The sequence below is a fragment of the Geotrypetes seraphini genome, chromosome 3 (genome assembly GCF_902459505.1).
Source record: "Geotrypetes seraphini chromosome 3, aGeoSer1.1, whole genome shotgun sequence".
In the NCBI taxonomy this organism is placed as follows: Eukaryota; Metazoa; Chordata; class Amphibia; order Gymnophiona; family Dermophiidae; genus Geotrypetes; species Geotrypetes seraphini.
In genome coordinates, this window is record NC_047086.1 from 367,002,635 (window position 1) to 367,255,844 (window position 253,210).

General features: G+C 42.7%; 3 protein-coding genes and 1 long non-coding RNA gene across 7 annotated transcripts; 2 read left to right on the forward strand and 2 right to left on the reverse strand.

Annotated features, from left to right (window-relative positions):
- Positions 1-255: 255 nt before the first annotated feature.
- On the reverse strand, positions 256-77,893 carry LOC117358202 (two pore calcium channel protein 1-like). Of its 3 annotated transcripts, none has more exons than XM_033939831.1 (19): positions 77,430-77,893; positions 70,446-70,528; positions 64,512-64,626; positions 58,155-58,283; positions 52,573-52,689; positions 50,970-51,088; positions 47,270-47,371; positions 43,280-43,406; positions 42,004-42,205; positions 38,349-38,493; positions 35,433-35,618; positions 32,657-32,721; positions 30,247-30,334; positions 26,871-26,940; positions 26,012-26,231; positions 21,298-21,388; positions 17,132-17,245; positions 2,530-2,645; positions 256-900 (listed from the first exon to the last, which is right to left on the reverse strand). In XM_033939831.1, the coding sequence occupies exons 1-19, from the start codon at positions 77,535-77,537 to the stop codon at positions 755-757; spliced, it is 2,343 nt and encodes a 780-aa protein (XP_033795722.1). In that variant the 5' UTR covers positions 77,538-77,893; the 3' UTR covers positions 256-754. The 3 variants fall into 3 exon arrangements, with proteins under 3 accessions (XP_033795722.1, XP_033795723.1, XP_033795724.1); XM_033939833.1 differs by having other exon boundaries at positions 257-900; positions 70,446-70,512; positions 77,430-77,521; XM_033939832.1 differs by lacking the exon at positions 58,155-58,283.
- Positions 77,894-100,729: 22,836 nt separating this feature from the next.
- Positions 100,730-104,883, forward strand: LOC117358011. The gene is made up of 2 exons (XR_004538929.1): positions 100,730-101,011; positions 104,298-104,883. It is a non-coding gene; the product is annotated as an uncharacterized LOC117358011 (long non-coding RNA).
- Positions 104,884-116,078: 11,195 nt separating this feature from the next.
- LOC117356335 (tRNA (guanine(26)-N(2))-dimethyltransferase-like) lies at positions 116,079-118,919 on the reverse strand. Its single transcript, XM_033935418.1, has one exon. It carries the CDS (start codon positions 118,912-118,914, stop codon positions 117,013-117,015), a length of 1,902 nt encoding a protein of 633 aa, XP_033791309.1. The 5' UTR covers positions 118,915-118,919; the 3' UTR covers positions 116,079-117,012.
- A 162-nt stretch (positions 118,920-119,081) lies between these two features.
- NPHP1 (nephrocystin 1) lies at positions 119,082-237,564 on the forward strand. 2 transcript variants are annotated; one of them, XM_033935558.1, is made up of 21 exons: positions 119,155-119,292; positions 124,727-124,800; positions 131,467-131,540; positions 143,501-143,561; positions 149,533-149,669; positions 161,203-161,428; positions 168,081-168,182; positions 171,225-171,316; positions 173,879-173,933; positions 182,009-182,093; positions 187,237-187,331; positions 189,408-189,536; positions 191,064-191,138; positions 194,729-194,839; positions 195,886-195,968; positions 201,572-201,648; positions 206,190-206,289; positions 213,107-213,219; positions 217,766-217,839; positions 233,105-233,149; positions 236,367-237,564. In XM_033935558.1, the coding sequence occupies exons 2-21, from the start codon at positions 124,741-124,743 to the stop codon at positions 236,643-236,645; spliced, it is 2,073 nt and encodes a 690-aa protein (XP_033791449.1). In that variant the 5' UTR covers positions 119,155-119,292; positions 124,727-124,740; the 3' UTR covers positions 236,646-237,564. The 2 variants fall into 2 exon arrangements, with proteins under 2 accessions (XP_033791448.1, XP_033791449.1); XM_033935557.1 differs by lacking the exon at positions 124,727-124,800 and having other exon boundaries at positions 119,082-119,292.
- The last annotated feature ends 15,646 nt before the right edge of the window (positions 237,565-253,210 follow it).

Here is a 253,210-nt window from a genome sequence, read left to right on the forward strand (position 1 = left end):
TTGCATGCACTGCTTTCAATGCATATTCATTGGAGAAATCCTGAAAACCCGACTGGACTGCGGCCCTCGAGGACTGACATTGGACACCCCTGGCTTAAGGGGTTAAGTAGTCTTGAGGTGGTGTCAATTACCTTGATTAGATGTAGGTCCTTCTTCCTAGTCAAGGATTTGCTGCAGCCTTTTATACTTGTTTGAGAAATTTTTGGAATACCAGTTACTACCCTTACAATATATTAAGGGAGCGTGATATAGTCCCACAAAGACAACAGATTTTCAAGCTGCCAAATTCTGTTTCTTTTACTATGTAATGGTTACAAAAATAAAAACATTCAATTGCAGTGGCAAGTCCATCAATTAAACTACAGAATTCCAGTTTAAGTAATTTACCTGCATTATGCCTAATATAAGTCAAAATAACATTTACATTTTATTTCAATTTTTTATGCACATTAAACTGTTTTAGTAATTTTACCTCTTTTTTTTTAATGATCTACTTTTTTGCAAAGTTTAAACATTTTCTTTATTATGAACCAAACAAAAATAATACTGCAATTCACAGTTTAAATATTTTCCATAGTAAATAATCTTACTGAGTAACAAAAAGTATTCTGATATGCCGTGTAATAACTGAGAAGATTCAGGGATGGGAGGGAGTTTTGTGGAAACAAAACAGTCTGAGTCTGTTAGGATACAAAAAAGAAAAATGGGCAGTTTGTTTGAAATATTACAATTTCAGTTAGAGTTGCATTCAGCACTATGCAACATCACTGAAAGTAGGGTTCTGTGGGTACAAGTCATTGGGAGACAGCTTTAAAATCTCCTCCATGGGAGGTCCTTCATCCCCTGGGGATATCTCTGCCTCAAACATTCGCTGCAACAGTGCATCCACTGTTCTGTATCCTAGAAAAAAAGAGGAGTTAACTTTCAGGAGAAATAGGTCCAGTTCCAGCTACATCTACAAAAAGAAATGAGATCAACTTTCTATAATTGCTTTCTACATCATGGTAGACAGCTAGAATGTACTTAAAGCCACTGCGAAGCCTTGCTTAGCTTCTAGTAAACAAACAGAACAATTTAACTTTCTGCAGTAACATTCGATTACTACTTCAGACTATTACTCCCAAACCACTGTATTCTTAATAGATGTTCAACTGACTCCCTGTGCATGCTTCAGGCTCCAAGGGTCTGCTAATCCAGAACAATTGAACTAAATGCATCTCACAGTACCCTATTCCCTCAGTCTTCTGTTCCTTCTTATTAATTGTTATGTGTCTTATTGCTAACTCTTATGAATGTACCTGTTCTGGGCGCCTTGGGGAGGAAATAAATTGAATTAACTAATTAAATGCTACTATTTATTATTTCTATAGCACTGTACATTGAACACTTAAGAGACAGTCCCTGCTTGAAAGAGCTTACAATCTAATCAGAGACAAATGGGTGAATTTTTAGAGAATGACAGAGGGAATGATGAGGCGGCTAGAGAGAGAATGATAGATGTGTGTACCATAAAAGATACATTTAAAAAGTATAGCACCCATTACTTCAGGATAGTGGGATAAAAAAAAAAAAAGACATGTCATTTCAAAAACTCACGCACTACATATCTGAAGAACATTTGCAATGTTACTACAAAAGTAGCAAACATTATGACCCTTATTTGAGAAGCTTGCCCACATTAAAATACTTGTAAATGATATTTTAGAATGAGGGCTATATACAAGCACTGATGCTTATCACATTTGCTGTGGTTTGAGAGGCCTAATACATTGACTTGGATTTCCCATCTTACAAGGGGAATCCACTAGGCTAGAAAAGAAATTACATGCCACCAGTAAGACCAACTAGTCCAGTAACAGATATTGCTCCCAGAAATCTGTTCTTGTGTCTTTGGCGGCCCCTTCAAGAAAGATGCTACTTCCTTTCTCCCCTAAACCTTTTATGTTTTATTTTAAATCCAGCTATGCTGACAGTAACCTAATGGTTAGTTCAGTGGATTAGGAAGCAAGGGACCACGGTTCAAATCCCACTGTAGCTCTTTTTAATTTAAAAAAATTATGAACTCTCCAGGAACACAAATACAGTATACCTGAATGTACACCACTACGATAGCCTTCAGTCTTGCAGGTGTCTCATATATTCAGGTACAGTACATATATTTTTGTTCCTGAAGAGCTTACAATAAAAAAAAGTAATAGCTGAAGTGGAGTTTGAACCTGGCTCCTCCGATTCCCTTTCTAACCATTAGGAAAGACCATGTTATAAAAAGGCCACACAGACGTTCATGCCTCTTGTTCATAATTTAGATGTTTCCTTTTGTAAAATGGATACTCATGTTGGACGTTTCCAGCACATGGGTGACTATCTCACATGTAGTTTAGAGAAGACTTGTCCTGTTCTAAACTACATGCATGAAGAATGTTCATTCGTGACACCTTAAATGCTGCTCCACCTGAACCAAGCAGCTTTTGTAAAAATACAGACTCGTACTTAGGTATTGGATAACTTCTAACAAACTTATGTACTCACTTTTTGAAGCAATTCGAAACATCAGTCCTCTAGAGCTGGTCTTTGCTTCCACAGGAATATGATCGCTTTCATTTGTCTCTATGTTATCCAGCAGTTGCTCATTTGGCAGATCTTCCCTTTTCAGAACAAATAAAAATCAAGTGACTAGAACAGTGTTGATGACGTAATAGCCATTTACTCATATATGTCTAATAAATGATTGAAGAAAGGGGGGAAACAGTTTTCAAAGTCATTTAATTGCGTAAGTAGCGATTTACCTGGACAAACTATCTGAAAATTGCCCTGCATGAATCCAGCTAAAGAACGCACAGTCGTTCATCCCATATTAACTTTAATTGCATAGCAAGGTATGCTTTAGGGTTGCGGAAGCTAAGTATTGCAGAATGCACATATATTTGAAAATGCAATATTTTTTCTAAAAATTTCACATGCACCAGAAGTGGATATGAAATTTATGGTCACTTTGTAGCTATACACAATTTTCAAAGGAAAGCATATACCTCCAGGTAACAAAATACCTTTAGACCAGGGGTGTCCAACCTGCGGCCCCGTGAAGTATTTTGTGCGGCCCCGGTCGAGGGCGATGCAGTGTTTTCCTCTGCTGCCCCTGGGTGTTTACCGTCTTGCTGGCTCCCTCCTCTGTCTTGCTGCAGTATTTGTGCGGCCCCAGAAAATTTTTTTTCGGCCAATGCAACCCAAGGAAGCCAAAAGGTTGGACAACCCTTCTTTAGACTTTATACTGAGGCACTGGACCCTGAACATTGCCTCCCGCCCTAGAAACCAAACCACTCAAATGCTCCACTGAAGGAGATTTCCCTGAAATGGATCATTCCTTAAGGGTGACCACCAGACACTGGGTCAGGAAGAGCAGGCAAGTTTGTCCAGCTTTAAGAGTTTTCCATACTGAGAATACTTTAGTGTATTTTCAAACCACTCAAAGGCCTAACTCACTCGAAAAGAAAATGAAAAACAGAGCCCCACACTATCAGTGACAAATTTTCCATTAAGTCAAATACATTTTCAACAATAATTATAAAATACACAGCATGTTTATGTTTATTCTGGAATTTGCTATACTACATTTTCTAGAAATAGATCAATGAAATTTACAATAATATAACCAACATCAGGAAAAAAAAACCTCCTCCATTTACGATAGGAAAGACTACTAACATTCATACTTTAGGAAGGTTAACTGGTTACCAAATAAGCAAAGAAAAGAGAAAATTAAAAGGATACTTTACTGACTGCAATTCAGGCAAACAGAAACCCAAGGTGCTAAGTAACAGAAGACCCAAAGGTAAAAAGGAATTAGACTAACCCCCTCTTCAATGAAACTATGCTAGCAGTTTTTAGCACAGGGAGCTGCGCTGCTCCCAGTGCTCATAGGAACACAATGAGCGTTGGGAGCAGAGGGGGTAAGTATTGTTTAAATTGTGGAAACGATGATTCAGATCTAACGTAGGTAGGTAAATCATTCCATACTTTTGGTACCTGAAAAAGAATGCCAAGTTCCAAATAGATTCATAGCGGGCTTTCTTTTGGAGCAGGGAATCCAATGAGAGAATGCAGAAGATGGGAAGGGGATGACTGGATAGTAACTTAGTAAATGACGGCAGATAAAGAGCTGAACGAACCATCCAGTCTGCTCATTAGTTATTCTTATTAAAAATACATGATTAAGTTAACTTGTCTCTTCTTTAATATTTCTAGGCCATAGACCAGGGGTCCTCGAGAGCCATATTCCAGCCGGGTTTTCAGGATTTCCCCAATGAATATGCATGAGATCTATTTGCACTGCTTTCAATGCATATTCATTGGGGAAATCCTGAAAATCCGACTGGAATACGGCTCTCGAGGACCAGAATTCCCTACCCCTGCCATAGACTAAAGTCCACCTAGGTTCCAACTGCTGAAGTTGCCATCTAAGCTCACTCCAGCCTGTCCAACCATCCCGTTGGTTGCAGGATATCTACCGTAAAGTCTGGTCAGTAACGTCCCCATGTTCCAAGTTAGTGGAGTTCCCACTGATGCCCTCCCCAGCTCATCCTACACCGAATCACCACATATGGGACACAGACCGTACAAGTTTCATTGAGAACAGATATGCTGCAGAGGCAAAGTGGTAGGTCTAAAGGGCCAGATTCTAATAACGGTGCCTAACTTGTTTCAATTGACACAGTAATTGACTGCACCAAATAAAACACCTTTAAAAAAAAATGGAGGCACCCAAAACCAGCACTGTTCTCCCATCTAAGGAGGCGCCTTAAGGTCACTATGGACATGGTTAATGCCGGAAGGGGCCTTAAGGTGCCACTAGGTATCTCTGTAGACGCGATTCTCATGAAAGATAGGTGCCAGAAATACAAGCCTTTAAAACCCAGGCCTACCTTTCACGTACAGCGATTCTGCAAATAACGCCGTTGCACGATTGACATGCGAATGGCGCCATGTTTGGAGGCATCACCTGATAACTGTGTCTTTGCCGAATCTGGCCTTAAATGTTAATCACAGAATTTTAAACTAAATATGGAATTGAATAGGAAAAGAGTATAGAAATGGTGTGGCATGACCGCATTTCTTTGCACGATGGAGAAAACGAGCAGCAGTGTTTTGAAGAGTTTGTAAACGGCAAATTTGTGATTTTAGTATCCCACCTTAAAAGGCATTACAATCATCAAGCTGTGATACGATAAAGGCCTGAACAAGAGTGTGCAAAGATGAAAAACTAAATACATTTCTTATTGAAAGAAGTTGACGAAAGGACAAAAAACTGAACAAAGTACTTGAGATATTTGATCCTGGAATGAGAGCTGTGAATTGACTATGATTCCTAAATAGCAAAATGACTGAACTGGTTGAAAATCCGTATTAAATAAATGAGGCATCACAATTGGTTATGGATGAAACCCAAATCGTCCAGCATACTACTGTTTTTTCTGGATTTAACACTATTTGTTGATACATAACCAGTGAGATACAGTGGAAAGACCATTTTGAAGTGGTTGTAGGTGTGGTGTATGTAGAGTATCATGTTGGATGTAGTAGCAAAATGTCAACATAGTAAAGAGTTTTAATGGATTAGTGTGGCTAAAGGGCTTAAGATGTTAAATAGAATGGGCAAAACTATAGATCCTAAGGGCCAAATTCTATAAAAGGCATCCCGCTGTCTAACCAGCCATCGGGACACACATGGGTTGTTGATTTTTTTTTTAACACACCCCAAGACAGGCCACCCACACTGTAGGCATCTGATGCGGTTAAGGGAGATGTGTAGGAACGCTTAAGCTTGTTCAAGGCTAGGCATGGGTGTGGTTTGACACGGAAGTGGCCTTGGGAGAGCTTAAGCGTCCCTACACATCTCCCTAGGGCCGCAATAGGCACCTGAAATGTAGGCCAACAAAAAGCTGGTCTACATTTCAAATAGAAGCGGCTGCTATGCTGATCACAGCAAAGAAATCTCACTGCCGCAATCAGCTAAGCGGCTGCGGCAGGGAACTCACCCACCCTTCCGTGAAGTTGGATAGCAGGAGGGATACTCACTTCCTCCTGCCACTCCCCCCACCCCGCTGTCCGAAGCATCCCCCAGCAGGAGGAGTGCCCAATTCCTCCCTGCCAGAACACCCCCTGAAACACCCCCCCACCCAACTGCAATAGGCAGGAGGGATGCCCACTCCCTCCTGCCAGAATACCTCTCCACCCGGCAACCGCTGACCCCACTCACTTGACGATTCCCCTAAAGGGGAGACCATCCCCCCAACCTTGTAAAGAGAAGGTCCAGCAGGAGGGAGGCAACCTTGTAAAGAGAAGGTCCAGCAGGAGGGAGGGGCTGTAGATATTTGTCCAATCAGAGTCTTAGGCCCCTCCCAGTGTATCCCAGAATGCACTGGGAAAGAGGCCTAAAACTCCAGTTGGCCCAGGTGCCTAAGGCCCCTCCTATGGGAGGGGTATTAGGCATCTGAACAAATCAGGGTCTTAGGCTCCTCCCCGGTGCATTCCAGAATGCACCAGGAAGGGGAAGGCCTGCCATTTTCTAGTGGCAGGCCTGCCAGCTGGAGGGTGCATGCCTCCTTCTGGCCAGACCTTCTCTTTACAAGGTATGGGGGGGGGGGAGAATTGGGGTGTGGTGATCTCCCCTTTAGAGGTTTCGCCGGGTGGGGGAGGTGCTGGCAGGAAAGAGTGGGCATCCCTCCTGCCTATCATGGTTGGGGGGTGTTTTGAGGGGGGGTTCTAGCAGGAGGAATTGGATACTCCTACCGGGGTATGCTTCAGGGGGTGGGGGTGGCGAAGATTCAGGGGGTAGCAGAAGGGAGTGGGCATCCCTCCCGCCACCTGACTTTGTGGGGGAGGGGGGTGTCGGAGGTTTCCTGCTTATTGAAACATATAAAGATTTTTTGTGGAAATAAAAAATAACCTAATTTTGCTGTTACACTTTTTCAGTGTACCACTTTTCTTTATATAAGGATTTGTACTTATGTAATTGTATTTGAAATAGCTATAAAATGAATTTTAAAATTATCTAATAACCTTCTCCTAGACATCTCATCACCTTAAAAATACAGAAAGGTGCCCATAAAGAAAAGAAATGGTCATTTGTTTAAAAAAACTCATATGAGAGCATAAATCTAATTATCTAATCTTCTATTTCTGCATCGCTCATACCTAGGCAGGCTCAAGGCGACTTAGAGAAAGGGGCAGGGATGGAGAAGGGGGGAGGAGGGGAAAGGGAGAAGAGAAGAGGTAGGAAGGAGGGTGGGTGTGGAGGGAGAGGAGAGGATATAGGTGATTAAGTGTCAAATAGATGAGTTTTCAGTTTCTTCCGGAATATGGTGTGATTAGGTTCTGTTCTGGTCATTTCTGTAAGGTCATTCCAAGTTTTTGCTCCTAGAAAGGTGAACATGGAGTGGAAAACACATTTGTATTGAAGATTTTTTGTGGAGGGGAGATTTAGAAGTATTCTGTTGAGGGTTCTATAGGAAGCAGACCATGCCTTGGAGAAGAGCTGGATGAGAGGAGCCGCGTAGTTTCCGTAAATTATGCGTTGAATGATGCATGAAGTTTTGAAGGTTATTCGTGATGGGATGGGTAGCCAATGCAGTTGCCTGATGAAGGCTGTAATCGAGTCATATTTTCTCAGGTTGAAGATTAGTCAAACAGCGGTGTTTTGTATGAGTTGCATTTTGTGGATTAGAGCGGTGTCGATTCCCATGTAGATGGAGTTGCAGCAGTCCAGTTGTGGTAGTTATCATCAGTTGTACATTTAAGAAGAAGTGGTGTTGGTGAAAGTATGGTCTGATTAATCTTAGTTGTCTCAAGGTGTAGAGGGATTTCTTTCGGAGACTGGAGATTTGTGGTAAGTGTGGAGTCCAGTATGCAACCTAGGATTTTGGAGGATTCTTCTATAGGGAGTGTCTTGCCCGATTGAAGAGTGATGCTTATAGGTGCCGTCAGTTGAGGTGTGTGGAAGTATAGAACTTTTAGTTGTGTTTAATTTTAGTTTGTTGGTAGTTGCCCAGATTTGGATTCTTTCAATATTATGTGAGACTTTGTCGGTGATGTCCGAGTGATTGTTGGTTATGGGAATAAGGAGAAAGATGTCATCTGCGCAGGACAATATGCTTTTGTCTTCAAATCTGATGTTACCAAGAGAGCTCATGAAGAGGTTGAATAGGATGGGGGAGAGTGGGGAGCCCTGTGGTATGCCACAGAAGGCCCTCCAGGGGTTGGAGAGCTCTCCATTCATTTTGTTGACGTATTCCCTGTTTTGCAGGAAATCTGAGAACCATCTTGGCACTGTGCCGGTTATGCCAATTTATTAGTAGCAGGTGATGGTCTACCGAATCAAAGGCTGCTGAAATGTCAAATTGGAGGAGTATTGCTTGACTGAGTAGTTGTTTGGTTTATGTGATCAAGGTGAGGAGGAGAAGCTCTGTGCTGTGTTGTTGACAGAATCCAAATTGGGATGGGTGGAGGCATGATTGTTGTTCAATGTAGGTTGTGAGCTGTTTGCACACTAGCTATCTACAGATAGTGCTGAAAAATTCTAGTTTTCTACTACCAGAAGGAAAGTGACATGGAGAACAGAATAGGTCCTAGAACATAAGTGGGAATAAGCCCAGGCTAAACTAATTGTCCCCATCAGATTAAGAGTATCGTGCTTTTTCCGACTCAACCTCCAACTTGGTTCAGTGTCTCAATGTTTACATCTGTCATCATAAAACAGTGGCATCTTCTGGCACTTGCTAGTAATTTTGAGAAAAATGTATACAATAAGTGCTAGCAGATTAAATAATTTCTATTGATCTTAAAATAGTGAAAGAAAGCTAGTGATAAAACGTAATCCTAGATAGGAGGGAAAGATCATTCGTCTCCACTTGCCAGGGTTGTAGGAATTCTCTCTCATTACATACGCTGAACAATGGTTCTGATTAATAAAACTATCAAAGATTACAATTTAGATATGCTTATTTATAATGCATCACTTCTTTTAGTGTTTAGACCACTTATAGCAGTGGTCTCAAACTCGCGGCCCGTCAGGTACTATTTTGAGGCCCTTGTGTTTATCATAATCACAAAAGTAAAATAAAACAGTTTCTTCATCATATGTCTCTTTAGCTATAAATTACAATATTATTAAGACTTAGCCAAAAAGAAATATTTATAAACTATAGAGAGTTTTATCTCATGAAAAATTGTCATTTCTTTAATAAGACATTAACTATTTTTTTCTGAGGCCCTCCAAGTACCTACAAATCCAAAAGGTGGCCCTGAAAAGGGTTTGAGTTTGAGACCACTGACTTATAGCCTACTTGGTTTACATTCAGGTACTCAAGTATATCTCCCTACCTGTCCCGGTAGGTTCAAAATTTGACTAACATGCCTGAGGCAATGGAGTGTTATGTAAATTGCCCAGGGTCACAAGGAGCAGCACTGGGCTTGAACCTGCAACCTCGGGGTGCTGAGGCTGCAGTCCTAACCACTAGGCCACTCCTCCAGTAAGTAATAATGTAGTATGAAAAAAACTCTAACAATTTCTCCTCTTCAGCAGCTATATTATTGAGATAAGTCATGGTCAAATTGATAGGGAAATGGAGAGGAACACCATCTCCCCCTTTCACAAAAATAAAAAAAAATTCTCTATTGTCCTATCACCACTACCTCCAATAGGATGCAAGTGGAGAACTTGTCTTGTATCAAAAAAAGTTGTATTAAGAAAAAGCAACGCAGGAACAGGAAGTGATGACAAGAGGGCCAGTGGGGTTTTGCAGAGGGACAAGGAATGCACTGCCCCCTGAGGGGTGCGCTGTCTAGCATGAACAGCGCAGAACAAATAGGAGGGTGACAGTGTAAAAGTTATTTGTAGACAGTGTAAAAGTTATGTGTGTCTTATAAGCAAGCATAATTAAAAAAAAAAAATAAATAAATCCATATAAGGATAATTAACAAAAAGATCAGGAAATTAAATAGAGAGAGGAAAAAGAGAATAATAACATTCAGTATTTACTGTATGTAATTTGCTGGTTAAACTGGACTTAGGGAAATTGAGAGTACATAAAATATTTGTAGAGGTAAAGGTTTAAAATTATAAAGTGGTCTTTCGGAAGAGCACGTGATGACATGAACGAGTGAAGACGTCTCCTCGTTCGCTCCGGGGCAGCCCTGCTAATTTTCTTAAAACTCGCCGATCCCCTGACACCCGATCCGCGTGAGGGATCCTTAAACAGCTTCACCATTGTATGGATCGCTACCTTACCAGGTCCCAGGAACGCATGCAGCCGAAATCGGCAAGAAAAGAAAGGGAGCGTGCCAGACCGACTGATACTAAGATGGCGGCGAGCCCCGCGACGGCGGTCTCTGGCCTCACTGAGTCGGCCCTGAACGAGATCAAAACGGCGCTAGCGCAGGTTTTGGGGCCTCAGATGGAAACGCTTACTGCCCAAATGTCAAACATTGAAACATTAATGGCAGCAGCAGCAGCTCGCACGACAGAGCTTGAGAGGAGAGTGTCGGACCTGGAAGACTCCTCTGCAGCCCGGGACACAGATCTTGGCACGCTGCAGGCGCAGGTTAGAGCTCAGGCAGATAAACTAGATGATCTGGAGAACAGATCTCGTCGCTCTAACCTGCGTCTGATGGGCATCCCCGAATCACTGCCGGATCGCTCGCTCCTGGAGCAATTGGAGGGCTGGCTGCAGACAGAATTTGCTTTGCGCCCTTCGATGGGGCCCCTACACATCGAGAGGGCCCATCGTTTAGGCCTCAGACCTGGCCTGGAAACACGCCCACGAGTGGTGATCCTAAAACTTCTAAATTACCAGCACAAGGTAGAAATTCTTCGCCAATACAGGAACATGAAAGACAACTTGAAATTCGAAGGTAACCTGGTTCGCATTAGCCAGGATTTTTCTGTGGCTTTACAAGAACGGCGAAGACCTTACTACCCCCTATGTTCTCGCCTGGTTGATTTGAAGCACCGTTTTCAATTTACTTACCCAGCTCAACTGAAGATTCACTGCAATGGAGCCTGGAAGTCTTTCCAGACTCCGGAGGCTGCGGATGACTATATAAAACAATTAGCGGCCCCGAGTGAGTGAGCGGACAACACTTGGTTTGACTGCCGGCTGGACCGAGCCTGCGGCTGTTGTAGACGGCTGGGCTTAGTCCACTTGAGAACTGAATGCCTTCTGACTTTAATGGCTGGGGTTAATATGCATAAGTTAGGGCTGCCCCGGAGGGGTCATTTTCAGTGACTCTAGCTCCCGTATGGGGAATTTTGGGTTAGTATACAGGGGAATTGGGGTTGGGAACTGTTTTGAGGCAGCAGCGGTAGGGTATAATGATATGTACAGATTTGCTTTCTATGCTTTAATGACTTTCTTGCAACTGTGTGGATGGTTTGACTGGAGGTTGCTTATTTGTCCTTGGGGTGAGGCTGGGCACCCTGGGACTCCTGTTTTCGGATGGCTCAGATATCTTATTGGGCGGGAGTTAGCTCTTTATGGGTGATCGTAACCTGCGCATACTTTCCTGGAATGTATCGGGAATAACCTCACCAGTAAAACGTACTAAAATATTGACGCAACTGAAACATCACTCTGCAGATATAGCTTGCTTACAAGAGACTAGGCTTACTGATAGTGAACATCTGAAGCTCAAGAGAGGCTGGGTTGGAGAGGTACACTTTGCATCCTCACCTGGGAAGAAAGCCGGGGTGGCTATATTGATTCGCAAAGGCTTTTTGGGTGTAGTGCGGGTCCTGCGACGCGACCCCCAGGGCCGGTACATCTTAGCGAGAGTGGAGGGACCTGGTGGGACATTTAGGTTATTGGTGGGCTACGGTCCCAATAGCTACCAACATGCATTTTTTCAAAACTTGGTGAATATTTGTGTGCGAGATCCGGACGACCCCTTAATTTTGGTGGGTGACCTGAATCAGGTACACAATCCGGCTATGGACCGCTCTGGGTTGACAAAAGTAACTGGGGTGGGGCAGGCCAGGGGTATTCCCTATCTATGTCGAGCCTTGGGGTTGGTAGACCCCTGGAGATTGCTACACCCGACGGAACGTGACTATACACACCAGTCGAGAGCGCATGGCACATTTTCCAGAATTGATTACATACTACTTGCCGAGACATTGTTTGCTAAAGTCACGGAGGCCTCGATAGGTCCACTCGAAATATCAGACCATAATATGATCTGGCTTGATGTGTCACTGGGTGGTCCTATAGGTCCCGGGCTGGGATGGCGGTTTCCCTCTTACTTGCATGCCGATGCTCACTTTAAAAAATTTTTACTTGAAAAGTGGGAGGCCTACTACACGCACAATGCCCAACATGTTGCTCAACCAACCCTATTTTGGGACACAGCTAAGGCGGTGTTGCGTGGAGATATTATTGCCTATGTCGCGACCAGAACCCGTCGAATCGCTTATCGCATCATACATCTCGAACGGCAATTAGTGACACTAAAACAAGAGTTGCTGCGAGATCCCTCCGAGACCAACGGCGAGGCATATAGGGCGGTGTTAGTGACACTTAATTCCTTAATCCATGAACGCACCAAGAAACTCTTATTTTACCGTAAATTTCAATTTTACAAACATGGTAACAAGGCCGGGAAATTGCTTGCATCCATAACCAGAAGCTGGAGGGGATCTAGATATATCCCCATGATACGGGAGAGTTCTGGGAATTTTTTAACCTCCCCTGGAGATATTTCAGCAGGCTTTCAGAAATATTTCGAGGCCTTTTATGCATCTCCTGGCACATACGCGGGACCTGACGTACATGATTATCTTACAGACGCAGGATTACCTTGTCTGACAGCTACTCAGATATCTAGGTTAGATCGCCCATTACATGTACTTGAGGTAACCCAGGCCATACAAAAATTGAGATCTTGCACAGCACCAGGACCAGATGGCTATTCACCCGAGTTTTATAAGATTTTGTCCCCTGCTATAAGCACTTCCCTGTTGGATTATTTCCTATCCATTCAGGAAAGTGGGGCCTTCCCCCGCCATTGTAATGAAGCCCTGATTACGTTGATCCCGAAACCATCTAAACCGCCTGATGAATTCGACTCCTATCGGCCAATCTCATTATTGAATGTTGACGTTAAAATACTGGCTCGAATTTTGGCTGATAGGTTAGCCCAAATCCTGCCCTCAATCATTGTGCCTGAACAAGTGGGCTTTGTTAGGAATAGACAATCTACGATTAACGTTCGCCGGATACTCTTAGCTTACTCCCGCGCACAACAGGAACAACGTCCGGGCTTGCTAGTTGGACTTGATGCGGCTAAGGCCTTTGATAAAGTTCATTGGCATTACTTGTTTCAAGTTTTACAACACATAGGGATCCCTGCGAGCTTCATGTCCTGCGTGCAAGCTCTGTATGCTGGCCCGACGGCCTCGGTGCTGGTTAATGGAGTGCGATCTCACCCGTTTAAAATAGGTAGGGGGACCAGACAAGGTTGCCCCCTATCTCCGTTACTGTTTTTATTATACCTAGACCCATTGCTACGCACCCTACAAAGAGATGATGTTCTCATAGGTCTATCGGAGGGTGAGTCACAACTACGGGTGCTAGCCTTTGCAGATGATCTCTTACTCGCACTGGGTGACCCCCATAGCTCTTTACCACGGGCATTGGAAATATTAGATGAATTCCACATTTATTCGGGCCTTGAACTTAATAGGCAGAAATCTTTAGCACTTCCTACACTATTAGAAGTACAACAGACTTGGCCAGGAGTTTTTCCTTTGCAGTGGGCTTATTCTTCTTTGACATACTTAGGAGTGATTATTCCCAGGAATTTAAATAACTTATACACTGCTAATGTGCTACCCTTGCTTCGTCGAACCTCTAGCACCTTGCATGGCTGGCGGAATCTCCCTCTTTCTCTGTCCGGCCGCATAGCCCTCTACAACATGATGATACTGCCACAATGGCTATATATGCTACAAATGTTGCCGGTTATGTTAACTACACAACATATTGCCCTTCACAGGTCACACTTGTCTAAGTTTTTGTGGCAGGGTAAACGAGCGAGGATTGCATTGGCCAAACTCTTGCTGCCGCCAGCACAAGGGGGGTTAGGATTGCTCTGTATAGCCAGATTTAATCTTGCATGTCAACTACGTCATATCCATGATTGGTTTTGCAATACCATAGATTTTTCATTGCCTGTGATTGAATGTTTTTCTTTTCAGCCATACCATTTTAGCTACCTTCTTCATGCTCCCAGGTTGCCGGACGTACCACAGTTGCAGTCCCACCCGCTGTTGCCAGCAATGCGTAAAGCATGGCAATCGTTATGCAAGATCTTACAGATTTCTTCATGCACTACACCATATCTTCCTATAGCTGGCAATGGGGACTTCTTACCTGGCTTGGATTCCACAGTGTTTCGACGTTGGTCTCGCGCAGGCCTTACCTATGTGTTCCAGACGCTACAAACTTCTGGCGCTCCAATCTCCTTTGAAGACATGCAAGCGAAATTTTGTCTACTGTCCACAGACTGGTTTGCATACCGGCAACTCCTACACTATCTACATGCTTTACCCCTGGCGGGACTACGAGAGGACGTTCAGGACAATTTCCAGGAGGCGCTCTCCCTTACAGCTCAAGAGTCCATACCACTTCGTTTCTATCATAAGTGGCTACAGGAACGAGCTGGTGACTTGGACTTTGCTTGCTTGGCTCAAAAGTGGACAGATGACCTCCAATTACCCATTTCGGCCGACGTGATCCGAAAGGGCTTGCGTGTGGGTAGGACCACGACTGTATCCGCTGTGGAAAGGGATCGAAATTACAAGTTCCTTTTACGAGCTTTCTACACGCCAAAGAGGACACACATGATGGGGCTTGGTGCGAGCCACAGTTGTGGAAAATGTGCTTCTCCTATGGCATCGTTTGGACACATGTTCTGGTCCTGCCCTAGGATATCTTCCTTTTGGATACAAGTGGTGACTTGGGTGGCGCGCCTTTGGAGGTGTTCTTGGAGGCTACACCCCAGTTTTATCTTTACTATGCAGATTCGATTTCACCCGCCAAAACCAGGCTGTGCAGCCTTCCTCCGTAAAACAGTGTTGCTGGGACGGAAATGTATCTTACTCCAGTGGATATCGTCTCAACCCCCAACCATTTCACAATGGAGAGCATTGATGTTACAACAAATGTTATTAGAACGCAGAGAGATTGTGGATATGTCGACCAAGCTCGGGCGTATGTTCTATTCCTGTTGGTACCCCTTTAGCGTTACTTTTACTCCTTATGTTCAACACCAAATTTGGACTAGTTGAATTATTGATTGGCATTTTCCTTTACTTTGACACATTACCGCTGCTGCCGGGGTGGGGGGGTGGGTGGGGAGGGTGGGGGATTTGGAGGGTGGGGATTGGATTTATGTTATATTCTGAAAAGCGCTTTGTTATGAACCTTGTTATCTTTGTGTTATTTAATAAAAATGATTCAACATAAAGTGGTCTTTCTCCTCTCTTTGTTCAGCTTTCTCCCGTTTTTCAGTGTGTAGACTAGTAAGCTCAGGAGATTGGTAACAGATGGCTTTTAGTTCTGGTAGTTGTAAGGAAGATTCCTGAGCAATGGAGTCTGTATCTAAAGATATGTACTTTAATAATAATTATTATTATATATGTGAAGTATGGATGTTATGTATGGATGCCCTGGATCCAGGAAAGAATGAATGATTAAAAGTGTGATTGTATTTAACTGAAAAACTTATAGATATTTTATGAGATTTAAACTTGGAACACTTGGAGCTGGGATGGTTACCATGGAAACTCTCCAGTCCTTGAGAGGCCCAGTATAGGAGAAAGGTCAGCCATTTGACCCTGCCTGGTTTAGGTGAAATAAAATTACATTTTAAATGTAAGGTTTTCAAGAATATTGTCTATTCAAACTGGTCTTTTCTCTGATCTTAATTCTCGTAAAACAAAGCAGGGTTAGATTAGAAGGTGCTGCATCTGAGATTTCAGGCTATATTCTAATGTAAACACAGCAAGATACGAAGGGGGGCTTTTTGCGTCTGTGTAATCTGTCAGCTGCTTTTTCCAGAATGAGTTTTCATGGTCAGAGAGCCATTCTGATTCATATCTTTAAGGTTCTATAAGAAGAGTACTTTAAAAGATACATTCTTTCTTTGTTTTGCATTTCTTTGGTAAATAGTTGATGCTTAGGAGTACTCCTTTTAAGAATATATACATTATAATCTTATTTTATGTAAATTACTGTAATAGACAATATATTTAAGCTTATAGCTTGTAAAACTTTTCTTTAGGCCCGTTATCTGTAAACGCCAAAAGAATGTCTTTGTTAGTGAAAGCCGCACCTCTTATTATGCATGAAGGGCGGAAGGTGTGGCGCAGTGGTTAAAGCTACAGCCTCAGCCCCCTGAGGTTGTGGGTTCAAACCCACGCTGCTCCTTGTGACCCTGGGCAAGTCACTTAATCCCCCCATTGCCCCAGGTACATTAGATAGATTGTGAGCCCGCCGGGACAGACAGGGAAAAATGCTTGAGTACCTGAATAAATTCATGTAAACCGTTCTGAGCCCCCTTGGGAGCACGGTATAGAAAATTGAATAAATAAATGCATAAAAAGTGCCTTGTATAGAAGGAAAAAATATTTTAACCAATTATATGAAGGTAGGGAAAAATGATGTCAGTTAGGTATATAGGTAACAGAATTGATGCTGGCAATTGAAATTCCTCTCTTCAGCAAGATGTAGTTACACTGCTGTGGAGAGCATTTCCCATTGCACAAATAATAATTCTTTATGAGCTTGATTGATGCAAGATTATGTTGTCATTAAATGACTTTTAATCAATATTTTTGATTGGAAATATATCATATTTGTGCAATTATTAAATTTGGAGCAACAGCTTAAACAGGATAGTACACATTCCTGTTTCCCCCCCACTGCCATTATCATAGGCCCTGGCTGTGCCTACCTTGCATCCCTGGTGGTTCAGTGGGGGTGCTGGGAACAATTTTATAAACTTTATCCACGTGTAACAAAAAAAAAAAAAAATAAAAATACAGAATTAACCTGTGACAAACACAGAAACAGAAACTTACTCCTGGACTCCCACTCCGAGCTCCTGAATTTTCTTTTCAATAGCAGTTTCAACTTCACTTTTTCCAAGCGAATACTCCACAAAGAAAGCTTCCAAAATGAATGCTACAAAAATACTGTAGAAATGATAGAACAGTTAATCATACAGACATCTTAAAGACCTTTTTCTATTTGTCTTCCCTAAAAGAACCTCTCTCTTTCTAGGTTATGTACCTAGCATATGTGACACCCGGGGCCCATCATTTTTTGGCACCCCCCCAATCTGTACAAAAAACATGATTTTTAGTAACAAGCCACATGTCACACATGAGTACCTAGGAAAAGGCAGCATCTTACATATTGCAGTGAGCAGTACATCAATACACCCATTGTAAAACTAAACAAGCCAGACCAGCACAGATCAATCCTACACCGTCAATCCTAACAGAAAACCATGTCTTTCAAACACACATAACACAGAAAACACCTTCGCCTAGTATGGAATATGTCATCACAAACTAACCCCTCCCCCTTTTACAAAACTGTAGTGTGGATTTTAGTCACGGTGGCAACAGCTCTGACGATCATAGAATTCTGAGCATCAGAGCTGCTACCACCACGGCTGGTGCTAAAAAACGCTCCACATAAAATAAAAGGGGGGATAAAATAGAAATACATAGACAAAAGGTTAAATTGAAAAAGCAAGAAGCTGGACTCTGCATAAAATGCAATACCACAGAAACAGTGACATATGTCTCCTAAAGCAATAAATAAATAGAAAATTTTTGTTCTACCTTTGTCTTCTCTGGTTTCTGCTTTCCTCATCTTCTTGTTACTGTCTTCCTTCCATCCACTGTCTGCCATCTCTCTGCCCCTCCCTATATGGTATCTTCTCTCCTTCTATGCCCCTTCCAGAATCGGTATGCCTCCCCCTTCCATCTCTCCTCTAGATCCCCCCTTTGGTCTGGCATCCATCATCTTCCCTCTGTTTCATCATGGTCTGGCATCTTTCTCCTTTCATCTCTCTTTCCCTCCCCCCTGTGGTTTTTAGCATCTTTCTCTTCTCATTTCCTCCGCTCAGATCTGATATCTCTGTCTCCTTCCCTGTTCTCTGGCATCTCTCTCTCCTCTCTCTCTTCCCTTTCCTTCTCTGGTCTTCTTTCTTTATTTTCTGCCTCCATCTAAATTAAATTCTTTCTTACTATGCAGTCCTCAGTTTCCCTCTTTTCACTATGTCTACCCACAGCATGCCTCCCCTTTCCTTCACCCCTCCACTATCTCACTAACTCTATCTTCTTCCCCTATCCAGCATATGTCCTTTTTCTTTATCCCTCCTTCCAGTATGTGTTCTCTTTCTCCACTTCCATCATCTGACCTCTTCTCTCTCCTCTTTCTACCCACTTCCATCATCTGCCCCCTTCTCTCAATCTCTCCATCCACCACAGGCCCATCTTTCTACCTTCCTCACCTTTCCGATTTTGGCAACAAGATCTGCAACGCCCCCCCCCCACACCGGACAACAGGCCCGGTCCGACAAACCTCCCTGCCCTGTGGCTGGCGATGTCTAAACTGCCTTCTTACAGCAGCCGGAGCGTTGTAGTTGCATATGAGTGCTTTTCTGATGCAACTTATGGTTGTGTCAGAGATGACCTTTACGGCAGCCACACGCAGATTCAACGCTCTAGCTCAGGGGTGCCCACACTTTTTGGGCTTGCGAGCTACTTTTAAAATGACCAAGTCAAAATGATCTACCAACACTGTATGCTGAGAAAATGTTAATTATCATTCCTATTCTGGGGTTTTTTCAAAGAGGTCAAGGAAGATGACTCTATGCACTGTCACCTCAGTAACAACCATACAAAAATAGACAATTATACCCCCTCCCTTTTTACTAAACCACAATAGCAGTTTTTAGCACAGGGAGCTGCGCTGAATGCCCAGGGCTGCTCTCGACACTCATAGGCTCCCCGCGCTAAAAACCGCTATTGCGGTTTAGTAAAAGGGGGCCATAGTGCAAAATATAGACAGCAGATATAAATTCAGACACATTTTGATCACTAAATTGAAAATAAAATCATTTTTCCTACCTTGTCTGGTGATTTCATGAGTCTCTGGTTGCACTTTCTTCTTCTGACTGTGTATCCAATCTTTCTTTCCTTCATTCAGCCTGTATGCTTCCTTTCCTCCAGATCTCATTCCCTCCCCCAACTTTTTCTTCCTCTCTCCCTGCCTCCCTTTCTTTTTTCTGTCTTCATGTCCCCCTTTCTTTTTTTCTGTTTCCCTTCTGTCTCCCTGCCTGCCCCCTTTCTTTCTTTCTTTCTCCCTGCCTGCCCTCCACCAAGCCACTGCTGCCACCATCGAGGAACAGGCACCAAAGCCGCGGCCGCCCCAAGCTCTCTCTGCTTCCCTGTGTTGGGCCGACCAGCATTCCTCTCCCCAATGTCAATTCTGCCATTGGAGAGGAAGTTCCGCCCATTCAGGCAGCGATTGGCTGGCCCGAACTTCCTCTCCGACGGCAGAATTGACGTCGGGGAGAGGAAGGTTGATCGGCCCGGGAGATCGCCAAGGCAAAGTGAGTCTATCACGGAGCCCAGGATGGGCTCCGCGATTGACTCACTTTGCCTTGGCGATCGATCATTTTCTGGACCTGGCTGGCTGTGCACCCCACCTAAGGCTGCACCCGGGGCGGACTGTCCCCCCTCCCTTGGTACGCCACTGATTATGTACCTACCAAATAAAATCAGTTTCATGGCAGATGTTGCCTTTTTTTTTTTATCAGACACAATAATGTTCTGTTTCTAAACTTTTGCTATATTGGTTCAGATGTTGATACTATCTCATTTGGTTTATTGTAACACACTTTACTTAGGTTCATTTTTCAAATAATTGGACAACTTGCAATTGACCCAGAATACTTCAGCACAATTAATATCCAAAATGAAAACAATTTGAGAGTGTTTCTTCAGAATTAGTCAAATTACACTGTTTGTGAGTAATTTTTTTTTTCAAATCAGCATGTTTAGTTTATCAAACATTTTATGGATTAACTTCTGAAATAATACTTGGTTTAATAAGGGTACCATTCGCTACACTTGTTGCAATGATGGTAAATGCGATGACATCACTGCGTTGTATTTGCACATGTGCAGATGCCCCCTCCTGACGCCATCTGCTTTTCAAAACCCAAAGTGCCGGGATTTGAAACACAGTCCAGACATGCCCTCTGAAAAGAGGACATGTTTGGGTAAATCATGACATTTGGTAATTCTGATCATAGCTAACACAGGGCCTTGAGCAGCTCACTTCCAGTTTTCCTGTGGAGATCTTATTCCCAACGTAGCAAGACGTTTTCGCATGGCAAAACCAAAAGTATAACCACAGTGCTACAGGATAGTACTATAGCTATCCAAATACAGGCATAAGACTCAATCTGTAACTGCTCCTAATGTAAAAAAAAACAAAACAAAAAACACAACACAGGAGGGCTGGAGTATGGTTCATAGACAAAATCGTGCGAGACAACGGCGCGCCGACAACTGAGCGCAAGGTTGACGGCACGCCGAAGAAAAGCACAATTTTAAAGGGTTCCAACGGGGGGTATTGGTGGGGAACCCCCCTATTTTACTTAACAGACATCGCACTGGCGTTGCGGGGGGTTTGAGGGGTTATAACCCCCCTCATTATACTTGAAACCGCACTTTTTGCCTGTTTTTTAGGGAAAAAGTTCAGTTTTAAGTATAAGGTGGGGGGTTACAACCCCCCAAACCCCCCACAACGCCAGCACAATGTCTGTTAAGTAAAGTGGGGGGGTTCCCACACACACACCCCCCCGTCGGAGCCCTTTAAAATAGTGCTTTTCTTCGGCGCGCCGTCAACCTTGCGCTCAGTTGTCGGCGCACCTTTTTCTTGCGCGATTTAGTCCCATCGCCCTGGAGTATAGATGCATCAGGGCAACAAAGGATCATTTGAGCTGAACCTCACCAGCTATACAGAGCAAGGTCCAATGCCCACACTCCAGCCTCCACCTGGATAGCGTTGGGATGACCTGTAAGAATTTTCAGCTGCACTTTCTATGTGGTGTGGCTGAAAAGTCACATCAGGGGGACATTTCTGCAGCAGCAACTGCTCTACGGACACAGGCCTTCGTTTCCCCACATAGTCGACACATGCCCTGAGGGACTGCACTTACTTAATGATCATGATGACAATCACAACATGGAAGGCGATGAAGTAGAGCTTTGCTGCCTCGTGAGTAACCTGTGCAAATCCGCTGGCCAAGAGTAGGACGTTAAGGATGAAAACCATACAATACCTGCGTGATTAGGGCTAAACGTTATTCAGGCAAAGCCCCTGAGTTACAAACGCCTGACTTAAGTATGACTCCTGCTTTTCCTACCACTTCTCTTGCCACAGATTCAGGAAGGATGCACGGCCACATTAAGAACAGTTTATGTTTATTGAATGCTTCTATACCGCTACTAATGACTGGAGAATCAATTCAGAGCGGTTTACATGAGCTTCGGGAATGATGTTACAACACACAGTTAGCGTGTGGTTGTTTATGATGTACCTTAGAGGGAACACTGGTAGGGACAGTTGGGCCCTTTGTCAGCTGGGAGCAGAGGTAAGCAGCAAGAATCTTAAAATCTACAAGTTCCGAGTTACATACAAATCTGACTTAAGAATTGCTTTAAAGACCCGGGGACTGCCAGTATGCTACATTCTATATAGGGTGCCTAAAAAACATATCACCGACTAGCACGGTGCTAAGCATGATTCTGTAAAAGTTATGTGCATTTTCAACAGAACTTTCATCGATTGTGTTTCCAGAGTTTCCTGCTCAATTGCTGTTATCCATATGGTTCTTGCATATAGATCCATTGGACCCCTGAGGAAGAAGTGTTTTTTGAAACACAGAACGTGTCGGGTCTGTACTATTTAATGTCCAAGGACTCATTCTGGATACAAAACTTTTTATTGATTTGAATAAAAATTCCTGTACCTTGTACATTTCCTGCAGTTCTTTTTGGGTTTTGTTATTGCATTTTTACTGCAGTTTTGTTGGCTTCTTTGTTGTTTTTACTTTCATATATGCAACAGGTGATATATTCTACAGCCCCCAGCATGGTTTCAAAATCTTTGGAAAGTCTACCATCCCAATTGTATATCAAGGGCTAGATTCACTATGCTCACCTTTGCCGGGCGATCTGTGTCCGAGTCTTGCCGGGCGACTGATTCACTAAAGAGTTCCCACGCAAATTACCTGATCGGATGCACGCCCCACGGATCGCTTCAGAGTGATTGCGACGCATGCGCAGAACATCCTGGTTGGCTCTAGATGTGATCCGTGCATGCATTTAGTCTTCAACGTCAAAACAAAGGGGGGAGGGGTGGCTGCAGTACTCGCTGGCCCAAGAAAAGTGTCTAATGAGCAATGTGCATGAGAGGCTAATTTTTGGATAAAGTGGGTGCAAGGAGCAGTGGGGAATCATCAGTGTGTAAAAGAACAGGCTTTTAACCTGCAGGTTAAAACCAAGGGTTATAAACATGGGCTCGCAGGGCGGCAGAGAGTATGATTTTCAGCAAGGAGCAGTGGGGAATCATCGATGTGTTGGGGTGGATGCATTTGATGTAAAAGAACACGGGCTTGAACTGCACTTCACTTTGACGGCAGAGAGCAGGAGAGTCAGCAAGGACAGTTGCGACTGATCCTCAGCAGTCGCTTCTTTTTAGATTGGCCAGCCCAGTTGGTTTTTCTTCTTCTCTTTAGTGAATCGCTGCCTTCTTACTTTGCATGCCATTTCCCCTCATTTGCATGTGTGGACTGATTTGGATCAGGAGGAAGGTTAGTGAATTGGTCAGGACACGACCGGTAAGCTTAGTGAATCTAGGCCTAAGATCTGAAGGATGTATGAGGCTTGTTAGTGAAAAGGAAACCAAGATTCACCATGCGATGTTTTCAGTGGTAGGATTACAACTTTGGAACTCTCTCCCTGAAGTCCTGCGGTTATGTAAAGGTCGAGTTTGTTTCAGGAAACAACTGAAAACTCAGCAGTTTGTTGATGCGTTTATGTTCAGTTTGGCACAATTTAAGTGAGTTGTGAGAACCTCCAAGTCCTATATGATGCGGATTGATTTTAAGCGATTATAATTTGACATCATATGACCCCTTTGTGTCAACGTATCAAGTTTCAAGTTTAATAAAAGATTTGATGAATCGCTTTATCTGAATTCAAAGCGATGTACATATTAATAAAATTAATTTGTTAAAAATATTACAACAGTAAATAAAACAATCTTAACTTAAGACAAATACAACAATACTGGAAACATAAGGAATTTATGGGAAGAGATTACATTATAATAAAAGTATTGAAAGACATGAAGGGAGAGTACATAAGGGAGGGTAGGGTAGTGGATAAGAGAGAGAAAAAAAAAAAAGAAAAAATGATTTCTAAAATCTTCTTTTTTTTTTGAAGGTCATGTTATGATTAATTTAAGAATGCATCATTGAAGAGAAATGTTTTCAATTTACTTTTAAATTTATCGACGTTAGCTTCTTCCCTTAGATGGATGGGGAAAGAGTTCCAGGTTTGGGGAGCAATGACAGAGAACATAAACTGACGGCGTGTATTTATGAATCTTGTAAGAATTAGTAGGAATGACATCCAGATGATTCTGCCATTTGATATTATTTTTATGCTGTATGTGTCGGATGTTATTCATTATGTATGTTTATTTGATTTAAAGCGGTTTATACATTTTTTTTTTAAATAAATAAATGATAGCAACAAAACTCACGGGGTCAAGGCAGGGAAATTTGAGTTCCTGCGGGGACAGGGACATATTTGTCCCCGTGTCATTCTCTATGCCTAAGTTATGCGTCAACCAGTTGGTTGGCGTATAACTTCTAGGAATGCCCACAATCTGCCTTCAATCCGCCCCGGCCACACCCCCTTTTCGATCTGCGCCCTGGATAGGGCGCCTACCAAGCTATGCGTGTTACGCCTATTGATGTCAATTAGTATCAACAGGTGTTAATTACCAATTATCAACACCTATTATTTTATGTATTTATTTAATTATATACCACTTATAGCCTAAGTGGTTTACATTCAGGTACTTTATCATATTTCCCTATCTGTCCTGGTGAATTCAAACTCTATCTAGTGTACCTGGGACAATGAGGGGATTAAGCGACTTGCCCAGGGTCACAAGGAGCAGCCAATTAATCAAGTAAGTCGTGCATACACACTGGCTATATGCGCTGTGTGAGCACAACCTTCGGTGCCAAATACAGAATTTGGAGGTGTGTGTATATAATGAGGCTAGTGACGCAAGTAACTAATTAACTGAGGTGTGAGCTTTCGAAGACAAAAATTCAGTTCATCATAAAGGGCCATCAGAAAAGGCAGATGAGACAAGCCCAGGGCCACCAGGGGGTGAAATGCTATACTCCATACTTGAAGTGTAGTGACAGGTCCTCTCCTAACCTCTTATGCTGCTACTAGCTTGTGTTTGTATCATCAGAGGAGTCCCAGGCTAGCCAATGGGACAGACGGGTCTATCAAAACCATTATCCTGTTTCCAACAGTGGCCAACCCATGTCCCAAGTACCCAGCTAGATCCCAAGTAGAAAAACAGATTCTATGCTGCTTATCCTAGGAATAAGCAGTGGATTTCCCCAAGCCATCTCAATAATGGCCTATGGACTTCTCTTTTAGGAAATTATCCAAACCTTTTTTAAACCCCGCTAAGCTATCTGATCTCACCACATTCTCTGGCAACAAAATGCAGAGTTTAATTACATCTCCGAGAATCTTGGAGAGAGCGAGAACTAGAAGGCCTTGACCATGCGCAGATGCTCAAGGCCCAGACCAAGCAAGAGGGAGAATCTTCAGGCACTGGCATGTCCTGTGCATTGGTACTGGTGCCGGTGCCAGATCGGGGTAAGAGATTGTATTTGGGTGAGTGGGGGATTGCGGCCGGGGGGTGGGGTGGGGGGTAGAGCAGCGCCAGTGGCCTCGGGGGTGGGGGGGGGGGAACGAATCAAGCGAGTTTCCCTTACTTCCTATGGGGAAACTCGCTTTGATATATAAGTAAATTGGTTTACGAGCATGCTTTTGGAATGAATTATGCTCATAAACCAAGGTTCCACTGTATTTCACAAACAAATGCAGACAACAACACTATAATAAAGGAAGATTACTAAGCAATGTTATGATCTCTTCTACATGGTTCAGTTTTTATCTAACAAAAACCCTTCAAATACTATGTGTATAACACCAAACCACCTATTTTTGAACACACTTTGTTAGTGATGACAGTCAATGTTCACTTCACAGAGATAACCAATCTCCAGTGTCTGCAGTCAGACCTCAGAGCTAATTTATTGCTTCAATTTAACAGTATTGGATAATGAATACTAAAAAACAAGTTTGAATTTGGTAACAGCCAAAATTGTTTCAAAGAGTAACAGCTAATAACAGTCAAAATTGCTCACTATAATAGTATCCCTGAGATAAACACGATCAATGATAGTCTGCATATGAGTTATTCCTTATGATTAGCTCTGAGGTCTGACTGCAGACACTGGAGATTGGTTATCTCTGTGAAGTGAGCATTGACTGTCATCACTCTTAAACAAAGTGTGTTCAAGAATAGGTGGTTCCATTTTTATCTAGTCACGAAAAAAAACACCCAAAAAACTTTGCATTGAGGGAACATAAAAAGATTTTTTTAAAAAATGTTTTTAATGTTTTCAGTGCGTTTTTTTTGTTTTTAGAGTTCCCTCCTGGTCACATTGACCTAAATATAAATAGTATAGACAAATGTTAAACACAGAAACTGTAGTGATGAGAAAATGAAGATGTTGTTACCCATTGTTTCCATAAAAAGGATATCATGCCATTGGTTGACCACAGTTAGCTCTACTAGAACAATGAACGAGGAAGCGATATGATTGAAATTGTTTTTACAGTATTTGCTTTTAGAAAATGCAGAATCCTTTAAGGCTGGGTTGCCACATTCTCGTGAATAGGGGGCAGTTGAATTCTCTTCGAAAAACTGAATTTTCCCTTTGAACATTTCTATCCCGACTATAGCAAACACATAGTAAATTGCCTGGGAAAAAAAAAAAAAAAGCCAACAGATGTCAGAAAAAGCTGTCCATTTGATACATCAAGGAAGGTCTGGTGAAAGAGAACATACCGATGTGGAGGCAGCTAGGGAAAAAAATAAGCCAGATGATGATGCCTTCAATTTAAGCTGCCAACTGGATTCAGATTACTAGGAAGTGGTTGATCCAGCCCTGGGTTTACCCAGTGCATGCTGGGACTTGCAGTCTTGCTTTTCCTAGGGAATGCAACAAGGAAATCAGAACCAAGAGTCCCTGCATGCAACAGGATAAACTCAGAACTGGATCAATCCTGTCTTGCAAATCTGAATCCAGTTAATAAATGCAATAAGTTTTTATTCTGAAAGGGCAAGCTGCCTAGCCTTTTCCACGTGCAAACCAGCCCTGGTTCTTCCCAACTACGCTGATGGTCTTGCAGTTTCTTTTATATAATTCAGCACTGCATTTTTGTGGATGCAATAAGGTAAATCCAGAATAAGCTTAGCCTGGAGCATAGCCGAGTGCCTCAAGTTACTTGAGAGCGAGGTGGTGTGCACATCTGCATGATTTGTCACCAGCTTGAAAAACACTCCAAAAATATAACAAATAAACCTCCATGATTCAAGAAATATGCAAATAAAACTTACCAAAATAAGTCCACCAAATGTTAGCATTGTGGGTACAATATTCACTAAAGTGTTCATGATTACCCGAAACCTGCAACAAAGTTACATAAATGAGGAAGAGAAATATGTGTTGAATAGAATGCAGAATAAATATTAAGAAAAACTCTTCAGCACCAACACCAAAATGTTCAAAACTGGAATTAAGGAGGAGAGGGAAACAGAAGCACAACTGATCAAGCTGTTGAAAATGCTCAGGTTTAGGGGGAGCTAGGTAATGCCCCCATAAAAGTGCCAGGTGATAAATCAGAGTGCTGGAATTGGTCACATAGAAGCAGCAGCACCAGCTTATCGCAAATCACGCACACGTTCCAGTCAGCTTATTTTGCATTTGTGGAATGTATCTGTATAATTTATTTGAAACAAATCATTTTTGATTAATTGAAAAAAAAAAATAAAAAATAAATATCATACACCCGCTCCGCTTTCTGATGTACTGTATACCTATAAGCTAACATGTACACTCACCGATGGTGATGGCCCCCCACCCTGCTCTAGCACGGGCTTCAATTTACTCATGAACCCTATGCAGTAGGAAGTAATGAGGTTGTCCATTCTTGTCAGCTCACAGGCTCTGCACTTAGTTGGCGCTGGGACTGCCACAGCCAGCAAGGTCGTTTAAAGATTTTTAGCAGCCTCCAGGGATCCTGAATCAGCCAGATAAATTCAGTAGAACCCTGGAAGAGAAATGGTGGCTTGCTGGAGTAGGGAAAAGTGGAAGGGGCCTTCTTTTGGGAGCGAGGGGGGGGGGCTCCTTTGGGAAGAGGTTAGGGTAGAGTTACCAATGTCCAATGCCTGCCCTGCCTCAAGTCCCTCCCTTGCCCGGCCCCATGCCTTGGGGAGGGAGAGAGAGATGTCACTGGACCCGCAGGTGTTGGGGGGAAGGAGGAAGAGGAAGAGCTTCCAAATCACGTGGCAGGGAGGGAGCACTGCCAGACCACAGGGATAAGTGTGGGAAGAAAGGCATCTGTTTTTGGGATGCTACGAGATGTGCTTCATGGGAATGGGGGGGTGAAAGAAAGAAGGAATATTGCTGGAGGGGGCAGGAAATGAAGAGCAACTACAACTGACTAGCTGGGAGGATTAAGGTTAGGGGAAAAAGTAGAGATACCAAGGGGGAGCAATTTTTGAGGGAGATTTTAGCACGTGCTCCAAGCCCCATCTTTTCCACCTTTTACTCCACCTCATCAACAGAAATACCTTATTTACACTGGTGAGAACAAGAACAGAAGACAGCCACAGATAGAAACAACCCAGAGGACCCTCTCTAAGCTCCTCCCTGCTTGACACCCTGTAGGTGTTCATTTGTATTCTTGGTAGGCTGCATACATCAGGGTCAAAGACCTAACCAGATCCTCCTGGGATCTCTGTTAGTCTGAAATTATTCTCCTTTCAGGGTCAGAGACTTCCACTCAGCAGTGCTTTGCCAGCAATGCGTGATCACGATTTAGGGGCTCTAACAGAGTTTGAGATCCAGTTCTTCGGCTATCTGCGACTCATGACCCGCAGAAGGACCAGAGGGGACTAAGCCCACAGCTCCTGCCCCCTCTCCTTGTGAGCCATGTGGCACACGGTATATCAACACTCCTAAGGTGCCCATCCAGCACAAACTTGGCATGATATAGGGGTAAAACCACCTGAGGAGTCCATTACAATTAATGGAAAGCAAAACTGAGGTGAGGTCACCGTAGGAGCAAAACTAAAAGCTAAAAAACGTTGAAAATTTTCTCAAAGAGTAATGAGCTGTACTCACAGAACTTCCATGTGCTGTGACTGCATCAGCTTTTCATGACAGCTGAAAATGGAGAAGAAATTTTGCTTCAGACAAGCAAGGGTGACTCCAGCGGCTTGTCTCTTCAGGCTGCCTTTTATTCCGGTTCCAAAATCTGAAATCCTCAACCTCTCATGCTCCCACATGATTCTTCGTTGGGGGGGGGGGAGGGAAGGGAGAGATGCAGCTGACTTCCGCCAATCCTCCCGGCCAGTCGCAGGGTCAGATCAGCCTATGCTCAAGCAGCCGACTCTGCGTACTCTTTTAAAAGTGTGGTCCTCCTGGCTCTAGACCCAATATTTGACCCTTCTCCCAGGCACAGCTGTCCCAGGACTACTGGGAACCTCTTAGCACAGAGAAGCCTCATAAAAGATTGGATTAATACCCCAAAATAAATCTAGAGCAGAGGAAAAGACACCTTCTCAACTTACTTGTAGAAGTTAAGACTGAAGAAAGAGGACACTGCCCAGGGAGACAAGGAGGCAGAGTTGAAAAATGATTGATGCCTTCTACAATCCAACTTGTGAATTGGGATACACAACCCATCCGTAAGGAATCATATGCTGTTTACACAGGAAGTGGTGCATGCAGGGAAATGTTTTCATAGGTCCTTCTTTTGCCGATGACAACCAAGGAAGATAGGAAGAGGGTGACTTGGGGGGGGGAGGGAAGAAAGAAGAAGTGATAGTAAATGGCATTGATAGGCCATATGGTCTTTATCTGCCTTCATTTTTCTCCGTTTTTGGGATGACGCGAACCAGAGAGTGGGTGTTTCTGCGCTAATCAGCGCAGCTACGTCACTGTGCACCAATTAGTGGAGGATGAGCGTGCAAGCCCTCACTGCTTACAAAATAAGTATCAATAAGTGTTCATGCATTAATTTTTTTTAATGGCCATGCACTAATAGCAATAGGGGAAAATCAGCCATTTTACTGCTATGGTAAAAACAGCCTGAGCGCACTAAGGCCTCTTTATACTGCAGCTTAGTAAAAAGGACCCCTATGTGTTATTACTACATATATGAGATTTTCTATAGCATGAAAAATTCTGGGCTGGCTATTCTTAACACTGACAGAAGGCACAGGAGGATTATGAAAACAGGTCTGTTCACCTACTGCTGAAAATCCAGTGTTGGATTCAAATATTTAGAAGTAGAATATTTCTCCCATATAATTAACATAAAGCTGAAGCACAGAATTGGCCAAATTCAGTTTTTCGCAGACATCCCCTCCGTGCTGAATCCCTAAGGATATGCACACAGCCCTATGTAAAAAGCACATTTCTAGCAAAGAAAGCCATGCACCTTGAACAGAATAGGCTACATCAGGGGTGTCCAACCTTTTGGCTTCCCTGGGCCGCATTGGCCGATAAAAATGTTTCTGGGGCCGCACAAATGCACAAACGCTGCAGCAAGACAGAGGAGGGAGCTGGCAAGACGGTAAACACCTGGGGGGCAGCAGAGGAAAACACTGCGACCGGGGCCGCACAAAATAGTTCACGGGGCCGCAGGTTGGACACCCCTGGGCTACATCGATTAAGTGTTTTGCAGTGTGGCACTCTTCCAAATACCTCTGGATGCTATCCACGATCCTAATAAGTCTGAGCACTCTCAGGATGAAGACAATGTCCAATACTTGTTGACTGTTGTACTGACTTGCTAAAAAACAAACAGAAGATGGTCCAACTTAATGGCTATTTATCAGCAGCTCTCTCGCCTACACCTAGGGCTCCTTTCATTAAGGTGCACTAGCGTTTTTAGCTCCATGCCAAAAACTAACGCCAGCTCAATGGTGGCGTTAGCATCTATTGCGCGGGCTAAAACCGCTAGCGCAGCTTAGTAAAAGGAGCCCATAATCTACTAGCTTTGTAATAACTTTCTGGAGCTCACTACCATCAGAGACGAAAAAGACCTTTCACCCTTCAAAAAAATCTTAAAAGCTTATCTTTTTAGAGATGCATTCAATCTTTCACTTATTGACCAATAACCAGAAGTCTTAGGGGTTTTTGTTGGGGTTTTTTTTTACCCTCCCTCTCGTTTACTCCCCTCCTGTTTTTTCGCTCTAACAAGGAATTGTAACTTTTCCCTCCTATCCTCCACGATTCATGTTAGTCTTATTTTGTAAGTTTGAAGTTACTTTTTCTGTATTCACAACCCTGTTTTTATAAAATTGTACATCGCTTAGTAAATTAAATAAGCGATCCATCAAATACTAATAAAATCTTGAAAAAAAAACTTGAAACTAGATGAAAAGCATTATGGAGACAGATATATTCCATGTATTAAAAAAAAAAAAGAGGATGAAGGAAGACCAAACGGCAGCCAATGTGGTTAACGAGTGATGTGAAGGAAGCTATTAGAGCTAAAAGAGAATCCCTCAGAAAGTTGAAGAAGGATCCAACTGATAATAATTGTAAACAGCACAAGGAATGTGAAGTCCAATGCAAGGCGCTATTTGGAACTCGCTCCCGATTAATATAAGAGAAGAAAAATTACTTAGTAAGTTTAAAAGTCTTCTGAAAAGCTGGATTTTTAAGGATCCCTTTAACTGAGTCATTCAAATTCTATTAAATTAGGATACTTTACAGCGGACTAATAGTGTGGTAAGTGAAAATTAAGCGGGTAACCTTTCCCAACCTCTTGGTTCACTACTTAGCCCTTTTTTATTTGTTTATGAATTCTATTTAATTCTTTCCTTCCCCCCCCTTTTTTCTCATGTATTGTTTTGTTAAAATTGTCTGATTCAATTAATATGACTTTTTCTTTTTACCCTGATTTTATAGCTATGTGTGAATCGCATTGGATTTGGATTTTGCGATTAAATCAAATTTTTAAATAAACTTGAAACACTAATAAGGAAGGCGAAGAGAGATTCTGAAAAGAAAATTATACTGGAAGCAAAATCACACAATAAAAACTTTTCTAGGTACTTGTACAGTTTCCTTTTAATTTTTAATTTGTTTCCTTTATGCTTAAAAGATAAATTTAAACACTACATTAAAATATTCTGATTTTTTAATGGGCAGAGTGAAGAGTAGTATATGGCACATGTTGCCATTTTTGGAATCAGCAGGTTAAATTTACCCAAAAAGAAGGTCTAACATCCGAGGCACCAAAGTGAGTGCCAGTGTAATGAATTTTTAAAAATTAGAAATTTAAAAATTAGAAAAATGAAGAAATATTAAGGAGTATTTCGGTGTCAGGTCAAAACCGCGGAAGACAAAGGCGCACGCCGACAACTGAGCGCAGCGCGGAGGCGCGCGTCGAAGAAAATAACTGTTTTTAGGGGCTCCGACGGGAGGGTGTGGGGGGAACCCCCCCACTTTACTTTATACAGATTGCGCGGCGTTGTGGGGGGTTTGGGGGGTTGTAACCCCCCACATTTTACTGAAAACTTCACTTTTTCCCTAAAAACAGGGAAAAAGTTAAGTTTACAGTATAATGAGGGGGGTTACAACCCCCCAAACCACCCACAACGCCGCCGCAATCTGTATTAAGTAAAGTGGGGGGAGCACCTAAAAACTGTCATTTTCTTCGGCACGCACCTCCATCTTGCGCTCAGTTGTCGGCGCGCGCCTTTGTCTTCCGCGGTTTAGTCTATGAACCAGTATTTCCAATTGGACTTATGATGACTTTAGTGTGTCAATCTCAGTGAAAGCAACATAGGGCTCCTTTTATTAAGGTACGCTAGCGTTTTTAGCACACGCAGGAAATTACTGCGCGCTACGCTTCTAGAACTAACATCAGCTCAATGCTGGCGTTAAGGTCTAGCGCGCGCTATTCCGCGTGTTAAAGCCGCCCATAGTTCATGAGTGACAGTTCTGAACGTTTGAATCCTCCTAGATTTAAGGGTTTGCCTATTTGGACTTTTAAAAAGTTCTCATCAAATATGTGCCTTTTCACATTTCTTTTAGGTGCCCTGTTAATAAAATTTACATAAAGAAATATTTTGAAGTTTAATTATTTATTGACATTTCTTACCTGATTTTAGCCCTGTATTGACAAGTGTTGCTATTAATGCTGCAATGATGATTAATGTGTCAAACCTAGTGTGAAAAATGAAATATAGTGTTAGCGTCAGCAAAGTAATGGGACATTATCCTAGATGCATGGTACAAACAAAATTCATGAAATGAATAAGTCAAAACTGCATATTTTGGATCAATTTATTTGCATAACCATTAGTCTAATCTACTGTTGTTTGCATGAATAAAATTGTTTGAACCGTAAATGCAGGAATGTGAAGCACATAAGGCAAAAAAGTTTAAGCACCAGTGATCTGGCACTCAGTGGCAGTTCATCCATTTAGGAAATTTGGGAATGAAATTTGTGACCCATAAATCACCCATGGACTTCCTGACAAGTAATCACAAAAGGAGCCCAACAGGAAACCGGCCCACGAAAAAGACATAAGTCGCAAAGAAAAGTGGGATAGGACAATGGTTTTTCCAAATAAAGAGGAGCCAAAAGGACCAATGTAACCAAAATATTACGTATCCATCCACAAAGAAAAAGACACGACACAGCATTGCGTTTTAGCATATTATACGCCTGCACTAAAAAGCAACATAAAACATGACATGGAATTATAAATACCATAATGTTATAATAAAACAAAACACTATGGGGCTCATAATCAAAACAGAAATACGTCTAAAATCCCGCCCAAATCGGCACTTGGACGGCCTTAAAGACAGGTTGTCCCAAGTGCCGATAATCAGAACAGGTTTTAGACGTATCTAAAAACAGCTTAGGCCTTTTCAGTGCCGCTCTATGCCCAGAGCTGAAGGGGGTGTTTTAGGAGGAGTGGTGAGGGCGGGATTTGGGCGGGACATGGGCTGTCCTTAGACATAGTCATACTGTAAGTATAACCGAAAGTTTAACGAGACTGCCGAGACGACACTTATACATAGTAACTAAAAACAGGTTAAGTGCCCAGAAGGCATCCAAAGTGACCAGATAACCACTGCAGACACAAAGTACACTCCCCTAGTGATCACTGACCCCCCCCCCGACACACACTGCCATAAAAATCAGAATAAAAACGTACATACCTGCCTCCAAAACATCAGCACCTGGCATAGGAAAGTCTAGTAGAGCTGCACAGAGGTGGCTTAAATAGTCTGAACCATAGAGAGGAGGACCCAGGCCCATAAGCCACTCTAACCAATACATTCATGGTGGAAAATGTGAGTCCACCAAAACCCACTCTACTGTCATATAGGTGGCACCTGCAGCCATAAGGACTATTGGGGTAGTAGACATGTGGTTTTAGTAGGTTTTGGGGGGCTCACCATGACCTATAAGGGAGTTCTGGTGAGATGTTTATGTGGTACCTAAAGTGCCCCACAAATCTGTTGCCAGGTCTGGGTGTCCAGTCCATCACTTTGCTGACCCCTCCCACATCCAAAAGGTCTTATTCTAGGCATTTTTGACTTGGATGAATTTTTGGATGAGAACGGGTTTTTTTGGGCCACCAGATATTCTATGGTTGTCTTACTGTTTCTCCAAATTTCATGTTTTGTCTTTTTTTTCCCCCCCTACCCCATTTTATTTTCTTATTCTTGTTTTTTTTAATTCATTTTTTAAATTCTTTTTACATTTTATTGTAAACCGCTTAGATTTACCTTACATAGCATAACCTTATTCTTCTATACCGCCACAATCAAACGACTTCTAGGCGGTTTACACTGAAGCGAACTGGACAATCAGCGAAATACAAAATACAAATAGCAAAAGTACAACATGTTTCTTAAAAATAGTCAGAGTAAAATTATTGTAATTAGTATGACTTCTGTTTAGAAAATAAATCAAACAATACAGTCTTAATTTCTCCTGGCTCCATCGATGTAATTGCCTAACCAGGAGTGCTGTTTACTTGCTTGAAACATAAAAGTCCTATCCAAAAAGGACCTGTATTTACAACCGGTGACCTCTGGACAGGCAAATAAATTACAATTTCTGGTTATCCTTGTAGAGCTATAGAGCACAAAATGAGATAAAAGATAGGTAGGGGCTACTCCCCAAACCAACTTGAAGCAAATGCAGGAGAACTTAAATATTACTCGTGCCTCGGCAACCAGTGCAGCAGTCTATACTAGGGACTTACATGATCGCTTTTCTTCAGCCCAAATATCAGATGGACAGCCGTATTCTGTACTATTCTCAAATTTTCTCAAAGTTTTATATTTGCGGTATATTAAATAAATTGAACTTGATATTTAATGCCGGTCACCAGATGGCCCAGCACTGTTAGCGCCTTTGCAGCGGGCTTGCACTTCTTAAGGTATTACTGCTACCATCCTTGAGTCAGGCTAGCAAGTGAACATCAAATGCTCCACTCACTAAGCAAACTCATCACATACAAAGAATGTGAACTTGAACCACACCAGGTACATTCATATGACAAAAAGGCGGTTCATAGTCAGTGGCGCGCAAGACACCAGCGTGCCGACAATCCAGTGCAAGACAGAAGCGTGCCACTGAAAAACTTATTTTTTAAGAGCTCTGACGGAGGGTGTGGGGGGAACCCCCACACACTTTAATGCATAGTGTTCGCGCAGTTTCTGATTTTTTTTCAGGAAAAGTTCAGTTTTGTCTTTAATGTGGGGGGGTTGCGCCCCCCACACCCCCCCAACGGCAGCATGAACACTATGCATTAAAGTGGGGCGCGCAATTATCCCGTAACCACAAAAGGCACCTCAGGATATCTATTGTGACAATAAAAGAAAAGCAGGAAATAGAGAAAATCGCTTACCAGTTCCAAAACTGGTTCTTTGCAAAAAAGGTTCGAGGCTCATACGTGTAGAGTTTCAGAAGTATTTCAACGATGTACAAAGTAAGGAAGACCCACTCTGCATAAGAAATTAATGGATTTCTCTCATCCAGAGCAATGAAGATGGCATTTATTAGAATGACAGCATCGTAAGCATACACAAATCCCCTGAAAGAGAAAATAATTAGATACTAGCTTGCATTAACTTATAAACAAGAGCTATAATGTAGAGAGCTGCAAACCAGTAGTATAGTCAGCCAATTGTGGGTGGGCACAAATTTTATTTTCATCACCCAACATCACTCTACTGTCTACCCTTTTCTCCGGCATCTTCCAACTCAAAACATAAATATTTTAGCTGGTGAAATTCCCAAACACTATCAGCTGAAGTCCTTCTCTGAAAGAGGCCAAAACTCTCCTTTTACCAAGCCCAGCAGTCAGCGGCAGCTTTCCTGGACTACCAACACTGGCCTCCTGTGCATATTCAATTGTCAGCTTCACTGGCTCAAGGATTGTGCTGCTGACTGCTGAGCTTGGTAAAAGGGATTTCTGGCTTGTTTTGGTGGAGGTCTTCATCTGCCATTTGGATGTCCAGCCTCCCAGCCTTGGAAGGTCCTCTTGCAATTTAACAACTTTGTGTCATCAGCTAAGTTAATTACCTCAGTAGTTATTCCCATCTCTAGATCATTTATAAATATATTAAAAAGCAGCCATCTCAGAGACAATGTTGATCTCTACAGAAGATGGCTCACTCTACTATAATCATATCTTAAGTAACTCAACATGCCAAACAAATCAGCCAAAGCAGATTCTAAGCAACCTTCATCTCTGGCTCCTATAAAAACTGAAACATGATGTCTCCACCACATGACAAGTCACCAACAAAACTAAAGAAATCACTCTGCAATGTACTATGGACGAAATCCTCTCCATCAAAGGAATACTGCAGGACAACCATAATTTGCTCATCGAGTTAAGAGGACATTAATTAAATAAATCCCAACCTATCGCAGACAGAGACTTGGATAGAAACGTTGATGCAGAAATGCTCAGCCAACACCAATGAAATTTCATCCATGCGCTCCAAACTGGAAGAAATCAACAGCCTCAAAAAAGGACTTAGAAGACCTTAACAACTATTCAAGATGGAAAAATATTAGAATTCTTGGCACCTACTAGAAAGTGGGTGTAGTTAGGGGCGGATCTTGGGTGTGTTTTGCATGTAGGAGCCTATACTGGACTTAGGCACTTCCCCCCCCCTTTTTTTTCAAAGCCACGCTAGCATTTTTAGCACCAACTGTGGCAGTAACAGCTCAGACACTCATAGGAATTCTATGAGCATTGGAACTGTTACCTTGGTGGCTGGCGCTAAAAACGCTAGCACGACTTTATAAAAAAGGGGGGGGGGGGAGCTTGGTATTTAAGCCATGAAAACCTTAGCATAAATAGCAAGTGTCTATGGTTAGGGCACCTAAGTCTAGGTGCCACTAGGCATGATTCCATAAACGGCGCCTAACTTAAAATTGACAGGTGATAAATGGCACATTCCTCATTGCCTGTTTTAGGTGCTATTTATATTTAGGGCTCCTTTTACAAAGGTGCGTTAGGGCCTTAACGCACAGAATAGCATGCGCTAAATTGCTGCGCGTGCTAGCCGCTACTGCCTCCTCTTGAGCAGGCGGTAGTTTTTCAGGTAGCGTGCGCTAAAAACACTAGTGCACCTTTGTAAAAGGAGCCCTTAATTAATTTAAAAATCGATATGTTAACTATAAGGTTTACAAAAATTACATAGAGAACATAGAAATATGACGGCAGATAAAGGCCAAATGGCCCAGTCTGCCCATCTACAACATCCGCTATCTCCTCCTCTTCCTAAGAGATCCCACAAGCCCATCCCATGCTATCTTGAATTCATACGATCATAACAAGTTAAACACCACATAGACACATTTTCAGAACAGTCCTCTTAAAAAAAACGAACATAGGAAAGCACTAACAACTGATTTTTCAGCGATTTCTTAAAATTCATCCTCCCAGCACAGTATCGCAAAATTCCAGGCAACGCATTCCAAAGCTTGGCACCTGCCACAGACAGCATCGCTGCACCAATCCTAACATGAGAGATTGACATCTTGCTCTCTAAACTAAGTTCTATACTCGTATTTTCTTATCTCAGATACCTCCTAGGCTGATAAATTTTAAAAAATCCTTGTAAAACAACCGGAGAAACATAGAATCAGGGCCCTGGTACCTAACTTTAGGCAGCATGTTATAGGACCTTTAAATTTAAGCTTCAGAATATATTACAGCTAGGGTTACCAGACGTCTGGACTACCCTGGACATGTCCAGGGGTCCGGACAGCTTTTCAAAACTTTGTCTGGGTTTTGAAAAGCTTCCGATGTCGGGATGGCATCTGCGTATGCAACGTCATTGCATCGCATCCGCGCATGCCATCCCGAAGCACGAACAGGTGGTTGAGCGGGGGTGGGACAGGGCGTGACGAAGGCAGAACTGGATGGTCCTGGGGGCGTGGCCATGGGCCCAGATTTTCCTTGAGGAAAATCTGGTAGCAAGTTTTCAAGTTTCTTTATTTTTGATATACTGTCTAACAAACAAGTGTCTAAACGGTGTACAATAAAACGAAATTGAAAAGAAATAAAGAGAGTCAAATTAAATGAAATATCTTATCAAATGTTAAAAATATTGGACAAGTTCACACTGACGAACATGTAACAAAAGGGAAGTGGGGGAGGGACGGTTTCTAAATGCACTGAAGTAAATTTTTTTTTTTTTTTTAAAAGGGAGGTAAATACCATCATCATTTAAAACCTTCTACTCAAACTGTCATTTTGTGACTTAACAATTATCCATCACAGAGAGCCATTGAAGAGGCTTACTTGTGCTGGACGACCTTGCGTATGAAGCAGCTGACTACCGAGTTGTACAAAGATGGCATCCAGACTTCCAAGGGGTGCCGACGTGCTTTTGTAGTGATGACTTGTATGTTGAGAAGATCTGCCAGTCGGACAAATGCTTCTTTGTCTGTGAGGGGAAAAATGGTTATTCATGGCATTATTCTTCCCGTTATTACACTATCTTGGAATTCCTCTAATCCTAATTCCACCAGATCCTCCCAAAAATTAAAACTATCCTTCCCTTCGACAAAAGGTATATTCCATGCAGGAAAACTAGGGACATCCCTCCCCTTTAGAATCACCGAGCTCTGGAACAACCTTACATCCCCTCTCCGAAATTCGAGCTCCTTACAACTTTTCCGAAAACATCTGAAAACTTGGCTTTTCTCAAAAATGTAACACCTCCCCCCTCTCTGTTACCCAAAACCCCTCTTTTTCTCCGTTACTCTCAACCCATAACCATCCTTTGGAATTCCATTTTATCTTAGTCCTGTAAACCGTGCCGAGCTCTACGACCGTGGAGAAGATGCGGTATACAAACCTAAGGTTTAGTTTAGTTTAGTTTGTGTTCATCTGTTATAGGAAACAATATTTATAAAAACACAAGTAGGAAAACATCCAGAAATATCTTCAGCACTGTAGACTATAACAGAATGGTATCCCAAAAAATGGAGAAAAGACCTCTGTGTCTAATAAGGGTTTAAATAAACCATTCACCCCACACAGACTTTCCTGCTTCAATATCACCCTTATTTTGAAGCAGGGAGACACATCCTTGGTCTGAAAAACTCCATAAAGCAACAGTCTATTCAAAACATGTAATCTACTAAAGTGCAATTCTCATTACTACTAAATGAAAGATGCAGAAAAAATGCTATCTGTAGAAGTTTCCTAGTGCTGGGCTTATGTTGAAGCAGAAAAAAAATAATAAATTGCCAATGCGAAGCAAATGCTTAATGCTGAGGAGCGGTTATGCCACAACCGTAACGTTCTCTTCAATGTCCATTTCCAACATGGCCCCCTGTTTCGCTCTATGCTTCTTCAGGGAAATGAGCGTCGATTAACCCGCTTCACAACTGTTATAGGGCTCCTTTTACGAAGGTGCGATAGCGGTTTTATCACATGCACCGGATTAGCGCGCGCTAGCCGAAAATCTACCACCTGCTCAAAAGGAGGCGGTAGCGGCTAGCGTGCATGTTAAGACCCTAGCGCGGCTTTGTAAAAGGAGCCCATAGTCTACAGTGCTGAAGATATTTCTGGATGTTTTCCTACTCAGCATGGGAAATAATATTCCACTTTTCATATTTGTACGATTTAGAAGGCCGTGAAAGAAAAATCACATGTTAATAAGTTGTGGACAGTACTAGATTTTAAAATAAGAATTTGGTATAATTGGTTTCACAATTTTTAGTTTAGCGCAGTGGTTCTTAAACCTGTCCTAGCTAGTTGGGTTTTCAAGATATCCCTAATGAATATGCATGAGCAAGATCTGCCTATACGGTAAGCAGAAGGCATGCAAATTTCTCTCATACATTTTCGGGACTTTGTATTTCGAGCTTTAACAACAGAGGAGAAAACCTGCAATGGGCTGGACTTTGAAAGTTCAATTTGGATGAAATTTGCAATGGAAGGAAGATCATGATCTGAATTTTGACTTGAAATGATATTCAACAGTTCAAGTCAGTTTTGACAACAAGGTTCTCGGTTATATATATGAAAATCTTTTTAGCTGTGAATTGTGATCTATAGTGATTCGTATGTAATTTTTCTATTAAGATATCACAACATATTTTTTGATTTCATAATAATATGAATTTGTATTTATTTAAATGGCTTCTTTGTGATTAAGTGATACATATTCTTTAGGGATATCTTGAAAACCCAACTGGCTGGGGGTCCCCCCCCCCCAGGACAGGTTTAAGAACCACTGCGCTAGCATACAAGAGAATTTTATCAACAGTTGTTTTGATGTATTAGAGAAGCCTGCAGAATCCTATATCTGAGCCACTTACTATACCCACATTTCCCCTGATTTTATGCTACTGACCAAATAATTCTTATTTGCTTGCACGCTGTATAATTTGTCTATTCACCCGTAACCTGCTTTTTCTACACTACTCTACCAAAACTACTTTAGGTGTCCAAAAATGTCCTTGTTAAGACTTACACCTATACAAACACCACTGTAATTTTTATTAACTAGAAAGCTTAGAAGTGAAGAAGAATCAAATAAAAAAAAAGAACAGAAATCAGGGATCTCCTTTCACTCTCATGGCGCAGTGGTTAGAACCAGGGCCTCAGGATCCTGAGATTGTAGGTTTAAACTCCGCACTCCTCCCTGTGACTCTTAAGTCACTTAATCCTCCACTGCTCTGGATACATTAGATAGACTGTGAGCTCACCAGGACAGGTACTTGTATGTAAACTGCTTCCCCTCCTCCTCTGATTGCTTCCACCTTGAGCCGACTGTACAGCACAGAACTAACATAAGAACATAAGCAATGCCTCCGCTGGGTAAGACCTGAGGTCCATCGTGCCCAGCAGTCCGCTCACACAGCGGCCCAACAGGTCCAGGACCTGTGCAGTAATCCTCTATCTATACCCCTCTATCCCCTTTTCCAGCAGGAAATTGTCCAATCCTTTCTTGAACCGCAGTATTGTACTCTGCCCTATTACGCTCTATGGAAGAGCATTCCAGGTGTCCACCACACATTGGGTAAAGAAGAACTTCCTAGCATTCGTTTTGAATCTGTCCCCTTTCAACTTTTCCGAATGCCCTCTTGTTCTCTTATTTTTCGAAAGTTTGTGGCCCTAGAATCAGTGGCATAGGGTGAGAGGCGCCTCTCTGCCCCGCCCCCCGCGCCCCCCATCCCTTTTCCCGTCCCTTTTTAACTTCTCTGGTGTGAGCAGCATGCCCACATCGGTGTCAGCTCACCCCTCAATGTCTCTTCCTAGGTATGGGTCCCGGAAGTGATGTCAGAAAGAGCGCCAATGCCGATGAGAACAGTAACCTCACATCTGGGAAGTAAAACAGGGAAGGGGGAAGGCAAGGAGCACGCGCACGAAGCAAGGAGAGGAGCGGGGGAGGTGCAGAGGAGGATGGGTGCCGCTCCCCCGCCCTCCTTTCCTAAGCCACTGGCCCTGGTTCCATTCTATCAATCACCATTCAGTCGCTGTCTACCTGTGCTCAGATTTAAGCCCTCACGTACAAAGGGACTTCTTAAGCGTGTTTCATGTGAAAAATAGTGCACAAACACCTACAAAAGTGTAAGACGTCAAAGTTCAGGTGTTTTGCACTATTTTCCATGCAGTAAAAGTACTCTACAGTAGTCCATTTTAGCACAAAGCTTACTGCTGTGTTGGAAATTAAATCAAAAGCAGCTTGATAATGAAAAAAGTTTTGAGAAAACGAGAACCTGAAAAATATTCTTCATGGAGCTTTTTATGGCCCAATCTGGAGGTCTCTCAGATCCCTTCTGGCAGCATTCAGTTTTGATACATAGTATAAATACAAAAGGTGTCCCCAAGACTGTTCCACGGGATCACAGATCCTGGTGGTTTAGTGAATTGAACCCCTTTTCCCCCCCTCAGCAATGACCCACATACCTAGAATTATTTTTCTCTTATTGTTACTCACCCACGTGACCGGTTTGCTTATCATCAGATACTCTCAGCAGGAGTTCCCTGTGTGCATTACTGATCTCTGGTGCCACCAATTTCACTAGCTGTTTCCATCGGTTTTCTTTCACCACGAATTCTGCGTTTTCTTTCACCTTCAGAATATTGAAAGCATCTACCATCTTGCGGCGTTTCATGTAAACCAGTTTGCGAATCTCATTCTAGAAAAAGCGCATAATACTCAACATTACAGGCATGACATGTTTTGATTCTCATTATTTTGTGCTTTGCTGTGACTCACTATGGGGGGGGGGTGACTTTGAGTTTAACCCCTTAAGGCAACGTTCTTCAATGCAAGGCCAGGGGGCCAATGTGAGTGACATTGCCGAAGGGTTAGACGGTAAGGTTTGCCTTTTTGCCGATACCACCAAGATTTCTAACAGAGTAGACACCTCAGAAGGAGTGGAAAACATGAAAAATGATCTGCAAAAGTTAGAAAAATGGTCTAACATCTGGCAACTAAAATTCAATGCATAGAAGTGCAGAGTGATGCATTTGGTGAGCAGAAATCCGAGGGAGCCATATGTCCTAGGAGGTGAGAGGAACCTTGAGGTAATAGTGTTTGAGGTTCTGCAGGTGATAAAACGCTGTGACAAGGCAGTGGCTATAGCCAGAAGGATGCTGGGCTGTATAGAGAGATGTGTAGCCAGCAGAAAAAAGGAGGTGTTGATGCCCCTGTACAAGTCATTGGTGAGGCCACACTTGGAGTTTTGGAGGCCATATCTAGCAAAGGACATATGAAGACTTGAAGTGGTCCTGGGGAATGTGACAAAAATGGTAGGTGGTTTGCACCAAAATAAATTACTCCACGACTCCCGTTCTGAAGTATGGAAAAATGAGTTAATCCCTGAAAGACGCAGTCAAATGCATCCCTCGGACATTCAAAATAGGAATAAGAAAAACATTTGTTTTCAGCTAAGGTCGATACCTTTTTGGCTACTTTTCAGCTCTGAGCACCTGAAGCGAGAGAAGCGTCACAAGCTGGCAATTCACGTCACGTACTGTTTTACAAGCAAACATTGATGTACCGCAATGGAACAGAACGCTGAGAAAGATGTTTTAGGAGGAGGGTGACTGAGTACCATCAGATAAGTTGACTTTAAAACAGGAAACACTGTGAACACACCTTAAAATACATTAAAGCTCATAGGTCCATTTCATTCAAAATTCAAAAACAAAGCTATATAAAAAACCGGCATTTAAAGAAGTATACTCCTCTGACTTCTGCAAATTACCTTTAAATGTTTCCGATAGTTGTTGTATACCACAGCCAGGAAAACTGACATAAAAATATAAGTGTTGATTATAATGTAGACAATGAAGAAGATGGAGTACCACCCATTATAGTCGTAAGCCGGCATCCTGAAGAGAGAAAAGAATCTGTACTTAAGTTTTCTGTGCAGTTTCTACTGCAGCTTATTGTATGCCACAAACATAGTGAAACTTGTAATTTAATTTATCAAACTGTCAACACTGTTCATAAAAAGCAAAGCCGTTCCCATTAAGCACGCCCACTTTTTAACTACAGAAGAATCATGGTGGAAGGCCACTTAGGTCATGATGATCTGGGAGAATGCTGCACACCCATGAAGCTTGTCAGAGGGCAGGTTTGCTAAGACTCACCTTAATGGGCCTATCAGAGAATGGGCTGTGTATGCGTAAACTGACTTGGCCTTTACATCGTAGGACCAATTCCCATGACTTAATCCTCATCAAGCTGGACCAATCATGAATTGCCAAGCTCCATTACTTCCACATTAGCCTGTCAACAGCTTGCTGACAAATACATAAAGGAGGTCCTGCCCTCAGCCAAAGACATCTTTGGTGCCAGTCGACCATTTATTTTTTAACAAGATGGTGCCCCATGCCACACAGCCAAGAAATGCCTCATCTGGTTCAAAGAGAATAAGGTTGAGTTGCTGGACTGGCCAGGAAACAGCCCAGACCTCAACCCCATTAAGAACCTCTGGGCCAGACTAAAGAGAGCAGTAGCGGCAAAGCAACCGCCCAACAAACATGAGCTGAAAGTAGCAATAATCAATTCCTGGTCCCACATAATAGCACCTATTGATCTCCAAAGACTTGTGGACCGCATGTCAAGAAGATGTGAGGCAGTAATTGAGGCTAAGGGGTATCAAATGCACTGCTGGTGAGACTGATGAAGTCATTGGATAACTGGACAAATTTATCATTATTAGCTTCGGTAGTTTATAAAGAGCATTATTTTTGTAAAATGTGCCAAATATTATGCTGATCATGTTAAATGATTACAGAATTTCTGTTATTAGTTGAAACTTTATGCATTAAATACAATTATGATTTTATAGCCATGTTTTTTAAAAGTGTACACTTCCCCCTCCCCATTCGCGGTTTCGGCATTCGCGATTTTGCGATTTTTTGGGGGAGGGGGAAAAAAGAAAAAATGCCCATAGTTTAGCCTTCCCCCCCGGCATCCTGGGCTCACCTGGTGGTCTAGCAGGCTTTCGGGGCAGGAGCGATCTTCCTACGCTCCTGCCCCATGTAGATCGCCAATAGGAAATGGCTGCCATGAGCTCCCGCCGTAGTCTCGAGAGACTATGGGAACTCACGGCAGCCATTTCCTATTGGCTATCTGCTTGGGGCAGGAGCGTAGGAAGATCGCTTCTGCCCCGAAAGCCTGCTAGACCACCAGGTAAGGCCGGGATGCCGGGGGGAAGGCAGGAGGGAGGCGGGGGTGGGTCAGAGCCGGACCAGAAGATATTCTTGGTATTTCACCATTCGCGGTCCGGCTCTGCCCCTATCCCCCGCAAATCCAGAGAGAGAAGTGTAAATGCCTAAAAATGCTAGGTGTTTCCACAATTTTGGTCACTAGTGGACATGAACTGCCGTATATGTACAGACATCCGCTTAAATCAGGAAAAGACCAAGGGCTCCTTTTACTAAGGTGTGCTAGCGTTTTTAGCGCACGCAGGATATTACCGCGTGCTACACGGCTAGAACTAACACCAGCTCAATGCTGGCGTTGGCATCTAGCGCATGGGGCAATGTAGCGCGTGCTATTCCGCGCGTTAATGCCCTAATGCAGCTTCTGCGCAAAAGATTAACTTTGAACCAACAATTAAGATCAATTCAGTATCATTTAAAATAAGCCCTACCATTAAAATTTTGGGTTTTGTTCAGGGTTTAACCATGAAAACTCAGAAAGATGCAGTGGTTCAGAAGAGTTACTGTACTCTGTGGAAATTTTGTATCATCAGATCTTACTTTGATGCTACCGCGTTTACTCTTAGTTCAGATACTACTTCTAAGTATTTTATATTACTGTAATGTTTTATACTTGACAAGTACTAAGAAAAATTTGACTAGACCGGCCTTGGTCCAAAATACAGCTGAAAGAATGATTTACGGCCTGAAGAAGTACGATCGTGTCACTCCTTATTATCGTGAGTTGAATTGGCTCCCAATGGAGGCCCGGGTGATTTTTAAGTTGGGATGTTTCTATTAGAGAATGACAAGGGGAAAAATTCTGTCCCCGTCCCTGGACCACCATCCTCTTCACCGCCCCGTCCCCGCTGTCCCTTTTACCGCCTCGTCCCCGTCTTCAGTATCTTCTCCTCTCCATCCTACCACCCCCAGCACCCTTCACGCAGTCCAGCAGCTCCCTCCTGCCGGCCAGCCGTGGATTTCCCTCCCTCCTTTTCCCGTTCCTTCTCTTGTTGGAACTGGCGATTTCTATACGGCTATGCGCTGTATTACAGCCGGAGCCTTGAAGTCGCGTCGGGTTGCCTGCTAGAAAAGTCTCCTCCGATGCAACCGCAAACAGGAAGTTGCGTCGGAGGAGACTTTTCCAGCAGGCAACGCGACGCAACTTCAAGGCTCCGGCTGTAATACAGCACATAGCCTTATAGAAATTGCCAGTTTCAACAAGAGAAGGTAAGGGAAAAGGAGGGAGGGAGATGCATGGCCGGCCGGCCGGCCAGTGAAAGAGAGGGGGCTGCCAGATCGAACTCTTCACCGCGTGTTCATGCTCGTTCGCCGCGCGTGCTAACCATTCACCACTCCACGGGGCGGTGAATGGCCTTGTCCCCGATCTCGCGGTGACCTTTTTTTTTGGTCACCGTTTTGGCGGGTAACAACCACTGTGTCATTCTCTAGTTTCTATTACAAAGTAGCATCTGGTGCCATTCCTTTATATCTTGCTGAAAGATTTGTTATCATGACTCATGAGGAGGAGGAGAAAATCTCATGCCCTATTTACGTTCCCTTCTGTAAAGGGTTGTAAAAGTAAGAGACATCATGGACATTGTTTTCCTTATCCGGCTGCTTTTTATGACAAAGATTTTCATCCATTATTGATCAGATCCATATCCTATAAACACTCTTGAAAACTTTTGAAGACTTTTCTTTTCTCCAAATTCCTGACTAGTTAAATTCCTTTACATCTCATTAATATTGTAATGGCAATGTGGTCTAGAAATTTGCTATTATGTTATGTTAAAGAATTGTAGTTTGAGAGTAAACCAAAAGCAGTGGTGTAGTAGGGGGGAGGGGCTGGGGGGAGGCGGTCCACGCCGGGCACTATCTTGATAGAGGCACCGGCACTTGTCCTCTTCTCCACCTCCCCAATCTGTCCCCACCCTCCCACTATCATGCAAGCCCCTTTCCTTCCCCTGTATCTCTTTCAAGTTCGGGGTGCGAGCAGCAACCGCAACCTGCTGCTCGTGCCGTCGGCTCTTCATCTGACGTCACTTCCTGGACCCCACGCCTAGGAAGTGATGTCAGAGGAAGAGCCGATGCTGTTGCGAGCAGCAGATTGGAATTGCTGCTCATGCCCTGAACATTAAAGAGGTGTGGGGGAAGGGGAGGGGAGCGGGCATCAAGAGGGGGCAGGAAAGGAGTGGATGGGGAGGGCAGAGAACATGGCGGGGGAGGGGCGCCACTCAACCTCACTACGCCACTGACCAGAAGCCTCCTGTCATGACACAAATACACCAGTTAATTTCAAAACCTGTCTCATGAAATCAGGCCCCCATTTTTCTCCACTGTCTCTTTCTCCGTTTTAAAATTTGAATGACACACTGCCTGCTGGAAGAGTTTCCGGGAAAGAGGGGGTGGGGGTGGCCGTTTGGTCATACGAGTTTTCTCCATGTCAGCTCTTGTGATATTTATAGATCATTATCTCTTAATGCAAATAATTAGCGTTTAAATCACTTATATTATAAAGAAAAACAAAAGACATGACATACATGACATCAGGACTATTGGCTGTTGTTACCAAGACATATAAATCAAATGCTGCATCTAAATAGTTGGCAAAATAAGGTGCTCCTTCTGTGGTTTTAAGTTTCCTAAATAAATGAGAGAGAAGATATTGTGTATTAAAAGGTATGCCGTAAACAAATCCTCAAGACTGGTATAATGAATTCACACACACACACATATATACACACACAGTTGACTCCACCTAAGTGCGCATCGGTTAAGCGCACGCTTCGGTTATCCGCAGCCTACCACCACATTAAAGTCAATGGACATAAACGGATATTTGCAATTCGGATAAGCACACAATCCGCTTATGCGCACTGATGTCATAGGTCCAACCTCTATTCTTTCACGTTACATTCACTCCGGTTCAATGCAATCACGTTCTGACTGGGAATGGCTAGGCTTCACACCGCCGCTTAAGCGCTGGGACAGCTGGGAAAGTGAGTGCTCCGCTTCCACTCAAGCCGTAGGGAAGAACTTTCCTGTACTTTAGGCTCTAGCAGCCCACACACCATATTTAAACTGAGCCGGCTTAACTACAGCCTCCTCCCCCCCCCCCACGCCTATTAAGCGCACATTCCGTAGAAGTGCACCTGGTGACTAAAATTACGCCAGGTGTACACCTGGCTGGGCCTCCGCATGTGCGGATCGCCGGACTTGATGGACCGAAGGTCTGATCCGGAGATGGCAGTTCTTATGGTGACCCGGCCCGAAGGGCATGCACTTAAGCGGAGTCGACTGTATATGTATATGTGTGTATATAAATATAAATATGGCTACCGTAACATAGACACATTTTCCTTCTTTCTATGCTGTATGCTGACTGCAGTGAGAATAACCATTGGCTTCTGTTATCTATTACTCCATTCAATTTTGGTTTATCTCCTACACACCTTACAGCTATTTACATTTATAAAAATGGGAAAAGAGAAAAGCATGTCAAATTGTTACTGGATTTTTCTTACCATAATTGTTTTTAATTATAGGGACCGTCTACTGGTTTACTAGCAAGGACTGGCTGCCCGGGGTAGACCCGCTCTTACTATCTGACACTAAGCAGGGTCAGGCCTGGTTAGTACCTGGATGGGGGACCGCTGGGGAATACCAGGTGATGAAGGCTGCAGAGCCCTATGTTGGGCAGCAGCAACATAGTGGAGCCACACACTGCGCGGGAGAAGGCAATGGCAAACCACTCCTGTACTCTGCCTCGAAACATCACAGAACGGATTCCTTACTGTGCATGAAGCCATGGGTTGGTGGTCAACTCAAAGGCACACACACTGTTAAGGACAGCTTAACCATGAGCCTTGCACCCCCTCCTTAATTAACTTTCAGGCCCTGAGCTTCCCTCATAAGAGATTGATAATCAAATTAAATAATTATGATAACCCCAATATCCCAACAATCCTGTTAAAAAAATAAAAATAAATAATCATCATACATTGTATAACAAATCCAAAAAAACTGAGCAACTGCTGTCAAAAATAAACTAATTGTTCCAATGTACTCTAGTTATATATTTGCTGGGTGTAATGCCAACTATGACCCAACCACTACTGCCAGAAAATTCATTAATGAACTCTTATAATATACTTATACTTTAGAATTAGAGCTTGAGCGTCTCTAATATTGCAGAGCCCTGACAAAATATTTACATCATGAAACATTGGCCATCGTCGGCACAGTACAGCAGGGAGGGTATCCCACCACAAGTACAGTCTGCACTAAGATAGAGAAACGACGGAGAAACAAGCAGTATCTCGTGAAGTAGAGAATGACACGGTGACAAAATTCATCACCGTTCCCGTCCCCGCGGATAACCGCAGGAAACCATCTTCATGTCATTCTTTAAGGAAAGAGGGAAGAATGGCCACAACCACTGACCCGCAAGCTTTGCTTTGAATAATGCTGGTGTAGAAGGACAGAGGATGAAATAGACACTAGAAAATGACATGGGTTTATTTCCCGCGGGGACGGGAACGGTGATGAATTTTATCACCGTGTCATTCTCTATTGTGAAGCATCTAAAGATAAGATATGCGTGTTTTTTCCTTTCTTTTTTCAATGTGATTTAAGCTGGTACTTTACTGCTTAGTTATTAGCCAGTATTTGTGAACTTTATAACACATAAGATAAAGGGTTTTTCCGGCCAATGATAGAAACATGGGGGGGGACCCATTGAGAAGGCATAGCTCCCCTTCATAGCTCTGGGGTACAAATTTGCCCTGTGGCTTCTGAGGCCTTTTCCCCTTTTTCTTATAGTATAGGAGTTCATTAATTAATTTTCAAGCAGTAGTGGCTGAGTCATAGTTGGCATTACACCCAGCAAATATATAACTGGAGTACATTGGAACAATTTAAAGAATCATACATACATAGAGCTCACACACAAACATAATGGGGGCCAATTTTCATAACAAGTCATATAAGTGAAATGTCCAAAAAAGCCCCAGCAAGATTGATAACTTCTTGTATAGATTTCAAAACCTTTAACAAGGTCTGCCAAATGTTCTCCAGGGTCTCCATCTCAGAAGCCATCAAACCCGACACCATCGTGGGGGCTCCTAAACTTTCTCCCTCAGCATTCGACACGCCGGGTTTGCCTCCCTCAGAGCGGGGATCCAGTGTAGTGACTTCCACCCCTGGAATGCCAACGGCAATACCCGTGCAAGTGCTGGAAAAGGTAGAATGTTGGATACCAGAAGGGACAGAAATATATCGTGCCCCAGTAGACCGGACGCGCCATTATCTAGCCCAGGGGTAGGCAATTCCGGTCCTCGAAAGCCACAGGCAGGTCAGGTTTTCAGGATATCCACAATAAATATGCATGAGATAGATTTGCATCTCAAGGAGGCAGTGCATGCAAATCCATCTCAAACATATGCATTGTGGATATCCTGAAAACCTGACCTGCCTGTGGCTCTCAAGGACCGGAATATTACGTCAGTGTTTGCTGAACCGGTGATGAGGTTCTACCAGAGAGGGAACAGCTTTAAGAACTCCCTTCCTTTTAGTATGAGGCATATCTGCAGAGTTAAAAGAAAACACCAGCACCACATGGGAGAGGCGAGAGCCACCAGACTATTGTGCTGCCATCTTGGCCATCCTCTGACAGAGGGTCTCTCTTCTTTTTTCATAGGGGACAATTGCAAAGCAGTAGTCTAAGGGGGTGGGACAGTTGGGCGTGGGGATGGGGAAAGGCAGGCTGAAAGGAGGAATTCTGTACCTGCTGTGTTTCACTAGGGAGTTCCAAATGGATCAGTTTTATGCACAAGCTGGAACGGCTTCTCCCACAGAAATGCACTGGGCTATTTTTTGGGAGGGTGAGAAGGAGCTTATTTCTCTGGAACCACCAGTTCAATCTGACCCATTTTCAAACTCTGTGTGACTTTTCATCCGTTCTTAACTCATGACTAGCTTCACCCCATTCCATTAAACTATAGAGAGCTATTTTGGCCTAAGGTTGCCAGATTTCCTCTTAATAAAAAGAGGATACCTGGCCCCTCTCTGTCCCACCCCCATTCCAACCCAGATAGACCTCCCCAAGCTCAGAACCATGTCTGAAGGCCTTCCAGGTGCGGCCCTAATTTTGACACCCCCCCAGACAGACTTTCTCAATTGCTTTAGTATAATTCTTTCCCACTCTCTTTGGTCTGAAAATAATTTTTTTTTTAAACTCACCGGCTACCAAACAGCTTCAGGGCCATGAGTGAAAACATCAGAACACTAAATAAGAACAGCAGAAACACATAAAGGATCTCTGGCAAGGTGTTGCGTATACTCCTGAATGCTCTGCGAATCTGCAAGACAGAAGTCACACCCATGAACCATTTCAGATCTGTAAATAAACTTCACAGAATTTTCTATTAAATTAGAAAGCTCAAAGCAGTTGAATATAAATTGTTTGTACACGTGGAGACTGTGGTTTTCTTTATATTGTCATCCTGTGCAGGATTACTTATGTTCCTAAGCCTTTTGTGGGTGGGAGGAGGAAATGGGTGGGATTTCTCTCTTGATGTTCATTCCTGTGTCATTCTTGATGGCATCCAGCCAACGGGCCTTTGGTCTGCCCTGGCGGGGGTTGGCAGGATGGAAAAGGGGATGGAGGGGGTGGAGGCGACCTGGTTGAGAACTCAAGATGAATATCGTGAACCTTGTTGTAGAAGAATTCTGCCATCATTTGGGGGTGAGGGTACCTTGAGTAGAGAGTTGAATGTGGCAAAAGAGATGGTGAGGATTGGAGCTAAGAAAGTTAGATAAATGGGAGTAACATTCTTGTTTGGCAAATGAGAGGGCAGACCGGAAGAATGTCAGCAGAAATTTGAAATGTACGAAGTCAGCATGTGTTCGGAATTTAAGCCAAAGACGTTCAGCAGACTGGACACAGGAACGCAGGAAGAAGATGTTGGAGGTCAACTAGGGTTGGTGTTTGGCGTGCCTTACAACAGTGTTTCTCAACCCGTGCCATGCATAACCTAGAGGGTACACGGGCTGCCTGTTGGGGGTACACAGTCTGGCCTCCATTTTCCGCCCGTCTATCCGCCGCTGCTGGTTCTGCTGTGGTTTAAGTGCTTTTTGCGTTAGGGGGCATGGCATGGGTGGATAATTTGACATGAAATTCCACAGATTGTTTATTGAGTTGGATATGGTGGTGGAGAGGGACAGATTGAACATAGTGATGGAGGGAGAGATGTGGAATGGTGCTGGAGAGGGGTGATAGGAATGGGCATGGGGCCTGTGGGCAGTGGTGAAAAATGCTGCACATGATCCGGGGGATGAGAGAGGGAGAGGAACTTATCAGGGGGATCAGAGAGGCAGAGGACTGAATAGACAGAGGAAATGGACTTCAAAGGAGGGAGAGCAGTGAGATTTAGGTGGAAGAAGGGGTTGACATCTGCAAGATGGCAAAAGTAAGAGACCAACACCACCTCCATGACCAACTGGGTGAGATGTATGTGAGAAAAGGTAGCCTCCATGACATAGAGTGGCAGCTAAAGCAGAGTCTTCAGGGTAAATTCAGGTCTCAGTTAGCGCTAGAAGGTGAAGAGTTCAAGAAATAAAGAGATCATGGATGAAGGTAAGCTTGTTGGAAACAGAGCGGATATTCCACAGGGTGCATGAGAAAAGCAGAGAGGAGGGTGAGGAGAAGAGGAACAGAAATAAGATTGGTCAAATTGCAGTCAAAGCTGCCTTTATGATGCATTTAAAGCCCTTGTGTTGTTACCAGCCTGTTCATGGGGAAACCCCCCCCCCTTAAAAACAAAAATCAAACAAAAATCCTTACCTGGCGGCTTTCAGCAAAATTAATTAAGTAGATGGGTCTTAGCACTCTTGACCATCTAATGCTGTGAATGTCAGCTATTTTGAGAGCCCCATATATGATCAAATCAAGGAAATTTATCTGTAGGAGCAGCAAAAAAAAAAAAAAAAAAAAGTCAGTGTAATTACAGAAGAATTTTTAACTTTTACAAAGATGCATGTTGTATTATGTAACCTATATATATTGAGAGTTAAAAAAATGTTTTATAAAAAAGTTTGTTGTTGAGTTTCAATAAATAAGTTTAACAGGTTTTTGGCCAATGATTGGAGCAAGGAGCTGAGAAGCTACGCTGATTCATTCAGTCTATGACTGTGCATAGGCTCCATCTCTGAGGCCTTTTCCTGGATTAGTTTGCAGAGTCTTTGCACTTTTCCTATTGAGTGGAGTTAGTCACTTAAATTTGGTAGTACATGTAATCTAAGCAGCAAAACTAGTCATCTCATAAAGTGGTCTTCTCTTCAAAATCATATGCTTCAATTAATCTGTTAGTCTATAACAGGGGTAGGCATTTCCAGTCCTCGAGAGCCATAGGCAGGTCAAGTTTTCAGGGTATCCACAATAAATATGCACGAGATAGATTTACGCCTCAAGGAGGCAGTGCATGCAAATCCATCTCATACATATTCATTGTGGATATCCTGAAAACCTTATCTACCTGTGGCTCTCGAGGAACGGAATTGCCTACCCTTGGTCTATAAGATGCTACCGGCCTGTTATTACAGACTACAATGATTCTCTACTGAATGTAGTAGAGTCAGTAACCAACATGTGGATAATCTTACAATCAATGTCCTTAAGATAGGGCACAACAGAATATGGCTCCCTTCTGAACCCAGTACACAAGCACTGAGTGCTCACTGTAATTGTGACTCTTGAGTGATGACTCAGAAAGCCCATACTACATCTTTTAGTCCAAGTGCTGTGAAATATAAAGGAATTTAGAGCATGAATGTTCTACTAACAGCTTGTCAAACAAAAAAGGTACATCTCTACATTGTGTTTATTTTTAGTTTTTTTAAGTTATTATTCATAGGTTTTCTAACAAAAATTCTTTGACAATATATAATGTCTTACAAAAGTATTCACACCATTTACATTTTGTCACAGTCAGCTAACCAAGACAATTCTAAATGATACAAATATTCAAAAACTATATAGGAACAAACAAAAAGATCTTTGTTGCATAAGTTTTCAATCCATTGACTCAATACTTGACGGACACAGGCACCAGCTCTACAAGTGTTGTCGGTGTTTGAGTATCCGATATTGTCTCCTGAACTTCTGCATTGAGCGCTGAATGATGCCGTCTCTTAGGCTACAGCTCCTGCCTCCTCCTGTAGCCCATTGGCTAGTCATTTTGGACCAATGGGCTTCATGAGGAGGAGGGAACCAACTCCTGACTACAACTGCCCCTATGGAGAGGAAGCAGTATAAAGACTACAAAAAGGGAACATGATGGCGCGAAGTGCTGGGGGAGGAACAGAGAGGAGGCTAGAAGAGGTAAAGTAACTGACTAGCAGAGAAAATGCTGCTGTTACGACAGTTAAGAGCTTTAAGAGGAAGGCGGACTGATTGGCAAGTGGAGTTGTGTATATATGTATGTGTGGTGGTGAAGGAGCTCAGAGAAGCTGAGAGTGGTGACACGGACAGGGAACTGGGAGAAGGGGAAATGAAGTCAAGAGTAGTTCAAACAGTAAAAGGAGAAACCTGATCATACTTTATCATTAGAAAGGAGATGGGACAAGAGATGAAGAAGAGTGGAAAAACAAGGCTGAGAGAGGTTATGAAGAAGAGTGGAAAAACAAGGCTGAGAGAGGTTATGATAGGAAAGAGGACATGGGTGAAGAGATATGAAGGTAAAAAAAAGGGGAGAAGAAGCAAAATAGGGAAGGAAGTGGCAGGAGGGTGTGCGATTAGTAAGAAGAGATGGAAAATAAGCTTTGAACAGACAGACTATGCAAAAAGAAAGAAAAATAAAAGGAAGACAAAAAAGAATCTATAAGAGAAGACCAAGGACAAGGAGAGAGAGAAAAGATTACAGACACAAAAGTTGGATAATTGTTTTAAGTTTAGGAAAGATTTCTGCGCCAACTGGACTGAGTTAAAAAAAAAAAAAAAAGTGGGGGTGGGGGTGGGGGTGGCGCTATGGTTCTCTGCCTTTCACCAGTCCTGCAGTTAACTAGCAGGATATGGGGCATCAGGAGGTGGTTGTTGCAGTAAGAGATGCTATAGTCTGAAAAACCTCTTGAAAATTTATTCTCTTCAGTAGCTCTGTCAGAAAGATAAGTTATGGTCAAATCTCAAATTGAGAGGGAAATGAAGAGGAACACCATCTCCCCTTTTCACAAAAATAAAAAAATTTCTCTATTGTTCTATTACTGCTACCTCCAATAGGATGCAAGTGGAGAACTTGTCTCGTATCAAAAAAGTTGTATCTAGAAAAAGCAACGCAGGAACAGCAAGTGGTGACAAGAGGGCCAGTGGGGTTTTGCAGAGGGCCATGGAATGAAATCCCCCCCTACCACCATTACCATAGGCCCTGCCTGGGCCTACTTTGCATCCATGGTTGTTCAGTGGGGGCGTTGGGGACAATTTTATAAACTTTTTCCGCATGTAAAACAATACAGAATGAGCCCAGGGGTTAGTGTTATGACAATCAGAGAAACAGAAAAATGAAGGCAGATAAAAACCATATGGACTATCTAGTCTGCCCATCTATGCCAACTACTATCCTTTCCTCTCCCTTAGAGATTCCATGCACTTTTCCCAAGCTTTATTGAACATGGTTTTCATTTCCACCACCTTCACCAGAAGGCCAAGTACTGTATTTCTTTTTTTTTTTAATTTATAAATTTCAATCATTACATTGTCACATTAAACAAAAGAAAGAAAGGCCTTCCTTAAACATTTAACTTACATAATCAGTTCCATACATAATTCCTTTCCAAGCCCACATTAAAGGGGCTATTTCAAAGACTATTTCAAAGACAAATTTTATAAGTAAAAAGAAAAAGGAATAGTTTCACGATTCACCCTCGTGAATCCTGAAATATTCCTTACTTAAATAGGGATTATTAATTTTTTCTCCTCTTATTTCTCAGTAGTGGAACAGCAACCTCATTTCTGTTCTCTAGCAATTAAAAATTGTAATTGTATGTGATTCCAAAATACAAATTCGATGTCCTGTAACTTGACAAGACATTTACACGGAAATTTTTAAATAAAACTATGTCTCAAGAGCTAAAACTCTAGCTTTTAATTTCAGAAACTCTTTCCTCCTTAATTGAGTAGCTCTAGAGACATCTGGAAAAATCCTAACCAGGTCACCACAAAATTTTGTTAACCTATTTTTAAAGTATAATTTCATTATTAACATCTTATCTATCTCACTCATGCATGTTATCACCAGAGTGAACCACCTCTGGATCATGTCCTGACTGTCTTCCAAAAACTCTGTGAAGTTAATTTCAGTTGCTACCAGACAAGTATTTCTTTAGGGGGGAGGAAATGGCCAGTTGAGACAGGAGCGTAAGGGAAATGGTAGAAATACAATACTTGAAACGAAAGCATGGGGGGGGGGGGGGTTAAGGAACACAAAAGGTAAGTGTGCTACTGCTAAGTAGGTATAAATTCCTGCCAGTTTACACCAGGTATTTTATAAAGACGTATAGTACCTATGCATTTTTATAAAATAAGCTAAAAATAGACACCTCTTAAAGTATAAACCTACAAAATCTGTTATACAAGGACCTTAACATTTGCAAACCTCAGTTGACTTTACCTTCAAAGGTGGATCTCGCAGTATGTCGAGGGTTTTCCAGATATTTCTTTAAAACAACCACCATTGCCTTTGGTGATAACGCTTAAAATATCTGGTAGATGTTTTGAAAATTCAACCTGAAGTTAGACCTCCAGAGAAGAGAGACTTATTTAGATTTTGAGCCCACCAAGACAGATATGGAAAATAGATTGTGAACCGAATGTCAACCACTAAGATGTGCTGATCGGTGGTACATCAAATTCAAAATTAAAAAAAAAAACTTGGGCAAAAAACCTTGTTACGAGTAACTATCAAAATCTAATGCCAGCGTCGAGGTGATTAGCGACAGCATTACAATGCACAGAATGTTCAGAGGGCATTAATACGGGATACGACGTGTGCGCCAGAGATGGCAGCAAGAAGCATTAAAATATAGTCAGTCAATCGTATGCAAAGAGGTTCTTAGTCATTCCCTCCCAATGCTCAGAAATAGCACACAAACGGAACCCTGCCCTTAATGCTGAAAGCCTAAACGCTGGCTCGTAACTGGCATAAGGGTTTCTGAAGATGATCTCTCTTCGGGAGTGGTGGGGGGGGGAGGGGGGAAGGCCCAACTCATGATCATAAGAGCACACGTTCATGATGACAAGTGGGAGACAGGGAGGGAAGCTTAATGCTTGTGCTATACATGACGCACACTCAAGAGGAAACAAAAATGCATAAGGTGAAACTGGAAAATATTTCCCATGCAAGAGCACGCTTTGGCAAATCCTGCCACTTGATTTATTTGCCCTCTTCCCTGCCGGCCTCCACTTCTCAGCACGGGCTCCCTGCTCCCCAGTTTGACTGGCATGCAACAGGCATGTTCTTCCCCCTTAATTTCTCAATGCTCAACCTTAACAACACTGCCTAACTCCATTCGAAAGTCCTTGATTCAAAGTTTAGTAGTTTTCATAGGTCCTCAGAGGGCCACTACGCACTCAAATGTGTTTCACAGGGTCCGGTGACGAAAGGGTGCATAAAGCCCCGCACTATGAAACACATTTGAGTGCGTGGTGGCCCTCTGAGGACCTATGAAAACTACTAAACTTTGAATCAAGGACTTTCGAATGGAGTTAGGCAGATTTGTGAGATAACATCTTGCATATACGGACTGATTTATGTTAATAGTCTTCATTCAGGAAATAGGATAATTAAGTGCTGAGGTCTTCATTCAACCTTAACAACATGCATATAATTTGCATGCTATTCGTGTTGAACATTGGGAAGTTTTTTGTTGTTGTTTTTTTTTTTTTTGCAGTATTTCCCAGCGCTCCTCCCTATAGGCCAGAGTTCTAAGAATTAGCCCTTGTATTTGGGAGTAGTCAAATAGACGTTAGAGGCAAATGCATACAGATTCTTGGCAGTGCTTCTATGGTGAATTGACTGAAAAGTGGAAAAAAAAAAAAAGTTTAAAAAAAATTCCACTGGAAATCAAAACCAAATTCAAAATGAAAAATAGGAATGCTCACACTCTCCTCGATAGTGTGGGTTTTTTTTTCTTCCAGATTCATCAGTTTTATACAGGGCCAGCAATAGCATAAAAGCTATATTACAATTAAAAAGCCATATTTAACCCTAATGCCACTGTTTCATGCGACATCACATCCTATAATTTATAATCCAAAAAAGTCAATAGCAGTCCAGCTGAAATGAGGTACCAAACATGAAGGAAAAATCAAGTATAAAAGGCACGTCCCAAAAGTGCAGTTCATGGTTAAAGCAATGCAAATGTAATACAACTCACCACTATAGTGGCCATAACACAGATGTTCTTCGTATCTTTCCAAAACACATCACGAGGTGTGACTTTCCCAAAATGTGCAAGTCGGCCGGAGAATGCGAGAAGACAAACTACTTCCACCAGTGACGTCGCCTGAACATCAAAATACAGTGGTCATATTAACCTGATTTTGCCAGAAACATGTTATCTCCCTATCATTTAGCAAAGAGAAACTATGCACTGCTGTAAACCGGACCCATTGTTGGGCACAAAGAAACCCTTCAGTTTCGGGGTTATATTCTATTCCAGGGCTGGGCAACCTGCGGCCCATGGGCTAAATGTGGCCTGCCATTGAATGTTATGTAGCCCGCAAGATCATAGGAAGAATACCCATCATTAACGAGAGTTTTGGCAATTTTAAATACCGTATTTTGCTAATATTTTCAGAATAGTCACTCTAGCACAGTGGTCTCAAACTCAAACCCTTTGAAGGGCCACATTTTGGATTTGTAGGTACTTGGAGGGCCTCAGAAAAAAATAGTTAATGTCTTATTAAAGAAATGACAATTTTGCATGAGGTAAAAACTCTTTAAAGTTTATAAATCTTTCCTTTTGGCTAAGTCTTAGTAATAATATTGTCATTTATAGCTAAAGAGACATATGATCAAGAAACTGTTTTATTTTACTTTTGCGATTATGATAAACATTCCGAGGGCCTCAAAATAGTACCTGGTGGGCCGCATGTGGCCCCCGGGCCGTGAGTTTGAAAACACTGCTCTAGCAGCTTGTTTTCATCTTTTTAGGTTAAATTTTTACTTATTTATTTAAGTATTACAGAAGGACTATGGGGCTCTGTACAGTTCCAGTTCCATCATTATTTCATGTAGCAACCTGCACTTTTCCAGAGGACGCTAGATGCAGTTTTGGCGAATCAGCAATTTTTTACAGCCTCATTTGAACATAGCCATTTGTACACAATATCGGATTCTAGTCATTAACCCCTGAAGAAGTATTTTTTTTAAACTCAAATATGGTACTATGTTGGGTTATGTATCTACATAGGGTGTATCTAAACACCTTAGTTTATTTGGTCTACATAGGATGTTACAATAAACTGGACTTGTTGGATAATGTACCCGAGTAAAGTCATCTTTTTGACCTTGCTTTTTCTTATAGGGTTACCATTTTGTTCTCTACCCTTCTGTAAAAGTAGCAGCTCACTAGAGATATTCTTGACATTCATGCGGCCCTCTGTGTACAAAGATTTCCACCCCTGTTCTATACTATGCTCTGGTACCGTCCACACCATGAAAGGCACTTTAGTTGACTTCAGTCTTAATATATGGCTTTTTGTTACATATAAGAAAATGAAATTAAGTCTTAGCAAATAAGAAGCTCTACAATTATGTATTATCCTGCCTGGAATAAACCTAAGAGTGATGGAAATCCCCATTTATATGAATGCAGTTTTTGAGAGGGTGGGCACTTTGGTCTGGTTGGCTCCCTTTGCTTCTTGCTGCGTACCTCAATGTGTAGGCCAAGTTTCCATCCATGTGCTTTGGTCCTTCCAAGTAGTCTGGTCACCCTGGAATATCCTGGCTCTGCTGATGCACAGCTCCACGTGGACCTTCTCACCACCAGTCATTTTCACTCCTGAGGACTTAACGGGAGTTAGGCTTATGTCCGCATTCCTCCTCCTGAGGACTCTGCAATATGCTCTTTTCCTCTGGAGAGTCTTGAATATGGTCTCCTTTCTTCCTTAGGATGAAAGGATGCTCACCCAGTCAAAGACCTCTTGGAGTCCTATAAGAAGGAGGAGGAGGGGACCCCCCCTCTCACCGACTACGACTACTACTACTTATATACACTTCCCCCTCTGCATTCACGGTGATATAGAAAAAACGCAAATAACTTTTCGTATGTTATGCGCAGTTTTTCTGTAAAACAAAACAAACAAAAAGACACAAAACCACAAATAACCCGACCTGTTCCAGTGAAGAAAGTGCAGCTGGGAGCAGTGATTTTCTCTGTGCAACGCCGGGAGAGGCGATTTCCTGCGATGTAAATTTGGGGGTGGAGCCTTTGATCGAAAAACCGCAAATAACCGAAACCGCAGACCGCAAACACGGAGGGAGAAGTGTAGCAATGAAATGCATACGCAGCCGCTATACATTTTGACATTTATAGACGATCCCTGCTCGGAAGAGCTTACAATCTAACTTGGACGGCCAGACATGACATATAGGGTTGAGGATGCAGAACCCAAGGTGAGGAGTTAGGAGTCAAAAGCACGTGTTAATAAATATGCAAGTAAGTTCCTTCAGATGCAAATCAATCCATTCTCTCTTCTGAACTGTCTTTAATCAACAGTCATCTTGATCAAGGTGCCCCGTCCAGAAAAATTAGGGATATCTGGGTCCTGCCATCACCCTCCTAGTCTTTCTATGCCAACTAGTTCCTCCCATACAGGACCCCAATCCCACCAGTCATTTCCCTCTCCCCATGGGCTGGTCCACAAATGAATGAGGAGGACCCATGATCCTGTCACAGGGGCAAGGAGAGGGGATTGGCGGCACCCTTCCTTAATTTCTGTATGATTGCAATAATGAAAAAAATTATCTATCTCGCAAAATAACACAACCGATGAAGGACAAAAAAACAAACCATATTTTGTGTTGCTTTGGGCCCAGTTCCACATTTCAGTTTTATCCGATATAACCATTTATCAATATTATCCAGGTGGTTTACAATTGTAAAACCATTTACCATCATTATAACAATCACCAAATACAAATATCAGACAAACTATGGGGAAAAGATTAAGGGGTATAGCGAGAACAAGTTTTAGAATAGTTTACATAATCCTGATATGCTGAGAAACAGACAATGAGGTAAAGGAGTTAGAAGAGGTAGAGAATGACACATGGACAAATTTGTCCCTATCCCCACAAGAACTCAATTTCCCTGTCCTCGTGAGTTTTGCCGCTCTCCCTCCCCCATTCCTGTCAGCTCTGCCTTAACCACACAAGCCTCGAACACTTATGATTTTAAAGTGTTTGAGGCTTCTGCAGATGAGGATGGAGCTTGCAGGAATGGGGTAGGGACAGGAAAAGAACTCGCGGTGGGGACGGGAAAATGAGTTCCTGTGGGAACGGGGAAAAATTTGTGTTGTGTTTTTAGAAAGTTTTTTAAAAACTTGTTTGATAAGTTTGTCAAATAATCGTGCATTTTTATCTTATATTTTTCCATATTAGTTCAGTCAATTATATTATCTCGTCTCGATTATTGTAATGTTATTTACCTCAGTATCACAAAAACTTGTCTTCATAGATTGCAACTGATTCAAAACACTGCTGCGAAATGGATTTTTGGGAAACATAAATTTGACCACGTGACTCCGTTGCTCCAGAGTCTCCATTGGCTCCCGGTTTATTTTAGAGTTCAATTCAAATGTGCTTATGTTGTTTTTAAAATCCTATATATAAGAACATAAGAATTGCCGCTGCTGGGTCAGAACAGTGGTTCATCGCGTCCAGCAGTCCGCTCATGCGGTGGCCCCCAGGTCAAAGACCAATGCTCTAAAATGAGTCCAGCCTCACCTGCATACGTCCCATTTAGCAAGAACTTGTCCAGCTTAGTCTTGAAACCCTGGATGGTGTTTTCCCCTACAATAGACTCTGGAAGAGAGTTCCAGCTCTCCACCACTCTCTGGGTGAAGAAGAACTTCCTTACGTTTGTACGAAATCTATCCCCTTTCAACTTTAGAGAGTGCCCTCTTGTTCTCCCTACCTTGGAGAGTGTGAACAGTCTGTCTTTATCTACTAAGTCTATTCTCTTCAGTATTTTGAATGTTTTGATCATATCTCCTCTCAGTCTCCTCTTTTCAAGGGAGAAGAGGCCCAGTTTTTCCAATCTCTCACTGAACGGCAACTCCTCCAGCCCCTTGACCATATTAGTCACTCTTCTCTGGACTCTTTCGAGTAGTACCGTGTCCTTCTTCATGTACGGTGACCAGTGCTGGACGCAGTACTCCAGGTGAGGGCTCACCATGGCCCGGTACAGCGGCATGATAACCTTCTCTGATCTGTTCGCGATCCCCTTCTTTATCATTCCTAGCATTGTTTGCCCTTTTTGCTGCCACAGCGCATTGTGCAGACAGCTTCATTGACTTGTTGATCAGAACTCCCAAGTCTCTTTCCTGGGAGGTCTCTCCAAGTACCGCCCCGGGCATCCTGTATTCGTGCATGAGATTTTTGTTACCGACATGCATCACTATGCACTTATCCACATTGAACCTCATTTGCCATGTCGCTGCCCATTTCTCGAACTCGATTATGTCACTTTGTAGATTTTCGCAATCCCCCTGTGTCTTCACTACTCTGAATAACTTCATATCGTCCACAAACTTAATCACCTCACTTGTCATCCAGATCATTTATAAAGATGTTAAAGAGCACAGGTCCAAGCACCGAGCCCTGAGGCACCCCGCTGGTGACTCTCTTCCAGTCTGAGTATTGTCCATTTACCCCCCACTCTCTGTTTCTTATGCTCCAGCCAGTTTTTAATCCACGTGAGTATTTCACTCTTGATTCTATGGCTCGCAATTTTCAGAAGTAGTCGTTCATGTGGAACCTTATCGAATGCCTTCTGAAAATCCAGATATACAATGTCGACCGGGTCACCCTTGTCTATCCGCCTGTTTACTCCCTCAAAGAAGTGCAGCAAGTTCGTAAGGCAAGATCTGCCTTTGGTGAAACTATGCTGCCTGGTCCTCATTAAACGGTTTCCGTCAAGGTGATCAATGATACAGTCCTTTATCAGCGCCTCTACCATCTTTCCCGGTACCGAGGTCAGACTCAACGGTCTGTAGTTTCCCAGATCTCCCCTCAAACCTTTTTTGAAGATCGGCGTAACATTTGCCACCTTCCAGTCTTCCGGAATCTTTCCCGATTTGATCGAAAGATTGGCTATTAGTTGAAGCAGTTTAGCTATAGTCCCTTTCAGTTCCTTGATGACCCTCAGATGGATGCCATCCGGTTCCGGGGATTTATCACTCTTAAGCCTATCGATCTGCCTCCATACCTCTTCTAGACTGACCGTCAACCCTGTCATTTTCCTGTCTTCGTTTCCAGCATATAGCCTGATGGGTTCCAGTATGCTGTGTATATTCTCTTTGGTAAATACAGACGTAAAAAATGTGTTCAGTTTGTCTGCGATTTCTTTGTCCTCCTTTAGCACTCCCTTTATTTCATGGTCATCCAACGGTCCCATCGCTTCCTTCACGGGTCGTTTCCCCTTAATATATTGAAAGAACAGCTTTTAACTTTTTGCCTCCTTGGTTATTTTTTCCTCGTAGTCTCTCTTGGCCCCTTTTACCGCCTTATGGCACCTGTGTTGATATTGTTTGTGCTTATTCCAGTTTTTGTCCGGTCTCCGATTGCTTCCTTCACCTCTACCGTGAACTTTGTTCTTTTTCCTCTTGGATCCTTTGTTGATACGTGGTATATATAGATTTTGCGCCTCGGTGACTGTGTCCTTAAAAAGGGACCAAGCTTGCTCTAGCATTTTTACAGTGTTTATCCTCTTCTCAATCTTCTTCCCTACCATGAGTCTCATCCCTTCGTAATTCCCTTTTCGGAAGTTCAGCGCTGTGACCATCGTTCTGGACCGATGTTTCTCCCCTGCAGAAAATCATATTGTGATCGCTGCCTCCCAGCGTCTCTTCTACTTCTACATCTTTACTCCTCTTCTTCCTTTATCTTGGAACGTTTACAGATTTTTCTTTGCAAGGGGTAATCAACAATTCAAATTATCTCTTCCTTCCAAGAAAGGGATAAAAAGAGTAAAGATTTTTACTCAATGTCTGATTTTTATGCTCTCTCAACTTTGGAATGATCTTCCATTCCTTTTAAGGAGTTCCGGTTCACTCCAACTTTTTCGTAAATCTTTAAAAACTATTTTATTTGCTAAACACTGAAAATTAATCTTACGAAACTTAGTCTTATTCTTTATGATTTTTATTTGTTAAGTTAATTACTGTAAACCAAGTCTAGCTTTCTTGGACTGATGTCTCTGTATATAAAGCCAAGATTAGATTATTATGTTTTACCAAATTTTATGCATAGGTCACTGATTGTACAGTTCTTCTCACGGATGTGCGGTATACAAGAATAAACTTATTATTATTATAATAATTATTATTAGTTAGAGGTACACTGTTCTCAAAGTTTTACCATCCATTATGTTTTATAACTAGGACCTTATGGAGACCAATGAGATGAGAAAGAAACGTGGATACGTTACAAAGATAGTGAAGGTATATGCAACATATGGCAAGCGTTTCTTCACTTTCCATACAATTCACCCCACAGAAAAGCTTACCAAAAATGGAAGTGAATACAGAGCAGGTTCCTCAAACAAAGCCAGGGAGAGGTCTAAAATCATGAACAAGTAGGTAGCTGCTTGCATAGCCCAGTGGTTGTAAAAATAGTAAAGCCTACAAGACAAAGATATACTGAATTAGGAAACAATTTTTCAATCATTATCCAACTTAAACAGACCTCATTTGGTAAACCAAACACTTTTAAACAAATTGTGAGTAAAGGTTTTACTAGAATAACTTATGCTACTATAAAATACAGAGTTAAATGCAAAACAAACCCAAAAAAACAAACCAACAAACAAAAACAAACCCACAACAAAACCCCAAAAAAACGCATTACCAGAGGTTGTGGTAAGAGCAGATAATATAGTTGGTTTTATGAAAGATTTGCACAATTTCCTGGAGGAAAGTCCATAGTCTGCTATTGAGAAAGACATGAGGGAAGCCACTGCTTGCCCTGGATAGGTAGCATGGAATGTTGCCACTCCTTGGATTTTGGACAGGTATTAGTGACCTGGATTGGACACAGTGATGACAGGCTACTGGGCTAGATGGACCATTGTTCTGACCAGTAAGGCTATTCTTATATTCTTTTGTTCCTGGAGTAAAAGTCCATAGTCTGTTATTGAGACAGACAAGGGGGAAGCCACTGCTTGCCTTGGATCAGGAGGACTGTTGCTGCTCTTTGGAGTTTTGCCAGGTACTAGTGATCTGGATTGGCCACCGTTCTGACCGGGCTACTGGATTAGATGGGCCATTGTTCTGACCCAATAAGGCTATTCTTATGTTCTTACCCTGCACACTTTAATAGTACATTGGCAACCTGTACCTAGAATGAGACAATGTTACATCATCAGGCAGACTTTTGTCAATTTAAGAAACTGCTGAAGTGACATCTTTTTTGCCAGATGAAATATGCCTCTTAATGCTGCGGACTTTTGTAGTTTTGACTGGTAATCAGCTTACCTTTCTTTTGGAAATTTAACGCGATGATATTCTTGCTGATGGATTTTATTCTGGTTTGTTGTATTTATATACAAGTGTTTTCTATTTTTGTATCTTGAAATTATGTATGTTATGTTGCGATCTGCCTTGTATAAAGATGGAATATAAATAATAAGCTATAATAGCTTGAAATAAATAAAACAAAAAAATGTAGAAAATTAAATAAAATCCATATAGGTTCATTTTAATAGTATTTGTTGCAGAGTTATTCACTGCATTCAATGAACTAGGATAAGATTTAGGGCTCCTTTTTACGAAGGTGTGCTAGCGTGTTTAGTGCATGCACCGTATTAGCACACGCTATAGCGCGGACTAGCTGAAAAACTACCACCTGCTCAAGAGGAGCCCTTCGTCTTCGTAAAAGGAGCCCTTAATTTGAAGAAATTAGCAGTTTTATATTTCAGTTTTTACAAGCCAAGCCACCCCTAACACTGACCCCCCCCCCCCTCCCCATACCTTTTGTCAAAATTCAGGCAGGAGGGATGCCCACTCCCTCCTGCCTTGAAGGGACCTATCTTCAAAATGGCAGCCCTTCATCCCCTCATGGTGCATCCTGAGGTGCACTGGGAGGGGGTCTAAGGACCTGATTGGCTCAGCTAACGAAAGCCCCTCTCCTGGGAGGGGTCTTAGGCCCCACACAGTGTATCACCAGCAAACGCTCGAGGGACTCTTTCCTTCCAGTTACCCTCTGCCTGGGAAGTAAAGTTTTGTCAGCATGGCTATGCTTTGGGACAGCAGGTTTTCTAGGGGGAAGGCAGTAAGACAGAGCTCCTAGCCTTCTGTTCCCTGTCCTGTGAGGAACATTCTTCCCCCCAGGTTCCTGATCTTTTCTGTGTGTTTTCAGCTGGTTTTGATTTATCCTGCTGTGAAACGTTCAATTGTGCTCTGAGTCCTTCCTGCATTTGAGCTCCACCCCTTTCCTTAACCCTTGCTGTGTCAAGATTGCCTGACCTGAGGGCTAGCAAAGGATTTATAAAAGGAATTATAGAGAATTGGAACAGGTATTCTGTTCTTCTCTGCCATACCCTCTCTGTTCTGCCCTGCCTGTCTGACCTTAGCACTGGGGATAGAGTTAAAGGGCAAGTTCATTGGCTTAGGAATAGGCACATTTTCTTTAGTGGCAGGGTTTAAAGCAAATTTTGAGCCAGTGACAGGGGCTTTCCTACCACAAGATACATTTGTTGCTTTATCTCTAAATGCAGCCTATGGCCTGGCTGCCCTGGGTAAGAGAGGGAGAAGGGAGATTGGGGCAATAGCTGGAAGGGAAGGCAGGATCCAGTGAAGGATTTTTGAGGAGTAGCATAACCACGGCATATCAGAAGGTATCAGAAACAGTTGCAGTGAAAAGTGAAAGATTGAAGATATGACAGTAGGAGAGAGAATGCTGAGAAGATGGGTGGGAACTGGATCAAAGGAACAGGTAGTGAGTTTGGAGGAGGAAAGAAAATGTGCAGTTGGCGATTTTAGAAAAGGAAGAAAAAGTGGCATGGTTTGAAAGGGGAGGGGGGGAAGCATAGGTGACCTGGTTGAGAACTCAAGGTTAATCTTGTGAAACAAGTCATGAACCTCTAAGACCTTCAAGAAGCTCATGATATCAGCATCTAATATAATAAAATGGTAGGACGCGTATGCACACTAAAAAAACGTGTTCCCTGATCCGTCGCGTTTTTTTTAGTGCGCATGCGCGGGTTTACGTCACCAAACTCGGCAACTTGGACAACAATCGCGCTTATGCTCAAGCCGCCACCACGAATCCTCTCTCGAACCGCACCAGGATCAAGAGAGGAGCTGCGGCGGGGGCTTGAGCATAAGCGCCATTGTTGTCCCCCTACCTAGCTGCGAGGCTGCGGCGGCCTTCCTCACGGTTTCACGGTGCTTGGTCCGCCAAACAATTCCTGCCGTTGACCAAATTTGCCCCACCGTTCCTTCCCTTCCTCCATCAGGTACAGTTCAGCTCCGCCTATGTTAAAAGCAGCTGCTTTGAAATTGGAGCCCTGCCGCCACCGTAACACGTTCCCTCTGCCGCGGTCCCATATGTCAGAGAAGGGGCGGGACCAAGGCAGAGGGGAAAATGCTACGGCAGTGGCAGGGCTCCGATTTCGACGTGGCTGCTTTTAACATTGGTGGAGCTGCACTGCACCTGATGAAGGGAGGGAAGGAAAGGTGGTTGTGCGCTGTTGAGCCCCTCTGCACGGGCCCAAACCAAAAAAGGAGCCAGGACTCTTCCCAACCTGCGCCACCAGACCCGACAAAACGGCCCTACACTCACAGACCCGCGAGCAGGATTGCCATGGAAACCTAACCGGAATTACATGCAGTCGCGCAAGGGTCAGTGAGAGGGGATCAAGGGTCAGTGAGAGGGGATCAGGAGCTAAAGAGAGATTGAAAAAAACAAACAAACAACAGTGCACAAGTAGAGAGAGACACACACAGACAGTCACAGAAGGACAGGGGGCTAAAGACGCAGATTGAAAAAATAACAAAACACAGAGGACAAGGAGAGAGAGAGACACAGACACTCACAGAAGGACAGGGGGCTAAAGAGACAGATTGAAAAAATAACAAAACACAGAGGACAAGGAGAGAGAGACACATGAAAAAAAATGACAAACAGACATACAGCAGCCAAGGAGACAGACATACTTACATACAGCGTCCAAGTAGACAGACAGAGAGACAGCAAAAAAATACAAACAGCCAAGGAGACAAACAGAAAAAAATAAAAATTACAATGCCCAAGGATAAATTCAGGAAAAAAAACCTTCCAGACATACAGTGGCCAAGGAGTTAGACTGAAAAAAAGGGATACAGACATACAGCAGCCAATGAGACAGACAGACTGACAGCGACCAAGTAGACAATCAGCAAAAAAACACAAACAAACACACAAAGCAAAAAATTAGAAACATACAGCGGCCAAGGAGACAGGCATGCAACAAATAGGAAAAATAAAAAAAACTTTTAATAAATCAACCATACATGAAGAAGGAATAAAAAAAAAAAGGGAAAAGACACCTACAGGGAAACACAGGATCAAGAGCATACAGAGAAAACAGAAGTTTGCAGGAATCAGGAACATATAGAGAAAGGAGAGCAGAGACCCCTGCAAGAAGAGAAAAATAGCAAAGAGACTGGGGATGAGAAAGAGAGCAGAGATGCTTGCAGGGAGAAAAAGCTAAGCAGTAATGTTACAGCTTGAGAGTGCAGACTGAGGAAGAAAGCAGAGACAGCGCTACACAGGGAAATGGAGGGAGGAAAGAGACAGAAAGAAAAATACAGACAGACATAAATTCTAGCACCCGTTAATGCAACGGGCTTAACGACTAGTAATACAATAAAGTATCTTAAGGATTGTCTGAAGAGTAGGGGTAAATGCACTTCAGACATATCGACAGACAATAGGGTAAGACAGAGACATTGGGATAAGTAATGAGGGGCTGCATTGAAGCAAATTAAATGAACAGTTGAGAAAGATATATTGAAGTGGTCTTAGTGTATGGTGAGCTAGTTCAGATGTGGAGTGAAGCAGACAGTCAAAGGCATTAAAGGCTTGGGAGAAGAGCCAGACTTGTAGGATTGAGTTTGAGTATTGGGACTACTACTAAAATGGCTCACTAGCAAGTGCCACATCGTGCGATTCCCTTTGAGGATGCAGATAATCTACTATGCTGTGTTAATGTGTATGCATATTTATTTATATGGTACACTTCCCCCTCCTAATCTGTGATTTCAGAATCCACAGATTCAGTTATTCGCAATTTTAAAACAAACAAAGGCATTTAAATTTTTGGGGCTATTTTAAGCCCTGTAAGCCCCCCTTAAGTCTTACCTGGTGGTCTAGCGGGTTTTCAGGGCAGGAGCGATCTTCCCACGCCCCATGCAGATTGTTTATTGGAAATGGCTGCCTTGAGCTCTCGTCGTAGTCTCGAGAGATTACAGGAGCTCAAGGCAGCCATTTCCTGTGAGCGAGCTGCATGGGGGAAGAGCGTGGGAAGATCGCTCCTGCCCTGAAAACCTGCTAGACCACCAGGTAAGGCTTAAAGGGGGGGGGGCTTACAGGGCTTAAAATAGCCAGGGGGAAGCGGAGGTTAGGGGCAGAACCGGACCGAATATCATTCATGTTTTTTTAATATTTGTGGGTCGGCTCTGCCCCTAACCCCCGTGGATATGGAGGGAGAAGTGCAGTTTATTTAGGAAGTGAGAAAAATAAGAAACCATAGAAATGTAACGGCTACATCAAAATCCCAGAAAAACAGCAAAACCTTTGAACTAATGCAACAAATCATGTACCTATAAAAGTATTATCAACAACAAGATATGCCCACCAGTGAACTCTTGTGGAATGGGCTTATTAAGTAGGTTTCACTATTCAAAAAACAAAACAAAAAAAACAAAACAAAAAACATGGAAACATGATGGCAGATAAAGGCCCAATGGCCCATCTAGTCTGCCCATCCACAGTAACCATGATCTCATCCTCTATCTATCTATTCCACGCTTTCTTGAATTCAGACACAGTCTCGGTCTCCACCACCTCTTCTGGAAGACTGTTCCACTGCAAATGTTTTATATAATCCCCTAACACAACACAAACCCAATCATTACAGCCCCACCTTCATCCCCCCTACCATGCATGCGCTGGCAGAGTCATATCCCTTCCCAATGGGTCTTCAACCATCTCCCCTATCATGTGTATATTTCTGTTACTGTAGCATGTCATTGCTATTACTAGGATTTAATTTACCTATCTCAAAAGTTTACCTCATTGTTTGTATTTTACAGTTACATTTGGTCATTGTACTATTTTTAAACCATTAACACACGTTGTTTATGTCAACCTGAAAATTTCCTTGGGTGAATCCTTTCACAAATCCCAATATAAATCAAGAAAGCTTAATAAATAAATACGTTTTAAGAAATCACCTTACCTGACGGCTTGTGGTGAAGTTTCAAATGGAATGTTTCTATTGTACTGGGCATCATAAACGTAGGCAGCTGCAAGGAGAAGATCCTGTATAAGTATACAGAAAGAGAAACCATTCAGGATGGCAAAGGTACACTAGAAGCCCCCCGCTTATCTACTTACTTAGACAGACCAAATACGAATGCCATTCTTTCTGAAATTTATTTCTCAAGCTGCAGTTTTCAGTGTCATAACCAAAGAAATTAAGATTGTTTATTGGAAGCTTCTTTAACAGTGGTTCACAGTCCTGTTCTGGGGGGGGGGGGGACCACCAGCCAGTCAGGTTTTTAAGATATCCCTAATGAATATGCATGAGAGAGATTTACATTCCTCTCATTTCCATTATATGCAAATCTTTCTCATGCTTATTCATTAGGGATATTCTGAAAACCCAACTGGCTGGTGGTCCCCCAGGAATGGTGATACAATATAAGAGCTAAATAAATATGAATCTTACCTATTTATACCCATCTATATTGTGATGGGGCCATCCCAGGCGCAAGTATTAAGCTCTTTGGAGGACCACTCTGGGATAAACACAGCAGAGAAAACAAACAAACAAACAAAAAAATCTCTCCACCAATAATTGCTAGTTCCAAGTTTTATTATCCAGTCTAATTGCACTGGTTCTAAGACAGCCACATCGGCTGATGAGGCTTGGAAAAGATTTATCACAAACAGAAGTTTTCTTTTACAGCAAGTCCGTTCTTCAATCAGGAAAGAACCCCCCCCCCCAAAAAAAAACAAAAACAAAACCCATTTCCTTTTAAACAGGATTGCTCTTTCTCATAGTTCTGCTGCCAGGCTTTGCACAGTTCTGGGCAGCACTCTGGTTTCCAGAACCCAAATACAGGAGTTTAGCTCCACTCTCTTTAGGCTTGGCCCAATTATTGTTTCTTCAGGAAGTTCTCCCCACCTGAATACCTGAATTATAAATACCCCCGATACCCTCTTATTTCTGGGCAGGGGCTGGAAACTATCTACCCTTGTTTTAATGGTCTAAGATTCCCCTCCCCCAAAAGTTCCCACTATCAAATGTTCTCGCAGCTCTGGCTTCACTTGATCCATCTGCTAGTGGGCTTATCACTCTGCTCCCCTGCATTTCTCATCTGCGTACTTCCTCACTTGAATGCTCTGCTCATCTCAAGTACTTTAAATTTGATGAGGGTCAGCACTGGCCTCACTCATTGAGTCTCAATCTCTTTGTTCACTTAAGTAAATACAGTGTTCCCCCGCGAATTCGCAGACTCAGTTATTCGCAATATTTTCTTCCGGTCAGAAAATACAGGGAATGAGTCCGCGAATCAGTCTTCTGCACAGCTGCACAGCTGATTCCTCCTCCTCCTCCTCTCTCCTCCGGTCGGCCAATCAGCCTTCTGCACAGCCGATTCCTCCTCCTTCCCCCCATGGTCAGGCAATGAGGCTTTTGCACAGCCGATTCCTCCGCCTCTCACCTCATGGTCAGCCAATCAGCCTTCTGCACAGCCGATTCCTCCTCCTCTTCCCCTCCCCTGGTCAGCCAATCAGCCTTCTGCACAGCCGATTCCTCCTCCTCTCTCCCCCGGTCGGCCAATCAGCCTTCTGCACAGCCGATTCCTCCTCCTCTCCCCCCCGGTCGGCCAATCAGCCTTCTGCACAGCCGATTACTCCTCCTCCTCCTCCTCCTCTCTCCTCCGGTCGGCCAATCAGCCTTCTGCACAGCCGATTCCTCCTCCTCTCCCCCCATGGTCAGGCAATGAGGCTTTTGCACAGCCGATTCCTCCGCCTCTCACCCCATGGTCAGCCAATCAGCCTTCTGCACAGCCGTTTCCTCCTCCTCTTCCCCTCCCCTGGTCAGCCAATCAGCCTTCTGCACAACCGATTCCTCCTCCTCTCTCCCCCGGTCGTCCAATCAGCCTTCTGCACAGCCGATTCCTCCCCCCCCCCCCCCCGGTCAGCCAATCAGCCTTCTGCACAGCTGATTCCTCCTCCTCTCTCCCCCGGTCGGCCAATCAGCCTTCTGCACAGCCGATTCCTCCTCCTCTCCCCCCATGGTCAGGCAATGAGGCTTTTGCACAGCCGATTCCTCCGCCTCTCACCCCATGGTCAGCCAATCAGCCTTCTGCACAGCCACAGCTGCACAACCAATCAGTCTTCTGCACAGCCGATTCCTCCTCCTCTTCCCCCCCCCGGTCAGCCAATCAGCCTTCTGCACAGCTGATTCCTCCTCCTCTCTCCCCCGGTCGGCCAATCAGCCTTCTGCACAGCTGATTCCTCCTCCTCTCCCCCCATGGTCAGCCAATCAGCCTTCTGCACAGCCGATTACTCCTCCTCCTCCTCTCTCCTCCGGTCGGCCAATCAGCCTTCTGCACAGCCGATTCCTCCTCCTCTCCCCCCATGGTCAGGCAATGAGGATTTTGCACAGCCGATTCCTCCGCCTCTCACCTCATGGTCAGCCAATCAGCCTTCTGCACAGCCGATTCCTCGTCCTCTTCCCCCCCTCCCGGTCAGCCAATCAGCCTTCTGCACAGCTGATTCCTCCTCCTCTCTCCCCCGGTCGGCCAATCAGCCTTCTGCACAGCCGATTCCTCCTCCTCTCCCCCCATGGTCAGCCAATTAGCCTTCTGCACAGCCGATTCCTCCTCCTCCTCTCTCCTCCGGTCGGCCAATCAGCCTTCTGCACAGCCGATTCCTCCTCCTCTCCCCCCATGGTCAGGCAATGAGGCTTTTGCACAGCCGATTCCTCCGCCTCTCACCCCATGGTCAGTCAATCAGCCTTCTGCACAGCCGATTCCTCCTCCTCTTCCCCCCCCCCCCCCGGTCAGCCAATCAGCCTTCTGCACAGCTGATTCCTCCTCCTCTCTCCCCATTCGGCCAATCAGTCTTCTGCACAGCCGATTCCTCCTCCTCTCCCCCCATGGTCAGCCAATCAGCCTTCTGCACAGCCGATTCTTCCTCCTCTCCCCACCAGAGCATACCGAGTATGATTTACTGCACCTGCCAGCACCCCAGCTGTCCTCTCCTGCTTTTTTACAAACCCGCATTCACGGTTTTTCAAAATTTGTGGGTGTTCCTGGAACGCAAATTTTGGGGGGAGTGCTGAACAGTAGTCCCTGGTTCACTGCCTGTCTCCTTTCTATTCCGTCACTCCTTCTGCCAGGGACGTTACTCCTCACAGTTCAAATTATACATGACCCCTCTGGATTAAGGCTTGCAGGCTACACCCGGGACTTGGGTCCTACCTCCTCTCAAAATGGGCCCTCCGCTTGAGCTCCAGGCTTCACCCCTCTTCCAATCTGAAATGTGGAACAATCGACCAGTTCTCTCTTCTTTTCACTGAAAGATCCTCCGTTGTGATCCCACGTCTCATTTACTCTGGCCTTTAGGCATTAACCCCCCTCCATTACAAAGCCGCGCTGGTGTTACGGCGGTAACAGCTCGGATGCTCATAGGAATTTTATGAGTATTGGAGCTAATACCACTGCGGCCAGTAATTTAAAAATAAATAAATAAATAACAAAAACAAACAAACAAACCAACTAATGCAGCTTCATAAAAGGGGGGTCTTAAAAATTTTGGGGGTCCTTTTATTAAGGTGCGTTAACCGATTTAGTGCACACTAAAGATTAGCGTGTACTAAATGCTAAGACATCCATTATATTCCTATGGGCATCTTAGCATTTAGTGCATCTTAATAAAAGGACCCCTTTGCTTTAAAAACAGCTGTTCATACATTCCACCAGAACGTGCAGCCCGGATGGGGATTACTGAGTCGCATTCTTGCCCGAAATGCAATCAGGCTCACGCATCTTTGAGTCGCATGTTTTGGGCCTGCCCCGCAATCCAACAGTTTTGGAGACATCTTGGCCTATATACCACATCGCTTTGGGGACGGCGATGGCTTCCGCAACTGAGGGCGTTATTTGGATTTTATAATATAGCCTCGCCCAAACCCAGGGGAATGTCAGCATTTATCTCCAGAGCCCTTTTGATGGGAAAAAAAGCCATCCTCACCAACTGGCTCTCCCGTGATCCCCCATCATATGATCAATGGAGATCCCTAATGATAGTGCACGCAACACTGGAGAGACGTATGATGGCAGACTTGACTCTTGGCCCGGGTCGCAAATTTTGTCAGGTGTGGGAGCACTTCTGGCAGGACCTCACACCGCGTGCTCGCAGTAGACTTTTGAATCTTTAAGATTTTATTCCCACTCTCAGCTGTTGGACTGGCCATGGATTCTTGGGGAGGGGAGGGGAACTGATTTTATTGTTGAAAATGTTATTTCCTGAATGGTACTACTGTTTGTATTTGCTTCTTACTGCTGGAATAATAAAAATCATTTAAACATAAAAACAGCTGTTCAAAATTAAAACCTTTGGTGGGTCCTTTTACTTAAATAAACACCCTCACACTTCCTGCAAATTTTGCAAAGTTGCTTCAGGACACCATAAAAGATTTACAGAGAGAAGTGCCTTCAAGCATTAGAACAGCAGAGAACGGGGGCAAAGTGTGCTTTAACGCTACAGACAGGATAGGAAAGGGGATGCAACTGGTTTTATGCTCCAGGACACCCAGTGCAATTCCTAACGAGAACCTAACTTGTTGTCCAGTGGCAAAGTAAGTTTAACCTTTTCCTGTCGTGTGTCCCAGATGACGGGACATTCCAGAAATGTCATTTGCCATCGTGGATAAACAGTCTGTGTGGACTAAGAAAGAGCCAGGAACACAAAATAGTTGAATTTACAGACTTATGACTTATTTACATTATGTTTACAATAGCCGTAAATGATAATGGTGAATAATACAAAACTTTGCTAAAATAATTACGATTGGAACCAGCGTAACGTAAAATTTATTACGAAAGGAAAAGGTTAATAAGGAAAAAAGAAGGGGTTAAAAAAAGGGGACCCAAAGAATCCCAAGTTTTACTCCCAAATCATGGCCTTCAGTCTAACTGTCCCACAGTACAATAATGTTGTGTTAATACTCTGCACTATGCATGGTGGTAATGATTTCACGTTTCATAAATATTCTATCTTGAGTAAAATGGTGTGGCAGCCATGTTAGTCCACTTTTAAAGGTAATATCCTATATAATAAAACCGCTAGCCGCGCATGCGCAGTCCAACTTTCGTGATCTGTAATCCCTGTTCCATGTTCAGTAGGTCCGCGGCCAAGCAGGAGTGCACATGCGCGAGTCCCCAGCTCCTAGCTACACGCGCAGCACTGGCCGCCATTGCTGGACTCCCTGCTCTTCAGTAACTCAGCAGTGGATAAAGACACTGCCGACACCGCCGGGAGGGGGGGGGGGTCTGGGAGGAGAGGGATCGCGGCCACTCAGCGCCCCCACCGAAGAGCCCAGCAACTTTCGCGCCGCAGCAGTAGGGAACAAGTCGACGACTCCCCCCTCCCGCACCAACCGCTGCCGCTCCTGTTTTAAGCGACCTGATGAGGTTCGCGGCCGGCTGTAGCGAACCTCGCAGGCCACTCTCCACATGAAGCACGTTCCCTCTGACGCGATCGCGTCAGAAGGAACATGCTACCATATGGAGAGCGGCCTGCGAGGTTCAGTACAGCCGCCCATGAACCTAAGCAGGCCGCTTTGAACAGGAACAGGAGCGGCAGCGGCGGCAGGAAACATGGATGCATGGAGGAAGGTAAGAACGGGAGGGGAAGCCAAAAAAGAAGGGCCCTGGAGCAGTCAGAAAAGTGAGCTGTTTTGGTGGGAGGGTTGTGCTGAGTGCACGAAGCAGGCAGGCAGCCATTGCACAACAGAGGGAGAGACAAAGGGGGCTGCTTTGGGGGGATGGATGTGCTGGGGGTCGACAGCAATCATGGGGGGAACAGAAGAGGGCCACGGAGTAGGCAGGCATGGCACAACTGGGGGCCAGGGGGGGAGGGAAAGGGGGCTGCTTTGGGGGATGTTTGTTCTGGGGGAAGACAGCAATCATGGGGGGGGGGGACAGAAGGGGGCCAAGAAGCAGGCAGGCATTGCACAACAGGGGGAGAGGGAAAGGAGGCTGCTTTGGCAAGCAGGGGGCCAGGGAGACAGACAGAAAGAAAGACGCACAGACAGGGGACCAGGGAGAGACACAGACACAAAGAATGACAGACAGACAGCATCCAGGGAGCGAGAGAAATAAAAAACAAAAAACAGACATACAGACATCTACTCTAGCACCCGTTATTGTAACGGGCTTAAACACTAGTACAGAAATAAAACAGAAGGAGATACCTTTTTTATTGGACGAATAATGCATTTTTTGATTAGCTTGCCAAGGTAACCCTTCTTCTTTAGATTAGAAAGGGTTACTTTCCAAAGCTAATCAAAAATGCATTAAGATAGTCCAATAATAAAAAAAAGAAATCATCACCTCATCTCCTTTATATTATTGTTTTATTTCTCTATATTACAAATGTTTCAAGCAAAACAAATGAGCTCTTGTACCACTCTAGGACATCGGGAACCCAGCTCTGAAGCCCTCAATGCATGTGCAAAACAAGTCCTACATGAGATATTAGGAGGACTTCCAGTGAGACTTAGAAGCGCAGTACTCAGAGAGAGGGGCGATTTCCCAATTAACGCGGCCTTTCACAAAGGCGCGATCGAGGTTTCTATGGCCGGCGTGGTAAGCGTTCCGACGCTCATAGGCGGAATAAACTTCTACCGCGGCTTTCTAAAAGGGGGGAGGGGCTGAATGCACTTCTGAAGGCAGATTTTGTAAAAACCTGCGCAGTCCCTCCCACATAAACGCTCCAGCGATGGTTTCAACTTTCGAAGACCCCTAGCCTTAAAAAAACCGACCCAAAACTTCAGGGTTTTTTTTTTTTTTTTTTCCTAAGTGGGGAAGAAGCGATCTAAAGCAAAATTGTTCTGCCGTTTCCTTCGTCAGCAAGTGATCAAAGGCTAATTGAGGAGAGGCAGCTCCACGTCCAACTTCCTGCCGGGACCCTACCAACTTCTTACCTCGTCCGGAGAGCCGGCGCTGCCCCTCGTTCCTCCTTCCTTCGGGCTCTCGTTTTGCACGCAAATCAAATCGTCACTCGGGCTTTTCGGGGCAGCGTCGTCGGACATCCTTGTGGAAAATTTTTTCCCGCCACCAACAGAGTTTAGAGCAGGGCAAAACGCTTCCGAGAAAAAAAAAAAAGAGCGGGGGTTGGGGGGCGCCGCGCGTGGCAATCTTTAGATAACGCGTCGATTCTGCTAAACTAAGCGTCGAAATGTAGCCTCGCGCATCGTCTGTCTTGCTGCCCGGGGAGGGCGACGAGGGTGTCCTCTGCCTGGCAATTGCCCTCCGGTTGAGCACCCTGGGCCGTCAAGGACCGTCTCCTCGCTTAGGTTTCACAGCCATGATTTTTGACCTGTCATGTGACTCTTGGATGTAAAGGAAACAGCTCAGCAGGATAGATGGAATTCCAAAACCACTCTGCTTTGGAAAAGAAGACAAGAGTAACATTTTAACCAGTATCTGCCTTTAAAAAAAAATATAGCAAAGAAGAACAGCGACCCCTTTAGGCTAATTGTCTGCCTTTCCCCAGGTAGCGACCACAAATGGAAGAGTCCTACGAGACAGTTATTTGAATGGAAGGTGCAAGAAAAGAAACGAAACTAAACCTTATATAAAAAGAGAGCTTGACACGGTTTACAGAAAAAAAAAAAGTAGCAGAGAGGCTTTGTTACTATTTTGATTTAACTTTTGGATTTTCAGGTCTGACAGAAATTAAATTGGGAAAAAAAGAGAACTGCAGATCGTTGACGATGAAATGCAATGAAGCTATGATTTGAGTTCATTTGCACTCCAAAGCAAGGACATCCACTGCCTTGATTAGCGATTCTATTCTATCTACTGTAGTTTCACCCTTGTTACAATTGCCCATACTTAAAGAACTTTAAATAAGTAACGCTCAAATTTAATTTTTTTCTTGGTTTTGCAATTTTATAATTTCTTTAAGAACATAAGAAGTTGCCTCCGCTGAGGCAGACCAGAAGTCCATCTTGCTGGCGGCCCATCAGGTCTGAACAGTGTCCTGACTGATTTTGTAACTGCCTCTAGTCCTATCCCTATAACCTACCTCTACTCCTATCTGTACCCCTCAATCCCTTTGTCCTCCAGGTACCTTCTTTGAAGACCTGTAGCGTGCTCCTGCTTATCACATCCTCCGGTAGCGCGTTCCATGTATCCACCACCCTCTGGGTGAAAAAGAACTTCCTGGCGTTTGTTCTAAACCTTCCCCCTTTCAATTTCTCTGAGTGCCCCCTTGTACTTGTGTTTCCCCGTAATTTGAAAAATCTGTCCCTGTCTACTCTTTCTATGCCCTTCATGATCTTGAAGGTTTCTATCATGTCCCCTCTAAGTCTCCGCTTTTCCAGGGAGAAAAGCCCCAGCTTCGTCAGTCTGTCAGTGTATGAGAGGTCCTCCATACCCTTTATTAGCTTAGTTGCTCTTCTCTGGACTCTCTCAAGTACCGCCATGTCCTTCTTGAGGTACGGCGACCAGTACTTTTTTTTTTTAAATAAATCTTTATTGATTTTTCAAGCTACAATTGTGCAACAAATGAATCACAAATATGGGTATTACAAACCAAGCACAAGACATGTATAACACTGATGCTCTATTATTTGTATCCCCTCCCTCCCACCCAATACAAATATATTAAAATCTTCATGAAACTATTCATAAATTCCTATATCAATACCATTTCCATTCTCTCCCCCCCGGATGTGTATGTTCACAAAATGAAAAATTATTCCTTTTTACAATATTTAGCCAATGGCTCCCAAACATCCATAAAATTCTTAAATCATCCCTGACGTATGGCCAAACAACGTTCCATTTTATAAGTAAAACATAGGGTTTCTCACCAAAATGAATAACTTAACCTATCCCAGTTTTTCCAGTTTCTCAAAATAAGATGCATGGCAACCCCTGCCATTACTAATAGAAGCTTGGTATTACTCGCAGATAGTTGACTTTTAGCTCTCATAAGAGTACCAAATAAAATAGTATCGCAAGATAAAGCCACTGGATTTTCTAATATATTATTTACTTGGTCCCAAATAGACCTCCAAAATTGCGGTTTCAAGGGACAACAGTATACTAAATGATCTAAAGTTCCTGCTTCAAGATGACAATGCCAGCATCTCTTAGACTTGGAACTATCTAATTTATGTAGGCGAACTGGGGTCCAAAAAACTCTATGCAATAAAGAGAACCAAGTTTGTCTCACAGCTGCTGACATCGTACATCTCATCCTCCAAGTCCAGATTCGTGGCCATTGAGACGCAGTAATCTGTTGCTTTATCTCAGTGCTCCAAATGTCACGAAGGCCAGTTTTTTGGTTTCTTATTCAAAAATCCAGATATCAATTTATACCACCGAGCGGCCTGGTGCCCCAGAAAGTCCGCCTGAAAACATAAGATCGGCAAGCTAGTCCAATTATAATGTGAAAAACATTTGCTCCTTTTACAAAACCGCGCTAGCGGGGTTAATGCCCGTGACTTTTCATCACGCGCTAACCCCCGTGCTGGCCAAAAACTACCGCCTGCTCAAGAGGAGGCGGTAGCGGCTAGCGCGTCCGGCGGTTTAGTGTGCGCTATTACGCGCGTTAAGCCACTAGCGCGCCTTTGTAAAAAGAGCCCTTTGCCGAAACTAAAAAAAAAAAAAAAGTTTGAGACGCACTGTCCTAAGGCTTCATCAGAAGACAACAAAACTTCTCAGCCAATAAGTTCAACCCTTGTCAGGATTAGGAAGAAGGAAAGATAAGGACATATATACTAGAAACTGGGTGGAACTGGGTCATTCCATACGCGTTGTCAGTTTCGTTCGTGGCCCCCCCAATGTATGGTGGTAGGGGTTAAGTGAAATGCGCACTGACCAACGCCAGGTCCCAGGTTCAGTTCCCTCACAGATGACTCACCAGGAAGTAGAATAAACGAGCACAGCCAGAGGTGATTATATAAAGAATATATTATAGAAATAGGCTTACAGAAAAGTAATATTTATAAGCATTACAATGAAGCATTACAATTAAGCAGAGAGCATTACACTTAAGCAGAGAGCAATGCAGTTTCCCTGCCTTACAGAGTCCAGAAGACAGCGTGAAGTTCTAGGGAAAGGCAGAGAGAGAGAAAGTGGGATGGGGTGATGTTTCGTTTTCCATAGATAAAGAGGATAGACAGAGAGATAGAGAGAGCTCAAGAGAGAACCAGAGTGCCAAGCCAAGAGATAGCTAGATAGAAAGAGAGATAGATGTGTGTTGCAGAGAGGAGGCTTTTATACCTTGGAATCTTATTCTGAATAAAGAAATTATTGTATCTCTCAGTATCTTTCTGTTTAGAATTTGTAAACTGTTTGAAACAATGGTTAATTTAATGGATAAAGGAGGGTGTAATACTTGCAAGCATGGTGATGGGATTAGCCTCTGGCTTCTTTGTTCCATTCAAGCAGGCTATCGTCCTAAGCACCCTCTTAATCAGACATTAACACCTTTTAGCTAGTCATGATTTAATCAGGGCTATCAGGGCTACTTAAAACCATATCAGGGATACTTAAAACAGTTTTCCTGTCCTCAAGGTCTATCTGCATTCCCATGCCAGAGTCAGATTGATATAATTTCCCATAGGCCTCGCTGACATAAGTAATGCCAACTAAAAATGCTGAATGGTAGCAACAGCTAGGCTGACACGCGTCTGCTGGGAGGACACAGATGAGCTCCGCTTCAGATTCGTTGCGTGTTAAAAATAACGCTAGATCTGCTGTCAGAGATGAATGCTGAGTTAGATGGACAACTAATTAGAGGTCTGCACGGGAACGGGGATCATGGGAATCCCGCAGGAATCCCCCCCAACCCATGGAACTCCCACGGGGACCCCCCTCTAGCCCACGGGACTCCCACGGGATGGAAGGCTTTGGAAGCCGGGTTCGTCCATATAATATAATGGACACGTCAGCCTTAGTAAAAGAGGGGGATTTATAAGTTAATTACCTGAACAGAAAACAAAAAAAGGGTTCCACCAAAGAGATTCCACAAGGAAAACAGCAGCGCAAACACAAAAGAAACTGTGGAATTGATGATCCTGTCAGAAGTAATTGCTGCTTTTTATGGGGACGGGCGGAGATGGAGGTAATTCCTTATGGGGATGGGTGGGGACAGAGAGGATCCTGATGGGGACGGAGAGGATCCTGGCAGGGACGGGCGGGGATGGGTGGGATTTCTGTCCACGTGCAACTCTCTACAACTAATCCAAACAGAAAAAGGTCGTAAATAAATCCTAACAAATTTGGTAATTCTTCAGTAGGTTTATCCTAGGAGAGAGAAGGCAGAAGGAAAACATGGGAGCTACCACCACACATTTAATTTTTCTGGACACAAAAGATTTTGCCCAAGCACTCAAGGACCCACAGGAATTTGCAACATATGGAGAACACACACAAAAAAGCATTCAGATGTGTTCAGTGTTCCCTTGTGAATTCGCGGTTCGTGGTTTCACTCATTTGCAGTATTCTCCAACCGCCTCTTCCTGTACTAAAGCTGGGCTACACCAATCAGGAGCTGCGTGTCAAATCAGCTCCTGATTGGTGTAGCCCGACTTTAGTACAGGAAGAGACGGTCGGAGCATACCGCGAGTGATTTCCTTTACTTGCCAGTGCTCCAGCTGCCCTCTCCTGCCTCCCCAGGTGAAAAAACATATTCATGTTTTTTCGATATTCATAGGGATTCCTGGAACGGAACCCCCGTGAATATCAGGGGAGTACTGTATTGAGAAACACATGGGGGAAGCCAGTGCTTGCCCTGGATCGGAAGCATGGAATGTTGCTACTCCTTGGGTTTTGGCCAGGTACTAGGGACCTGGATTGGCCACCATGAGAACGGGCTACTGAGCTAGATGAACCATTGACCTGACCCAGTAAGGCTATTCTTATGTTCGAAACATTTTTCCAAAAGAAAAGACATTCCATAATAGTTATCCAAAAATGTTTTTGTGATTTCAAAGTGCAACCATCAGATCTTGCTGGTGTCCATTCTGAAACATTTTGCCTCTGAATATCCAATCTCCAAACCTTTTCTGATGCAGCCCTCCAACTCTCTGATCCTTTGTAATGCATTCATTCACCCATTCCTCTCTACACCCGCTTACAGAAGAGCAGAGCCAGCAAGCGAGGGGAAATGCATCTGACCCTTCATTTGTACAGATGCCTTCAGTCACAGATTCAGAAATATATTGGCATAATAATTTTACATTTAGGAAGTAAGGCAAAAACAAAAGAAAGAAAGAATTCACAAAGCAATAGCAAGTCAACAACATGAACAATTCCCAGATTCCGTGCAGGTACCAACTTTTCAAAATGACAGGGGATAATTAGAAAGGTGGGAGGGCTTGAATACTAGCTGGTTGGGTAGGATTGTTGCAATGAAAATGATTATATAGTAAAACCTTGGATTGCAAGTGTTTTGCAAGACAAGCAAAACATTTTAATAAATTTAAACTTGATATACAAGCAATGTCTTGCAATACAAGTACATACAGTATACACCAGGGGTGGACAAACTTTTTGACCTGTGGGCCACAATGGGTTCTTAAATTTGACAGAGGAGCCGGGCAATGGGGGGGGGCATACACCCCCAACAGGGAACCCCACTTCATGGCTTTAACTCATGGCCACACTGAACAATAGCAGAGGTGGCTATGGAAAATGGTGGGTAGTTTTGAGGCCACATTTGAGGAAAGCTATTTTAGAAGAGTGTCCTAGTATGAGGCTTAAATTAGGTAGATTTAGGAAGAACACTACACTCTGAATAGGATTAGTTACTCCAACCAGAGGGAACTCACTCTCTAATCTCCTTCAAGTATCAATATAGATAATAGTGAATATGAGGCAAAACACATCTTCACTACTGCATTGGAGGCAGGTGTGATATCAGTAAATAACAGCAAAATTGCAACTCCTTGTATGACCTGCCTTGCACTTTGTGGGATGTTAGCTGGAAGTGAGACACCCCTGGAAAGAGAGCTAGGCACTAAGATAACCACTTGGGGTTTATAGAAAGAAATCTAGCAAATATAAAGTACAAGGGGCATTCAATAATTGATCTCCCTGCAATTACTTTAACCCCTTTGCAAAGAATTCTTCTGTTTGACCTTCAAACCAGGAAGTAACAGATCCTTGACGTCTTCATCACTTGAAAACTGCTGCCCATGGAGAGATTTCTTCCATACTCGGAAATACAAGGGAGCCAGGTCAGGACTGTAGGGTGAATGCTCAGCTGCTGAAACTCACATTCTCGAATGGCAGCCTGTGATTGTCATGACATGTGCACCGGCACATTGTCATGAAGACGCAGCATGCCTTTTGTGACTTTTTTTCCCTTGTCTTTTCTTTTTGATTGACTCCCACAAAGTGATCATTGTGTTGGCGTAACTCTCCTGGTTATGGTTGTCTTGTGTGGCATGAACTCCAGAAGCAAAAGTCCTTCATCCCAGAAGACAATTGTCATGACCTTGTCTATAGATTTTTCTGTTTTGAACTTTTGTGGGGTGAGGAATGACTTGTGCTTCTACTGCGTTGACTCCAGTTTGGACTCAGGATCTCTGTGATAGACCCAAGTCTCATCTCCAGTCACCACAATGAAAAAAATTCACTTGGTCTACATGTAGCATCTCCAAGTTTTCTTGACAGCGCTGGAGCCTCATGCATGGCGTCAGCATACTTGGAACCCATCTTGTACTAATCTTGGACATGCCAAAATTTCATTAATTATTTTCTAAACTGTACCTGCTGAGATGCCCATTTCTTCAGCTATTCGGGAAACCTTAATTTGTCTGTCTGACAAAATTAAATCCTTTTCCTTGCACATTTCTGTGGAAGTTGCTTCAGTGGACTCTCTACCCCACTTAAACTGCAGTCATGCTTTCATGGATCTCCTTTGGCTTTTTTCTTTCTTTTGTGAGAAATTTTATCACTTAATAGTGCTCCAAATCTAGTAGTTTCTTACTTGATTTGCACGAGGACTCTCCTGACATCCTGTCTCTTGGAATGTTAGACTCATACTGAGCCACAACTGTGTGTGAGTAACCTTGAGACATGTCACAACATGCACAGACTTGTTTCAACTAGTGCTGCCCAATTTGCGATTCGAATCAATTCACCAATTCATTTCAGATGAATCAATTCGAATTGATTTGTTTTTGTAAAAAATCGGCCTCACCGATTTGGGGCCCAATCCTCCTCCCCATGCCTTTAGGTTTCCTAAAGCAGGAGTGGCAGTGCTGCTGCTCCTACTTTAGGAGGCGAGGGGAGATGGTCAGTTGTTTTTAGTGCAAGACCCAAGCACCTGTCCGGAGCTCTATTCCACCTCCCTGCGGGATCCGGTACTTTCTTACCCTGCTAGCTCCCCAACAGCACTGCACGTGTTCACTGTCGGGACCACAGGCAGTATTAGAAACACGCTGCCTTTGCGAGACCCAGAAGCTTTTCCTCTGCTCTTCGCCTGTGTTTTAGATAAACGCTTTCATTTTCTTCATTAAGGCTGTGCTCATTACTAGGACTTATATGTTCTTTTTTGGAGGCTAGTAGTATTTCTAAAGTTCATCACATGCTAGCTAGCCACAAGATGCTTTTAGTTTTCTTTCCATTCTGTCTCCCCTATCGTTTCACTTATGCAGGGCCGGTGGACAGTTTCCCTCTCATTAGGTAGCAAGTTATATTATATATCTTTTATATTTATAAATACTGTTGTTGTTTTTTTTTTAAGTTTTTGAGTTTGTAGTCCCCCGAAAGTTTCTCTCCCATCAGATAGTGAGTTTCACTTTGTTACGGGCTTTTGTCTTTAGCATTTATGCTTCATCTTCTCTCTGGGGATTTATATCAGATTCTCTCCCGAGTAGCGTGCCAAATTTTGTAATATTCTCTTATTTAATTTATAGTCGCCTGACTGGTTCTCTCCCATCGGGTAGTGTATTTTTAGTTTTTATATTTTTGACTCATTTACTCTGGGGATTTTAGATAGTTCCTTGCTGATATTTCTTTCATAGTATTTTCATGTTTTGCCCTTTTCTGCTTCCCTTTCATTAGCATCACTGGCATGCAGGGATGGCATGGGAGAATAGAGTTCTGGACATGTGAGCAGGCCCAGATGAGTGGGACAGGCTGGAGGGAGAGAGATTGACCTGTGGGGAGCTAGTCAGAGAAACTGCTGGAGTTTGTTTGGGAAATGTTAAAAAGAGAAGGGGGGGAAGAAATAATGGGTCTAAAAACAGAGGAGAGGGAGAGAGATGGTGGATAATGGGATTTAGGGAGGGAAGTAACAGAAAGGGAGAGAGTTAGACACAATTTGGGAAGAGAAAGGGAGAACTGGTGGACCCTGGGGTGGTGGGGAAGGAGGGAGAGATGCTGGATGAAATGGTAGTTGAGAAAAGGAGAGATGGTGGATCTGGGGATGGTGGGGTCTATCGCTGCAGCTGTGGGGATGGAGATGAAAAAAGGAAAGATGCCAGATTTCTAGGGAGTGGGAAGGGAAATGGAAGGGAAGAACAGAGATGGAAGATGGATTGTTAGCACAGAAAAAGAAGGAAATGACAAATAGGCAGGAGACCCTGGCAAGCGAGTTATCAGAAGACAACCAGATCCTGGGAACAACATGATTTCAATAATGACGAGACAACAAAAGGTAGAAAAAATAATTTTATTTTCTGTTTTGTGACTACAATATGTCAGATTTGAAATGTGTATCCTGCCACAGCTGGTGTTAGACAGCAAGCGTGAACTAGGACCTAAGAGAGGAAAAGTCTTTTTTGTTTGTTTATTTTGTTTACACCACAGCGCCAGTGTGGGTAGGAGAGAGCAAAAGGATGAAGAGGCTATAAAATAAACCCACCAGGATGTTTGAAAAAAAACAAAAACAAAAAAAACCCCACCCAATGGGGCAGAAAAATCGAATCGAAAAATCGATTCAGTAGGCTGAATCGAATTGAATATTTTTTTTTCCTGAATCAGGCAGCACTAGTTTCAACGTGCTTGCTACTTTCTTTCATACAGTCAGATAAGTTGCTGAATGCCCCTTGTAGCATGGTATAACAAAGCAAATTAGTATATAGTGGATAGGTAGTGTCTTATACAAATATTAGACCAGAGATAAACAACAACCTGCAGGACAAGAGGGCAAAGGAAGAGTTAAAAATAAATTTGAAAACTTTTCCTGAAAAAGTAAAAACTCAGATGAACTATGAGTAGGTAAATTGTTCTAGTGCCCCATTGAATGGGAATAGAAAATCAGAACCATTAGTGCTGAAATACCAGTGCTATTATTAATACATTTCAATAATTAGGGAGAGTGTTGCTTAGGCAACATGGATGGTAATGATTAGCACACCTTATAAATCGATGCAGGCTTCTCTCAAATCACGACCAAAATGCAACGATATTTTATGTAACAGTGTGGAACTGTGTTGCATAGATGGGCAAAAAAACAAACAAACCCCCAAACCCTCTAACAACTATGGAAGTCCACTAGAAATAGAAATGGTATTTTGAAAAATCCAGTAAGTACTACTGCTTTTAAACAAAAAAATAAAAACAATGGTAACTGCAACAGTGCATCAGCTCTTGCCAAGTACAGTAAGAGAGAAGGGCTGGAAAATTTCCACACAGCTGACACCAGGCGCAGCCAGGTCAAACAGAAGGGAAGGAAGCGTTCAATCGATTCCAGCCCCTAGTAAAGATGAGTAAGTTATTTAGAATGTACATAGGCAGCAAATGTCAGAAATACTGTATTCTAGTTTACAAAGGGTAATTTTTCTAGTGTCCACCCTTACAATTTCCTTCATCTCCAAGCATAGACATTTTAACAATGCCCAGCTGGCCTATCGGTACATTTGTTTCAGCTCCATGTATCAATAAAATAAAGATTCAGAGTAATCCTTTCCCATTTTATTAATCTTTAGTAGAATTTCTTTTTTTTTTTTTTTAATCTTTATTCATTTTAAAACTTATAATAAGTGTGACAAATGTTCAAACAAATTAACAATGAATGCATCACTTAATAATCAGCAATGATACAAATCATAAACTCTTATCACCCCCCCTTCCCATCCTTTCCTAACATATGATCAAATATCTTATAGAATATGTAATAATAAAAATAACCCCCCTCCCCTCTCACTACTAAACTTGTAAATTTAAGGGAAACAAACTCATCTAATCAGTACAATACTTTGTTAATGGCTCCCACACATCCTGAAATTTCCTAAAACAACCCCGCTGTATTGCAATAAATCTCTCTCCATTTTATAAACATGACATAAAGAATTCCACCCAAAATTATAATTTAATCTACTCCAATCTTTCCAATTATGCGTAGCTAAAAGGGGACGAGAAATATGTCTAGAGCACTTCGTCTTTCTTGAATAATCAGGACTCAAAACTGTGAACATTCAATGTGCATCTGACCCACTTCCTTGTCTACCTCAATTCAAAGAGAGCTATGAAATACATTTCCAAATCCCATCTCAGTGTTCCATTCAAAATCCTTACCCCATCTGTAGATGCTGCATGCTCCCACATCTTTTCTCCCTCCGTTCTCTTTGATATTAAGTAACTTTTAGGATATACTACATCTATCTGGGGCAGGCGATGGTCTCCTACGCCAAGAGCACTATTTGATTATTATAACTTAACAACGCCTAAGCCTAAAGGGATGACAACCTTTGTGATAAGAGTGTTGCTGCTGGGAAAAAAAGCTATATTGACTAACTGGTTGTCCTGGGACCTGCCCTCTTATAATCAATGGAGATCCTTGGTGATCGTACATTCCTCTTTGGAGAGGAGACAGGTCGGGGATCTGGACCGTGGTCCGGGCCGCCGCTTCTGTCAGACTTGGGAACATTTCTGGATGGACCTAACTCCCCATGCTCGAAGTAGATTATTGAATTTGTGAAGATGACCGCATACTTCCTGAGATGTTACTGGACTCTATTTCTATATATGCAGGGGAGGGGGGATGGTTTGTGCACATGTGAGAGATTTTAATGAACACTTTGGTGTAATTTTCTTGCACTTTGTTGGAAATTTAATAAAAAATATTTAAACATAAGTAAATTTTAGGGCTCCTTTTACGAAGCCGTGTTAGCGGCTTTATCGCACGCACCTTTTTAGAGCGCGCTAACCCCCGTGCTGGCCAAAAAACTACAGCCTGCTCAAGAGGAGGCGGTAGCGGCTAGTGCAGCCGGCAAATTAGCGTGTGCTATTACGTGCGTTAACCCGCTAACGTGGCTTTTGTAAAAGGAGCCCTTAGTGGGGGGGGGTTTTTTTTTACTGCTAAAAGGGTTGTTTGGAGTCAAAATAAAGCAGGGGGTAAATTTTCTGTTCTCCAAAGCTGCAAGCAGTTTGGAGGATTTTCTTTGTATCTTCAAATGCAAGCACTTGATTTAAGGTAGATTGCCTATTTTGCGCTATGACATCACAAATAAAACACTAGCCTCTCATTATACTGGCTCTACGTTGCTTTCTCTGCAGAGTTTTCTGTGGTAGGTTTGGAAGCCCTGAGGCTTGCTTTGTCACGAGACCCAAAATAAAAGCGGGATTTAGGGGGAATCCTATCTGTTGTGAAGGTGCTAAACCAGCATTTTAGCCATGGGTTAAAAAAAAAACCAGAAAACACATTTCCTCTTTTATTGTGGTGAAACGGATTTTACAAAAAGCCTGAGCTAATGTTTTATTGTGTCTTCCAAAAGCTTAAAAGTCTTTAAGTGTGAGGAACCTTATAGAATAAAGATTAGTTTGTTGATTTAAAATGATTATAATCTATTTATTTGTTTAATTTTCTGTTCTCCCAGGAGAGCTCAGAATGGTTTTACATTAATTTATTCAGGTACTGAAGTATTTTTCCCTGTCTGTCCTGGTGGGATCACAATCTATCTAATGTACCTGGGGTGATGGGGAGTGTTTAAGTGACTTGTCCAGGGTCACAAGGCGCAGCATGGGTTTGAATCCACAATAACAAACAAAGAATCCAACAAAACTGCAGTGAAATGTCGAATTGAAAGACAAAGGAAAAAAACTGCAGTGATGTACAAGATACCAAGTCTTTAATGAACAGTCATACAAAAATATAATCACAAAACAGTTTGTATCCAAAAGCATTGAGGAACAGGGACCCGACACGGTCCGTATTTCAAAGAAACACTCCTTCCTCAGGGGTCCTAGCGTATGTCAATACAAAGAAACCTGATGGATAACAACTGGATAAAAACTGGAATCAGCAGTGAACAGCTGAGCAGACGTGAAGGCTCCTACATAGTGCAGTGCACAACCTCAGTAAGCAGAGACTGTAGCTTTAACCACTGCACCACACTCTCCCCACTCATGAAACTATCTGAGCAAAGTTAGAATATAACCAAATGTACATAAATCAATAAAAATCTAAAACAAACTACAAAAAATCAAAATAAAGAGTACAAACAAGCTAGTTAAATAAATAAGGCAATTAGGTAAAACATGCAGAAACCTCGTAACAACAAACATAGGGCTAATTTTTTACTTGTAGGTGAACCATATTCAAATGCCTCCTCCCCAAGAAACAAATTCAAATCTTCCATGTTGCTCAATTTCAAGAGGGAGATTTTGGGCCTGTTGCATTATGGGAGCTAAAGCACTAATTTCAATGAGTATAATCAATCCAAGGGCCAGAAAGCTAGTCTCGATGGGCAAACTTAACAAGAGACTGGATGGGCAATGTTGGTCACTCACTTTGGTCAGAGGACTTCCAGAAAGCTCAAGGTTTGCTAGTCAGGCCAATGAGTGAGAAAAGGAGGTGGAAGTGAGGGGGGGGAGAGTATGTAGGTGAGGCGGGAGATGGAAATTTGAATGATTTCCTGTTGTAGGGAAGATAGGGGATTGGGTAAAGATAGAGTGAGGGGTGGGTTTCGGAGAAGGATTTAAAGCACCGCTTCCAGGTCACAGGTCTCTTCCTGCTCCTCAGAGGCAGATTTGTTTGCAGTGTGCTTGAGAAAATGAGAGCTTTCTAGGCTCAGCTAGAATTATTTTTTCCTGAAGGACAAAGCAGCATTTGTTTTTTCATAAACTACAGTATTTATCAGTAGTACAATAGCCTTGGACACTTACTAAGACAAAGACAGCTAAGAAAGCAGGCATTAGGAAATGTGCAAGGATGAAATTAACAAGATAAGAAAGTGCTGCTCTGTGTCCTAGATAGCAATGACATTCTAGATAGTAGTGAGAAAGACAAAACCATACTAGAAGAGATCCCGATTAACTGGAAAAAAAAAAGGAAATGCATATAAATGTTTTGTTTTTGTTAGAAGTTAGAGTGAAGTTTTAAAATGAAGCTGAGAGAAATAACTCTTTTAGACATTTGAGATAGTGTTGGACATCACGTAAATTATCACGACTGCACCCTGAATGATCACAGATCCAAATGAGTAGGTAACTTGCACTCGTGTCCGCTTCAGAGCTGATATAAAAGCCAGCACGGAAATTTAAAAGAATACATGTGCTCCCATTCACTCAGACAATAGTTAAACTCTGGAACAAGTTGCCAGAGGTTGTGGTAAGAGCGGCTAGCGTAGCTGGTTTTAAGAAAGGTTTAGACAGTTTCCTGGAGGAAAAGTCCATAGTCTGGTATTGAGAAAGACAGGGGGGGGAAGCCACTGCTTGCCCTGGATTGGTAGCATGGAATGTTGCTACTCCTTGGGATTCTACATGGAATGTTGCTACTCCTTGGGTTTTGGCCAGGTACTAGGGACCTGGATTGGCCACCGTGAGAACGGATTACTGGACTTGATGGACCATTTGGCCTGAACCAGTAAGGCTATTCTTATGTTCTTACAATGGGAAATCTCACATATAGGATCAATATTGAGACAGACTTAGTAGATAAGGCCAGGTTGTTCACCCTCTCCAAAGTAAGGAGAACGAGAGGGCACTCTCTAAAGTTGAAAGGGAATAGATTCCTTAGAAACATAAGGAAGTTCTTCTTCACCCAGAGAGTGGTAGAAAACTGGAACGCTCTTCCGGAGGCTTTTACACTTCTCCCTCCGGATTCGCGGGGGGATAGGGGCAGAGCCGGACCGCGAATGGTGAAATACCGTGAATATCTTCTGGTCCGGCTCTGACCCACCCCCGCCACCCTCCCGCCTTCCCCCGGCATCCCGGCCTTACCTGGTGGTCTAGTGGGCTTTCGGGGCAGGAGCGCTCTTCCTACGCTCCTGCCCCGTGTAGATCGCCAATAGGAAATGGCTGTGGGGAGTTCCCGTCATAGTCTCGAGAGATGATGGGAACTCACGGCAGCCATTTCCTATTGGCGATCTACACGGGGCAGGAGCGTAAGAAGATCGCTCCTGCCCCGAAAGCCCTCTAGACCACCAGGTAAGGCCGGGACACCGGGGGGGAAGGCTAAACTATGGGGATTTTTTCTTTTTTTCCCTCTCCCCCAAAAATCGCAAATATGTGAAATCGCGATTGCCGAAACTGTGAATGGGGAGGGGGAAGTGTATAGGGGATTCAAGACAAAGTTAGACAAGTTCCTGCTGAACTGGAATGTATTTGAGAAGGGCTAGTCTCAGTTAGGGCGCTGGTCTTTGACCAGAGGGCCGCTGCGTGAGCGGACTGCTGGGCACGATGGACCACTGGTCTGACCCAGCAGCGGCAAGTCTTATGTTCTTAGATATGTGAGAGGCCGCTGCTTGCCCTGGGATCAGTAGTTTTTGCCAGGTACTTGTGATCTGGTTTGGCCACTGCTGAAAACCAATGTTCTCTCTAAGGACTGAGCCGACGTGAGCAGCAGTTTTTCGTCAGACAGGGAGGTTGAAATGAGACATACGCTGCATGCTTTCCCTATTTGTTCACCTATACTTTACAGCTACTCTGAATTTTACTCAAGTTTATCAATTAATTTTATATACTGCTTTATAGCAGGAGCTATCAGAGGAGTTTACATAATACAAATATTGTGATAAAAGGAAGAGAGAGAAGCAAGAGGAACAGGAATTCCACTATGATAGGATAGGAGATAAAAGAATATAATAGCAGATACTGGATGTTTAGCACAGCTTGAAAAAAGAACACTGGGTCTCTCTCTATGAGCACCATTAAAAAAAACAACAACCAAAAAACCCACACCCCAGGGGGGTTTGACAGTAGTGGCACACAGCAGGGAAATACCCCTTCACTATCTACCAGCTGCCTCCCCCAGTACTTCTGTTACTGATGTTATACACACACTATATGCACTCCAGGGAATTATGTGCCAAAAATCAAAATGAGGCAACATATCCAACAAAACAGTATTTACAGTATTCTGGAAATATATACAGGTCCTTTAACATTTGGCTGTCAGTCAGTCCTAGATCTCCAGTCCAGCAACTTCTGATTCCTATTCTCCACAAAGAAGTCTTCAGTCAGTCTCTCAGAATTTACTTGTAATTCCATCTTTAAGACACATTAACACCTTACGCGCTTATATTTTTCTTGGTTTCAGCTCCGTCTCTGTGAAACTCTACTAGTCCTAACCAGCTATCTGGGGCAATAGACCAGCAAAAGGGGGGTGAGTCTTTATCTCTTCGACCTTCAGAATATATTGAAATTCCTTTAACTACTCCAAACATTACCCATTTAAAAAATACAAACTTAGGCTTAATTAATGCAAGATCAATTAAAAGTAAATTTCACATTATTAAAGATACAATACAGCAATATAACTTAGATATTCTTTGTATAACAGAACAGGCCCACTACTGGAGAAGAAGCATATCTCTCCTATGCTTGCCCCCTAGGATTCTCATATATTTATAATCATCGGATAGGTAAGAAGGGAGGTGGTCTAGCTGTGCTTTTTAAACACTCTTTACTACTTAAAGCAGACCAATCTCCTACTGGAGCTTTTATTGAATTCCTCCATTTTAAAGTAAATACTTCTCCACTAACAGATTTTATGCTTTTATGTACTCCCCCCCCCCCCAATGAGACGGGAAACTTTCGACTCCTTACAAGCATTGCTATTTGATTTTAATTCTCTATCATCCAATACGGTAATAATAGGGGATTTTAATATTCATCTGGATAACATAGATAATTCTTTTGCAACAGAATTAGTTATAAGAACATAAGCATCGCCTCTGCCAAGACAGACCACAGGTCCATTACGCCCAGCAGTCCGCTCCCGCGGCGGCCCCCCAGGTCAATGACCTGTAAGTGATCTAATGCTCCAAAGCATTTTGTACTGTACCCTTCAATCCCCTTTTCCTTCAGGAACTCGTCCAATCCCATTTTGAAACCCAAAATCATACTCTGCTCTACCACCTCTTCTGGAAGTGAATTCCAGGTGTCCACCACCCTCTGAGTGAAGAAGAACTTCCTAGCATTTATTCTGAATCTGTCTCCCTTCAAATTTAAATCTCACCACTTTGGGTGCCGGGCACACACTAGACATGATCCTCATTCCTACTTATCAAAAAGATGCCTTCTTAAAACCTACCATAACTTCTTCCCCTCTTCTTGTCCTTTCTTTCCTATCAATAATGTGGTTCTACCATAATTCCTTTTGTTCCTGTTTAGTTTAGTAATTTTGTTTTGTTATGAGTTTGCTGGTTTTACTTTATGTTTTTAGCCTTGGTACTCACATTATGTTCTCCCCTTTTAACCCTTTCAGGACCATAAGGATCGTAGGCCAATTTTTGTGGTTTTGACGACATTTTTATGGTAAAAAGGGCTTGCAGATGCCAAAAAATTGATTTTTTTTGTGAAATATCATTTTTTTTAAAAAAAAAATCAAACTTCTGGCTTATGGACAGTGTGGCAAGTGAATCTTCTCGTCAATCTGGCAACGACGCTAATGAATGAATGTCGGAACCAGTTTGTTTACATAAAGGCAGTATCATATGGAATCCGGACATATCAAATTTAGAACTGTAGACTATCCCAATCAAAATTTATAGGATTTTAAAGTTATGGGACAAATATGTCCCTTGGTCCTGAAAGGGTTAATGTTTTGTAAACTGCTAAGAAGTTTTGATTTGGCGGTATAACAAATTTTTAATAAACTTGGAAACTTGTTGGCCGTGTGAACAGTAATGTTCAACAATATTGTAACAGAACCATAAAATAATTTACCTATCAATGTTTTAGGAAGATCATCAAATAAGAACATAAGAATAGCCTTACTGGGTCAGACCAATGGTCCATCTAACCCAGTATCCCGTCTTCATGGAGGCCAATCAAAGTCACAAGTACCTGGCAAAAACCCAAATAGTAGCAGCATTCCATGCCACTGATTCCTAATAATTTGACTCCCCTTTTAAAAGACGCGCATTGGCTTCCATTCACACATCGGATAACATATAAACTTTGCTTGCTCACTTTCAAATCTCTTCTCAATAAAACTCCAGCATTCATATATAAGCTACTAATCTCATACTATCCAAGTAGAGCTTTAAGATCCAACGAACAAAATTTATTAACTATTCCTTCGCTCAAGATTATCAACACAAGACGGCAGTTTATTTTTTCAGTAACCGCTCCACAGATTTGGAACGCTCTTCCAATTTACCTAAGAAATGAGCATGACCTGGGAAAATTTAAAAGTAATCTAAAAACATTCCTTTTTAAAGATGCCTTTGATATTTAATCCATTAATTCTTTGACCATTGGATTTTTTTTTTTATTATATTTCATAATTATTTGTTTCCCTCATGTATTTTCCCTTTTTTGATCTGCTTTTCTATCATGAATTGTATTTCGCTTCCCTTTGTTGCCTTATGTTATGAGTATGTTGGACTATTTTTAACTTTATGTTATTGTTTAAAGTCTGTAATGTATTGTTTCCCACTGAATGTATTTTAAATTGTACATCGCTTAGAATTATGATTAAGCGATTAATCAAAAGAACTATTAAACTTGATCTTGTTTGGCTACCACCGCTGCACATTGGGCGGAAGGTTTCAGAGTAGTGTCCACAATGATACCCATATATTTTTCTTAAGTGCTGAACCCCAAGGTAGACCCTAGCATCTGGTGACTGAGATTTGGATTATTCTTCCCAATGTGCATCACTTTGCATTTGTCCACATTATATTTCATCTGCCATTTAGACGCCCATTCTTCCAACTTCCTAAGGTCTTCCTGCAGTTTTTCCACAGTCTGCATGCATTTTAACAACTTTGAACGGTTTAGTGTCATCTGCAAATTTAATCACCTCATTTGTAGCTCCAATTTCTAGATCATTTATAAATAAATTAAATAGCACCGGTCCCAGTACAGATCCCTGTGGCACTCAACTGTTTACTCTCCTGCAATGAGAAAAATGGCCACACTTTGATCAACATTTTCAGGTGGGTTTTTGTATCCATGATGCTGATACTAGCATTGTTGCAACTAGCACAAAAAATTATGCTAGATCACAAAAAAATTAGCACTCTTGACCAATTATTCTCAATTTTACAAGTATCTAAAAATGACACTTTATTCATCACTGTGCACAGTGCTGCCAACATCCAGCTAGACAAGTGTGTCTAGCTCAGTGACTATTGCAGTTAGAAATCTAAAATCTTAGAAAAATTTTCTTAGTACCCTGACTATTCTATTTTGAACAAAATCTGAAACATAACGGTGGGGATCATTAGACCATTTGGCATGGAATGACCCATAACTGCTCCAGAGTAATCTAAGGAAATACTTTTTTACAGATAGGGTGGTAGATGCATGGAACAGTCTCCCGGAAGAGGTGGTGGAGACAGAGACTGTGTCTGAATTCAAGAAAGTCTGGTATAGGCACGTGGGATCTCTCAGAGAGAGAAAGAGATAATGGTTACTGCGGATGGGCAGACTGGATGGGCCACTTGGCCTTTATCTGCCGTCATGTTTCTAAATAACCAAAATAACTATTATTCAATGAAATACAGTAGCTTGTATGCCTTTTTTTTTTCCCCAAAGGGAATCAATTTGGAGATTTAGGGGAGTAGTTATAGTGTGGTAAAATCTGGGCTCTTACCACACCTTGATTTTTCACAGGAGTCAGTAGCCAGCAGAGCTCAGTACAACCAGTAACTAACTCCCATGGAGAGGGTGGTGGATGCCTGGAATGCGCTCCCTAGTGAGGTGGTGCAGAGGAAAACAGTGACAGATTTCTAAAAAGCGTGGGATGAACACAGAGGATCTAGAATCAGAAAATAATAGTAAATATTGAAGAACTAAGGCCCGTACTGGGCAGACTTGCACGGTCTGTGTCTGTATAGGGCTGTTTGGGGGAGGATGGGCTGCGGAGGGCTTCAATGGCTGGGATGGTGTAGATCAGGGGTGTCCAACCTGCGGCCCGAGGGCCGCATGCGGCCCAGTGAAGTATTTTGTGTGGCCCCGGTCGAGGACGATGCAGTGTTTTCCTCTGCTGCCCCCTGGTGTTTACCATCTTGCCGGCTCCCTCCTCTGTCTTGCTGCAGAGTTTGCACATTTGTGTAGCCCCAGAAACATTTTTTTCGACCAATGCGGCCCAGTGAAGCCAAAAGGTTGGACACCCCTGGTGTAGATGGACTGGAGTGAGCTTTGATGGAGACTTCAGTAGTTGGAACCTAAGAACAGTACCAGGTAGAGCTTTGGATTCTTGCCCAGAAATAGCTAAGAAGAAGAAGCAAAAAAACCCCAACAAATTTTTAGATTGAATCAGGTTGAGCAGACTGGATGGACCATTCAGGTCTTTATCTGCCGTCATCTACTATGTTAAATGAATAATGATGCTCCTGAGCAGTGTTATTCTACAATCTCAACCACCTTAGGATGTATAACTGTGATCTAATACTCCTAGGCCACATCTTAAAGAAGTAGGTCAGAGTACACATAAGGGGCCAGATTCTGCACGTGGTGCCGTAATCAGTTGGCGCCTACAAAAATGGCACCGGTTGCGTGTCAATCATGCTACGGCATCATTTGCAGAATCACGGCTAATGTCAAAGGTAGGTGCCGGAAATGTAGGCTGGATTTTGAAGGCACCTATCTTTGACATGAATTGTGTCTACAGAGGCGCCTAACGCCATTTGTGGTGCAAACAATGTCTACATCAACCTTGGGCGCTGCTAGATGCCTCTGTAGACATGATGTCAGTGCTGTTTTCGTAGGCACCTCTGGGTGGCTACGTTTTTAAAAACTAGCTTTTATATGGCGTAGTCAATTACTGTGCCGATTGAGCCAATTAAAACAAATAAGTTAGGAAGCGGTAGGATGCTTACCGCTACTTAACTTACAGCGCCATTTAGAGAATTTGGGCCATGATGTCCACTGAGAACACCCAATCATAAACCTGCTCCTGAAGTGTCCCCCTCCATTTAGGATCCCTTTTAAGAACCTCCCATACAGGATGACCCCCCCCCCCCCCAATACAAGATAGCCACTCCCTGGATGTATCCTCCTTCCCAGAAGCTCCTTTAGAGATATGGCTACCCCTTCTGGAATCTACCCATCTGTAGGCCCCTCCCCGAGGCTACTGTTCATGTCCCCTGGCCACACCCAGGTTCAAAATATCCCAAAGCGCCCAACAATATAATTATCCCCCTTTGCAACTCCCTATATTACACAAAATTCAAATTATGACGCCTCCTCAGGAACAGCAGACATTCCTTTCATTGCCAGAGGTTTTGCAAAATAATACAAGACCCTGCACAAAAGACACTCACAATCTACAAAGCAAATTTATCATATCATAATAGCTCTAACTATTAAGATTCAAACTGCAGCAACACTAAAAAAAAAAAAAAAAAAAGACAGCACTATAAATATTACACTAGATCCTAAATACCAGTACACCTACTACAGGTAAATTAGAACAAACTGAACTGTTACAGATTCCTGCACAGACACTAGAAAAATCCTTCATCTTTGTCACAGAACACAGAGAGACTCTTACATAATATAGAATATGGAACCATAAATTTAGAAGCAGGAACATGAAGACAAAAACTGAAATGGAAATCCCCAAGAAAGCCACACTCTAAAAGCATTTCCTTCTATACTCTGCAAAATATGGGGCTCATTTTATGAAGGCGCATTAGGGCCTTAAAGCATGGAATAGCGCACGCTAAAATGCTCTGCGCACTAGCTGCTACCACCTCCTCTTGAGCAGGTGGTAGTTTTTCGGCTAGCGCACACTATAGCGCACGCTAATCTGGTGCATGTGCTAAAAACGCTAGTGTACCTTCGTAAAAGGAGCCCATACAGTAGAAAAGATGCACATTTCCCAAAGCTGACACATTCCAGCTCCTAAAAATTTAAAATTAGATTTTTCTTTTCTACCTTTATTGTCTAGAAATTTTATTTTTCTATGTTGAGATGGAAGTTCCGTCAGTCTTGGAAATAAAAGGGTAAAGATTTCGCTAACAAATGTTTTTGGTTATGGCACTAGTATAGTTGAACAATCTCCCCAGGGAAATACATGCAACATGTCACTTACACGTGGCAACGCTACTTCCTACTTTTGCAACATGTCATGTTTACTGGGTGGAATTACAGTACCTCAACAAGTGCCCTGTCACATGTAGTCAGTGTTCAGTGTTTAAACTCTTTACTTATTTTACCCCTCTCTGTTACTAAACTGTAAAACGTTTTTTAGCGCCGGTCACAGCGGTGACAGCTCTGACGCTCATAGAATTCCTATGAGCGTTGCAGCTGTTACCTGAATTTTTTGATGAAATAGTATCATGTCTCCCCATTAATGTGGGCTTGAAAAGGATTTGTGTATGTATGATTGATTATGTATTGTTTATAAGATTTCCTTTTTTTCTTTATTTTATTGGATATTATAAGTATTCAAAGTATAATAAAAAAAAAAAAAGAAAGAAAGAAAAAAAAAAAAAAAAGCAATGGAAGTAAAACCTAGATGTCTCAATCCATCCTCCTTTTCCTGGAGCCATATGGTAACACCACTCTAAACTATACCATTCCCTTGGATTTTTGCAGCCCAAATGTATGCGTTTCTTAACATTAAATCTTAGTTACCAAATTCTGGACCATTCCTCAAGCTTCGCTGTGTATTTCCTTATACCGAACCACTGGAATCAACTGCCCACAGATCAGATCCCTTGAAGGTCTCTTGAACTTTAGGAAAGCAATAAAAACATCTCTTCACCTAACTCCAGCCTACAGCTGGTGGATTACAAAGAAATATATATTGGTATTATATCCTCAGTATGCGTCGCGTTAGGATAGAAACTTGTATAAAAAAAATCTTGCACTTCAACTATGAAAAATTGTAACCTGTAAACTGTGTATTATATCCCTAGTATGTGTCGAGTTAGGTTAAAAACTTGTATTGGAAAAGCTTATACTGTAGCTATGGCAAACTGTAACCAGTTAACTGTTTATTATGTATATTAACCTGTAACCCGTTCTGAGCTCGTTGGGAGAGAAAGGGTTAGAAAACGAATTAACTATATAAATGTTATCCACACCATCAGGGGTGTCTACTCTGTTGCAGATTTTGGTAATATCTCCAGAGGCAAATCTTATCACACAGCCCGTCAGCAATATCACTTACAAACCTAGATGCCCTTTATAAAGCTATCCACTAAAGGTGCAGGGGATCATAGACTGGGGTCTGGGGAAAACCAGGATTCTCGAGATCTCCAAGAGATCCTGGTTTTACCTTGTTCCCTGCCTCTCACATACTGGTGAACACCCTTCATATGCTGCATTCTGACTCTCTTTGGAGCGTCAAGTGCCCTAGATATTTGCGGACCTAGCAATGTACGTATTTAGCAGTCATTAACTACTACTAATTATCATTTCTATAGCTTTGAAAGGCGTACCATTTGTTTTCTTTTTTAACGGGTCGTAACTTTTTAATCAAGCATGAAGTTTTGCCTTTGGTGATCTACATGTTTACAAAACCCAGCACGCGCGGCCACAGCAATTATTTCAAGCAACGGGTTAGGCGCTTTGTTCTGCGACGTCATTGGTCAGGCCCGGCTCTCCTCAATTGCAGCGCGCGTACGGCAGAGGGCGGAGCTTGTGCTTAGAGGGCGGCGACCCTTTGGCTCCAGCGCAGGCGCACGCCGGTGACCTTGGCCTGGGCCGCTGGAGCGGGGACAATGGTGGAATTGCCCGCGCGCGAGGTGCAGGTGGCCGTGGTTCTAGCCTTTGCTTCCGGGCTGCTCGTTGGGTGGCAGGCCAGCCGCATTCGCAGGAACTACTTGGACTGGCGGAGGAGGAGGCTGCAGCGCAAACTGGATGAGACGCAGAAGAAGTTGGAGTTAGCCTGAGACATGGGCTCGGGGGCTTCGCAGCTTCCGGAGGCAGCGACGTACCTGGCCGGTGCTGTTTTCCTAGACATCCTCTCGCTGGCAGCGTCATCCTGCTGCAGACATTTACGTTGGGTTGCTGCGAGCTGTGTAATCAGCCTGCCCTTCGCCAGTTGTTCCAGCTCCTCAGCTAATGGTGCTCTTGGGTTGTATGTTGCATTTCTGCTTGTGGGGTCAAAGAGTGCGCCAAATACTTCAGATACTCCAGACTTGCAATATCCCAATTTTCCTCTTTGCAGATATGCGACATAACTCGGGTAATAAGCGTTTATCCAATAGAATTCTGTGAGCTGTATTGTGGTCTGTGATCTGTATTGTGGTTGCTGAGGATCATGAAGGGTGTAGCTTGGGTAGCAGAAATACAACTGTTCAGTGGGCTTGTATTATTTAAAGTCCGGTTACAGTGAGAAGACAGCATGTTGGCAGACCTAGAGGAAATTCAGTTCTTCACGTTACTATGCAGTCTGTTTTGGCTTTGGTTCTGGCTCAAAAAGGTTTTTGGGATTTTTTTTTCTGTCAGCTGAATTCATTAACACGTTATTGCCCCAGGTACAAAATCTATAAACCACTTTGTGTAACCACACAGAAAAAGCAGTATATCAAGTCCTATCCCCTTTACCATACTTATTAGCTTTGCACATCACAGTAATGTAGTGTGTCATGGCACATAAAGGCCTATATGGTTCATTAAATAAGGAGGCCAGTCACAGTATTGGTCTTCTGCTTGTGCTTGGTAATGGTTGTCGCATATAAAAAAGGAGACAGGCAGCAGGACTGAATATTGGGAGCTACAGAGAGAAAAAAGGAGCAAAGAAGATTCTTTTGTATGAAGCTGAAACTTATAGCAGTAAACACTTAGGAATAAAGTGACTAATAAAGTGAAGTATTGCCATCAGAGTTATTTATTTAAATATTTCTAATCCACTTAATAAACTAAGCAGCTCACAATAAATATCACGTTCATTAGACAAAACTCCATTCATCAGACTTGATAAAGCCACACTTAAAATTCTAGCCCTGCTATAAAAAAATCAGAATTCTGCACTAACTTTTCTAGCCATAGATTACTAATATCAGTTAAAGCCTAGACAAAGAAGAATGTTTTAAGCAATTTCCTGAACTGTAAAACATTTTCACAGAATCGTATTGCTTCAGGTATCTCATTCCATAAAACTGTATAGCATCCATCTACCTCCTGAAAGTTAAGATTTTCCTAGTGCAAAGATCAACTTAATTTTGGCAGTGGAAAATTTAAAAAAAAACAACTTTTCACTAAATTAATAATTTAGACACACATATGTAAACCGCTTTGAATGTGTAACCACAAAAAGGTGGTATACAAGTCCCATCCCATCCCCTCCTCTTCCTTTTTTTTTGCCTTTCAGCCATAGTTTAAGGCAAAATGCTGTTCAGGTACACTATTTCCCTGTCCTCGGAGGGTTTACAATCAAACATTTGCATAAAGTCCCAAGGGATGTCTGGTTTTAGTCCTGGTTTTCAACCCTCTGCTCTAATTGTTAGGCTACTTTTCCACACCAATATTTGGCTACTTAATTAAGGAACCTTGTAGCCAGATCAGTGTTCCTGGTGACTTGAGTGCTGGATTTCTGCTGCCAGAACTAGGACAGATCTCTCTATAACCACTTCCAAGTGTATACTTCTTACTTTTACTCATATATCACATCATTTCAGACATTCTTGTTATACTTTTTTTTATATAGTAAAAAAAAGTATAACAAGAATGTCTGAAATGATGTGATATATGAGTAAAAGTAAGAAGTATACACTTGGAAGTGGTTATAGAGAGATTTGTTGAGTTCCAAGTCTTAAGATATCAGCCTTCAGTTGCAGAACTAGGACAGAAGCATTAATAGCAGTTGTTTTGGCCCTATATCCATGTATAAAGGGTGAGGTTAAAAAAAAGGGTGACAGGATAATCGTGCGCCAGACACCAGCGCACCAACAATCGGGCGCTGACAATTCGGTACAAGAAAGAAGCGTGCTGCGGGAAAACTTTGTTTTAAAGAGCTCCAACGGGGGGTGTATGGGGGGGAACCTCCCCACTTTACTGAGCGTGTTCGTGCTGCCGTTGGGGGGGGTGGGGGGTGCAACCCCCCACATTATAATGGAACTTTTCCCAAAAAAATCAGAAAAAGTTCCGTTTTCTCTATAATGGAGGGTTCCAACCCCCCCCCCCAACAGCAGCGCGAACACTATAGAGTAAAGTGTGTGTGTGGGGTGGGGGGGGTTCCCCACTCACACCCCGGTTCAGAGCTCTTTAAAACTAAGTTTTCCCACTGCGTGCTTCTTTCTTGCGCTGAATTGTCAGCGCTCGATTGTTGGCGCGCGACTGACTATGAACCAAAAAAAGTAACCCCTTAGAGCTTTTGACATTTTCTCAGCACCCACTGAATTTCAGTGAGAAATTGTATGTACTTATTTAATCATACTAAAATAGTAAAATAATATCATTCAAACAACTCAATTAACAATGGGGGTCAACCTTGGATCAACACCCAAGAAAAAGATCTTTGTGTCATATAGCAATATGCTGAAACCTTCCGCCCAATGTGTGGCGGCAGCCAAAAAAGCAAACAAGATACTAGGACTTATTAGAAAAGGGATGACAAACAAGACTAAGAATGTTATAATGCTTCTATTGCTCCATGCTGTAACCTCACTTTGAGTATTGTGTTGAATTCTGGTCACCTTATCTAAAAAAAAAAAAATGATATAGCGGAACTAGAAAAAGCTCAAAGAAGAGCGACCAAGATTACAAAGGGGATGGAACTTCTTTGATATGTGGAAAGACTAAAGAAGTTAGGACTTTTCATTTTGGAAAAGAAACAGCTGATGGGAGATATAATTGAAGTCTACAAAATTCTGAGTGGTGTAAAATGGATATAAATGGATCAAATTATTATTGTTGTTTTTTTGTATTTTGGGTTTTGTTTTTGTTTTTTTTTTTACTACAAAATTTACAAAGACTAGGGGGACACTCGATGAAATTACAGAGAGGCACCACTTTGGAATCGCTGTGCAGCACCCGCAGGCAGGTACTCACCCCTGGGCCACCATTGCAAACTTCGGTTGTGGAACGAATCTTCTGAGTTTGCGTTAAAGCCTATGGGGAACTTTGCTTTGAAAAATGAGCATTTTGGATTACGAGCATGATCCTGTGAAATAAATGGATTACATTGGCATTTTGCATTGTATTTTTTTTTTTTTTTAGATAGGATGGGATTTGAAGGCTTTCATATGGCACTGTATAAAAAAAATGTTACATACACGAGCCCAATTATTTCATCAAGTATCATTAAAGCTTTTCTGGGATCAGACTTGTTTTTATGGTCCATTTATTTTCTGTTTATATTATTTAGCTGGTGAACCTGTATGCTTTTCAGTAGTGAGATAGTTGCTGATGTGTGTAGTAATGAATTCTTGGTATAATGAGAGATTTTCTAAGATGCGAAAAAGTTTTCCGATTTTAAATTTAACTAAAGCAAACAAAAATTAATAATTTTTTTTTTCTTTTATTTACAGGCTAATCAAGAAAGGATGCAGGCCAAATAGACACAGTGTTGAATTTATCTGAAGAATTTTTAATGGAACTTTTTAGAAATGCTTCTTTTTTAAAAAAGTTTATATAAACATTAGCTCAATCAGAATTTAATTGTACCACTACTGATTCATTGGACATTATGTTTATTTGTCCTTAACCATGTTTTGGGGAATTGGTTCTCAATTCCCCAAAAAAGTCGCATACTGGATTACAGGCTATAGTCCACCTCCGTCATCGGATCCTGGTTTATTTGGCCAGACTGTTCTAGCAGTAAACTCATCTTGGGATCATAATAGACTCAGCTTTCTTTCAATCAACAAGTCTCAGCAGTATTAAAATCATTTTTTTAAAATGCATAGAATACTCAGGGCTATTTGTAACTATTTTGATTAAGAGGCCTTGCATGCCCTGTTCCGTGCCTTTATTAACTCCAAATACCCAAGTATCTCAAAAGCAAATTTAAAATGGATACAAACGTTACAAACTATAGCAGTACTTGTTCTACGTAAAGCTAAATGTTATCCTGTTACGCTGCAATTAAAGCAACTTCACTGGTTACCTATCAAACTTCATTGTCCAAGTTTTGCCATCTATAATAATAAAACGCTACGCGCGCATGTGCACTCTCGCTGCGTGATCCCTGATCTGTCGGGATGTGGCGGCAAGAGTGCGCATGCGCAAGATGGCGCGGAGTGAGGGGCCGGGACTTAGGGGAAGGAGAGCAGGCCCAGGATTCGGCCGGCCCCGGCCAGGCAAGACCCCCCTTTTCCACCGCACCCAGGTCCCGGCGGTCCCCACTGGCAGAGAAGGAAAGACAGCTCGGCGGCGGGTTGGCGTGACAGCGGCATGGGCTGCGCCTGCCTAAAGCCACGGAGCGGCCCAGACCAAGGCGGCCGACGATTGGCTGGGGCGACGGCGCTCAGAAGCCCCGGCTGGGAGCGCGAGACTGGTAGGTGGGCGGGCGCTGTGTCAGGCAAGGCAATGTGATGCGATCTAATCCCGTCGCTCTCTCCGCTGCCGTCCTTTCAGAGCCTCAATCTTCACCAGCAGCAAGCAGCGTGACTGATACATGCTTCTCACGCCAGCCCTACATTCTTCCTTCTGACACATTCTGCCTCTGCAGAAACAGGAAGTTGCATCGGAAGGAAGGCTGTGGGGCTGGCGTGAGCAGTGTGCATCAGACCCACTGCTCACTGCCAGTGAAGATCGGTCCTTTTAAACGTATGTGGGAGGAGAGGTTTGGGGGGCCAGGGAGAGATACAGAAAGAAAGACAGACAGGGGGAAGGGAGAGCGACAGAAAGAAAGAAAGGGGGCAGGGAAAGAGACAGAAAGAAAGAAATGTCTAAGTCTACACATCTATTCTAGCACCCCTTAATGTAACGGACTAAAAAACTACTTTGTCTATAAAGCTCTTCACACAAATAAGCCAGATTATTTAGCCTCGCTAACTATCCCATCTGCTTCCATTGGATGTCTGTATTCCATAAATGATTACAGGCTGCTGCTTCCAGGGCCAGGTCTTGCCCATTGGAAACCCACATGAAAATCGTCCTTTTTTTTTTTTTTCTCCTCAATCCTACCATTTGGAACATTCCTTCCTCTGACTCTTCACTCTATGGCATCTCTCTTAATTTTGTTCAGTTAACTTGATATATCATAAATATAAAATGGTTAAAATCTAGGTCAGGGGTGTCCAACCTGCGGCCCCATGAAGTATTTTTTGCGGCCCCGGTCGAGGGAAATGCAGTGTTTTCCTCTGCCGCCCTTGGGTGGTTACCATCTTGCCAGCTCCCTCCTTTGTCTTGCTGCAGCGTTTGCGTGTTTGTGCGGCCCCAGAAATTTTTTTTCCGGCTAGCGTGGCCCAGGGAAGCCAAAAGGTTGGACACCTCTGATCTAGGTGGTTTACAAAGGAAAATAAGCCAGGGTGGGGAAACATACTGATAAATAATTGACAAAACAATGAACAATATAAGACATAAACCAAACTCTCACAGCAACAGATTCAGTCCAAATACCGTAGCCAGAATTTCATTTATACCGGCTGAAAGGTTTAATAGAGGACCTAAGGGATATCAGACAGCCCTCCAAACAGCATAGTTTGGATGGGTAAATTCCTCATTTGTCCCAAGGTACCTCCTCCACCTTATTTTATATATATCTTTTGCTTAATTTCTTATATGTATATTTATTCTTATTTTCAATCTTATAACTTATTTTTCTTAAGCATATTGGATGTACTTAGCTTTTTTTTGTTAGCACTCAGCTGCAAGCTATTTCCCCGAACGCCAACGCGTTTCGAGATCTTTGTCAAGGCGACAAGGGGAACTTAATATTAACAAAGAACAGCATACCGTCTACCCATATCCAAAAAGCTTTTTGGATATGGGTAGACGGTATGCTGTTCTTTGTTAATATTAAGTTCCCCTTGTCGCCTTGACAGAGATCTCGAAACGCGTTGGCGTTCGGGGAAATAGCTTGCAGCTGAATGCTAACAAAAAAAAGCTAAGTACATCCAATATGCTTAAGAAAAATAAGTTATAAGATTGAAAATAAGAATAAATATACATATAAGAAATTAAGCAAAAGATATATATAAAATAAGGTGGAGGAGGTACCTTGGGACAAATGAGGAATTTACCCATCCAAACTATGCTGTTTGGAGGGCTGTCTGATATCCCTTAGGTCCTCTATTAAACCTTTCAGCCGGTATAAATGAAATTCTGGCTACGGTATTTGGACTGAATCTGTTGCTGTGAGAGTTTGCTTTACGGTTTGAAATTAGGAAGTTTACTGTAAGATGGCTCAATTGCAATATAAGACATGACAGGAACAAAAGGGGAAATGGTAAAGGAATGATTACAGTACTATCAAGATTTAATGGGTGGATGGAAAACCATGAAGGACATTGAGAGGGGTTGTTAACTAGTGGGAGAATTAATTTGATCATGAATGCATCAAAAGCTAGTGAAAAAATAATTGTATTTGATATACTGTTTTGGTTTACAAAACTAATTCACTAGGCATATAGAACTACCCTCTCTGTCCAAAGCTAAAGTGCCTCTGGAAAAAAAAACCCACTTATATAAAGATAAATTGTAACAAGGAAAGAAAGAAGGAACCCCAGAAAAAACGGCAGAATATTAGCAACAAGCACCCAAGGAGTGAAGTAACAGCTGCATTGCAAAACTGGAGTAGTAGATCAGACATGTATCAATATCAAGCAGAAAATAAAGAAACAAAAATAAAAGAGAATAAAACAGAAAAAGAGGGAGTAAACGATCCTAGCAAAATAATGAAATAAGTTATGGTTAAAAATTATAAGCTAAAAAATGTTTAATAAATTCTAGTCTGCAGGTGTTCTGGCAGTTCTGTTAGAACAGTAAAGCAGGTCTCTGGAGTAGTCTGTAATTAATAAGCTTCTAATTGTGCTTTAAATTTTGGAAAAAGAGCACTCAGGCCAGAGGTAGAGAGGAAGAGAATAACATAGAATAGGAGACAACTGAGAAAAGAATTGCTGTGAACATCCAGCAAAGAAAGGACGGTCAGTAGATGCTGAGAATGGAGTGCCCTCCAAGGGGAGAGTAATGAACTAGAAGGCTGTACACAAAAGAAGAAAGACCAGAAAACTGAATCTGGAAAGAGAGAATATTTTATTTGAAAGGAATTCTATTTCAAGCTAGCATTTGAAGAGGACTAGAACCATTGCCTTTGGGGTGGATTGGGTGAAAGCGGGGTGGGGGTGGGGGGGGGGTCAGGTACAACACTATGATTTCTGGTTTGTGTGTACAGTATATCTTGTGTGATTGTGTCTTTCCTATTATAAATATTGGAGTTCTTTTCTTAATTTAACCTTATTTTTAAATTGTAACTCGCCTAGACTTGTGTGGCAAATGAGGCGGTGTAGAAAATTTTAATAAATGATAGTCATAAAACCATGCATTAAGCATATACAGTGGAACCTTGGTTTGAGAGCATAATTCGTTCCAGAAGCATGCTCTCAATCCAAAGCACTCTTATATCAAAACGAATTTCCCCATAGGAAATAATGGAAACTCGAATGATTCGTTCCACCTCCCAAAAACTTTGTACTAAACTGTACTGTATAAAGTAAAAATATTCTTCTCCTTACTGCCTTCTTTTTCATTCTGCTTCTAAGATGGACACACGGGAGGCACTGATGAGATAGGCACACAAAATGCACTGCGATGGGCACAATGGAGGCACTGATGGTTACAATGGAGGAACTGATGAGATGGGCACACAGAATGCACTGCGATGGGCACAACGGAGGCACTGATGAGATGGGCACACAGAATGCACTACAATGGTCACAATGGAGGCACTGATGAGATGGGCTCACAGAATGCACTGATAGGCACAATGGAGGCAATTTGTAATGTAATGTAATTTATTTGTAATGTAATTTATTTCTTATATACCGCTACATCCGTTAGGTTCTAAGCGGTTTACAGAAAATATACATTAAGATTAGAAATAAGAAAGGTACTTGGAAAATTCCCTTACTGTCCCGAAGGCTCACAATCTAACTAAAGTACCTGGAGGGTAATAGTGAAGTGAAAAGTAGCAATGATGAGATGGGCTCACAGAATGCACTGCGATTGTCACAATGGGGACACTGATGAGATGGGCACACAGAATGCACTGATAGTCACAATAGAGGCACTGATGAGATGGGCACACAATGCACTGCTATGGTCACAATGGAGGCACATGAGATGGGCACACAAAATGCACTGATAGGCACAATGGAGACACTGATGAGAAGTGGACACAGAATGCACTGATAGGCACAATGGAGGCACTGATGAGCACAGAATGCACTGCGATGGACACAGTGGAGGCACTGATGAGATGGGCTCACAGAATGCACTGATAGGCACAATGGAGGCACTGATGAGATGTGCACACAGAATGCACTGCAATGGTCACAATGGAAGCATATGAGATGGGCACACAAAATGCACTGATAGGCACAATGGAGACACTGATGAGATGGTCACACAGAATGCACTATGATGGTCACAATGGGGGCACTGATGAGATGGGCACACAGAATGCACTGATAGTCACAATAGAGGTACTGATGAGATGGGCACACAATGCACTGCTATGGTCACAATGGAGGCACATGAGATGGGCACACAAAATGCACTGATAGGCACAATGGAGACACTGATGAGAAGTGGACACAGAATGCACTGATAGGCACAATGGAGGCACTGATGAGCACAGAATGCACTGCGATGGACACAGTGGAGGCACTGATGAGATGGGCTCACAGAATGCACTGATAGGCACAATGGAGGCACTGATGAGATGTGCACACAGAATGCACTGCAATGGTCACAATGGAAGCATATGAGATGGGCACACAAAATGCACTGATAGGCACAATGGAGACACTGATGAGATGGTCACACAGAATGCACTATGATGGTCACAATGGGGGCACTGATGAGATGGGCACACAGAATGCACTGATAGTCACAATAGAGGTACTGATGAGATCGGCACACAGAATGCACCGATAGGCACAATGGAGGCACTGATGAGATGGGCTCACAGAATGCACTGATAGGCACAATGGAGGCACTGAGATGGGCACATAGAATGCACTGATAGGCACAATGGAGGCACTGATGAGATCGGACACAGAATGCACTGATAGGCACAATGGAGGCATTGATGAGATGGGCACACAGAATGCACCGATAGGCACAATGGAGGCACTGATGAGATGGGCACACAGAATGTACTGATGGGCACACAGAATGTACTGATAGGCACAATGGAGGCACTGATGAGATGGCACAAATAGTCTGCACTTTACTTTTGAACAGAATCGTGACTGGTGTGAGGCAGGAGAGGAGAGGATGAGAGTTTTTGTGTAGGACAACTTAATCATTGCTATCTGTTGGCTCAGTGGAATCTCTGTGTGGCTTTAACAAGGAACCTATCCAGTGATAGTTGCTTCTGCCTCCTTTTGAGGATTTCTTGGAAATGTGACAATGCATTGTCATTAAATAGATTCATCACTTGCATTGCTACAGACTTATTTGGGTGGGGCTCTTCTACAAAATTTTACACTTTTTCCCACATTTTAAACATCTCCCTAATCTCATTTGAAGTGAGAGATTCCTCTGTCTTGTTCTCCTCCTCCTCAGATGAGATCTCCTCCATTACCTCTTGTTACGCACAATGCAGTTACCACAGTTCATTGGTGGTTAGCTCCTGGCCATGTTCCTCCACCAGCTCCTGGATGTTATCCTCATTCATCTCCAGTCTCATGGTTGTTCCCAAGGACATAATTTCATTGACAAGCAAAAGCTCATATTCTTGACCAAGCCATATTCAAGAACGCAATCAGACCAGAGTTTTCTCCAAGCAGAATTGAGGGTTCTCTTGGTGACCCCATCCCAAACTTTATCGATGATCTTGAGGCAGTTAACACTGTGGAAATGATTTTTCCAAAACTCAGAGGGTAAGATTTGTTCCATCAGTTACCTCAAAGCATTGCTGAAAGAGTGCTTTGGTGTAAAATTTGAAATGACCTGCTGGTCCATGGGCTGGATTAGTGGAGTTTTGTTTGGAGGAAGGAACTTGACCTTAATGAACTGGAATTCCTCCAATAAGTCATCCTCTAGGCCTGGAGGATGAGCAGGAGCATTATCCATAATTAGCAGACTTTGGCAGATTCTTTTCTAAAAGGTATTTCTTCACTGCAGGACCAAAGACCTCGTTGACCCACTCAATGAACAAGATACGAGTGACCCAAGCCCTGCTGTTGGACCTCCACAGAACATTTAACTGGCTTTTCTGCACCTTGCATTTCTTGAAGGCTCGTGGATTCTCCGAATGATACACAAGCAGGGGCTTGACTTTGAGATCCCCACTTGCATTAGCACAGAACAAGAGGGTGAGATGGTCTTTCATGGGCTTGTGACCGGGCATTGCGTTCTCTTCTGCTGTAATGTAGGTCCTCCTAGGCATCTTTTTTTTAAAAAAAGCCCTGTTTCATCGCAGTTAAAATCTTGCTGCGGCAGGTAACACTCAGAAGCTATGAGCTCCTGGAACTCAGCAGCAAACGTCTCAGCTGCCTCAGCATCCGAACTTGCAGCCTCTCTTTGCCTCACATCACTATGGATGCCACTTCTCCTCTTAAAGTTATCAAACCATCCCCAGCTTGCCTTGAAGCCTTCATTTTCTGTTGACATACCTGGCAGTTTACTTATAAGGTCGGTTGTAGTAACGCAGTTCTAAATTGGGGCGAGGTCAACACACTGACTTCGTGGTCCCTGTGACAGAATGCTGAATCATTCCCTCTCCCCCTTCCTTGTCACAAATTAACCCTTATCTTATTTAAGTAGCCCTTATATGGAAAGATACTTCAGCAGAAACAGGCATTGACTATGTGCAGAGTTAAGGATGATCACGATGTAAAAACATGTAATTTTGTATCCACCAATCGTTAGATATGTAATCAAGGAAGTTACTGTGATGTCAAGAGCATAGAAGCATAATAAAAGGGCTCTGAGCTAGCCTCAGGCAACGTCTCCACCCGACTCGTATCCTGTGTGCTGTTTCATCCCTACAGTCGGTGTACAATGCCTTTGCCTTCTCACAGATAATGCTCTCGGTCACAGTGAAAGGTCACTTGTACACACAAAGTCAGAGGCGTGAAGAAAGTACAAGAGGTTTATTTACAGCATGCCGGACCCTTGTGCAGTGAACAGCCTGCTTACAAGAGTGTTAGAAACAGGAATGCACGGACTTTTATGCCCTTTTCACTAAGCATATGCAAACTAATATATGCAAAAACTACAATTTTCATTTGTTACTTCTATAACTTTTCTACAATTATTATTGGTCCTAAGCCAGTACTTATGATAGTTTCAGGGGTACAACTTATAGTCCTATAGGAAGCTAGTTCATTTATCTGCTTATCTAAGCCTTGCAGTTCTAAATGTTACATGTTCAGAAGGGCAGGGTACATCATGGTGGTAAGGCAGGGACATACATTTCAAGCAGATGATGTCAGTAGATTATTTACTGTTTCTAGCTATGTAGGCCAGAGCAGTATTTCAAACAACAGTTAACCATTTCATGACCCTTCAACAGTATCACCTGCGAGTTGCTTCTCATTTATCCATAGGAGAAGCAACTTTTCTACATCTTCCGGAACTCATGGCCGTTGCTTTGATACTCTCATGACTCCTTTTGCTGCATCTAGCCTCCTTTCTTTTTTAATATTGTGCAAATGGTTGATGTAGTTTTATTATAACATCTTGCAATGTCGGCCACTCGCATACCTTATTTATGTTTCTGGATGATTTCCTTCTTAATTTCCACTGTAATCATCTCCTTCTTATTGCTTTCCTTTTCATGCTGTTGCTTCTTCTTAGAGGCCATTCTTGCACTTCTACGATGGGCACACAGTTTATGAGATGTGCACTCAGGAAGCACTGGTGAGGAGGAGGAGAAAAAGACGGAGGAATCGCTCACCCAGGATGCACTGATGAGATGGGCACAGGCTAGCAACACAAGCTGCTTGTTTTTATTTAATCTGTTGGCTAACAGCACTCACTGATGGTTGTTTTGTTGGCTAACAGCACAAGTTGATTTAATTTTTGTGCTCCTGCTTAACAGCACACGATGGAGGGTTTTTTTCCTGGCTAATACCACAAGCTGATGTTTTTTGGTGTGCTGGCTACCACAGGATAATTTTATTGGGTGCTGCTGGCTGGCTTAACAGCACACGATGGATTTTTGAAATTTTTTTTGCTGGCTACAAGATGATTGTTGTATTGTGTACTGCTGCTTACAGCATACGATGGATTTTTTTATTTTTTTGCTGGCTACAAGATGATCGTTGTATTGTGTGCTGCTGCTTACAGCACATGATGGATTTAAAATTTTTTTTTGCTGGCTAATACAGTACAAGCTAGTTTGCGCCTTTTCCCTCACGATCCCCTCGAGGTTCTCCGGGTCTGGCACAGTCTTCGTGCATGCACTGTGCTTTTTTATTGTCCTTCGTGCCGCGCGAGTGCTGTACATGCCAGCAAAGTTGCTCGTGTAGCGCTTGTTTTCCGAGGTACAGATTAGGGTCGCACTTGCTCATTTAGCGAGTCGTACTCGGTTTCCAAGGTGCTGATTTTGCGATGTTTTGCTTGTCTTGCAAAACACTCACAAACCACGGCACTCGTAAACTAAGGTTTGACTACTGTATTTCCCCACATATAGGCCGCAGAAAATGTCTATGCAAGGTTTAAAATTGGTAGATAAGCCCTGCCCCATTGTATTAGCCGTGGCTTATCTATCAGTAATTGAGGCGGCCTATACTGTTTTAAAAAATCATTACTCCCCCCTTACCTCCCTCGCTGGACGGCTGCATCCTCGAATTTTGCAGCCAGTGGTGCAGGGCAGGAGCGATCTTTTCTATCTCCAGCCTGGCCCCGTGCTGCTTCCTGCATAGCTTTGCATGGGGCAGTGGTGGGGGTAAGTGACTTGCCCAGGGTTACAAGGAGCTGCAGTGGGAATTAAACACAGTTCTCCTTGTTCTTAGCTTGTAAACTAATGTACAGACAGTAAGCAACAAGTATTTGGACTGTGCAATTTATTTTTGTAAGTTATGTTTGTTCTGTTTCTATGTAAGTAGCTAATGTACCTGGGCAGTGGAGGTTTGAACCCACAACTTCAGGGGTCTGAGGCTGTAATAGAGAATGGCATGGGGATAAATTTTTCCCCTTCTCTGCGGGAACTCATTTTTTCTCCATCCCAGTGAGTTCTTTTCCTGTCTTGGCCCATTCTGCAGGCTCTGTCCTCATATGCACAAGCCTCAAACACTTTAAAATCATAAGCGTTTGAGGCTTGTGCAGTTGAGGCAGAGCTTACAGGAATGGGGCAGGGATCAAGACAGCGACAAAACTCATGGAGATGGGAAAATTGAATTCAGAGATGGAGAAAAATTTGGCCCCCATGTCATTGTCTAGGCTGTAGCTCTAACCATGGTGTTCATAAGCCACCATACACAAATCCAGAAGGATTCCCAATCCTTTACAAGGATTGTTTGTTTCGCGAGTGCACTGTTTCAGGTAATCACAGACATCCTTTCACCAATCAAATGGCACCAGAAATATGGCTGCCACAGTTCAAGTTCTATTTCTAGCCAGACTACAGGAACAATTGGGATCAACATAATCAAAATCTCCAGGTCAAAATTCATACAGATGCAGCTAGTGTTGCTGTCTCTCCATTGATGGAAGTCTCTAGTCAATTTATTTAAAGGGTGTCCATCTAAATCAAAGTGGTCAATCACCATCTTCATCATGTTTGTGCTAAAACATGGTTAGGGAACTCATTTTCTCCTCTTATCATTCACTGGCACTGTTTGAAGCTGATGCTTCACACTGCTGATTTAGAGCAGCTGAACTTTATTTCCTCCGATGGAGCAGTGGCAGTGCCATGAAATGCTGGCTGCATTAAGATATCTAAAGATTAGTGCTCTCTACTATAGTGGATGGTTTTGTTTAAAGCGTTTGGACTTTGGATTTAACAATTTTTAGTTTTTTTTTTAGTGGATATGAAAAGAATATGTCCAGTAAGTGTTTGCTACATAAATACAGGAGAATTCTACCTCCTCAAGGTAGAACAAAAGGTGACCTGTGATGCTCAATCTGTTTATTCATTGTTAAGACCCGACACGTATGTGTTTTGGCTGTAAGGTCTGCCTCAGGGGTCTTATCTAAAAAGATGGTAATTAAGACATTTAGAAGCCTGATCACTCTACTGGCAACAATCTCACGCATCCACTTAACGTGAAAGTAAGTGTTTGCTGCCATTAAACACCTGTGTAACTGGACAATAAAATATAAAAACAGGGAGGTTTTTTAGCCAATGAATGATGAGAGCTGAAATTTTTTTCTGATCTCCCAAGTCTCAGGCTTTTCCTACCATGCTAAAGCGATTTCAGAATATGTATATATATATATATATATATATATACATATATATATATATATATATATACACACATATACAGTATAACCATATTACATTAATCATCATATCTCAAAACTCTTTCTCTACCCATTACGGTTCTTTGTAAATCTTGGGTCAAACATATTAGGAGAAAATAGCTCTTTACTTTAAAAAGCTTGCTGATCCTGTCCTATGTGAATCTTCAAGCTTAAGCCCCCACCCAGTTAACTTTCAGTCTCCTAATCTGCCCTCCCTTAAGAAATAATTTTAAATATCAAAACCAAAACAACCGCACCCCCCCAAAAAAAAAACCACCCACTCCAGTGTATTTAAACAAATGGATGGACATCTCTGTCTTACCACTCTTGTTTGTTCAGGTGTTTCCATTGCAAAGGGTCCCTTTTGACTTTTTCTTTACTATTTAAATAAATGTATGCATCAAACAGTTATTAAATAATGAAGGAAAAAAGCCTCAGGTGGCCCGCGACAGGTGCCAGGCACACTCACAGAGTGAGTACAGCATTACAGCTCAGTTTAACTTTACTCCAAAAAATACTATCATAGGCAGAAAAAAAAACCTTCATTAATAATTACATTACATTACATTACATTACATTACATTAATGACTTCTATTCCGCCTGTACCTTGCAGTTCTAAGCGGATTACAACAAAAAGATAACTGGACATTTCCAGGAATAGGAATACAATTAACGACGTAGGGCCTAATACATCTAAACGATAGCTGGACGTTTTCAGGAAGAGGAATACAGTTAAAGGCGTTAGGTCTAAATCACATGTTGAAGGGAGGATCCTAAGAAGGGGAGAGAGGGGAGAGGAGTGGGGTTAGGAAATTAGAATGTATTTCTTGAATAGTATGACAGTTCAACAACAGTCTGTGAGGTATATACAGCACAAATCGATCCACAATCAGTAGAAACTCTAAAAAATGATGTACAAACATAGTAATGCTTATCTGAACATGAACAAGATACCAATAAGGAGGCAGATAAGATCAATAGGTTCTCAAAGAAATCGTTGGCTGTCTAACCCGTGACACACCACAATAAACTCCACAAGAATTAAAGAACTCAATAATTTAATGTGATTAGGAAGTGCCCTCAGTGTGATAAGGCTGCGATAGGAGCAATGCTCCAGCGCTCAAATCATGAGACAAGGACAACAAGTCCCTGCCCCCACACCATCATAGGGCTCTTCCAGTGTGTGTGAAATAAATCAATGGATAAATCAATCAAACAGTGAAAAAAGTGCCAAAATAAAGCACAAAGCAACACACAGGTAAAGACAGGCAACAATCTCTAAGAGAACCTCCCCCCAAAAAACCAGAATCACACGCAGCCGACTTAGCTGAAATTTCATTATTAATAATTGTTATTATTCATTATTAATAATTGTTTGATGCATACATTTATTTAAATACACTGGAGTATTTTTTTAGTCCTTCTGGTTTTTTTTTGTCTCTTTGTAGTACAAATACTTTTAAATATTACATTTTGGTATGTATATATTTATTTTTTTTTTTTTAACATAGCAGTGTTTATTGAAAGCTCTTTTATCCACACATGCTTGAAGAGCCACTGCAGCCTCCACATGGCCCGAGGCTGGACCTGTGCCAGGTAGTCAGTCCCTGAAAAGCTGTTTCTTAGAACAGGAGTCCTCTTTAGGAAATAAAGAGGGCCTAGGGCAGCTCCTCTGCTGTCACAGATACCACAGGGTCATGGGAATAGCAGCAGGCCTCAGGCCTTGTACAGCAGCCCTGGGGGTACTTTTTGCAGGGGAAGTTTTTCAGTGCACTCTGATCCTCTTCCCGCTCTTTCCGCTTATTCTGGTGTCGCTTGCTTTTTTCTGCCAGAGATGTTGAAATCCCGCCCCCCACTTTAGCCCGGGCCTTGGGTCCCCAGTTGGCTTCAGGGTTCTCCTGAAAGCGTTTCAGACCCCGTTGCCGAGATTTGGGGTTGGCATCCTCTCTCACATCGAAGCAAGCCTGGAAGCTGGGCTCTGTGCTGAGGATATGGAAAGCTGGGCTACTGCCAGACAGTCGCTCCCTCTTGACGGGATTCTTCTTTTCCCAGCTCCTCATGATGTCCCAGATGAGAGAGGAAGGTGCATCAGTTTTTATGGCGTTCTTGCATGCGTGGGAGAGAGACACCCTATGGCCAGCATGGAGTATAGCAGATCTCATCTGTAGGAGAGAAGGGGTGTTACAGTGAATGACACTGCTGAGGTTATCCAGGGTGTAATATAAAGGAACATCAGTCAACTCCTCTAGCATCATACTGAGCACCCCTTCAATCCTAGCTGAAGTCTTGAAGCGCTGTGGGTTACTCTTCACTGCATTCAGGACTCTCTGCACAAAGTCAGGGTCATGAATGGATTCAGCCCAGATGGGTCCGCCCACCTGGTGCCGCTGGAAACAGTGCTCGCAGTTTGTTCCCACTGGAGGTCCAGATCCTGCTGAATACTTGAAACTGCTGCCATGGCTGACCATTTTGCCAAGTCTCTGCAGGTGGTACGTTCCACAGCCAGTGCAATTGTACACAAAGGCTTGTTTGCTGGCACAAGCTTTAACCTTAGCTTGCCCACTGAAGACCAGGACAAAAACCCGGATGTAAAAGTCCACACTGACTGCCAACAGTGGTACAATGTAGCGCTGGTAGCAATTTGCACGCAGGTCAATACTATGAAGGATTATCCTCAGTGCCATCTCGTGGCAGTACTTGGCTTTGATGGACATAGAGCCATATTTGCTGTAACAGGTCTCTCCGCTGTTCCCAGCCATTACTGCCATGTCTGTACAAGTGACACACAGCAAACCTCCCTCACTGACTGTTTGCACTGCAGCATCCAGGAACATCGCAGGACTCCCATAGGGGTCGAGATCGATGACATCGAACCAGTCCTTCCTCTCTCGGCACTGATACATCAGCATCCTGACATCTGCAAGATGTGGGGTCACCATTTCCCCCACGCCATTAAACTGAACGTTTCTCTTAATCAGCTCCACAGCCTTGAAGGATCTGTCATTCGCCACAATGCTGTGGATAGCAGGGACCTCGAGGGCAAAACGGATGGACCGCAGCCCTGAAGCAGCCAAGCCCTCCAAGATCCTCAGGCCATCCTTACACGTCTCTCCAACTTGTACAGTCTGCTTCTCAACAGCTGCTTCTGGCTTCTCCTGCTCCTCGGACAAATCCACCAGCACTTTTGGGACCAGCTTTTCTTCAGGAACACAGATCTGAATTCCTTTTGCCAACATCCGCAGACGAGCAAATTCCGTGATGATGGCACATGTCAGGTCCCGGTTGAACTCCTGGACGGGGTTGTAAAACACCTCGTTGGCGCTGGGGAATATGATCTTGGCTCGCCCTTCACTGATCACCGTCTCTCCCGGATTTAGCGCGCAGCCGGTTCCTCCCCTCGGCTCTTCCATCGAGGCGGTGCAGAACGACGAGGCTCCGCAAGCACTCCCCTTCCCGAAGGCGACGCAGCGGAGAAGCGGAAACGTCACGGAAACGCTCCTCGTCTTCCTGCTGCACACGCTCGTCAACATGGCCGCCGCCATAACAGTAAGTGCCGACATCAGAGTGAGTTCTGGAACGCATAAAAGGCAGCTATTGGAGGACCAGAATAAAACTTGAAATTCAGTGAGGAATGCTACTGGCGTACCAGAATGAGGCTTGGAGTTCACAGCACCAGTAGGGACACCGAGGCGTACTGATGACGTCTAATTCAGGCCGGCGCGGCGTCTCCATCCTAGCGACGCCAGTGTTGATGTCAGGGCGGGGTGGCGCTATCAAAGCATGTTGTCGCTATGCCGAATCTGACACTGTTATGCTTTCCTGAGTAAAAGTGCTTTGAAGTCTCACTTTAAGTTGTGATTTTGAGAATCATGGCATTGAAGACAAAGAGAGGTCCTCTCCAAAATTTGCAGAGATCTACCGATGATCTGAAAAAGCAGGTACAGTACTGTGATTGCATTTCTTATGAATGCCTGAGGAAATTATTGCCTGGGGCTGTCTGTCTTTGCCATCCTGCCTTCATTTGGTAAGATAGTAGCCAAGTCTTATTATGTTATATAATAAGTGCAACGTTAGTTCTCTGCTTTTAGCTTAGATTAATGCAGACAAAAACAGACCGACTCTGTAATAGTAACTCAAACCACGAGGAGGACCCGTTATGCTAAAATTCAGCTCAGAGATATAAAGCTCTGAAGGGGAGGAGGTAACCCCCTCTTAGGAAAAAGAGTTTATCTTCCAATCATTGCTTCATAATGTAACAAACGAGTCCAACTCAAAGGTATGAATGATTATAACGTGTATATATCTCACTAATGGTGCAATATGCATCCAAAAACACTTTCAAAAAACAATCAAAATTTCTGCATTCAGGTAAGCACTAAAAGACTTTGCATTCATATAGTAAGTTCTCAAAAAGGTACTTGTCAGGGTCCCGACGTGGCCCCGTTTCGGTGTCTACTTCAGGAGACCCCGTCTGGCTGATTAGCTTGCTTACAAATTGACAACCATATAACATTTAAATGGTAGATCGTTCAGCAGAAATTTCATCTGTTGAACGATCTACCATTTAAATGTTATATGGTTGTCAATTTGTAAGCAAGCTAATCAGCCAGACGGGGTCTCCTGAAGTAGACACCGAAACGGGGCCACGTCGGGACCCTGACAAGTACCTTTTTGAGAACTTACTATATGAATGCAAAGTCTTTTAGTGCTTACCTGAATGCAGAAATTTTGATTGTTTTTTGAAAGTGTTTTTGGATGCATATTGCACCATTAGTGAGATATATACACGTTATAATCATTCATACCTTTGAGTTGGACTCGTTTGTTATATTATGAAGCAATGATTGGAAGATAAACTCTTTTTCCTAAGAGGGGGTTACCTCCTCCTCTTCAGAGTTTTATATCTCTGAGCTGAATTTTAGCATAACGGGTCCTCCTCGTGGTTTGAGTTACTATTACAGAGTCGGTCTGTTTTTGTTTACACAGTGTCTTTTCTGACTCTTTTGTTACATTGTCCCTGCTGATAGTGGAAACATAGATTAATGCAGAGGCAGAGCTTACAAAACGTGGAAATCAGCTAGTCTGATTTTCCAAATATCCCACAATTATTATTCATTGTGGGGGTGTCATGAAAACTCAACTATAGGGCAGGTGTGGGAAGCCTTGATTTAATTATATATCTTCTGGGATGTGAGCCCAGTCTTGAGTTACTTGTTTAACATCCTAACATAGTCTTCGTTCCTATTTTCCTGCACAATACACTGAGATGACTGATTAATATTGTCTGATGACAAGAAGCAGACTGGCCACTTTGCATACTATTTTCCTTTTTCTCTGACTTCATTAATGTGTACCCCTTGGGGGAGGAGTAGGATATATGAAACAGAAAATGATAGCAAATAAAGAATAACTCCTCTCTGTGTTGTCATTCTTTTCACTGTCTCCCATCCTATTTTATCACATTGTAATGTAAATTAAACCTAAATTATTTTAATCTATTACTTCTTTATCTTACTTTTCGCTATACCTCATATTTATACAATTCATTTTTGTAAAGTAGATGCTCTAGTGTGTGTTCTCCCTTTTCCTTCCTTGATTATGTTAATTGTACACTGCTTAGATGATGGTTTTTATTTGCAGTACTACCGTATTTTTTGTTGTATAAGACGCACCTGACCATAAGACATACCCACCTCTAGAGGAGGAAAAACCAAGAAAAAAAAATTCTGAACCAAATGGTGTGCCCTGTACCCTGTCCCTCCTCTGGTGGTCTAGTGGTAGGCTGGGAAAGGGTACAGGGCACATCTAATGTAGGCAGCCCTAAGCCAACCTGCCCCCAGCCAGCCTGCCCGCCTGCCCCAGGCCAGCCAGCCTGCCCCAAACAAGCCAGCCAGCCCCAGGCCCACCAGCCCCAGGCTAGTACCAAGCCAGCCAGCCAGCTCCAGGCCAACCAGCCAGCCCCAGGCCAGCCAGCCAGCTCCAGGTCAACCAGCCAGCGGTAGTGGGAGGGTGGGTGGGTTTAAAAGGAGGTGTGGCGGGGCGGTGAGCGGGTTTTACAATGGTACGGAGGGGGAGGGTAACAAAATTGGTACATTCGTTTCATAAGATGCACTGAGATTTCTACCCATTTTTGGGTGGAAAAAAAGTGCATCTTATGGAGCGAAAAATACGGTACTACTAATTATTTCTATAGTGCTACCAGATGCACACAATGCTGTACATTAAACACACAAGAGACGGTTCCTGCTCAAATGAGTTTATAATCTTAAATTATGACAGACTTACAGGACACAGGGTGGCTCAATATATGATGCTCATGAAGGGACGTACAAAGGGATGAAGAAGCAGAGAGTATAGAGTAGTTCTTCAGTTGTTAAGAGACACCATCCTGACTGTGAAATTTATGGCTTAGCATGCTGAAATGTTTAGAATTTAGTAAGCAGCCAAAGGGACCCACACAGAACTTTATCACTCGCTCCAGCTTTCAACTGAAATCTACATCTATTTACCAACCTGCATTACTGTCTTTAACATGGATAGACAACATTTCCAGTTTAGAATCTAAAGCAGTATAGTGAATAAATTTGAACTATGAACTATACAGCCTATCCAGTCTGCTCATCCATACCTACAATCCTTTTCCTTAGAGATCCCATGTTTGCCTCATGCTTTCTTGAATTCAGGTACAGTCCTCATCTCTGAGACTTCTACTGGAAGGCTGTTGAAAGCATCCATACCCCCTTTTATAAATATATATTTCCTTAGCTAATGTATTCCTTTTTATTTTCATCTTATGATCCCCCATTTCAAAGCTTTTACCAATTGACAAATGGCTTCCTGAGCCATTTATACCACAGAGGTTTTTAAATGTCTCTTCCACATATCCCCTATACTATCTCTTTACAGATCTTTAAGTGTGTCTTCACATGATTTATGATGACTATTTTAGTAGCTATTCTTTGGACTGACTCCATACTTTTGAAGGTGCAGTCTACAGAATTGTACACAATACTCCAATGATGTCTCACCAGACATTTATAACGAGGTGCCATCACCTCTTTCTTGCTGGTCTTTGTATAATTTTAGAAGTTCAGCTTTGGTGTTGATTGCTGCATGTGGCCCTTACTGTGTGCTAATCTCATAATTATGAATTTGGTAAACATGGTTCTTTTTTCTTTCATTTTTAAATAAAATATATGCATACATAATTTTTTTTTCATTTTGTAATACATGTAAAATAGTTATCTATCTTTTACCTGTTGTTTATTTTGTAGGGTGTTATATTGCTTTATATTTTATCATTATTAATCTCTGATGTGGGCGTGAAGTTGAAACACAGTTATTGTTAGGTCCTTTATCTATTACAATAAAGTTTGGTTTTGGAATCTCTCTTCCCTTGGTTTCTAAGTTAAGTTAAGGCCACTTCTGCTCTTGTGTGCATCCTTATGGACCTTTGAGTTTATTTCCTCCTTTGCTCCTTGGGGTATTGTATAAGTGACCAACAAGAAAAGATGTTGTTTACAAGGGAGTGCTGAAAAGTTCTCTGCCCAATCAAAAAGAGAATGACATGGACATGGTTCAATCAATGATCTGAAATATTGTCAAAACATAGAATTTCATTTCCAGTGCAATAGGTGAGACATTCTAGACCGATGGGTCATTTCCCCATAGCCGCATTCTTTGCTGCAGAAGTAATCCACTCTGGATTTTTCACTCTGCCTCTGCCTCTGCCTCTGGTTCTCTACCTCCACCTACAATTAGTACCCAAGCACTGAGAGCCACCCAAGGCACGTGAAGTAGAAACACCTGTAGCAACAGGCTTAAACCAACTGTTCTGTTAAGAATTAATTTAACAGTAATGTAAACCACCAACACAGGCTTCAGAGAAGCTCAGAAACTGCTCCCATATAAAACTGAAATATGTTTACAAAGTCTTCCCAGCCCCCATGGGCTGACGGATATCCAAGAATCAGTTTGGAGAAGCATAAACAGACTTAAATAGTAGTCAGGCACAGTAAGGACTGGGCAGGGGTCTAGAATGTCTCACCTATCTACTGGAAAAGAGCTTACCATGGTAAGTACATAATCTCTTTTTCCAGTGCAATAGATGAGACATTCTAGACAGATGGAACGTACAAAAACAGTCCCCAAATTGTTAGGGGAGGCTTGCTGTGCTGTGCTAGGGCAGGCTTGCTGTGCCAGCCCTGTCATGCCATAACATCCTCTCTGTAAAACGTGGCAAATGTGTGTAGAGACGACTACATTGCTGCCCTGAAGATCTCCTTAAGGGAGATTGCTCTAGCTTCGGCCCATGAAAAAAACACACTCCTGATAGAATGTACCTTGACGGAAGCAGGGGACTGTTTCCCAGAAAGAATGTAGGTTGATGAAATGGCCCTACAGCTTCATCTGAAAATCGTGGCCTCAGAAGTGGGAGTGCTCCACCTACTGAAAGAGTCAGCACAAACAGATGGTCAGAGAGACGAAACTTGTTAGTGATCTCCATAGAACGCATAAGAATCCTGCGCACATCCAGTTTCTTCAGCAGTTGGTCATGTGTCCGGGAACCAGTAGGCTGAAAGGCAGGCAAACGCACTTCCTGATTAACATGGAAAGCCGAAACCACCTTCAGCAGGAAGGAAGGAACCATCCAAAGGAAACCCCCAGTCTCCGAAATACGGAAGAACGGTTCTCTGCAAGACGGAGCCTATAGTTCTGACACACGTTGTGCTGAAGGAATGGCAACCAGAAAAATGGTCTTGAGCTGTACCAAATAGTATGTATTGCTATTATTATCTGCCAAAATATGAATAACAAATACAAATAATGGGCACTGAGCTTTAACATAACAAATAATAAAAGTAACATGAAAATCAGAGATCAAGTGTTTATTTCAGTAATATTTAGTACAGTAGAGCTCTAGATCATTCATATTTAAATATATTATGTTTCCTTCATTTAATTCATTTGAGGACAGTATAAGGGATAAAACATTGTTTTAAAAAGAGGAACATTGGGCAAATTAATATAAATTAAAATTAAATATTGGTAACACCAAGTTTCTCTGGCTTACGCCACTTTCAAAAGACCCACCTAGATCTCTATGATGAAATCATTTGGAGAGTATTCATCAAATTGCAACAACTACAGCATATTAAAAATATTCAATCAGAAACATTTCCAATTAATGGTACAAGTGTCGCTATTGTCACAGTTTGATTATTGTAACTCGCTGTATATAGATAGCTTGAAGACATCTTTTAGGCATTAGTATATAAAGGGGAGATGGGATTTGATACACTATTTTTCTGTGGGTGGGACAGCCTGATTCACTGCTATTTTGAAATGTGCTTGCCCTCTTATCACTCCTAGAGCGTGTAGATTTTATGGACATGCCTCTAGTACATCGTCACAATGCTGCCACCAGAGCACTGCAGATGAGCCTGGTGAGTTACAGTACCTCTCCCTGCTAAAAAATAAAATTATTCCACCGTATAAACGATGCAGTTTGAGGAGATTTTAGGAGAGTTTGGAGCGGAGTTAAGACTGATGGCATCTTCTCAGGCAGCCACCATCATGTGCCCCCTAGACCTTTTCATTTCTACGGGAAAAGCAATTTCAGCTTCTGCAGCATGGACACTTTGATAACACTGAAATATTGCTGTTAGGGAATTGATCATTTCAAATTGGCTTCTCCTGTTTTCTACTTTTCTGGTAAGACATACAGAATCAAAGCACACCCACCCCTCCCCACCTAACACACCTTCTTATCTCTACAGAAGGAAAGCGAATAATTACATTAAGCATGTTCCCTATGTTTTGTCCATCATTGTCCCTTTACTCTAGTGCTGCAACATCCTTATCCCTAATAGTTTACGTCTTAATGATTCAGAAGTGTATTTCATTTTCTTTAAAATTGTACAATGAAACTATAGGTTTCTTAATCAATATTATCTTTACTCCCAATCAAATCTGTTGCCATAAGGTATCCTTTGGATAAACTGTAAAATCCATATTTTGAAATCTGTTGATAGCAACAAGTAACAGTTTGATATTACACTTGGTGTCATTTTATATTATTCTTTTCATATAAGCAGAATGTTTGATTCAAACTGCCCTTCTACACTTTCCTCCAGGTTAGACATATGCAGAATCAACATAAAATTTGGAGACACACACATTAGAGAATGACACGGTGACAAAATTCATCACCGTCCCCGTCCCCGCGGATAACCGCGGGAAACCATCTTCATGTCATTCTTTTAGGAGAGAGGGAAGAATCAGAGTATGAATGGCCACAACCACTGACCCTCAGGCTTTGCTTTGAAGAATGCTGGTGTAGAAGGACCGAGGTTGAAATAGACACTAGAAAATGACATGGGATTATTTCCCGTGGTTATCCGCGGGGACGGGAACGGTGATGAATTTTGTCTCCGTGCCATTCTCTAACACACACCAAAAGGGGGTGGTGTAGACGACAGCTTAAAAAAAGGCCCACTGCTAACAAAAACTGTTTTGTTGTGAACCTGTTGGCAATCTATTTCTTCTGGGGTTGATGTTTGTGGCAAACCAGTCATTTTTAGCAACACTTAACTAAACACTTAACTGGTTAGCGCCAAACTCAAAACCAGGTATTTTGGGCTTTCCAGAAGCAAAATCAGCACTTGGCCAGTTAAATACTGATATTCAGAACTTAATTGGCCAGATTAACTGCATACTTTGAACCGCATAAAAGTTGATCCAATCTTTATGTGGTAAACCATATTCGGTTGGGTGCTGATTATTGCACTTCACTGGCTATGGGCTCCTTTTATAAAGCCGCGCTAGGGCCTTAACGCGCAGTACTAGCCACTACCACCTCCTTTTGAGCAGGCGGTAGATTTTCGGTTAACGCCCGCTAATCTAGTACCTGCGCTAAAATGCTGAGCGCACCTTTGTAAAAGGAGCCCTATGTGTTGGCTTTAGAAACCTGGAAATTCAATGCTTAAGCCCAGACAAGATACAGCATGTTCTAAAATACATGTGAGAGAAACATCCAGGCACTGGAAATGTCCAGCATGAATATCCATTTTACAAACTGAATGGGCCAAATCACGAACAGGGCAAAACTAGAGATATGGATGTCTTTGTGGCTGCAAAGGAATATCTGTATTTTAAAATGGCCACTCTGCTGTTCATGTGGAAGAATAGCTTAATGGTCAAAGCCCTTGCCTGAGAGCCATAGCAGAGGTTGCTGGCTGGAGTCCTACTGCAGCTTTTTGTAATTCTTTTTTCTTTTATTTTTTTAATTGTGAGCACTCCAGAGACAGAAAAATACCTAGTTTCAAGCAGGGCTGTGGAGTCGGTAGATAAATGTTCCGACTCCGACTCCTCAGTTTTTTGTACTTCAGACTCCGACTCCGACTCCAGGTACCCGAAATTTCCTCCGACTCTGACTCCACAGCACTGGTTAATTTTCAGATCATTAAAATGGAATGTCAAGTTGAGAGAAATGAGCATTTTCGACACCACCTTCTTTTTGCTTTTAATCAAGGTTCTAAGGCTGCAGAAGCTGCTCGCAACATTTGTGCTGTGTATATAGTGGGTGCTATAGCTGAAAGAATCGATCGTGATTGGTATGCCAAGTTCAAAAATGGAGTCCGACTCCTCAGTTTTTGTACTTCTGACTCCGACTCCGACTCCAGGTACCCGAAATTTCTTCCGACTCCGACTCCACAGCCCTGGTTTCAAGTTTATCTAAAATTTGATTGATCGCCTAACCATATATTCCAAGGCGATGAACAATTCTAAAAACAATTTATGACAATGTGCAGGGAAACAAAAATTCATATACCAAATACATGACTTACAGGACAAACAGAACCAGTACGGAATGTAGGGATGGAAATACAATAATTGAAGGCAAATGAGACAATCAAGGAAAACTACAAAAGGAGGGGGTTTGGGGTTAAAAAAAAAAAAAAAAAGTTGTCTTCCGCAGGGTTTTACAATGCCTAGCAGTCAAAAGCATCTTTAAAAAGAAAGCATTTCAACTGGCTCTTAAATCTATCAGTATTTCGTTCTTCCCTCAAATAAATTGCCAAGTGTAGAATTGCTCAATCAGAGCACCTTTCTCTAAACTGGACATGCCAGGTACCAAGACTAAATACAGACTTCCATCTTTTTGAACATGAATTTCCCTTCTCCCTTCTGCAGTCAGAATTGGTTGTCCATCTTTTGGTGCCTTCTATATGGATGTATTGCACTGTTAGATGTCATATTTTGGCTTTATAAAATTGGTATTTGGATGTCCGTGCAATATGAATATTTAAATGTATGTTTTCAGATGTCCAAAACACACACGTCTTGTAAAATAAGTATGAGAATTATATTAAGATAGCTGGAATTTGTCTTATATTGCGGCTTCATATGTGAAATTGCTGTGATGTCACTACAGGAATTTCATGCCTGCAGTAATATTACACAGTTAATAAACAACAACAAAAAAAGATTTTTAAAGAAGATGCTGTTTCCAAAATCTTAGCTTCCTATGGTAAGTGAGTACAGGGTTCAAGAATAATAACATTCCTTACAAACAATTCTTTGTAGTCCACCTTTAAGGTATTTTTCAGGGAGGGGCTCTGAAAGGAAACTATTACTGTGTCTAAGGGAACACCTTTCTATGCCGAAAGTACTTCCAGAAACCAATGCGATACTGGGTGTGTTGATTGTATTTCATGGCATTGCATGACTAAGCTATCCTGAAATGCATAATGCAGTACTTTTTAGAGGAGCTTCCTTATGTTCAGTAAAAGCACAGGAAAGTAGTAAATTATGAAAGTCATACTGAAATTAATGAGCAGCAATTAAAAAAAAAATCAGAATTTATTAATATAGAAAAAGCAAGTACTGTACATTATCAATGTACGGACTAGAGAATGACACGGTGACTGGTAGCCACGAGTAACCCAAAGGAATGGGGAAAAAAAATCAACTGGTTGCCGTAGGTACTGGGGCAAGGCCATTCACTGCCCCATGTCCCTGTGGTAAAGGATCTGCTGTGAGTTGCCTCTCTTCCCACCCCTCCTGATCAGCATCCTCCCTCATGATCACATGTCCAGCAGGCCCCCCTCATGAGTCCAACTGTGGAGCCACTGGGGATCCCATTTATAAGCAGGCTTCCTTCCTGCCCTCCAGCTGCATGCCCCCCTCCACCGAAGCCAACCCGGAAGGCTTCAGCACTTTGGGAAGAATAACCCAAATTACCGTTACCGTTACCGATGCTAGGGTCCACCTTGGGGGTTAACATCCAAGAAAAGGATCTGGGTGTCATCGTACACAATATGATAATAAAGGGGATTTAAAGACTAAAAAGGTTAGGGCTCTTCAGCTTGGAAAAGAGATGGCTGAGGGGATTTATGACTGAAGTCTACAAAATTCTGAGTGGAGTAGAATGGGTACGAGTGGATCGATTTTTCACACCATCAAAAATTACAAAGACTAGGGGACACTTGATAACATACAGTAACATAAACATAACATAGATTCTTATATACTGCAATGACCTCGCGGTTCTGTGCGGTTTACAGATCAAGAAATACTAACAATATAGTAGATCATAGTGAATTAATCATAATGTTTACCAAAGAGATGTTTTTTCAACATTTTTCTGAAAGCTGAGTAGGAGGTAAAAAAATGATATATAAGTACTAAATTGTGTTTCCCACTGAGCCCCCCCGATATGCCAACGTTTACTGGTGGAAAGTCAACCCTTTAATGATGGAAAGTCAAAGAGGCGTACTATACGTAGATGTTTCCTATTTACAAATTTGGAACAATCAAAAAGTTAACTTGGCAGTAATCTGTTCAAAGCTTTAAAACATATACAGTCAAATTTGAAAATCACTCTAGCCTCCATTGACAACCAATGTAATCTATGATAATACTGCGTGATGTGGTCAGTTTGTTTCAATCCAAAAATTAGCCTTACCGCAGTATTTGGAATGATCTGCAACGATGATGAAGTTCCAGGGAAATACTTTTAAAATCAATAGGAGGAAATATTTTTTCACTCAGAGAATAGTTAAGCTCTGGAATGCATTGCCAGAGGCTGTGGTAAGAGCAGATAGCATAGCTGGTTTTAGGAAAGGTTTGGACAATTTCCTAGAGGAAAAGTCCATAGTCCGTTAATGAGAAAGACATGGGGGATGCCACTTCTTGCCCTGGATCGGTAGCATGGAATGTTGCTACTCTTTGTGTTTTTGCCAGGTACTAGTGACCTGGATTGGCCACTGTGAAACGGGCTACTGGGCTTGATGGACCATTGGTCTGACCCAGTAAGACTATTCTTAAGTTCTTATGTTTTCTCCGATGTCAGAGCTGACGTCTGAGGGAAGCCTTCCAGGTCAGCTGGGGATCCAAGTTACCTCAACAGTCCTCCTTCCAGATGGGCTGCTCTTTCCTGCCTTCAGCCGAACTTGTTCTTTGCAAGGAAGCGGGCAGTGGCTCTTGCATGCTGCATGTAGCTAACCCTGAAGCCATCTCTCTTGACGTCGGAAAGAAGGCTTCCGAATCAGCATACAAGAGTCACTACCTATGTCCCTGCAAGCAAGTGCCACTGAAGGCAGGAAGGAGCAGCCCACCTGGACGGCCCTGAAGGGAACAAGTAAGGGAGAGAGGGGATATCAATGTGGGACAAGGGAGAAAGGGGGAAGGAGCACTTTGGGACATAGGAGGGGCACAAATTTGGTATAAAGTCTTGAAGGCAAGGAGGGGGCATGAACTTGGGACACAAGGGAGGGAGGGAATAGAAATGGAGACTTGGGCATGAGTGTGTGAGTGAGAGGCAAAGAGATGGTGCACATGGGGAAATAAAGAAAGGAAAATTGTTGGGCATAGAAAGAGAGAGAAGTGAGGTAGAGATGCATGGGGAAGAGAAGGATGAGACAGAGAAACGTTGGATATGGTGATGGAGAGGGAGCAGGGATAGATTGAAGGGGATGCAAGGGGAAGGAATATTGGACATAGTGATGGAAGGAGAGATGTGGCATGGTGCTAGAGAGGGGTGATAGGAGAAATGAGCATGGGGCTGGTGAGCAGTGGTGAAAAATGCTACACATGCTCTAGGGGATGAGAGAGGGAGAAATTTTGGATATGGCAGTAGAGGGGATGGGAGAGATGCTTGGAACTCTCAAGACAGATGGACAGTGAGTGAGAGAGAGGAAGACATGTATCCAATAGGGGTGGAGGAGAGAGGAAGAAAAGTTGGACAGAGAGAGATGTTGGTTGGGGAAGGGAATGAGGTCCGGAGTTAATGAAGCATGCAGGAGGCAGAAAGAAAAAAATATTGGATGCACAGTCAGAAGGAAGTGTAACCAGAGACTCATAAAATCACAAGACAACAAAGGTAGGAAAAATGATTTTATTTTCAATTTAGTGATCAAAATGTATCCGTTTTGAGAATTTATATCTGCTGTCTATATTTTGCACTATATTTGTCTATTTTCCTATAGTTGTTACTGAGGTGACATTGCATATTTTAAAGTCATCTGCTTTGACCTCTTTGAAGAAAAAACGAATATAAATGATAATTAAGATTTTCGCTGCGTACTGTGTGCTTTGTGTTTTTTTTAATTTTGTGGTTACTGTTGTGTATTAGTAAGATTATATTGTGTGTATATGAAAAATGGATGGAAAAAATAGCATTACAATTGGTACTATTATTATGGGGATGGGGTACTCGGTTGATATTTGTTAGACTTAGGGGGTACTTGGCTTGAAGAAGTTGAGAAACATTGATATAGGAGACGCCACTTATGGTCTTATTTGAGTTCTTAGTAAGGTCTCTGCTTATGCAGTGTTTGCTAGCTCTCAATCTAAGGGGGAGGAGCATGTGCTTAGAAAAGTGTTGGATTTCTGCAACTCTCAGATTGTGCGTGGGGATTGAACAGCTAACGTATGGAATCCTACAGGGACCAACAGACAGAAGATTATCAAAGGTATAAACCTAATCTTCCAATAAAAACATAAGCTATCTTATCAGTTGATGACTAAAACTGTTTCTTATTTCAAGAAGAGGTTTAGCCTTTCATTTTTAACATTTCTTTAAACTTTTATGTATGTTTGTTTTCTAGTTTGATGGTTTGCTTGATACTTTGAATCAACAGGAAGCTCTCGAACCCGCTAACAGGACTGCAATCTATCAGAGGTAATATGTGCTTCAATAAAATATATTCTTCTAAAAGACAAAAATATAAATTACGATTAAAATCATGTTTATGTATATGTTTGTACGTGTGCATAGATACAAATACACATAAGCACATACTCTTGCACAGATATACAAATCCAAGCATTCATGCATACATGCAAGCATATACAAACATATGCACCGATACACAAACACATATGTACATAGATATGAACACATACATGGACATACCAACCCACAAAGATATACATACACATACACATATTGTAGAAAAACATACAAAATCAGTGACAAACACACTCACTCTCATGAACAAGACAGACACAAGACACACATGAATATATGCTATCCCCTCATGAACTCCATTTGTCAAGTAAGTCCCTCTTATCCTTTTCCTCCACTGCCAACTCCAGACTCCATCCCTTCTTTCTTACCATACCATATGCCTGGAACAGGCTCCTTGAATCAATACGTCATGCTCCGTCTCTAGCAGTATTCAAATCTAAGCTAAAAACTCACTTCTTTGAAGCTGCTTTCAACTCTTAACTCCCACTCACCATCAGATTCCTATACCCATTTTATCATTCCTTCTACCAGAATCTACCCAATCCCGAGATGTCGTCTGACTGTCCAAATTAGATTGTATTATGTTCTTTTTCAAGAAAATCAATAAAATTTTCTGAACTAAAAAAAAATAAAAATAAAAAAAAGATTGTAAGTTCTTCTGAGCAGGAACCATCTATTAAATGTTAAATGTACAGTGCTGCGTATGCCTTTCAGCACTATATAAACGATAAATAGTAGTAGTAGAAATATACATACATGATGATTAAATTAGGAGCAATGTGGGGGGTATGGCCTAGCAAGATGGCGGCGAGTAGCTGGCGTTGAGCGTTCACGGAGGCATTGGAGCTGCTAGTTCTTACTGTTTCCAATGGTTAAACGCAAGTCTAAGCTCCGGGTTTTCCCGGAGGAATCTTTGGCAACAGCAGCGGGCCCGATGGATGTTTTTCTCCAGCGTGGGGCTGGAACGAGTCATCCGGGGTTTTCTTCGGCGGGGAGAGACACGCCGGCTGAAGCGTCAGTTCTCTCCCCCGAAGCAACATCATTGTCTCCGGAGGAGCGGAGTCCTCCGAGTCGCCCGGGGGCGTCAGACCAGCTTATGGAGGTCGGAGCGTCCCAGGGTGTTCCTTCACTAGTACAACCGAGTTGGGGAGACGTCTCGGCAGGCAGTGAGGGGAAGCCAAATCAGACACTTGTGCACTCGGAGAAATTGGAACGGCAAATTCCTCAGGATTTCCTGAAACTGACTAGATCTCCAGCCGAGGCTCTAGGTAACTTATCTGTAACAGAGGGTCTGGGGTTTGAATTAACAGAGACCCAAAGTATTCACTATGGAAACATTATGGGAAGCAATATCTACTTTACAACTCTCTTTAGGATCTCAAATGCAGCAACTTACTACACGATATACTACTGTTGTTTCTGAAAATTTGGATCTGAAAAATAGACTATCTAGTGTGGAAGCAAAAGTGGATGGTCATGAGACCAGAATAAAATCTGTGGAATCCCAGGCTTCGGTCTGGGTTAGAGATAGTGGAAATCTTAATTTTAAAGTTGAAATGCTGGAAAACATGACCAGAAGATGTAATCTTCGGATTATAAACTTTCCCAAATTATCACTTATTTCTCCACAAGATATGTTTAAGAAATACCTGAAAGAGATTTTGAAAGTTCCTGAAACCTCTTATCCACCCCTCACTAAAATATATTATTTACCAACTAGATTACCTGCTCAGGAAACAGGCCAGCAGAATTTGTCTGCTGATAGTTTGGACCTGACAAATTTTTTAGAGAGGTCGGATAATGAGGTACCGGCAACTGCGACGTTGCTAGTACAGTTTGCTATAGACTCTGATAGAGAATGGATGCTTAAGCTGTTTTTCAAGTTTAAGGATATACCATTTATGACAAAAACTGTGAGAATGTATCCTGATGTGTCAAGGACGACCCAAAAGAGAAGAAAACAGTTTCTCATATTGAGACCGAGGGTCCTTCAGTTGGGTGCCACGTTCGTACTCAGATACCCTTGTAAATGTGTGATGGTCTATCAGGGGAATAGACATGTTTATTTTGAACCCCAGCAGTTGATAAAATTTATTTCTGCGAGAGAGCAATCTTAATATTCTTGAGAGAATTGTTGTTGCATACCTGCTTAGTTTAATTAGGTTCCTTGTCTCCACTCAATACCATCTTTATTTTCTTTGTAATGTTTGATTGAAAATTCAGCAAAAATAGCTTTCTCCCACCTTATTGAGGTCTAATTTTTCAATCCAGTATATTTAGAATTTCAAAGAAAAAATTTTCCTTTTGTATTGATTGTTTTGTTTCCTTTTTCCATCTAAATGTATCTTTTTGACTATTTTGTTAACAATTGTTGAGACTGGTATTGGAATATTTCTTTGAATTGACTGTTTATTATGTCAAATTATAAAATTTAAATAAAGAATTAAAAAAAAAAAAAAAGAAATATACATACATAAATGCACATGTATGTACTAGCATGCATACGTATACACACATGCACAAAAGTTGGAAAGAATTCCATGATCCATGTTTTTCACACCATCTCCATTTGTTATTCTATCCAACCCAATGGAAGTAGGAAACAATTATACAAAAGGACTCAGAAAATTTAACATAATGAGATGAAACTTGGCATGTGGGAAAAATGATGAAAACATGTACCAGTTTAAAAATGGGACAAATTGCAGAGGGAGTTCCAAAGAAATAAACTTGTCTAAATATTGGTCAATTAAAGGTATAATTCAATGGTCGGGGTTGGGGATATCTCTGTTTGGTGCTTGTTGAGTGGCATAAGAACACAGCTTGCTCAGTAGTTCTGGTCTGTTTTGTTTTCTTTGGGGAGATGGGGGTGGGCTATGGGGGGAGTGTATGCAATCGAGAGTGGGGGACGGGGGTCTATTTCCAAAACTTGTTGTACTTTTGGTTTTTTCGACCTTGTTATGCTTTTGCTTTGTTCAGTGTGTTTGATGATTGTACAACAGTAAAACACGATTTACACTAAAGGTATAATTCAAAACATCTATCGGCACATTGTATAGCTGCAGAGTTGATTGATTGATTGGGAATAGAGCTTCTCCTCGTGGTTGCATGTTCTTGTAAATTATGCTCAGATTAGACTATTTGATTTATTTTGTGTTTGAGGGTTCTGGTCTTGAATGCTTAGGGCTCCTTTTACAAAGGTGTGTTAGGGCCTTAACGCACTAAAATGCCGCACGCGCTAGCCGCTACCGCCTCCTCTGGAGCAGGTGGTAGTTTTTCGGCTAGCGCACACTAATCTGGTGTGTGCGCTAAAAACGCTAAAAGGAGCCCTTAGTCTATTTGTTTCCTTTTCCAAAGCTTCTTAGAACATCTTCGGCTAAGAACAATTGCATGCGTTGGAATGCTTTACATCTCATTATGCAGCCTATAGTGACTTACACTAACAGCCATATTTTGTAAACTGTGCCCTATTTAGGCACCGCTAATGGCGGCTGCCTAGCGAAGCCAAAAGTCAGGATCTGCGCCAAATTTAAATTCTTTAATTGGCGTGGTAATTGACCATGTCAGTTTTCAGCCAATCAAAAAAAATATATAAAAATTAAGCAATTTAAGAATTTGGCGCCAATCTCTTAGGATGTCTAGCAACAGCTAAGTGGAGGCGCCATCCAACACCTAGGGATGCTTAACAACACCTATGTTAAAAAGTAGGTGTGGTTATGGGCAGAGAATAGGCATGGTTGACTTAGGTGTTGTTAGGCGTCCAACATAGGTGCTTCCAAATTAGGTTAGTGAGAAGCTGGCCTAATGACGTGGCACCTATGCCTAGGGTTTCTAGTGACGCCTAAGCCCAGGCTATAACGCCGTCCCTTTCTTTCCATCCGCTAGCATCATCTTATCCCAGCTCTCTTCCCTCCTGCCCTCCCATGGTTCCATCTCTCCTCCTCTATCTCCATGGTCCAACAATTTGCTCCCTCTCTTTTCTGTTTTTCTTCTTCCCTCCCCCCTTGATGCTGAACAATGAAATGGAGGAAAAAAAGAGAGAGATGTTGCATCTCTCTGCCTTCCATCCACAGGCCTAACATTTCTCCCTCCCTCCCATCCTCAGATCCAACTTCTCTCCCTTTCTCTTTCCAACTGTCCCCCATCCCATCTCTCCCCCTGCCTGCCTCCCTTCTCCAGGTCCACCATTTCTTTCTTTCTCTTCCCAACAGTTCTCCCTTCAAGTATCTCTTTCCCTCTTCCTTCACACTACCCCAGGTCTAACTTATCTCCCTTCAGACCATTGCCTACCATCTCTCTCTGTCCTCTGTTTCTGGTCCCATAAGCTCTCCCCCCACGCCCAATCTGGCACTTCTTTTAATACCCTCACACCCAAAAATAACCCCATCTCTGAACAAATCCCCCTTGCTTTAATCATCTTATCCTCACTTTCTTCTTTCTAGACAGCATCTGTCCTTTCTCTGTCTTCCATGCAGCATCAGCCCTTTCCAACCACTGTCTGCCCTCTCTCTCTCTCTCTGCCCCTTCCATTTCTCTGTCTGCTCTCTCCCCATTCCATATGATATCTTCCCTCTTTCTATGCTCCTTCCATAAACTGTCTATCCTGTGCCCCTTCTCTCCTTTGTATATGATTCATTTCAGCTTCACCCCTCTCCATTTTTCTGTCTCCACCCCTCCCCTATGCTCTGACATCTCTTTCTTCTCCTTTCCTTCCCTCCCCCATGCCCTGGTACCTCTTCTCCCTCTGGTCTGGCATTTGTCTCCTTAGTTTCCCTTTCCTCCTCCCATGCCCTGCCATCTCTCCTCTCCTTCCAACTCCCCCTTCATTATCTGGCATCCCCTCTCATTCCTTTCTCTCCTTCCTTTCCCTTGGCCTGGCATCTGTCTCCATCCCTCCCTTCCCATGCCCTGGCATCTCTCCCTCCCATGGACTTGACATCTCTCATTCCTCTCCCTTTTCCTTCTCCATCCTTCCCTCTCTCTCCCCAATTGAGTGCAGCAGCAGCAGCAGCAGCAGCAGCATTTCTCTTCTCTCCCCTCCCCTTCCCTTCCCTGTGCAGAAGCAGCATTTATCCCAGGACAAGCAGGCAGGTATTCTCACTAGTGGGTGATGTCATCCGACAGAGCCCCGATACGGACATCTTGCAAGCATGTCTTGCTTGAAGAAACTCAGAAGTTTCGAGATGCCCGCACCACGCATGTGCCAGTGCCTTCCCGCCCGATGCTCCGGGTGTGTCTCCTCAGTTCTTTTTCTTCCGCGGAGCTGAGAAGTCTATCTTCAATTTGCGCCCATTGAATATCTTTTTTGCCTTCTTTTTGCCGCGGGTTGAGTTCTTTTGGGCTCTCCTGTGCGTTTATTTCTTTCTTTGATTTCCTTTAAAAAAAAAAAAAAAAAAATTTTTCCTTCCGACTCCGGGTCGGCCGCGTGGCTAAGGCCCCGCGCCTTCGACCTTGCGGCGGAGCTTTTCCGGCCTATGTCCCGGCCGATTACCGGTTTCAAAAAGTGTAGCAAGTGCCAGCGCGCAATTTCACTCACGGACCCTCATCGATGCTGCTTACAGTGTCTGGGACCGGATCACTTCCCGAAATCGTGCCAGCCTTGCTCCACTCTGACGGCGAGAGCGTTTAAGCGCCGCTGTCTGCTCTGGGAGTCCATGTTCAAGATGGAAGCTTCGTCAGATCCTGCAGCTTCGACATCGACATCGACGGGGGCTTCGACTCCTTCAGCGAAGCCCGCTGCCTCCCCAGCTGCTTCGGGCCTCCTGAAACCGGCGTCGTTCACTCCGGTTTCGGCTTCGGCGCCGGTGCCTTCCTCCGTCTCCTCGGAGCAGGTATCGACCCCTACAGTTCCACCGGTAGTGCTCAAGGTGCTGAAAGCTGGCAAGCAGAAGCACACTGCACCGAAGGAGCGCGGAGACCGTGCGGAAGGGCCCCCTTTTGGTGCGGATCCCTCCATATCGGCTTCGCTGCGGTCCATTCTGGAGGCTCAGTTCGTAGAACTCATGCAAACCATGGGGCCTCGACTGATTGCCACCATCCAGGGTGACCTCCCTGCTTCGGCTTCGAGGGGCGGACCGCCCCCTCCTCCTCCTCCTCGCCGCACAACCTCGTTGCTCGGCGAGGTGGAGAGGCGAGCGGTGTCCGGGTCTTCGAGGAGGTCCTCCGATAGTGCTGTGCCTCCTTTGGAACCGATTCCCTCGAGGAGGGCTTCTCTTAGTGATATGCCTCCTTTGGAGCCCATTCCCTCGAGAAAACCCTCGTTTAGTGACCTGCCTCCCTTGGAACCGATTACTCCGCCCCATGATTCAGTGTGGCGTCCACCTTCGGGGCCATCCAGTCCGGGGCATGGCAGGAAGCAGGACGAGTTCTTCCGAACTCCCTATCAAGCCTGGGCAACGTCCAGAGAAGCACCGACTTTTCCACCTTTGCGATCGACGGCATCGAGTCCGATCTGCTCCTTGGAAGCGTCTGAGCCAGTCTCTCACAGAAGGACTCGATCCCCTTCCAGGCATCGAGAGGGGCATCGGTCCAGGCACTCTTCGAAGCATTCCTCTCGACACTCAACCGTCTCGCCTCAGAAGAAGTTGCCTCGGTTGGGGTATGCTGCTTCGACGGGTTTCCCCCTCCGGGCCCGGAGTTCGAGGACCACGATGTTTTCTACTCGTCCTGTTGCTCACAGGCCTCTTTGGAGCCTGAAGCTTCGTCTTCTTCTAGTCCGTCTCGCGGACCGGCGACGGCGGACCAACTGTCCTTTTCATCATTTCTCAGGCAGATGGCGGATGACTTGGACATTACTCTAGATGCGGGGTCTCGATATTCCAAGGAGTATCTCGATACCATGCACTTGCCTTGGCCTCCGGCGGAGTCCTTACGGCTTCCCCTGCACAAGCTCCTCGACCAGACCTTCATGCGCTGCTTCGAGTCTCCTTACTCTATCCCTGCGGTCCCTGGCAAATTGGATTTGCGGTACCGCACGGTGCATCATAAAGGCTTCGAGGGTCCTCAGCTTTCTCACCAGTCCCTCCTGGTCGAATCCTCGCTCAAGCGGTCTCATCCTGGCCAGGTCTATGCTTCTGTGCCTCCGGGTCGTGAGGGCAGAACCATGGATAAGTTTGGGCGACGCATCTATCAGAACTCGATGATGGCGTCTAGAGTCCTGAATTACAATTTCCACTTTGCAACCTACTTGGAATTTTTTCTGCCTGTGCTTCGAAAGTTCACTCCATACATCGAGTCCCAGGCTAGGTTTGAGTTTGAGGAAGTGGTTGCTTCGTTGTCCCAACTCCAGCTCCAGTTGATGCAATCTGCCTATGATGCGTTCGAACTCTCAGCCCGAGCGGCGGCTTGCTCGGTGGCGATGCGCCGGTTGGCCTGGTTGCGGACCATTGATATGGACCCAAATCTTCAGGACCGCCTGGCGAACGTCCCGTGTGCTGGGGCGGATCTTTTTGACGAGTCCATCGAGACTGTCACGAAGAAATTGTCTGACCACGAAAAGTCCTTCCAATCTATCCTTCGGCCGAAGCCGAAGCCTCAGCAGTCTCGACCTTCTCGTCCACCGTTGATTTATCAGCGGCGTTATCAGCCGAGGCAAACTCCTCCTGCAAGGCAACCGGCGAAGCGACAGCCTCCACAGAAGGGTCAGCCTAAGTCTCAGTCGCCTGCTGTCCCTAAGACCACTCAGCCTTTTTGACTGTCTCGTCGAGGGCATAACCAACCTCGTTCTGCCTCCCCCTGTTTTTCCCATCGGAGGGCGCCTCCATCATTTTTATCATTGCTGGGAGGCCATAACAACCGACCTCTGGGTCCTTACTATCATCAAGGAAGGATACTCTCTTCATTTCCATCGGGTCCCTCCGGACCACCCTCCAAGAGAGTATCCTTCCAACTTGACTCAGACCGCCCTTCTTCTCCAGGAAGCTCAGGCTTTGCTCCGGCTTCGTGCCGTGGAGCTGGTCCCGACGGACCAACTGAACCAGGGGTTATACTCTCGGTACTTCCTTGTTCCGAAGAAGACGGGCGACCTGCGACCCATTTTGGACCTCAGGGCCCTCAACAAATTCCTAGTCAGAGAGAGGTTTCGCATGCTGACGCTTGCTTCTCTACCCTCTCCTCGAGCGGAACGACTGGTTATGCTCTCTGGATCTCAAGGAGGCCTACATTCACATTCCTATTCATCCGGCCTCCCGCAAGTTCCTCAGATTTCGGGTGAGACATCTACATCTTCAGTATCGAGTGCTTCCATTCGGCCTGTCCTCGTCTCCCAGAGTCTTCACGAAGTGTCTGGTGGTGGTGGCCGCTGCACTCCGGAACAAGGGTCTTCAGGTATTTCCATACCTCGACGACTGACTCATCAAGGCCCCGTCAGCTCCAAAGGTCATTTCGGCGACCTTGACCACGATCTGCTTCCTGCAGAATCTGGGCTTCGAGATCAATTTTCCCAAATCTCATCTGCAGCCTACCCAGTCTCTTCCCTTCATCGGGGCGGTACTGGACACCATTCAGCTTCGAGCATTCCTTCCTCCTCAGCACATGGATGCTCTTCTTCGTCTCTGCCAGTCTGTGTCTTCTCGCCAGTCCATCTCAGCGAGACACATGATGGTCCTCCTGGGCCACATGGCCTCTACAGTTCATGTGACACCCTTTGCCAGACTCCATCTCAGGATTCCTCAGTGGACCCTGGCTTCTCAATGGACTCAAGTGTCAGACCCGTTGACTCGACACATCATAGTCACTCCTGCTCTTCGGCAGTCTCTACTTTGGTGGATGACATCTTCGAATCTATCCAGAGGTTTGCTGTTTCACACTCCTCCTCATCAGAAGGTTCTCACAACCGATTCCTCAACCTATGCCTGGGGGGCTCATCTGGATGGGCTTCGCACTCAGGGATTCTGGACCAGTGCGGACCGCCTCCATCAGATCAATCTTCTGGAGCTCAGAGCCATCTTCTATGCTCTTCAAGCTTTTCAACATCTGCTTCACGACATGGTGGTCCTCATCCGTACAGACAACCAGGTCGCCATGTATTATGTGAACAAGCAGGGGGGCACGGGATCGGCCTCCCTCTGCCAGGAAGCTCTCAGAGTCTGGGATTGGGCAGTTCGCCACAATGCCTTCCTCAAAGCTGTCCACATTCAGGGGAAGGACAATGTCTTGGCAGACAAGTTGAGTCGTCTCCTCCAACCTCACGAATGGACTCTCCATTCCAACCCCCTTCATCAGGTCTTTGCACAATGGGGGACGCCTCAAATAGACCTCTTTGCGGCTCCCCACAACTTCAAGCTGCCTCAGTTTTGCTCCAGGATCTACACTCCTCATCGTCTCGAGGCAGATGCCTTTCTGCTGGATTGGGGGAATCGATTTCTGTATGCGTTTCCTCCTTTTCCTCTCATTCAGAAGACTCTGGTCAAGTTGAAATCAGACCAAGCCACCATGATTCTAATAGCTCCTCGGTGGCCCAGGCAACCTTGGTTCTCCCTTCTGCTTCAACTCAGCAGCAGGGAGCCATTCCTTCTTCCAGTGTTTCCTTCCCTGCTTACTCAGCATCAGGGATCTCTACTTCATCCCAACCTGCGGTCTCTCCACCTGACAGCTTGGTTCCTCTCAACATAACTCCCCACCAGTTTTCCCAGGCGGTGAGGGATGTCTTGGAGGCTTCCAGGAAGCCTGCTACTCGTCAATGCTACTCCCAGAAATGGACTAGATTTTCTTCATGGTGTATTTCCAATTCTAAGGAGCCTCAGCGAGCCTCCCTATCCTCTGTGTTGGATTATCTTCTACACCTGTCTCAGTCCGGTCTCAAGTCGACATCTATACGAGTCCACCTGAGTGCTATTGCGGCTTTCCATCAGCCTCTACAAGGGAAACCTCTCTCTGCTCATCCTGTGGTTTCCAGATTTATGAAAGGACTTTTTCATGTCAATCCTCCTCTCAAACCGCCTCCAGTGGTTTGGGATCTTAATGTTGTCCTTTCTTAGCTTATGAAACTTCCTTTTGAGCCTCTGAGCAAGGCTCCACTAAAGTTTCTTACTTGGAAAGTGGTTTTTCTGGTGGCCCTCACATCTGCTCGCAGGGTCAGTGAGCTTCAGGCCTTGGTGGCGGACCCGCCTTTCACTGTTTTCCATCATGACAAGGTGGTCCTCCGCACTCATCTGAAATTCCTACCTAAGGTGGTCTCTGAATTTCATCTCAACCAATCCATCGTGCTTCTAGTGTTTTTTTTCCAAAGCCTCATTCTCATCCTGGAGAATCAGCTCTGCACACTCTGGACTGTAAACGTGCTTTGGCTTTCTACTTGGATCGCACCAAACCACACAGAACTGCTCCTCAACTTTTTGTCTCCTTTGATTCAAACAAGTTGGGACGACCTGTATCGAAGCGCACCATCTCCAACTGGATGGCGGCTTGTATCTCTTTCTGCTATGCCCAGGCTGGATTACCCCTTCCCTGTAAGGTCACAGCCCATAAGGTCAGAGCAATGGCAGCCTCTGTAGCCTTCCTCAGATCGACACCGATTGAGGAGATTTGTAAGGCTGCCACTTGGTCCTTGGTTCATACATTCACCTCTCATTATTGTCTGGATACTTTCTCCAGAAGGGATGGACAGTTTTACCAAACAGTGTTACAAAATTTATTCTCCTAAGTTGCCAACTCTCCCACCATCCCATTGAGGTTAGCTTGGAGGTCACCCACTAGTGAGAATACCTGCCTGCTTGTCCTGGGATAAAGCAATGTTACTTACTGTAACAGTTGTTATCCAGGGACAGCAGGCAGCTATTCTCACGTCCCACCCACCTCCCCTGGGTTGGCTTCTCTGCTAGCTACCTGAACTGAGGAGACACGCCCGGAGCATCGGGCGGGAAGGCACTGGCGCATGCGCGGTGCGGGCATCTCGAAACTTCTGAGTTTCTTCAAGCAAGACATGCTTGCAAGATGTCCGTATCGGGGCTCTGTCGGATGACATCACCCACTAGTGAGAATAGCTGCCTGCTGTCCCTGGATAACAACTGTTACGGTAAGTAACATTGCTTTCTCCCCTCCCTCACACACCCATCAACAGCGCAGCATTCACCCCCAAATTACCCCTCAGGGCCAAGTGAAGCATTTGCTTAATACTGCTGATCCCATACCCGTTCTCCAGCAGGGTCATCCAGAGAACTGGGTTGTTGGCCTTGTCCATGGAGCAGCGCTGTAGGTTCCACGTGGCCATGCGCAGCAAGGGTCGGCACTTGTGCACACCAGGGAAGGGTTCAATGGGCGCACGTGCCACTTGCAGGTGCCCCGGCCCGGCTCACCCCCGGCAGGGTCATCAGCTCCTCGTCAGTGGCCGCGTTGATATTCAGTCACTATGGGCTCCCCAGGATCTGGCTGAAGTTACAGGTGGCACTGAACTTGTGGCTCTTGGAGCTGCAGCGTTTGCTCAAAGCCGCAGGCAGCATCTTCCATGCGCCTCCTGCAGCTGATCTGGAAGCGTTCCCTCTGATGTCGCAATGTCAGAGGGAACACTTCCGGGTCAGCCACAAGAGGCACATAGGATCCACTGCTCATGGCTTTAAGTAAATGCTGCAACAAGACAGAGGAGGGAGCCGGCAGAGGAAAACACCGCATCGTGAGCGGGGCCGCACATAATTTTTTACGAGGAAAACACCACATTGTGAGCGTGGCCGCACAGAATTCTTGACGGGGCTGCATGCGGCCCGTGGGCCGCAGGTTGGACACCCCTGCTCTAAATAACAGTCTTCTTTTATCTAGGGAGAAGCAGTATAAAGCTAAAATTGTGTCAGAGACTGATGGTGATGCCTTAAATGAAATACATTTATTTTAGGATGTAAGAAATAACATGCCACATAGCATATAAGACATTCTATATTAATGTTTTGTTTTTAATATAGATGTCTCTGGCTGAAGAAATCAGTGGAAGAAAATAAGGAGACACTTCAAAACTTGAAGAAAGTACGTATGAATGTTGAAGACTCTTTTTCCATTTTTGCACTGACTTCATAAAAAGGACTGATTAGACAACAGTTTAATTCATTCGTGATTTTAATCAGAGAGAGAGAAAGGACAAACCTTTGCAAATCAAAAAGGAAGCAAACAAGAGTGGAAACAGAAAGGCTGATAATTAATAACAATTTTATTAATAAAAATTGTACATTTGCAAATTTATCATCAGCCTTTCCCTAGCAACAGCAGCAGATGAATCCAGAGACCAATGGGATAGCCCACATCTACCAGCAGGCGGAGATAGAGAAACTGATTAACAGGTGGTCCTATTGGCTGGCACTCCTCCTGTTTATCCAGTATTCTCTATCTCCCAGCAGGAAAAGGTCGCTATTCAACTAGCTCCTGAATTCTGGCTGTGACTGGAACTTTATTTTCTCCTGTTGAGGTTTCTCTTCAATGAGACTGCCATTCTGTTTCTCCTGTTGAGGTTTCTCTTCAGTGAGCTGGCAATGCTATTTCTCCTGTTGAGATTTTCTCTTCAGTGAGACAGGGGTGTCCGACTGAACGGTGCCGGCTTTAGGGGTTACACCTGGGCCCCCCCCAGGTCCCTGCCTCACCCTCCCTCCAGTGATAGAGGGTCTGACTGGGTTTCAATTTTTTTTTTCTTTCCCTTCTCTGTAAAAAAAAAAAAAAAAGAGACCACAGTTCCTCCATTCTGCTCGGTTACTGCTGATCAACCAGCTTTAACTGGCTTCAACCGGCAGGTTCTGTTTGGGAGTCTTAGTATTGTGGGTTCGGTCAACGTACGTTTAAGGCATGGATATTTTATTGAGGCTAAGTTTTATGACTAGAAATCCCTTCTGTAAGCTGCCTTGAACTACAGGGGTCATCTGATTCCTTCTTGAAAAGTAAATCTACAGTGTGGGAGGTTCTTGGGCATCTGCCTAGGAGCAGGCCCCAAAGTTACAGTTTTAGTGTGCTGTCATGCAGGACACTGAGCTCTAATACTACTGCACGATTTCTGGATTTTTCATAATATTTCAACTGTTTGACTATAGTTTTGATATGAGAATTTTACTCTTGATATTTAGCTAAATTGCTTAATTATTTTTTGTGCTTGCCACATATCTATATTTCCACTAGCTATGGGTTTACTTTCAGGTTTCTGCTCTCTATACTGACCTAAATTGCTTATTTATTTATATCTACTAGAAGGGCTTAATTTATAGATAAAAAGAAAGTGGAGCTGTGGAAAGGCTTGTGTGGGCCTGGAACAACAGGAGAAGAGGGGCCGGATTAGGAGTAGTGACTATTCTCTGCTTTGCTCCATAATAGCCTCTTACCTTCCTTTTCCCTACAGTCTGCTTTGGAAGGGAGAGCATAAAAATAGCCCTACTGGCTCAGACCAATGGTCCATCTATCCTAGTAACCTGTCTTCATGATGGCCAGTCCAGTCCACAAGTACCTTGCAAAATCCCAAATAGTAGCAACATTCCATGCTACTAATCCAGGGCAAGCTGTATGTCTCAATAGCAGACTATGGACTTTTCCTCCAGGAAAAAGTCCAAACCTTTGTTAAAACCAGCTAAGTTCTTACCACAACCCTCTGACAGCACATTCCAGAGCTTAACTATTCTCTGAGTGATAAATATTTCCCCCTATTGGTTTTAAAAATATTTCCTTGTAACTTCATTGAGTGTCCCCTAGTCTTTGTAATTTTTGATGGAGTAAAAAATCAATCCACTTGTACCATTCTACACCACTCAGAATTTTGTAGACCTTGATCATATCTTCCTTAGCCATCTTTTTTCCAAGCTGAAGAGCTATAACTTCTATAGTCTTTCCTCATACAAGAGGAGTTCCAACCCCTTTATCATCTTTGTCACTCTTTGAACCTTTTCTAGTTCTGCTATTATTTTTTGAGATAACGCAACCAGAATTGAACACAATACTTAAGGCGAAGTCGCAGCATTTAGATAGAGCAGAATGCCTTTGCTGCCCTAGAGTAAGTGATGGAACTGCGTTCAAGGCTGTTCCCTCACAAATTAAGCCCTATTTACTAGAGAGAAATCTATAATATTTTTTCATCATTCTGTCCTGCTATACTAGGGACAACAGACCTTTTAAACTATATCATACCTTCCTGCATTGCAATTTGTTGATCAGTATGCTTAATTCTTGGTTGGCGAACTGTTGAAATTTTCTGCTATGTTTTTCCCCATTTCCATTCATAGAAAGGTTTAAATTGTAGTAAGAGATAGTATTAAAAACACCTAGATTTATAGGAACAATTGAATTCTAAAAGTGCTTGAATTTTCTTTTGCCTCATTCTGCTAGCCTCTCTTCTAAATAACTTTAATAGTGATATTTCAGACATATAGCTTATTACCATTTTGTGTTAATAATCTTTTTGAGTGTTTGAGCAGATTTTGACACTTACAATTACTCCCACCGTCCCTCTCACCCATGTTTAATCTTGTTCCTGTATAGGCAATCCAATACACAAAAACAGTATTCCTTAGTCAAAACACAATCAAATAATCTTGCTGATTAGTAACCCTTATAGTAATACACTATTAACACTCATTCCAACCAACCGGTATGATTTTCAAAACAATAAATGAAACCCTCAGCTCACTGTGCATCGGTGGGCTAGGAAAGCAAAGAGAATGTTAGGCATTATCAGGAAAGGAATGGAAAACAAAGATGAAAATGTACGCAGGTAAGGCTAGACTCAGTTAGGACACTGGTCGTTGACCTAAGGGCTGCTGTGGGAGCGGACTGCTAGGCATGATGGACCACTGGTCTGACCCAGCAGCGGCAATTCTTATGTTCTTATGTATTGCTCTATGGCAGGGGTATCCAATGTCGGTCCTCGAGGGCCGCAATCCAGTCGGGTTTTCAGGATTTCCCCAATGAATATGCATGAGATCAATGTGCATGCACTGCTTTCAATGCATATTCATTGGGGAAATCCTGAAAACCCGACTGGATTGCGGCCCTCGAGGACCGACATTGGACACCCCTGCTCTATGGTATATCTGCACCTTGAATACCGTGTGCAATTCTGGTCACTGTATCTCAAAAAGGATATAGTGGAATAAGAAAAGGTACAGAGAAGGGTGATGAAAATGATAAAAGGGTTGGGATGACTTCCCTATGAGGAAAGGCTAAAGCAGCTAGAGCTCTTCAGCTTGGAGAAGAGACAGCTCAGGGGTGATATGATAGAGGTCTATAAAATACTGAGTGGATTAGAAAGTGTAGATGTGAATTGCTTGTGTACTTTTTCCAAAAATACTAGGACTAGGGGCATGCAATGAAGCTACTAAGTAGTAGATTTAAAACAAACTGGAGAAATATTCCTTCACACAATGTGTAATTAACTCTGGAATTCATTGCTGGAGAATGTGGTGAAATCAGTTAGCTTAGCGGAGTTTAAGGAAGGTTTGGATAATTTCCTAAAAGAGAAGTCCATAGGCCATTATTGAGATGACTTATGGAAATCCACTGCTTATTCCTAGGATAAGCATCATTACAGTACAATACAATATAGTGTCTTATATTCCACAGTTCTCTACAAGGAATCTATGTAGTTTACAATAAGTTCTTGAAGTTACATTTTTTTTTATGTCAGATCTTTTGGGTGTTAAAGGGAAGAAGTGAGAGGATAGGAGGTAGGCCATAGAAAGAAGTGATATGTCTTTAGCTTCTTCCAGAAGTCAAGGTAAGTGGTGGGTTGTCTTAGGTATATTGTTCTAGATAAGGGGTCCTTAGCATTCAAAGGTAGCCTCAAACATCATCTTCTGCCAAATTTGTTGAGGTGATTGGAAGGATAATTTGAAATGTTGCAATATTTGTGAATTGAAGAAGGAGTGGGATTTTGATATCTGAAGTTACTCCATTCACGTTTTCTCCATAGATCGCTTTGTGAACCATGCAGGCTATCTTGAATTGGATTCGCTTTTTCATCAGCAGTCAGTGCAGTTGTTCTAATAGCAGACTTGCCCTCTCGTACTGTTCATTCTAAAAATGAGTCTTGCAGTAGTGTTTTGTAGTAGTTGCAGTAGTCGTTTTGTAATAGTTGTAGTTTCTTGAGTTCTTTTTCTGTAATGCAGCAATATGAGTTACAGTAGTCCATGTATGGTATTAGAACAGATTGTGCTACTGTCCAAAAACTAGCCTGGGTTAGGACTGGTCTTATTATCTTCAGTTGTTTCATCTTAAAGAATAATTTTTTTTCACTATAGAGGTGATATATGTGCTGAAGGCTAAGTTCTAATGTAATTCCTAGTTTTACTACTTGGGATCTTGCTAGGTACTTGCTCTGGAATGCGCTGCCTGGTATTCTGCAATTCTGTGATGGGAGATTGAACTTTAAGAAAATGTTGAAAACACTATTATTTGTCAATGCCTTCCTGTCCTATAAATGATTTTATAGGATCTTGTGATTCCATCTTGTAGGATGAATTTAAAGAAGATTTTGATAATGATACCATTTGTTAATGTCTTCCTGTGTTTGTCTTGTTGAAACATGTTTAGCATTTGTTAAAAATGTATGCATGTAATTTTGTAAACCGCATAGTTATTATGTGGTATATACATTTTTAAATAAATAAATAGGGCAGATTTTAATAAAGGATGCAACAATTCAGTGTGTAAAGGCAGAGGGAAAGTGATTTTCAGTGAGTATAAAGAATGTGCTCTTCTGGGTTGAATCAAAGCAAGTATGAAAAACTGGTGGTATGGCAAGATGATGTTCATAAATTGAATGAAGAGTGCAGGATGGAGTGTAAAATAGCGATGAAAGATAGGAAGGAGAACTTCTCTGCAAAGCTTCCTGCTTGAGCTCTTTGAGGGATGGGTAACCGAAGATAATGGTTAAAATGGGGAGTTAGTCAATTAAAACGACATGCATGGGCCAGTAATCTAATGGAGATATTCTGAAACTTAAGGGCAGAACTATGTCATGTGTAAACAACATTGCAGTAGTTCTAGATGAGATGTATGTGCAACCCTCCTGTATGCTCTAGAGCAGCGAATCTTAAACCTGTCCTAGGGGAGCCCCCAGCCAGTCAAGTTTGCAAGATATCCCTAACGAATATGCACGAGGTAGATTTGCATATAATAGAGGTGATAGGCATGCAAATCTGCCTTATGCATAGTCATTAGGGTTATCTTGAAAACCCGACTGGCTAGGGATCCCCCAGGACAAGTTTAAGAACCATTGCTCTAGAGATGACATCTTCCAAGTAGAGAATTGATAGTTCAGAGAGCATTATCAAGACCTAGCAATAGAGGAAGCCCAAATATATCAAAGCTGAGTTGGTAATCAAGTTGGATGTCCAAATAATGGGAATGAGTTGATAAGGGCAATAGATTTGTTGTGGATTGAAGGAGATAATGATAAGCGGACCGGTCGCCAACAATCCAAGAGGCAGTGGATATCAGGATTATAGATAAGGCAATGTTTGCTTAAAAAGTCAGTGATTGAGTCCAAACAGAGCTATATAGATGAGATTAGGGCAATTGGGTTCCTGATAGGAAACCAATAAGATGTCATCATCATGGAAATAAAAGGAGTTTGAAAGGTTTTGTATGACAGTAGCACGAAGGCTAAGGACAATGTTAAATAGGAGGGGTGAAACAACGGAACCAAGGAGACACATGATGAAGCAGAGGATGTCAAAGATATGGAGAAGGAACGGTTGGAAAGAAAAGAGGAGAACTAGTGGAGATTCATACTGGTAATACTAACTTCCAAATATGCATGAACCCATGTTGTAAAAGAAGAAAATGTCAAGATCTGTTTAGTTTGTTCAAGAGGTTTCATTCATTGTTTCGACTACAATTTACCCATTAGAAAGGAAAGTCAGATTTTACAGAGAACAAGGCAATAGGATTATGTAGCACATGAGTAGAGAAAACTTTTTGATGATAATTTTATTGTATGTGGGCATGCTTTGTTTTTACTGTTTTTCAGACAGATGAACCTGCGCCTGTGGGTAATTATGATCAGAGGAAACAGGATGAAGAAAAACGTTTGGTAAAACTAGCAAAGCAGCTGGAAAAGCTAACAGTGGTATTGGAAAGGGAAAATGTGACCAGAGATTACACTGAGTAAGTAAGCTAAATTTAATTAAATATTATTGGGGCATTTTCAAAATACTAAAATGTCAAAAAAATAGCATAAATCAGCACTTGGTCATTTTGTTCGCCAACACATCCAAGTGCTGATTTTCAAAGCTGACTTTCTGGACATCTTGCTAGGCCTTTTAGCCGCTGTGCATCCAATTAGATTGTAACCTCTTTGGAGCAGGGACTGTCTCTTGAGTATTTAATGTACAGCACTGTGTGCATCTGGTAGTGCTAAAGAAATAATAAATAATAATCGTAGTAAAGTTTGAGGGAACATGTTGGAAGCGTGATATGGGCAGGTTTTGGACGTGCTTAGCACTTGGATGTCCTGCGGTGATAAACCTTTCCCAAGACGTCCAGGGTAGAATTTTAGACATCCGGAGCTACACCTGTTTTAAAAGCATCTTAAGTGTCAATAAAGGTATCCAAACTGACCAGATAACCACTGGAGGGATTAAGTAATGACCCCCCCCCCCACTTCCCCAGTGGTCATTAACTCCCTTCCACTCCACAAAGATCTGAATGAAACAGTACAAACCTGTCTCTAGAACAGCAACACCTGGTATGGGAAAGCTTAGTAGAGCTGCACATAGGTGCCTTAAGTAGCCTGGTGAGTGGTCTAGTGAACCATACAGAGGAGAACCCAGGCCTGTAAGCCACTCTAAATACTTCATTGATGGTGGAAAGTGTGAGCCCACAAAAACCCTGCTTTCTGTTACAAATACAGGAGTCTGTATGTTAGGTGATCAATCTGTGCTCGCAAACTGTTTGCAGAAAGATTTAAATCACCTCTTTCAGCTCCTCCTCCTTCACCAGTGGAGTATAGTACCCTCTTCAGTTTTTCCTTTTGCAAGCGAGCTGATAAGGTGTATTCTGATCTGTTCTGTTCGGTTTTTATTATTTTTGACCTATCAGGTCTGTTTTGACAAATCTTACTCAGGAACATGGAGCAATCCTTGTGGGGACTTTCAGAGCTCCCCTCTTTCACTGCTTCTTTTTAACATCTATCTTGCCTCACTTGGACAAAAACTATCAAACAAGGGAATAAAACTATACATTTATGCTGATGGTATCAGTATTAGAGAATGACTCGAGGACTGTTTACCACGGTAAACCGTGGGTCACTGCAGTAAATCTGCAGGAATGGAGACATTTGCAACTGGTTTACTGCAGGAATGGGGACAAGACCATTCACTGCCCTGCAGGAATGGGGACAAAACCTTTTACCGCCTGTGGGAGCGGTGAAAAGTCATACTCCTGTGGTAAAAAAAATTGCGCCTGTGTCAGACTCGGCATCTATTCCCCAGTTCCTCTTGCGCCTATTTCACCTTCAGGAGCCAGCCATGCCACGATGAAGACAGAAGGAACCTAAAACCAAAGCCTGAGACCAATGTGATTTGAAGAATAAAATTACCAGACAACAAAAAGGAAAAAAAATAAATTTATTTTATATTTTGTGATTAGAATATTTCAGATTTGAAATATGTATCCTGCTAGAGCTGGTATTAGACATAACTAGGGACCACAAAGTCCAGGCTGTGCTTCTTTAGCTTCCAGCTGGCTTAGGGCTCTCTCAGACCAGGGGGCAGTTGCCCTAATTGCACTCCCCTAACATTATTCTTGCCATGTGTGACTAAAGTATTCTGTTAGCTTGATTTTTCTATGTAGCATTCTGTAGTAATTTAGTTTGTTCAGTTTTCACAATAGTGAAGGGGATATTTGTGAAAGGGAGGAGAGATGGGTTTTGTTGAACCTTGCTCTGTTTTATTTGTGTTTATAAAATGACAATTGTCAGAGGAGAAGCTTCCGCCCACACACAAGTGACTGCAGGGCGGCACAGGCAGGCTTCGCTGGCATCAGTTTCTTTTCTAAAGTGCCGCGAAGGTAAGGGGGATGGAGGGAGACTCTCGGGCCACTGAAGGACGGTGAGGTGGCGAGAGGGAAGGGTGGATGCTGCAGGGACGGGGCAGTGAAGGGGATGGGGCGGTGAAGGAGACGACGGGCTCGGGGATGGGGCGGTGAAGGGGACGGCAGGGACAGGGCAGTGAAGGGGACGGTGGTCCGGTGACGGGACAGTGATGGGGACATATTTTTTTCCCTGTGTCATTCTCTAATCACTATTATCATCCCTTTAACTTCTCAATTACATACAGCATACCAATATATCTTTTCCATCATTTCCATAGTCGATCAATGGATGAAAGAGTTTAGATTGAAGTTAAATACAAACAAAACTAGATTTTTCCTTTGTTCTCCATTGGTCGCCATATATGAAGAAGGACACGGTACTACTCGAAAGGGTCCAGAGAAGAGGGACTAAGATGGTTAAAGGGCTGGAGGAGTTGCCGTACAGCAAAAGATTAGAGAAACTGGGCCTCTTCTCCCTCAAACAGAGGAGATTGAGAGGGGACATGATTGAAACATTCAAGATACTGAAGGGAATAGACTTAGTAGATAAGGGCAGGTTGTTCACCCTCTCCAAGGTAGGGAGAACGAGAGGACACCCTCTAAATTTGAAAGGGGATAGATTCCGTACGAACGCTCTTCCGGAGTCTGTCACAGGGGAAAACACCCTCCAGGGATTCAAGACAAAGTTAGACAAGTTCCTGCTGAGCCAGAACGTACACAGGTAGGGCTAGTCTCAGGGTGCTGGTCTTTGACCAGAGGGCTGCTGCGTGAGCGGACTGCTAGGCACAATGGACCACGAGTCTGACCCAGCAGCGGCAATTCTTATGTTCTTAAGAACAATGAGGAATTCCTAACTATAAATGCAATCTCCTATCCTATAGTTCTGACTATTAAAATACTAGGAGTCCACTTGGACACAAATCTATCGATGATGAAACAAGTCAACATTTTAGTTCAGAAATGGTTTTTTTGCACTTTAGAAACTTTGAGTAATTAGATCATTTTTTTTAATGACAATGCTTTTAGACTATTAGTCCAATCGTTGGTACTGAGTATTTTAGACTACTGTAACATTGTCTATCTAGGAGGTTCACTCAAAAATCTTGATTGTGTACTCTTGGTTCATAATATAGCAGATTAAATAAATCAGAACATATGTTTTATTCTCTTGCATTAGCTTCCTGTTGAGGCCAGAGTGTTCTTTAAATTGGGCTGTTTATGTTTTAAAGTCTTACATGGCATGGCCACCTTCATTTTTCCTGTTTCAAGATGCTCAGCAAGGATCTCATCCTTGTTTGATTTTCCCTCTGTCAGAGGCTGTCATTATAAAAGACATCACAATTGACTACTTGCTTATCAATCAGCCCTCTGGGATCCAATTTTCCGCAAACTTCTTATCACATCAGTATCTTATATGAATTTCAGGAAATCACTAAAGCCTTATTTATTTAGCAAGTTCTTATGAAATCTTGTATGAATGATGTTTTATAAAGATTAATATGTCCAGACTATTGGCAGTTCTCTGTTACAGTTCAGCTGCTCTTCAGCCGTCAGCCGCATGGACCTGCAAGGTTTTGCGGGATACAAATGCTGGTACGTTATTTTATGTTGAGTATTTTTCTTCAGTTTTGTGAGACTTTGTTGCCCAGAGGATCCTGTTTTGGGACTACTCTGTCTGGGAGAGGAGACAGATTTCACAAGAGCAGATTATAGCTCGCAGAAAAAGTTATTTGTAAGGGTTTTTGGGGACAGAGCTAGGGTCCCCCTTCTCCAAAAGTCCTTTCCCTGAGTTATGTGAGCTTCTGGGGAGACCCCAAGACAGTTTTAGGTGTGAATTTGGTGGCAAAGGCCATTTTAGATTTTAAATGATCTTTTTTTTCTAAAGCCTCTATCTGCCTCAAAACCCCTCGATTTGGCTCAAAATTGACTGGGATTGGCTCCTTAAACTGTTCTTCCCTTATTTCATACAGTTTTTTGCTGAATGGTTGGTTGAGGAGCATCCATGTACATTTCTTCCCTTGGTGCTCTAATCTCCTCCCTTGGCTTTCAGTATCACCTTGATCTCTCTACACCTGAAATCTCAACAGACATTCAATCCTGGATTTCAACTTGCTTTTATGACATTGTTACCTGGATGTCTCACCACCGTCTAAAATTAAAAATGGCCAAGACTGAACTCCTTATCTTTTCACCAAAACCTGTCTCTCCTCTTCCCCCATTCTCTATTTCTGTGAACAATGCTCTCATCCTCCCTGTCTCGTCATTTTGCAATCTTGAGGTAATCTTTGACTCATCTCTCTCCTTCTCTTCACATATCCAATAGACTGCCAAAACCTGTTTCTTTCTCTACAATATTGTTAAAATCAGATCCTTTCTGAGCGCACTGCTAAGACCCTCATCTATACCCTCATCACCTCTTGCCTACACTACTGCAACCTACTTCTCACTGGCCTTCCGCTAAACCATCTCTCTCCCCTTCAGAACTCTGCTGCATGCCTCATAGTCCACAAATGTCGCTATGCCCACATTACCACTCTCCTCAGTTCACTTCATTGGTTCCTTATCTGTTTCCATATACAGAGCAAACTCCTCTTACATAGAAAAATAGAAGATGACGGCAGAAAAGGGCTACAGCCCTTCAAGTCTGCCCACTCTGCTTACCCACCCCCTGTTTAAGCCCTAATGATCCAGTTTCCTTATCTTGACCCTCGTAGGGATCCCACATAGGTATCCCATTTATTCTTAAAGTCTGGCACGATGTTTGCCTCGATCACCTGTTCTGGAAGCTTGTTCCAATAATCAACCACTCTCTCTGTGAAGAAATACTTTCTGGTGTCGCCATGAAATTTTCCGCCCCTGAGTTTGAGTGGGTGCCCTCTTGTGGCCGAGGGTCCCCTGAGAAAGAAGATATCATCTTCCACTTCGACACGTCCTGTGAGGTACTTAAATATTTCGATCATGTCTCCCCTCTCCCTTCGTTCCTCGAGAGTGTAGAGCTGCAATTTGTTCATTCTCTCTTCGTACGAGAGACCCTTGAGCCCTGAGATCATCCTGGTGGCCGTCCGCTGAACCGATTCAATTCTGCGCACATCTTTACTGTAATGTGGCCTCCAGAATTGCACACAGTATTCCAGATGAGATCTCACCATGGCCCTGTACAACGGCATTATGACTTCAGGCTTTCGGCTGACGAAACTTCTATTGATACAACCCAATATCTGCCTTGCCTTAAATGAAGCCTTCTCCACTTGATTGGCAGTTTCCATGTCTGCACTGATGATTACTCCTAAATCTCATTCTGCTGAAGTCCTAGTTAAAGTTTCTCCGTTCAAGAAGTACGTCCTGCATGGATTTCCACTTCCGAGGTGAATGACCTTACATTTCTTAGCATTGAAGCCTAGCTGCCATGTTGAGGACCAACTTTCCAATGTAAGCAGGTCCTGCGCCATATAATTCTGTAAACTGCATTCACTTACTATATTACATAGTTTGGCATCATCGGCAAATAGTGTTATTTTACCTTGAAGCCCTTGAGTCAGATCCCCTATGAATATGTTGAAAAGGAGTGGACCCAGGACTGAGCCCTGCGGTACTCCACTGGTCACCTCTGATGTTTTAGAGAGGGTACCATTAACCACCACCCTCTGAAGTCTGCCACTCAGCCAATCTTTGACCCATGCAGTTAGTGTCTCTCCTAACCCCATCGATTTCATCTTGCTTAGCAGCCTGCGGTGTGGGACGCTGTCAAAAGCTTTACTGAAGTCCAGGTACACAACGTCCAAAGACTCTCCCAAGTCCAACTTTCTTGTTACCCAGTCAAAGAAGCTGATGAGATTGGATTGGCAGGACCTACCCTTGGTGAATCCATGCTGACTAGGATCCCGAAGATTCCCTTCATTCAAGATCGTGTCCAATTTGCTTTTAATTAGTGTTTCCATGAGTTTGCACACTATTGATGTGAGACTCACCAGTCTATAATTCGAAGCCTCTGCCCTGCAACCCCTTTTATGCAGAGGAACAATGTTAGCTAATTTCCAGTCCAGGGGAACTTTCCCCTTACTTAGAGAGAGATTGAATAGCACAGCCAACGGTTTTGCCAGGATCTTGCTCAATTCTCTGAGCACTCTTGGGTGCAAATTGTCTGGTCCCATGGCTTTGTTCACCTTGAGTCTTGCCAGTTCACTGTAAACTTCACCTGGTGTGAACTCAAAATTCTGAAACGGGTCTTCTGTGCTTTGTGCTGCCTTCAACTGTGGCCCATGTCCCGGTGCCTCACAGGTGAAGACTGAGCAGAAGTATTCATTCAGTAGTTCCGCTTTATCGGAATCTGCTTCTACGTAACGTCCATCCGGTCTTCTAAGGTGTACTATCCCGCCCGTGTTCTTTTTTCTGTCACTAATATACCTGAAGAAGGATTAGTTCCCCTTTTTAATGTTTTTTGCCAGAATTTCTTCCACTCGAAGTTTGGCCTCCCTAACTGCCATTTTGACCGCTGCAGGCCTGGTCTTATATTCTACCTTTGCCTCTCTTTTCTCCGTGCGCTTGTAGGAGAGAAACGCTTTTTTCTTCTCCTTAATGAGGTGCGAGATCTCCGCGGTGAACCATTGGGGTTTATTGTTTCTTTGTCGTTTATTTACTGATTTTATAAAGCGGCTAGTTGCTTCATGTATGGTTGATTTCAGTGTTAACCATTTAGCTTCTACATCATCGGTCTCCGTTTGGTCCTGCAGCGTCCGATGGACGAAATCTCCCATGCGTGCGAAGTCAGTGCCCCGGAAATTGAGTACCTTTGTTTTCGTGCTTGATCTGGTAAAGCCTTTCCTAAGGTTGAACCATACTATGTTGTGGTTGCTGGAGGCTAGCGTATCTCCTACTGAGACTTCTGAGACGCTTTCTCCATTGGTGAGTACCAGGTCGAGGATCGCCTAGCCCCTAGTGGGCTCCGTTACCATTTGTTTGAGACGTGCTCCCTTTATGGAGGTTAAGAGCCTCCTGCTGCCGCTGGTTGTCGCTGAAAATGAGTTCCAGTCTGCATCAGGCATATTGAAGTCCCCTAGCAGTACAGCTTCTCCTCGTAGAGTGATATTCTCTATGTCTTCAATTAATTCTGCGTCTATGTCTTCCAGTTGTCTTGGGGGTCTGTATACCACACCTAGATACAGGCATTTTTCTCTGCCTCTTGCCAGGTTTACCCAGAGGGACTCCCCAGTGTACTTGATATCTGTGATCCTCAGTATTTCCTCTCTCACCACACTCCTCCCCACTCCCGGGCACTTCTTTCATCAGATAAGTCTCTCTTATCTATACCCTTCTCCTCTACTTCCAATTCCAAACTCTGTCCCTTCTACTTTGCTGCACCTTTTGCTTGGAACAAACTGCATGACTTGGTACGTCATTCTCCATCTTTGGCAGTATTCAAATCCAGACTCAAAGCCCACTTCTTTGAAGCTGCTTTCAATTCCAAACTCCAATCTACCTTCTAACCACCAATATCTGTCTTATCATTCCCTCTGTAATTCCCCCACCTGAGTACTATGTATAGATGCACCTTCTTGTCCAGTTTGTCTGTCATGACTACTCTTTTGAGTAGGGATGGTCTCTTCAATGTTTTGATGTACAGCGCTACATATGTCTAGCAGCGTTATAGAAATGATAAGTTCAGTTACAGTTAAATCATTTATATTCCACTATTGCCAACAAATAGTTCATAGCAGATCATTTACAAAGAACAGGATAAATTAACTAGTATGGTACAGTCATTAACTACTAAGCCTGAGGGCTCCTTTTATCAAGCCGCACTAGTGGGGTTAACGCGCGTGACGTTTCATCACATAGAAACATAGAAAGATGACGGCAGATAAGGGCTACAGCCCATCAAGTCTGCCCACACTATTGACCCTCCCTATTAAGTCTAATGATCCCCTTAAGTATAACCCCTGTGCTGGCCAAAAAGCTACCGCCTGCTCAAGGGAGGCGGTAGCGGCTAGTGCGGCCGACGGTTTAACGTGCGCTATTACGCGCGCTAAACTGCTAGTGTGGCTTGATAAAAGGAGCCCTGAATTTCTGAAACAAGAAAGTTTGGGGTGCTTTTTTAAAGATCGTAAGCATTACAATAATCATATTTGAATTGGCAAGATAGACCACACGGAAACTAGGGTATAAAGTCATAGTATTACGGACATTATAATAGTGACCAACCAATGGCCTGCAAATTAAATTGTTCATATATAAAGGAGTCAAATCATATAATATTTTAAACACCAAACAACATACCTTAAACATGACTCTGGCTTCGATTGGCAACCAGTGTAAAATTATGTAGAATGGTGTAATTCTGTCTGGTTTTCTTAGTTTATAAATTAACAGAACAGTTGGGTTCTGTACTGTCTGCAAACATTTAAGCAAATACTTAGTAATCCGTAGATAAACTATGTTACAGCAATCTAGTTTACTTAATATTAGTACTTGTATAACCAATCAAATATGATCTTGTTGCAAACATTTTCTAATACACTTCCCCCTCCCCATTTGCGGTTCCTGCACTCGCGGTATCATATAATCGCGATTTTTTTCTGGGGAGGGAGAAAATAAAAAGACCAGTCTTAATGTAAAAAAAAAATCCATCTTTTTTTCCTCCCTGCCGCCTTCCCGGCCTTACCTGGTGGTCTAGAGGGCTTTCGGAGCAGGAGCGATCTTCCTACGCTCCTGCCCCGTGCAGATTGCCATGAGGAAATGGCTGCTGGGAGTTCCCGTAGTCTCTCGAGACTACGTCGGGAACTCCCTACAGCCATTTCCTGATGGCGATCTGCACGGGGCAGGAGCGTAGGAAGATCGCTCCTGCCCCGAAAGCCCTCTAGACCACCAGGTAAGGCCAGGAAGGCGGCAGGGAGGTGGGGGTGGGTCAGAGCCGGATAATGGCGGTTTTTCGGCATTCGCGGTCCGGCTCTGCCCGTATCCCCCGCGAATGATGAGGGAGAAGTGTACTTCTATGATTTCCTAAAGTCCAAAACACACTTCTAACAAGATAATTAATCTGAATTTCCATAATCAATTTGCTATCCAGAATAATTCCTAACAGTTTTAAAGATGATTCTAATATGTAAGGAATTCCATCTACTAGAAGAATTAAACCTTCCCCTTGTATGTCTTTAGAACCACTTAAGGCTCTTTTTACTAAGGTGCGTTAGGGCATTAACACACAAAATAATGTGTGCTGAATTGCCGCACACGCTAGACCTTAACGCCAGCATTGAGCTGGCGTTAGTTCTAGCCGCATAGCGCGTGGTAATATCCTGTGTGCGCTAAAAACGCTAGCACACCTTAGTAATAGGAGCCCTTAGGGCTCCTTTTATCAAGTTGCCCTAACGGTTTAATGCGCCTAATACCAATATTCAATTTCAAATAAGAAGCACTCATCCAATCTGTAATCATTTGAAAACACTGTGAAATTTTCAGATTAATATCTTGTAATATGCCATCCAATTGAAATAGGACAGCAATATCATCAGCATACATAAACACATGATAGCCTGCTATCTCTAATTTTTTCCCTAGTGATGAAAGTAATACATTAAATAAAATAGTGGTGACAACCACTTTTCTGATTGGACTTCTTGCATCTTGACTCTATAGGATCTGAGTGACAGAAATTCTTGAAACCAAGTCAGTATGTTTCCAACTAGCTACAGCCTCAGCACTCTGAGGTTGTGGGTTCAAACCCACACTGCCCCTTGTGACCCTGGGCAAATCACCTAATTCCCCTCTTGCCCCAGGTACATTAGATAGATTGTGAGCCCACCAGGACAGACAGGGAAAAATGCTTGAGTACCCAAATAAATTAATGTAAACTGTTCCAAGTTCCCCTGGGAGAATGGTATAGAAAACTAAAATAATCCTATGTTATTTAAAATATTAAGAAGGATGTTATGATCTGCTAGATCCAGTTGCATAATAAGAGTTTGTTTTTCTCTTGCCCAAATATGATTTTATTTCCTTTAATAACAATGTTAATAATGTTTCCATACTATGCTCAAAATGGACTCCAAATTGTGACGAATGCAGTATGTCAAAATGATCCAAATAGTGTAATCCACCAACTGTTCTGTCACCTTCATAACTTTTACAAAGGAAAGGATAGATGCTATAGGTCTGTAATTAGAGGCTACATTCTTGGATAATTTAGGAGTCTGCATTATAGGTGTAAGAATAATCTCTGCATAATCATTAGGAAAACCCTTCATTGAAAGTAAGTTACATAAGAACATAAGAATAGCCTTACTGGGTCAGACCAATAGTCCATCATGCCCAGTAGCCCATTCTCATGGTGGCCAATCCAGGTCACTAGTACCTGGCCAAAACCCAAGGAGTACAAATATTCCATTCTACCGATCCAGGGCAAAAAGTGGCTTCCCCCATGTCTTTCTCAATAACAGACTATGGACTTTTCCTCCAGGAACTTGTCTAAACCTTTCTTAAAACCAGCTATGCTATCCACTTTTACCACAACCTCTGGCAATGCATTCCAGAGCTTAACTATTCTGAGTGAAAAATAATTTCCTCCTATTGGTTTTAAAAGTATTTCCCTGTAACTTCATCGAGTGTCCCCTAGTCTTTGTAATTTTTGACGGAGTGATAAATCGATCCACTTGTATCCATTCTACTCCACTCCGGATTTTGAGGACTTCAATCATATCTCCCCTCAGCCATCTCTTTTCAAGCTGAAGAGCCCTAACCATTTTAATCTTTCCTCATATGAGAGGAGTTCCATCCCCTTTATCATCTTGGCTGCTCTTCTTTGAACCTTTTCTAGCGCCGCTATATCTTTCTTGAGATAAAGGAGACCAGAATTGAACTATCCAATGTAAATATGTAGATCTAAATTCCTGTGGAGCAGACTTCATCAAGAAGGTGGGGCAAATATCAAGTTAACAATGAGATTTAGCAGCTAGAGTTATATGAGCAAATGTATTCCAAATCCTATCTGCTGGATAATAGTCATTTACGAAAGAATAATCTTAAGAATGAGATATCTAACTCCTAGTCTCACATGTAGTAGTAGTAGCAGCAGCATGATTTGATTCATATTTTGACTCTTTCTGTGGTTATGGCACAGAGGCTCATGTGGCTACACCAATGGGCAACAGTTGCAGCTTCCAAGACATGTCTTAGCAAGCTGCTGTTTAGGGACTATCTTCTCTTTAAAAGAAGTTGGTGAAGGGTTTAGCCTTTCTAGGGCTCAGCAACTCCCTAGGACCCTACTCCTGGCTTAGGTGGATGATATCACCAGTACTTATACTTCTGATTGGGGCAGTGGGCTGGACTACATTTCCCAGAAGACCCAGCCCCTCCTCTCTGAGCTTTAGCCTACTGTTTAGTTCAGGCAACTTCTATGCCTTCCTCCCCCTCTCACTTCTCACAGACCCCCAGCTTTCTCTACTTGTATGAGTTTTCTGTGTTGACCTCTGTTCTCCCACTGTGATAACTTCTGTGACACCCGTAGTTGCATTTTTTAAAAACTAGATTTAAGCTTTCCAGATTTTTATAGTTTTTTTTTTTTCTCTGTGGTATTATTTGAGCATGAAATAAATTTTCTGTGTTCTATACATAGAGATCAGAAGGCTCAGGAGGTTTCTCAAACAGAACAAGAAAGTGATGGAGAAGAAGATGAAGATGATGATGATGATGATAGTGATGAAGAAGAAAGTGGAGAAGAAGATGAAGTGGGAGACGAGGGTGAAGATGAGGATGAATCTGATGAAGAGGCAGCAACTGCTAAGGAATTCATTACACTTGGTGATTTCCAGTCTCAGCAAGAAGGGGATCTCACATTTAAGGTAAATGCAGCTCTGAAAACTTTTCAATGAGAATGGCTAGTTACTGTTTTCAAGGGTCACGAACGAGTATGATTTTCACACTGTCTGTAATGGATATTAATTAGACAGATTTCCATCAGTGACTTTTTTCGTGCTTTTTTTGGGGGGGGACTTTGGGCTGTTAGCCTAATCAGAACCTGCCTTGATTGAGCTTTCATTCACAAATACATTGGAGTATCCTTGTTTTTTTAACTGTCCTACCCCCATCTAGCCCAATTTTCAAAGCAAATCTTTGGCCAGAGACAACAGACTAGGTTTTATTTTTTGTGGGTTTTTTTAAAATTTAAGAATCTGGGAGCTAGCTGGCTAAGCTTCTGAGTTAAAAAAAATTTGCCCCATTGATCTATAACTGTTTAAATTTAGAATGTGGGCAAATTTAGCCATATGTATTATTGTGGAAGTCAATAGTCAAAGTGATATAAATGTCCAGAAACTGTTTAAATCGCTTGGCTGGAGCTAAATGGGCATACTGAGCAACACTTAACCAGATAGTACTGCTGAAAATGTCCAGTTAGCTAGACATTTAGCTGAAATTAGCTACTTTGTGGACATTTTAGGGGGTGGAATCAGCAGTTAGCCGGTTAAGAGCCAATATTCAGTCTTTTTTATGTGGTTCATTGTAACTGTTAAGTGTTGAATATCATGCTTAACTGGCTATGTTTTAACTGCCCACATATGCCTGGATATTCAGTGCTGGCACCTGGACATTTCCTGATATTGAATTGCTAGGCAGAAAGTCAACAGCAGTCAGCAAAACATTGACTGCTGCCAGCTGAATATCAGCCTTGTTATGTTTATACTAGCTTTATAGCCCGTTGCGTTAACGGGTGCTAGAATGTATGTGTGTGTCTGTCTTTATTTTTATCTCTCTCTGTCTCCTTAGCCGCTTTCTGTATTTCTGTCTTTCTTTGTTTTGGCTGTCCATCACCACCCCTTGCGTGCTCCCCCTGTCCATTTTCCCTTCCTTTTACCTCCCCTTATCCAGCAGCAGCCCTTCTCCCTTGTTTACCTCCCCCCTGTCCATCAGCACTTCTTCCTGCTCCCCCTGTCCAGCAGTACGCCTCCCTTCCTTTCCCCCCATCCATCAGCACCTCTTCCTGCTCCCCCTACTCCCCCTGTCCAGCAGTAGGCCTCTCTCCCTTTTTCCCCCCTGTCCATCAGCACCTCTTCCTGATCCCCCTGTCCAGCAGTAGGCTTTCCTTCCTTTTCCCCCCTGTCCATTAGCACCTCTTCCTGCTCCCCTTGTGCAGCAGTAGGCCTCCCTTCCTTTCCCCAACCCCCACCAAAGCAGAATCTCCCCTCTGTCTATCCCCCCAACAGTCCAGCATCTCCCATCAATCCATCCTCACCTCTGCCGTTTGCGGGGTCCAGCTAAGGTGCGTCGCTCGCGTACAGCAGCGCCACCAGCAGCAGTGCCGCCATCGGGAGCCCTTCTTGAGGGAGCGGGACAGGCTGCTGAGGAGCTTCGGGGGCTGCTGAGACGGCAGAGACGGAGTGGCTGAGCTGAACTGGCGTCCCCCACCCCTCCCCGGTACCAGCGACGCTCTCCCTCTCAGCAAGCCGGGCTGTAAAAAAAGTAGACTGTGACATATAAGCGTGCATGCGCACTCGTGCCGTCGCGATGGAACAGGGAACACGCGGCGCGAGTGCGCATGCGCGCTTAATATTTTATTATTGTTGATGCAGGTTAAGCCAAATGAGGAGACCTTAACTAAATTTGACTGCACATTTTGTGTTTAGTTAAAAGGATTCTGATCCATGTTTTACTTTTATTTATCTTCCTTTATTGTTTCCAGTGAGAATTTAGAATCCAGTTCAAAACTTGTTATGTGATTCCAAAGGCTTTATTCCATGGAGGGCAATGATATACAGCTGTTTTGTTGATTAAATACTATTTTGTAATTAGATTCCTTTTGTTTTTATGTCTTGTTTTTTTAAATTCTTGTTTGGGCTAGTCTTGTAACTTAATTTTATCTCTCTCCTTTTTTAAAAATGTGATATGTAAACCACTGAGATTTTAATTATATAGGTGGTATATTAAATAAATTTGAACTTTTGAGTCTGAATAATCTGGTTGTGCAATACACTCTGCTAGAAAGATTCCTCTAAATGCTTCATAGTAAGGCAAGACCTTTGTTTATTCGAGGCCATGTCTCTGGAATACTGCTCCATTGACTCTGAAGCAGGAACAACATATCCTTGTCATCCTGAGGTGGTTTATGGCACCCTGGCTTTTCCAGTGTCATAACTAGGAGAAGGGCAACCCTGGAACTTGCCAGTATTTCTTGTGTCCAGCAGATGGCGGCAGGTCTTGGACTGGTGCAGAACAACATTTGACTAGGCTCCTTAGACTTAGCCTGCAAGCCTTGTCCCGTACTGAGCAGCCCCGTTTTACAAACATGAACTCTTAGGCATTGATTCGCAGACCTTTCTGTGATTGAATGTGGGTTTCTTGAGCACTGGTCTTTGGGTTCTGCTCAAATGAAGTCTAAAGTAGCAGGTAGTTTTCACTTAGGGCATACACCAGGTCAGGGGCCAGAGGTAGTTTTTAAAAGATAATCTTGTTTGCTTTTGGTGATAATTATTTCCTTTTCCTCTATATTTTATTTTTTTATGATACAACCAACCTCACTATGGGGCCCTTTTACTAAATGGCGCTAAAAAGTGGCCAATGCTATCCCCAGCGTGGGTCTTTCCTGCACGCTGAAACCACTTTAAGAATGGTGGTAAAATAGCCCTGTTTTCCATTTATTTTTTTAATAGTCATGCACTAATTTCCCATTAATGCGTGGCCTGTGAGCATTTACTGCCACCTACTGCGCACGTACCGCGTTAACCAGTACATGGCGATGTAGCTGCATTAACTGATTAGAATAAAACACACCTAGTCTCTGCCCCCTACGTGACCCCAGCACTAAAAAAGAAATTCTATTTTATAGTGCATGGGATGCGTATCCTGATCCCAAAACTACCACGGGACGCCAGAATAGTAGAAATCTCTACCACAGCTTAGTAAAGGGTGGGATAATAAGAACATAAGAAGTTGCCTCCGCTGAGGCAGACCAGAGGTCCATCTCGCCCAGCGGTCCGCTCCTGCGGTGGCCCATCAGGCCCATTTGCCTGATCAGTGGTCCCAACTATTTCTATAAATTGCCTCTCACTCCTATCCCTATAACCTTCCTCTACTTCTATCTGTACCCCTCAATCCCTTTGTCCTCTAGGAACCTATCCAAATCTTCTTTGAAAGAGGAAAACAAAAGACAGCAAGCTTACGGGTTCTTTTACAAAGCTGCGCTGCTGAGCAGCACGCACTAACTGCCGAGCCACCCATTCTATTCCTATGGGTAGCTTGGTATTTAGCGTGCGCTGCTCAGCAATGCATCTTTGCAAAAACCCACATAAGAGTAGCCAAACTGGGTCAGACCAATGGCCCATCAAGCCCGGTATCCTGTTTCCACAGTGGCAAATCCAGATAACAAGTTCCTGGCAAAAACCCAAACAGAAGCAACATTCCAGAAGCAGTGGCTTCTCCTATGTCTGTCTCAATAGCAGACTATGGACTTTTCCTCCAGGAAGTTGTCCAAACCTTTTTGGAGACCAGTTACCACATCCTCTGGGTAGGACACAATAGAGAAGTAACTGGCTTTTTTCTAATTTGATGATACCTAAGAGGGTGATATCACAAAGCTTATGAAAATGCATAATATGCTAAGGAGGAGGGTTATATATTTTTGTGAGAATGTTACCTTTGCAGTGAGGACTCGTAACTAATGCTACTTCTGGAGCAGAATGGATGGCCCCATGCTGGTCTTCATCAGAACCTGTTCATCTATTCATCTGTTGTCATTTATGATTTACATTGTATGTCATAAATCATATTCCAAATGCTATGGGGCTCATAATTGAAACAGAAAAACGTCTAAAAACTGGCCTAAATTGGCACTTGGACGATCTAAAAGACAAGTCGTCCAAGTGACAATAATCGAACTGGGTTTTAGACGTATTTAAAAACGACCTAGGCCTTCACAGTGCTGCTGAATGACCAGAGCTAAAAGGGGTGTGTCAGGAGGAGTTTCGATGGCAGGATTTGGGCGGGATGTGGGCCGTCCTAGATTTAACCTAATATATGTAATAATACCACTTATACAGAAGAGTGCATCCAAAACCACCTTAATTCATAGTGTCTAATAGACAGTATACTCAGGAAAAGGCCTCAGAATCGGAGCCTACGCACAGTCCTTATCACAGACTGAAACATCAGCGTAGTTTAGTTTGCTCCTTAGCTCCAGTCATTGGCCGGAAAAACCTGAGAAAAGATTTTAATATTTTTATAATAAGTGCTTTAAATATTTTAAATACTTTTTCATAAATAATTTTAAATATTTTAAATGACTAAATCTTCTAACGATAGATGCATCTCTTCCTTAGTTTGGAAAAGCTGGCAACTAAGCACTTATCTCAACACTATTTCTTGTGCTTCATTATCTGCTACAGATTACTGCCACAGCTTCGTTATCTGCTGCCAGATTACTGCCACTGCCAACGTTTCGTGGATAAAGCAATTAGTCCACTACTTCAGGGCCAACAGCAGAAGCATTCGAGCATCTGTGATTCTGAATGTGGTCTGTTCTGCTGCTCTCCTAAAGCTGAATTAGCTCTCCTAGCCACGTTTGGTTACAGTACAGTGGTCTCAAACTCAAACCGTTTGCACGGCCACATTTTGGATTTGTAGGTACTTGGAGGGCCTCAGAAAAAAAAAAAGTTAATGTCTTATTAAAGAAATGACAATTTTGCATGAGGTCAAACTCTTTTTAGTTTATAAATCTTTCCTTTTGGCTAAGTCTCAATAATAATATTGTCATTTATAGCTAAAGAGACATATGATCAAGAAATGGTTTTATTTTACTTTTGTGATTATGATAAACATACAGAGGGCCTCAAAATAGTACCTGGTGGGCCGCATGTGGCCCCTGGGCCACGAGTTTGAGACCACTGGTCTAGTAGATTCTGGGGGTGTTTTGGGGGCTCACCATGACCTATAAGGGAGCTGTAGTGAGATGTTTATGTGAGACCCTGTAAGGTACCCCACTACTCTGGTGCCTTGTCTGGGTGTCCAGTCCATCACTTTTCTGGCCCCTCCAATGCCGAAAAGATATTTTTCTAGGCGTTTGTGACTTGGACGAATCTTTGGTCGAAAATGGGGTATAAAGATGGACTACTTAGCGCTCTGGGCGATCAGACGGTTGGACGTACAGTTGGACGATTTAAAAAAAAAAAAAAAAAGTTGGATGTATTTTTCGAAAATGGACCTTTCCCATGTCCGACTTTGGGCGACTTAGGCCCAAAACGGACTTAGATGTTTCTTTTGATTATGTCCCTCTAAATGAAATTATTTAAAACATGTTCTGTTGAATATTTAGAATTAAAAATATAACACTGGATAATGTATCAACATTCAATGATTTTAGATTTACTCATATATACCTATTGCATAGTATCAAATAATTAAGCCCCTGTCCCTTTTACAAAACCATGATAGCGGCTTTTAGCGCAAGCCGGCGTGCTGAATGCTCTGCACTGCTCCCGACTCTCATAGGAACTCTATTTATATACCACTTATATCCTAAGTGGTTTACATTCAGGTACTTTATCATATTTCCCTATCTGTCCCGGTGGGCTCAAATGCTATCTAGTGTACCTGGGGTAATGAGGGGATTAAGTGACTTGTCCAGGGTCGCAAGGAGCAGTGAGGGATTTGAACCCACAGTCTCAGGGTGCTGAGACTGTAGCTCTAAACCCTGCCCCACACACTCCCACTCTATGAGTGTCAGGAGCAGTGTAGAGCATTCAGTGCACTGGCCTGCGCTAAAAACCGCTATCATGGTTTTGTAGATGGGGGTGTAAACCAAATATGTGCTTATCTTTAATAAGCACAATAGTTGTAAACTGGTGAATTTTCTATTAATGGCACAAATTAATTCTACCAAACTGTTATGACTCACTTCAAAATGTAAAACAATAGTAGCCTCAATAGTAATTGTACTCAGGATACCTCATACACTCCAATGGGAATTCAGATTCCACTGTTCTCAGAACAAGTCAGTGGTGTTGGAATTCTTCACCATTCCCCTTACATGGAGAGTATTAAATATCTTTTATGGAGATGTATATTTTTTTCTTTTTGTTCTTTTTGCATCCTTGAAAAAGAACTCCGAAACGCGTCGGGACGGGGAACCGATAAGGAACTTAAGCTAAGTGATACACTTTTAATTCCTTTTCGATTTATAAGCTATTTAAGCATTATTAAGTTATTTGGGTGTAGAATATATAACATATAAGGATGCAAAAAGAACAAAAAGAAAAAAATATACATCTCCATAAAAGATATTTAATACTCTCCATGTAAGGGGAATGGTGAAGAATTCCAACACCACTGACTTGTTCTGAGAACAGTGGAATCTGAATTCCCATTGGAGTGTATGAGGTATCCTGAGTACAATTACTATTGAGGCTACTATTGTCTTACAAATTAATTCTACCATACAGAATAATATTTTGTAATTATATTTTGGTAAGTAGTTACATTTTTACTCTTTATTTTTATATGGTGAAGAAAGGTGAAATCTTGCAAATACTCGATAAAAAGGCCGATGGTTGGTGGATAGCTGAAAACTGCAAAGGAAATAAAGGCCTTGTTCCTAAAACCTATCTTCAGGTGAGTGGTTTTGTTTGTCATGTATTTTAATAAACAGTGATTTGAGGCAGTTTGCACTAATTAGGGAGGTTTGGGCTCTAGGACAGGAGAGGAAGGGGGAAAGAGAGAGGTTTCCTGAAACAAAATGGAATCAAGATTGAGGGGGGAATAGTAGGTGTTGCCACCCATATTTCATCCTGTTTTCTCTTACTTCTCCAATCTCACTTTCTCACCCTCCAATATTGCATGCCCACACACACACATACACAGATAACCCCACCCCTTTCCCCATCAGCTTGTAAGTCTGCTCCGCCCACATCACTCATTCCCCCAGCTAGCCTATTCTGCATCATCCAACTGAGCATTTCTTCCTCATCAGCTAGTTTGCAATCCTTAGCCAATAAATTATTCTCCTTTGTTAGATTGCTTCACAGTCTTTCTTGTCACCCTACATCAAGCCTTTGTTCACCCTCTATCCTCCTCTATCCAACCCGCCTGACTGCTTCCACCATACCACTGCATGCCAGACACTATCCTTGAAACAGTTGACTCTAGCACTACTGGAAGGGTTGGTCAACCTGGAACTAGTAAATCACTTAGATAAATTCAACCTCCTCAATGAACAACAATCTGGGTTTAGAAAAGGATTCAGCACAGAGACAGTCCTAGGATTTATCCTCAACCACCTATATGATCTCTTCAGTAAAGGTACCAGTGCCCTGATCTTACAACTGGACTTCAGCAGCGCATTCGACTTAGTGGATCATGAAATAATGCTGAACTGCCTAGACGCAATGGGCCTCTCGGGAAGTGTTTGGACCTGGTTCCAGGGCTTCTTAACGAAACGATCGTATCAAGTGGTTGGGAAATATTCTAAATTTTGGAAAAGTCCATCGGGAGTCCCCAGGGTTCCCTCCCTATCTCCCACCTTATTTAACATCTATACTTCTTCCTTAGGCCATCTTCTACAAAAGTTAAACCCAATATACTATATATACGCCGATGACACCTCTATCCTAATCCCAGTGACTAATGACACCTCAAAACAAATCTCCCACATCATGACCGAAATAGAACAATGGCCTATTAATTTTAAACTGAAACTCAACTCAGAATAGACAAAAATCTTTATGGCAAGCCCAAAAGACAAAATCAGCACAACAACAATACACTTAAATGGTCATGATCATCTAATATCCAAAACTATAAAAATACTAGGAGTCACCCTAGACAACCACCTGACCTTGATCGAACACACAAACTCGGTGACCAAAAAATGCTTCCACACACTTTGGAAATTAAAAACCGTCAAAAAATATTTCAACCCTCCATCTTTTAGACTACTGGTTCAGTCACTGATCCTATCCACCTTAGACTACTGCAATATCATCTATGTGGGTACACCCAAAAAAACTTTGAAAAAATTAAGGATAGTGCAAAACACAACCATCCGACTAATATTCGGACTAAAGAAAAGTGACCACATTAGCCCCTACTATAAACTGCTGCACTGGTTGCCAATTGAGGCACAGACTTTATTCAAGTTTTTCTGATTTTGCTATAAACTGGTGTGGGGAATGGCCCCAATTTACCTATTGCCTCACTTCGAACTTTACACCCTCACAAGGACAACCAGAAATCGCAACCTCTTTGCCTACTCGAAGATCATAGGTTGCAAATACAGAACCTTTCTGGATAGAACTTTTAAGTTTCAAGCTGCCAGACAGCAAACCTGGCTAGGCAACTTCACCGACAAAGCCAGGCAGAACTATGGCGCCTTTCGGAAAGAAATCAAGACCGCTCTATTCAATAGATTTATTTCCCAGCCAGACAACGCCCCCCATCCTAAAACCTTTCTCTTTATATTGATACTACACTTCTTCACAAATGTATTCTGTTCTTCTCTTGACTATTCAGTGTCTTCCTCACCACCTGTATTCTGTAATTCGCTGACCTTCCAGCCCCTTTGATGTAAAATGCTTAAGATTATACTGTAACCTATTTGTAACCTGTAAACACTGATTACTCAGTAACTTCCTACCTGTTCTCAACTTGTAATTCGCTGATTGTACAGCTCTCTTTCATTGTAAACCGCCTAGAAGTCGCAAGATTATGGCGGTATAGAAAAAATAAAATTATTATTATTATTATTATTATTACTTTAGTCATTAAGCCCGTTACATTAACGGGTGCTAGAATATATGTCTGTCTGTCTTTGTGTCTCTCTCCCTCCCACTGTCTCTCTCTCTCCCTGGCCCCCTTTCTCTGTCTTTCTGACCCTCTCCCTTCCCCTCCAGGTCCCTGTGCAGCAGTAACAGCATTTTCACCCACCCCCCTTCCCTACTCTTACCAGATGTGGCCTGCTCCTTTTGGTCCCTCCCCCTTCCCTCCCACGGTCTAGCCTGCTCAAAGGGCCCCCCTTCCCTTATCGAGTTTCCCGCAGGCAAGCCAAGCTTCTTATCTTTTTTTTTTTTTTTCAGTCTGTTTCCCTCCCTCGCATGGCTCGCGGCTGGAGTCTCTTTGGCACGTCCCTGCCCGGCCCGCGGTCTGGCCTAATCCGGGCAAGTATCGCTGCGGCTCCTCACGATCCCCACCAGCATCGGAAGCCTTCTCCGACGCTGGTGCGGCTCGTGAGGGAGTCCAACGCTGGCAGCCATTCCTTTGTAGGTAAGTGCTGGGGACCCGCGGCCACGGAACTACATCTCACAGATCAGAGATCTTGGAAGCACGCAGTATAAGTGTGCAAATGCGGCTAGCTTTTTATTATATAGGATAGCGCTCTGCCAACTTGACCGTCCAGGTACCTGTGTTGTGCTGGTCTCACAGAAGCCTCAAAAGAACACAGCACCTCTGCGGCTCAAATTTTCAGAGGTATGCGGTGCTTGCATCGGCTGTTTTGGGGATGGTGGAAGAGACATTCAAGAGATGTGAGATAGAAGCTGGTTAGGTCAGGGCCTGGGTGGCCACTTATGATCCATTGCCAATGCTAGTCATAATGGTTTGGTGAAGCCAAAATATTGTTGTACTCAGTTTGTGACAATGGATTTTAATGTATGTCTACAGGTTTATAAAATGGAAACACTGAGACAAGAAATAAGTGAGGAAGAAGTGGAAGGAATGGATGAAACTACAGGTAACTCCCCTAGAAGAAAAAGGTAAGAAAAGTACAAGAGTCAGTGAAGATCCCGTTGTTTTATGTTTGTGTTTTGGTAGGTTTTTTTTTTTAATCATTAATTTTTTTATTAATGATTTATAACATTCCCAAAACTCAAGAACAAAAGTCCAAATAACAGCTCAGTACTGAACTCTTATCCCTCTTCACATTTATAACAACTCAGTAACCTTCCAATCCCATACTTTTCCCTCTTACACTATCATTGATTCAATCAAGCATAACACCCAGTGGTTCCTTCAGAATACTCCACTATTATCAAACTGCCCTTCCCCTTCCCCTTCCCCTTCCTCCCTTAGAACACTTCTACAGAACACACTTATTTTGAAAGTCGATACTGTATTTTAACCCATTCTCATGGCACCAAACATAACACTCTTTTCTTTTCTCTGCAATGCATTGCATTTGTGTCAGCACACATATGTGATATTTCCAGTCTTTAATTGAAGAGGGCTATGAGACACTTAGCTGCTGTGAAACCCATGCGCAAAATTTATTGATCCATTTTTCTCAATGGAGGAGAGTAAACAGTGGAGTGCCACAGGGGTCTGTACTGGGACTAGTGCTATTTAATTTATTTATAAATGATCTGGAATTTGGAATGAAAATTGAGGTGATAAAATGTATTTATTAAAATAAATAAGTAACCCAAATCACAGTTACCAGATGCTAGGGCCCACCTTGGGGGTTATCAGCCAAGAAAAAATCTGGGTGTCATTGTAGACAATATGATGAAACCTTCAGCCCAATGTGTGGTGGCACCCAAAAAAGCAAACAAGATGTTAGGAATGATTAAAAACGGGATGGTTAACAAAACTAAGGGCTCCTTTTACTAAAATGCGCTAGCGTTTTTAGCGCAAGCTAGCCAAAAAATTAATGCCTGCATAAAAGGAGGCGGTAGCGGCTAGCGAACGGGGCATTTTAGCGCGCGCTATTCTGCGCATTAATGCCCTAACGCACCTTTGTAAAAGGAGCCCTAAGAATGCTATAATGCCTCTGTATTGCTCCATGGTGAGACCTCACCTGGAGTATTGCGTTCAATTCTGGTCTTACCTTAAGAAAGATATAGCAGAACTAGAAAAGGTTCAAAGAAGAGCAACCGAGATGATAAAGGAATTGGAACTCCTCTCGTATGAGAAAAGACTAAAAAGGTTAGGGCTCTTCAGCTTGGAAAAGAGACGGCTGAGGGGAGATATGATTGAAGTCTGCAAAATACTGAGTAGAGTAGAACGGGTACAAGTGGATTGATTTTTCACTTTGTCAAATATTACAAAGATTAGGGGACACTCAATGAAAATGCAGGAAAATACTTTTAAAACCAAATAGGAGGAAATATTTTTTCACTCAGAGAATAGTTAAGCTCTGGAATGCGTTGCCAGAGGTTGTGGTAACAGTGGATAGCATAGTTGGTTTTAAGAAAGGTTTGGACAAATTCCTGGAGGAAAAGTCCATAGTCTGTTATTAAGAAAGACATGGGGGAAGCCACTGCTTGTCCTGGATTGGTAGCATGGAATGTTGCTACTCTTTGGGTTTTAGCTAGGTACTATTGGTTTGACCCAGTAAGGCTATTATGTTCATGGATGAGATCTCTCATTCTGCAGGCCCAAAAGGCAAATCTGAGGTGTAATAGCTACATCCTCTTGCATTGCTAATGATAAGTTGTCCACAACTGCTTCCCCCCAAAAAGGTTTTATCTTGTCACAATGCCACCAATTAATGTGGAGAGTGGTTTTCTAACTCTTCTGAATTCCTTGAGTTTCTTCCTTTTCTCCAAGAGCCCCACTCACAAAGCTGGTCACTGTCTTGGCATTGTTCCCTTCAAGGAGCTGGTTGTCCCTTCTCCTTCCCTGTGGACCCCAGCTCTCTCCTGGACTGATTGTTTCTTGGTCAGCTTCATTTTCCTTCTCCATGCCTCCATCACGTTCCTCATGTCACTTTGCAACGCTGGATAAAGAATTTTTGGTTTCTCTCAGTGTCTCTCTCTCTAATCATTAATTGTTTGGTCATATAATTTGGTCATATATCAGCTTATAGGGACAAAATGTATCCATTTATCAGCCAGAAATGTTTTTTAAAGTACTTACGCAGTTAGCACCTAGTGCAAAAATGAATTTGAATATTGTCCTGAAAGATGTGTATAGGAAATTATATTGAGGCAATTAGCGAAATACTTGGAGATTATTCTTTGATCTAGGGTCTAGAGGTGTCAAAGTCCCTCCTCGAGGGCCGTAATCCAGTCGGGTTTTCAGGATTTCCCCAATGAATATGCTTTGAAAGCAGTGCATGCACATAGATCTCATGCATATTCATTGGGGAAATCCTGAAAACCCGACTGGATTCCGGCCCTCGAGGACCGACTTTGACACCTGTGGTAGATATATAATAAATAATCTAATTTTGAAATGAATAATTGTGAATTGTTATTGCCTACATACCCAAACTTCTGAAATACAGTTATAGTGATGATTAAAATAAAGATAGAAACCTTAGGTCTCAAAGGGTTTTTTTTTAAATACTTAATTTGTGCAAATCTGTCTGACTCCAGCTCCAGGACTGGTTCTGTTTCTCAGTTGAATTCTGCAAGGAAGGCCATGGCAGAGGTAATGCTTTTCTATTGTAATTATATTTTATGAACTTGTCATCTCTTTTGCTCTGTCTTCCAATAGAAGCAGCAATAAGTGATTATTCACACTGAGGGCCTGATTCTAACGATGCCTAACCGCACTTAAGCGCCACTTATAGAATCATGCTTAGCAGCACTTAGGCGTCGCTAAGCATCCTAAAGGTAGGCACCGGTAAAACCTGGCCAAATTTACCGCTGCCTATCTTGCATGCCTAGCAACGCCTAAGTTTATAACACCTATTTTCTGCCCCCTAACTATGCCTACTTTTCAGTTAGGCGTCACTAGGCACCACATGTAAGTTTAATTAATAAGCTTTAAACTTTTGATTGTGACTTTAGCTATTGCATTGGACAAAAATTGGCTTCTGAGATTATTCTTTAAAAATAAGGAGAAAAAGTTTCTTGATCTTAAGATACAAATGTTCCCAGATTTGGCAAAGGACACACAGAGGCGTAGAAGAGAGTTCTTATTACTAAAACCTGGAGTCTTAGCTCTTGGAGGCACTTTTTTCTTCGCCATCCTTGCAAATGTATAGTACAATATAATTCTCAGAAATATGTTTTCTTTGAGCCATTTCAGCTAACGGCTTTTCTATCTATGTCTCCCCTGGAAAGGGAAAAGAAATGAGGACTTTAGTATATTAGACGCCTGATTATCAGTTAACCATGTTCCACGTATCTTAAGTTTAATATTTTTTCTTGTAATTCCGTTTGTGTTACATCATGGATCTTATTGTGGACTTGAGTGGTTAAGTAATATTTTGTTCTTCAAAATGGATTAAGTGTTAATTTTTTCTTTTGCTGTAATCACTTTCTGTACAAGTGTATCTTGATTTGTTATTTGAAATTATAAATAAATAAAAAAAAAATAAAAAAAGTTTTTAACTTTTTTAATTGGTTTTAAATGGTGTGGTCAATTACCAAACTATTAACCACATTAAAAAAATTAACTGCAGCATGGATTTAGGTTAGGCGCCACTAGGTGTCCTCGGTGAGGGCGTCTAATCTAGGCGCTGTTTATAGAATCAGACCCTGAGTAAATAATACTTATATTTTTGTTATCAAATTCCTTTTTTTTTTCTGTATCGCCCTTATATTTATAATTTTTCACCTTCACAGCTATTCTAGATATATTATGTGGCAGTGTTTCCCAAACTGTGTATTGCAGTGCCCCAACAGAAAAAGATGTAAATGAACTGCTAGTCTGGGACCCCATCTCTCTTCCCCAAGTGGGAAACCTTTCTTATCCACGCTGCAGTTTACAATCTTCAGGCCGCCAGCATCTTAAATGCTCAGCCTTCGACAACCCAGAAGCCTTCCCTCTGCTTTAGTGTCCTGCCTCTGTGAGGAGAGGAAGTTGAAGCAGAGGAGAAAACTTCCAGAGCTGCCGAAGGCAGTGTATTTAAACTGCTAAGCCTGAAGATTGTAAGCTGCAGCATGAGGAAGGGAAACACAGGTACAAGAGAAGAGAGGAAAAAGGGATGGCAGACCACAGGGGATGAAATGAAAAGAGAGGAGAGAGATACTAGATTGGGGGGAGGGAGAGGAGAGAGATGCCAGATCATTGGGGGGAGGGGAGAGGGAAGGGAAGGAGAGGAGAGAGAGATATCAGATTTGTGGGGGGAGAGAGAGATGCCAGACCATGGTGGGGAGGGAACTATTAGGTATTTCTTTTGACTTAGTGGTACTGTGAAAAACGTACTGGCACACTAAGGCCTCCTTTTATGAAACTGCGATAGCAGTTTCTAGCGTGGGGAACCACGCTGAATTGCCTGCGCTGCTTCCGATGCTCATTGAGTTCCTAGGAGCATTTAAGCATTTTTAGTAGACTGATGTGCAGAGCAGAGTTTCTCAGAGCATGTCAATACAAAGCAGAGAATGTGGGATGAAGTTAGCTACAGTGACCTCTCAGCTGTGTTAGTCATTAGTGCAGCCATTCCCAACCCAGTCCTTGGGACCCACCTAGGATATCCACAATGAATTCATGAGTTAGATTTGCATGCAAATCTATCTCATGCATATTTATTGTGGATATCCTGAAAATCTAATGGGATTTGGTGTACTCTGAGGACTGGGCTGGGAATGGCTGCATTGGTGGATGACAAAATCTGCAAAAACATTTACACTCACATAAAAATGAAATTGGTGTTTCATAAAATAATAGTTATAAGAGATCCATACAGGTATGTGAACCATACTTTATATCTATATATATAAAACCCCTAGCCGCGCATGCGCACTCAACTGCGTGCTTCCGTGATCTCTGATCTGTGAGATGTAGGTCCGTGGCCGCAGGAGTGCGCATGCGTGAGTCCCCAGCCTTACTGCTTCCCAGCCGCCAGCGTTGGACTTCCTGCTCTCCAGATCGTGGTGTCGGCTCCTCTCATGAGCCGCACCAGCGTTGGAGAAGGTTTCCGACGCTGGCGGGGATCAAGAGGAGCCCTGCGACACTCGCCCAGAGCAGGCCAGACTGCGGACCGGGCAGGGAAGCGCCGAAAGAGACTCCAGCTGCGAGCCGCTCAGTGGGACCAGGCAGGCAGCCACACAAGGGAGGGAAACAGAAAAAAAAAAAATGGTACGTGCATGGAGAAGTTGGGCCTGCCTGCGGGAAACACGATAAGGGAAAGGGGGTGGGCCCTTGGAGCAGGCTACACCGCGGGAGGGAAGGGGGAGGAGCCAAAAGGAGCAGGCCACTTCGTGCTAAGAGTAGGGAAGGGTGGTGGGGGAAAATGCTGATACTGCTGCACAGGGACTTGGAGGGGAAGGGAAATACCTGGAGGAAAGACTCAGGGAGAGGGACAGAAAGACAGAGAAAGGGGGCCAGGGAGAGAGAGAGACAGAAAGACAGACATACATATATTCTAGCACCCGTTTATGTAACGGGCTTAATGACTAGTATTATGATAAAATGACAATGAGATAAAATAACATTGCTTTCTGGAAAATTGATCTTTAACAAAGTATATGCTAACTTCTAGGAGACCCTTTGAGATAGTCTTCACACCCACACCAATCACCCTCCACCTGTTACCCAACCAAATCCTTCAAACACTCTATAACCCAAGCCTAGCCACCAAAGCATCAACCAGCAAGGTGAGGGGGAAGAAGTAGTAGTCAGCTCATCCCCTCACACCACACCAGGAGACTGCAATTCAGCAGGGAGCCCAGCCACCTCCCTCCTCAGCAATCTTCCTGCCACTGAGCAGGCGGGCCTCTCCCACTGCTTGAAGTATCCTGTTTAGTAGTCCTTGTAACCAGAGAATCCATTATAGAACCTAAAGACATATAGAGAGGCTTAAGATAGTACTGTTTAGCATTAACTTTGAAGTAGGCAATGAAATGCTCCACTAAAGGACTCAACTCAACTGGTGACACGTCAACATGACAAAAACGCGCCAACAATCCCATGCAGGACTTATGCATTCCCTCTTAAAACAGTTCCTGTTAGCGCTCTGACGGGGGCGTGGGGGGGGGGGAGGAACCCCCCCTCTAAACTTACACGTGTTCACGCTCCCATTGTGGGGGAACCCCTCTCACTACACTGAAAACTGCCGAATACCCAAAAAACGAAGGAAAATGGCAGTTTCCACTGTAATGTTTTTTTCCCCCTCCTCCACACCCTCCTCAACGGAAGTGCAAACACTTGTAAGTTTACTGGGGGGGGGGGTGTTTCCCCCTCAGAGCATTAACAGGAACTGTTTTAAGGCCGCGCGCATAAGTCCTGCGTGGGACTGTTGGCACATTCTTGTCTGGTGCGCTTTAGTTACCGTACCACTCAACGAGTCACACTATCACATATCATTACAGTATAGAGAGCATAGCTCAAAGAATGTCACAACAGAGATAAAGTCTCCCAATACCTGCTTAACACCAATGTTGCAAAACCCACTCTTCTACTTCTGGACAACATCTCTCCTTACCAACATGTATTTCCCCATCCAGAACTCGAACGCTTTGGAATCCGAACTTTTTTTGTAGTAAATTTTGCCCCAGAATCCGAACTCTGCTTTGAAATATTTGTTAATATTTTACCTTAAAATCCAGTGTATTTCCTGTTAAAATTTGAGTTTGTGGGACCCAGGAATGGATTAATCCAGTTTCTATTATTTTCAATGGGAAAAATTGTCTTGGAACTCGAACGCTTTGGAACTCGAATGGGGTTCTGGAACGGATTAAGTTTGGATTCCAAGGTATCACTGTACTTTTATGTATCCTTTTATAGAATAAAATTAAATAGAAAGCACCCCACTTATTTAAATATTAAAGAAAAAGGTAATACTATATCATGAGCTCCAATATATAAGGGATTATGATCTTTATATATATAATCAAAAAACAGCAAGGGAATATATTTATCCAAGGTGATACTTATAAATCACTGTTGTACTAATCATCTTTGTTTTACTTCAAACACAAATTACAACACAAGTTGATGTGGTTAAGTGAACACTCAGACCCGCAGCTGAGGTCCGGTGAAACAAGTTCACGGAGCAGCTGTTAAGGAGACTATCATTGTTGTTCACAGTCTCCTCCACCAAACAAAGACTAAATAACAACACATAAACTTGAAGAAAATAAAATAATAAATTTAACAACAACTTAACTTTGAATGGTGTGGATGATACACATAACTGCTCCGGGCTCCTCCATTTATTCACAATACCGACCCCCCAACCTAGGTTTCACCCGCTGGCTTCTTCAGGAGGGGTACTACAATTACAAGATGACTCAAATCAGCACTACACCACACAGCTTGCTAACTTAATAAGCAATACATTTTGAAATACTCAATATAAACACTCTCTCTGCAACTTACCGGCACAAATACTCCATACTGCACACACACGCACTGCTGACAAGAGGAACTTCCCAGCATGCCACGCTTTGAATACACTCCCCTTTACTACCTATTACATCATCACTCCTTACATCATGAGTGAAAGATTATAGTTGAAACCATTCAATATCATTGTTTAATCCTGCTGGGGCCAAGGTATGCCATTGAAATATAAACTTCTGCTCTAAATAAAGAAGATGTTGAGTAATATTTCCAGATTTTTTATGAGCACACATAAGAACAGTATATTGTAATTCCTCAATGGAGTGCTGTTGTTCAATCCAATGACTGACTAAGGGGGCAGTAACACGTTTGCATCTTATATTGCTCAAATGTTCGGCGATGCGAATTTTACTAGCACGCCGAGTGTGTCCTATATAATATAGCCTACAAGGGCAAATAATACAATATATTACTGCAGATGACAAACAATTAGTACCTGTTCTTAAATAGAATTTCTTGCCCCCTGTTTGAGGAATTATCACTCGGTCATTGTTGAGGACATGAGGGCAATACACACACTGATGACAACGTACATGAGGACCCTCTCTATTCTGTTGGACAGGGTCACGGTGTTTCAAAATCTGACCTAAGTTCCGGCCCCTAGTGTGAGCAAATAAAGGGATGTCATTCAAGCTCTCATGTACCTGCAGCACTGGCCAGTGTTTCAAAATAATTTTTCTAATTTGTTGACTTCGATTGGAATAAGGCAATACACATACCACGGCCCCACTGTTCTCCCTTTGTTGGGGATGAAATAGCCACTCCCGCTGGCAGTTACGGGCTGTTTCACCAGACCTCAGCTGCGGGTCTGAGTGTTCACTTAACCACATCAACTTGTGTTGTAATTTGTCTTTATATATATAAGCCTAATTCATTCTTTTTTTGTCATTCATTTTTTATCATACGATCCTCAGCGAGGCCACCTCCCCACTCAATTTGTGTTCATAGTAGGCGGCTTTACACCTCCACTCGCATTGGATCCTTATATTTAGATTACTTTTATATTCTTTTATGCTTTTTATATAAACTTTTGTTCTTTTTTCCTTAAATAATTTATAAATATCAGCTAAAATAGGTTTACTTAGCTTTAATCAGCTCAATTTCTGGTCTCAGTTCACAGAACGGGGGATAACCGACATGTTTCACCCATGTGTTCTACAACGGTTTTTTTCAAGGCTATCTCTCCCCATAACTTTCACTCCATTCCGAACAGACCAATTTCCTGGAGAGGTGTAAAGCCGCCTACTATGAACACAAATTGAGTGGGGAGGTGGCCTCGCTGAGGATCGTATGATAAAAAACGAATGACAAAAAAAGAATGAATTAGGCTTATATATATAAGGATCATAACCCCTTATATATTGGAGCTCCTTTTATAGAATGGCATCTAAATACAGTGGTACCTCGGTTTACGAGTGCACCGGTTTGCGAGTGTTTTGCAAGACGAGCAAAACATTCGCAAAATCGGCACCTCGGAAACTGAGCGCGCTTTGATTTGCGAGCGCCCCCCCTGCGAACCGGCACCCTCCCCCTCACGATCCGGCACCCCCCGCCACCATCGGGCACCCCCCCGCCACGACCTGAGGTCCCCCCAACCCACCCGAACCCTCTTCTTACTTTTCTGTAGCCTCCGCAGCGGCATCGGCACCAGCATATCCTGTGCGTGGTGCCGGTGCCTGAAGATCTGCTTCCTGTGCAAGGCCTGAAAGTTCACGTCGAACGTGAACTCTCAAGGCCCAGCACAGGAAGCAGATCTTCAGGCACCGGCACCACGCACAGGACATGCTGGTACTGGTGCCGCTGCGGAGGCTACAGCAAAGTATGAAGAGGGTTCGGGTGGGTTGGGGAGACCTCAGGTCGCGGCGGGGGGGGGGGTGCCGGTTCACGGGGGGAGGGTGCCGGATCACGGGGGGGCCTTCGGGGGGAGCAATGCCGGTTCTCGTGGGGGGGAGGAGCAGCGCTGCTGGCCTCGGGGGGGGGAAGGTGGGGGGTGGAAACATATCAAAGCAAGTTTTCCTTACTTCCTATGGGGAAACTTGCTTTGATATACGAGCATTTTGGATTACGAGCATGCTCCTGGAACGGATTATGCTCGTAATCCAAGGTACCACTGTATTTCTGTGGATTTCGTTATTCTCAATTTCACGATCCATGGATATTTTCGCGAACCATGCTACCGCAAATAATGAGAATGGACTGTATGTACCTCTGTAGGGATCAGAGATGATCAGATGAAGTTAAACACTGGCTCTGGTGTTGAACCTAACCCATACAGTCAGCATCAGTACCCTGCAGACCTAAACTACAGAAATAACTTAATCCTGGCAGCAGCTGAAAATTTCTGCTTTCTGGATCATTTTTTTCACCTGCCTCACCCTGCTCCCTTTTTATTCACATAGAGGTCCTTTTATTAAGGCGCGCTAGCTATTTTAGCGCACGCTAAACGCTAACGCATCCATTATATTCTATTGACCTGTTAGCGTTTAGCGCGCCTTAGTAAAAGGACCCCATTGTATAGAACTATTTAGCAGTTTAACCTGCTTGATATGATCCATATCTTTGAAAAACATGTAGGGATGGGCAAAATATACATTCATTAATTACTAGTGAACATTCAACATGCTTTGACTATCAACCCAATAGTAAATAAGATTCATTGAAAATAATGGCTCTTGCATTATTTAGCTTATTTAAAACTGCATTAATGGTTGTTAACTAGTTAAAACACTTTAAATGAAGTACAGTAAAACCTTGGATTGCAAGTAACTTGGCTTGCAAGTAACTTGGATTGCAAGTAACTTGGCTTGCAAGACAAGCAAAACATTTGATTAAATTTTGACTTGATATACAAGCAAAGTCTTACAATTCAAGTACACAACACATCACAACTGAGCCGATGGTTCTTGTCTCTCTGACGCTGCGGGAGTGTAGTGACTATTCTAAACGAGCAAAGTCTTGTCATGCGTGTATACTGCATGTACTCGTATCACATCATTACAACTGAGCTGATGGTTCTTCTCTTTCTGACGCTGCAGAAGTGTACATATAGTTTTTTGTAGTAAAGTTTTTGGGTTGTGGAATGAATCGTCTGAGTTTCCATTATTTCCTATGGGGAAATTCGCTTTGATATTTGAGTGCTTTGGATAACAAGCATGCTTCTGGAACAAATTATGCTCGTAAACCAAGGCTTTACTGTATTTTGTTTCTACCAGATGAGTGCCACTGATGCTCTGATGACTATAGGAGCTATACCTGCAGGATTCCGAGCATCGACCCTCTTCCACCATCTAGAGGAAGGTAAGAAATTTGTTGTAGTGTAGAATTGGAATAAAGGATTGTTCTTGAAATTATTTGTGTACATGCTTCAGAAGCCTGGTATAAATTGGTATACTGATTTCTAAAATGTATTTTGTAGCTCTTCATTAATATCCAGAAAAGCAGACTACCACTTAAGTTGTACACATTTGTTATGTGATTCAGTTGTCCTCTCAGGACAAGCAGAATAGCTGTATCTACCAGTGGGTGACAGCATCAGCTGAGCCCTGAGAGAAATCAAGTTTCAAGTAGACTTATCATTTCACAGTCATATTAGTGAAATAGTTAAATCATGCTTTTATAGATTACGCCTTATTCGCTCAATCTCCTCCTTCCTTGACTCTAAATCAATTAACATTCTGGTCCATTCTCTTATCATATCCAAAATTGATTATTGTAATTCTCTTTTTATTAACATAACTCAGAAAGAAAAAAGACGACTTCAGATAATCCAAAACACTGCAATAAAATTAATCCATAAAGCGAAAAAATATGACCATGTCACTCCATTATTGATTAAATCACACTGGCTACCCATTTCCCACCGAATTACTTTCAAAATTATACTACTGATATATAAAACATTGATCTTCAACGAACCACAATTTATCTCAAAAATGATTATTCCATACAACTCCATACGTTCCTTACGATCTTCCTCCTCAAACTTACTATCTATTCCTTCCTTGAAAATTATCGGCACTAGAATAAACGATATCTTTTCCATTACGGCCCCTACATTATGGAATTCCCTACCAAACTATATAAGAAATGAAAAAGACCTATTATCGTTTAAGAAAATTTTAAAAACTTTTCTATTTCAAGACGCATTTGATATGTGACATGACACTTTTATACTTCTTACAAGATCATGAGGGGCATAGAGAGGGTGGATAAGGACAGATTCTTCAGACTGAAGAGGACAACAAGTACGAGGGGGCATTCGGAGAAACTGAAGGGAGATAGGTTCAAAACAAATGCAAGGAAGTTTTTTTTTTTTTTTCTCCCAAAGGGTCGTGGACACTTGGAATGCGCTACCGGAGGAAGTGATCAGGCAGAGTACGGTACAGGGATTCAAACAGGGATTGGACGGATTCCTAAGGGATAAAGGGATCGTGGGATACTGAGAGAGGTGCTGGGATGTAACACAGGTATAGAAAGCTAACCAGGTAATAAGTATAGAAACCCAACAGGTCGTGCATGTGCAAGACCGGAGGGTTAGGATTACGATGGGAAGATAGGACTTCAATGAGAAACCAAGGTGGCAAGGGAGCTCCTTCTGGTGATTCAGACAGGTCGTGACCTGTTTGGGCCACCGCGGGAGCGGACTGCCGGGCAGGATGGACCTATGGTCTGACCCGGCGGAGGCACTGCTTATGTTCTTATGTTCTTACATCTTATTATGACCATCAAATTTTTCAATTCCCTTTGTTCCTTATCGCGTTCTCCTTTTTATGTAAATTTCAATAAATACAGATATTGTAACTATTCCCTCCTTTCCTGCCCATTCATGTAAGTCCTCATCTTAACTGTTTAATATTGTTTGTCTTATGTCTAATTCGTCTGAATTGTATGTGAAACCACCACCTGGTGGCTTTTAAACTGTACATCGCTTAGATATGTTTTTATAAGCGATTCATCAAATGCAAATAAACTTGAAACTTGATACCGCTTATACAAATTTCTAGGCGGTGTACAGCAATAATAAAAAGAGGGAAATCTTTAAAAATAACAAAACAAATTAGTATTGATATATTAAAAACAAGACAATATTAAAAAGCAACAAAAAACAAAACCATAGACTGAGACTAAGGAAATAAACTACACACAAATAGGGAAAAGGGAAGAACTACAGCATTTAAAATAAAGCACATTTAAGGGCTAAAACAATGGGTAGGGAGAAAGACTGCAATTAGCTTAGTTCTGAAAAGGACAGTTTTAACCGAAAGCATCCTCAAATAAGAAAGTTTTGAGTTTTGCTTTAAATTGTTTTAGAGAGGATTCCATCCGCAAATGGAGAGGCAATGAGTTCCATAGAGTAGGAGCGGTCACAGCAAAGTTATTAGATCTCAAAGTGTTGATCAATTTGAGAAACGGTACAATTAAAAGATTGTGTGATGTGGAACGAAGAGATTTAGCGGGGTGATAGGGAATAAGAAGTTGGTCAATAAATACCGGTTGATTGAATGAACGAGTAGTAAAAGTTAATAATAGAATTTTATAGCTGATTCGGTGTTCGACCGGTAACCAGTGAGCATCAATTAAAAGGGGAGAAACATGATCATATTTCTTAGCACCATAAATGATTTTAACAGCAGAATTTTGTATAATCTGGAGACGTCTTATTTCCTTTTTGGTTACGCCCTTATAGAGGGAGTGACAGTAATCTATACAAATCTTTTCCTTAGAAGCTTCTACAGTTTTAGCCATGCTCTCAGAGGTAAAAAGTAGTGCTTTATGTGCAGAAATAGGCTTTTAGAATATTACTCTGTATGGTGTTTAAAATACATCAAGGGGAGGTATCGTCCTATATGCCCCCATTGTTGTGTTATTCAGATACTACATTATATGGTCTGAGATAATACTCATCCTTTTGATTTACGGAAGTAAGAGGGTTAAAATATACCAAAATGTTCACTTCCACTCTAGCTTATCAAGCTGCCAAACTCTGGAGAACTTTGCCAGAACAGATTAGTTCAATGAGTGATTATAAGAGCTCTAGAAAGGCCTTGGAAACCCTTTTGTTTAAGAAATATGTTTTGAAAAAGTTGTAAATTTTAAAATGTTTTTATTGTATTGATTATTGTCTTTGTTGACCGCTTTGAACTTCTTTTGAGGTATTTGCAGTATACAAATAAAAATTGTATTGTATATGAAGGTAAACTTCAGCACACAGCATCCGTACACATGAATTCACCCAAGAGATTCCTGAGAGGTGGGGTTAGGGAGGAGTTTAGTGTTTATACCCAGAATTTAGAAAATATCCACATATGCATATACACTAACCTGTTTGATTTGTGCATGGTATAAATAATTAAACATAAATTTCCTGGGGTGATTTTGAAAGCAGAAATTAATATACACTTCTACTTTGAAAATTCATACAGTAGATATTACACACACGGAAAAGTATATATATAGGGCCATATTCTATAAACTGCATCCTGATTTGTAGATGTCCTACTGCTGTCTAACCAGCTAATTGGGACGAACGTTTTCTAAAAAAAACATCCTGAGGCAGGCCGCCTACATGGTAGATGTCTGTTGCGGTTGAGGGAGATGCTTAAGCTCACCCAAGACTGGACGTGGGCGTGGTTTTACTCGAAAGTGCAAATCTGGAGTGTTGTGTTGATAAGAGGAAATGGTCTCAGTGCTCCTGCGCTTTAAATGAATCATCATTGAGATAGCTTTTGCAGGTCAGGTTATCATTTATCGGCTATTAAATTTTAGAGGTTTATGGTCGATGAATGATAACCTGACCTGCAAAAGCTATCTCAGTGATGATTCATTTAAAGCGCAGGAGCTCTGAGACCATTTCTTCTTATCAACACAACACTCTGGTTGTATAAAAACCTGTCCAGACTGTGAGCTTAGCACAAGAGGTTTCTTCCATCTGTTTGTTAGTAGTGTTTACTTGAAAGTGGCCATAGGCGAGCTTAAGCGGCCCTAGGCATCTCCCTAGGGCCGCGATAAGTGCCTGAAATGTAGGCCAATGAAATGCTGGCCTACATTTCAATTAGATGCGACCGCTAAACTGATCGTAGGAACATAATCTCCCTGCTGTGATCAGCTGAGCGGCCATGGCAGGGAACCTCCGAGCCCCATCGCAAGTCAGCCGGCAGGAGGGATGCTCACTTCTTCCTGTTGCTACCCCTAAACCCCCTCCCCCACATGTCCGCGGCAGGAAGGATGCCCACTCCCTCCTGCCGCAAACCACAAAACAATTCTTGGAAGGAGGGATGCCCAATCCCTCTTGCCGCAAACCTTAAAACAATCGGGCCCCCAGGATACACCAGGAAGGGGAAGGCCAGCCATTCTGAAGAGGGGATGTTGGGGGTTGCTGGCAGGAGGGAGTGGGCATCCCTCTTGTCGGGGATTGTTTGGGGGTTTGCGGCAGGAGGGACTGGGCATCACTCCTTCCGCAGACAGTGTGGGGGATTTAGGGGGTGGAGGCAGGAGGGAACGGCCATCCCTCTTGCTGGCTGACTTGCGGTGGGGTTTGGGAGTTCGCTGCTGCTCAGCTGATCGTGTCAGGGATATTCCCTTGCCACGATCAGCTCAGCTGCAATGTGATCTTCTAAATCAGGGGTGTCCAACCTGCGGCCCCGTGAAGTATTTTGTGCAGTCCCGGTCGAGGGCAATGCAGTGTTTTCCTCTGCTTTCCCCCAGTGTTTACTGTCTTGCCGGATCCCTCCTCTGTCTTGCTGCAGCGTTTGCACATTTGTGTGGCCCCAGAAACATTTTTTTCGGCCAGTGCGGCCCAGGGAAGTCAAAAGGTTGGACACCCCTGCTCTAAATGGTGTCTGTGACATGGATGCTGGTTAGAGAATTGGGGGGTTAGGTGGGGTTAAGCGCGATTCTGTATAGGACACGCACGTGCGATTCTCAAAAGCTGCTTAGGCGGCTGCTTAGACCAGGCATCCTACACAGAATCAGGCCCATACTGTTTACATATGTGCTCAATTATGAACTTACCTCTTTACCTTACATATTTGGGATAAGTTATGTCAATTTTGTGCATCTGACCCTGGGTCCCTTGTAGTTTGTCTCTGCTCTAGAGTTTTCTCTCTGGTAGCTGAACTATATCTTCTCTACTGGGTGGTTTGATTTGTTTTGTTTTTTTTTTTGAAAAGGTAAAATAATAGTTCATTATTGCTTCACACAGTCTAATTCCACACTGGGAACATTGCCACAAAAAGTTTGATTAAGGTATGCATGATTAACCCATGTGGGGGGTTGGTGGTAGTTTTGAAATAATCTTTTTATCTGGGTGAATAACTACCGGGTACTGTGTTTATATGGGCAAATGCATTTCAAAAACTGCTTTCTTAAAGTATAACTAGAGACAAGTTTTAGAATAAAGAGCTGAAAATTTACACCTATATGTGTATGCATATATTTACAGGAAAGCAATATCATGCAAGTTCCTTTTTGCAACCTGACCTCACGCCTTCTCAACTGACTTTTAAAGATCTAGTTTGGGACCCTGAAAAAAACAGTGTAAGTACTGAAGCTGAGGTTCTCAGGAGTCATTTTGAAATTTAATGTCCTGGTGAAGGAATACAGATTCCTGAATTTACACACAGCTACCTCATCTCTCTGCTTTTCTGAGAAATTCCCCAAAACGACCTAAATGCAGGCAAAAAGCCAAAATTGATATATCACAATAGCTGCCTCTTAGAGACCATGGATCTCAAGTGCTCACGGGTAGCAGCCCCTTGAACTGACCCATATGCGAGCTATCATCGGTCCAACCTATCTTAATTGAGGGCTATTACATTTTTTGTAAAAAAATCTTTTATTTACTTGATATCTTTTATGCTTATATTATAACTCTTCAATTATAAATTCTAATTTGAACTGTAATCTATATAAAGAATACTTAGCTCGGGTTGAGAATACCAGCTGGTTGAGAAGCCGGGTATACAATTACACCCGAGCTAAGTATTCTTTATATAGATTACAGTTCAAATTAGAATTTATAATTGAAGAGTTATAATATAAGCATAAAAGATATCAAGTAAATAAAAGATTTTTTACAAAAAATGTAATAGCCCTCAATTGAGATAGGTTGGACCGATGATAGCTCGCATATGGGTCAGTTGAAGGGGCTGCTACCCGTGAGCACTTGAGATCTATGGTCTCTAAGAGGCAGCTATTGTGATATATCAATTTTGGCTTTTTGCCTGCATTTAGGTCATTTTGGTGTGTTACACATTAATTAGATAGGGTTGAAGTTTCTGAGAAATTCGCCATTTTAGTGCTTATTTTAGTAATATTTTAAACGTCTTGTGTTTTATTCAGTAAGGAGCTGCCGTGGAAGCAAGTTGAAATGTGTATGTTTTAAGCAGGTGACAGGCCAGATCTTGATTATTAGTGGTGGACTGGGGGGGGGGGCAAGCATTTTCTCTTGGCTCCCCTACCCCCGGCAAAAATTATACCTTTGCTGGCATGGTTGTTGAAACTCTGCCAACCAAAGAGACTCTCTGTTGGAGCCACCACCTATGCTGCTTGAGTAACGAAGAACTGGCAGGCTGCTCCAGCCTCTGTCGTTAGCACTTCCACACATGCTCAGTTCAGTGATATGTTGAATGGCGACTCCTGTCATTATCAATAAAAGTTTATTATTATTTGATGATCACTCACATTTCTAATCTCAATTTATATTTGAGTTAACCTTTTTTCCCCCAGTGTAGGGGTTACGTTTAGATGGAATGGTTACACTGCTGGCTAGGTTGGTGAGCAAAGGGAAGCAGAGTTATGAGTTGAAGGTTTTCAGCCTACTTTTGAATAAGGGAAGGGTACATGGTGGACGGACTTAGGTAGTTTATTGCAGGCATAAGGGGCAGTGAGCTGAAAGTTCTACAAGTCATACAGGATGCGTTGGAAAAGCCCTCGAAATCCTTCATTGCCCCATTTACAAAATAAATACCTGTATATAATTAAACCACATTGAATGGTGGTATACAAGTCCCATCTCCTTTCCTTTCATATTCTCCACAAAAACTGTTTGAATACCTTATACATTTATTTGAGTTAGGCTGAAATACCAGCTCTGTTAGGGTACAGCTTAGCTGGTGCTTATCACCACTGTGTAAAAGGTAAACCTATTTCTGTACTGCCTTTAATTTTGAAGTCTCCCATCAGCCGCTTTGTCTGGAATCTCTATATTGTTCTAACCTAACTGATGAAAGCTTCTTTCGAGCCATTAGACTTTTATTACTGGAACTGGAAGGTCTCATTTTTGGTGGTGGACACTTCAGCATGCAGAGGACGTGAATTTCAGGGACTGATCCAGTATTGGAATGTTTGGATACCATTCCACACACATACACACTGGAAAGAATTTGAGTTATGCACTAGGTAGATTTTTTGGGGCGTATTCTTTGAGAAACATGCAAGTCACTGCATTTGAACATAGATTAGTGCCTCAAACATTGTCTTCTACTAGTAGATGAGTAACAAATGTTTTGAATTAATCATGAAAATAATGACTATTACAAAATATCCACGAAGGTAATTCATTTTGAAATGGAAGAATTACATAGTTTACTGATATGCAGTTTTGTCTTTCAGATTCAAGCAAGACAGACTCATTTTTCACTCATCTTAACTCTGTGGAGCTGTAAAATGATTCCCTTGCCAGGCACAAGCATACAGGTGCTCAGCAGACATATCCGCCTTTGCCTATTTGATGGTAACAAGGTAATCTGTTGCATTTTGACATACATAATGGGACATGTGACTTCATCTTTTTGTTTGCTTTATTTTATGCTATATCTATTTTTGTGAGTTGATTTTTGGTTTATTTAGCTTGATATACTGAGCATGGGCATGGTCTCTCCCAGAAGTGGCCTTGGGTAAGTTTAAGTGTCCCTATGCATCTCCCTAGAGCCACGACAGACGCCTGAAATGTAGACCTGCAAAATACTGGCCTACATTACATCTGAAAAGTAGACGCGGCTGACTGAGCAAATCGTGGCACGGGAATCCCTGATCAGCTGAGCCGCCAGGGGAGTCCAGCCAGCTCAGCTGATTGGTGGGAAAATACCCCTGCCGTGATCAACTGAGCCATCAGCGGCAGAGGACCCACACTCCCTCCTGCTGGATACCCTCACAACACGGACCCCCCCCCAAGATCGGCAGGAGGGATGATGCCTACTCCCTCCTGTCACCCTCCCTTGAACCCCTGCCACCCCTCCCCGGCATCCCTAACAGCCCCCCTGACACCCCCTCCGTACCTTTAGATGCCATGGGAGTGGCCTAAGACTGCAATTGGCCCATATACTAAAGGCCATTCCCATGGAAGTGGGCATCCCTCCTGCCAATCTTTAGAGGGGCTTCTATGTTGGGGGGCCAGTGTCAGGAGGGAGTGGCATCCCAGCTGCCAATCTCAGGGAGGTATCCCTGTTGAGGGACCGGTGGCAGGTGGGCATGTACATCCCTCTTGACTATCTCAGGGGGGGGAGGTTCGTGTAGGGGGGATGTCAGGCAGGAGGGAGTGGGCATCCCTCCTGCTGCACCTATGTGGGTGACGGGGGGGGGGGGTCTTCTGCTGCTGCCGGCTCAGCTGATTGTGGCAGGGGTATTTTTCCCCCAATCAGCTGAGCCAGCAGGACTCCCCAAAGCGTGGTTTCAGGGAGTCGTGCTGGCTCAGCTGATTGGGGATTCCCTTACCGCATTCCGCTGATGGCAAGGGATCCCTTGGCAAAGACAGGTGGCCGAGCCATCTATCTTTGCAATCAGGCAGGCGCAATTCTTTAACGAACACCAGTTAGACAGTCGGTGGGTAAGGCGTCTGTTCTTTAAGACAGATGTGATTCTGTATAGGATGCTGGTGTGCAATTCTCAGCTGCTTCTTAGGCGGCTGCCGAGACCGGTGTCCTATACAGAATCAGCTCTTAAGGGCTCACATGCTAATCTTACACTAATCAGTACATGGCAATCTGACTGCTCCCAGACATGCCCTATTGGTGAAAAAATACATTTTATTTTTTTAGCTCGCTGGTAGCGCATGCGCATGTTAAAAAGTACTATGGGACACCTCAGTTTGTCCTTTTAAACTGTGGTAAGTACGCATTAGGCTTATTGCTGCTTGATAAAGGGGCCCCGTACTTCTTACCATTGTTATTATATAGCCCCATCTTTTAATGAATTTAGGATCTTCATTAGAATGATCTAAAAATATTAGTTTACGGTATTAACACTACTTTGATTTATATTTCCTTTCAGGTGTTAAGTAATATTCATACAGTTCGCGCTACATGGCAGCCCAAAAATTCCAAAACATGGACTTTTTCACCACGGGTATGTACAAAAGAAACAGACAATACATCTATGTTTTGTGAGGGTTTATCTTGGTGACGTTTTTGTTACCCACTTTGGACAGTTTATGAAGCAAGGGGTATCTCTACTAAAGTGCACTAGGAAATGGGCTTAATGCGTGTAAATGTGGGACTTTCTCATGTGCTAAGCCCATTTCTAGTGTGCCTAGGAATTGAGCAATTTCCTTTTTTTTTTTCAGGTCATGTGTTAATGTTTGCACTCGTGCACGTAACCTGGAAAAAAAAATGGATGGGGGAAGCACTTACCGCCTTGCTAAGGGCTCCTACATTACCGACATGCAAACCAGTTTGCACTTGGTAATCAGAGTGCGCTCACTGGATAGCACATCCATGCCCATTCTCTGCCCCTGACACATTCCCTCCAGAAATTAAATGCAAAAAAAAAATAATTACCAGGCACTTAGTGCATGCAAACAGGTTACTTATCACAAAATACATTAACACATATTAAAGTTTAGAAATAGTAATTTCTGAAAAGAACCCCCAAAAGCTGGAAAATAAAAAAATGTGAAAAGAACCCAAAAATGAACCCAAATGTTTCCCATGCATACCCTTATCTGTAAAGGCCTATGTAGAACAGACTCCTTCAATAATAAGAACATAAGAATAGCCATTTTGGGTCAGACCAGTGGTCCATCTAACCCAGTATCCTGTTTCCACAGTGACTAATCCAGGCCACAATCTTCAGTTCCACACAAATGTCCTTACACAAATTTAAATTTGCTCCACTTCAAATGTAATAGTGTGTTCATGCTTATTTTATGAAGTACATGCATAAATCACAACTCTGCCCCTGCTTTGCCCAAACTACCCCTGAAAGCACTTACAAGTGATCCGTGGAAAGGTGCATATGCTCGTCTGTATTCTTATGCACCCACAAGTTTTTGTAAGAGCCATTTTCATAATGGAAAACATGCTTTACATATGGGAAATGCTTTATATCAGTGGTCCCCAACCCTGTCCTGGAGGACCACTAGCCAGTCGGGTTTTCGGGATAGCCCTAATGAATATGCATGGGGCAGATCTGCACTTCTATCACCTTCATTACATGCAAATCTCTTTCATGCATATTCATTAGGGCTATCCTGAAAACCTGACTGGCTGGTGGTCCTCCAGGATAGGGTTGGGGGGCCACTGCTTTATATTATTACCCCCTTACTCCCAAATTCTATGTATAGTGCCATAAGCTGTGTGTGCAAATCGGTGCACACAGCCGATTTGTGTGTATAAATTAATTGTTTAACAAGACCAATCGGCAGCGATAATTGGCAATCAAAACCTCATAAACGATGCTAACTGGCACTAATTAGAAGTTATGTTCATTGGGGAAAAAAAAGAAGTTATGTTCACAATTTGGTAGGCACATTCTATAAAGTGATGCACAGATCTGAAAAGGGGACATGGCCAGGGGAGGAACACAGATAGATCGTGGGCGTTTCTGTAAGTTAGGCATACTGGTATATAATAAGCGCGATCCATGCACAACTTAAGCACAGTTATATAGGCCTGGTTTTTCTTGGTCTAAATGGATGGGCCTAAATGTTAGTGATTGCCAAGCGCGATTCTATATATGGCGTGTGCATTAAACGCCATTCTAATCAGCGCCAGTTTTTTTGGTGCTATATGTAGAATCGCACCCTTAATATACAACAAGACTTGCACTGAATTTTTATTGTTAGTAGTAGTAGATTTTCTAGCAGGTTTCAACCAGTTGAAATGTACTGTAGGGTGGATACTTTAGTTAGTGATATGGCTAAATTGTTCTGCTGCCGTGTAGCAGAAAAACAATTGTGAGATGCTCCTGTTCAAGTTGGTACATGTGACATACTGTTACATTTCTTAGCATAGGCCCCAGGCCAACCACTGAACAAGCTTAGGCTGTTGTCTAGAGCAGCAAAGAGCAGCTGCAGTCAAGGCAAAACAATAGATCCTGACAGTCACAAAGAACTAACAATGTTTACTTTTACCTACAGGAAGGGTGATCAGTTTTCAAATAGCCCCCCACACCTGAGTGAATGACTTGGAAATTGCCCTCACTATTCGTATGTCTATGATAAATGCACATGCAACAAAGAAGTGTGGGGTCTTGGGGGATAAATTGAGAGAGGGGACAATAAGCTGAAGGTTTGCCTGGAGCAGGGGTGCCCACACTTTTTGGGCTTGCGAGCTACTTTTAAAATGACCAAGTCAAAATGATTTACCAACAATAAAATAAAAACCCCCCCACAAAGCACGCTGTACGCAGAGAAAATGTTAATTATTTATATTCTGGGTTTTTTTCAAAGAGGTCAAGGCAGATGACTTTATGCAATGTCACCTCAGGAACAACTATACAAAAATAGACAAATATACCCCCTCCCTTTTTACTAAACCGCGATAGCGTTTTTTAGCGCAGGGAGCTTTGCTGAATGCCCTGGACTGCTCTCAATGCTCATAAGCTCCCTGCGTTAAAAAACACAATTGCGATTTAGAAAAAGGAGGCCATAATGCAAAATATAGACAGCAGATATAAATTCTCAAAACGGCCACATTTTGATCACTAAATTGAAAATAAAATCATTTTTCCTACCTTTGTTGTCTGGTGATTTCATGAGCCTCTGGTTGCACTTCTTCTGACTGTGCATCCAATATTTCTTCCCTTCTTTCAGCCTCCTGTATGCTTCCTCTCCTCCAGACCTCATTCCCTCCCCCAACTTTTTCTTCCTCTCTCCCTGCCCCCTCCCCTTTCTTTCTCCATGCCCCCTTCTTTCTTTCTGTCTGTCTTTCTCACTTCATGCCCCCTTTCTTTCTTTCTGTCCCCCCTTTCTTTCTGTTTCCCTTCTTTCTTTCTGTCTCCCTGCCCCCCTTTCATTGTGTCTCCCTGCCTGCCCCATTCTTTCTTTCTCCCTGCCCTCTCCCAAGCCACCGCCGCCGCTATCGGGGAACAGGCCCCCAAGCCACCGCTACCGAGTTCTGCTCTCCCTGCTTTCCTATGCCATAAAGAGGACACAGGAGCCACGGTCCGAGCAGCCTTCCCTACTAAACGTCAATTCTAACGTCGGAGAGGAAGTTCCGGGCCAGCCAGGTAGCGATTGTCTGGCCTGGAACTTTCTTTCTGACGTCAGAATTGACGTCAGGTGGGGATGGCTGCTCGGCCTGGTGCGTCTGCGTCCTCTTTACGGCATTGGGAAGCAGGTAGATCGCGAAGGCAACATGAGTCTATCACAGAGCCTGGGATGGGTTCCATGATCGACTTGCGTTGCCTTCGCAATCTACTGGTCAATCGCAATCGACCTTTTGGGCACCCCTGACCTAGGTAGTCCAGTATCTTCCATCGGCCTTGCATAGGCCAAGTCATTCTCAGTCCCAATCAACATGACAAATTCTTGATGCAAGCAGTTGTAATTCTGAACAAATTTCTAGATGGTCTTGATGGCAATGACTGGACAGTTTTATATTTTGTATTTCTTGGAATGAACTTGCAATGAAAATGAGTTCAATATAAACAGACACATAACATGATTTTTTAAAATCTCTTCCTTTTAACCCCCTTCTCCTGGCCCTCCCCTGAAGGTTGCAGGACTTCTGCCCAGCTTGCTTGATGGTGATTGCTTTGTCAGGTCTGGTTTACCATCTCCAGAAATTGGGATATTGTTTGAACTTGGAGTTACTTATATTCGAAGTGTACGTATTGAGCCTTATTTTTACAAATGTATTAAGTGATTTAAAGATTAGGTCTGCTTTACTCTTTTGAGCTGTATTAATTTAAAACATGCTGCACTCTAGCAAGTTTTGTTTCATACTATTAGTGAACACTCTTACCACATGGAGCATGTTTGTAAGTGCCCGGATCCTAAACTTTGAGAGAGGTCTTTTTTTTCCCTTGATGTTTCCTGGTAAAGTGCAGTGGTCTCTAAGGCACTGAATCTAGGAAGAGTCAAGGAGATGCCTTGCAACTTCAATTTATGCCATCTAGTTCTACCACATCCACATATCTGCTTGAAATTGGGTAGTATATTAATACATTTCAAGTGCTTAAATGTCTTCGATCTTAAGGCAGTGAAACAATGTGACAAGATGGTGGCTGTAGCCAGAAGAATTCTAGGCTGCATAGAGAGAGGCATAACCAGTAGAAGAAAGGAGGTGTTGACCCCTTTGTATAAGTTGTTGAAGTATTGTGTTCCATTTTGGAGACTGAATGTAATGACATAAAAAAAGATTTGAGGTGGTTCAGAGGAAGACAACAAAAATGTTTCAGGGTTTGCACCAACAAGATATATGTGAAGAGACTGGAGTTACTTTCCTGTAGCAGGTGCTCTCTGAGGACAGCAGGAAACAAATCCTCCCATACCCTTTCACCTCTCCAAGGAGTTATATTCTTCTCGAGCTAGTAAATAGACTGGCATGGTCCTGTATGACAGTGGCAGGCGGGAAATGATGCACACAAGTGCTTTATTGGTCCTGGAGTAGAGTTTCCACGCTGGGTTTCATCAGACAATGTTACCCATGTAAGGATTTGTATCCTGCTGTCCTCAGAAAACATCTGCTATTGGTTTTCTGTGCATAACTATTTTGTTCTGCCTTTCTGACGTTTAAAGGTCATAGTTACACTTTTTCCAATTGGAAAGATGTTTTGTCTTTACCACATAAAAATTTGCTGAGCTGTTGAAAGTTAAAACTTCATTTGATTTTGATGATATTTCTACCTGTCTACATATTTTATTTTCTAGTCAATTGGTGAAAAAGGAGAACTAAGCTGTGGCTGGGCATTTTTAAAACTTTTTGACTCTAATGGAGCACCGATTCCTACCAAGTAAGATAGATATATATATATATATATATATATATATATTTTTTTTTTTTATTATTAAAATATTTTTATTGGATTTTAACACAATAAATGTATAAATAAAATAAATCAAGGATATTTTACAGTTACAGCATACTTACAATCAATCACAAATAAATCAAAAACAAGGATATTTTACAATTAAAATATTTCTTATAATCAAATCATAGATGCAACGGGGACTAAGGCATCTATATTATCAATCCAAAGTTTGTATAAAGTCATTTATTCACAGACAGTTATAAAAGCTCCATATAGACCAGCTATCATAACAAGTTTTGATTACAAAAACCTACTAAGGGCTCCTTTTACAAAGCTGCGCTAGCGTTTTTAGCATGCGCTAAATATTAGTGCGCGCTAACCCCGTCCTGTGCGCCAAAAACTAACGCCAGCTCAATGGTGGCGTTAGTGTCTGGCGTGTGCTAAAACCGCCAGCACAGCTTTGTATAAGGAGCCCTAAGTTTATCTATATAATATATTGTTCATAATAAAACCAGTTGGAAAATATTAGATTAAAAAGAAAAATTTTTCTATTGGTGACCAAATTTTAATGGATTTGAAGCTTTTGTTAACAAGGGAGCTGGCTTTGCACTCATATTTATGAGTCATCATAATTGTTGCCCACCAGAAAGACACATTTAACTGCTGAGCTGACTTCCAATGAGAAAGAATCACTGAAATTTTAGTTCTGAAAGTAAGTGGATGGAACATCTGTTGGATAATTCTGTAAGAGGGTGCTATAATTAGATGTTGTGAACATGCTTATTTAGTACCTATTATATAAAGAAAAGTAGGAATGGAGGACTGGCCTAGGTTAGATCTGCTGCCTTAGCACCCTGAGGTTGTGGGTTCAATTCCAGGATGCTCCTTGTGACCCTGGGCAAGTCACTTAACACTCCACTGTTCATAGCTAGATTGTGATCCCACTGGGACAGATAGAAAACCTGCTTACTATTCATGTATTGCAAACTGCTTTGAGATCTGCAGAGGGAAGGTGGTATATCAAATAAAGATTGCCATAACCACAGGCTGTTACGCCTCTTGATAGAAGACCAGCAAGCACTTACATCAGCCAGGGTGCTGATATCAAAGCTCATGCCTAGACTGGGGAGATATGTGTGTATACTTTAGTATTTGATAATTTATTTTTTGAGTGTTCACCTTGCCCAGACTCTGCCATTTGGCAAAGCATGAGCCACTGAAGATAGATAAGTACTTACAGAATAGCACTCAGCGGATTAGGGGGAAGGGAAAGGGATTGGGACTTGAATACTGCCTTTTTGTAGTTATACAACCACACTCAAAGCGGTTTTACATACAGAACATAAGAACTGCCGCTGCTGGGTCAGACTAGTAGTCCATCATGCCCAGCAGTCCGCTCACACGGCGGCCCTCTGGTCAAAGACCAGCGCCCTAACTGATACTAGCCCTACCTGCGTACGTTCTTGTTCAGCAGGAACTTGTCTAACTTTGTCTTGAATCCCTGGAGGGTGTTTTCCCCTATGACAGACTTTGGAAGAGCGTTCCAGTTTTCTACCACTCTCTGGGTGAAGAAGAACTTCCTTACATTTGTACGGAATCTATCCCCTTTCAACTTTAGAGAGTGCCTTCTTGTTCTCCCTACCTTGGAGAGGGTGAACAAGCTGTCCTTATCTACTAAGTCTATCCCCTCTCAATCTCCTCTGTTCGAGGGAGAAGAGGCCCAGTTTCTCTAATCTTTCGCTGTACGGCAGCTCCTCCAACCCCTTAACCATCTTAGTCGCTCTTCTCTTTTTAGTAGCCTTCCTCTGATCTAGACCGACTCCATCCTGTTTGTATCTTTTTGAAGGTGCAGTCTTCAGAACTGTATACAGTATTCTAAATGAGGTCTCACCAGAGTCTTATATAGGGTCATCAATACCTCCTTTGCCCTCGCATTTCTTAGCATTAAATGCTGTGCATTCAAGGCCCTGGCAATAGCACACAAAAGAATTTATGCCACCACCCCCTCCTACATAGAATCCAAGCTACCCATCTACATCCCCACCCGCACCCTCCGCTCAGAAACAGAGATAAGCCTATGCATTCCCCCCGGAAGGTCCCTCCTCTCAGAAACCGCCCGCAAACGCTCCTACAGCCACTTCATTCCCCAACTCTAGAACCAACTCCCCCCTCAACTCAGACTACAGAACTCATTAATGACATTCCGGAAAATGGTAAAGACCCTCCTCTTCAACTAAAGGTCACCCTCAGTCTACACCCAACCCCCTTAAACCCCACCTCTACCCTTCTTTCTCCATTCTAATCTTCTGCCTAAATTTCTGTATAGTTCACTCTTAGCATATACTCAATAACTTGTATCTAAACTAAACTACTTATATTTAAATTACTGTTCTTAATTTGCTGTATAGTCCCTATATCTAAACTGCTGCACAGTCTCGTATGTCCAAGTACTTAAATCTACTGTATAATCTTGTATTTCCAATTCACTCCATTGTGAATGTTTACTTGTAAACCGTTCTGAGCTACTGGGAGGACGGGATAAAAATATAAATAAATAAATAAATAAATGTTAGCTGCCAAATTTCAGACTTTGCTAGGTCCTTCCTCACGCTAGGTCCTTCCTCACATTATTCACACTATCAGGCGTGTCTACTCTATTGCAGATTTTGGTTCATCTGCAAAGAGGCAAATCTTATCTGACAGCACTTATGCAATATTGCTTACAAAAATGTTAAAGAGAACAGGTTCTAGAACTGAACCTTGAGGCACATCACTGGTAACACCTTTCTTCAGAGATATCTCCATTGACTGCTACCCTCTGTCGCCTTCCACTCAACCTGTTCCTGACCCAGACCATCACTTTGAGGCCCATCCCAAGGGCACTCATTTTATTTATTAGATGCCTTTGTAGAACACTGTCAAAGGCTTTGCTAAAATCTAAATACACCACATCTAGCGCACTCCCCCTATCCAACTGGGGCCTGTAACACTAAACATTGAATTATGGAATATATCTAAAAAGACATGACAGCATGATGGACTCACCAGATTTTTCAGCACAGCATGGCAGTTGTAATAAATATAAACCCTAAAAAGTAATAGAACTCTGAAAGTTTAGATAACAGAACATGGGAACTGGGTGCCATATTTTTTGGATTTAACTCGTACCTCTTTCAGTCCTAGGTCAAAGTAAAGTACATTCAAGCATAGTAGGTGAATATCTTTAAAAAGGCAGTTGTAAATCTCAATAAGTGGGTATTTCCCTGCCCTCAGAGGGCTTATGGCTGAGTTTGTTGATCTTGCCATGTACTTGTGACCTGCATTGGCCACTGTTGGAAAGAGGATACTGGGCTTGATTGACCTTCAGTTTGTCCCAGTATGGCAATGCTTATGTACTTAAAGCTTCTGGCTCCATGCAAATGACTTGTTAAATTACAAGACATTGAATATATATTCTGGGATCCAGTTCAATTGCAACAATTCTTAATATCTCGAGAACAGAAATTATTTTCTTTTTCTTTAATGACTCATTGCTGAGAAATAGGTGGGTGTAAGATTCCCATAATAACGTGGAATGATTAGGATTCTTATGAATCTGAATCAATTCCTAATTTTCTTTATTTTTGTTAGTTGGATAATTTTATGCCTCTCCAATTATTTGTAGGCTTGAAAAGGAATGTTTGTGTTTTATATGATTGTAAACATTATTGTAAGTCGCCTTTTTTTTCTTGGTATCTATGGATATTGTAAACTTTTAAATTTATAAATAAATAAAAAAAAAAAAGCTTCTGGCCAGATCCAGGGACTTCCTTTGGCTGCAACCTGCCCATGCAGAAACAGGTAGTTACATCATCGGAGGTGAGTAATGGCCAAGAGAAGGCCCTGGATCTGTCCAGAAGCCATCTGGCTATATTGTTGTGGCTGCCAAAATATGGAAAGGTATGTTTTTAAGATCAAGTTTCAAGTTTATTTATTCATTTGATGTATCGCCTATTAAAATTGCTAGGCGATGTACAAAAATCCATGTAGAAAGTAATACAGAGAAACTATCAATTAACAATATAATTACATAAAATACGGACATGAGGAGGTAGGGAAGGATTAAAGTTTACAATCTTAAAATTGGTAGAAAAAGGTAAAAACAAGAGGTAAGGGGCTAAAATCCAAAGCACAGTTAAAAGCAACTTTGAAGCTTGTAAAAGTTTTAGTTATTAAAAGCATCGATAAATAAATAAGATTTTAAAAGTTTTTTAAATGTTACGATGTCTTTTTCAGATCTAATGTATTGAGGGAGGGCGTTCCACCATTGTGGTCCTATCACTGTGAACATGTCTGATCTCCTTGTACCTATGATTTTCAAAGAGGGTACTGAAAGCAGGTTTTGGCCAGATGACCGAAGAGAACGTTGAGAGTTGTGTGGGATTAGGAATCGGGAAATAAAGAGTGGTTCATTGGATGCTAGTGTTTTAAAGATGAGTAACAGTATTTTAAAGGTAATCCTATGGCTGATTGGCAGCCAGTGGGCATCTTTTAATAGTGGAGATCTGCAGAAGAGGAAGAGATGCTGGAACTGGGACCCAGGGAAAAGGAGAGGTTGAAATACGGGCACCTCTGGGCTATGGTTTTGGGGAGGCAGCCCCACAGTCGTCACCTGTGATGGACTTCTCTGTGCTTGGTACACCACTGATCTGCAGGTGTAAAGTATGTGGGCACCGAAGTACCTGTGTTCTGTGTAGTGCTAAAATTCTCAAAGAAAAACTCCCCATGAAGTTTCCACTTAAAATTTTTTGTTTACAGGGCCCTTCATGCATGGTTTTAAAATCACACCATCTCCTTTTTTTAAATTATACCCTTCTGTCTTAAATACCGTATTTGCCGGCGTATAAGACGACTTTTCAGTACCTTAAAATCCTCCCCAAAGTCGGGGGTCGTCTTATACGCCGGGTACTGTTTACATCACAGTTCTTCAACCGGTGCTGGTCCGCAGAAAATTCCTGCTGGTCCGCACAGGACCGGCGAGATGGACCCGTTAAAATTTCTGCCCCGATGGTGTTTGCAGAAATCTTCTGTTCCTCCCAGCCTCGGGCGATCAAGACAGGCGGTCATTCCCTCTGTGAGTCTCGCCTATGCGGAAACAGGAAGTTGAAACAAAATAGGCGGGACTCAGAGAGGGAAGGTCCCGACGTTTGCAGCCTGTCTTGATCGCTGCCCCTGCTGAGTCGCCGAAGAGGGCCGCGGGGAAACTGCAGGCAGAGAGAAGATGGTCAGCGTGCGCGGGGAGGTCAGCGTGTCGATTGGGGCCATCAGCAGCGTTTGTGCTGAGTCTGCCCACGTGCAGGATGCGGCGGGTAGGGGCCTCCGACTCGTCTTGGCGGCTGGGCCTGCGGTGCAAAGCTGTTTTTGCCGGCTTGGGGAGGTGGGTCGCGAATCGGAAGAAGGGGTAGTCTTATACGGCGAGTATATAACAAACTCTATATTTTAACTGTAAAAGTTGGGGGGTCGTCTTATACGCCGGCAAATACGGTAAGTATGTTTTTTTCTTCACCTTCCTTAAAGAGGATGTTTTCTGTTTTTGTGCTATGAAGAACGTATGAACTTCCTTTGAATGGTGGCACTCCTTATGAAAAAGGAATTGAAGTGGACCCATCAATTGTAAGACGAGGTACAGTTTTACATTTCAGTAACAAAGAATATGAGAATTTTTTTGGTTTATAATTTCCCTTCATCCAGGATAATGTAATGTAATGTAATGTAATTTATTTCTTATATACCGCTACATCCGTTAGGTTCTAAGCGGTTTACAGAAAATATACATTAAGATTAGAAATAAGAAAGGTACTTGAAAAATTCCCTTACTGTCCCGAAGGCTCACAATCTAACTAAAGTACCTGGAGGGTAATAGAGAAGTGAAAAGTAGAGTTAGAGGAAAAATAAAAATAAAATAAACATTTTAACAAGACAGCATTGATCTAAATACTTTGGAAGGTAGAAGAGAGGAGAGAAAGGAATAGAAGCAGAAGGGGGAGCCGTTGAACAGTAGAATTCTGGAGAAATTTAAATGATAGAAATAGAACACAATAAGTTGAAAGTGCACACTTAGGGATAAACTCTGTACAGATTAGCTAATGTTAGGTGCTATGATACTACTAGTCACAAATTCTATAAGGCCTATTACATGCATAATTATGGAATAGTAGTGTTATCATTTATATGCTAACATTAAGGTGTGGCTGCTTATACCATATCAATGGCTGGTGTAACTATCCACAACTAAATGTTATAATTGCACACCTAGATGGCATGATTCTAGAAGCTTAGCACACCTGGCATAGCACACCTAGCATGATTGTAGAAGCTTAGTACTTAATGTTTGCAAGCCCCTGACCTGCCCTTGTGTGTGCCATCCTTATATTTACATGCAACCAAATGGTATGGGGTGCTCATCAGAAGATAGAAAACATAGAAACATGATGGCAGATAAAAGCCAAATGGCCCATCTATTCTGCCCATCCGCAGTAACCATTATCTCTTTCTCTCTCTAAGAGATCCCAAATGCCTATCTCAGGCTTTCTTGAATTCAGACACAGCCTCTGTCTCCACCACCTCTTCTGGGAGACTGTTCCACACATCTACCACCCTTTCTGTAAAAAAGTATTTCCTCATTACTCCTGAGCCTATCACTTCTTAACTTCATCCTATGCCCTCTCATTCCAGAGCTTCCTTTCAAATGAAAGAGACTCGACTCATGTGAATTTACATCACATAGATATTTAAACATCTCTATCATATCTCCCCTTTACCACATTTCCTTCAAAGTATACAGATTGAGATTTATATGCCTTATGAGGAAGATGACGCACCATTTTAGAAGCCTTCATCTAGGCTAAAGTCTTATACAGAGGCATCAATATCTCCTTTTCCCTAATGGCCATACCTTTCCCTATGCTAAATAGGTATACCCTGGAGGGAAAAAAGTTATGGGAGATATGATACTGGCATTTAAATACTTAAAAAAATATTAATGAGCAAACATGGGAATGCTATAGAAATAAGGACATGAAATGGAACTGCAAAAAGCAAAGCTTAAAAGCAACATCAAGAAATACTTTTTCACCACAGGGCTAGTAGATGCCTTGGGCACCCTCTCAGTGGAGGTGGTGGGGACAAAAACAGTGGCAGAAATCAAAAAGTTGGGATAAATGCAGAGGATCCCTCTCTTGCAAGAGGATGGGATCAAAGGAAAACTAATGACATACAGGAGTGCACAGAGCAGCAGGTATAACCTTAAACAAAGGCACAAAGGTGGTAACCTGCATTTTCTGCACATCTTGACATCTTGCTGGGCAGATTATGCTGGTCTTTTTCTGCCATCTGTTACTATAAGACCTCAAATTACCTCCTAGATTTGTGGCATTTTAATATTTGACATTTGACCAGAGCAAGAAACGTTTTTTTTAGGGATAACCTGAATACATTTGTTTTAGTAAAGATTAGGGCTGCACATCAATTAAAAATTGCTTGATTAATTGTGATTAAAAATTTAATTACATGATTAATTTCATAAAGCGTCCTTTCTCATTTTCTCCTGTACAGTAGAAAATATTGACAGCAGAAGTTAAAATGACATATTTCAGTTACTAAACGAATAAAATTGCTTTTCTTATCTGGTGATTTTATTTTTTTAATTAGCTTGTTTTCTGTCTCTGGTTCTGCTTCTCTCTGGCTGTGCTCTGAACTCTGTTTCCAGGGCCTCCTGTCCATTCACTATTTCTTTTCTTCTTCTGCCCTGTATCCACGTTACACATCTTCTTTCTTCCAGTTTTCTGCCTCCTCAAATTTATTTAGTTTCCATCTGTTCCCTTCCCTCCTACTCCCCCATCCATGGGCAGTGTTTTCTTCTCTTCTTGCTTTCCTTCCCCTTTATCCATGGGCAGCATCTTTCACACTTCCCTTCCATCCATATACTGGCTTTTCCTCTGTTTCTCTTCCCTTCCTCACCATCCATGTGCTTTTACCCTTTCTTCCTTTTCCCACCATCCATTTGCTTTTCCTCTCTCTTGTCCTCCCTCTGTCATATCCATCATTTCCCTCCTAATCTTCCATTCAGCATCACCCCTTTCTCTCTATCTCTCTCTCTCTTCTTCCATCCTACATTGCCTCTCTCTTTCTTCCCCCACCATCCAGTATCACGGGGTAGAAGGGGACATGCACAGATGGGTCAAAAATTGGCTGGCGGACAGGAAGCAGAGGGTAGGAGTAAAGGGACACTACTCTGACTGGAAAGGGGTCATGAGTGGTGTCCCACAGGGGTCAATGCTGGGACTGTTGCTGTTCAATATATTCATTAATGATCTGGAAACAGGGACGAAGTGCGAAGTTATAAAATTTGCAGACGACACAAAACTCTTCAGTAGGGTCAGAACTGTTGAGGAATGCAAACATCTAAAAAGTGACCTGAACAAACTGGGTGAGTGGGCAAATAGATGGCAGATGAGCTTCAATATAGAGAAATGTAAAGTCTTGCGCTTAGGGAAAAGGAACCTGATGTACAGCTATACAATGGGAGGGAAGGTATTGGGGGAAGGCAACCTTGAAAAAGACTTGGGGGTATTGGTGGATACAAAGATGAAGCCAGCGGCACAATGTGCAGTGGCCTCAAAAAGGCGAACAGAATGTTGGGCATTATCAAAAAAGGTATCACTACCAGAATGAAGGAAGTTATCCTGCCGCTGTATCGAGCGATGGTGCGCCCACATCTGGAGTACTGCGTGCAATACTGGTCGCCGCACCTTAAGAAGGATATGGTGTTGCTCGAGAGGGTCCAGAGGAGAGCAACAAAAATGATTAAGGGCATGGAAAACCTTGCTTATACCGAAAGGCTGGAGAAGCTGGGGCTCTTTAGCCTGAAAAAGCGGAGACTTAGAGGGGACACGATTGAGACATATAAAATCATGAAAGGTATAGAGAAGGTAGAGAGGGACAGATTCTTCAGGCTAGCAGGGACATCAAAAACAAGAGGGCACTCAGAAAAACTGAAAGGAGACAGATTCAAGACAAATGCTCGGAAGTACTTCTTCACTCAGAGGGTGGTGGACACCTGGAATGCGCTTCCAGGAGAGGTGATAGGACAGAGTACAATAATGGGTTTCAAAAAGGGCCTGGATGACTTCTTGAAGGAGAAAGGGATTACAGGGTATAGATAGAGGGGTACTATACAAGGTACTTCAGGATTAGGGCATAAACAATTCAGGTGGTGGGAACTTACAAGTCAAGGACCTGGAGGGCCGCCGCGGGACCCAGCAGAGGCAATCCTTATGTTCTTATCTCTCTCTACCCCCTTTCTCCCTTCCCTGATCACAACTTTTTGTTTCCAGTCCTTCCCATTCTGAGCAACATACATCTCTTCCTCTTCACCTATTATCATCCAGCATCACCCCTCTGTTTTTCTCTCTCTTTCTCTCCCCCTCCATCCAGTATCACTTTCGGCCTCTTTTACAAAGCTGCGCTAACGGCCCCGAAGCTCATAGAGATTTAAAGAGCTTCGGGGCTTTTGCCACGTGGCTTTGTAAAAAAGGCCGTTAGTCTTTCTCTCCCTATTTCCTAATCCAGCATTATCCATCTCTACCCCTTGCCCCCTTCTACCACCATTGCCCCTTGCCCCCTTCCACCATCCATCATTGCTCATCTCTCTTCTGCACTCATTTAGTCCTGGCTTTTTCTCTTGGGTCTGCATGCCAGCGGTGACAGTGACAATGAAAGAAAATAAAAAGAAGGTGTATATGATTATGTGTTCCACTGTAGACTCTTATAGTCCCACCCTCTCTGATATAACATCCTGTATCAGAGTGGTGGAACCATCAGAGCTAGATGTAGCATGCATAGAGTAGTGTTGTATGTGCCTGCCTTCTATTTGTTTTTCGTGTTGCCGCTTGCATGCAGACTTAAGGGAAACAGGTCTGAAGGAGGAGCCAGGACAAAGTGTGTGCAGGAAAGGATAGGGTTACCAGGGATATCTTGAAAACCTGACTGGCGGGGGGGGTCCCCCAGGACAGGTTTAAGAACCACTGTGCTAGTAAACACTAGAATGGAATAATTTTCTCAGGCAGGCTCTTTCCAAAGATAAGTAAATAAATCCAGAATAAGAAAGATGATATTCTTTTACATCTGGGTACTTTCGTTAATCATATTCTTTTTTTTCTTAAGCAAATATTGGAGTCTTTCATCAGATGATGACACTTAGGAAACAGCCTCGACTTTTGGTGAAACTAAGGTCTAGTGACTCAAGAAGACGTGAAATGCTGAAGTAAGTTTGGATGGTTATTAAATGTGCTTAGTGTGAACAAGAAATAAAGGAGAGATAGGCAAATATTTTCTCACTCTATCAATTAGTCTGTCTTGTAAGCATAGATTAGAATGCTGATTAAGAGCTGTTTATGTGATCCCATCCCAGCAAAATAAAACAAAATTGCTTACCTGTAATAGGTGTTCTCCGTAGACAGCAGGAGAATGCAGCCACACTTGCTGGTGAAGTCCCTCGACTGAGCCTGCGTTCCAATATTCTCCCCTAGATACAATCATTTTTTAGGTTTTTGTTTTTTTTTACTACTGGGTATATACGGCTACCTTGCATCTCGAGCTCCACCTCCCAGTCAGGCTTCAGACAGTCGTTCAGTACTGAGCCGGTAATTGCATCACTTATCACTGATCTATATAATGTACTAAGCAAGGGTCTAAATGCGCTCGTCCTCCAACTGGACCTCAGCAGCGCTTTTGACCTTATGGATAATGACCTTCTGCTATCCTGCTTAGTGTAACCCCTCCCTCTTTGGATATCAATTCTCACTTACTTCACCTTCTGTAGTCAGGTTACCCTACAAGTCAAAGTGAGAATTTTTCTAAAAAGAGGGAAAAGTTAGCATAAAATATAATATTTCACCCTAAATAAAAGATACCGGGTGAACAATAAGTGAAATCTTTTAAACAAATACTGATTTTAAAAGTTTTTGTTAGTTTATTTATACAACTTTAATAAAATATATATATCTATACAGCTTTAGAATACGTTTCCAAATAAAACCTTTCTCAAATAATTTAGTTCTTTGTAATAAATTTTTTCCTCACAGGGTCAAGGTGTAAACTTCTTTTTCCTCACAGGGTCCAGGTGTTCTTCCTTTTTTTTCTCTGCAGGGCTGTTGGGTACCAGCGCTTCTTCTTTCCAGGAGATTCAGCTTCAACAAATGTGTATCTACTCCCTAACTAAAAAACCCAAAGGAAGCAAAACTCTATATCCCTATTTGATGACAAAAAAATAATAAACACTGTAATCATTAGCTACCCAAATAAATCAAAGGATAATTGAAATTTCCCTAAAAACTAATCCCACCCGCTTTCTATTAAACCAAGGTTTAATTAATAATCAATAAATATCCAAATATCAGTAAACATCCAATATCCAATCAATAGCCAATTTCCAATATCTAATAAACACCCAATTTATCCTTAAAAACCAATTCCATAGAGATAACACAAAACAGAAACCTGTCTTTGCCAACAAACCAACTCAACCCCTCAACTGCTCTCCCTGGCAGTTTTAGCATTCTCCCCAGCACTGCTGACTTCTACATAAGGTCATCAGACCTGTTGCAGACATCAGCAGTCTAGAATTCCAAAAATCACTCATGCAAACACAGCATTAAACCAGCCAAATATCAAAATAAAATAAAATCCAATAAACGATACTTGAAGATGTCTTCAGAAACTTTAATTTTCTTTCTTTTTCTTCAGCTATGGCAATCTCCATTCCTGTGCATGAACCTGCTCAGGATCTGTTGCCATGGCTTCCTCAACGCTTTCCCTCAAGCCAGTGCCATAATTATAGGCACGCGCCTGATTTAAAAATAAAAAACGGCCCAAGAAGAACCATGCTCCAAATTCTTCCTGGTCCCTCCAAGTCTCTGCCGCTAAAAATCCTCTTCAGGCCATTTAGGCCCAAATTGGCACTGGAGAGCAACCTTGCATGTGCGGCCACTGATGACATCACCATGCATATGTGGTGATGTCACCAATGCGCACCGCCACCGTGAGTACTCCCCGATGGCAACGAGCAGTACTGGTTGATTCCTGCAGCTCTCTGGCAGCCACGTCTTCAAACTGTATTGGTCCCTGCTCACTCCGGCGCTACCGGGCCGACATGTCTTCAGACAGGCTGACTCCCATGCATCAGCACTACCAGATAGTGTCTTCATCCCGCAGCAATGAGCACAACAAACGCGGCACCACAACCGCAGCACAACAAACCTGCTCACCAGAACCAACACAATCCGGTTCCAGGTAAATTAAAAAAAAAAATATATATATATAAATTAAACCTTGGTTACACTAGATGCCTACAGACTATCAGGAAATGTACTGAACTGGTTCAAGGGCTTCCTGAAATCTCGCAGCTAGCAAGTCAAGTTTGGTTTCACACTATCTATGGCATGGACTAGCGACTGTGGCATCCCACAAGGTTCCCCATTGTCTCCCTTCTCTTCAACGTCTACCTTGCTTCCCTAAGAGAATAATTCAGTAATCTAAACGTCTCCCATTACAGCTACACTGGCGACATTACAATCGTTCTCCCTGTCACATGCCTGACGCCCACAGAAATACACAGAATAGACACCATCCTATCTACAATAGAAAATTGGATGACCCAATTCAAATTAAAACTGAACACCGAGTAAACAAAATTCTTCTTAGCCACAGCCAATAAACTCCATAACCCTAAGGGGAACCACCAACTTCCCCATCTCTTCCACAATCAGAATCCTGGGCATGCATCTAGATAGATAACTGTCCATGTCTGCCCATGTCAACCATGTCACACGCAAAGGATTTAACATACTCTGGAAACTCAGTTCCATCAGAAAATACTTTGACCAGGCATCTTTCAAACTCCTAGTCCAGTCCTAAGCATCCTAGATTACTGCAACATTATCTACCTAGCAGGACTAAGCAAACACTTCCGGAAACTAAGCATCATCCAAAACACCGCAGTGAGGCCCATATTCAACCTGAAAAAATTCAATCACATCACACCTTTTTACCAAAAACTTCACTGGCTTAAAATTGAGTGCCGAGTACTTTTCAATTTCAGATATCTCTTCTACAAAGCTCTGTACGGTCTACTGCCCAACTACTTCACCAATCAGTTCACATTCCCTAGACCCGGACAATCTACTCGACCTCAATCATTCATCGCCATCCCCTCAATTAAAGGATTCACCCATAAGAGACTCATCAACAGACTCCTACCCTACCAATCAGCCTCCAAAGATCCTGAATGGAGCCAACTGGTCAGAATATCAACCTTTTACATGCACTTCAGAAAGCTCCTAAAAATGCTCCTCTTTCCCAAACAAGACAACCCTTCTTAAATTTCCCATGAAAAAACTTCCAACCCACTGACTCTATTCCACATTGTTTCTCTAAGACTATGAACATGCCTTCCTATTTATTTATCTCCCTCCTTATAAAGCCCTGCTTAACCTCTCTCTATGCAATCTATACAATTTTCAGCCCTCTCTCCATTGCTGTAGCTCGCTGATTCTCCTCAGCTATTTTTCCTGTAAACCGTCTCAAACTGAAAGACTTTCACAATATATAAATAAAGATTTATATTATGTTATAGTTCATAGCTCATAGCTCATGATTATTTGATTTACTCCTAATCAAGTTAGTATCTAAGTGATTTACAATCTGAGAAAATTAGGAATTGAAGACAGTGGGTGGACTAGATTATGTGGCAATTCCCAATAAATTAGGAGACTAAGGGCTATTTTAGCTATTTAGAGGGACATATAAAATTAAATTTGCTCACTTTCAAATCAATAATTTTTAAAACTCCGGCTTTTATTTATAAACTTTTAATCCCCTATAATACTTCAAGAGTGTTACGGTCAACTGATCAACATTTATTAGTTGTTCCATCATTAAAAGTTATTGGTACACGACGACATTCTATTTTTTCAGTTACGGTTCCTCTAGCCTGGAACGCCTTGCCAATTTATTTAAGAGAAGAAATAATTTTAGACAAATTTAAGAGCAAACTTAAGGGATTTCTTTTTAAAGATGCTTTTAGTGATTAATTGATTTTTTTCTACATTTTATATTAAATCTTTTCTACTTTTTATATTAAATTTCTTCCCCTTTCCCTAATGTTTTTTAACCTTAAATGTTTCTTTTATATTGAATTGTATTTCTTCCCATAACCTTACCTTTTTGTGATCACGTATGTTCATTGTCCTATTGTATATGTTTAGTCATGTTATGTATTTTTATGCTATTTTAATATGTTTAATATTAAGTTGTTCTAATTATGTATATTTACCCTAACTTTGTAATTTAAGCTGTACATCGCTTAGAACCTGGAATAGGCAATTAATCAAATCTTGTAATAAACTTGGAAACTTGGATATACTAAATTTATAAAAATATGGGGGCCATTGGCAAAATATTGTAGTGAATAGTCATCACTTCTTCTCTTCTCCTTTTCGTTTTCTTTTTTAGCACACTAATGGGGGGAGGGAGTTGGAAATAATGTTACATATTATGTTATACTATGATATATAATATGTGTATATTTTTATTGAAAATATGATGAAGGGTAGATGGTAAGGGGGGTTATTGATTTTACTAGATGTTTATATGACAGATATCAAAGTGCTATTCTGGAATAATTTGTTGTAAAATATTCTTTTGTGCACTTGTTGTTTAATTTGAAAACGAATAAAGAATTATTTAAAAAAAAAAAGGAGACTAAGGGCTAGATTCACTAACCCTCCGATCCGTGTGTCAGGCCGACCGATTCGCCAACAATCTGTATGCAAATGGTAGCAATCGGAGGCACGCTCCCAACCAACTGCACGGATCACTAAAGCCCTGACAGTAGTGACAGGAGAAACAGCCTCCTGTCACTACTGTCATAGCTTCTGCTGTTTATAAATTTTTTTTTTTAATCGGGCAGATATTTTGTGTGTTTTAACCATGCAAAATATTTGCCCGATTAAAAAAATAATTAAACCCCCCTTCCCAACAAGTGCCCTGAACCCTCCAAAAAATTTGCCCCGCAGCCGCATTTAGAAAAATTATGGCACTCCCTCCTGCCATATCTACAACTACTAACCCCCCTCCCAACAAATACCCCAACCCCCTCCCTCCCCTAACCCCCCCAAAAAATCTGCCCCACAGCTGCATTGAAAAAAATTATGGCAGGAGTGTTCCCACTCCGTCCTGTCATCGGTCCCACCCAAAAACTAACGTAATGGCAGGAGGGTCCCACCAACTCCCTGATGCCACCCCCCACTGGATGCCCCCTACCCACCCCCCATCCCTGTACCTTTAACGGAGCAGGAGGGATGCTCAATCCCTCCTGCTCCAATGCCTCCCGCGACGAGTCTTAGGGAGGATTGGCCAATCAGGGACTTCCTTAGTAAGTGAGGTACTAAGGAAGTCCCTGATTGGCCAATCATGGACTTCCTTAGACTCCTCCCTAATTTAGCATCCTTCCTGCCATATTTGCGGGGACGGGGTGGGCAGCGTCGGGCCCGATGGCAGTGGTGGTGGCGGATTTAAAACCACGGGCTTGCTCTGCTAAAAAGCATTGCGAGCCTGTGGTTTTAAAGGGCAGAAGAGGGCAGGAAAGTCGGCCAGGATAGAAGCAATTTGTCTTCAGCAGTTGCTTCTTTTCTGATCGGCAAGCTCAATCGGTGTTACCTAAAGTGTTTAGTGAATTGCTGCCCTTCTAAATTTGCATGCCATTTCCCTCATTTGCATGCACGGATCAGGAGGGGATCGCTAAACACTTTAGTGAATTGGGCCGGAGGGAAATCTTCTCGCTAAGGTCTTGCAAACCAGCAAACCAATCGGTACACGATCGGTTTGCTTTGTAAATCTAGCCCTAAGAGGTCCTTACTAAGGTGTGCACATGCTAACAAATTAGTGTGTGTTAAGTGTCATGAATACCATGTATATACAGTGGTTCGGTGTGCTACATCGGTTAGCACACTGGAGGTAAATAGGTATGGTTAAGGGTACAACAGGACTGGCCATTCAGTTATCCATCTAGCAGCTTAATTTTGCTACTAAAAAGGATAACATTTTTGTCCAAGTAACCCTTCACAAATTGCTTATCCTTTTAATGCTATATCTGCTATCTGTTTAAGGTTATATGTGATTTTTCAGTGGTATCACTTGTTAGAGTCACTGAATATCCAAGTGCAGGCAATTCTATAAGCCGGTGCCTAATGTTAGATGATAAATAAGCAAGTAGGTTATAGAATAATAGCACTTATGCATAAGTACATTGGTGTCAGTAATTGGCATTTTTGCCCATTGGTGCTGGGTGCTGTTCTATAAAGTACGCACCAAAATAATTTAATATATAACTGCAAAAAGATGTACATAGACAGAGCATGGGCAGGCCACGGGCACGTCCCCTTAGCTGTGTGAATCCTAGTGCTGCCATCTTGTCAAGGAAAACAATGGTGGTTTCAGTATGAAGGTTAAAGTCTCCTTTAACCACTATCAATTGCATGCATTTTATGGGACCCCAAGGTGTGCCAACTTACACCAGCCATTGATCCGCCATTACTGATGTACCTACATTTTGTCATGCCAGTGTGAGTTTGTGCTAGTATTCTAGAATGGCTTAGGCACACCATGAAGCTGTTATTCACTTATTCATGAAAGCATTCTTGATTAATTAAGATAAGTTTTTATGAATAGCAGCCAAGCCCCCAGTGAACTATTCTACTGTGATAATGGATAATTCATTATTAAGAATGTTTGCTTTACAGTATTGAATATGTACATGATTGTAAGCCTTAGTTGTAGGCGGGGTGTAAATGAATAAAGTAAATAAAAATAAATTAACTTGTGTGTTTAGTAGATTGATAGTTAATACTAAAAAGTTGACAATTCCAGTTTAGATTGAAACTAATAAGGGTCCAATGTCATTGTGGGTCATGACATTTTCTACTAGTTATCTTTTACTTTCTAAATCAGGATCTCCAGTTCTTCTTAACCAAGTGCAATAAATGTATTAAGGTATTGTCTTCTTTTTTCTTCCCCTTGCTTAGTCTGCTTCCTGAAACATTGATTGGCAGTCTATGCAATGTGCATCTGTTGGTATTTTACCGACAGATTCTTGGTGATACACTTCTAAAAGACAGAGTGAGCAGACAAAATGCAGGTGAATACTCTTGTTCTGATAAAATAAATTTATTGCAATAATGTTAATTGTTTTTATTATTGATTTTGATTTGTAAACTGCCTCTATTGAGGGACCCAAGGTGGTATAATTTTTTTTATAGAAAAGATTTTCATGTTTCTCCATTGACAAACAGGATGACATTGGCCACAGTAGCACAATGCACACTGAATGGTATAAGCTGGGATTTAGTCCAGTTAATTTTATTATAAAGTTATTAATAAGCTTCAGTAAAGCAGGGATTGCACCATCAGGCTTAGTTAGATATCATCAGTGCATGATAAGTTCATATATCTGATTGCCAGCTCAGAATGGTTTATAACACAGAATAAGGGTTCCAGTGTCCAATGCAGAGTGGTTTCAAGGCCTTTTGAGGCTGCAGTGTCAATATGCTCCTTGCAGCCAGTGTATGGGCCTTCAAGATAGGCTGGAACTCCTGAGAAGCCAGCACTGGTGCCCTTGCCTCTTGCTAAGCAAATAGTAACCCCGCTGCCTCCTGCAGCTTGTCTCTGAGTCGCTTCTAGAGCATGCGCAGATGCCATCCTGACGCACGAACAGGTTAAGGGGGTGGGGCTGGGGGCGGGACACGGTGAAGCTAGGTGGGCCTGGGGGCATGGCCATGGGTCTGGATTTTCCTTCAGGAAAATCTGGTAATCCTAGGCAGACTGCGGACCCATTCTTAATTATTGCCCTGGGCCCTCACATGTTTAACACCAGCCCTGGCTGTGTAGACCAGATGCTAGGGGAAATCATTATTTTCAGGACAGAATGCTACCCTTCGGCCTGGCATCATCTCTCAGTTTTCACCAAGTGCCTAGTGGTGGTAGCAGCAGCTCTGCACAACCATGGTCTTCAGGTTTTCCTTTACCTGGACGACTGGCTCATCAAAGATTTAACTTCTCAGAGGGTTATTGTAGCAACCCAATGGACTATTTGGTTCCTCTAAAGTTTGGATTCGAAGTCAACTTTCTGAAATCCCAGCTACAGCCCTCTCAGACTCTACAGTTCATTGGAGCTGTACTGGACACTGTGCTACTCAGAGCATTCCTTCCTCAACAACGTCAGAATGCTTTCATTCAGCTTTATCAAAAAGTATGATCCCTCACTTCACTCTCAGCGAGACACATGATGGTTCTGCTAGGTCACATGGCCTCTACAGTTCACTCCTCTATAGTTCACTCATCTACGTGACTCCTTTTGCCAGACTTCACCTCAGAATTCCTCAGTGGACTCTGGCATCTCAGTGGGCGCAGGCTTTTGACCCACTCTCTCAGCACATAACAGTGACTCCTTCGTTGAAACTGCTCTCTTCCAATCTCTCTAGAGGTTTACTGTTTCAAACGCCCCCTCATCAGAGGGTCCTCACGAAAGATTCCTCGGCCTACGCTTGGGGGGGGCTCATCTTTATGGTCTCCGTACTCGAGGATATTGGTCCAGAACAGATTGTCGGTGTCACATAAATCTATTGGAATTCAAAGTGATTTTCAATGCTCTCAAAGTTTTTCAGCATCTTCTTCATGACCAAGAAGTCCTCCTTTGTACAGACAATCAAGTTGCCATGTACTACATCAACAAGCAGGGAGGAACAGGATCTCTCCCTCTTTGCTAGGAAGTTCAGAAGGTTTGAAATTGGGCAATTCTTCACAAAACCTTTCTGAAAGCGGTCTACATTCAAGGAGAGAAATTGAGTCAAATTGGAAGACAAATTGAGTCGTCTTCTGCAACCTCACGAATGGACACTCAGTTCGTCACCTCTCCATAAAATTTTTTCTGAGTGGGGAACTCCTCAAGTAGATCTCTTTGCGTCTCCCCACAACAACAAACTGCCTCAGTTCTGCTCCAGGATATACTCTCCTCACCATCTGGAGGCAGATGCTTTTCTTCTGGAATGGACGATCAGTTTCTGTATGCATTTCCTCTCATTCTCAAGACATTCGTCAAACTAAAACACAAACATGCCATCATGATTCTGATAGCTCCTCGGTGTCCCAGACAACCGTGGTTCTCCCTTCTACTTCAACTCAGCAGCAGGGAGCTACCAGTTTTTCTGTCTCTGCTTACACAGAATCAGGGATCTCTGCTTTATCCCAACCTGCAGTCTCTGCACCTGACAGCTTGGTACCTTTCAACATAACTGCCAATCTACAGTTCTCTCAATCTGTCAAGGACATTTTAGAGGCTTCCAGAAAGCCTACCACTAGGCAATGTTACAACCAGAAATGGACTAGGTTTTCTGCTTGGTGCACCATTCATCACAAGGAGCCTCAATCTACCTCCTTGTCTTCAGTTTTGGATTACCTGTTGCATTTATCCCAATCAGGCCTCAAATCAACATCCATTTGAGTCCATCTCAGTGCAGTTGCTGCTTTCCATCAGCCTATAGAAGGGAAACCCCTCTCTGCTTATCCCGTGGTTTCCAGATTCATGAAAGGACTTTTCAATGTTAAGCCTCAAACCACCTCCAGTGGTTTGGGATCTCAATGTTGTTCTTGCTCAGTTGATGAAGCCTCCATTTGAACCAATGTCTTCGGCTCATCTGAAATATCTCACTTGGAAAGTGGTTTTTCTCATTGCTTTCACGTCTGCTCCCAGAGTCAGTGAGCTACAAGCTTTAGTAGCGGACCCACCTTTCACAGTATTCCATCATGACAAGGTGGTCCTCCATACTCATCCTAAATTCTTACCTAAAGTGGTTTCAGAATTTCATCTCAATCAATCCATTGTTCTTCCAGTGTTTTTTCCAAATCCTCATTCTCATCCTGGATAAATAGCTCTTCATACTCTAGACCAGGGATCTCAAAGTCCCTCCTTGAGGGCTGCAATCCAGTTGGGTTTTCAGGATTTCCCCGATGAATATGCATGAGATCTATGTGCATGCACTGCTTTCAATGCAAATTCATTGGGGAAATCCTGAAAACCCGACTGGATTGCGGCCCTCAAGGAGGGACTTTGAGACCCCTGCTCTAGACTGTAAGAGTGCTTTGGCTTTCTACTTGCAAAGGATTAAGCCACAGCGATCTTCTCCTCAACGTTTTGTCTCCTTTGATCCAAACAAGTTGGGACATATAGTTTCCAAGTGCACCATCTCCAACTGGTTGGGAGCTTGCATCTCTTTCTGCTATGCTCAGGCTGGACTGCATCTAGAGGGTCGAGTCACAGCCCATAAAGTTAGAGCCATGGCGGCATCTTTAGCTTTCCTTAGATCTACTCTTATTGGGGAAATCTGCAAAGCTGCCACTTGGTCCTCGGTTCATACATTCATCTCTCATTATTGTCTGGATTCTTTTTCCAGACGGAATGGCCACTTTGGCCAGGCAGTATTACAAAATTTAGTCTCCTGAATTGCCAACCCTCCCACCATCCCACTCTGGTTAGCTTGGAGGTCACCCTTATGTTGAAAATATGCTGCCTGCTTGTCCTGAGATAAAGCACAGTTACTTACCATAACAGGGACAGCAGGCATATATCCTCACAACCCACCCACCTCCCCTGGCTGGCTTCTTAGCTAGCTATCTGAACTGAGGAGACGCGCGCCCTACCTCAGGCAGGAAGACAGTCGCGCATGCACGGTGTGGCAGTCGCAAACTTTCTAAAAGTTCTTCAAGCAAGTCTGCTTGTGAAGCTGTCCGCATCGGGGCTCCATGGATGACGTCACCCATATGTTGAGAATATCTGCCTGCTGTCTCTGGATAACACCTGTTATGGTAAGTAACTGTGCTTTTTTGATAAAGCCTTCAATCCATAACCCTATTCCCCACTGCCCACCAACCTAGCCAGCAGATTAACTGTTCCTCTTAACTGTATCCATGGCACCCTGTTTTTCTGTTTAGATTGTAAGCTCTTTTGAGCAGGGACTGTCTTCTTCTTTGTGACTGTACAGCGTTGGGTGCGTCTGACAGCATTATAGAAATAATTCATAGTAGTAGTAGTAGTGTGAAGAGTTTCAGTCTGTGGGAAGCAGAGCTCTGAGATTGTGATGTCATAATGCCTCATTCCACCAATGCCTAAGAGCCAACCTCATCAGTGATGTCACAATGGCTTGATTGTCCTGTACTCCCTATGCCCTCCGACCCAGCCAGCAGATTAACTGTTCCCCTTAACTGTATCCATAACATCCTGTTTGTCTGTCTGTTTAGATTGTAAGCTCTTTTGAGCAGAAACTATCTTCTTTGTGACTCTGTATAGCGCTGCGTATGTCTGGTAGCGCTATAGAAATAATTAACAGTAACAGTAGTAAAATACACAGCTAAGAGATTTATGCATTATCCCTCTACTGGCAAACTTGGAACTAACTCTAAAAATCAGGTAATCCCTGTTTAACGTATTTTTTTAAATACTTTTTAATTTAAATTTCCAAAAGCTATATTGCCTTGTTTGAAGGCTTTATCACCAGAGTAATTGAACTGGATAGCTTTGGAAACTCATCTTTGTCATGGTACATTTATTTTGAAGATAATTATCTCTCCATCTTATCTTGGCTAACTGTAATTAATGTATGAGTTTTTAAAAAATTTTTCTTTAATTTCAGACTTAATCTGTAGCCCCGTTCTAGCAACTTTTCCAAGACTCATGGAGCAGCCTGATATTATGGATGCACTCAGGGTATGTGATGAGAAATATTTTAAAATGGAAAAAAAAAAAAGAATTTTATTACACAGATTTGTCTCTTCTCCTATATTGAGCAATGTTTTTCCCTCTACACCTGCAATTTCATTACATTTTGTTGTTAGCAACGTGAATGGTTAAGCCATCTCAGAGCTGTCTCAAACTTCCAGTGGCATACCAAGGGGGGGGGGGGCAGGGGCAGTCCGCCTCAGGTACAGATTGTGAAGGGGTACTCCCAGGGTCAGAGTCATGGTCCAGGGACTTTTCTGCTCTGCGGCATTGGGCCTTCTTCTCTGCCTGGTCCTGTTGTCGCGGAAGCAGGAAGTAAGCGGGACCAGTAGAGAGGAAGGTCTGATGCTGGCAGAGCAGTGAGTTAAAGCTGCTGACAAAGAGAGAACTCAGATACCTCCGGGCCTGCCTTCTAAAGCAGCACCAGCAGTGATGGTAGCTAGAGAATGACACGGGGAAAAAAAATCTGTCCCCGTCACCGCCCCGTCCCCGGCCCACCATCCTCTGCACCGCCCCGTCACCGCCATTCCCTTCACCACCCCGTTACTGTCACCGCCATCCCATTCACCGCCCCGTCACCGTCCCCGTCCCCGCTGCATCCTTATAAGCCTTAGTACTGTAATATTTAGCTTATTCCTTCCTTATAAATCAAAGTTCTGGCTGCTGAACTAGAGAAAGAGATGTTCAGCTGGCAGGGCTTTGTTTATAAATTTTTATCAACACAACTAATATACTACTTTCTCGTAAAGCAAAAAATAAATAAATAAATAGAATTTTTTTTCTACCTTTGTTGTCTGGTTTCTGCTTTCCACATCTTCTCATTCAATTCCTTCCATCCACTGTGTGTCTTCTCTCTGCGTCTTCCATTTATTGTTACTGTGCCTCTCCCTTCACCCCCCCCCCCCAATTGGTCTAGCACCCATTTTCTTCCCTCCGCTCCCCCATAGTCTGGCATCTGTCTTCTTCCCACTCTGTCTTCCACATTTCCCTTCAGGGTCTGTTCCTCTCCACCCTCCTTCAATGTCTGTTCTATTCCTTTCCACCACCACCCTTCCCTCCCTCCTTTACCATCTGTTCCTTTCTACCACCCTTCAGCTCCTCTCGCGTGGCCTATCTATCTACCTTCCTCCCTCTTATTTTCGTGGCACGTTACAATGTAATTTGTGCAAGCCACTGGAGCCTGCGAGCTCGGACCCTGTCCCATCCCTACAAACCATCTCGCTTCTGTGCTCCTATTTTCCCCATTTCTAATATCTCCCCTATGTATCTGCCATTGCCCCCCCCCCTGTGTTCATATACCATCCCCATGGCATGTCTCCTTTATGTCTCTATCCCTATGCCCCATGCACATAATTTCCCCTCTTTCTATTACCTTCCTGTGTCCAGATTTCCCCTATCTTCCTCTTCCATACCAGTGTGTCTCTTCTTTTCAACCCCATCTAGCTTTTTTCCCTCTTTCTTCCCCCCCCCCCTGCTTCTAGCATCTGGCTCACCTGCCTGTCCTTCCCTTTCTTTCCTGCTGTGGGTTTTTCTTTCCGTCTTCATCTCCTTGGCCCAGAATCCTTTTCCCTTTCACTCCCTCCTTCCACTTTGAGCCGGGAACACGCCACGATCGCACGGTCCCGCAGCCCCCACCCGCCTGCCCAATCGATCCTAGTGTTTAGCCAGCTCTCTCCCTTCTCTTCACCTTAGTTTGCACTGCAGGCTTTCTTTTTCGGCGACCTGCACGCTTTCCAAAGAGCCGCGCACGCGCAGCTGCTCAGTGTTCAATCTTCTGCTCTGCTGCAACTTCCTGTTTCCGGTTGTGTCAGAGCAGAAGATCGAACACTGAGCAGCCGCGGGTGGGCGGCTCTTTGATAGTGTGCGGGTCGCTGAAAAAGAAGACCTACAAACTAAGGTGAGGAGAAGGGAGAGAGCTGGCTAAACACTAGGATCGATTGGGCAGGCGGGGGGTGCTGCGGGGATCGTGTGATCCTTTTGCCTCACTGCGGAAACAAAACCATTCACCGGTCCACGGGGCGGTGAATGGCCTTGTCCCCATCCCCGCAGCGACTGCTAGTTTTTATTCCCAGTTTCGGCGGGTTACCCGCGGCTAAACGTGGCTAGCCGCGGGTAACCGCCACCGTGTCATTTTCTAATGGTAGCTGTCCATTGAAGGCAGCGCTCTGAACAGGCTTCTTGTGGTCCAGTCCACTGGGGCCTTCCCTCTGCTGTGCCACTGATGATGCGGCAGAGTGAAGCCCTGGTGGAGCAGGCTGCAAATAACCCATTTGGCGCTGCTTCTAACAGTCAGCCACCACTGCTGCTGCTGTTGTTGGAAGCCAAAAGGATGTCAAATATCACGGTGGGGTGTCCGGTTCGGTCCAGAGGTGCTACACGGGGTGATGGGAGGGAGGGAAGGGAAAATTGCTGTACAGGAGGATATGAGAGAGGGATAGAAAGCTGCTACACAGGGGGATAGGAGGGAGGGATAGCTGCTGCATATGGGGGGAGAGAAGAGAGAAGAAGACTTGTTGGATATGGGCTGGAGAAGAGGAGGTGAGATGTAACAAACAGGTAGAAAGGGGTGAGGGAGAAATCCTGCATATGGTGGAGGCGAGGGAGACATACATGGAGAAGAGAGAAGGAGAAATGTTGGACATAAGGTTAAAGGCAGGGAGAGATGGTGCATGGGGAGAGAGAAAGAAATGTTGCACATGATAATGGAGGGGAGGAAGGGAGAGATGCTGCATTGAGGGGAATAGCGAGGTTTGACCCAGGGCACAAGGCAGGAAAAGAGAGAAAGAGATGGTAGACAGGGGGAAAGAACAGAAATGTTGGATATGGCAATGGAAGGGAAGGTACAGAGATGGAAGATGGATGGTGAGCGTGGAGAAAGAAGAAAACATCAAATGGGCAGGAGACCCTGGTGAGCGAGTTAACAGAAGACAAACAGAAAACAGAGCCTGGAATCAACATGATTTGAATAATAAAGTGACCAGAGAACAAAAGGCAGAAAAAATAATATTATTTTCTATTTTGTGGTTATAATATGTCAGATTTGAAATGTATATCTTGCCAGAGCTGGTGTTAGACAGCAAGCGTGAACCTAACAGAGAGAGGAAATGTATTTTTTATTTACACCTTAGCGCTTGCATGGGGTTGGAGAGATTGTAACCCTTTATAATGTTATATTTAGAGAATGATATGGGGACAAATTTTTCTCCATCCCTGTGGGAATTCATTTTCCCATCCTGTCTCCGCGAGTTCTTTTCCTATCCCTGCTCCATTCCTGCAAGCTTCATCCTCATCTGCACAAGCCTCAAACACTTTAAAATCATAAGTGTTCAAGGCTTGTGCAGTTAAGGCAGGGACAGGAACAGTGACAAAACACACGAGGACGGGATGGAGAAATTGAGTTCCTGCAGGGACAAATTTGTCCCTGTGCCATTCTCTAATTACTGTATATACTCAAATATAAGTCAAGATCCCCATTTTTCCCCAAAAAAGGAGGAAAAATGGTTGACTCAAATATAAGACGGGGCTTAATAGTCAAGTGCCATGCCTGCCAGGATCTGCACCCAGTGTCTCCTCCCTCACACCCTCCCCTGCCAGGCTCTGCGCTCAGCCCCCCTCCCTGCCAAGTTCTGCACCCAGCCCCCTTCCCTCCCTGCCCTACCAGGCTTTGAATTCAACCCCCTTCCCTGTCAGGCTCTGAACCCAGCCCCCCCCCTCACTCCCTGCCAGGCTTTACACCCTGTTCCCTCCCCCTGCCAGGCTCTGCACCCTGTCCCACCGTCCTTCTCTGTACCCTCTTCCCCCTCTAGTTATCTAGTGGTAGGCTGGGATAGGAGGGATCCCCTCCTCCCATCTTATGTCCCGGCCGATAATAACAATTTTTTACACACACACACACCCCCCGTGTATCTTTTCCCTGGTGGTCCAATGGTGTATGGGCAGTAGCGAGCTTTCTACATTCCTGCTCCTCCTTCCAATCTCGTGGCCAACAGCCAGTGGTGCACCCAGGCCGGCATGCAGGAGCAAGCTTTCCAAGCTCCTGCCCGTCCGTGCACCGCTCCCTGAATGGCTGCCGCCTGTTTTCGCAAGTGCAGCGAGTCCTGTGAGAACTGACGGCAACCATTGAGGAAGCAGCGCAGGGCTGGGTGGGAGCTCGAAAAGCTTCTCCTGCATGCCAGCCCGGGTGTACCGCTGGCTGCTGGCCGTGAGATCAGAAGGAGGGGTAGGAATACGGAAAGCTCGCTCCTGCCCATACACCACTGGACCACCAGGGAAAAGGTATGTGGGGGAGGGGAGGTAAAAAAATTGTTGGTTTTGGACGGGAGATGGGAGGGATCCCTCCTGTCCCAGCCTAACGACAGGCCTGCAGCTAGTCCAGGAGTGTGTAGGGTGGTCACCGGGTGATGACTCGAATATAGAATGAGTCCCCCCATTTTTGGGCCCAAAAATCTTGTCCTATATTTGAGTACATACGGTATATTGTAAAACTGTTAATATTAAACTGAGCTATTTGGGAGAAGATGGGCTATAGAAATAAATAATAGCTAAAATATTTTTTTATATTGGGGGGGGGGTGTTAACAAATGATTAGCCCTGGCGTGACATACCTTAGTGGTTCCTTTTACTAAGGTGCGCTAGCGTTTTTAGCGCACGCAGGAAATTACTGCACTCTACGCTTCTAGAACTAACGCCAGCTCAATGCTAGTGTTAAAGCCTAGCGTGCGCGGCAATGTAACACACACTATTCCACGCATTAAAGCCCTAACGCAGCTTAGTAAAAGGAGCCCTAGGTCCACCACTGCTGTCATCAGTTTACATTGTTTAATGACTGTTCTGCATGACATTAAAATTTAAATGTTGACATGGAGCAAGTACAGAATTACAGCTTTAATCAGGTAAAAGTCAGTTGGGTTCATTCTCTCAGTTTAATTTTGTGAAATGAATTCCCCGATGAAGGTAATAGAAAAGGAAGCACCGGAAGCATTTTAGGGAAAGTCTTGAACTGGGCAAGGCAGAAACTTGCTGTGTTTTTAGAGTGGGAGGGGTTGTAATGAATAGTAAAGTGAGATGAGAAAGCAGTCATTATTATGTCACCGAAACTATTTGGCACTCTACTACAGCAGTAACGTCACTCTCTATAAATGGCCTTTTCCGTACAGCCTGGTGCTCGGCTTTAAGATACTTAGCTCAAATTGCTGGTAGACTTTTGCCCATTGTTTTCACATTTTCTAATAAATTTCACATTTCACCATTTATTTGATTTTTTAGCCTGTCCTCATAAAGGAGCTCAGAATGGGTTACAAATCAGGTACTCAAGCATTTTTCCTATCTGTCCCGGTAGGCTCACAGTCTATCTAATGTACCTGGGGCAGGGGACAATTAAATGACTTGCCCAGGTTTGAACCCATAACCTCAGGGTGTTGAGGCTGTAGCTCTAATCGCTATGCCAGAGACCAACTCCTAGTAGTAGTATCGCGGTGGTACTTTGAGACTACTGCTAGGGATCATTAGTGTCATTTTGACACCCAGAACCCTTCGAGTTGACCAAGAATTATCTCTGGGTAAGTCCTAGGGGTGCTTGGAGGGGAAGGGGGGCTTTATGGCAGGGATGAGACTTCACTAAGAAGTTACATTCAGGGGGAGGAATTTGTGTGGGGGGGATTGGACTGGATGTTGAGGTCTTCTGGGGGGAATCTGATTGAGGAACATGGGTACTGTTGAGGAATATCTAATGGGGTGCAGGATAAGTAGAGTACACTGGGGTTGCATTATACCCTTAGGCAAATAGCACATAGTGGAGTTACACTGTCTACCCTGGCATGCAATGCGATGCCCATGTGAAAAGTGTCTGCTGTCCCTGCTAGATACAGGGCAGATGCTGGGCAGACCTCTTGCATTTACCATACCAGGCTTTAAACTTAACATACGTATGATAGAAGGAGGCACTTTAGTACAAGGGCCTCTTTATCTGCTAGCATCTAATATGTTTGTTAATATGTCAATAAATAACTTTTGACTTTATCTCAGTATTAATTTGCCATGTAATAGAAGGATACCATTCCAGTACCGTAAGCTATTGTACTGCCATTATTCCTTATTTATAAAGGTTTGTTTCTCAGGTGGGTAGATTTATTATTCTCTGGTGATCGTGACAATGGGTGTGGCATGAAGTAATAGATATATATATTGAAAAATCTTGGACAAGCAAGTTTTGAAAACCTGTAATTTATCCTCTCCACCCTTTAGAGGAAAAAAAAAACCACCACCCACACAAATTGGAGTGTTAGCATGAGCAAAGAATAAACTTTGTTTGAGCCATATAGTGTGTTCACCCAGGGATAAATATTGTTCAAAACTGATGAAGAGTGTTAATCTGAAGGATATAGATTAAGCTAAATGTGACAGGATTCAGTGCATTTTGTAAAATCATTTATTACACAAATGTACATCTAGATTCATATTAGCACTGATATTTCCATATGTACTGTATAGAACTGGTATGATAGTATAATTAAAGTGTTTTTTTCAAAAAATGGTGCATACTAGTGCTGCCCGATTCAGGGAAAAATTTTTCAGTTTGATTTGATTTGGTCCATTGTATTGATTTTTTTATTTGATTCATTTTTTCTACCCTATTGGGCATTTTTTTCAAATGTCCTGGCAGATTTATTTTATAGCCTTACCTTCCACCCCATCCCTCTTTGCCATCTCCAACCCCATGTCAGCGAAGTGGTGTAAACAAACAAAAATGACTTTTTCTCTTTCTGTTAGGCCCTAGCACACCCTTGCTGTCTAACACCAGCTCTGGCAGGATACACATTTCAAATCTGACGTACTGTAATCACAAAATAGAAAGTAAAATTAATTTTTTCTACATTTTGTGGTCTGATCAAATCATATTGGTCTCAGGCTCTGGTTTCTGTTTATCTTCTGTTAACTCGCTCACCAGGGTCTCCTGCCCACTTGATGTTTTCTTCTTTCTCCATGCTCACCATCCATCTCTGTACCTTCCCTTCCACTGCCATATCCAATATTTTTGTTTCTTTCCCATTGTCTACCATCTCTTTCTCTCTTTTCCTGCCTTGTGCTCTGGGTCAAACCTCTCTATTCCCCTCCATGCAACTCCTCCCCTCCATTATCATGTGCAACATTTCTTTCTCTCCCCAAGCACCATCTCTTCCTGCCCTCCACCCTATGTCCAACATTTCTCCTTCTCACTTCTCCTTGCATGTCTCCCTCCCTTCCACCATATTCAGGATTTCTCCCTCATCACTTTCTACCTGTTTGTTACATCTCACTTCCTCTTCTCCAGCCCATATCCAACAAGTCTTCCTCTCTCTTCTCTCCCCCCATGTGCAGCAGCTTTCCATTCTCTCCCCTCCACCATATGCAGGATTTCTCCCTTTCACCCTCTATCTCTTTGTTGCATCTCTTCCTTCCTCTCCTTTACCCCATGCCCAACTATTCTTTTTCTCTCTCCCCATATGCAGCAGATTTCTATCTCTCATATCCCTCTGTGCAGCTCCCCCCACAATAAGATCTGACATACGGGCTTCCCAAAGTAGCAGTGGTGTTAGCCGATGGGAAGAGGCAGCGCTCGGAACTGGTTGCTTCTGGCCTGTCCCGCTGGGGATTTCCTTTGCTGCATCACTGTGAGAATGGGCTACTGGGCTTGATGGACCATTGCTCTGACCCAGAAGGCTATTTTTATGTTCTTATGAAAAATCCAAAATTTCAGTTGTCGAAATCAGATGGCATTGCTCTGGTCTAAGCTCAGTAGGTAACAAATTTCAAGATAAAACTGCAGTAAATGGAAGCAATTTTTTACAATTTGACCTGAGCTTCAAAGAAGATGATAGAGGGGCCGAATGATTCATAAAAATAAAATCTACAAGAAAACAAAATTACTTACCTGAATCAGGTGTTCTTCAAGGACAGCAGGCATTTATTCTCATATGTAGGTGACGTCATTCATGGAGCCCAGTGCGGATACTGCCTTAGTGCTTTTTCACTTTAAATTTTTTCAGCAGTTCCCCCACTGTGCATGCACAGGTGCCTTCCCAGCCAATGCTCGAGTGCAGGATCAGCCATAGAAAAGCTAAGAAGCCAACTCTAGGAGAGGCGGGAGGGATATGAGACCATATGCTTGCTTGTCCTTGGAGAGCACTTGCTACAGGCAAGTAACTTTGCTTTCTCCGAGGACAAACAGGCATAATATTCTCACATGTGCGACTCTAGCTGCTAGGCTCATCGTGTAAAATCCAAGTTGATAATTGAGTAAAATATGAGCCTGGTGGGAAAAAGGGACTGTAGGGCAGAGTTTGCATTCAAGAATTAAAAAGATTGTGCAGCACTGCTTCTCCAAATCAGCTATCCCATCTGGAATCTTGCTCCAAACAGTAGTGAGTGGTGAAGGTGGGAATAGAAGACCATGTTACTGCTTTGCAGATTTCCTCAATAGAGGCAGAGCAAAAATGGGCTACTGAGGCAAATATAGCTTTCACATTATGAGTTGTAATACGGCCATGGATGATCAGCCCAGCCTAAGCATTTTTTTAGTATTGTAAACCGGCTAGATGCATGTCGATGGTCGGTATATTAAAATTAATAAAACTTGAAACTTGTCATGGATTTGATATACCACCTCTGTGTGGGTACAATCAGCCAGCCATGTAGAGATGCTATGTTTGAAGATGGACATCCCTAAATTGTTAAGATCAAAGGATACAAAGAGTGAGAGACTTCCTATGAGGTTTTATACAGTCCAAATAATAAGCTAAAGCATGCTTGCAGTCTAATGTGTTAAGTATTGCCTCACCAGGATGAGAGTGTGGCTAAGGGAAGAAGACAGGAAGAACAATGGACTGATTAAGGTAGAATTCCAATACTACCTTAGGGAGGAATTTTGGATGGGTTTGGAGAACTACCCTGTCATGATAAAATCAGGTGGATCTGCCACATGAACTTGAATTTCACTTAATCACCTGGCAGAAGTGAGTGCAATGAGAAAAATGACTTTCCATGTAAGAAATTTTTGAGAGCAGGAGTGAAGTGGTTCAAATAGAATTTTCATGAGGCCAAAGAGGATGATATTAAAGTCCCATGCTTCTGGAGGCGGTTTGATAGGAGGTTTGGTGTGAAACAACCCTTTCATAAACCAAGCCACCAGAGGATGAACAAAGATAAGTTTATTATCTATCTTTGAGTGGAAAGTGCTAATAGCACTCAAGTGTACTCTGAAAGAACTTGTTTTTAAACCAGTTTTAGAAAGATGGAGGAGGTGGTCCAGGAAGGATAGAAAAGGGTATATATAGGGTGTGATGCTCTTGATACACACCAGATGGAGAATCTCTTCCATTCAAATTGATAACACTTCTGTGTAGAAGGCTTGAAGCTTGGAGTAGCGCAGAAACATCAACTGAGAGATGTATGGAAGCTAAGTCTATGTCTGCAAGAACGACGTTGTCAAGATGAGGGAGTGGGAGTCCAAGTAAAGGAAGGACCCTTCGTTCTGTGTGATTAGTGTTTGAAAAGGATCTAATCTCCACGGTTCTATGGATGATTATTCTAGAACAGGGATCTCAAAGTCCCTCCTTGAGGGTCGTAATCCAGTTGGGTTTTCAGGATTTCCCCAATGAATATGCACTGAAAGCAGTGCATGCACATAGATCTCATACATATTCATTGCGGAAATCCTGAAAATCCGACTGGATTGCGGCCCTCAAGGAGGGACTTTGAGACCCCTGTTCTAGAAGGAGAGGGAACCAAATTTTACATGGCCAGTAGGGCACAAATAATATCATGGTTCCTTGATTACAATGCAGCTTGAGAAGATTTTTCCTAAGAGAAGTATCAGAGGGGAAGCATACAAAATTTAATAAGAACATAAGAATATCCATACTGGGTAAGACCAGTGGTATCATCTAGCCCAGTATCCTGTTTCCAATAGTGGCCAAGCTAGGTCACTAGTACCTGGCAGAAACCCAAATAGTTATGTTTAAATATTTTATTAAATGTCAAAGTGCATGTAAACATAGTAGACAAAACAGAACATTTTTCTTTTGTATACGCACATTATATTCTCCCCCCTCCCAACCCAAATAGTTATAAAACAAAACGGGTCTTATAACAACATCCTATCCGAGTTCAAATATTTTCAAGAACCATCCATGTTTATCTTATGGAGAAACCTAAATAGTAGCAACATTCCATGCTACTGATCCCAGGGCAAACAATGGCTTCCTCCATGTCTGTGTCAATAGCAGACTATGGATATTTCCTCCAGGAACTTGTCCAAATCTTTTTTAAACCAGCTATGCTAGCCACTGTTTCCACATCTTCTGGCAATAAGTTCCACAGCTTAACTATTCTTTGAGTGAAAAAATATTCCCTCCTATTTATTTTAAAAGTATTTCCATTTAATTTCATTGAGTGTCCCCTAGTCTTTGTACTTTTTGAAAGAGTAAAAAAATCAATTCATTTTTGCTCATTCTACACCACTCAGGATTTTGTAGACCTCAATCATATCTCCTGTCAGCCTTCTTTTTGCAGGATGAAAAACTGTAACCTCTTTAACCTTTCCTCATTTGAGAGGAGTTCATTACTTTTATTGTTTTTGTTGCTCTTCATTGAACCATTTCTAATTCTGCTATATGTTTGTTTATTAAAATTTGCTATACTTTGTATTCCAACATAGAATCCAGGCATTGTAGAAGATAAAATTACTATTAAAAACAAAAAAGAGCTCCATTTGCAATAGGAGTTTACACCCCCCCCAAGAGAATTTTGTATTAAATATTCAGGCATGCTGTAGAACAGGGTCAATTCCCTGCTACAAATAGAGGTTTGAGTCAGAAGGCTTATTGGAAGCAAAAAGAGTTTAGAAGTGACTTAAACTTGGAAAAGGATTCTTCAGTGTGTATTTCCTTCGGGAGATTATTCCAGAGTTTGGTTGCTAGAAAGACAAAAGCTGTTTGATGAAATGAACGAGGCTGGGGTTGGGGAGAGCTAAGTGGTTAGCATCAAGTAGGAATGTGATGGAGTGTAAGAAGTGGTAAGAGTCGAAAGATAAGGCGATCATTTGAGTAATAAGCTTTTATGTGCCAATGTAAGTATTTTAAAAGGGATATGAAATCTAACCGGGAGCCAATGTAGTCGGGTTAGAAGCAGAGCAATGTGATTGTAATGGTTAGATTTAAAGAGAAAACAGGTTGTACAATTCTGTAGGATTTGAAGAAGTTTTAGCTGAGATTAGGGAAGGCCTGTGAACACTACATTGCATTAGTCTAAACGGGATGTAAGAAAAGCATGTAAAGAAGTTTGCAAAGAATCAAAGTCCAAGAGGAACCTAACAGCATGTAGGAAATGAAGAGAAGAAAATCCTCACTGAGCAATTTCAGAAATATGTTTCATAAATGATAATTGCGAGTCAAACCAAACTCCTAAGTATGGAAAGGATGTCACAGGTGAACAGGTAATCTGAAGAGAAGAGGTGTAAAAGTTGCTTGTGCCAAAGTCCTTGTAATCCAGCAAGCAATATTAAATTTCAGCTTGTTGGAGGAAATCCAAGAGGCCAGACTTGAGAGACAATTCTGAAAGGATGAATATCAATATTGAAACAGAAAATACAAGCAAAATGTCTGGCATAAATATAAAATTTGATCCCCAAAGAATGAATCAGGATTGCTAATGAAACGATTGAACAGTATAGGGGACAGTATGGAACCCTATGGTATCCTACAGGGAAGAGTGTAAACTGAAGAAGTAGAAGATCTTGAGGAAACCACAAATGTGTGATTATGCAAAAATGAAGAAAACCATTTTAGTACTAGACCAGAGTTGCCAGTGTCAGACAACCAGGATAGAAGGTTGTGATCCACAAGATCAAAATCCACAGAAAGCTCTAGGGCCATCAGTAGAGAGATGTGTCCCTTGTCCAAAGAAATAGTTGTTCAAGAGAGCAGTAATTATGGTTTCAGTACTATACCTTTGATGGAAGCCAGATTGGCAAGGATGGAAAAGCATTCATTATTTGAGAAATCAAGTAGCTGCTGATAACCTTTTTCATGAGGTAAGGTTAGAAATAAGGTGAAAGTTAAGAGGATCAGATGGATCCAACGATGACTTAAGTACAGGAGTAATCCATACTTTTTTTTCAAATTGTTGCCACAGAATCGAAGAACAAGCTGATTGACTAAGATTAGGGCCAGGACTACCTGGTTGGGAGCATAGAACTTGGAACAGAAGCAGGGAAGTTTGTGTTCTGAGGAAAAGTGAAGAAATCTTATCATTTCGAAAATTTGATGAAGCACAGACATGCTGAGGGACCACTCATGAGGCTGGAGAACTCTTCTCAATTTGTCTGCTAGAGCATTCTGTTTTCTGAATAAATAAATAGCTCTGAGAAATATTCCCTGAGCAGCTGCCAGGTCCATATGCAGATTGCTTCCTGACAGAGGTGGTAAGAACCTGTTCCTCCTTATTTGTTCAAGTACTACATTGCAACCTGGTTGTCCTTGTGGATAAAGATTACCTGATGGAGGAGGTGATCCTGGAATGTCTTGAGGGTATTCCTGATTGCCCATAATTTTAAGAGGTTGATGTAATGAGTTATTTCCTGTAGGTATCAAAAACCTTGTATATAGAGGCTCTTGAGGTGAGCTCCTCAACCAGTCATCGAGGCATCCATGGTGATTGGTTGAGGAGCTCACCTCAAGAGATCCTGAGTTAGACTGTGTGGATCCACCCACCATTGGACAGAGAGGTGTAACTTGATTGTGAGCTCAGGTGTAACTTGAATGTGAGCTGGCGTAACTTGAGCTCAGAGCACCCCTGTGACTTGAGTCCACTGAGGCATCAAGAAATGAAGTCGAGATAGTGGTGTTACATGAACTGTTGAAGCCATGTGACTGAAGAGGCGCAGTATCTACCAAGTAAAAATGTGCTTGGCATTGGAGATTTTTAAAGACAATTGGACAATATTGTTTACTCTCTGTCTAGAAAAGTTCAGCCTTGGACTGTGTCCAAGAAAACCCTGATGAACTCCAAGCTCTGAACTGGTTGAAGATGAGATTGGGGATAATGCTGTGTGAAGGGAAAATGAAAAGTAGAACAGGCTAAAAAGATTTCAGGAGTGGAGTAGGAAGAGAGCTATTAAATTTCCTATCACCAAATGTAAAACATCAAATTATGTCTGTGCAAAAGGAGAAAAAATTAAAAAGTGGAGTAGGGAGGGGAAAAGAGGGTAAGGAAGAACTGGAGGAAAAAGAAATTAAGAAAAAGTGAAAAAAATTGAAGGAAAAGATTATGATATAGATGATGGGCTGAGGGACTTATTGGAGAAAAATGCTGTAGATGGCCCAAATGGAGAGAAAGAGTATGATGCCAACAAGATGCGAGGGGGAGGAGAAAATGGCAGGACCCTAGAATTTGCTTTGTTGACATTACCTGCCCTGCTCTTCATATTTAGATACAGGCTGGTCATTCAGTACTAGATGTATTTTGTTTTTCTTGGGTGGGTAAGGGGAAATTGGTTGTGAGTTTTGAGTTCAGCACCCCCAATCATTTTCAAAAGTTTACTCCTATACTCTTACTCAATATACAGTAGTTCTAGTCAATCCTCTTCATAGGGCTGGCTCCTATCCAGGACCAAACACTATGGCAACTAATGCTATCTCAGTTCCCTTCTGGAGACATACCAGATTCATATACCATATTTTTCACACTATAAGACGCACCTGACCATAAGACGCACCCTAGATTTAGAGAAGGAAAACAAGAAAAAAACATTCTGAACCAAATTGTATACTAATATATACCTGGCATCTTTAAATAATGTCCCTGCCCCCCAGCGGTACCTTTAAATTGTGGTGGTCGCTGGATGGCTGCTTCTCATTATGTTGGGGCTAGCAGTAGGAAATATATATGATAACAGTAATAGAACAATAAAACCTAAATAAAAGAAATAGATAAATAAATAAAATAAAATGGAAAGAATGAAGATGAGAAAAAAAACCCCACCAAGTATTAAAGCAATAAACCCTTCTGCAGAAGGATAAGTAGAATGCCTGGTGTGGGAGAAACTGGTGGACAGTTAGAATCAACAGTTGTATGCTGTGAAAAGAGAAAAAAATAAGATCAAAATAAAGATTTACAAAAAACTCTAAGAAATGTCATTAGATCAAAATTAAACCATAACGGGTGAGAACAAAACCAAAATAAAAATTAACAGTCGAATAAGGCCCAATTAAGTCCAGCTTGAAATTAGATCTGCTCAGTCCAAAGCCAAGGAAATGCCATCGACTGCAAACCAAATCGGATTTTTCCATGGTGCGACCCAGGCCGAAAATGCTTCGGTTTTCCTGCTGGGAGATGCCGACTCCAGCTGTATCAGCAATCAGTCCCCCTTCGGCATCAACAAAGCCCTGGCCTCTCCCCTGCTCTCTTCCACGCTGGCAGCCACTATGCTAGGAGGACGATTAGGACAGTTATACGCTGCCTCCCTTCGGGTGGAGTCTGCATTGCTGGGATCACCAACGTTGATAAACTTTCTCCCCTTTCTGCCGCTGTCCCCGGCCTGCTGTGCTGTGCCTTCTAGATCTCTGCGGCAGTCTCCGCTATGCTAGCTGAGAGCGTCCTGAATGTTGATCTCCCACTTCACCAGATGAAGTGTCGCTGGCCCAGGCATTAGCACGCTTGTGCACCGCTGGTCCCAACATAATGAGGAGTAAGCCATCCAGCAACCATCACAATTTAAAGGTACCACGGGGAGGGAGTATATTCACTCTATAAGACGTACCCTTTTGGGGGGAGGAAAAAGTGCTTCTTATGGAGCGAAAAATACAGTACTTTATGAATATTTTGCAAGGCTCTCTCCTTAGGAAATACTTAGGGTCAAGCTACTCGTCTCGGTTCAAGACTGTAGCACTCTTGCTCTCTCTGTATCAGGGGCATAGCCATGGAGCACCTTGGCAACCCTAATTTATGTTCAGGGCCCCTGGATGGTGGAAGTGCATTGTGGTCTTCAGTTCACATGTCTGCTTTACATTACTGTTTGGAACAGAACTCTTGACATGACAGTTGGTTTGTCAGAACAAAATATAAGAATTTATTTGAGGTTTAGAATCCAACTCCACCCAGTAGGCCTATATATTGCTGTTCCATACTGCCTTCCAGTAAGCAAACATACACTGACTTTCCAAGTATGCTTCTAGCTTTCAGAAGTACAATTAATGTAATTTTTAAAATTCTATTATAGAGCGCATGGGCAGAAAAAGAAAGTACATTGAAGAGACCAGAAAAGGTAAAACAAAGTTATTTTCTGAAGTTGCGCTCTTCAACATGTAGCATTGAAATTAAAATTTAATTAAGAGGGTTTGAATGCTTAACTTCCTTGACTTGAATTAAGATAATAAACCAGTGTCCATCTTTTCTAAGAGTATCTTCCAAGCACTGCCTTCTTGGTATGCAGATCTGTCTCAAACATATTCACTGTGGATATCCTGAAAACCCGACTGGCTTGCGTGCACCTTAAGGACTGGGTTGAAAAGTACTGATCTAACAATTGTATTGGATGATTGATTTCTCATTTTTCCGCTCAGCAGTTAGCAATAGAATATACAAAGCTAGATTGCTTCCATATGTGTTAATACAGTAGAGTCTTGATTATCCAGTGTAAACAGGACTGACAGGTTGTTGGATAATCAAAAAGTCAGATAGTACAGAATAAGCGGATAAGGGATACGATAGAAGTACAGTCAAACCTCGGTTTACGAGTACCGTGGTTTACGAGTGTTTTGCAAGACGATCAAAACATTTGTAAAATCTACGACTCATAAACCGAGCTTGACTCGCTATACGAGCATGTCCCAAAGTAAGGGTGTCCAACCTGCTGCCCCGTGTGGCCCACTCGAGGGCAATGCGTTTGTTCCCTCTGCCGCCCCTGGATGATTGCCTTCTTTCCGGCTCCCTCCTCCTTGTTGTGGTGTTCGCTCGGGGCCACGGGCGGCAGCTCCTACATGCCTCCTGCGGCTGGCCCGGTGATACTCCCTCTGACATTGCGATGTCAGAGGGAGGGCTTCAGGGTTGGCCGCGGGGGGCATGTGGGAACTGCTGCCCGCGGCATTCTGGTCTTGTAGTTTTAGCTAGAATCCATAGACAATGTTGGTGAGGGAATTAACACAAATAACAGGGGAAACAAATCCACAAAATACAAAGTAGCAAAACAGGGTGGAATTGTCCAATCAGAAAGGTGCACAAATAAAAGTGTCTTTCAACTCATCTGATTGATCTTTATTCATCCAAAGTAACTCGACCCGACATGTACATGTTTCGGCCCTAAGGCCTGCGTCAGGAGTCTTGAAGATCTTTGGGTATATGAACAATAATGTGAACCACTTGAACTGCCGTTTGTATCAAAACGCCGTCGTGCCGCAACCTTGCAAACGGCAGTTCAAGTGGTTCACATTATTGTTCATATACCCAAAGATCTTCAAGACTCCTGACGTAGGCCTTAGGGCCGAAACATGTACATGTCGGGTCGAGTTACTTTGGATGAATAAAGATCAATCAGATGAGTTGAAAGACACTTTTATTTGTGCACCTTTCTGATTGGACAATTCCACCCAGTGAGGGAATTAACACTACATTTCCCGTAGATCAAATGCCTCCGTGTCCTCTAACATCATAGGTGCGCGAGGGAGGGAAATAGATGTAAGTGCGCCTGCGCACGACCGGCCCTCTCTATCTCGCGCACTGTACACCGGCTGTCCTTTTGCGGCCTTGCAGGCAGTAATCGTTCACCGCCTGAAGGCAAGCGAGTGGAGAACTTGAAAAACAAGAAAGGCGGGGCGGTGTTGAAGGGCCGACGGAAATCCGAGAGGTACAGCTGACGGGGAGAGGCAAACGCGCAGGCTAGACCGGGCACTGAAGTTTATCCTGGTGTAGGTGCTTGTGGCTGCGTCAGCTCAGCCGCTGCCTGTCAGTGTGTGACAGAGAGTATGAGGGAGCTCCTGCCAAAGCCGGCATGAAGGTAGGCACCCACGGCACAAAACGAACGAAAAAGAAGTTACAGCTGCAAGGCCCCAGTGAGGTTGGTTCGGCTGTGGAAAGAGCCCCAGAGCCCCAGTTCTGTTACGTTTATGTCGGTCACTGGCAGCAGTAGCAACGAATTGTCCGAGTCTCCGTTATAGCAAATGGGGAACTTTGCTTTGATAAACGAGTATTTTGGTTTACGAGCATGCTTCTGGAACAAATTATGCTTGTAAACTAAGGTACCACTGTATATCAAATGCATATTTCAAAAGCGGAAGCAATAAAAAGTTAAAAACTTGGGGCTCCTTTTACTAAGGTGTGCTAACGTTTTTAGTGCATGCACAAGATTAGTGCGCGCTATAGCGTGCGCTAGCTGAAAAATTACCACCTGCTTAAAAGGAGGCGGTAGCGGCTAGTGCGCGTGGCATTTTAGCGTGCCCTAAAACCACTAGCGCGCCTTTGTAAAAAGAGCCCTTAATGTGCTCAGGAATCTTACCTAGCACTGCTGCTTTTTAACGGAACTTTATGCCTGAAAAGTGAAAGAGAAAACCCAAGTACAATGCAGTGACATTGCCAAGACATGTCAGATGATCCAGAAAGTCGGATAAACAAGACTCTACTGTACCAGTAAATTAATAGGCACAATAGACATATTAATAGATTGGTATATAATTTTATGTTCCTTAATAATGTGTTAAACAACCACGTTTAGATCAACTTGAATAATTTTTAGTAAAATATTTGCTAGATCTCTTTATTTTGGTACATCTGCACTCTATTGTAAGTATCTGTTTAATACCTTAGGCAGATAAGAGCTGAGTCAAAACTATGATGCCAACAAGAAACAGATGTGTGTTGAAACTCGTATGGGAAGCCCTTGGTACTACTGGTTAGCCAGTAGAAGCTACCACCATCAAAGTAGCCACCTTCCATTTCTTTTTTGCACCTTCTCTGCAGCATGCCCAGACTCTTCCAGTCCCATCAGATTGGAATAAAGCAGAATGCTGTAGCCTGAGTCACTTTTGTATTTCTGTATTTTCTTTTTTCTTTTTTTTTAGCCTGGTTGGTTCTGCATGTTGGTTTATGTCCCTTTAGCGGGATATTGGAAAGACAGTGGCCATATGGTGTTGGGAAGGAATACCTGACTCTGTTGTTTGTACATGTTATATTCCCACCACATGTACACATACTCACTTGGCAGATCAATGCGGGGATTTAATAATTTTCTTCTAATTTTCTTTTTAAGGAAAAGACAGCCCTTTTGAGATAATGGTCAAGCTTCTTTATTGTGTTAACATTCTTAATGGCTTGTCTATGGTGACTTCCTTTTGATTATCATTAAAAGTACACCAGTGTTTTTGGCCGTTCTGTTTCCCCACAGCAAGCTCTCGGCTTCACTCCATGCTTTTGTAAAGATAGTCAAATTGTTTTATTTGAAAATTGTGGAATTGCTTGGTTGATTAATTACATCATTCATTTATTTTAAGAGAGACGGAGAGTTCCTGAAATCTGTGTTTCTTCAGGTGTACCATGATTCTGCATACCCTCTTCTCCAGTCAACCTTCCTCAGAGAACCAAAATGGGCAGAAGATGAAGTTGAAGCTTCTCGCTGGAAAATGATTGCAGACTTCTTGAAACAAAGCCGAGAACATGAAGGAGCTCTCTATTATCTGCTCTCTCCAGAAAGTATTCATGAAGCTTTTGATGTTTCAGAGATAACATATAATATTCTTAGTGAAGTAAAGAAAGCTGTGGCCTCAGTATAAAAGGCTTTAAAACTTGAATATAATATTCTCCATCAGCAACAGAGCTGAATCAGGTAAACAAGTGGGTGAGGTTATCCACTGGCACTAGAATGACCAGCTCTCCCAGAGCTCAGAAGTAGTGTAAAGGTTTGAGCATGAAGCAGTTCCCTCAGTTTTCTCCATTTTGGTTTTTCTACTCTGCCAAACTTAGAGTTGCCAGATTTTATATTCGTACAATCTGGATGGGGGATGGGATTTGATATACTGTTTTTTTCTCTGTGGTTACAATCAAAGTGGTTTAAATATTTTTTACACAGGTACTTATTTTGTACCCGGGGCAATGAAGTGACTTGCTCAGAGTCACAAGGATCTGCAGTGGGAATCAACTCACAACCTCAGGGTGCTGAGGCAGTTGCTCTAACCACTAGGCCACTCCTCCACTCATAGTTTGATTGATTGCCGAATGCCACCAGCTAAGTGCAGAAGGCCATAATTATGGGTTTGCTCCAAAGTGCAAGAATTTGAAAATATTCTAGTGCTACCATCTGCATATGAGAAGCTCCCTCTCAGTTCTGCAGCCAAAATCTCAGCATCATCTTGCTTTTGTCCTCAGTCTTCAGTCAGAGATAATGCTTTTGACTGAGTAGCACTGAACAGTTTTTATTAGCAATACAAATAAATTGAACCTTGAACTTTTGAATCAACATAATAAGAACAGATAGTTTGTTAGCAGTGGGACATTTGTCACAGAAAATTCAGCAACCACAAGTTTGGGGCCCACCCACCTGTGTGTCTGATCCAGTCCTGCTTATTGGTGGTGAAAGCAAAGGTAGAGAATGACACGGTGACAAAATTCATCACCGTTCCCGTCCCCGTGGATAACCGCGGAAAATCATCTTCATGTCATTCTTTAAGGAGAGAGGGAAGAATCAGAGTATGAATGGCCACAACCACTGACCCGCAAGCTTTGCTTTGAAGAATGCTGGTGTTGAAGGACTGAGGTTGAGATAGACACTAGAAAATGACATGGGATTATTTCCCGTGGTTATCCGCGGGGACAGGAACGGTGATGAATTTTGTCACAGTGTCATTCTCTAAGCAAAGGGTAACATAGATGACAAGACTGATCAGGCACACAATCCCATTCATGTCTCCTAGAGTTGATTCTTAGCTTTAAATTAACTGGGGACTCTTCTGCACATGGAAAAGACCATATGGTCATTCTCAAACCTTTTACTAGTTCTGTGCTCTGGGAGAGCGTTTCCATTTTGATGCTGTCTGATAATGTCATCCACTTGTGTGCCTGCTTAATTCTGCCCTCTACAGAGGACGTCTGTTCCTGATAAGGAAAACTTTTTTTGTGTGAAACTGTCTCCCCCTTCCTAGCAGTGTCGGAATATTTAGAGTCTCTTCTATTAAACTGTGCTAGCAGTTTATAGCGTCGGGAGCCACGCTGAATGGCCCGCGCTGCTCCCGACGCTCATAGAGTTCCTATGAGCGTCGGGAGCAGTGCGGGCCATTCAGCGCGGCTCTCTGCGCTAAAAACTGCTAGCGCAGTTTAATAGAAGAGAAGGTTAGTGCTCCAGGCTGTGGTAGAAACCTCTACTGTGGCTTAGTAAAAGAGGGCCTATATGAAGTAAAAAAAATATGAATTTCTACATCAAACTGTAGATGATTTTTAATATTTTATAAATAGATAATTACCAGTAAATTAAATAAGTATATGCCAAATGTGCCAAAGAAAGTAAATTATATATAGAACACTAAAGCAGCCAGTTATGGTGGATAACAAACACTTTCAGTTAATAAGAGGGGAACCTTTTGGACAGAATGGAGAAGATAACTTTAATAAACACGATTGTGGTCCTGATATTCAATGACTAGTTTAGCTCATTTTTTTGCTTTTTAATTGGTTCTGTAAATCCAAGCAAAGTACATCGGGATTGATTAAATTGTGTACTTGCCAGAAAAAGGTCCAGTGATTCTGTAATTTGACCATTTCAAGTGAATTTCAGCATGACATTAAAGAGGTAATATTCATGTATGTCACATCATGACCAGGTATCCAATTTTTAGAGATAAATTGCAGAAGTGCTCATTCTTTGATGATTCACAGGAGTTATGTGGCTGGGGTTATGCAGGAGAAACTGTATGCATATATTTGAAAATTAAATGATAGGCAGATAGTTGATGTCCCAGACACAAGTCCCTTCTTAAAATGGTCAGCAGTATGGAGTAGTGCTGACCGACTCAGGGACCGCCTAAATGTCTGTTCTGTCTTTATGTAGCAACCCATGGCCACTTAAGATGGATAGGGAGGGTCATTGGGGTGGGCAGACTAGATGGGCCGTGGCCCTTATCTGCCGTCTCTTTCTATGTTTCTATGTTTCTATTGACTTAAGCGGCTATGTGTTAGCCAGCTTAAAAAGAGCCTGTTATTCCAAGTTTCAAGTTTATTGAAATTTTGATTTACACGCAATATCAAATATTTTCAATGCGTATAACAAAAATAAAATTGGGGAAATAAATGAATCATTTAAACAATAGACATAAAAACATATTCATAAATAAAAAAATACATAAGGAATACAGGGATAAAATTACATTTGATTAAAGTAAAAAACAAAAAAAAACAAAAGAAAAACATTTAAGGAAGAACAACATCAGGAAAGGTATATAAAAAAAAATCATTAATATTTAAATGTAACTTAGGTTAAAAATACGTCTTTAAAAGAAGACTGAATCCAAGAATAAACAGGGAGATCATAAGAAGGAAACCTGCACAGGTCCCAGCTTTGAAAGTCCAGCAAAACGCTCACTGCCAATGGCTGAATACTGATTCCTATACTTTTAAACTTCAAACATTGTGAGCTACTTTTTTCCATTGCTGTTCATTGTAAATTGTCTAACAAAGTCATATACTGACATCAAATTTATATACCAACTACAGGAAGTATCTTGATTTTTACTAGAGAAACAAACATCTCCAATAGTACATACAGGGGTAATTTTATAAAGCATTTCTGCATTTAAAGCTTGATTTATACACAGAAGATGGCTCAGGGTTATATACACACATAAAAAGTAGGTGCACCAAAAGATATGTATTAATTATGAATGTATTACTGTAACTCACACAGAACTATAAGAAGGAATGAGTAACAAATGTTTAAATAAAAGAAATAACACTTGCTTTTATGTGATCTGGAGAGAGTTATAATGTGGAAGAGTGACCTAGTGGTTAGGGCTACAGCCTCAGCACCCTGAGGTTGTAGGTTTCAAGCCCAGCGTTGCTTCTTGTGACCCTGGGCAAGTCACTTAACACTTCATTGTCCCAGGTCCATAAGTCAGATTATGAGCCTCTCCAGGACAGATAGGGAGAAATACTTGAGTACCTAAATGTGAACCACATAGGCTATAAGTGGTCTATAAATGCAAAAATAAAATAAATAATAAATATATACTTAATATAATATAATATATATATATTTAATAAAATACACATGTACTGTAAACACAGACTAAGGTGGGAATTATTCAAAGGGCACTAAGCATGTTAGCACGCACAATCGCGTTTGCACACACTAACCGTTAAGGGGTGTCTTTAGTAATTAGCGCATGCTAATTAATATAGGCCTGGATTCTATAAATGGCGTCACTGCTTGCGACCACCTCAAAAGCAGCTGCCATTATGTATCAGTCACACCTCTGGCAAAGGTAGGTGCCAGAAATGTAAGCCATGGTTTTCAAGGCCTACATTTCTGGCACCTACCTTTGGCGTGAATTGAGCCTACTTAGGCCTAATGCCACATCTGGCGTTAGCTAGACCTACAGTGGGATTACCGTAGGTGCCATAAAGCGCCTACATAGGCACAATTCTAGTGCTGTTTTTAGGCACCAATAGGCACCTTGAAATTTGTTTTAAAAGGTCTTTTAAATGGCGTTTGTTACTGTGTGGTAGTCAGCTGCCTGACCTCCCTAGACCTTACCTAAGTGCCATATGCTCCCGAATTGAGTACAGAAAAGCTTGCTTGGCTTGCAGCGGTGTTAAACATACCGGCTCCACCACTTTGACTGTCCTGGTGCTCAGTGTTTATTTTCTTGTTTTTATTTTAATTTGTTAATTTGATTTAATTTTTGTTATTTTTGGGTTTTCCTTTGGTCTTCTTTTTTGTACTCTTAGTATGTCAGATTATGGGACAGTTAGGGATATTTTTCTAAGCACCTAATATTTGATCGATTTATTGTTTGTGAATCGCTGTGAACTTTGAAGAGGTACTGGCGGTATACAAATAAAAATTGTATTATATTAACTTAGGCGCTGGTAGGGCGCCAACTGCCACCTAAGTTAAGGCGCTATTTATAGAATATGGGCCTCAGTGCCCTTTGATGAATTTCCCCCTGAATGACCTTCAGAGCAGGAGATAATTTGTGCACTATTAGGGATGGTTCTGAAAGCCTGTTTAATAAGTATAACATAGGCATATCTTTTCTTTTGACATTTTGCATAAGTACTTTGTCATGAAATTACCTCCAAAATGTCTTGTGGTTGTCATTATATGTATATAAAGATTAGGTACGGGTTCATGTGTTTCTATACTTGAGACAGTAGACTTGGACATTAGGAAATTTCAGACTGGAACAGATAGATCCTTGCAAAACTCCATCAGGTAACACCACAGTTACCTGGTTTTACATTAACTACTCCAAAACTTAGAAACATAGAAAATAACAGCAAATAAAGACCATAAGGCCTATCCAGACTGTCTATTCATACCATCTACTATCCCTTGTGTCTTGGAGACCCCATGTGATTGTCCCATGCTTTCTCCACCATCATCTCTGAGAGGCCATTCCATGTATCCACGCTTTCCATAAAGAAATATTTCCTTAGATTACACCTGAGACTAGCCCCCCATTTTTGCCTTTATTCTGTGCCCCCTTGTTCCACAGCTTCTTTTCATATTCATTTCTGTTTCTGTGGGTTAGATATCAGTGAGTATGCTTGCGTGTGTGTGTGTGATAGTAGCACAAGAAAAGTTGTGTTGAATCATGCTCCATCAAGCCCAGCTTCCTGTCTCCCGCAGTGGTCAGCTGGGTCACATGTATCCAGCAGGGAGATGGGGCACATATATCTGATGGAGTTGTTTGTGAGGGTATATCAGGGGTATATTTATAAGTGCGTGTATGTCTGTTTTGAAGGTGTATTTGGTAGAGATATACATGTCTGTGGGAATCTTCCTTGTGCACTTATGTTTCAAGTTTATTAAAAATTTGTTTGATCACTTTACCCTGTGCTGCCCTCCCTCCTCTACCTTTCTTTTCTTGCACTCCCTCCCTCTTTTCCCCTTTTCTTCTTCCTTTCTATTTATCCCACCCCACTGCTTCTCTTTACCTTAACTCTGTTTTCTTTCTTAATTATGCAGCCTTGCTTAACTGCACTCTTGCTACTTCCACTACCTTCCACCACCTGTAGTTTCATAATTGCTCTTTCTGCCGGCTTTTTCATACATCAGGCAGCTGAGTCTTGCCTTTCTGGCTCCTTAATTGTTCCTTTTACTAACTCCTTTCATCCAGTAATTCTGGCTCCTTATTTGTTTCCTCTGGTGGCTCATTTTATCTTCTCACTGGTGTGGCCAAATAATTTAAGATCAGGCTCCAATTAAAAGCTCATCAAAATAAAAAGACAATTTTCATTAGTTTTCTGAATCATAGCAGATTATATTCTGACCTCAGGCAGTCAGGCAATAAGTTCCTTGGCTGAGAACTAGCCACCAAAACTATCATAGCTCATGTCACTGACACCTTTGCATGTCTCAAAGAAGGAACCACCAAAAAATTGGCATTCATTGAGCATAAGGCCTGACCTTGTGAATACCACTCCAGCAACTCAGCCGGACAACCAAAAACATGACAAGAGTCTTAAATATTAGCAGCTTCACAGGTATTAGTACTGGTTACACTCAGATAGGTGGTTTTTCTGTTTTACCTTGTTTATGTGATGTATTTATTTAAGCATCTGTTTTTTGCGTTGCAGAGGATCTCAAGTTACATGTTCAGGGAGTTCCCTGTGCCCCTTCCTGTTATTTTTTCTCTCTTAGGTGTTATCATCTACTTTGGTATGAACTGAGGAGAGTGAACAGTTCCTGGTGATACAAGGAGGTGGAGCTAAAAAAAATAGATGATGCCTTCTGCATTCTGCGCGGGTGAAGATACATAAACCTACAAGTCAGGAATTGTGTGCTATTCTTCTGGAAAGAAGATTATCAAGATGAACCTAATCTTCCCATTAAGGAGTTTCATTTATTATGGTAATTATTAAAACACTGTGGGGCTAGTTTTCAATGTACTTAGACTTACAAAGTTCCATAGGTTAGAACTTTGTAAGTCTAAATGCTTTGAAAATGTACCTCTTTGAGTATTAGGTGAATTAGGAATTAAGATTTAAAAGCAGCTTCAAAAGGTGAGCTTTTAGCTTGAATTTGAATAAAGCTAGAGACAAAGCATATTACTCCAGGTACATGGTGCAGCAAGAGGAAAGGAATGGAGTCTGCAGTTGATAGTGAAGGAAAGGGCACAGATAAGAGTGACTTACATGATGAGAGGTGACTTATCTGAGAATAGATGTAGAGATACAGAAGACCTGCAGAATGAATGCAGTTGTAGGTCCAAAAGAGAAGTTTGATTTGTATACAGAAATGGATAGAGAGCCAATGAAGTGGCTTCAGAAGAATGGTTATATTAAGGGGGTGGGATTTGATATACTGCCTTTCTGTGGTTACAAGCAAAGCAGTTTACATTAAAAATACTTGTTCCTGGAGCAATGAAGGATAGGCGATTCCATTTTATGCCACTTCCTTAGTTGAAGATAAGTCATGCTTCAAAACTTTGAATAGATTGAAGGGGAGTGAGATGGTTCAGTGGGAGACCTATGAGGAGCAGGATGCAGTAGTCTAAGCGCAAGGTGATGAGAATATGGATAAGGGTTTTGTACAGTGCTCAGAAAGGACCAGATAATTTTTGGTGATGTTATAGGGATAGAAATGGCAGGTTTAGCATTCTGTTGAATATGTGCAGAGAAAAAGAGAGTGGTGTCAAAGATGACCCCAAAGTTATGAGATGAGGAAATAGGGAGGATGACTGTGTTATCTAAAGAGATAGACAATGGGGAAAGAGGAGAGCTGGGTTTAGTGAAAAGATAAGAAGCTGTTGGCCAAGTTTAGTTTCAAATATTGGTGAAATATCTTGTCTTTGGCACAAACTAACCAAATGCATGAGATTGCAGCGAACTCCAGTAGTTGGAACCTAATGACAGTGCCAGGCAGACCTCTATGGCAGAAATATCAAAGAACAAAAAAGAGACTGTTGGGCAGACTAGATGGACCACTAGGGTCATTTACTATGTTACTATGTCAGGATATCTGCTTTGGCCATATCAAAGAGGTATTACTGTAACACTTTAGGGAAGGGGTAAAACGCAGACCTCACGGACCTGATGGACCTCGCAGATCTGAACCCGTTCAGCCTTAAAAATCAGAGGTCCATGTCGGTCCGTGTCCCTGCCGCTTGTAGTTTCTGTCGCTGACAGATCTTGATTGAGATTTGAGCGCTGACGGATCCGTCTCAGCATAGGGAGGGAAAAGTGTTAGGATCCATCGTACGGCATGTGGACAGTTACACCGCAGGAGGGAGAGAGGATAGAATCGTCACCTGCCTGCCAGGAGCAAGAATGAAGGATGTGGCTAACAGGATCTCCAGGATCATAGACAGCGCAGGGGGAGTGGACACTGCTGTGCTTATCCACGTGGGAACCAACGATGTGAGCGGACGGAAGTATGACAGGGAAGAAATGAAGGGTCAGCTCCGCTCACTCGGAAGAATACTGAAGATCAGGGAGGTGAAGGTGGCCTTCTCCGAGATCCTCCCGGTACCAAGAGCGGATGGAAGGAGGCAAGGGGAACTGCAAGCGATCAACGCCTGGATGAGACGATGGTGCGAAGAGGAAGGCTTTGACTTCGTGCGCAACTGGACAACGTTCTGGAAAAGAAGCAAGTACTACAGGAAGGACGGACTGCACCTCAACGAGGAAGGAGCAAGAGTATTGGCAGGCACCTTCAAGAAGGCCATCGAGAAGGCTTTAAACTAAAGGTCAGGAGAAAGCTGACAGTCGACCACCAGTCGATGGTCCGGGTGACAGGATGTCCCATAGAAGGAACTATGGACAACTACTCAGACACAGGAGGGGACGACCACAAAGCATTTAAGAGAGACAATACAGGAGCAAGGAAGGATACCGTGAAGGAACCAGGGGAGACTGCTAAGCTTAAGGAGTCTAAGAAGGCAACACAAAGGGAACTCAAATGTATGTATACGAACGCTAGAAGTTTGAGAAACAAAATGGGAGAATTAGAAGCAATAGCAAAGAACGAAGAACTGGAAATCATAGGCATAACAGAAACCTGGTGGAATGACGAAAACAAATGGGATACAGTACTTCAGGGATACAAACTGTACAGAAGAGATAGAGTGGGGCAGAAAGGTGGAGGTGTTTCACTATATGTTCGTGAAGAAATAGAATCTGTGAGAGAGACTGACAGAAGAGAAAGAGAAGCTGGAATCCCTCTGGATAAAGATTCCCAGACACAACGGAGCTGACACAAAGATTGGCCTTTACTATCGACTGCCAGGACAAATGGAAGAAACAGACGTGGAAATGATAGAGGAAATTAAACACGAATGTAAGACAGGTAATGTCATAATCTTGGGGGATTTCAATTTTCCTGGAATAGACTGGAACCTGGGAATTTCAAATTGTGGCAAGGAGGCAATGTTCCTGGAAGTGCTAGGGGACTGCTTTCTGGAACAATTGGTGGGAGAGCCGACAAGAGGAAATGTCACCTTGGACTTGGTCCTAAACGGCATTACGGGGCCAGCAAAGGAAGTAGAAGTCAAGGTCCCGCTGGGGACAAGCGATCACATGATCAACTTCAGACTCGATGTCGGGAAGGGGAAAAGTACCAAAACCTCAACAACAACTTTAAACTTCATAAGGGGAAGATATGATAGCATGAGAGCCATGGTGAAACAACGGAACAAGAAAAAAATGGGCAAAGTCAAAACGGTAGAACAGGCAGGTCCCTTCTGAAAAATACTATCACGGAAGCACAAAGCCTCTACATTCCGAGGATATCCAAAGCAAAGAAAACCAAAGGCAAAAGAGAGCCGGCGTGGCTTACTAAAGAGGTGAAGGAAGCCATAAAAGAAAAGGACTCCTTCAAAGCATGGAAACGCACGAAAACAATTGAAACTTGGAACAAACACAAGGGTGATCAGAAGAAGTGTCACAGGGCAGTGAGGGATGCCAAAAAGGACTATGAGGAGAAAATAGCGCAGGAGGCCAAAAACTTCAAGCCCTTCTTCAAGTACGTGAAAGGGAGAAAACCCGCAAATGAGGCGGTGGGACCGCTGGACGACAAGGGAAGGAAAGGGTACATCAAGGAAGACAAACAAATCGCAGACAGACTAAATTCATTCTTTGCGTCTGTCTTTACAAAGGAAGACACTGCAACAATTCCAGAAGCAGTGAAAGTGTTCAAAGGAGTAACAGAGGACAGCCTTACCACAGTAGACGTGGACTTGGACCAGATATACCGCCAGATCGACAAACTCAAAAGCGACAAATCCCCTGGACCGGATGGAATTCATCCGAGAGTCTTGAAAGAGTTAAAAGTGGAAATCGGAGAACTATTCCAAAAACTTGCCAATCTGTCAATCAAAACTGGGCAGATACCAGACGACTGGAAGATAGCAAACGTCACGCCGATATTCAAAAAAGGATCAAGAGGAGTACCGGGCAACTATAGACCTGTGAGTCTCATGTCGGTCCCTGGGAAGATGGTTGAGGCGCTGATCAAGGATAGCATAACCCGGCACCTAGACACACACGACCTGATGAAAGCCAGCCAACATGGATTCAGGAAAGGGAAGTCATGCTTGACGAACCTACTTCAATTTTTGGAGACAGTGAACAAATTGATAATGGAGAACCGGTGGATATTATATACTTGGATTTTCAGAAAGTGTTCGACAAAGTTCCACATGTAAGACTCCTCAGGAAACTGCAGGGCCATGGAATAGAAGGAGATATACTAAGATGGATAGGCAAATGGCTGGAGAACAGAAGGCAGAGAGTGGGCATAAATGGGAAGTTCTCGGACTGGGAAAATGTGACTAGCGGTGTGCCCCAGGGCTCGGTACTTGGGCCCATCTTATTTAATATCTTCATCAATGACCTAGAGGATGGAACATCCAGTGAGATCATCAAGTTTGCAGATGACACAAAGCTATGACGGGCCATCAAATCGCAGAAGGACAGTGAAGAACTCCAGAGTGACTTGAGCCGATTGGAGAATTGGGCAGATAAATGGCAGATGAAGTTTAATGTAGAAAAATGCAAAGTGATGCACTTAGGCAGAAAAAATAAGGAACACAAGTATAGTATGTCAGGTGCAACTCTGGGAAAATCTGAACAGGAAAAGGACCTGGGAGTATTAATTGATAGGACACTGAAGCCGTTGGTGCAATGTGCGGCGGCAGCGAAGAATGCGAATAGAATGCTAGGCATGATAAAGAAGAGAATCACGAGTAGATCGGAGAAAGTCATAATGCTGCTTTATAGAGCGATGGTCAGACCACACTTGGAATACTGCGTCCAGCATTTTTTCTCCATACCTAAAGAAGGATATCATACTGCTAGAGAGGGTGCAGAGACGAGCAACAAAGCTGGTGAAAGGTATGGAGAACCTGGATTACGAGGAAAGACTTAAGAGACTGGGATTGTTCTCCCTTGAGAAAAGGAGACTACGAGGGGATATGATCGAGACATTCAAAATACTGAAAGGAATCGACAAAATAGAGCAGAAAAAAACGTTATTTACAATGTCCAATGTGGCACGGACAAGAGGACATGGGTTGAAGCTAAGGGGGGACAAGTTCAAGACAAATATCAGGAAGTTCTGCTTCACACAACGAGTGGTGGACACCTGGAATGCTCTCCCAGAAGAGGTAATTGCGGAATCCACCATTCTAGGATTTAAGGGTAAGTTAGATGTACATCTCCTTATGAGTGGCATGAAGTGACATGGGTAGGGGTAGGCTAGATGCACTTCTCTTTACGAGAAGCTTGGAGCAATATGGGGACCAAAACTATGCCAGGGTATACCTGGCGGGGCCTCCGCGTGTGCGGATCGCCGGACTTGATGGACCTAGGGTCTGTTCCGGAGATGGCGCTTCTTATGTTCTTATGATCCGTCAGCGCTAAAATCTCTTCGAGGTCTGTCAGAGCCAGAGACTGGTGCTGGAGTTTGGAGACTTCTTTTCCCCGCTCTCTTGGCTTCTGCTCTGCTGCTCCAGCACTAGTCTCTGGCTCTGACAGACCTCGAAGAGATTTTAGCGCTGACGAATCCTAACACTTTTCCCTCCCTATGCTGAGACGGATCCGTCAGTGCTCAAATCTCAATCAAGATCTGTCAGCGACAGAAACTACAAGCGGCAGGGACACGGACCGACACGGACCTCTGATTTTTAAGGCCGTACGGGTTCAGATCCACGAGGTCCGTCAGGTCCGTGAGGTCCGCGTTTTACCCCTTCCCAACACTTTATACAATGGTCCTGCCTCATATGCTTTTTCTTCACAGGCTTCAGCTTGTTCAAAACTTCGCTGCCAAATTGGCAGACAGAATTACCGGTAGATGATGTGCCTAAGATTACAAGGAGTGATAGTAGGATTTCAGCCCAGTTTTCCTGCATCTTTGCTTCATGGGCTACAGCTCCATGCCACAGAGGGTAAACTATCCTGGCTCACACACAGAGATTTCTTTGAAACAATCTCTCACCCAACTTCAAGGAATATAACCATAGCATTATAAAATAATTAAGATCCCTATAGAATATTTTGTTTTATTTTCAGAGCTAATATAAGCTTTAAGATTGGATTGAATGTTTCCACTGGGTGACAGCTGTTTAAAGATGCATTAGAGAGACTGTTTACGTATATTTGGAGTTTTTGAATTCTAAATTGAACAAGGAAGGGTTGGTTGGTTGTTTTTTTTCTTCTAATGATTGAATGCCGCAGTATCACTTTTAAATGTAGTGCAGTCACTAGTTTCCATTATTTGTGTATATATTGTGTGTATATATATATATATATATATATAAGTATTAGTACCCGCAGCATCACTATGAGTAATTGTGTTGTGTATACCTAAAACATGTAACATTCTTACTAGGACACTGAATAAGTTTACACTGCCGTTGAAAGGGATTAAATTTACCATAGGCAGTAATTTGTGACAAAAAAAATTTGCAAATACAGTAATAAAGTAGTTCATTAAAACAGAAGATAGGAAAGTCGACCGGATTGCCCTTGTCTATCTTGGGTATACAGTCTGGGGAGATTTTATAAAAACTCGTATGCATGAATGAAACAGGGTTTTATTTATATATACATACACACACACACACACACACACACACCATGCACACACACCACACACACACACACACTACACACTCATACACCACACACATACACACATACCACACATCACACACTCATACACTACACACATACCACACACATACACATCACACATCACACACACACACACCACATACACACTATACACACACACACCACACATAATACACACACACCCCACACACACCCCACACAATACACACACACACACACATACATACTTCCCCCCTTAATAGGCACATACTTTGCATTTGCTAATTTTCAAAAGAAACCATGTGAGTAGGTTTTTGGGTTTTAATTTGCAGAAAGTATGTGTAAGTGCCCTTATAATTTTTGACACAAGTATTGTACACCATCATTTCTTCCTTTTAATTTTCATTTGTATGTTTTCTTCTGATTTTTAAAAGAAATAAATAACATCTCCATCACACCCCTCCCGAAATATAAAAGAAAAAGAAATATACCCAACCAACCAACTTTCTAAATTCTGAATGTTATTTTGCCACTGTAACTGTTATCTTATTTCCTTAAGTGCCAATTTGCAGAAATGAAATTCTATGTTTTTGACACTGTTTCGGATTATTGATTGAATCCTATCCACGTCATTCTCGTCTTGATTGGGCTGAGAACTTTTCAGCACCCCCTTGTGTATTGCCCTCTTTCTCTCTCCTCCTTTGAATAAACCTAGTTGTTAGAGCAGCTGCCTCAACACCCTGAGGTTGTGAGTTTAATTCCCAGTGCAGCTCCTTGTCACTCTGGGAAAGTCACTTAACACTTCATTGCCCCAGGTACAAAATAAGTACTTGTCTAAAATAAGTAAATACAGTGTACAAGTCCCATCCCCTTTACTCCACCCCACCCCTTACCCTGTCCACCAGCTTTACAGTAGGAGTGATCACGTCCTGGAATGACAGAGGATTGCTTCTATTATTTCCAGAGTGTTACCAGACGTGCAATGCAACTTTAGTTCATTCTCTTAGGCTTCCATGGCTGGAATTCATGATTGCTGCGGCTGTCTGGGTCTCGCTGAGTAAGTGGAGCTGGCATTTCAGCCTTCGTGCTATGGCTTTGATGGTTGAAAAGCTGGTTCCATTTACTCAGATGCGCCAAGACTCAGACAGCTACAACAACATTTAATTCATTCTTCTTCTTTTTTTTATTTTTGGTGGGGGGGGTGACAAGAAATGTTGATGTTTTCTATTTAGCTTCAAACAGCAGCACTGCCCTGTTTGACATGGCTACCAGCTGTATTAAGAACATAAGAATTGCTGCTGCTGGGTCAGACCAGTGGTCCATCATGCCCAGCAGTTCGCTCCCGCGGCAGCCCTTAGGTCAAAGACCAGTGCCCTATTTGAGTCTAGCCTTACTTGCGTATGTTCTGTTCCAGTAGGAACTTATCCAACCTTGTCTTGAATCCCTGGAGGGTGTTTTCCCCTATAACAGCCTCTGGAAGAGCTTTCCAGATTTCTACCACTCTCTGGGTGAAGAAGAACTTCCTTACTTTTGTATGGAATCTATCCCCTCTCGTTCTTTTCACCTTGGAGAGGGTGAACAACCTGTCTTTCTCTACCAAGTCAGTTCCCTTCAATATCTTGAATGTTTCGATCATGTTCCCTCTCAGTCTCCTCTTTTCAAGGGAGAAGAGGCTCAGTTTCTTTAGCCTCTCATTGTACGGCAACTCCCCCAGTCCCTTAACCATTTTTGTCACTCTTCTCTGGATCCTTTCGAGTAGTCCTGTGTCCTTTTTCATGTACGGTGACCAGTGTTGGACGCAGTATTCCAGATGGGGGCGCACCATGGCCCGGTATTATTTCACATGTGTCTGTAGCTTTTTGTGACTATCCTAATATAAGGAAATAAATTGGCCCTTTTTATTGGTATTTGTTCAGTACCCTTTTCAATTTACAAATGAGCAAATGTGGGCCATCCACAGCAGTGGTAGGAGGCACCTCATGCCTTTCTCTCCACCCCACCCATTCCTTCCATGCCTCCCCTTGTGCCCTTCTCTCCGCCCCACCTGCTCCTCCACTTCCTATGTCCCACTCACGTCCTCCCTTTCCCCCGTACCTCTAAATCTTCACCAGTATGAGCAGCTTCTTCAGGCCGCTGCTCACGCCGGTGTTGGCTTTCCCTCTGATGTCACTTCCTTGCCCCGTGAGTAGGCCGAAGTTGCCCACGCTGGTGAAGATTTAAAGAGTATGGGGAGTGGGAAGGGAGGGCGTGAATATGGGGTGGAGGGGTGAAGAGGTGTCTGTCCCCACTGAGACAGCACCCTGGGCGGTTTGCCCCCTCATACTACTCCACTGATCCACAGACCACGATTTCAAATCCCCAAACCTACACAGGGAAATCATAATTCTGGTGCAACAGGGCCACAGCTTTAGTAACATTAACTTTGACAAACATTGACACAAATTCAAACATTTGAACAGTCACAATCACATAGAAACAGGTTTGTGCAAGCTTATTCCGGATGAGATGGAAGTAATAATTGGGCTATAAAAAGTAAATGTAAATACCAGCCCCCCTTTTACAAAACCGTGCAAGAGGTGTTTAGCATCAGCCGGCGTACTGAATGCTCTGCACTGCTCCGACAGTCACAAGAGCTCTGTCAGAGCAGCGCAGAGCATTCAGCACGCCAGCTGGCGCTCAAAACTTCTTGCGTGATTTTGTAAAAGTGGGAGTGTACATTAAGTAACTAAATAAATAGTAATAGGGTAGTTGGCAATTTGCCATGAAACGAGTAACAACCATTTATATTTGGCACAATCATGGAAGGGTGGTTTTATAATTCTGGTTTCAGCACAGTCGCATTCATTGTTAATGCTTGATTAAAGCAGCAATCCATCCATTAAGCACACTGACAGTTTATTTGCTCTCCAATCTGTCATCCTCTCCCCTTCTGAGATATAGCATATGATATGAATGCGATAAATGTTAGCTCTTGATCTGTCCTGGTAGACCGTAGAAGTCTGCCCAACATCATTCTTACTTCCCAATGACTGGAATTGCCATCAAAGGCCACTTCACGCCATCCAAATCTGTCTTTACATAATTTATTTAAAGCATTTATACCACCTAAAGTCTAGGCAGTCTACAAAACAACATACAAAATAAATAATAACAATACAACATAGACTCATAGACCTTCCTACATCCTCCACTACAAACATAAAGGTCCTTTTACTAAGGCTAGTCGATTTAGCGCGCACGTAATATTAGCACGTAATAAACGCTAACGCATCCATTATTTTCTATGTACACGTTAGCATTTAGCGCATGCTAAAATGGCTAGCGGGCCTTAGTAATAGAGGGGGATACTTATTTCGTTCACATAAATGCATTGTCCTATAACTAAGGGCTTCTTTTACTAAGCTGCGCTAGCGGTTTTAGCGTGCGCTACATTGCCACGCACGCTACACGCTAATGCCTCCACAGAGCTAGTGTTACTATTTTCCGCGTAGTGCAGGGGTTAGCGCATGCTATTCTTCACTGCGCGCTTAAAAACGCTAGCGCACCTTAGTAAAAGGAGCCCTAAATTTTCATGAGTTTTTAAAATTATCAGGTCTGGAACTTTTTAGATTCTTAGGCTCAAATTCTCCAACCAGTGCCTAATGTTAGGCACCTATTTCGGAGGCGCCCAACTAGATAGACGCCTATTTAAATTGAACAACAAGCCCAATTATGCTTATTAATAAGCAATAATTGGAACTTATCAAGTAATGTTAAAGTATAAAATGATTGTATTTGTGTTATACTTATTGTGAGTTTTAAAAATATAAATAAAGATTTATAAAAAAAAAAAAAAAAAAAAGACAGAGTGATTCTGTAACAAGGCGCCTCTAAAAATTTAGGCTGTCTTCAAAAAAATAGGCGCTATGCATGTTAGGTGTGGGCGTGGCTACATGTTCCAGAATTGCTGCTCTTAAGCTTTCTTAATCGCTCGCATGGCCGCCTAACTTTTAGTTGTGCCTAGAGCTGGCCTATTGGGCGCCTCCAAAATAGGTGCTGCTCAGCGTGATTCACTAACCAGCAGTCAACTGTACTT

What these genes read in the sequence shown, in the direction of transcription:
- LOC117356335 (XM_033935418.1), bottom strand. Translation starts at nt 118,914, where the DNA reads ATGTCGGCACTTACTGTTATGGCGGCGGCCATGTTGACGAGCGTGTGC.
- LOC117358202 (XM_033939831.1), bottom strand. Translation starts at nt 77,537, where the DNA reads ATGTCCGACGACGCTGCCCCGAAAAGCCCGAGTGACGATTTGATTTGC. An exon ending in ATTTTGCTGAAAGCCGCCAG is followed by an intron (nt 51,089 to 52,572) that starts GTAAGGATTTTT and finishes TCTGTCTTGCAG; the next exon opens with ATTCGCAGAGCATTCAGGAG. An exon ending in ACTATCGGAAACATTTAAAG is followed by an intron (nt 42,206 to 43,279) that starts GTAATTTGCAGA and finishes CGCTTTTTCTAG; the next exon opens with AATGAGATTCGCAAACTGGT.
- NPHP1 (XM_033935557.1), top strand. Translation starts at nt 119,224, where the DNA reads ATGGCATTGAAGACAAAGAGAGGTCCTCTCCAAAATTTGCAGAGATCT. An exon ending in GAGTTACTTATATTCGAAGT is followed by an intron (nt 194,840 to 195,885) that starts GTACGTATTGAG and finishes TTTATTTTCTAG; the next exon opens with TCAATTGGTGAAAAAGGAGA. An exon ending in CATTGAAGAGACCAGAAAAG is followed by an intron (nt 233,150 to 236,366) that starts GTAAAACAAAGT and finishes ATTTATTTTAAG; the next exon opens with AGAGACGGAGAGTTCCTGAA.